This window comes from Monodelphis domestica, chromosome 1 (genome assembly GCF_027887165.1).
Source record: "Monodelphis domestica isolate mMonDom1 chromosome 1, mMonDom1.pri, whole genome shotgun sequence".
Classification (NCBI taxonomy): domain Eukaryota; kingdom Metazoa; phylum Chordata; class Mammalia; order Didelphimorphia; family Didelphidae; genus Monodelphis; species Monodelphis domestica.
This window is the reverse complement of record NC_077227.1, coordinates 266,650,578-266,903,403: the sequence shown is the minus strand read 5'-3', so window position 1 is coordinate 266,903,403 and position 252,826 is coordinate 266,650,578. Positions and strand designations below refer to the sequence as shown.

Below are 252,826 nucleotides of genomic sequence, written 5' to 3'. Positions count from 1 at the left end.
AAAACAAAGATCAGAGATAGGGGTGGAGGTGGAAGGAGAAATCAGGGAAGTGGCCGCAGAATGAAGTCAGCCAATCAATCAAACATTTATGAAATCCCTCCTCTGTGTGTTTTTTGGCCCTTCCTTTGTATCTCCAGCTTGTAGCAAAGTGTCTTCTACCTAGTAGGCTCTTTAAAAAAAATGCTGTCAGCAGCTGGCATTTATTAAGTTCCCACAAGGTGCCAGGCACTGCGCTGAGTAGGCAAAGAAAGGAAAAACAAACAAACAAACAAACGAAGGAAAACATCCCCGCCCTCAAGAACTCACTTTCTAACCAGAGAGACAATAGGCAAACAGCTGTGTGCAAAAGGAACACCTACTGGGTGATTTGGAGGCAACCCCAGAGGGAAGGCACTAGCCTGAAGGGGAACTGGGAAAAACTTGAAGAAGGTGAAATTTTAATGAGATTTGAGGAAAACCAAGAGGAAAGGAGAAGGGAGAAAATTCTAGACTTGGTTGGTGTAAGATAAAGTCCGCAGAATAAGGTAATGGATCTTCAAAGCTGGAGAGAGAAGGGGGCAGGGGGTATTGGAAGAAGCATTTGAATCCTTTATTCATTCCAAAAGCATTAAGTGCTTACTAAGTTCAGAGTTAGGGATGCAAAGACAATAATACAATAGCCCTAGCCCTCAAGGAATTTAATTTCTCTGCAAGAGAACAACTTGGATAATAATAAGTCAAAACATAGAGAACTCCTTAGGAACCTCCCTCTCCCGAAGCCAGGTATCTTTGCAGTTGACAGCTTTAGAGAGTTGCCTAAGGCGCTGAGAGGTGGTACTTGTCTGAGTGAGGCAGGACTTGAATGGAGGAAACCTTAGCCTGTCCAGTTAGGCAGTGAGTGCATAAAGCAGGCCAAGCTCTGACTTAAAGAAGGCCTCTGAAGTCCTCCCTGGGATTCTGGCCAAGTGTGGCAGGACCGATAAACAAAGAAACGAAACTAGGAAGTAGAAATGGAGGTGGTGGGGGATTGGGCAAATCCCGTGTGCTGAGCCTGCCCTGGCCCCTTAGGGTTGGGAGCTTTAGGAGACACACAACCTCTGGCCCTTCGCTAAAAGGCACTTGCCAGCAGACTCTCTGTCCCTGTGCCCTTTGTCCCCATTGGGCTAGGGAGTTTCCAAAGGGGCTTCCGTGCAGGATCTCAGAATAGCTGCTTACTCCAGAGGCCTAAAAGGAGAAGCCAAGGTCTCTGACTGTTCTCTTTTTCCTGGTTTTGAAGGAGTGGCTTGAGCCTGGCAGCCTTCCTTTAGACTTTTATCACGATTGGGAGAAAGGCTTTGTCTCCCCTTTCCCCTCCTTACCTGCAATTATGGCTGTAAAAGCACATTATAGGAATAGATGTTATATACTTATATATGATATATCATATTATTTATATATTACATTCTTCTATATTACAGTTTATATAGAAATATGCACATATCATATTATTTATATATTACATATGTCTATATTATAGTTTATATGTATTTATATAATATACTCATAAACACATGTATATATTATATACATGTATGTTTATACATACTTATATGTTGTATATTTATGTAGCATATATTTATTAATATACATTTATGTGTATTATATACTTCTACATACTTATATATAATGTTTATATATTATATTACGGATTTTATACTATATAATTTTAGATATATATTTTTGCATAGTGTGTCCTTATAGATAATATATTTATGTATTGTATACATGTATAGTATGTATTTATATATTATATAGTTCTATATATTTATACATACTACACATTATGTCTATATATTTATATTTTATTTATTTTAATTTATTTTATTGTATATACTTACATAGTATATATTTATGTACATATGTAAATATGTTAAACATATTTTAAATGTTTATCTAGGTGAGCTCATGCTGTATTTAAGTCCTTTGCCTCTTCTGATTTCTCTTCCTTTCCCTGACCAAGTAAGCACCTGTGACTGCTGATCCTGAAAAAAGTCTCTTTCTACCCTCGGTGGTTCCCACATGAGCTCTAGGGGTCCAGATTTCTGAAGAGGGTTGTGGTATTTCCTGAAGTTATAAACTCTTCTAAGAGGAGAAAGTAAACAGAACCAGGAGAATGAATACTGTACGCTGGACTGGCCCAAAGACTTGAGTGGAGTAAATTGTTTCAATACACAGAGAGAACAAACAGATTAAAGTGAAATCTGTTGACAAGTCCTTTGGTAGTCTTTCCTATCTTTTGTGAGAATATAATAGGAGTGATGGGTTACTGTTACTGTGTGTGCTTCTGTGTACTCGACCTCTTTTTATTCATAAAGCTGTCTCCAAAGCTGAATGTGTATATAGTGAGAATTTATTTTTCATATACTGTATTAATTCTTTTATATATATATATATATACACTGTATTATATATATACTGTATTATATAAAAGAATTAATACAGTATTTATATATATTATATATATATATTATATATATATATATATATATATATATATATATATATATATATTAGGGAGGATTGCTGTGTATTCCTCTGTCTGGGATCTGGGTCAGAGATACTATTGAGTCTGCTACTTTTTGCATTTTCTTTGTCCTTGGAAATCTCAAGGAATGTCTTCCTTTTTAATAGAATTTCGTTAATAAATGAAAGAGACAAGGGGTCCTTTTTCTGTGGCCATGCAAAAACTGCATTCATCAGTTTGGGGAAGGACTGAGAGTCTGCTGGATCACTTCTTAATTAACTATTACCAATTAAAGATGTCTTGGGATGTTCAAGGGAGGAGCTGAGTAATGAGCTTCCTAAAATGTATATATATATACCAGTGCCAGGAGTTTCCATTTGTCTTATGATGGTCAAGAGTCATTTGACCACAATTGGTGTGTCTTGAACAGTCAATTAATAAATTATTTTAAAATTAAGAAAAATCAGTTGCTTGAGATAATTTTAGTCATTAACATTATCTTAGGCTCACTGTTTGGTCAGCTATACACAGAAAGAAAACCCCAACTGAAAAAGACAGCCAGGATCACAAGGTCCAGGCTTGCTTTATATATCATAATTTTGCATGTTACTTTAGGGAGGGCCCACATCAGACCTTATTAACTCATTTTAAAAATATTTTAAAGTTTATTTTATTAAACATTTTCTAATTATATTTTAAGAAAAATTCTAACATTCATTTAAAAAATAGTTTTTGAAATATTTTGAATTCCAAATTCTCTCCTTCCTATCTCTTGAGAAGACAAGCAATATGATTTCAACTAAACATGTTAAGTCATGCAAAATATTTCCACATTAGCTGTGTGGCAAAAGGCAACACACATCAAGAAAAATAAAGTGGAAAAGTATGCTTAAATTTATACTTCTTTCTCTAAAGTAGACAGCATTTTTCATCATTAGTAGTGTTGCTGGGGCAGTTTTATAGCCCTTTGGTGTAATTCTAAATTGTTCTTTAAAATGGCTGAACCAGTTCACAACTCCAAGAGTGCCAAATTTTATTTTCTACTGTAGAACTGAATCTTTCCACTTTATAGCCACAACAACCAATTATAGCTTGTCCACAAGACACTTTCTCTTGGAAAGTCAATCTGACATCTTGGATTTCATCGTTCTTAAGGTGGACATGGACACCTGAGCTCTCAGTGCCTGAAGCAACTAAGCCTATAAATTATGAAAGAATTGAGGTCTTCAGTGATAAACATGTTGAATTTCCCACACAGATAAAATCACAGGTCTATAACATCCCCCGATCTCCCCTGCCCCAAGAAAATATAAAGTAGAAATATGTTTAATTAGTTAAGCCAAGTTTCCAAAACAAAGTCTAATCTTTAGTGATATTCCAGAGAATATAGCCTGGTAGTCATTTTAATAAATATGGATGAAGTGTGTGTGGTATGATGATGGATAGATAGGAATACATAATCAAAGTGCTAATAAGTAAGGATTTATATAGAGTTCAGTAAGACTTAATGGTTTTGCTATATACAGTTTAGTAAGACTTATTGGTTTTGGTTGAATTTAATAAAGGGTTGTGATAAAATTATAAGATTCAACTAAATGACTAGAGGTAAAAGTTGGATGCCAAAAGGAAGGCTGTATTTTAATCATTCAGCAAATGCAAAATGCCTGACATGCAAGACACTGGTCTACAGCCTGGGAATAAGTTAGTCAGTAATCCACAAGTGTTTATTCCAATTTACTATACACCAGGCACTGTCACTCACCATAGTACAAAGGTTAAAAAAAAAAGGGAGGGACAACTTGTAAATAAATACAGGATATATGGAGGGTAGAGGGAAGGGAATTTCGGAGGGAAAGGCATTGCTGGGGGAGGGCCCGGGAAAGTACTTGTTCAGAAGTTTGAAGTTGGGCAGTCCGGAAGGAAACTAGGGAAGCTGCTGAAGGGGAGGGGCTGAGCATGTCAGTTGCAGGCTGAGTGGAGTGGATGGTGGTTAATGACAGTAATAGCAAGTTGGGAAGAGGGAGGATTTGGGGGAGGGAAAATGAGCTCTGTTTTGGATTTATTAAGCATTCAATTTGACGTGAAAAGGTAGTTGGAGGTCACATTCTGCCAGTACTGTTGTGGAAGATCCTGGTGGGGCCTGGCTGAGTGTTATCTTTTCCATTACTTCCTTTTCTCCCTTCTGTAACTGGAACCCATTTGGACCCCTGCTGGGGTCACAGCCAAACAGCCAGCCCCCTGCCTTTCCCTTCTGCCCAGGCCTGGTATTGGGATGAGCTTCAGGAGGTCATGAACAACCAACCTCATGGCACAGGCAAAGGGTACATGTGGCATATGATGAATCTGGCTTTCATGCCATCATGCCCTATAACCATTTTCTTTAAAAAAATTTAAGAACAATTTTTCACATAAGTTTTCTAAAGTTATATGATCCCTATTGTCTTTCTCTTTTCTTTCTTCCCCCTTCCTGGAGCTGATAAGCAATTTAATCTGTGTTATACATGTATTATCATGCAACACATATTCCATATTGTTAATCTTTGTAAGTGAATAATCTTTTAAAACCAGAACCACAGATCATAAGCATGGGATAAATCATATGTTTCCATCTGCATTTATATTCCAACAGTTCTTTCTCTGGAGGTGGATAGCATTCTTTTTCATAAATCTCTCAGATTGTCCTGGATTATTGCATTGCTGTTAGTAGCAAAGTCTCTCACATTCGATCGTCCCACAATATTTCAGTTATTGTGTACAAGGTTTTCCTGGTTCTGCTTTTTTCACTCTGCATTAGTTTATGGAGGTCTTTCCAGCACTTTCTGAAATCATCCTGTTCATCATTCCTTATAGCACACTAGTATTCCATCACCATCATATACCACAATTTGTTCAGCCATTCCCCAATTGAGAGACATCCCTTTAGTTTCCAATTCTTTGCCACCACAAAGAGCAGCTATAAATAATTTTGTATAAATGGATCCTTTCCTATTTTTAAAAACTCTTTAGGATACAGATCTAGTCATAGTATTAGTGGATCAAAGGCTATGCATTATTTTATAGCCCTTTGGGCATAATTCCAAATTGCCCTACAGAATGGTTGGATGAGTTTGCAACTCCATCAGCAATGCATTTGTGTCTGAATTTTGCCACATCTCCTTCAACATTTATTTTCCTTTATTGTCATATTGGCCATTCTGATAGGTGTGAGGTGTCAGTTGTTTTAATTTGCATTTCTCTCATCAAGAGGGATTTAGAACATTTTTCATATGATTATTGATAGTTTGGATTTCTTCATCTGAAAACTGCCTATCCAAATACTTTGACCACTTATCAATCAAGGAATGACTTGTTTTTATACATTTGGCTTATTTCTTTATATATTTGAGAAATGAGACTTTTATCGGAGAAATTTGTTATATAAGACCCCTCTACTCGTTTTTGTTTTCCTTCTAATCATTTGCATTGGTTGTTTGTACAAAATCTTTTTTTAAATATAATCAAAATGATTAATTTTACATCTTGTAATGTTCTCTCCCTCTTCAGATATAAATTCTTCCATTCTCCATAGATCTGACAGGTAAACTAGTCTATGTTTCCCTAATTTGCTTATATTATCAGTCTTTATGTTTAAATAACATATTTTGACCTTATCTTGGTATAGGATATGAAATATTGATCTAAGCCTAATTTTTGCTGTAGTTTTCCAGTTTTCACAAAAGCTGGGACCCTATAATTATGTTCTAATTGGCCTTTGCAAAGATGGTAAACCTGTGTAGTATTAAGGAGATACAGGAGACTGGTGTGGAACCAATTAAATACTTAGAAGCTTTTGCTCCAGCCTGTTTTGTATCTTTTTATCAAAAGAATTTGTTGTTGTAGGTGGGGAAGATTTTAAGCTTCATAAATATGATTATAATAGTGAAGAGTTAGAATCTGACAATGGGCACTTTGGTCCTATCTGCTGTGTAAAGTTTAGTGATGATGGAGAAATGTATGCCATGAGGATGGAACATGGAGACTATAGCAGATTGTGAGGGGAAAATATGTTTGGAGAGGATATTCTTTCCAGAGACAACAGAAGAGCTAGAAGATCTGGGCTCAGAAAATTCAGACTGTTTGAATTCTCAGTTCCTAAAGTTAAGGCTCGGGAGTCTAGTGTCTTCCACATATGTTATGCAACATATGGAATAAAAGAAACAAGCAGTAATTTAGCATAAGCCTTATTGAGTTATCTTCTATGCAAGGGAAACATGGGTATCATTTGATGGGGAATTTGAAAATTAGCTCCAATGTTGGGATTTTAAATGAAAACGAAGATAAAAAAAAGCAGGTAGTTGTGCTCATTTCATCCACTATCCTTCTGCATTCTTGAACACGTGCTAGTCAAGGTCCAATTTCTCTTACTGAAATTATATTTCTTGTAGTGTAAATGACCTATTTTACTTTTCCATCTTTAAAGTAGAAAGCCATTTACTTTAGTTGTAAAGATGGGATAAAGTATTTGGCTAGATTTCCTTTTCATTGTAAATTGCTTCTGAACAATGAATTGTTTTCTATGTCTAAATAAAATGCCTTACAACAACCACCATAACAAAGGCACTTGAAATGTGACTGCAAGTCAGCAGAGACACTAGGATTGGATGGAGAGATTTGGAAATCATTTACATAGAGATGACTGAACCTGTGGGTGAGATAAGTCTAGAACCAAAAAAGAAAAGGATCCAGATCAGAGCCCTGGGTGACACGGAGGACAAACCAGAAAAAGGAGAAAGAGTGTAGGAGAGCGAAATAGCCCCCAAATCTTAAAGAGGCAGAATCCAGAAGGTGAAGGTGATACACAATTTCAAGGCTGCAGAGATGTCAAGGGGGATGAAGACAAAGACTTTTAGATTCGTTTTAACTGTTAAGATCTTGATAATCAGTAACTTTGAAGAAAGAAGTTTAAGTTGAACAATTTAGTTGGAAAAAGACAATGAGGGGGCAGCTGGGTGGCTCAATGGATGGAGAGCCACACCTAGAGACTGGAGGTCCTAGGTTCAAATCTGATCTCAGCCTTGTCCCAGCTGTGTGACCCTGGGCAAGTCACTTAACCCCCATTGCCTAGCCCTTACCACTCTTCTGCCTTGGAACCAATACACAATATTGATTCTAAGATGGAAGGGAAGGGTTTAAGAAAAAAAAGAAAAAAAAATAAGACAGTACCTTGTTTCAAGAAGCTGACAATTTTGTTGAGGAGTCAAGAAGCACAAAATAATTATGACATAAATTAGAATAAGAAGTATGTTATTTACCTTCACAGAAGACCAAAGACAGGGGTGGGGGGATGGGGGGATGAGGGTGTGGGGGAAACCAGGCATAAATGTCAGCAAGATTAATACTTAACAATTATATGGCCAAGAACATATTTGAGGTAGTATAAAAAAGAACTTTTGTCATACAGAATATAAGATTAATGAAATGATCAATAAAAGTCCTTTTACAAAGTTGGGGTTTGGCAGAAATATATTAAATTAAAATCCACTTATTTATTCATGCATCTTTTTTTCCTGAGGACCAGCCGACATTCAGGAAGTTTTATCACTTAAGAGGTAAGATGGCTATTTATTACTACTATACTTCATTGTGAAATTAATGCTTGGGAATTTTTATATTTTGCATATAACATTTCTTGAGAATGTTACCTTATATTTAAGATAATATTTTCAGGTAAAAGGTAAAAATACTTAATTTACCTAAATATTTAATAGTTATAATATGTATTCATGAACCCTGCTCCCTGGAAAAACTTAAAGGCCACAACAAAATGCTTTTTGTATATACACTTTAATATTTGAAATAATTAGTAGTGTTTAACACTGTTTAATATTCAAATGAATAACTATTAAACATTATGGCATTTTTGATAGCATCCAAAGGCTGGAATGGACATTACAAACTGCAGGGAGTTTTTCTCTATTGCTATTATCTTAGACTTTATAACCAATTTCCCAAATTAAATTGCTTTGTATAACTGTCACATAAATATAGCAAAGGGTTACCTACTAAAGCTCCTTAAGAAAAGCAAAAAAGGTCAGAAAAAGAAATACCGATTTATTTTCACTTACACTGAAGTTAACTATAACACAATATAACACACTTTGTACATAACATTTGTAATTGGGCTGTGATGAGATATTTTTGTATAATAGGATCTTTTCCTGGGTCAAGTGCAGCTGCATTTCATTCAGGCTTTTATTTTTCAGTGGAAAATGCTCTCTTCATCAGAGGGGGTGGAGCTTTACCCACATCAAACATCATTTCCATTGGGGGGTTATTGAGGGAGCACCAGTCAGGAATTCGGCCCGTCTGATTATAATATTCCTTTGAGATGGAACGGCTCCCAAGAATATCCTGGAGGGCTCCAAAAATAGCACCTGAATTGTAAAATGACAAAAATAAGAGTACATGGTGAGTAAAAACTGTGAGACATTAAAAATTTTTTTTATATTCAGAATGTTGGAAACTCCTGGTTTAGACTTTTCTCTGCAAATTTTACTTTGTTTTATGTTAGAAAACAAAGATCTGAGTGATAATAACTATAAAACTTCACCAGGCAGAGTAGCTAAAAGGCTTAAGAATTTGCAAATCCTATCTAATTTGTCATGTTAAAAAAACAAAAACCAAACTTGTTGGTTAGTTAAATGCAAATTTCAAACAACTCTGAGGTACTAACTAACACTTATCAGATCAACTAATATGATAAGAAGGGAAAATAACTGTTAGAGGGGACATTGTTGGTGGAGCTATGAACTGTTACAAGCATTCTGGAGAGCAGTTTGAAACCATTCCCAAGGGCTCTAAAACTGTGTGTACCTTTTGACCTAGTCGTACACTACTAGGTCTGTGCCTCACGGAGATCAAAGAAAAATCCATTTGTAGATGTTATGGAAATTTTGCTACATCATCATTCAGTGATATATAGCCCCATACCCTGGGATAATTTTTATGTAAATTTAGAAATAATTGATAAATTATGATATTTTATTCTATCATATATATTTCATTTCTGAACTAAGTTTTTGCTGTAAGTAGCTGTAATTGTATTCAATCAGTAATTCTCTTGTTTTGTAGTCCTATGCTTCATTAATGAAATTGCATCTCACTTCAAATTACTTATGCCTCATTATAATTTTGCAGGCAAGTCTACAATTACAATGTAATTTTATTTTTTAATCTACGGCAGCGAATCTGCTATGAATGGATATGCAAAATACCTTAACTGTAATATTTAAATAGTGATTTATATTTCCATAGCACTGTGAACATAGCCTACTCTCAGATTCTATAATTCTACCATTTTATTTTAAATATAAACTTTCCCAGGAAATGTCCATAGTATACATGCTAAAACACTTTCCATGAAGTACATACATATTTTTTCATCTAAAAGGAACAAAATTAAATTTTCTCACAATCTCAAAATTAGTTTCCTCAGCATGTATAATTAAATTATGTCACTTAGCAATAAGGCAATCAACGACATATTTGAACCAGAAGATTAGCAATAAAAAACAATAGATTCTAATATTTACTCACACTTTTGTCCATATAATCATTTTGAAAAAAAAAATGTTTCCCTTCATAAGAAGGAATTGAATTACCACCTTCTATTTTCTTTTACTAATTCTATTTCACCCCTGCTTAGTGACCCACCTGTTAGTTAATTGTCTAGCATTAATTTTATATATGTTCTGTATATACTACTTATTATGTACATATTGTCTCCTACTTAACATTAAAATGTAAGATCCTTGAGATCATGGACTATTTAATTTTTTGACAATTGTTTTTTATGTGCCTAACAGATATGTTTTATAAATGCTTCTTAAGTGATTGATGAATTAATCTTGTCCTTTTAAAAGTACTCACATCAAGACACTAATTCACTTATTCTAACAATGTTGTTAGTGCTCAAAATAGTTTTTTCCCCTGGACCTGCTTTCAAAGCCTAGAGTATGCTCACATCAAAGCTTTGGAAGACACTATCTTTTGAAAGTTGATTTTTATCTTTGGAAACACACTGGATCAAATTTTGTGTATAAGGTATGTGATTGAGATAGAAAAATTTGGCTTAAATGAGACTAGTTATTTAAATAAATCATGTTATTTTATAACCACACCTCATATTATACTCCACTTGAATAAGAGAAATAAATTTATTAATGATTATTACTACTTAAGTAAAAGTAAGCATTCAAAGTAGAATATGTATGTGTGCATTTTATGGTACACTTAATGGACAGTTTTCAATAAAGAATTATCGTTGTACTTTACCCTGTAGCAATACCATTAAATATACAGTTGTGTATATTTGACTGAACAAGCAGCATCAATATAATAAATGATTCAAATCTAAAAAAATGGTACTTTGTAAATTTATTTCTAACATTCTAAATATGGTACTTTAAAAACTAAATTCTTACCTCCCAACCAGGCCACACAATTGGATTTTGCAGGTGGAGTATGAATTCGGAATGTCTTAGTGCCAAGTGCTTTTTGGTATTTTGGCTTTTCTACCAAATACCTGATTTCTGCCATTAATCTATGTAAGAATCCTGGCAACATAGCAGTGCCACCTATGACTACTAGGTTCTCTGCCAGCTGCTTCCTTGTGTCTATCGGGCACTAGAATTCAAAATAAAGGAAAACAAATTATTGTATATACAGGTACAACCTGCTTTAAGAAAACTGAACAGAGAATAATATAATTAGGTGATCATTTGCATTAAGAAATGATAATGTAACTTGTTAAATCTTTCAGTGTAGATCTGTAACAAATAATGATATGGTTGGAAAAATTATGATACTATATCTAAATATATACATATACATTTTTATTAAAGAAGAAAATAAATGCAATTTACTTGAAACATTCTACCCTAAAAGTGAGCATGCACATCTTTATTCATAAGTGTTAGTGTTAGGAAAAAGACTTGTAGAAGAATATTCATAGCTGCACAAAAAAATGGAAAATGAAGGGATACCCTCCAATTGGTGAATGGCTGGACAAATTCTGGTATCTGTTGGTGATGGAATACTATTGTGTTCAAAGGAATAATAAAGTGGAGGAGTTCCATGTGAACTGGAACAACCTCCAGGAAGTGATGCAGAGTGAAAGGAGCAGACTCAGGAGAACATTGTACACAGAGACTGATACATTGTGGTAAAATTAAATGTAATGAACTTCTCTATTAGTGGCAATGCAGTGATCCAGAACTATTCGGAGGGACATATGAGAAAGAACGCTATCCACATCCAGAGGAAGAATTGTGGGGAAAGAAACAGAAGAAAAAACAACTGCTTGATTACATGGGTTGATGGGGCTATGACTGGGAAAGTAGACTCTAGTGCAAATATTAATAATATGGAAATGAGTCTTGATCAATGACACATGTTAAATCCAGTGAAATTGTCCAATGGCTATGGGAGGGAATAAGGGGAGGGGAGGGAAAGAACATGAATCTTGTAACCCTAAATCATCTAATTAAATAAAATAAAAAATAAGTGTTAGTGCTATAGAAAAAAGGATCTAAATGCAAACATTATTCTCTTAGGCAGTAGGATTCATAGTTTTGTGACCCTAGAGCTGCATCTGTAATAACGATTACTTGATAATATACTTAAACCTCCCAAATCCTTGTCTTCCATTTTAGAATTAATACTGTGAATTGGCAGAAGAGCAGTAAGGGGTAAGGATTAGGCTCCTGTTGGGAAACCTATGGCATATATGCTAAGGTGGGGTGGGAGTGGGGTGGGGCCCTACTTCCTACCTCTTCTCCATGCACCTGAGGTCATTTCTCACAGGACACGCCCCCTCTGCCCAGGAGCCCAATAGGAGTGCTTCCTCCCTCCTCTGTCTGGGGTAAGGCAGGGTGGGGTCTCACATGCAGTGTGAGGTTGCAGTTTGGGCACTTAGATCTCCAAAAGGTTTACCATCACTGGGCCAGGTAAAGGGAGTTAAATGACTTGCCTAGAGTCACACAATTAAGAAGTGTCTGAGACCAGATCTGAACCCAAGACTTCCTGTCTTCAAGTTTGGCTCTCTATTCAGTGAGCTACCTAGCAGTCCCTCAATAATATACTATTGATAATATTCTAATATGGAAAGAAAAGGTCTTAAAGAGACAAGGATTTCTTGTGAAACAAATGTATTTCTTTATAGGGTGCCATTGTTCTTTTAGTCACCCAGGTTTGTAACTTCATTTTCTTGCCTCTTCCTTCACTCTCACTCCTCATATTTAAATAGTTGCTGAATCCTATTGATTCTTTCCCCACAATGCATCTACCATCTGTCTCTTTCCCCTCCCAGTGCTGCCACCCTAGTTTAGATCCTTATTGCCTTACCCAACTCAGCTTGGCACTGTCTGTCTCTGGCCCCAAGCCATCCCCTGGGCTCAGAATGGATCCCCTCCTGGCTGCTTCTCAGAAGCCATATTTTCATTCAATGTTCCCCTCAGGTGACACCACTTCTTCCTTCCATCTGCCTTCCTTTATTCTCTCAGTTGTTAGTACCCTTTCCTTTCTCAAATTACCTGGTACTAAGGCAGCTGCAAACATGTTAATCCTTTAGAAGAGTGTGAATATAAACCTCTCAGGGGCAAAGCCTTTTTCATTTTTTGTTTTTGTGTTGACAGCACCTAGTACAGTACCTTGTAGGCAGTAGAGAATTAAGTTTCTTGAATGGAATTGAATGAACAAAATAAAACCAGAACACAATCACTGCACATAATATTCTTAATCCCCCCCACAAATAATAATAATAAAAACAACCCTTACCTTTCATCTTAGAATCAATAGTAAGTACTGGTTCCAGGGCAGAAGAACAATAAGGCCTAGGCAACTGGGGTTAAAATGACTTGCCCAGGGTCATAAAGCAAGGAAGTATCTGATACAGGATTTGAACCTACAACTTCTTGACTCTAGGCCTGGCTTTCTGTCCACTGAGCCACCGAGCTGTTCCTTAGCACATTCTTTATAAATGTTTCCTGACATACTTCTTATATATCACTAATTCATTAAAATATGAGCAATACCTGTATAAGTGAATCCAATATTAAAGTGGCTACCGATTTCTCTTCATTATCTTGTTCAAATAGAACTTCCACAACAGAGTCTCTAGTGAGATAAAAAGAAAATTATTAATAGCACAACAATTACTGTATTGAGAATAATATAAAAACAAATCTAAAATGATACAGTATGTCAATGACAAAACAGGCTGTTACTAAATGGATTTAGAAATATTCAGAATGGATCTATGATTTTACTGAGTTCTCTTACACAGAACAGAATAAATAACCCTTCCATGATTGCCCAGCTTGTGTGAGTCTTATCTGTGTTTTTCCACGTTTGCCATTAGGAGTCCCAATTTTAAGGGTATCAGTAGGGCATTGGGGCTGACCATGTGCCATCTCTTGCTAACATATCTCGCTGATCTCTTTTTCCTGTCATATAACTCCTTGATGATGCCCTTTATTCGTGTTCATGGGAATTTTTCATTTGTAGGAACACTAGCAAAATATTAGCTTTGAAAAGATGGGCTTTTATTTTCATGGAAGTTTGGGGGGAGTAAAAGGGCTTTTCAGTTTTCTGAAAGCAATCTAGCTCATTCTTTTCCTGCTCAATTCTGGGCCCACTTCATTGTTTATCAGTACTCTCTGTTCTAGATATAATAACTAACATTTATACAGCACTTTAAGTTTTGCCAAGTTTAATATACTCTCTTATTTGATCTTTCTACTAACCATGTGAATCAAGTGCTATTATTAATCTTCTTTTATAGATGAAGAAACTGAGGCAGAGAAGGCTAAATGACTTGTTCAGAAACACAGCCAATAAGATTCATCAGTCCTTACTGATTTCAAGTTTCACAACATAACCTAGCTCCCTCAGAGATATACACACACATAGTAGGACATCTAGGTGGCATAGTAGATAGAATGCTTTAGAAGGACCTAGTTTCAAATCTAGCCTTAGATACTTCTTAGCTGTGTGACCCCCAAAGTAAGTCATTTAACCCTATTTGCCTAGTACTTGTCCTTCTATCTTAGAATTGTTAGTAAGACAGAAGGTAAGAGTCTAAAAAGGACACACACGTATGTGTACATAGCTCTGAGTATATCTATGTCAATCTACACACACACACACACACACAAAGTTAGACACATTCTAAAAGGTGATCATCCAAATGCATATTGAAATCTGGGCAGCAGATACTAGATCTGAAGATTTCAAGTGTCAAATCATATTTTCCAGAACATGACAACTATAGATGATAAGAGTCTACATTCCCAATAAAGGAAGTTTCTGTTAAAAACAAAACTCTCAGCAAGTGTTAGTTGCAGTAATAACAGCAACTTCCCTTACTTTCCCCCCAGAGGCTGTGAGGAGTTTCCTTTAATTCAACAAACATTTATCAAATACCAGGTGGGGTTACAAAACTGAAAGGAAAACAGTCTAAGTCTGTAAGTATTGTACATTCTTGATCAGCTTGATACATTCTTAATTTCAAATCATGCCCTTTTCATTGTTCTGGAGCCTGTCTATCTAGGCTAGGCTTCTCCTTACTTCCACTGCTATTCCCCCCAACCTTGGAAAGGAGTCTAGTCTGATATTATTCCTGCCCAACTCTAAATTCCAAACAACACCCCTCTTCCAGGTGTTCTTGCCCTAAAACCTGATCCTACTGCTTAGCAAAAAGGCCAAAGTGACAGCACAGTGAGATTGATTCAGAATTGGTTAAAGGCCAGATTCAAAGGCTAACTGTCAGCTTGGCAGGAGACGTCTAGTGGAGTGCTTCCAGGGATCTGTGCTTGGCCCTGTGCTGTTCTCAAATTTTTATTAATGACTTGGAAAAAGGCAGAGGTGGCATACTTATCAAATTTGCAAATGACACATAGGAATCGCTAGCATGTTGGAAGATAGAATCTAAAAAGAACATGACAGTTAAGCTGAATCTAATTTGATCAGGTTTAAAGTGATATGGCAAAGTTTAACATTTAGGTTGAAAAAATTGATTTTACAAGATGGTGGAGGAATTGTTGTTTGAGAAATATCTATTAGTTTTAGTAGTCAATATGCAACATGAGTCAACAATTAGACATGGTGGCCAAAGAAGTTAATTTGGTCCTTGGCTTCATTAGGAGGGCAGAGCTTCTAGACCTGAGGAAGTGAATTAGATCATGAAGTAGTGCTTTTAGCTCCGGATGCCAAGATTTGGGAAGGACATTGTTAAGATGGAGTATGCACAGAAGGACAAATAGTATGAAGGCTCTTGAGTCTACATAAGAATCGATCAATCAGCAAGCATTTATTAAACATCTGTGTGCTGAGCACTCTGCTACAAAAACAAATGAAAGAATTCTTGCCCTGAAGAACTATGTTCTATTGGGAGAGATAACATGTACATACATATGTACATGTACATAATTAAGTATACATAAAATATCCAAAATGTATAAATGAGTTAATTAAAAAAAATTTTTTTGGGGGGAGGTACTTACAGCTGGCAGATCAGGAAGGGTTTCATATAGAAGTGGTAGTTGGCCTCAACTTTGAAGGAAACTAGTTTCTAAAGATTGGAAGTGTGGAGGAAAGGAAATTGCAGGCAACGGGGACAACCTGAGTAAAGGTACTGAAGTAAGCAAAGTGGAGAGCTGAATAACAGCCAAACTGGCCAGGAAAGTATGTGGAGGGGAATGAATGAAGAATAACAAGGAGGTGGAAAGGTGGCTGGGAGCCAAGTTGTCAGGGGCTTTAGCTGTCAAACAGAAAGGGGTTGTTAATTGTCTAGAGAGAAGTTTAGCTTGGAGAAGAGAAGACTAAGATTGGACAAGACAGCTGTCTGCAGATAAGGGTTGTTTTGTGAAAAAGGGATTAAACTTGTTCTATTTGGCCCAGAGGGCAAAACTAGGGCAACTAGGGGAAACTGTAAAGAGGCAAATTTTGGATCCATATTAGGAATAGCTTTCTAACAAGAGTTACCACAAAATGTAATAGGTTGCCTCAGGAAGCAATGTGACTCCCATTAATGGAGGTTTTCAAGCAGGTGCTGGATCCCCATTTATCAGGTATATTGTGAGGATTCCTTTTCAGCTATTAGGTAGACTGGCTGTTAGGGGACCTGAATGCTCCCCCCCCCAAAAAAAAAATTCTGTGACATTGTCACTCTCTAATCCCACTGCCAGGTTAAAGGGAAATAAATTCTTATTATCTCAAGTGTAAATCAACATATTTTCTTATAAAAATATTGTTATTCTTGGCTGGCTTTGCCACTAACAAGTCATAACAAATGATTGTTGAAGCTAAGTTTTAGAATGCTGTTTCCAAACGAATTTGTCCATGGAATCCTCTGGACTTGAAATACACTTAGATAAGTCATAAATGCTGGTCAGAGACTCCTAGAACAAAGGTGTGCTTCTTCCGTATACCACTATCTCCCAGAAAGTCAGGTTTTATCTGGGGAGGAACACAACTTCCTTCTTGCCTTGGGATGGGAACACAATGGCAGTGACAGAGGAAAAGAATAAAAAGGCTTGTAAAGATATTTAAATATGCTGCCCAAATAGTAAGAAGTCATATTCATATATATATGTCACAACTTATTTTCTAATGATGGAATACTGTATCCTATGGAAAATTAAGAAAGATATTTTTAAAAGACAATAAGGCTTATATAAAATGATTTAGGATGAAGTAAGACACGAGAACAATTTATACTATAATATCAATATTATAAACATGAATAATTTTGAAGACTATTTGTAAACTGATGAAATAAAAAGAGCAGAACCAGGAGAATAATTTATATGATAACAATACTGTAAACAAACAATTTTGAAAGCTAAAAGAACTATGATCAATAAAATGACCATTCATGATTCCAGAAGAATGATGATGAAACATGCTATGACAGAAAGGTGATGAATATAAGGTACAGACTGAGTCATATATATTTTTACATATAGTTACTGAGGGAACTTCTTTTGTTTGACTATGTGTATTTGTTATAAGGAATTTGTTTTTAATTTCTTCCCTTTCCACCCCACTAAGACGTGGGGGCTGGTAAGAAGAGAAAAATAATTTCTGTTAAATTTTTAAAATAGGGAAGGAGGGAGAAGGGTATTACAGATGTGGAATGTTGTATGCTCTTTCAGATGAGGTCACTGCATTATTTATTTTACTTTGTTACATGAGACTTCTCATGGAGTTGGGGTAATATGTAAATACATCAATAAAAGTAAAACAGTAAGCTATAAATCAATGTCCCAAGGAATAGTAGAGGAAGGATTATAGTTAGGCATAGCAGAGCTCATCTAAAGAAAGCTTAGATTAAATCAGGTTCCAAGCCAGAAGTAACATGGCTATAAGAATGAGATAAATATAGTTTAGGATAAAAGGAAAGGTATTTAGAATCTTTTGTATGGTTGGGACTTGTTCTGTTAATAGCAAAACTCTCTCAAGGAATGCTACAGGGTCTGCTGAAAAGGAAACAAAGTTCAAGTTACTATGCCTCAGGTATGCTGTAGGCTTTTTGGAACCAGGAATATATATGTTTATGGGAAAGGTCTGTTCTGAATTTTAAAGAACGTTTAGAACACAACCATTTTCCAAACTAGGGAGATTACATATCTAACACTATTAAGCTAATAATGTGAAGATAAATTCTATCTCTTTATACTAGAGTTTTAAAAGTTCTGCTGTCTGGAAATACCTCAAATATAACTTTAGCCCAATCATATGAAAATTAACTGGGCAGAAATTGGCAATAAGCTGGTTTCCCTAACTCATAATGTAATTCTCTACACTGTTCCCTAGCAAAAAGGTAAATTTCAGTTAAATGAGTCAATCTGAAAAACAATCAAACTAAATGAAAAAATAGTTTATCCTAAATCATTGAAAAAAATATTCAAATACACAAAAATAAGTGTATGTGAAATTACAAATTTTTGGGGCAGTTGGGTGGCTCAGTGCTAGGCCTACAGACAGGAGGTCCTAGGTTCAAATCTGGCCTCAGATACTTCCCAGCTGTGTGACCCTGGGCAAGTCACTTAACCCCCATTGCCTAGCCCTTACCACTCTTCTGCCTTGGAGCCAATACACAGTATTGACTCCAAGACGGAAGGTGAGGGTTAAAAAAAAAATAGTAGAGGGTCAGTGTCCACACCTATAGCCCTTCCAGGAAGTGGATTTCAAAGTTTCTTCCCCACAGAATCTATGGCTTACAGGTAGAGCAAATATCTACTTTAATGGGTTAACAAATGATCTCAAAACCCAACAATGCCTCAGTCCTCTGTTACTACTGAGGTCTTATTTTATTTTATTATAGAATAGCACTTGATTTTTTTTTTTAATGTGAAGAAACATTTAATGGGGAAAAATGACTCCTCTGAATGCTGGAAAAAAAACTTTGCCTTGAATGTCATTGTTGAGGCAGCCAGGATGATGGTATCATTGAAAGTACTAAGGAAGGGACAGGCTCAGTGGATTGAGAGTTAGGCCTAAAGACAAGAGGTCTAGGGCTAAATCAGACTTCAGACACTTTCTATATGTGTGACCCAGGGCAAGTCATTTAATTCCAACTGCTTAACCCGTACTGCCTTAGAAACAATACACAATATTGATTCTAAGATAGAAGGTTAAGAGTTTAAAAAAAAAAGAAAAACCTATATCTTTGAAAGTCTGATTTAGGTTATGTGTGCAGATTACCTTTTAAAAATCAAATTCATTTTAACAATCCAGTATTTTTTGACTGGCTGCAGGGTTTTAGTTTTAGTTAGTAGCCACTGAATACTATCAGTAAAGAATATCAGCTCCTATATCAGTTCCTTTGATGTTTGGGGAGCACGGATTATTTTTGATATTATGTTAAACAAAGAGTGGCCAGAAAATTCATCCTCTTTATTCCAAATTTGTTGAATCTTCTAATTTTATCACAACCCCTTATAGAGTTCAACCAAAAGCAGTAAGTCTTAATTCTCACCCTTATTAATTATCTGTAGTAAGTGATACTGTTGGTCAGCCTCTCCTGGATATTTTTTCTTCTCTGGGTTTTAATGACATTGGTTTCACCTAGTTCTCTTTCTACTTCTCAATCTCCTTTGGTGATTCATCATCATGTCAGGTTCACTTAACTGTGGGTATACCTTAAGGCTGTGTCCTGTGTCACTTTTCTTTTTCACTTGGTAATCTTATCAGCAACACGTGTTCAGTTACAATCTCTATGGAGATAACTCCTGGTTCTATACCTACAGTTTCATTTTTTCCCTGAGGTGCAGTCCCAACCTGAACTTCCTGTTGAATGTTTTGAAGCAGATGCAGCATAGGATCTTACCATCCCTAACTTCTCATTCTCGCTTACCCCACATATTAAATCAATTAACAAATCTCATTCTTTCTATGATGTTTATAACATTTCATGCATGTGTCCCTCACCACTCGCACAGACACTTCCTCTATTTGGCCTTCTCATCTGAAATCTCTCTATATTTTCATTCTGTCCTTCATATATGGCCACCAAAGTGATTTACCTAAAGTACAAGTCAGACCAAGTTACATCCTTATTCAAAAAAAAAAATTAAAAAAAACTCCAGTGGCTCCATTATTTCTAAGATTAAATAAACATAAACTCCTCTGTCATCTAAATCTTTTTAGCAACTCAATTCTTTCTATCTTATACATTACTACCATTCATTCATTCATTCATTCATTCATTCATTCATTCATTCATTCATTCATTCATTCATTCATTGATGTAGCTAAGTTGTTCTACTTGCTATTCAGCACATATGAACCCTTCACTTCCAATCTCCTTAATTTTGCCCTTGCTATCCTCACCTTTACCTCTTGGAATCTCTTGTTTCCTTCAAGACTCAGTTCAAGTGCTACCTTCTATATGAAACTTTACTTGATTTCCCTTAACTTCTAGTGAGCTTCCTTCCAACATGATCTGGCATTTGTTTTGTACATATATTGTGAACACAAACACACAGTGGTTGTTTCCCCCATTAGAATAGATGCTCCTTAAGGGAAGTGACTGTTTCACTTCTGTCTGTTTATCTATAGGACCTAACACACTGCTTGACATATTGTAAGTCCTTAATAAATGCTTAATGAATAAAGTGATTTTTGATTCACATAAAAGGTGATATAATTCCTATATAGCTCTAAAATCTAGTTATAGTTTCTTTTAACAAATTAGTCAGGAGTGACAGATCTCATAAAATGAGGCTGTAGAGTGAGCAGGCTGAGAAAGAGAAGATGTAGATTAGAGTCCTGATTCTGTGACTAGCTAAGACCTTCAATTTCCACATCTGTAAAATGAAGAAGTTGGACAAGATACAACTAAGGCTATTTCCTGCTATAAGATTCTGATTCTTAAAACAGTGTTAAGACTAATGTTAAGGGGGCAGCTAGGTGGTTCAGTGGATAGAGACAGGACTAGAGATGGGAAATCCTGGGTTCAAATCTTAGTTCAGACACTAACTCCTATTGCCCAGGCCTTATTGTTATTCTGCCTTGGAACCAATACATAGAATTGATTCTAAGATGGAAGGGTTAAAAAAAAAAAGACTGATGTTAAGCTAAGTTACTATAAAAATACTGGAATTCCTATAAATCAAATACTTAAGAAAAAGAATGCAAATAAAAATCTGATTTAAGTCTGTTTCATTATTCTGCTTAGAAAAAGAATGTCCAACCTGATTGATCCAATTACATGCAAAATCTTCTCTCCATCTAATGGGTAATCTACATCTGGGGGTGGTGAAGGTCGCTAAAAATACAAGTGATAGAAGCATTAGAAAAAAGATAATGACCTCTAATCTTTGAATGAATAATAAATGTGAAGTTCAAGCTCACCTCAGCACTGCCATCAATGTTGAATTTTGCTGCCTGCATTTTGAGTCCCCGCTGTAGATCACTCACAAAACAAGTACGTACTTAACAGAAGAGTTTTGTGGTAAAAATAGTAAATCAGTCTTATGCTTTGTGATGTATCAAATATAGACAAAACATCATTCATTTAAACTCTCTGCAAGTATATCTGGCACATTTACCTAACTCTCCTACATTTTCTGTATTTTTTTTAATTTACTGTTTTATTTTCATGACTACAATTTGAAGTTAGTTTCAGATAATGTTCTATCACTGAAATGCTCTGATTTTTAAAAAAGGATTTGGTTATAGTTGGATATGAATTGCATGCATTAAAAATTTAAAATACAGTATTTTGGAAAGATACTGGACTTAATAGTTGATACACGGGTTCCAATTCTATTGTTATCTCTGGAAACCTGAGCAAGTAATTTAGATTCATTAGGCTCTATCTCCTCTTTTATAAAATGAGTAGTTGGACTAAATGAACTCTAAGATCTCTACCACCTTCAAATCATAAAAAATACATAGGTATATAATGTGGTATGGTTGGGAGTCAAGAAATCACTACCATTTTAACTAGTTATGTGCTTTTTTGGTAAGCCACAAACTCTGGGCAGAATATGAGCTCTGGAGTCAGAACCTGGGTTTAAATCCCATCTCTGAAGCTTCCTGGCTGTGTGACCTTGGGCAAGTCACTTAACCTCTTAGGCCTCAGTTTCTTCATCTGTAAAATGAGAGATTGGGGGCAGCTGGGTAGCTCAGTGGATTGAGAGCCAGGCCTAGAGACAGGAGGTCCTAAATTCAAATCTGGCCTCAGACACTTCCCAGTTGTGTGACCCTGGGCAAGTCACTTAACCCCCATTGCCTAGCCCTTACCACTCTTCTGCCTTGGAACCAATACACAGTATTGATTCTAAGATGGAAGGTAAGGGTTTAAAAGAATAAAATAAAATAAAATGAGAGACTGAACTAGATAGCCTCTGAGGTTCCTTTCAGTTCTAAATCTATGACCTTATGTTCCTCACCTGTAAAATGAAAATTTTGGATTAGATTATCTATTTAGTTGTCATTTGTCCCTAAAATCTGACCATTCTGACTATCCATATATTTAGTATATATCTTAATGTATCCTAGACCATTCATACCATATCAGGTTTCTCTAAAACTTCCCAAACATGTAATTTCATTAACTTGAGTACTCCCTCCACTAATAAGAGATCAAAAGTCCTCCATACCACAGTAGATGACTTCATAAGTGGTAGTAACTAAGGTGATTCTGCCACCCAGTGGCCAATTTTCAGGTGATGGGCCTCTTCAAAAATAGGTTGGCCTTTGAATGACAATCTGTTGCTAGGTTCTACTTGAAGCCTTGCCATTCAAGTAGGACATGACAAAACTTGAAAATTGTTTGCAGAGTCTTCAAGAATCTTGGACCCTTTCATAACATGGTAAGGCTTTGTTGTACAGAGAAGGTAAATTATTTAGAGAAATACTTTACAAGCCTTTATTTTTCAGCGAATCAAAGTCAATCAGAAAAAAAAAACCTGGTTAAATTCTGATAAAAATGTACTATTAATAAAACTGAAAGTTAAAATAATTTTTAGTATATTGGAATGCTAATGTAAATAAGATGCTACAAACTTGGGCCAAATCCCATAATTCTTGAATAAAGAGCCAATCAAATGATAGTATACAATTCATGTAAAATCTTATACGCTAAGCCAATAAACATAAAATAAAGAAAAAAAATGAAATGCAAAACATTAATACAATGTTTTAAGAAACAAACTATCATTCTGAGTACAGTTCATATCTTAATTCAACAAGAACACTTGTTTTCTAAAGAATACATAAGAAAATTATTTCAACAAAATAGCATGAATTAGTGACACAGGCTCCTATAAATTTATCTGTAAAGGAAGTATTTTAAAGTGTAAATAGCATGTGCTATTTACATTATTCTTTTTCTGAGAAAATTATATACATGTAGATTTATTTATATATGTATGCATGTGGACATATTTACCCACAAATATTACAGTACTTGAATTCAAATTAACATTTTAGAAGGACAGGAAAAAAACTGGGTTTAAACAAGTATAAAATATTACCTTTAATGTCTTCTAAGATAACTTCTGGAATCGAACCTAAAAGATTAATTATATTTAGAATAAAGAACTGTAATACTCAAGAATGAAACTTTTTGAATTATATTTATATTTCTATATAAACATGATATTACAATTGCAAATATCATAAAAATTATAAAAAGCAAAATGGAAAAAATAACCATTTTGGTAAGGAAAATGTGCATAATGATAAACAGTACTTGCATCAGTTATTAGCCCTGGTGCCCCAGCAGACATATAATGAAATGGTCTTGTATTCATACATTTAGTAAATTTAAAAAATCTTCATTTTTCTAAGGTTGATTTGCACAACATTGCAACAATATTTATTTTTTTTTATGTAAAATACAAATATTTTAATCTGGAGCTAAGGAAATTGCATTTCAGTCTAAATTGAGGGTTCTTAACCATTTTTGTGGCATCATGCCCCCATCCCCAAATAAAATGAAATAACTCTATCTTTTAAGTATCAGTTTTAAGACAGTAGAGTGGCATGGGCTAGGCAACTGGGGTTAAGTGACATGCCCAGGGTTTACACAGCTAGGAAATGTCTGAGGTCAGATTTGAGCAAAGTCCTCCCATCTCCGCATCTGACACTCTATCCACTATCACTACCTAGTTGCCCCCAAGGACCTTTTTAGTAGTATGGTGAAGCTGAAGGATCTCTCCTCAGGATGTTTTTAAAATGCATAAAACAAAATAGCTATCATTTCAAAGAAACTAATTGACAGTGAAAAAGAGTTATTAAATATTTTTTAAAATGAGCACATGGTCCCAAATGAATAATCCCTGGTCTACAGAATTAACAGTGCCTTCACTTTATTGGTGACAACAATAAGGAGATATAAATGAGAAATAAGCATAAAAGTATTTATGTCATGCTTAGTTTAATTTAAACATTTCTTACTCATTACTGATGGAAGACTCTGTCCATTAGAAGCTCCTATGTCAACAGTACATTGCTCCAATAACTGAGTTTCCAACTCCCTGAAGGTTTTAAAAATAAAGTTAGTGATACAAATACGCTGTAATAATTAATATCCTAAGCTTAATTTAATATTTCTTCTGAATACCAGATGATACAAAAAATCTAAAAGATACTTTATATCCTTGTTATGCATTTTGAATATCTTCTTGTTTGTAAAGATAAGAGCACTGGAATCAAGGGGAATTAACACAATGAAAATAATTTCCATATTAGGAAGCTTTCTAAGGATTGATGTTGAACTAAACATGTTTTTATGTCACCAGAGAACAATCAATTTCCCAGAAAACTTACTTGTGAATGGCCTTTCCTCCTAGGGGGAGGGCTCCCCAACAATTCAGAATTGGTATTCCTTCATATATCTATAAAGTAGTCAAGGAAATCTTATGACATTAATAGAAATAAAATATAATTTGCTTACATGTTTCATCAGGATTCTCAATGAACAACTGGTTTAAAATTTTTATTACTCTTGTGAGAGGTATCAATGGTATCATGGCCAGAGGGCCAGTCAGAAAGACCTGAGTTCAAGTCCTATCTCTGACATGTACTGTGTTATGAGAGCACAAAGAAGACATGCAACTTCCCTGAGCCCCAAGTCTGCTTCTTAGGGCTATAAGTTACAGAATAGTTGCTGAGCTGTAGCAGTGGAGGAAGCTGGCATAATTAGATTTCCCTAAACTGATGAAACCACAGGTCTACTATTTCTTTTTAAAGGAGGCATATTTCCCAGCTGGAAGAACCCCCTCCCTTTCTTGACCTCTTTTACCACTTCATACTTACTGAATTTTCAGTCTACTGAGACTAGGTGCTTGTTTTCTTGGCTATTAGCTCCACGATGATAATGACCACTTGTTTTTTCTTTGTATTTCAAATTGCCATAGGCACATTGTGTTTCATACTAGGTGTTCAATGTTGGGGGAATATACAAATGAAATCAAGAAGTCCTTTCTCTTGTTCTTGGAAGGCCAAAGACTGCCAATTTCTGTATGATAGCAACCTAAGGAAAATGCATGCTATACCTTCTTTAAGGATCTTCTTTGGGCTTATAAAACTTAAAATATATCAATGAGATCCTTCAAACTACAAGAACTATAAGATGTCTCTTCCATCTCTGGAATGATGATCCTCTGCCCTACAGGATTCTATGAACAAATGATACTTATACTCTTTTCTTAATAAGAGATCTCTCTCTAGTAAATTAAATGTCCTATGAACTGAACAGAGACCGCTGTTATATATTCCTATATTACTGCATATCCACAGAGTAACCATACAGTGAGGAGCATCTACAGTAAACAATTACAATTAGTTAAAAATGTATTAATAGCATTTCCCTCCAGTAGATCTGTCTGAGTTTGCTGACAACAAAAGATACAGGTAACACCATGCTTTCTCTATATCCGCAGTCTAATACTATGGCAGAATTAATCCCAAGTGTCAGAAGAGACATCAGATGACTAGGAGCAAGCAATACAGATGGAACCTAAAAAACAAAACAAAAAAACCCCATCCAGAATGATTTCAATATGAAGAAGTTCCTTTACAAATGGATCTTTGATACCAGTTCATTTTACAGATGAGGAAACTGAGGCAAACGATTTGTATCTGAGGCCAGATTTGAACTCAGAAAGATGACTCTTCCTGACTCCAGGCCGAGCGCTCTATCTACTGCACCACCCACATATATTTGTAAAGGTTTATTTTTCTTGGTGCCTTAATGGGTAGGGAAAGGGAGAAAATCTAGAGCTGAAAATAAGGTAAAACTGAATTATGATTCTTAAAATATTTATAACAAAGCCTTATAATTGCTTAATTCATTTACGTATACTATTAAAAAAAGGGTTATTATAAAGAAGAACCATTAAGTTCTATCATAAAGAGTAATAATTAAAAGGCATATTTATGTATTCTCTCTCTTTTTGGGAGGGGAAGTGGAAGGCAGAAGTAGGGTGATATATGTGAAAAGGGACATTTAAACTCCTCTATAATATAGTTCTAACCTGGCCTTTTCAGAGTTATTTAACATTCTTTAAAAATTTTCTTTGGCAATTTGGAGCTATGCCCAAAGGGCACTCGAAAATTGCCTACCCTTTGATTCAAACACTGCTGGGTTTGTACTCCAAAGAGATAATAAGGAAAAAGACTTGTACAAGAATATTCATAGCTGTGCTCTTTGTGGTGGCAAAAAATTGGAAAATGAGGGGATGCCCTTCAATTGGGGAATGGCTGAATAAATTGTGGTATATGTTGGTGATGGAATACTATTGTGCTAAAAGGAATAATAAAGTGGAGGAATTCCATGGAGAATGGAACAACCTCCAGGAATTGATGCAAAGTGAAAGGATCAGAACCAGAACATTGTACACAGAGACTGATACACTGTGATACATTCGAACATAATGGACTTCTCTACTAGCAGCAATGCAATGATCCAGGACAATTCTGAGGGACTTATGAGGAAGAACGCTACCCACACCAAGAGAAAGAACTGTGGGAGTAGAAACACAGAAGAAAACAACTGCTTGATCATATGGATCAATGGGGATATGACTGGGGTTATAAACCCTAAACGATCACCCTAGTGCAAATATCAATAATATGGAAATAGGTTTTGACCAATGACAAATGTAAAACTCAGTGGAATTGTGCGTTGGCTATGGGAGGGGGTTTGGGGGAGGAGAGGGAAAGAACATGATTTTCGTAATCCTGGAAAAAAAATCAATTAAATAAAATTAAAAAAAATTTTCTTTGTATGAATTTAATAATCACCACAACCAATAAAATATTTCAAAAGATAAGGATCAGGAAGAGTCTCTTTCAGTGCTAAAATTTGCTAATTCCATGAAAAAAATCCCAAACGTAAGGAAAAAAAGGCAATATACTTCACAAATATTCTTTTTTATATTATATTTTCTCAAAATTAAGGAAAAACTCAGCATCACTCATAATTTTTAATAGAAACTATTTTAAAGATTACATACAATGCAGTTAAAAATAAAAATGACACAATGAATTTCTTAAATCCGCAATTCTTGAGAGACTAAACTGTCTCTACCCTTACATGAGAAAACTGGGGAATAATAGCACCCCCTTCCCCCACCAGTGTGTTTTAATCATACTAAGGCAGTGGTTCTCAACCTTTCTAATGCTGTGATCCCGCAATACAGTTCCTCATGTTGCCGTGACCCCAAACCAAAAAATTATTTTGGTGGTTACTTCAAAACTATAATTTTGCTACAGTTATGATTTGGAATGTAAATACCTGATATGCATTATGTATTCTCATTGCTACAAATTGAGAGGTTGAGAACCACTATACTAAGGAGTTGCAAGGATCAACTAAGGATTTGTTGGAAGAAAAAAAAGATGGCACATCCTAAGCATTGAATATGTGGCAGACAACATTTTGGCTATATTTCTCTTATCTAGATAGGAATGTTGATATACAGTAAAACTCTTCAAGACTTTAACAGACAAAAAAGCCAAGAAACTATAATTGTAGATTTACAAGTTTCTGACAGTTCAGGGGGAATAGGCTATTGTCTACAGATGTGGACTCATGCATGTGGACTCAATTTTTTCCCCTCCTTTTGGAAAAAACCTAGGCGTCTGGCTTAAAAATTTAAATAATAAAAAAAACTAACCTATTATAAAAATGTTTTTATAAAACCCTTTAATCAGATATTTTGTGTTACTTAAAAAGAATACAGGTCCCATCTAAAAGAGACTGAAGAAGTGATATAATCTCTTTATAAAGGGGCATAAATAAGATTAACACCCCTTGTCTACTGTTAATTGAGGGATAGTATGCTGCAGTGATGTAACAAAACTGTGTTGTTAATCTATCAAAAAAAGGCAATGAAGGGCAATATTATGAAATTATAACTCTGTTATCTCTTATCCCAAGTAGTACTAGCTTTTTGCTTGCTAATCTGCTTAATTAGCAAGAATTATAGCTTTTGTACCTTAACAAAGAAATTTTTCTGAGTGGAAAAAAGAACTATTTGGTGGAACAGTTAGGTGATTTATAAGTGCACCTAATCATAAAATACTTTATTTCTAATTGTTGATGTGAAAATGTTCTCTCAACTAACTTGAAACTATTACTTTGAGGGAATTAATTTAATAATCACTGTTAACTGGTTTTAGGTGGGGGGGTTAAGTTTAAAAAATTGCTTAATGGGAAGGGAAAGGAACAATTATTTATTAAATGCCTACTGTATGTCAGCACTGCGTTAAGTATATATCTCATTTGTTCCCCCCCACAATCCTGTGAGATAGGCATTATTTTCATCCCATCCATTTTATAGGTGAGGAAACTGAGGCAGAATTGGTTTAAGATATTTGCCCACGGTCACATAGCTAGTTAAGCATCTAAGGCTGAATTTGAACTTGTCTTCCTGACTCTAAGGTCAGTGGTCTATTCAGTAAGTTAACTACCTTCTTAGGTTTGCTATATATATATACCTGGCATAAGTTTGTCCTAAAATCATATCCAAATCTCTACCATAACATCATGAAACCTATTTCAATTTTATTTAACTATCATTATGGAACTAACTACGCCCTAGAGAGTCATTCTATTATGTTTTCACAATTAACAATATTAGGCAGGTTACTCATGTATTCAATTATTTTTGCAGTGACATTAAAGTTTAAAAATGCTTCTACAATATCAAACTAAAAGAATTTTACCTAGTATAGAAGAAATTTAAAAATAATTGGCAGGTAAATGTCAAGGTAAATTTTGCTCAAATTTCCCTAATCCCTGGCCTTAAAAAAAAAAACAACTCACCAAAATATGCATGCTCATCATAAGAGGGGTAGCCACAATTGTGGTCATTAGTTTCTTCAGCCACAGTAACTTCTGAAGACTGTGGAGGGGATTGCCTTAGTAGACCACACCAATGAAATCTTGAAATATTTAAATAATTGGGAAAGTCAGAATAGAAAGCATCAAGGTAATGGTTGATACAAAGAGATAATAAGGAAAAAAGACTTGTACCAAAATATTCATAGCTACGCTCTTTGTGGTGGCAAAAAATTGGAAAATGAGGGGATGCTCTTCAATTGGGGAATGGCTGAACTAATTGTGGTATCTGATGGTGCTGGAATACTATTGTGCTCAAAGAAACAATGAGCTGGAGGAATTCCATGTGAATTGGAATGACCTCCAGGAACTGATGAAGAGTGAAAGGAGCAGAACCAGGGAACACTGTACATAGAGACTGATAAACTGTGTTAAATTCAAATGTAATGGACTTCTCTACTAGCAGCAAGGCAATGATCCAGGACATTTCTGAGGGACATATGAGATAGAACACTATCCACATCCAGAGAAAGAACTGTGGGAGTAGAAACACAGAAGAAAAACAACTGCTTGATCATATAGTTTGATGGGGATATGACTGGGGATGTTGACTTTGAATTATCACTCTAGAGGACGGAGGTGGGAGGAGGGGAGGGAAAGAATATGAATCATGTAACCATGGAAAAATACTCTATATTAATTAATTAAATAAAAATTTCAAATCTAAAAAAAAAAGGTGATGGGTGATAAAAAGGCCTTTAAAAACTCACTAGGGGGCAGCTGGGTGGCCCAGTGGATTATGAGCGAGGCCTAGAGATGAGAGGACCTAGGTTCAAACCTGGCCTCAGATACTTCCTAGTTGTGTGACTGTGGGCAAGTCACTTCACCCCCACTGCCTAGCCCTTACCACTCTTCTACCTTGGAACCAATACACAGTATCGATTCGAAGAAGGATGGTAAGGGTTTAAAAAAACAAAACAAAACTCACTAAAAAACTTCTCACTAAAAATCACTAAGCACTCCTTTTGAATTAGAAAGAGTTTGAAAGTAGGCCAATAAAAACTAGTTAAATCAAAAAGTCTTGCTAGCATTCCAAATTTTATAGTGTTGAACTGAAACAGGTAAATGAAGCAATCCTAAGGTAATCTTTTTTTAAAGCAATGTATTTGCTTTTTGAAGAGAAACCTTTAATTCAAAGCTATCACTTCTTCTACAAAACGATCTCACTTTGTGAAAACATTGCTCAATGTACAGTTAAAAAATCAGTGTAATACTGTAAATGTTGAGAAAAAATGCACTAACGTTCTCTATTGTTCCTCTTTCAAAATTCTACTTCAAAAGAATTTAAGTATTTAATTAAAAAGTAGATACCTCAAAATATTTGAAAAGAACACGGGTGAGTGTTTCTCTGAAGTGGGAAGGACACAGTACAGATTCAATAACCACAACTCGACGGTCTCTGGGATTCACTAAGAGATGTCTGAAAAAGAATGAAATTTATTTTTGAAAGCTTACAAAAATACAATCTAAAAAATTGTTTTTTGAGACTTTCTTCTATTAAGAAATTGATATGACTAATTTTTAAGGAAGTTCATAACTAAATTAACCTGTGGGTGTAGACACAAAGAACTCAGAAGAGCTGAAAAAAATATTTTGATTCATTTATGCTTTAATAAAACACTAAATACAAGCACATGCAAAAGAGTTAAGGGAAGGAAGTCAAGTTCCCAGAATAGTACTACTAAGCACCAATTTTCCACTGCCATAGCCCCCCACCTCTACTGTGAAGGGAGAAAAGTACATTTTCTTAACTCTTCTCCAGACTATAGTTTGATCATCATAATTAGTGTACAATTTCATTTTCCTTTCCGTTACCTTGTTGGAGTCCATTTTGATTGATTTTGGTCATTTTGCTCTATATCAGTACATATATCGCCTCAATCACCTCTAAATCCTCTCTGAGTTCTTTAATTTTTTTTCAATGCAATAATTACCTTCATGGAAGCCATTTTGTTTTGCCATTTCCCAAATGAAGGGCACCTACTTTGCTTTTCAAGTATTTTATTAATAGATGCACTGTGTATTTGTATAATCTTTTTTTCTGTAGTGGACTTTTTTTTTACAGTAAATATCTAGTGGTGATGTCTCTGGATAAAAGGGAATGGATATTTTAGGCACTTTTTTAGAATGATTTACAAAATGCTTTTCAGACTGGTTGGACCTGATCTTAGCTTTGTTGAGAGCACATTAATATATTGTTTGCCTGCCCCAAATCCCTCAACACTGACTGTTTCCATCTTCTGTCATCTATGCCAATTGCTGAGTAAAAGAGAAAATCTGAGTTGTTTTGATTTGATGTTAGTAATTTGGTACAATTTTTTATATAATTACTGGCTTATAACTTTTAACCCCTTATCCACTGGAGACTGGCTCTTGATATTTTATATCTGGTGATTCCCCATACATCTTATATAGGACTCAGGAATATTCGAGAAGTTCTTTTCCTGAGTAATAGCTTTTTCTTCTTAGCTACGTTGATTTTGTTTATGAAAAACCAATATCAAATAGTTTTGGCAACTCTTTTATGAAGTCACCTTTATAAAGTCACCTTCCTATATCTTTATGATATAATTTTAAAACTATATCTTAATTTTGCATGTATGTATATATACACATACAAAATGTGAGCATATATACACAAATATGTAAATATAGGTGTGACTGTGTATCTGACTTGGTCATAGCAAACAATTTCTTAACTATACTATAGCAATCTTTTTGTAAGGATTATTTCAATTTTTTGTACCATTATTTTTGTTATATTAATCTATAGTCCTCATTTTTTGCCTTATTTCTTCCTAGTTTAGGTGTTAGGCTCTTACTTATCATGTAAATAGTTGATTGTTTTTATGATTTAGTCTTCAACATATTTATTACTGAGGATGTCATTATTAAGCCTTCATTTAGATCTTTATCTTTTTCTAGTGTTCCTTTTATCACTGCATTATTATCTGTAAAAGATACTATTTAGAATACTTACTTGCTACTTCATTAGTTCATTTTTCAAGCAAAACAATCATTCACAAGCTTAAGATATCTAAGAATTAAATTAGGAAGCAGGGAGTTTAACTTTCTACTCAAAATTTTCCATCATTGTCTTCAAGTCCCCTGGGAATAGGGGAGCTCCTTTATGCCTCCGAAACAACTTGACAATTCTTTTTATTTACATGCCACTATAATTTCCAGTTGGCTACAGCCCCAAATCTGTTAGTGAGATGGGAACTAGAATAAGTATTAGGAGGGCACACTTACTTCTAAAACTAGTGAATGTGACATAAAACAAACAAATATTACTGGCAGATATTATGTTCATGGATCTATAAAGAAAGATAACTGATCACAAAAGCTGCTAATGAAAAGAAAAAAAAAGCATCTCTTACCTGAAATACAATATGTGAATGAATTCCTTTAGATAAGCATACAATTCTTCTGTATTAATATTATACTGAACAACTTTAATAGGCTGAAAAAAATAAAATGTAATTAGTAGCTTATCTATAATTCAAAATCATCTGTTTTATAGATTTGAAAGATACTTTCACTTAGCCATGAAATTCTTAGATACTGTTAAATGTATTCCTTGTTAACAAATATAAAAGACAATGTAAAACTTTTATTAAGTATTTAATACTTTTGTTAGTTAAAAGTGAAAAGTCAAAGAATTTAGAAAAGTGCTAGAGAGAAGTCAGGGTTAAAGGGCTCAGCTAGTTACTAGTCATTAGGGTTTTCTTTTGTACCACAGTAACATTATAAAGCAAGTTTCTCATAATTTGAAAAACAATTCTTTTTTTTTTTTAAACCCTTACCTTCCATCTTGGAGTCAATACTGTGTATTGGCTCCAAGGCAGAAGAGTGGTAAGGGATAGGCAATGGGGGTCAAGTGACTTGCCCAGGGTCACACAGCTAGGAAGTGGCTGAGGTTGGATTTGAACCTAGGGCCTCCCGTCTCTAGGCCTGGCTCTCAATCCACTGAGCTACCCAGCTGCCCCCTTGAAAAACAATTCTATAGTGATTCTACTTATTTTTACATGATACCATAAATACTAATTAAACTTTTAGGTTATGAATTTCTAGAAAATGAAGAAATCTCTATATGATTTTTAAAAAGTTTTCAGTAACATTTTTTTTCATTTGGGAAGAGGAAACTTCATGTAAATTGATTTGACAATGGTGAGAACCTTGCTCAGATTAAAAACAAAAACCCATGCCAAATAATTCTTGGTTATCTACTTTGTAGTCTATTGTACTACTAAGTAGTTGTGATAAACCACATGGCTTATGAAAGGGAACATTTGTCAAAAGTTGAAGACTAATAAATATGACCATAAAATTTTCTTCAAAATTCCTCTGTCAAGTAGTGCAAATAATTTAGCCCAGTTATTTTCTGAAGCTGTAATTTAAATACTTTACAAGAAAATATTTATTTTACAGTTGTTCAAAGTACCTTGGACACTCCAATTTTCTTGATTACACTAGGGATTATACATCTTGGACCAGTTTCTCCGGCAAATCCACACCTGATAATCATAAATTCAAAATATTTTTAAACATTTTATATTGTCAAGTTAATCAACTTTCTTGTTTCTTTTTTTTCTTTTTCTTTTTAAATTTTTATTTGGTCATTTCCAAACATTATTCATTGGAAACAAAGATCATTTTCTTTTCTTCCTTTCCCCCCTTCCACCACCTCTCCTATAGCCCACACGCAATTCCACTGGGTATCACATGTGTTCTTGATTCAAACCCATTTCCATGTTGTTGGTATTTGCATTAGAGTGTTCATTTAGAGTCTCTCCTCAGTCATAACTTTCTTGTTTCTTAAAAAAAGTAGATGACGATCAGTATATTATGCAAATCAATAATATTTCCTAAAGCCTATAAATACTATTTCTCTAATAATTTCAAGGAAGCATGAATCAAAGTTTTTAGATAATGAACCTACTTATTGAACATCTGGTTTAACTGCTTCATGTATAGAATTATAGAAAGTGAGATTTCCATTAATTCTGATCTACACTTCTTACTTTACATTTTATTAAAATTTTTTTCCTACAGAATTCCCTTCTAATTCTCATCTAATATGCTCCAAGTTATATTTCTCTTCTCCATTCATTTTTCCTAGATTCTTGAAATGTTCTGCAGACCTCTTCTGTCTGTTTCATCTTGGAGTTATGAGAAATATTTTTAAATTTTGTATCTGATGTTGGATGTATCACACCAAACTACTCATTTAATCTCTTTGGGACACAATTTTCTCACTTGTAGAATGCAAATAACTATACTACCCACCTCACAGTTGTAAGAAAAGCTCTTTGTAAAACCTTAAATTACTATGAAACACAAGCAATTATTTTTTATTTCCTTTTATCTTATTATATTTTATGATAACTACTTTCTCCTTCATTTCTTCTTTGCCCATTCTTTACATGGTTGTCCTTCTTACTCCTCACACATATTAATTGTAGGTTTTTGGACATAGTAAATATGGGAATTTGTTTTGCTTGACTGTGCAAGATTTTAAAGATTCTTTCCTCCCTCCCTTTCTTCTTTTATTTCTTGAGAGAAAACTAAAAAACCAAAACCATTAACTGTAACGCACCTTCTCTCAAATCAATCTCTGTTGTTCTATAGAGACAATCATTAGGAAATGCATCAGATTACATGATTTCAATTACAATTTCATGAAATAACAGGTTTTTAGATAAAAGTGACCTAAGAAATAATTTATATTTAGATTAAAAGCACCTGACATTTAAATGGCACTTTGCAGTTTTCAAAGCATTTATGATAATGACATCATTTAAACATTAGTATTTCAAACATGCATAAGCAATTATTGTCTAGGTTTATTTATTGGTAATCACTTCAGTAACTTGAATCTACAGATATAAGCAGTATAAAATCAGAAAATTACAAGTAAACATAGATTACACATGGAAATTTGTTTATATAGGTGAGAGAGAGAGACAGAGACAGAGAGAGACAGAGACAGACAGAGAGAGAGGGACAGAGAGAGACAGAGATAAAGAGAGACAGAGACAGAGAGAGACAGAGAGAAAGACAGAGAGAGACAGAGAGAGAGACAGAGACAGAGACAGAGAGAGAGAGGGATGGAGAGAGACAGAGACAGAGAGAGAGAGAGAGACAGAGACAGAGAAAGTGGCTCCACAGTCTTAGGTCTCAGAAACAGTCCTGATGCCTAGGTTTACTCAGATTTTATAGGGATCCAACACAATGCCATCGCCACTTTCCCATCATCTGTATCATATCCTATCCTCCTTTTATTCTTCTTAATCCTTCCCAACACTTCTGAGTGTTTCAAAGCAAATGGGATTATTCCTTAAATTTACAATTTTTAGTTGAGTCAAGTTTTAGGCCTGTATCAAGGATTTATCAGATTGCAACAGTTCAGGCTGCAACTCTTTTGAAACATTTTCTCAGGCTTTAGCATTGCTTAGGACATGTATTTAAGATTATAACTTGTAAATTTTGAGATTTCTCTCATAGGAATTAGGTCACCCCTAAACTGCTTTCCATAGGAACAGAAAAAAAGGGGTGGGGCTCTTTAGCCACATTTGAGAAGACCATCAAAGGCCTATATATACATAAAGCTGCTTGGGGAGGGGGCTTCTTCTACTCTTCAAAAGGAGAGATTGACATCTCCTAGTAGAGGGCACCTAACTTCACTATTTTTCTTTCTTTTTTTCTTTTAAACCCTTACCTTCCATCTTGGAATCAATACTAAGTATTGGCTCCAAGGCAGAAAAGCGGTAAGGGCTAGGCAATTGGGGATCAAGTGACTTGCCCAGGGTCACACAGCTGGGAAGTGTCTGAGGCCAGATTTGAACCTAGCACCTCCTGTCTCTACGCCTGATTCTCAATCCACTGAGTCACCCAGCTGCCCCCTTCACTATTTTTCTACAGGAAGTTGCCAAACTATGATTACTAATACTAATCAATGTATATTGGGGAATAATGCACAACTTTCATCCTCCACACTAGAGATGTACACAGCTAGAGGATTCAAGTAACAAGAAATAAGAACTCAAGAAATTATTACTGGTCAAAGAGAATGGGCTTTTTTTTTTTTACATTTCACTGAAAATACATTTACTACATGAATAAAGAAAAAATCTATTCGGAACTTAGAAAATAATTACAAAATTTAAAGCCAATTACTCAATAGTTTTCTAGCATCTAAGTAATAGCAATGACATTACAAGAAGCTTCACCTGCATTTTTAATTTGCCAACTATTCTAAAGGACTTTGCAGGCATGAAATGGAACTAAATAGCTTCATACTCCAAATGAAAAATCTGCTAGGCTCAGATTAGAACATGGAATGTTTCAGTTACAATTAAGAAAAATACAATGAAAGATTTTTCTTTTTTGAACAGAATCAAAATCTGTTGACAATTGTTTGAAGGGGAAACTAATAAATTTTCTTTTTTTTCTCATAATGGTTATTTGTCATATATAAAGAAATTGAAGCTCAGAGATTCTGACTTAACTAAAACTGGGAATTTCAGTTCAAACAGTTCTTAATCACATTTTATGCAAGATAATGTGCTAGGTGCAGGGGATACAGAGATGAAATAAGACTTTTTGCCTTTATGGAGTTTACAATGTAAAACCAAAAAAGATATATGAATGCAAATAACTACATGAGAATCATGATTTTATAAAAAGAGCAACAGCAAGGTCAAGACAAAATAGTTTTAGATATCTGAGAAGTTTCTTAATATACTGCTCCTTCTACCAAATCATGCTGCTTTCAGACAACATTCTGAGATTTTGCTTTTTATTTTATTTTTTAAATCTTTATCTATTGTCTTAGAATCAATATTGTGTATTGGTTCCAAGGCAGAAGAGCAATAAGGGTTAGGCAATAGGGGTTAAGTGATTTGCCCAGGATCACACAGCTAGGAAGTGTCACATTTGAACTCAGAACCTGGCTCTCTATCCAGTGAGCCATTCAGTTGCTCTCTGAACTTTTATTTAAACCTTAAATTCAATTCTTTTCCTGACTAATATTTTTGGCTACAGGTTCTACTTGGATTTATCACTGCTACCTAAAACAAAACTCACTACCTTCCTTCTTTTAACCATTCTCATCTTCCTTATATTCCCATCAGCCATAGGAATACTAGAATCCTCCAAATCCTCAGGGCATGAAATTTAGGTCTTCAATCACTTTCTTGTCTTTATTTTATACATTATGACAATTATTGTCATGCTAATTCTTTTTATTTATTAAAAATTATTGCCAACATTTTTTTCATTTTAGATTTTTAATTCCAAGTTCTCTCCCTCCTAACCTCACTGAGAAGGCATGCGATATATAAACTATACATGTGAAACAATGGAAAACATATTTCTATATTACCCATAGTCTTAAAAAAAAGCAAGGAAAAGAAAGTGGGAAAATTATCTTTCAGTCTGTACTTAAGAGTTCATCAATTCTCTCTTTGGAAGTAGATCGTGTTTCTTTTTTTATCATGATTCCTTAGGAATTATTTTGGATCATTGTATTGATCAGGATAAGTTTTTTACTAATCATATTTCTTGAGTATATCGTTTCCATTAGGTCACTGCCGTTGGCGATAGAGGTACTTTCACTATTTTTGGCTGGATCCCTTTTCCATTCCATTGTCCTGTTTTGTATGTGGAAATAGTCATTTTGAGGTGTTTTACGTTTAGAATAAAATTAGCCAAAAAGTAAATATTTGATGACTATCATCATCTAGCATTACATCTTGGTTTCTTCTTTCCTAAGAAAACTAGCTCAGTGGAAAGGGAGGTGGGGGATGGGGGTGTTCGTAACCTTCTCAATTTCCTCCGCTAATTATTTCCTATTTATCCTGTAGGCAGTTTGCTTTGTATATATTTGTTTGCATGTTGTTTCCCCATTAGATTGTAAGGTCCTTTAAGGCGGGTCTTGTCTTTTGACTCTTTTTGTATACCCAGCGTTTAGCACAAGTGCCTGGCACCCAGTGGGCACTTAATGTTTACTGTATTGAATAATCAGTTTTGCCATCACCTATCCAAACGATTCTGAAGGCACCAATAAGGCTAATACCGGGGTAGGAACGCAGCTCATTCTGTTTTCTTCCACCCTCGGGACCTATCCTTTGGTACTCCTGTCCTAGCTTCCCCTAAAGCTGCTCATCCTCGGAGGGTCGCCAGGCCTGCTGAGAGATGCCGGGTCGCCTGTGGACCCCGAAATCAAAGTGGCGGAGTCCGCCCGACTCACTTGGTGAAGGCTTCACCCAAGTCGATCACTACCGCCGTCTTCTCCCCTCCGCTTCCCAGACCCTCGTAGAGTGGCATGGCTGCGAGGAAGGACCAGCACCTAGAATCCAAGAAGGAGCTCCTCCCGGTAAGGAACAATGGCGTCCACAGAGACAGCTCGGAGCCAAGGAAGGTCCTTCGTCTGTCTCTGGCGCAGGGAATTTGCGTCATGCCAGAGGCCTTTCTTGTCACCAGCGCATGAAGAATTCGTATAGCCGGGTCCTTTTACTTCCAGTGGAAGCTGGGCGTGGATGATTTGCAGCAGGTGGCTTACGTAGTGCCTGTCGGCAGCGGCTGCTAATTTCCAGATCCAGAATGTTAAATTAAGTAGGCAATGTCGCTGGGGCCACCTACTTGTCTAAGTGTGGTTGAGTACATTTACCAGAGTCCACCTGACTCCTTGGGCGTTGTTCTTCCTCTTCGAAAGCTTCCTGTTGGGAAACCGGGAATTCGGGTCTGTTGGGAAAAGACATTTTATGGACAGGGCAAAACAGCTTTTAATGCTATTATATATATTATCAGGGAAAAGAAAGAAATTCAATCCAGCATATTCGATGAGGGAAGTAATCTGTAATGGGAGCAAACTGTCAAGGTTTATATTTTACATATGTATGTATGTCTGCATTCTACACATACATACATGTATACGTACAATTTACTTATATGCTTCATGCAATATGTATATACAGATAAATTAAATTATAAGCAATCACCAGGCATTTATTAGGTGTTTGCTATCATAGCATTTCAGCTTGAGAAGAAAAAACTAGGAGTCCCACAGCAGATTTGAGGCTTTATACAATATATGAATTTCGACAAAATCAATGCAACCAAGAGGGAAACAACACTTTAGGAAAAAAAAAATTTATAGCAAGTGTATCTGACTAAAGCCTCATCTCTCAACTACATAAAGAACTGAGCCAAATTTATAAGAATACAAAGTATTCCCCAGTTGACAAATGGATAAAGTATATGAACAAGGAATTTTCAGATGAGATTAAAACTATCTTTAGTCATATGGGAAAATGCTCCAAATCATTATTAATTAGAGAAATTCGAAATAAAGCAACCGAAACGCCACCTCACACCTATCAAATTGGCTAATATGACAAAAAAAAAAGATAATAGAAGTTGGAGGGGATGTGGAAAAATTGGGACACTAATACAATGTTGGTAAAGCTGTGAAGTGTGATCCAGATCAGTGGAAAGCAATTGGAACTGTGCCCAAAGGGCCATAAAACTATGCATAGCCTTTGACTTAGCAATGCCACCACTAGATCAGTATCCTAAAGGGATCAGATATAGGGGAAAAAGAACTACTTGTACAAAAATATAGCAGCTCTTTTTGTGGTGCTGAAGAACTGGAAACTGAAGGGATATTTCATCAATTGGGGATGGCTGAATAAGTTGTGGTATAAGATTTAAATGGGACATAATTGCACAATAAAAAATGATGAATGAGATGATCACAAGAAAACCTGAAAGACTTATATGAAGTGATGTAAAGTGAGCAGAACCAGAAGAATGACATACATAGTAACAGCATTAATATACGATGATCAACTATGAATGACAACTATTAGCAGCAATGCAAGGATCCAGGACAACTCTAAGGGATTCATGACAAAAAAGGATATCCACCTCAACAGAAGGAATTGATGGAGTCTGAATGCAGACTGAAGCATGCCATTTTTCATTTTATTCCTCTCTGAATTTTTCTCTAATGTAAATGATTTATGTCTTCTTTCACAACATGATGAACATGGAAATATGTATTATATAATAACACATGTACAACCTACACCATATTACCTGCAGTCTTGGGGAGGGGGGAGGGATGAGAAGGAGGGAAAGAACATAGGTTGCAAAATGTAAAAAAAAAACAACTATTGAAAATTGTATCAGTATGTATTCTGGAAAAATTTTAATAAAAATATTTTTGAAATTATCTTGATTTGAATTTCCTTTAACTTCTGTGTATTAAAAAAAATACTTAAATGACACATTTTTTTTCTGGCATCATTATCACACTATCCCTCTTCTTCCAATAACTAGCCCCATAAAAATTCCTCCCATGTAACAAAAATAGTTAAGTAAAACAAATCTACACATTGGCCATATCTGAAAATGTATGTCAACCTATACCCTTTGTCTATTATCTCTATGTGGGAAGATATAACTCATTTGTCAATTTCATTTTTCTTAATATATACCACCTTATTCTATAGCCTTAAGGTAAATATGTTTAAATAACACAGTTTTAATCTAGCTAATTTAATGCACATTCCTTTGTTACACTCTGAGCCTATTACATATATTATTTTATATATATTATATAGTTTTTTGCTCAGGCTTCCCTCCCTCCCCCCAGACTTTCACGAGGTTTGGTCAAAACCATGACGGTAATTTTCTTCCTTTTATTGTAATATGTATGGAAAACATGGAAAAGACACAAAGCTAGGAAATACTACATTTGTCTTCTAATTAACTTCTGGACAAAATAAACCCTACTGTCATCTCTTTGTTCATATCTGGTATATTTGATCTCATCTCCATCTGCATGGACTCCTACTTATGTTTGAAACTTAAGTTAAACTGGCAGACAATGTCTGAGCACAATCAATTTATTAGTTAGGCTAGCAGTAATGAATAAATTAGTTGAATGGCCTTACTCAATGACCAAAGACCCTGAGGTAGGGCTTACCAACTTTCCCATAGTTTTGGGAAGTATAAAAGAAGAAAGAACTTGGGTAGGTGGAGAAAACAAAATAATTGGTTATAGGCCTGGCAGCATATCAGGGTGAGGCCCATGATTGTTTGGAAAGTGGGAATGAAGGGCTGATAAGAATCTCTTCTTTCCCTCCTGGGTCTAAGAAATGTTCATTGTTTAAGTGCATCTGCAAGGTCAGAGATAGTGGACTACTTTGGATAACAAACCAAGGATATCCTTGAAAGAGCTTTATCTTGTAAAGATACTAGACTAGACTCTATAGTGCTCACTAGCATCCCTCAAGGATAATATATTTTCTTGAGGCAAGAGTAGAACAGTGATTAGCAGGAAAATGAATTTCTAAATTTAGTTCTTAGGCAAAGAGACAGTGAAATGTGACTTGAGCAATTATACAAGGTGGGGCAATAATACAGAATATGATCAATTATAGAAATGAAACATTTCCCTTGTTTTCCATATATATTACAATAAAAAGAAAATTGTGATTTTAACAAAAACTAGAAAAGGAATGTGCATTAAACAAATGAGACTGAACTGCAACCTTAGATTATCTTTTCTCTTCCTAATGAAATGTCTGAATATTGCTTTTCTAGATGACCTAGGTTTATAATCAAGGCAAAATGCAGGTGCCTTTCAGGAAATTATTTTCAGGAATTACCAAGGTATTATCCAACTCTCACCTGTTGCTTCAATAAGCTGCAGCAGTCACAACAGTCAAACCCTGGTAAAACTGTCTTGGCAAACGGGCTAAACTAGGTTGAGGGTAAACTGACAGGCCTCAAACACATCAATGAGTTAGGGGGATGTTTACCCTAAGCATGTGAAGACTTCTCTCAGTGGATTGGGTAGATGAGAACAATTTGTGCCAATGGCTATGAAGGTAGCTGAGGCAGGCACTGTGGAAGTTGGTCAGAAAAGAAGTCAAGGTCATTCACTGCATCTCTGGTTATTGCCAGTCATCCTGAATTTTGTCTTGCCCCTGAACTTTGGTGACTGGAAGAAAGAGTGAGGCAGATAGCTTTGTGCAACTCTACCTTACTTAAATCCAGCTCACAAGCAAATCAAGACATCATGCCATGATGTTATTGATCTTCAAAATGAAAGATAAACAGATTCCTCATTTTATGAAAACTACATCCTTCCTTTCAATCTGATCATCCATGGACCCTATACTCCATGATATTAGGAGAAGGATTGTTTTCTTTTTCTAGGCACATTTAGTTACATTTATGGTCCAACTTATTTGACACAAAATATTTCATAGCCTAGGGCAGTGTTGGTGAATGGTTTCAAGTTTGAGTGCCCAGGGGGCAAATTCAAGCTGTCTATAAGCCCCTCTACCCCCTTTACCAGAAAGAGCAGAGGGAGGAAGGGCTTGCTTTGGGCGACTGGCCAGAGGGTGGGGCATGCAAAAAGGTGTCCTCTGGCACTGGAAAGAGGAGGAACATAGTAGCTCCTGGAGTGCCAATATTTCACCAACACTGGCCTAGGGTCATAGCTACCTGTCTTTCCATATTTGAATATTCATTATACATATGGGATGAGTCTGTGGGAAAGCACAATATTCAACCTTTTTTCATAGATAACCTACAGGATTCCATGACTTCCAATCAGATCTATTCCATCATTTCCACAGAAATCTCAAATGGTTTGTTCCATAAAGATTAATAAGGCAGGGGAAGGGTGCTGGTGATCTAACTTTTGTGTAATTTTTGGATAATCCAAGAGCAAAGGTAAAAAGCCTAGGGATCTACATCTAGTGTGACTTACCTCTCAAGCAGAATGTATATCAAACATTTGAGGATTCCTGGCAATTTGGAATAGTTCCTCTGTTTTTGAAAAGGAAAGATATCACTTAATACTATCTTTTAAGATAGTTTTGTTTATAACAAAAACCTCTGACAAAGGTCTGTAAAAATTAAATTATATTTCTACTAATAAAAATATTAAATTTTTGAGGTTTATTGAGGATTATTAGAAATCAAGGATACAAAATAAAAACCATGTGCCCGTGGGTGATTAGCCCATTCAAAATCCCTGGGGTTAGCTTACCACTATACTTGCTACATCATTGCAATGGCAGAGAAAGAGAGCTTGGGAGGACAGTACTGCCAGTTAAATACCAATTGTGATCTCGCCAACATGGGGACTCAGGTGAGATTATAGGGAATTCTGGGAAATACCAAGGACTTTTGGGGATTGAAATCTAGGGTTCAAAATCTCCATTTTACAGGTCTATAAATTACTCAAATTTATAAGGAGCGAAATCAATTGCACAAAAAGACAAGTCATTCCCTAACTGATAAATGGGCAAGGGACATGAATAGGCAATTTTCAGATAAAGAAATCAAAATAATCAATAAGCACATGAAAAAGTGTTCTAAATCTCTTATAGTTTGAGAAATGCAAATCAAAACAACTCTGAGGTACCACTTCACACCTAGCAGATTGGCTAATATGACAGCAAAGGAAAATAATAAATGTTGGAGGGGATGTGGCAAAATTGGAGCACTAATGCATGGCTGGTGGAATTGTAAATTGATCCAATCATTCTGGAAGGCAACTTTGAACTATGGCCAAAGGGCTTTAAAAGATTAACTGCCCTTTGATTCAGCCATACCACTGCTGGGTTTGTACCCCAAAGGAATAATAGGGAAAAATATATGTACAAAAATATTTATAGCCATGCTCTTTGTGGTGGCAAAAAATTAGAAAAAGGGATATGCCCTTTGATTGGGGAATGGCTGAACAAATTGTGGTATCTGTTGGTGATGGAATACTATTGTGCTCAAAGGAATAATGAACTAGAGGAATTCCATGTGAACTATTGTGCTTAAAGGAATAATGAACTGGAGGAATTCCATGGAACAATCTCTGGGAAGTGAAGCAGAATGAAAGGAGCAAAACCAGGAGAATATTTTACACAGAGACTGTGTACCCTGTGGCACAATCGAATATAATGGACTTCTCTACTAGCAGCAATGCAATGATCCAGGACAATTATGAGGGACTTATGAAAAAGAATGCTATCCACATCTAGAGAAAGAACTGTGGGAGTAGAAACATAGAAGAGAAACAACTGATTGATCACATGGTTTGAAGGGTATATGATTGGGGATTTTGACTTTGAATTTTCACTCTATTGCAAATATCAATAATATGGAAATAGGCCTTGATCAATGATACATGTAAAATCCAGTTGAATTGCTCATTGGCTATGGGAGTGGGGTGGAAGGAGGGGAGGGAAAGAACATGAATTGTGTAACAATGGGAAAAACATTCAAACTTAATTAATTAAATAAATAAACTTAATTAAAAAAAGATAGTTTTGTAAAACATGAACTGCTTGAACTGTACTTACATAATGGTATCTCCCCATTGACAATCCTGACCTCACTTTCTATTTCTTTTAACCCAGCTTGGCCTCTAGAGATCAATCTTTGGGTTATCCACATACATTTGCATATGTGACTGTTGAACAGGCTACTTTCCATGGAGAACCACTCACCAGCTTGTACAAATAATCACTTTACTTTGTAAAGATTAAAATTTAGGGGAGACTGAGGCAGGTAGAAATTAGTTTCTCTCTGCAAGGAGTATTATATTTTTAGAAGTTTATTGAAGATTAAGGATTAAAGAAAATACAGGATAAGGAAAACGTGCCTAGGCCAGAGAGGCCTAGACAAGACCTCACCTACATTATGGAAAGAGTCACGTCTGCCCCAAAAGGGAAGTCCAAAAGAGAGCTCAAAAACCTTTGCAATCAGGTTAAATACCTTCTCAATCTTGGCCCACGTGAGAATTCAAAGCATTCTGGGGAAGTGGAGCAAGGACTTCTGGGGATTGAAGTCCAGAGTTTGAGTCTATTTTTTACATTCCCCCGTTTGAGCATTTGAAAAAAATTAATTTTTTTCCCAAAGGATCATGAAAACATAATCAATTTAAAGATTACAATAATTTGAGGATAAGAGAAAAAAAGAATAAAACCAATAATTGCTGAAACGCATTGACAAAAAGCCAGTTAGGGGGCAGTCCCCTTTGGCATAAAAGTATACATACAAATAAATGTTCAATGAACTACACCCAAAGTTCAATTTTTTGTGCAGCTGGCTGGTCTGGAGGCTTCTTCATGGTATCTTCTCCAACAGTTCAGTTCTGGATTCAGAGAGGTAGCATCTTCTTTACCTAAAATTCTTCTCAAAAGGAATTTAAACTTTGCAATTTAAATAATGATATTTTTACATTCCCCCTGTTAAGAGGGTGATCAAAAAAACAGGATCACTTAGGAATGCATGGCTGAGGTATGAGGTATATGAATCAATTGGCAAGAGATATTAAAAAGACATCAGAAAAATCCAAATAAAAAAAGAAAACTTTCTGGATGAAAATAGACTATCAAAGTCTTATGTGTAAAAATTTCAAGTAAAAGAAAAATGAATCTATAACAGGTCCTTGAATCAGGGCCCAATCAAAATGATCAAAGCAATGATACATTTACCCAGTCAGTAGCCAGGACTACAGAAAGTTACCACACTATGAAAGACAGAAAAGGGGACCAGATTATAGGAGCCAAGGTTTTGGGGATACTCGTCTGTGAGTATCTTCAGAGTGAGTGTGGACACAAGGAAAGCCTATGTCTAACAATGTTAAACACAGTAAACTAGAGTCTTCACACTAGGTTCAAGACCTTTGTATTGGCCTAGAAGTGCATCAATCCATCTTGGATTGGCTTTTCTTTGGCTCTGTGAAATGGCTCTGTTGTGTATATCTTGTCCTGGAATCAGACAGAATCATTAAGCAAAGTCCCATAATTTTTTTAAATAATTAGTGGCATTGTTTTTGTAGTCTCTAGCTTTTTAGGGCATGCATTAGCAAATGTATCTTAAACTTGTAGTACTGTAAAATCAAAAGGTTAAAGAAAATCTTAATGCTGGTGACATGTGCTTCAAATATAAAAGGAGAGAAAAAGAACAAATAGTATATTGCACATGCAAGAAAAATATAATAAGTCTTTAAAAAATTAAAAAAATATAGCTTATAATCATTGACACACTGTGTCAGCTAAGAAAATATAAAATGCAAGGCTTTCTCACCAAAAATGAGATCCATTTCCTCTTTGTATCTGGCCATGATCACTGTGAGTAGAAGGCAAATGAATTGAACAGTAGTACAAATATGTAGTTTCAATATCCCCAAAATTCTCAATAGCCCAATTAATTACAATAGCAAACAATCACACTATAATAATTCACATAAGTTGTTGTATGGCATTTTTTAAAAAAACCTATGAATTGATGGACATTTGTCACAAGTTTTTACAAATGTAGCAATCTTTCAACCTTGGTATTTAAACATATTTTTAAACAAAGTAAAACTCATCTTGGGTTAAGAACATAATCAAGAAATCTATATATCATTCTGGTGCAAGTAAAGTAATGAGCTGAACAGTATAAATAAAGGGGTGCTCCTTTTTTTTGGAGGCTTTTTAGGGATACAAATGCACTGAGATTAACTGCCCCAACTTCCATTCACATATTTAGAAATGCGGGAAGGTTGGGGGTATTTCACTTCAGCTACTGTAATGGGCCTTACCTCGTGGTAGGGGCAGGCAAAAATAACCAGAGATTGTTAAAAAAAATTACAAAATCATATTTAAAAAACCCTTAAAATCATTTGAGATATTTAGCACATTAAATTTTCCAAAGGTTGTTATACAATTATAACCAGTTCTGAAGTCCATCCATCCTCTGTGACAATTTTACAAAGGCAAAATAGAAAAACTGTTTTTTCATATATGGGCTTAATTACAATAATATTTGTTCAGTACAATTATAGGGGAAAAGCAACAGAATTTTAAAACTCAGTACATTCAAAATAAATTCAATCAACCTTCAGTGTAACAGAATAATATTCAATCTAGTAATATATGAATTTAACATCACAAAGTTAAATCTTAAACCAAGCAAATATCAAAATGCAATAGAAATACAGAGATTTGTATAAACCATTGGAGTCTGAAATGCCTTAAAATTTATAACCTCCAGTCTTTAAAGTTCCTTGTTTTTTTTTTGTTTGTTGTTTTTAATTATCCATTTAAATGTCTATTGTCCGAAGGCAGGGTGGTAAGGGCTCGGCAATGGGGGTTAAGGGACCCGTCCAGCACCCCACAGCTGGGGAGTATCTGAGGCCAGATTTTAACCCAGGACCGCATGTCTGTAGGCCTGGCTCTCAGTTTGCTGGGCCACCCATTTTCCTCCCCAAAGTTGAATCTTTGGGCTGAATCTTTCTTCTGGCACACAGGTGAAATCAATGAAATTACCAGAACAGTCAAAATGTATCCTTTTAAACAGCCCATTGCTTTTTAAGTTTCTGTTTGAAAAGTCTGTTTCTTCTCTCTCCCTTTTTCTCTCTCCCCTGCTCTGATACCTCCTCCTTCCCCAGTCCATGTGGAGCCCAGACCACCCATGTGGAACCAATTACTCCCCCCCCCCCCCCCCATTTTGTCACCAGCTAAGGATCTGGGTTTGTTGGGCAGGCAGGTCACCAGGTGATTGCAATCTTGGTTGAATCAGGTGGGCCAGGTGAGCGAGAGAAAAACCACCGGGGTGGACAGGGCCGGGAGCCTGAGCTCAGACAAGCAGGGCCGAGCGGAGTGGGCAGCTGGGGTGGGTAGTCCAAAGCGGATGGCGGTGGCAGGTAGGCAGAGAGAAGCAGCCAGGGGCCAGAACTGCAGGCAGGAACAGAGAAGTGGCCAGCCGGCAGAACCGGGTTGGGGAGCTATGTAATGGCTGGAACGAGCAGCTTTGCTAGGGTAAAAAAAAACCTTGGCCAGAGAAATGTGGATCAAAAAAAATTTCTAGGCACTAGATATTAAAAGCTGAACTAAAGATCAGAAAAGAAATCAGAAGATTGAGATATTTCGTTATCCCTTCATGGTTGCCAAACTGTAAAGATTAAAATTTTAGGGGGAGACTGAGGCAGGTAGAAATTAGTTTCTCTCTGCAAGGAGTATTATATTTTTAGAGGTTTATTGAAGATTAAGGATTAAAGAAAATACAGGATAAGGAAAACGTGCCTAGGCCAGAGAGGCCTAGACAAGACCTCACCTACATTATGGAAAGAGCCACGTCTGCCCCAAAAGGGAAGTCCAAAAGAGAGCTCAAAAACCTTTGCAATCAGGTTAAATACCTTCTCAATCTTGGCCCACGTGAGAATTCAAAGCATTCTGGGGAAGTGGAGCAAGGACTTCTGGGGATTGAAGTCCAGAGTTTGAGTCTATTTTTTACAACTTGACATATGACATGATATCTTCACTTTCAACTTGCTTCCACATGCAGGAGAGCCCCAGAGCAAAGTAAATGATCTTATATACATTGGGCTTATTTATCCTAAAAGCATGGCCTCTTCTAATCTTACTGTGCTAGAAATTCCAGATACTGGGCAAGAACAGCTAGGGAAGACTCCCATTATTATGCCATTATTCACTCTTGGATTTGGCCCCCAGATATTTCAAGGGGATTAACTTTCTTCTAAAAGAGAAATTAACCCTTTTTTTTTGTGACTCATGGACTGATCTTAGTGGTGTAGTGGAGTCTATAGATCCCTTCTTAGAATAACATTTTAAAAAATCCATAGTTGAAGGAAATATCAAATTTCAGTTAGAGATTAGTTTTCATAGAAAGTCTTGGAAATCTATGGACCCCAAGTTAAGAATCCCTGCTTCCAAAGATAGACACATTATTATGCTATTCATATTGTCTCTGGACAGGACTCCACCGACTTGGTACCATAATAAATCTGAATGACAGTAATAATTGTTCATGCAGCTTATATGTTATGTTTTTAATTAAATGACTGTTGATATTGAATCAACCTTCACATTATTCCAACACTGTTGAGAGATGAAATGGCTTGGGCCCACATCTTTTTTCTTCTTAATGAGAGATGATGAAACTCATGGCTCAGCTAAATCTTTTTGTGTTGTCAGTTTTAAACTGGGTCTCAATTGCTTATGAGGAAGTAGACATGAATGGGCATGCTCCTTGTAAGTGAAAGAGACTGCCTAATAGACATGTCAAGATTCTGACTAATCCAGTGAACAGCTCAGAAACAGACATTTCAAATGAAGAAGACTTTCTCTACTCTCACCTAAACCAGTTCAAATAATTGGAGAAGCTTGAACTCAGAGGCAGCCCCTTTTGTCTCTAGTACTTTATCTGTAGCCCTTAGATTTTTTTCAGTACCAGTGCTGTGTTTTCCTCTTGCAGGCAGGTGATACTCTGGCCATTTTCTCTATTGCTGTAACTGAAGCCATTCTCTATTTCTCTTGATATTGGCATTTGGGTGTCAGATACTTAGAGTTTCATTCTTGTCTTGTTTATTTTCCAAGTGGAATGGGATCTCATGGGTTCACTTCTTTTTTTCTTTTTCTTTTAAAAATATTTTTCCATGTTTACATATTTCATTTTCTTTTCCTCTCCTCTTCCCTCCCCTCTCCTGGACCCAATAAGCACTTCCACTGGTTATCACTTATACCTATTTCGATATTATTCATTTTTGAAGTAGAGCAATCTTTTAAAACTAAAACCCATGGGTTCACTTCTCATCAGATTTTCTGTTTCTTCAAATGGCTTTCTTCATGTAGGAACTCCTTGTGTTTTTTTTTTTACCATTCATAAATTGCCTTAAATATGATATAAGAGGTAACTGAGGGTTGCAGCAAACAGAATGATGAACCTTGAGTCAAAAGATTTGAATTTTAACAGAGTATTAGACATTCACTAGCTGGAAAACTATGCCCGAGTTTCCTCATTTATAAAATGAAGGGGTTGGACATGATGGCCTTAAAAATGTCCAGTTCCAAATCTTTTATTTGAGATCCTGTGGTTGGGGTTGAATCTTTGCAGTGTCAACAGTATTTTAGATCCCTTTTCTAGTGCTCAAATGATTTCATATGGTTTATCCAAAGTCATTCCAATTCAGGGAATGTTTCAAAGCTATAGCATTCTTTAGGGATATCCACAAGTCAAGTCATCTCCTTCGCTCATTGGCTACTTGGTTCATTCTGGCCATATCTGTATCTGTAGGTGTTAGTACCCCACTCACTACTAGTCTGGCTGAGTTTTGCTGGCTATTCATGACAGATGTCACCATTGTGGTTATTTGGCTATGGCTGTAGAACATCTTGAGTTTGTGTATGCATTTAAAATGTGTGATTCTTGAGGAACATTTTTGTCCATGGTATTCTGCAGGTATTCAAATGTTGGGCCTTTAAGGTTTTTCATTAAACAATATATATCATCCTGGTCAGAAATCTGTAGGAGTTCTGTTGCATGGCTGGTCCAGAGCCTTCTTTAGAAGAGCGAAAATATTTTTTCTTAGAAAATTCCTCTCCTTTGCTTACTTAAACCTCCATGTTTGTACTTAGATATTTTATTTGTTGCTTGCTCACATTCAAAGCCCAGGGGATCTCATTCTCATCTGATGTACAGGGAGGGTTTTTTTGGGCACTTGGGTGGATTTTTTTTTTTTAAGGCAATGTGGGTTAAGTGACTTGCCCAGGGTCACACAGCTAGGAAGTGTCTGAGGTTAGATTTGAACCTAGGACCTCCTGTCAATAGGCCTGGCTCTCAATTCACTTAGCCACCCAGCTGCCCCCTCTTTTTTTTTTTTTTAAACAGGTTAGATTTCTATTTGACTTAGGAAAGCCAGTCCTCAGCCTAAGCACAGGTGGAGCTTTCATCTCTGGTACAGAATATGAAAATGTCTTATTTAGAAATGAAGTGTCTGAGTTTGAGGATTTTGGTTTAGTTTCTTTTCTGGGTGAAAACTGCCATACAATGTCATCACCTGCAATCATTAATTTTGCAACATTTCTGTAATTCTCTGCTTCCTACAGGATAGTAAGCCAGTTTCCTGATACTACTTGCTATCTGAATTTTGTCAGGTATTATTGAGTAGTCTAGTATTCATAGAGCACATCCCTAGTGTATTGTCATATCTTTTCCCCCAAATAGACTATTCTAAACTTCCCCAACTATTTTACTTTGACTTTTAAGGCTTCTAGAATATCCTTAGTCACACTCACACAGGGTCTACTCCAAATATCAGTAGTCCCCTATGAATGCCAACATTCGTAAAATGATAGTACTATTTAATGACTATCCACTTCTAAAAAAACCTTTATTTTTATTGTCATGCAAAAGACACTTCCATATTGGTCATTGTTTTAAAAGCAAAGTCATACATAGCCAAAATGCCCAAATAAAATCAAAGTGACACTGATGTGAAAGATGACTTCAACAATACTTTCTCTGGAGGTGGCTAGCATTCCCCTTCATAAGTCTTTTAAGATTGTCCCAGATCATAGACATTTTCCCAGATAATCATCATCCAATATTGCTCTTACGGTGTATCATGTTCTCCCATACACTAATATTTCTACAACATTGATCCATAAATTAATATTTGATTGATCACCAAAGGGGAGTTCTTTAATCAAACAAATAAGCAAAACTTCAAAATGGCTTTGTGGTAGTGACAGTATTATCAAATATTAGCAAATTATCCACAGTAAAAAGCAGGGTTCCATGTATACACTATTCAATAACAATTATTTTGTTAGCATAATTAACAAGTACTTACATATAAATGTGCCATACCAATGCAATGTGCAGAAACAGTGAAAGCTGTTATTGTGAGAGAAAAAGGAAAAATAGACTAATTAAAAAACAAAACAACATTCAAAATAAAATCCACAAGAGTTCCTAGATTCAAATCTGACCTCAGACACTGTGTAACCCTGGGCAAGTCACTTAATTCCTATTGTCTAATCAGTGTGCTTTTCTGCTTTGGAACCAATATACAGTGTTGATTATAAGATGGAAAGTAAAGATAAAAAAAAACCAAAATAAAATACAAACAATAACTTCAGTGAAAGAATAAAATAAAATGGTATCATAAGCATCAAAAGAAAATTAAAATTAAAAAGAAAAATAAAATATACTTCAAAAGGAAATAATATACCCAAATTTTAAGAAAGTATATCAGTAAAATTAAAATAAATCAATAGGTAGCAGTTTTATCCAAAAGAAGCAAAATGTGGAACTAAAGTCAGAGCTGTAATAAGAAAATACAATGACAGCATAAAAATGACAATTCAAAGAGAAAAAATCAAAAGGAACATTTTTGTGGTCCAGATATCTTCAGTATATGCCACAATAACAGAAAATTCTCCATTGAAAAATGCAGGAAGAAATAACTAAAATGGTTTCTAAACTCCCAAGGCAAAAGCAATTTTTTTAAAAGCTTAAAAGAAAAGGGTTCCATATATAACCACTTGGTGGTGTTGTCTGGCAGTTTAAGATGGTAACCAAAGGGGAGCAGCCAAAATCCTTTTGTTGTCCCAGCCATACCTTTGAAATTTTGGCTTCGGCCACTTTTCTTAGATCATTTCTTTCTCCTTCTAGCAGGCTTTTGAGAAGTAACCTCTGACATCAAAGAAGATATTGGCTATGGACTCATGAGAAGGCTAACCCAAACCAATGAGAGTCAATTTGTAGAGAGGAAGCAGACCTGGGGAGTCCTTATCAGCAATGTGCTCAGCAGAGATGCTCTTTGTGTATGAAAGAGTAACAAAAGCATTACTTAAGAAAAAAAAAGCATTAAAGCTGAGCTTTAACTGTCCAGAACATGGCCACTCCTAGAACTATTTTCAAGGGTGAAAAAATTGTCTTTGAAGGTGTGATGACAAGATAAATGTAAATTCCAAGAAGCATCTAAATATTATTAACTATTTTCATTTTTTAAAAAATTGGACAAGACAATCTTAGTTTGCTAAGTATTGCGAAATGTGTAACCCCAAAGCCCAGTGGTGTGTGACTAGAGCTGGAGATGAATGTGGAGGGTTATTTAGACTAAGAAAGTTAAGTCTAGATATGAAGATAGGCTTCTAGAGTGTTGTGTAGACAAAATTTCCCATTTCATTATATTTTTCACAGTATGTAATGGGGGTCTGGCACATAAGCAGGTACATACCAATGGTGTCTCCACTTGGATGGTGCATGGGAGCTACTTCCTGGAGAATCATGGGGCCATGAAAAGATGTAGAGAGATAGATTGTAGATCGTGTATAGACATTCTGTAACTGGTTGGTTAATTATATGTTGAAGAAGAGGGAAAGGTAAGGTAAGGAAATGAATATTTATTAAGCTCCTACTCTGTCAAGTACTATGCTAAATGCTTTACAAGTATTATCTCAATGAACCTCACAATAATCCTGGGAGGTAGGTGCTATTATTATTCTCATTTTATAATTGAGGAAACTGAAGAAGACTTTCCCAAGGTGAGAAGGCTGGTTAAGTGTCTGAGGCTTTTTGTTTGCCTGTAGAGGTATTAACAACAAACAAACAAAAAACCAGAACCAAACCTATCCATTTCAGCTACTCTTTCTTTATTTCATTTGCTTCTAGGGAACCTCAGCGACTCCTTTGTTCATGTATCTGTTCAAAGAAGTATTGTCTCTGATTTTCAGAGTTTCAGAAGGTAAGTTGACTGAGTCCATACTTGGTTCCTCAATCAACCCAATATTGACCTTGAGGAATAAGGAGCCATCTTTTGAAATGACTTTTCTGGGATTCCAGCCCAATGGAAAGATTTATTCAGAAACTGTACTGCATCCGTACATGGACTTGATGGGACCAGTACTATCTAGGAGCTGACATTCATTTCAAATTTAGTCCCTCAGACACTGAGCGGGGTATAGAAAAAAATATATCCTGGACATGTTGGGGGAAATGTATATATTTTTCTGTTTATGTCTTTGAGATAAATATCATAAAAAAATAATCTTTACGTTCCATCTTAGAACCAATAGTAGGTATTGGTTCCAAGGCAGAAGAAGGTTAAGGGCTAGGCAATGGGGGTTAAGTGACTTGCCCAGGGTCACAGAGTTTAGGAAGTATCTAAGGTCAAATTTGAGTTCAGGACCTCTGGTCTCTAGGCTGGGCTGTCAGTCCACTGAGCTATCTAGCTGCCTCCATAAATATCTTTTTGTAAAAGCTAATTGATGTTAACCACTAGTCACGAGTCCCCTAACAATAGAGAAGAAGAGGACAGGATGGCTAAGGGGTTGGAGGCCATAACTATAGAGAAAAGATTCTCTGCCCTTCAGCCCGAGGGGCAGCTCTAGTCTATCCTGGCTGGACAAAGTAGGGCCAGAGTACACCCAGCACCAGTATTTAATCACTCCTTTATTAAATTCAGCATTTCACTCAGCTGTTCGGAGCCAGGTGTTTGTGGAGGTGTATGGGAAGTTTGTTCACACACTCTAGAGACTAGATCACTTGGTTAAATCCTGAGCCACAGTGGCACTTGCTGAACAACTCAGGATACTTGCTCACAAAATAAGCAATTAGTGACTCCTCTTTCTAAAGGAAAAAAGGCAGCGTATTGAGTTGATTTGGACCACAACAATACTGTAGTGCCCCAAAGTGTCTTGGGGTAGGATACTAAGTGCACACATAGCAGGGGTAACGATTGACAAATGAGATCCAAAATCTGAATCCTGGATCATTTGTTTCTCCTCTTGTGTAAAATAAGGCCCTCCTCTAAAACCCTCTTCTGCTGGTCTGGAGATGCTCCTGGGCTTTCAAATGCTATGCCAGCAGAGCATCAACTCCATCGGGCCCTGCTGTGTTGCAGGGTTGCAGTTTAATTGAAATTTTTCAGAAAAATATACAGAGATTGGCTCCTTAAAGGTAACTTCTGCCAAATTTAATTTAGTTTGTTATTGACTTTTGTCTTATTTATATAAAAAAATCTATCCTGAATCACCATTAATGCTTAAAATGAGCAGTTATGCCAAGATGAACTCAAGAGAGGTTGATAGTAGGGTGCTAAAATTTTTGGCCACAAAGACCTTTGAAGACTAAAGTGTTGGGGGCAGTTAGGTGGCTCAGTGGATTGAGAGCCAGACCCAGAGACAGGTGGTCCTCGGTTTAAATCTATACTTAGACACTTCTTACCTGTGGGAAGTGGGCAAATCCCAAGCTCCGTTGCCTAGCCCTAACTAATCTGTGTTGGAACCAATATACAGTATTGATTCTAAGACAAAGGTAAACATTTTTTAGGACTAAATTGTTGTGATGGTTATTAGTCCTTTGTTTCAAAGAGGACCAATGATATCATGAGAGTGATATCTTGACTTGTGGGAGAATTGGATTTAAGTGACCCAGAGTTACACAAAGTCATCAGCCTTGCTCTTTTCCAGTCATTGTAGTTCAGTGGCAGGACAGAAGTCAAGGTGATTAGTGATGGTCTACCAAACTCTAAGCACTTCAGAGCTGCTTCAGTCACTTTCATGGTTGTTAGAATTCTCATTTGCCCAGAACCCCCCCCCCCCCATTCATCCATGGCATTCTAGAAAATATACATCTATTCCAAAGATCCTTGAAGTATAACATAAAGCAACTAGAATTGAGACTCAACAACAGAGTTTTATTTCGTCTTTTTTAAAATAAATTTTTATTTATATCTTTTGTTTTTTATATCACCTACATTTCCCAGTGTAGGTAGATAACTCTCCCTTCTCCTTCCAAAGAATTGTTCCTTATAAAGAAAAATAAAAAAGAAGGAAAAGAAGTAGTTCAGCAAAACTAACACATTAACAAAACTAATGACAGATTGGAAAAAGTCTGAGATTATATTTATTATTCCATACCCATAGTCCCCCCATTTCTGCAGAGATATCCATATTGCACCTTTTTATAGCTCTTCTTTGAAACCAGGCTCATTATAATTCCACTGTATTCAGTTTGATTGTTTTGTGGCAGTTCTTTCCATTCACATTGTTGTAATAATTGCATATATGTTTTTCTTTGTTGAAAACTTTATTTCAAGAGTGTTGGCCAAGCTTCTTTCTGCCTTCATTTTTCAATCAGAATTCCTATGTAATGCTTTATACACGTCTCTTTAGATATAGCCATAAAATCCTGCTGTAACACTTTCTAATTTTAATGGTAATTAAGTTTCTGGACAGATTTCTATTTTGATAAATAGGACAGAGAAAAACATCAAGCTAAATGACTTTGGCAGATGTTTTGCTTTTACTTATGACCATTATATATTATTCCCAAATGTATAATTATTTCTGGAAAGGTACAAGTATGATTTGTTATTCATTACTGCATGTAGGCATTTTTAGCACAGAAGTGAAAATAATATTTTTTCATTAGCCTCTGTTTCTGCTTCTAGAAATAATTATAGGAATAGAGGAATGGTAAATTTAGAGTGTTTGATATCAATCTAATCCTAGGAAAATAAGACATGTATAGGGAGTTCTTCCATTTCAAAAGATCTACATCTTTCAACATTTTAGTGGGGTAGCTCTTTTGGATCAATTATACCTGAAGATAATGGCTTGGTGTGGAATAAAGCTTAAAGTATCAAACTAAAGGCTGCAAAAGTAAATTGGAATTCTGGGGAAAATAAAATGCAAAGCTGCTTGCTTAACTCTTTGAGGCAATTAGGTTGAATTTATAGTCATAGAGGTATTGATTAGGAATTTGAAAAAAACCCTAGAGGCTATCTAGTACAACTCCTTCATTTTCAAGGGTGAGGAAGATGAGAACCAGAACCCAGTGTCACACATGTACAAAGTATCAGGCTAAAAATTGAAAGTTTCCATCTGTATAGCTAGCTAATTTATCATAGGATCATGAGATATAATGCTAAGGAACATTTTGGGTCCCAGAAGTTATTGTGTGGCTCTGTGTATACTAACAAAGCAATTTGCTTATTAGTGTGGAAATTACTCAGATTGTGAGCTTCTTCAGGGCAGACACTTTTTTGCCTTTTTTAAAAATATGCTCAGCATCAGTACCTGGCACAAAGAGGGTGCTTCATTAATGCTTGTTAGACTTTTCTTGACCTCAGGTAGGGTTTTCTTGGCAAAGATACTGAAATGGTTTGCTTTTCTTTCTTTAATTCATTTTACAGATGAAGAAACTGAGGGTGAAACACAGGGTGAACAGACTGCTTTGTAAAGGGGTAAAGGCAGAGTTCGTTGGGATAGAAAAATCCAGAGGTCCGAAGCTAGATGAATGTTCAAAGGAGGAAGTAGGGAGAACAGAGGGAAGGAGAGAGAGAGAGAGAGAGAGAGAGAGAGAGAGAGAGAGAGAGAGACAGAGAGACAGAGAGACAGAGAGAGAGAAAGAGAGAGAAAGACAGAGAGAGAAAGAGAGAGAGAAAGAGAGAGAGGAAACAGAGAGAGACACAGAGAGAGAGAGAGAGAGAGAGACAGAGAGACAGAGAGAGACAAAGAGAGACAAAGACAGAGAGAGAGAGAGAAAGAGAGAGACGAAACAGAGAGACAGAGAGAGACGAAACAGAGAGACAGAGAGAGAGAGAGAGAGACAGAGAGAGAGAGAGAGTACAGAGTGGGGCCAGGAAATACAACCAAGAGAGCAGCATTAATGTGATGGCAAATTTCATTTAGCTCATTAAAAATCTTTGCCCAGGGGAGCATCCTTTTATGATGGTAGCAAGCTAGTTGCTTCCCCTTCTTTTCTACCTCAGCCTCTGTGGACCCTGTTAGTACTGTTAGTACTGTTCAGAAAACAGACCCACACACCACAGTCCCTGGCATCTGGGAGCATTTGTTCCAAGGGGAAGGGAATGAACAGCTGATACTGTTAATTCCATCTGGGTTTTAGATAAGATTTAATTCAATTGTAATTCACATCTATCAGTTGTATACTTGTGTCAGTTCTCCTTTAGAAATTTGGCTGTTTTTAGTCTTTAGTCTGTTGAAGCCTATGAAGCTCTTTTCAGAATAAGCAAGTGGGTGATACAGGGGATAAAGTGCTGGACCTGAACTCAAATGTGACCTCACCTAGTAGGCAAGTCCCTTAACCACTATCCACTTCAGTTTCCTTTTTTAAAAAATTAAAAAAAAATTTTATATGTATACTTTTTTGTACATATAATTTATATGTACAATTTTATATGTAAAATGGGGATATTAATAGATCCTATATCTTAGGGTTGTTGTGAGGATAAAATGAGCCTGATATTTGTAAAACATTTTGTAAATCCTAAAATGCTATATAAATGCTAGCTGTCATCATTAATGTTTTTAAATGTGCAAAATATCTAGAATTACAAAGGAAGTCAATTATATTGAAATACAGTAACCCCCCCCCCCCATCATGGATCCTAGTTATAATCAGACCTACACATCTGGGAAGTTTAAAAAGCAGACTCTTCCAGAAGCTAGAGATGTTTTGGTGACAGCCTGCAACACACCCCTGGGATCCATGACTGATGCAACTTTGATGACCTTAGTGAAATAAAGTAACATCTGAATGTACATAGAATAAAATTAGTAAGGGAACAAGTAATAAGTTTACAAATAAAAAGTTTATCTTCTAAAAAAATGAGTACTAATAAGAAAAGGGGCTTTTTGCCAGCAGAAAATAGAGGTAAAATCCATAACACAAATAGTGAAAGTAGGAGAAAGAATTTGGAAATGTGTAAATATCCATTTATATCAACTAGTTTCTTTAAATTATGGATGATTATGAATGACATTTCATAAATCAGAGAGAAATGGTGGAAGATTAAGTTAGCTTCCAAAGAACTAAAAATTAGTATTAGACAGAGGGCAATGAAAGGTGCATAATGTGTGGGAGTAGACTGTGACATATAGACTGTCCTAAAAATCTCAATGCAGCTTTGCTTTAAGCAATTAAAATGCACAACTGCCCCAAGACCCTGAATAACTAGTTAGGAACTCCAAAGAAGAATAGGAATTTTAAAAAATGGCATTAAGGAAATATATGATCGTAAGACAAGATAGCCTGGTCAAACTGTAAGAATGAGAGAAGAGGGGGGCATCTGGGTAGCTCTTTGGATTGAGAGCCAGGCCTAGAGACGGGAGGTCCTGGGTTCAAATATGATCTCAGACACTTCCTGACTGTGAACTTTAGATTATTCCACCCTACTTAGTCTAACAAAAATCAGGAAATTGTGAACTTTAGATTACTCCACCCTACTTAGTCTAACAAAATCAGGAATGTCTACACCCATACTTAAGGATTAAGTATTTAGGAGGATGGCCTATGACAGACATGTGCTAGCAAATGACAAATCAGAAACAACTGACAGGCCCCTGGGCTGTCCTAAGTCAAGCTTAAGATATCATTGGTACATGTGAGACGCAGGAAAGTGATATAAAACTGTCTTTATTTTTCACATCCCCTCCTCTCTAGGGGCTCTTGGACAGCGGAGAGGTATCTGGCAGCAGCTTTCTGAGCGTGTCGGCATCTTGGCATGGCAGCTGCTATTGTCCAGGTTTAGTGGTGAGTTTCCCTTGATACCATACTGGAGGAAGCCTAGTAACCTAGTTCAGGTGAGGCTCTTCTCTGAGCTCTCTCAGGGTTTAGGCTGATTTTCCTCCTTTACCTTCCAAACACTATCCTCTTAGAGAAAGCCTCTAATTTTCAAAGACCTCGTGGTGAACTCACCTGGCACAGGCTGGGCAGGAGAAATCCTATACCTTTCCTTCTCTCTTCTCCTTGATTTCTTTCCTATATATTGATTAAGCCACCATAGATTTCCAAACTGATTTGGGTATTTTATTTGGGATATCCCCTGGCAACCAAAATTAAACTTAGATTAGGTCACAACCCTAAATTATTCTTACATGGCTATGTGACCCTGGGCAAGTCACTTGACCCCCATTGCCTAGCCCTTATCACTCTTCTGCCTTGGAACCAATACACAGTATTGATTCCAAGACAGTAGGTAAGGGTTTAAAAAAAAAAAAGAATGAGAGAAAAGAGATGGACAGCTACAGTGCTCCCCTGGCACTCCCTCAGTCAGCCAACCTGCCAGTCAATATGCATTTATTAAGCTTCCATTATGTAGCCGGCAGAGTACTAAGTCCTAGAGATCCAAAAAAGGCAAAACCAGTATCTGTTCTTAAGAAACTCACATTAAAAAAAAAACCATGTCTTTTTAAAAAACTTACCTTCTGTCTTAAATTGGATACCAAGTATCAGTTCCAAGGCAGAAGAACAGTAAAGGCTAAACAATTGGGGTTAAGTGACTTGCTGGGGGTCATATAGCTAGGAAATATCTGAGGTCAAATTGGAACCCAGGACCTTCCATCTCTCGGACTGTTTCTCTACCATCTCCAAGCTCACATTCTTTTTTTCTTTATTTTATTTTTAAAAATTTATTTTTATTATCCAAGCTCATAATCTAATGGGAGAGACAGCATGCAAACAACTACATTCAAGCAAGATGTTCAAAAGGTAAATTGGAATTCATGTAATGATTATAAGAACTAACATTTATATAGAACTTACTATGTTCCAAGCATTGTGCTAAGTCCTTTACAGTTATTATTTCACTGGATCTTCGCAACGGCCCTGAGAGATAATTGCTAATATCCCCATTTTAAAGATGAGGAAACTGGGCCAGAGGTTCAGTGACTTGTCCCAGGTCACACAGATAGTAAATGTCTGAAATGGTTTGGAATTCAGGTCTTCCCCCTTCCATGTCCAGAGTTCCATTCACTTTGCCACTTAACCTACTACTAAATAGCATTTTGTGGGATTGGAAATGTTCTTGTAGAAGTTGAAATTTTATCTAAGACTTGAAGAAAACCAGGAAAGTCAGGAGGCAGAGAAGAAGAGGGAGAGTGTTCAGGTATGGGGGACAAAAGGTGAAATAAAGCCAACTGGGAGATGGGGTTCAAGAAAGAACAAGGGAGGAGACTAGAGTCACTGAATGGGAGAGTACCAGGGCAGTAAAGTGTAATAAGCCTGCAAAGTCAGAAGAAAGTCAGGTTACAAATAGTTTTAAATGCCAAATTTTTATACTTTTTTATTTGATCCTGGTGTTAATAGGGAGCAATTGGAACTAATTGAGTTGGAACGTTTCCAAGTTTTAAATTATAGCAAAATGCATTGTTTCCATAGTAGCCACAGCTTTATCTAAATATTGTGACTTCTAAGTGTTTAAAAAATACTCATCTAAAAGTCAAGCTAGTTAATGAAGAATGTTTCTGAATGGTTCCACTTTTATTTCATTTTAAATTTGCTTAAAATAAATCCATTATTAATGTCTAATTTAAAATCTGTAAAGTGATTCTGTATCAATGTAAATAAGATTATCTGCTGCAAAAAGATGCTTAAAAACCTAAAAAAACCCAACAACACAGACAATGGTACTGATTCTGGAGTGATTTTTACTCACCAAGTGAACATAAACTATTAATTGTATAAAAAGAACAAAGTGATTTTAGTATAAAATGCAGGAGAACATTTTTTAAATTGTTAGTATTGTAGTATGAATGAATTTGCCATCAACTTTTGTGTGATGGCTTGGCAGGTCATACAATTTTTTGCATCTATCTTTTTAAATACTGTAATTAGAGCAGTAATTGTGGATTTTTTTTTGTGTAACTCTTCTAAAACATTCATAATGCAGTCATGTTTATTTTTTTTCTGTTAAAATGCTTTTGACAGTTTTAAGAGCAGTCTTTTGACTCAAACCATTTTTTGTTCTGTTTTCAATGAAATCAATAAAAAAGTACTTTAAATGAGAAAAAAGGTGACATGATTAGACTTTGCAATTTAAGAAGATCACTTTGGTAGAAGAGATTGGATCTGAGTGGGGAGAGCCTTGAGAAAGGCTATTTTGACAGACTAGATGTGAAGTGATTAGGGCCACAGCAGGTTGATAGCAGTCTTAGCAGAAACAAAGGGGAAGTATATAAGAAATGTTGTGAAGGTAGAATCAACAAAACTTGGTAAGAGATTAGATATGGAAAATGAGTGAGGAATTGAGTATGACACCTAGGTTGGGAGCCTGGGGGACTGGAAGGGGAATATTTTAGAGGAAAGACAATGAGTTCTCTTTGGGACATAATTGAGTTTAAGATGTTTAATGGTCATTCCATTGGAGATATTCAAATGCAGTTGGAAATATGAGATTAGAGGTCAAGAGAGGGGTTAATGCCCTCAAAGAACTTACAATTGAATGGAAGAAGAGAATATACAAAAGCTGAAAAAGGATGGGGCAGAGATAACCAAGGGGTACTTGGCACAGGATCATGATTATGCAGCTGAAACCAAGTAGAGCTGCTAATGGAAAATGAAGACTGTAAAAGATAATCTAATTAAGCAACTTCAGTTTATATTCCCTATTTTAAGTCTCTATATAACTGTATATTCTCTCAATGTAATCCTATTAGATAATCCGTATTTTAGTGATAATTTCTTTTTTCCTTTACTTTATTCCAGTGACAAATTTACATATAAATTTTCCAAGATTACATGATTCATGTTGTCTCCCTCCCCCCTCCTGGAGTTGACAAGCAATTCCACTGGGTTATACATGAATTATTTAGTAATTATTTATAAGAAATAATTCTAATTGTTAATTGATTGAATAATTACATACAAGAATCACTAATCAATAATCATATATTGTGAGTAAAATAACAAATAAAATCCTTTGAAATAACTTGGCAAAATATCCTTGCCAAGGGGAGTTGTACACATGCTTTCAGCATTCTGGAATGTCTAGAAGCTCCCAAGACTGGAAATTTATGACATCTGAGATGACTTTGAAGTTACAGAAGTGAATTTGGCTTTTTACCTTTATGGAACAGAGATGATGTTATTGACTCAAAGATTAGAAAATTGTACTTTCTTGAAGAGGGAAGCCTTTTAGAAGAAGATGAAAACTTTGGTTGCCTTCTTTGAGAAAAACATTCAGCTGGAACCCCCTCTCCCCCCTTCTAGGGGAATTTGTGTAATCTGATTCTTTTGGGTAGATTATACACACCTATCATCTTTGCACCTTTGGCCAAACTGGGACAGACCTGCTCCCTAATGTTTTTTTTCCTAACAAAGCAACCATTTAATGTTTGAACAGCAGAGAACTCACATCTTGGTACCCCTCCATCCTCATCCTCCTCCACCCATACCTCCTCATCCTCCTGTGAGTTGCACATACTGATCACAGCTTGTACTTGGGAATCATTGAAGAATTCTTCTGTTGCTGTCTGATGCCATACCACCTCACATTCTTTTTAATATCTCAGCATTCTTTTTTTTTTTTAAAGTAGAATGAGGTTTTATTTTTTTTTCTCCCTGAGGTTTTAATCTACTAATAAATGCCAGTTTGACTCAGATAGTTGCTGCTCGGTATTTTTTGTTTAAAAAAGGTTACCTGGAAAGTTCTGACCTCTATATAAAGGTAAGCTTAGAAGGAATTCATGGCTTCCCCTAGCCTCTGCTTGCCAGTCCTCCAGTTAGAGAGGAGAGGCGATTGAGCATGCTTAGAAGGTACTGATATCAAAATTGAGTTAATTTGCAAGATGATGCAACTTCAGGTGATGAGTTTATCCTGGGAGAGGCATGATAATGTACATGGAATACCAAGCAGGGCAACTGATGGAAAATTAAGTTAGAAATTTTGCCGACCAAGGCATTTTCCAGGCTCTTTGAGGTAAGCAATTTACATTGGGTAAAGTTCTGAATAAAATTATTAAAATCCATGTCAATGTCATGTCTATGGTCCATTTCCCATTTTTGATGTTTTGTTATTTGTTCAAATTGGGGTTAAATTTCTATTGTATGTTGCATATATTTTCCATTATAATAATTATTTCTTCTTTAAAAAAATACTAATTTGAGCCTTGACTTGGATAAGTTGATGGTCTGACTACCCACACAGAGTTGTCTCCACATCAGTAGGGATTTTTTCTGCTAGCTATTAAAATTGAATCTATTTTGTTCTTAGTGTTGTTAATTGGTGATCTCTATATCAAGTATATGCTTTTTTTTCTTGAAAAAATTGTTCACCATTAGAGAAATGAGGCTTTGGCACTATTTATGGGTTGACCTCTCATTCCTTTTTTCCCCTCACATACTCATATATTTCTTTCCCTTCTCAACTTAAAAAAAAATCCTTACTTTCTGTCTCAGTATCAATTCCAAGGCAGAAGAGTAGCTAGGCAATTGGGGTTAAGTGACTTGTCTGGGGTCACACAGGTTGTGTCTGAGTCCAGGTTTGAAACTAGGTCCTTCCTACTTCAGAACTGGTGCTCTATCCAATGTGCCAGCTACCATCCAAGATGCCCCCACCACCAACTTTCCCTACTTTTGCAGAGAAGTTACTCAATGTAATGGGAACCTCTTTAAAATAGGTTGGCAGCAAGCAGAGCACAATGTACTTTGAGGACAGAGTTCCATTCATCAGGCCACCATAACAAAAAATAAGAATGCCTAATTTTAGAAGGTTTTAATCAAACTCTTCATATAATTTTTCCTCAACTTCATCCTCAGCAACTGATAATAGTGTATAAGCACAATTATTTTCATTTTATTTTATTATAAAGATATTTTATCTATTACATGTGATAATAAATTTCGACATAAGTTTTCTAAAGTTATAGGATCCAAATTGTCTGTCTTCCTCTCCTCTCTCCCCTCCCAGATCTGACAAGCAATTCAATCTGGGTTATACATGTATTATGATGCAAAACATTTCCATGTTATTCATTTTTGTAAGAGAATAATCATATAAAATCAAAACTCCCAAAAAAAACCCAGATAAAAAAGTGGAAAATTCTGTGCTTAAGCTACCATTATTTTCATGGTAGACTTTTTGAAAATATTTATCATTATAATTATCATTAATACAACATGATCAAAAATCCCATGAAATAATGTTTCTTGTTGATTTTGGAAATCCCAACTCTATCTAACTGTCTGGGTAATATCTGTGACCTATGCTTTCATTTAGCTTCAATTTCCTCCTTTTTTCTAGTTTCCTTTATATAATGACAGAATCTGAGAGTTGAGAGACCTTAACAACTGTCTAAAGCAACCCATACTAAAAAGGAATCTATAATATACTTTATAAGTGATTATCTATCTTCCTACTACCCATATTCCACTTTTGGATAGCTGTAATTGTGATTAACATTTTCCTGACATCAGGTCTATGTTGACCTCTTTGAGCTTCTATCCAATGCCCTTAGTTTTTTGCTCTTTGGGGCCAAATGGAATAAATCTAATAACTCCATATGACAACCTTTCAAATGGTTGAAGATAGCTACCTTGTCCTTCCTGAGTCTTCTCCAGTCTAAATATCTTTGGATTGTGTATCATGAACTTAAAGCTCTTCACTACCCTAGTTGTTCTCTTCTGGTCACTCTCCATTTCTTAAAATATTGTTGTCATTCAATTATTTTAGTTGTGTCTGACACCCTGTGATCCCATTTAGGATTTTCTTGGCAAAGATACTGGAGCGCTTTGCCATTTCCTTTTCCATCTCATTTTACATATGAGGAAACTGAGGCAAACAGGGTCATAATCTTGTAAGTGCCTGAGGCTGCATTTGAACTCAGGTCTTTTTGATTTAAGACCTGGTGCTCTCTTCATTGTGCCATTTAGCTGATATGGGACACTGGTTTTATATCCAGAAAGGATGACAGTACTCCAGATGAGGCCTGATCTCAGTAGAACTGCCACTTTTTTCTTCCTGGAAGCTCTAACTATTAGTGCAGTACAAGATTATTTTAATACAAACGCAATGAATAGACCACTGAGCCTGGAGTTAGGAAGACCTTAGTTTAAATTTAGCTTCAGATAACTATCTGTGTGAACTTGGGCAATCACTTAACATTTGTCTGTATCACTTTCCTCTATTGTAAAATGGGCATAATAATAACACCTATTTCCTAAGGTTGTTGTGAGGTTCAAAAAAGATATTTATAATACACTTAGCATAGTACCTAATATATAGTAGTTCCTTAATAAATAATTCCTTTCTCTTCTCTTTCCCCACTACATTTTTTTTAGATATCACATTTTACTGCTGATTCATATGAAAAATCTACAATTTTTTTAGAATAACTGCTATCTAGACAAATCTCCCCAAACTTATACTTGTGAAATAATTTTTTTTAGTAAAAAATGGAAGATTTTGCATTTATCCCTACTGAATTTCATCTTAATGATTCAACCCAATTCTTTAGCCCATCAAGATCTTATTTCATCCTGACACTGTCACCTACTATCTTAGCTATCACTCTCAGTTTTGCATCATAGGATCATAGAGTTAGAATGAGAAAGAACCTTTTTGGACATCTAATTTGACCTTATAATATGCAGATTTGATGAGCATATCATCTGTGCCTTTATCCAAATCACTGATAAAAATAGTAAACAGCAAAGGAACAAACTCAGATCCCTGTTATTTACAGAATGAAGATTTGTTCTCTTTTGAACAGAAAATAGAAACAAAACAGGAGTCGAGAAGCCCTGCCTTCATCATTCCGACCACCTCAAAGACCTTTGAGTCCTGATTTTTTGATTATTCCTTTCCTCTCAAGATTGTCACACATCTCCTTTTGTTTGTCCTTACCTTCCCTCAACAACCTCATTTCATTCTGAGTCTTAGCATTCCTGGCATGATTTTTACAGGTTTGTGTCATGATTTGCTTCCATTTCTTTTTGAAATCCAAGTTAATTGATGAGAGTCCTTTACATCCATACCAGCCTCTTCAGACAAATCATATTTTTCTTCCATATTGAAATATTTCCCTTTGTATCTCTTTTTAGTAGAAAATAAATGCCAACCTAAGAATCTTAGGTCTTTTTTTTTCCAACCAGGAGAAAAAAAAGGGCATGTAATGATTATAATGTCATAGGTACATTTTGACACAGAATTGCCAGTTATTATTGCTTTTGTCATATTTTTCCACTCCACTAGAAATGCTTCATTAAGGGAGACTCAATAGAGGTTCTGCCTACATCAAATTCCTCACTCTGAGTGTTAGTGTTAAAATTTCATAAATACTGGACTAAAAAATAGCATCCTTTAAGGAACTATCAGTCAACAAGGATTTATTAAATGCTTACTGTGTGTGAGGTACTGTGTACTGTGTAAATGGTAAAAAAATATACTTTAGAGTTTAGATCACACCCTTGACCTTATACTGAAGGAAAGGTGCCAATAGCTATTTCTAGTTGTTCCTATATACCATCTCCTTTAGCTCTTTCTGACTAATTATTTTCTGAGTGAGCAAGAAAATAATAGTCAATTCTAGTGATATTTTGTTTGGCATTTTTTCCTTTTGTTGGTGGTAGTGTGTGAGGCATCTATTTGGATTGGTTGGGGCAGAAATGTTTAAGCCAGTCACTTCCTATTAAAATCATACTTTTTTAATTCACAGAAGAGATCTGTTTTAGAACTTTTCAAATTGATCTTTGGGTAATCATTTAGGTTGTAGTAATCGGTATCAGAAAGATGGAGGATCCAAAAGTGTACACACCAGACCAGATATGAACCATAAATACACTTATCGTATAACCAGGCCAATGTAAAGTGATGGACATAAAAATCATAGATTACATACCTTTTTCAGTTACATTTTCCATGTTACCTCCTGATGGTGACATTTACCTACTTGTGAAAGAACAAATTGCAATAAGGTTTAAACATCACATCTCCTCCCTTATGTGACTATCAAAATTTCATTTTTGAGCACTTCCCATCCCTTCTGGCCTGGGGTCTCCTGAAGCTTTTTAGTCCACAGCATTCTACTTGTCTTTCCTCTTCATGAACCTTTTGAAATCTGCTTTCTCCAAATCTAAAATGCAAGTCCAAATTTTCTCTCTTCTTTAACAAACTCTTGGAGAGGATGCTCACTTTCCTCCAAAATTCTCTGTCCTTTCCATTTGGGCAACCAGTTTATCTCTGCTAGTGAGAATTAGATCTGAATAGAATTTTCCTTTGTTGGTTTCTTTACCTTACAGAGAATGAAATTATCGTCAGGTCAAGAAGCTATTAGTTTTTGGCAGAGAGCTTCAGTTGATGTCTAGAAAACTGAAGTCCTTTATTACTGTTATACAATTTCTCTGTGATCTGTTTTCCAAACTCATCTATCTCTCTTCTCTTTCTGTCCAAGTGGTCTAAGCTATGCTACAATGAAATATCACTTCTATTTCTCTCTCTTTTACCTAAATAGTCTTTAGCATACTTGCTTGCTCCGATCCATCGATTTCCCCACATGGATACACCTTTATAAATATACAATACTACTTTTCCCATCCTTTTGCCTATCTTGATTGAATAAGGAATATCCATCAAGAGTCACTGTCCAGTTGTCAAGAATGTCGACTGATAAAATACATCTCTTCCAGCACTATATTTTCTTGGTTGTTGGACAAAGTTCTCACATTCAGAATACCTACAGACAAATAAAAGATAGATAAATAGACAAATAATAGTTTATAGTATTAAAAAAATTGATTCTTAGTACCTTCTGTGCCATTTCTCCTATTTGGTCACTGTCATTACAGAAGTGGAAGGGACACAGGACTAATTATAAATTTTATTTTTATTTGTTTCATGAATTATGTTGGCCAAAAATAAATTTAGCACCAGGTGGGCATTCTACTGATAATACGACTATCCATTGTTAGCTAAATTGGTACTCAAAAAACAGGTTTTGTCTTTTCCTAATGCCATACTCTCTTGGCATAGCATTTGAGATCCCAGGATCCCTTCCTTGACAGGATGAAGCATTTTGAAAAATCAAATATGGACAACAGAAATGACATCAATAATGACTGTAATAATTTTATCCAGAAGTTTAATCTCTGTAAACTTATTGCCACAACAATCCCCAAAGAGCCCAGAGAATGCCTTTCTCAGAAAATATTGGACTTACTTCCCAAGTGAAGAAAGACAGACAAAGGTCACATAGGTTTGGAATATAGACATGTTTATAAAATCTTTCAAACTGAGATTATGGAAAATATGAACAACATTATCTCATAAAGTATAGAGATGCAGTGGAGGATAAAACTAACTTAAATAAAGCTTGGCAAGAGATCCAACTAGTAAAATCATTCCAAGTCTATTTAAGGATTAAAGAGGAGGAGGACAACAAATAGAAGAGAAATGGAAATGATCTATAAAGATTAACATAACAAACATTTTCATCATCAAGGACAAAACAATCACCATATTTGGACCTATCCATCACAGTCTCAGATATGCTCATAGGGGAGGTAGAAATACTAAGGAGAATAAAGATGTGAAAAGCAGCTAGGTTGGACCAAGTATATATGGAAGAGATCTATGGCACAAAAGATCAATAAGCAAGGTATTTGAAGGAGAGGAAGTGAAGGAGTGAAAACAAAAATCTTAGGCTTTCTTTATTAATACTAAGAAAAAGGCGACTGAGGAAACACCAGTTGCCAACTGAATGTCTATTTTCCCGCCTATATAGAATATTTATTAAATGTATATATAAATATAAATATATAAATTGAGGGTATCTTCTATAAGGTATTCTTTGCCTATCCTTTGATCCAGCCATACCACTGCTGGGTTTGTACCCCAAAGAGATAACAGGGAAAAGCACATTTACAAAAATACTTATAGCTGTGCTCTAAATTTTTGTGGTGGCAAAAAAATCCTGGAAAATGAGGGGGTGTCCATTGATTGGGGAATGGCTAAACAAATTGTGGTATTTGATGGTGATGGAATATTATTTTGCTGAAAGGAATAATGAACTGGAGGAATTCCATGTGAACTGGAAAGACCTCCAGGAATTGATGCAGAGTGAAAGGAGCAGAACCAGGAGAATATTGTACTCAGAGACTGATACACTGTGGCACAATTGAATGTAATGGACTTCTCTACTAGTAGCAATGTAATGATCCAGGACAATTCTAAGGGACTTATGAGAAAGAACACTATCCACATCCAGAGGAAGAACTGTGGGAGTAGAAACCCAGAAGAAAAACATATGACTGATCACATGGTTTGATGGGTATAGGATTGGGGATGTTGACTTTGAATTATCCCTCTATTGCAAATATTAATAATATGGAAATAGGTTTTGAACAACGATACATGTAAAATGCAGTGGAATTGCTCATTGGCTCCAGGAGAGGGGAGGGGAAAACCACATATCATATAACCAAGGAAAAATATTCTAATTTAATTAAGTAAATAAATTTAAAAAAATTGTAGGGTATTTTTAGAAAATAGGTGGCTTTTGCAAGCAATACTTAATGGAGCACATTTTCCTTATTTTGAAATTGATTGTAAGGCTTAGAAAATATAAAATTTCATTGTGCTATTTTTTTTATTGATTATGAAAAAGCTTTTGATTTGGTAGAGTAGAGGAAAGCTTCGTGTCTGATAAAGTGGCTCTCATCTGTACATTAAAATAATTCAAGATTTCTAGAAAAAGAAAAAAAAGAAACAAAACTCTTCAATGACCCTTTGTTTACAAATCCACGAGAAGGCATAAAATGGAGAGATATATGCTCACCAAATGTATTTGCCATGATAATGGAAGAGATCCAGAAGGGTGTCCAAATTAAAAATGAATTTTTTGCAATTGGGGAGATCCCAGAGGATTTTTTTTTTTGTGAATGGCATTGCATTAAGTGCATCAATTCCCAAAACTTTATAGGGACTCATGGAAGAGATTTGTAACATCTCAAAAGAATTTGACCTATCATCAACAAGAATGATAATTAAAGATAATTAAAACACATATAAGATTCCACCTTATACTCATCAGAAAGGCAAAGATAAAAGATGGGAATAGTCAACATTGTTATGGAATATTAACCAAAATTATGGGGAAAGGGAGGCAGCTGGGTGGCTTGGTATATTAAGAGCCAGGCCTAGAGATGAGAAGTCCTAGGTTCAAATCTGGTATCAGACACCTCTTAGCTGTTTGATCTTGGACAAGTCACTTGACCCCCATTGCCTAGCCCTTACTGCTCTTCTGCCTTAGAACCAATACATAGTACTGATTCCAAGACAGAAGGTAAGGACTAAAAAAAATTATGGAAAAACAGCACTTTTAGTAGACCTGTGAACCAGTCTAATCATTCTAGAACACAGTTTGGAATCAATCAATATATAGTGATGGACATTCTATACCTTTTGACCAGGATAGTTATATATATATATATATATATAATCTCCCAAGAAGAACAAAAAAAATAAGACAAAACATATATAAAGATGTTTATAGCAATTCTCTTTGTAATTGCAAAGAACTGGAAATAAAGTAGATATCCATTGACTGGGGAATGGTTGAACAAGTTGCAGTACATTAATATGATGAATATAGAGGAATATGGAAAGGCAAGAACTGATACAAACCAAAGTAAGCAAAAAACAATATAAACAATGACTACAACAATATAAATAGAAAGAACAACAACAAAATAACCTAAACTAAATACTGTGAAATTATAATGACTAGACTTGGACTCAAAGAACAGCCATGAGAAGGTCCCTCTTGCTTTCTCTTCAGAGTTGGGGAACTATGATCTTAAAATACTGCTTTTAATGTCACTATTTTTCAATGTGTTGCTTAATTTTGTTTTTCTTTTTTGTTTTGGGAATAACTTTCTGTATTCGGTGGAAGGAGGAATACATTGGAAAATGGAAGTGATGTAGAAACTAACTAAATAAAAAAGTATTATGTAGGACTTTGTTTTATTGGGAAGCTTGGCGTCATCAAAGGAACTTTGCAGTTTCCCAAAGGCAATCAAACCTGATCTCCTTCTGTGCAATTTTAGGTCCAATTTATTATCTATCTATATTGCTTGTCCTAGATAAGCATACTGATGGACAAGTTATATAGGTCGCCAATCTAATAGCTGTGAAGAGGAGTTTTAGATATTCTAAATAGCATTTCTCATATTAGCAATTTTGAGCAAAGTTTCATACAGTTGATGATAATATAAAATTATTTTCTGAATTATTTGTTCACATCCCTTGTCTAATTATATATTGAGAATGGCTTTTAATCTGACCGGTCTGTTATTTACCTATAGAACTTGGATATCAGATTCTAACAGCATATTTGATATAACTTTTCCCCACAATTGACTACTTTTATTCTTATCCTGGTTATGTTAGTTTTGCCCATGCAAAAGCTTTTCAATATCATGTTTAATAGAGGTCATTCAATGAAGTATTGAGCCTGTCTTCTACGTGTTATGTGATTTTATCATCATAATTCTGTGAGGTAGTCCAATTACTGTTTTCATTTTACAGATAAAGAAACTAAAGCACACAGAAACTAAATAATTTGCCCAGGATCACCTAGTAAGTAAGTATATGAGGCCTGACTTGAATCCAGGTCTTTCTGACTACAAGTCCAGCATTCTAAACATTGTGCCACCTATCACTTTTGTTTGCATGTAATTGGTCAAGATATTTTCTAATAACAGGCAGCTAGGTGACACATCTTCATGAGTTCAAATTTTGCCTCAGACACTTACTGTGTGACCCTCAGCAAGTCACTTAACTCTGTTTGCCTCAATTCCTTATCTGCAAAGTGAACTGGAGAAGGAAATGACAAATATTCTGGTATTTTTGGTAAGAAAACCATCAAAATGAGGTCAAGAAGAATTGGACATGACTGAAATGACTCAATGACAAACATGTTTTCTAATTATTCCCTTTTCTACCAATTTCCTCTTCATTTGTTGTGATTCATTTTTGATACTGAAATTTCAGTATGTCTCTCTTGTTTGGATCAGGTTAACTATTCTGGATAGTTTGCATATTTGGATTAGTTTACCTATTTTATTATTACCCTCCTCAATCCCTTTCCCACCCCAAAACCAAACCCAACAAACCAGGTCCTATTTATATTTGCCAATTCAATGTTTTTTCTTTCAAATTTGTTTATCTTTTTTGACTTTCAGAATTTCTATTTTTGTATTTAGTTTGTTTTTTTGATTGGCTAAGTTTTTGGTTATTTTAGTTGCATGCCTAGAACATTGATCTTTTCTTTCTCTATTTTCTTTATGAAAATGTTAAAAGATATAAATTTTCCTCCATGTGCTTCTTTGACCATATCCCAAAGATTTTATGTTGACTGTTATATTTTTCTTTGGAGAAATTACTTATTATTTCTATATTTTATTCTTTGACTCACCAATACTTTAGGATTAAATGTTTTAGTCTCCATTTAATTTGGAATCAATTCTTCAAATGCTCTTAAAAAAACCACCCTTACATTCTGTGTTAGAATCAATATTATGTATTTGTTCCAACTTATTTATCTTTCTAGGTTTCTCTTGATTCCTGTGTTTGCTTAGTTTTTCTCAGGAATGCTTTTCCCCCTATTCAATTGAAGCTCTATCCCCCTCCCATATTGGATTATATTCAGTCTTGCAGGATAAGTTATTTTTAATTGAAATATTTGTCTTTTGCCTTTTAGAGCACTGACTCCCCGACCCCATATTTTTGTTGTCTTCTGGAATCACTAAGTTCTAATTATTCTACTTCCAGAGTTCTTATTTCATATTTATCTTCATATTCTTTCAGGTCTTCTAGTCCTTGTAGACAAGTTTCTTTTCTCTGGGTTACACTTTGTAGTTGTTGTGTAGCTGTTCTCTTCTCTAACGCTTGGATATGTCGAAATCCATAGTGTTTCTTCATTGTTTTGAGTGTTTTATTCTATTTACTCATTTTTAGCATCAGTTTCTCATTTGGACTTTGTGCAAGGGTCACACTTTATCCCTCTCCCCACCTACTTTTGGATAGGATGTTCAGGTTCTATTTACTCCTGTCCCCAGTTTCTGGTGCTCATACTGCTTGCTTCTACCTTTCCTGGGGCTTTTGTGCTCCATGTACTGACCAGCTTCTGGTCAATGATACCCTTCTGGGCACTTCTGTTCAAAGCTATGGTTCTTAGACTCATCATCATTAGTAAGAGTTCTATAGGCTACCAGCCCCCTAGAGATTCTCCAGGCAAAGGGTTGTGGGCTTCAGGGTCTCTTCAAGGGTTACCAGTCAGATACTGGAGATTTTGGTAAGAACATTGACTGGTTTCAAGAATGTCTACCTGAGCTTGCCACGACTCCCTTGATAGCATCCCTCTAACCAGTGCCCTTACACTTGTGGTTATCTTTTTGAATAGTTCTGTACTGGATGAAGGGAGTTTTCTGTTGTGTCTCTTTGGATTTCTTAATCATTATTCAAACTGATGGCCCTTTCAATCCTTTCTGGTCCATTTGTGAGAGTGCTGGGCTCCTCTATAACCTTTCATTTCACTATCTTAATGGGAAGTTTCCTGCTGTTCCTTCAAAAAGGTTTTCTTTGGTCTCCTTATTATTTCTTTTCTTTTCTAGTCTATCCTGAAACATTATTTTATAATTCATCATATTATTACATTTGTACTTTTAACACCTTTTGTTTTCTTTGTGTTTTTCATGGGGTTAGAGTTCTTGAAGTGAAGAATTTAAGCTCTTTCTTCCAATCAACTTATATGCTATCTCCTTTGTTATTGATATCATCTTTTTTTCCCCTGGTGTTTCACCCCCTTAGAAGTATCCATTCATATGAGAAGTGTTGAGGGGGCAGCTGGGTGGCTTAGTAGATTGAGAGCCAGGCCTAGAGATGGCAGGTCCTAGGTTCAAATCTGGCCTCAGACACTTCCCAGCTGTGTAACCCTGGGCAAGTCATTTAACCCCCATTGCCTAGCCCTTACCACTCTTCTGCTTTGGAACCAATACATAGTCTTAATTCAAAAACGGAAGGCAAGAGTTTAAAAAAAAAAAGAAGAAATGTTGACCAGAAGTATTGCTATGTGTTAGAAATTACCATATATTTCAAATTGTGTGATTCAGTTTTATCCAAAATGGGTTAATAAATAAGGTGAACTAGAAATCTTAATGCAAGGAGTTAAAACCTTACCTCTAAGGAACTTAAGAAATACCCAAGGAAGCTATGATATACTATGTATGTAAGTATATATATATTTAATCCCTCTGTGTCTTATGTTTTTGCATTTGTATGAAGGGATTAAAAAAGATCCTTAGACTCTCTTCCTTCTTTAAATCTATGATCAGCTATGTATATGTAGCAAAAGGATTGGGTCCTCGAGTGTGACCAAGGGGCTGTCCTTGTGTGGCTTAAAGGGAAGAAGAATACACATATTTAGCTTCTTTTTCTCTAACTTTTCTCAAAGGGAAATTTTTACTGTTGCCAGGAGAGGAAATAGACAACTTGGAGTCAGGAGACCACTCTGCTCTCCTCAGAGAGAAGAGGTCCTGGACTAGAAGTATATCTAGCTATTCCCCTATATGTTATTAATCTGGGGTAGTGATGGTAAATCTATAGCACAGGTGCCAAAGATGGCATGCAGAGTATTCTCTGTGGGTACACAGCCACCCCCTCCTTCCTGAGTTGTTTCTAGAAAGGCAGAGGGACTTGGGTATAGTTACTCCCTTCCCCCTCCCCACCATGTCTGATGACATTTTTTTACATCTCCTGCCCCTCTGCCCAGAAGCCCAATGGGAGTACGCAGTGGCAAGATGGGCAGCTTATAGGCTGCAGAGCTGGAGGGGAGCTGAGTACTTCAGCCATTCCCATTCTCCTCACTATACCCTCTAAGGACATTCCTCACTTCACCCACCCCTCTGCCCAGCAGCCCAATGGGGACATTTCCTCTCTCCCTTGTGTGGGATGGGGGAAGGGGTACTGCATATAGGAGGGGGAGAAGGCACACTCAGTCTTGGCAGTGGGATGGGGGCAGGACCTGGCACTCCATCTTTAAAAGGTTCACCATCACTGAGCTAGGGGATATGACTTCTCATCCCTTCATGATTTTGGGGGGGGAAAAGGACCCTCAAACTCCATATTTAAGGATGGACCCTTTCCCTACTAAATACCAGTCCCACAATGAACACATATAATAGAAAAGAAACCCATTCATCTAAAAACAGGAACCAGAGAAGGTATACAAAGGAGTATATATATTAGTCAGTATAGAATGAAGGAACTTTCCCATTCAGAGCAAGATAACTCAGCTAAAGGGAGTGTCCTAGATCTCACCCAGGGGCAACCTTCCTGATTTCTTTTGAATAGCAACAAGGGAGTAGGAATATGACAGAGAGTTGCACAGCTTCTTCACATCTCTGCAGTCTTTTCCTTCAACAGCCTTAGGTAGCATTGACTTCTTCCATTTTCTTTCTTGAAGATGGAAGCTAGGAGCATTCGAATCGACACACTTGAAGACTCTCGTTTTAAGAGTCCCCAAAGGGGACCAGAGTGGCAGTGACAGAAGCTCTCACCAGCTGCACCCTGTCACTCACGCAGGACAAAATATTCATCTCCACCAAGAAGTAGATCATCCCATACCAATGGATTTGGGGACAGGGGTTATAGATGATGCATGTTCCTTCCACGAATGTTTTAATCAAGAATCCCAAAGCTATACTGGTGGTGTCCAGTTAAGTGGCTCAATGGATTGAGAGTCAAGCCTAGAGATGGGAAGTCTTGGGTTCAAATGTGGCCTCAGGCATTTCTTCACTGTGTGACGCTGGTCAAGTCACTTAAACCTCTGTATTAACTAATATATATTCTCCTTTGTATACCTTCTCTGATTCCTGTTTTTAGATGAATGGGTTTCTTTTATATGTGTTCATTGTGGAACTGGTATTTAGTAGGGAAAGGGTCCATCCTTAAATATGGAGTTTGGGGTCCTTCCCCCCCCCCAAAATCATGAAGTGATGAGAAATCATGTCCCCTAGCTCATTTGCATTGGAACTAATGCACAGTATTGATTTTAGGGCAGAGGGTAAGAGTTTAAACCCTCAATACTGATTTTTGTCAAAAATACTAATTTTTGACAACCAAATATTTCTTCTATGGGGTAGTATTGTGAGATATATTATCAAGGTAACAAAAAATGTTCACAACATTTAGTGACAAGTCATTTAGTAAGATTACAGGTATGGTACTGCAGGCCTGTGTCTTTTTGGGACTTTCAGAACAAAGCAAAGTATGACAATGCAAAGCAACCTAACATTTATTGTGTTTACAATGGCAATAGCTGATATTTTATATACTTAAAAAAAAACCCTTATCTTCTGCTTTAGAATCAATACTGTGTATTGATTCCAAGGCAGAAGAACAGTAAGGACTAGGCAATGGGGTTAAGTGACTTGCCCAGGGTCACACACTTGGGAAGTGTCTGAGGCCAGATTTGAACCTATGACTTCCCATCTCTAGGCCTGATTCTCAATCCACTGAGCTACCCATCTTCCCCTATATATTTTCTTATTTGTTCTTCATAGAAAAGTAGGTAGCACAAATATAGTTTTCTTTATTTTACAGATGAGGAAATCGAGTGTTGGAGACATGAGTGACTTATCTATGAGAAGAGTTGGCAGAGCTGGAGTCCAAACTCAAGTCCTCTTACTCTAAGTTCAGTGACCTTTCCATTGCATTGTATGTATGTCATTGATATATAAAGTCTTGCATGATTTTCTTTGATTCTTAGCTTTTGCTAGGAAAGCATTGCAGAATAAATACACTCTTGTTTGGACTAATTTAGTGTTAACACTTACATCATAGTATTTGAAGACAACATTTGTTGAGAAGCAGATAACAAACAAAGTCTGCAAAACTACAGTATTGTTCGGTGCAAATAATCACAACAAATGCATTTGATGTCTTCATTTCATCTATAACTTATCATTATCTTGAATGATTAAATGATATTCCAGATGGAAGCCCACGTCCTAGCTAAATTAGAACACACCCTGTTTTTAAAGTCCACAGCAGGTGACTGTATAACCTCCCTGGGTAACCTATTATCATGTTTAACAACCTTCTCAGGAAGATTGGAGATTCTTTTTTGAGTCTAATCTTTATCTTATGCTGCATCAAAAGACTGTTTTTTCCCCCATTATTTCCTTAGAAGAGATAGACACTGGCAGAACCTTTTCTTATGTAAAGCAATATGTAATAGGTACATGTTAGCAAAAAATAGTATAAAAAGGGGGCAGCTGGGTGGCTCAATGGATTGAGAGTCAAGCCCAGAGGTCCTGGGTTCAAATCTTATCTCAGACACTTCCCAGCTGTGTGACCCTGGGCAAGTCACTTAACCCCCATTGCCTAGCCCTTACTGCTCTTCTGCCTTAGAGCCAATACACAATATTGATTCTAAGACAGAAGGTAAGGGTTTAAAAAAATAGTATAAGAAGCCATTGGCATTAAGTATAAAATATATAAATATACTAGAAGTTTTTATGTGAGTAGACAACTTTATACCTATGTTGATTTTTTAAATTGGACCTGAAATTTCATTGCAATAAGGAACTCCCAAGGAAGACCAGTTCCTCTATCTTTTGTTGTTCAATCTTTTAAGTTATGTTCAACTCTTTGTGACCCCATTTGGTTTTTTTCTGGCAAAGATACTGGAGTGGTTTGACATTTCCTTTTGCAGCTCATTTTACAGATGAAGAAACTGAGGCAAACAAGGTTAAATGATCTGCTCAGGGTCACAGAGCTGAGGGCAGATTTGAACTCAAGTTTTCTGACTCCAGGTCCTGGTGCTTTGTCCATTGTGACATTATTTACTACTCCACCTGCTCTACAATCCATATTCTGAGAGTTGCCTGGAGCAATGAAAGGTTAAATAACTTGTTCAGGGTGACACAGCTGATTTGTATCAGAGTTCAAGCGGTGCTTGAACCCATGTCTTTCTGACTCTGAAGTTGTTTCTCTATCTATTTGATCACACCGAGGTGGTGTTAATAATCCCTTACATTTAGGCAATGCTCTATACACGTTAAGATGAGGCAGCTGAGTGGTGCACTGTATAGAGTGCCAGGCCAGAAGTCAGGAAGACTCTTCTTCATGAGTTCAAATCTTATTTCAGACACTTTCTTAGCTGTGAGACTTACTAGCTGTGTGACCCTGGGTAAGTCACTTAATGCTATTTGCCTCAGTTTATTCATCTCTAAAATGAACTGGAGAGGAAATGGCAAACCCACATCTTTGTGAAGAAAACTCCCCATGGGGTCAAGAAGAGTCGGACACAACTGAAATGACTGAACAATATACATTGAGAAGCACAATGATCAATATGGAAGGGTGTTTTACATGATAATTAAAAAATAAATAAATAGATTCACACAGCTAGTGTTGGTAGCAATTGCAATTTACTTGAATTCTGGTCTTATGAATCAAAACTTAGTATTTATTTATTTTTTAATTAATTAATTTTTTTTAAACCCTTACCTTCTGTCTTGGAGTCTATACTATGTATTGGCTCTAAGGCGAAAGAGAGGTAAGGGCTAGGCAAGGTCAAGTGACTTGCCCAGGGTCATACAGCTGGGAAGTGTCTGAGGCCAGATTTGAACCTAGGACCTCCCGTCTCTAGGCCTGGCTCTCAATCCACTGAGCCACCCAGCTGCCCCCAAAACCTAGTATTTAAATAAAATGAATGAGACTAGAAATGGTAAACTATAGGTATTTCATGATATCAAATGATTTCATTGACTGTCCCTCATGCGCCCAGCTCTCCCTCCTCATCTCCACCTCCTGGCTCTCCTGACTTCCTTCAAGTCTCAGCTTTATACCCTTTATAAGAAGCATTTCCAAGTTCTCCTGAATATTAATGCCTTCACTCTGATATTACCCCCCCCACTTATCGTATCTCTATACATACATACATATATATCTATATATCTTGTTTGTACAGAATTGTTTGCATGTTTTCTTCCCCCTTAGACTGTGAGTTCCTTTTTGGTGCCTTTTGACAATCCCCTATACTTAGCACAGTGCTTGGCACATAGTAGGCACTTAATAAATGTTAGTTGAATGCTTGACTGACTGGTGATGACAAAGAGTTAGCATGACTTCATTAAAAGGCCACAAAAGACTATACTCATTTGCTTGTTAGAATTGCTAGGCTAGGGGGCAGCTGGGTAGCTCAGTGGATAGAGAGCCAGGCCTAGAGATGGGAGGGTCTAGGTTCAAATCTGGCCTCAGACACTTCCCAGCTGTGTGACCCTGGGCAAGTCACTTGACCCCCATTGCCTAGCCTTTACCACTCTTCTGCCTTGGAGCCAATACACAGTATTGACTCCAAGATGGAAGGTAAGGGTTAAAAAAAAAAAGAATTACTAGGCTAATCGGTGAGAGGAATAATTTTACTTTAGTTCATCACAGCTTTTTAAATTTTTCATTATTTATTTATTTTTTGTGATCTGAAAAAATTTAATTCTTTATTTTAGAATATTTCCCCATGGTTCTATGATTCATGTTCTTTCCTTCCCCTCCTCCCACCCCTCTCCTATAGCCAATGAGCAATTCCACTATTTTGGTTTTTTTTTAGTGTCAGATTTTTTTAGGAAGTTTTTTGAGAAAACATTTCATTTTTGTGGGGAAAATGGAATGATGTTGACCAGATGCTAATATAATTAGATAGGTTCAGAACTTGTTGGATGACTAGACTCAAAGAATAGTCATTAATGGCTCACTGTTATCATGGCAAGGGGTCTCCTGTGGAGTTGCTCAAAGATCTGTGGTTAGTGTTTAGCTCTCCACTGTTTAACACTTTTATGAGTGACTTGGATAGAAAATAGATGGCATATGCATCCAATTTTCAGATCACATAAAGCTTTTTGGTAACAGCTAGCACAGTGGGCAATAATCAGGAACCAAAAAGATCTTGACAGGATAGAAAATTGGACTAAACATAATAAGATAAAATTTACAGGCATATGTCAAGTGTTAGACTTGGGTGGAAAAAATCAACCTATTAAGCACAAGAAAGGAGCGGTTTTGTCAGACAACAATTATTCTGAAAATGATCTGGGGAGCTTAGCAAACTTCAGGTTCAATATGAGTCAGTAATAAGATGTGACAGTTAAAAAACAACTGAAGTGATCTTGGATTTTATTAGGAGAGTCATAGCTACCTAAATGAAGAAGCACAAAAACAGAGAAGAAAACTATAGACCAATAATGAATATTGATGTGAAAATTTTAAATAAAACACTGACAAGGAGATTACAGTGATATCTTACAAGGATCATTTACTTTGACTAACTGGGATTTACAAGAATGCAGGGCTGGTTCAATATTAGGAAAAAATGAGTATAATTGACCATATTGATAACAAAATCAACAGAAGTAATTTGATAATCTCAATACATGTGGAAAAAGTTTTTTTTATGAAATACAATATCCATTCCTATTAAAACACTATAGAACATGGGAATAAATGGACCTTTCCTTAAAATGAAAGCATTATCTGTAATGGGGACAAACTAGAAGTTTTCTCAGTAAGATCATGGGTGAAACAAGGATGCCCCTTATCACCACTACTATTTAATATTGCAGTAGAAATACTAACTATAGCAATAACAAAAGAAAAAGAAATTGAAGGAATTAGAATAGGCAATGAAGAAACAAAACTATCATTTTTCACAAATGATATAATGGTAGACTTAGAAAATTCACTAAAAATTTAGTTGAAAAAGTTAACAAATTTAGCAAAATTGCAGCTTATAAAATAAACCAATATAAATCACAAGCATGTCTATATTTTACCAACAAAGTCCAGAAGCAAGAAATAGAAGAAATTCCACTTAAATTAATTGTAGATAGTACAAAATATTTGGAAGTCTATCTGCCAAGACAAACCTAGGAACTATATGAACTCAATTACAAAGCATTTTTCACACTAAGTCAGATGTTAACAATTGGAAAAATATTAATTGCTCAGGGATAGTCTGAATAAATATATAAAAATGACAATTTAACCTAAATTAATTTACTTATTCATTGCCATATCAATCAAATTCCCCCCCCAATTAATTTATAGACCTAGAAAAAAAAATAAAGTTCATATGGAAAATCAAAACGTCAAGAATATCAAAGGAATCAATGGGAAAAAAGTGTACCAGTACTACCTAGTACTACCAGATTTAAATTGTATTACAAAAGCAGTGATCATCAAAATAATCTATAACTAGGATGCAGCTAGGTGGCTCAGTGGACTGAGAGCCAGTCTGGACTCAGACACTTCCCCAGCTGTGTGACCCTGGGCAAGTCACTTAACCCCCATTGCCTAGTCTTTACTGCTCTTCTGCCTTGGCAGAAGATAAGGTTTTTTTTTTTTTTTAAAAGAACCAATATGGTACTGACTAAGAAATAGAGTGGTCGGTCAAGTGGAGTAGATTAGGTGTACAAATTTAGTAACAGACAACCATAGTAATTTAGTGTTTGATAAATCAAAAGATCCAAGCTTTTGGGATAAGAACTCACTATTTGATAAAAACTGTTGGGAAAATTGAAAAAACAATATGTTAGAGACCCACATTTCACAACATATATCAAGATAAGATCAACATGGGTAAAGGATTTAGACATAAATGGTGATACCATAAACAAATCAGGGGAGTATGGAATAATTTACCTGTTAAATCTGTGGATGAGAGAAGAATTTATGAGCATTACAGGATTTAAAATGGATAATTTTGATTATATTAAATTAATAAGTTTTTGCACAACAAAACCAAAGCAACCAAGATTAGAAGGAAAGCAGAAAGCCAGGAAAATTTTTTTTTACAGCAAATATTTCTGATAAAGGTCTCATTTCTCAAATATATAGAGAACTCAGACAAATTTATAAAAATAAGTCATTCTATAATCAATAAATGGTCAAAGGATTTGAATAGAAAGTTTTTCGATGAAGAAATCAAAATTATCTTTAGTCTTATAAAATGCTCTGAATAACTCTTGATTAGATAAATAAAAATTAAAATACCTTTGAAGAACTGTTGCACATCTATCAGTTTGGCCAATATGACAGAAAAGGAAAATGATAAATATTGAAGGTGTGGGAAAATTGGGATGCTGACAAACTATTGGTGGAGTTGTGATCTGATCCAACCATTCTGGATAGCAATTTAGAACTATACCCAAAGGGTTCTAACACTGTGCATACTGTTTGGTCTAGAAATACTACTACTAAGTCTGTATCCCAAGGGGATAAAGAAATAAAGGAAAAGGACTGATTTGTACAAAAATATTTATTGTAGTTTTTTTTTGTGTGGTAGCAAAGGATTGGAAATTGAGGGGTTGTCCATTAGTTGGAGAATGGCTGAACAAGTTGTGATATCTGAATGTAATGAAATACTATTGTGCTATAATAAATGAGGAGAAGGATGATTTTAGAAAAACCTGGAAGGACCTATATGAACTGATACAAAATGAACTGAGTAGAACTAGAAGAATATTATACATAATAGTAGCAATATTTTTTCTATAAAAATTTTAATGGTATAACCTTTAATATTCAGATCATCTATTCATTTGGACATTATTGTAGTATGTGGTGTAACACATTGGTCTCTACCTAATTTCTGCCAAAATTTTCTTTTTTTTTCCCAGTAGCACTTTTCAACTTCTTCTTAAAATACTTTCTATTCTGGATTGATCAGATATCCTACATTATCTTTTATTTTCATTCTTTTTTTGATGAAAATTTGTGAATGATGTAGTTATTCTCAGCAATCTAAAATAATCCAGAGACTCATGATGAAAAAATGCCACCTGACTTCAGAGAAAGAGCTGATGGAGTCATATATATTGTGGGAGAAACATACTCAAGTTTGTAGCAGGGTCTTGCCCCAAGAATGGAAGATTCAAACTCATTCAATCCAGAGCTAAAAAAAGAATTTTATTTGAAGAATAATAATTATAAATTGGTATAATAGCCTAATAGCTGGTGGAATAGTCTAGGAGCTAATCAGTTAATCCTAGGGCTGATAGCCAGGGGGCTAGTAGTGTAGCTTCTCTGGAGCTGACAGAATAGCAGCTCTCCAGATTCAGAGTAGCAGCTTGGGAGCTGATGGAGTAGACTTTGGGGTTGATGGAATAGCCCAAGTTGCAGTCCCAGGTGTGGAGTAGCAACCCCATCTGTGGAGTAACAAACAGGTGTAGAGTTGCAACCCGAGGTGTGGATCAGAGTATACATATTTACTGAGTGTCTAGGAGCCTCCAGAGAAATATTCATCTTTCTTGAAAACTCTGAAAATGGGCATGGTCAAATTTAGGTGGACATGCGTTTTGGGGTTTGACATGTATGTCATAGGGAATAAGGAGCATGGGCAGGTTTGGAGGAATCCTTATGGAATGCCAGAGTTCTTGGTGTGCATGACCCAAGTTCTCCCATTGTCCACCTTGTCATCATTAAGTGTGGGAGAGGTTTCACAAACCTTCTGGAATGCAAACATGGTTGTGGGGGGGGCAGATGCTTCCCAGTAAATGACCACTATAGGTAATTAATTATGTCTAACAGTTAGGAACGAAAGTAAATAAAAAGCAATCAGAGTACTTAATGAAAGAGAGCAGAACAAAACTGATGCCCAGTATAGAACATTACAGATCCAGTACAGGTGATTGATGCTCTTGTGATTGAATGGGTGACTGATCAATTTGCAATTCATGCTTGACTAATTCTGAAACTACAGATTTTTACATGTTTAACTAGTGCTAACTGGTGAGAAATACACGATTTCAGAGTATGAGATCTTATTCCTATATACTATCCCATACTGCTGCTGCCAGCCCTCATCATATATCTATTTTTTCTGTCTCTATATATATTACCTGAAAACTGTAGGCCCAAAATACTGTTTCTCTTCCTCCCTCCCTTCCTTCCTTCCTTCCTTCCTTCCTTCCTTCCTTCCTTCCTTCCTTCCTTCCTTCCTTCCTTCCTTCCTTCCTTCCTTCCTTCCTTCCTTCCTTCCTTCCTTCCTTCCTTCCCAATGGTTGAAAGTTGCAAAGAGGCCAACTTAGGGTAAATATTTTTGGGGTATGGGTTGTGCTGGATAGATGCTGAAGCCCCTTCCAACTCTCAAATTCTGTGATTCTTTTCTTTCTACTACATATACAATGCCGTCTTCCTTCTAGTTACTGATAATCAATACAATAATTATAATTAAGGCATTATTTAAACTTTTGAATGATACAGGTAGTTTAGCTTCTTTTATAAGCAAATCTATGTAATAAAAGGTTCTGTGATAATGGATTCTACTAAATCTACTTTTACACCTAAATAAATGGTTAGAAGTGATATGATTTGGCATCTAGTAATCTTTGAATGATAGTACTTTAAAAACCTTATCCTGAAACTCTGATGTGGAAAAAACTTGGGATGGAGAATTCATAGACAGGATTGAGTTCTCATTTTGACATTGGCTTCATTGTTGTACAATTCCCTATATTCCTCCGGGTCTCATTTTCCTCATCTGTAAAATAAGAGTGGGCAAGCCACATCACATCTCCTGATTTCAGGGTTTTTTTTTTTTTAATAAATTTGTGATATGAGGGGTTTGGACTAGAGAGCATATAGCATCCTTTCAACTCTGTCTAAATCCAGACTGCCTAGGATGCTTTGTCAAGTATACCCAGAGGCTGCAGCAGCTCTACGAGTCCATAAAACCAGTATTTTTTTAGGACTAATACAAACTGAACAGAGTCCATTATCCTCAATCACCAACATATTCACTGACGTATTTATTGATTATGGACAGAATTTAGAGCTGTATTTAGCAATGGTATTTTAATTTGGAGTTTCTACTAACGATCCCAATATAAAAAGCGAGCTCTCTTATAAACAGCTATCTAGTTAGAGGAGTCTTAGGGGAGAACACTGGGAGATGCTTCTACGATCCATTGTATATGAACTTTCAGGAGGAAAGGAGAAGAAAGGAAACATTGGGGCGTTTATATAAATAAGTGCATTACAGTTCAGGTTTTCCCATTCAGATAATGGGATGGCAGATTCTGTTGTGTTAATCATTTCTATAAGTAAAAACAGACCATAGCGTTCAAATTCAAACTGATTCTTGGCTCACATTTCTAGGCTTGAATTCTGGACCTAACTGAGTTCTTGGAAGGTCGGTCCAAGTTCTGCATCCACCCCAACCTTCTTTTTCTGGTTTTGTCGGAAAAGTGAGAACATTTGGTAACAGATATACCCAGGACCGTCTTAGAGTTGGCAGAGGTATTAGGGAGAGCGGCGCACACTTAATGCGGACTAATGAAGACTATCGATCGGAAGGTCCCCCACCCCCCACCCCTCTACAGGGGGGAAGACCTGGGAAGTTGCGGACTTTCATACTGGTAGTGTGGTTTTTTTTTTTTTGTTTTGACCGCAGGTAAACAGAACCCAGAGCGGGTGTGCTGAGAGACGCTGCAGAAGTCTAAGGGGTAGCAGGAGGATCTGGGAGGTACCTGAGGTTTGTGGACCTTTTTAAAGGAAGAGGTTCGAGGGGATGGGGGTAATAATGGAACTTCCGAGCCACAGCTCTTCTCTTGGGGCTGGGGTTGGAGTTGAGGTGTGGGTGGGTAGGTGGGGAGAGCGTAGGAGCTGAGGGAGGCCAGAGAGCAGGGATGGTCTTGTTTGCCCGTCTGCGCCGGTCGAGCTGGGGCGGGTCCATTTTCCCCCCAGCCCAATCCCCAGCCAGGAATGAGGTCTTATGAATAAGCAGCCGAGCGAGGCGCCCTCCTCCCAAAGTCCTAGCGGTAGAGGCAGCCGAGAAAGCAGCCGCGTTAGCAGCAGCAGCCGCCGCCGCCGCCACCGCCGCAGGCGCTGCGATAGAATGCCTCGCCTTGGCAGTCTTGGCACTGCTTCCTTCCTCTGCGCGCTGCCCTCCTAAAGGGCGCAGCGCTCAGGTAAGGAAAGGGGCCGGGGGCACCGCCTCCTTGGGCGCACAGGTCCCTGCATGCAGTCCGCTTCAGTACTTATGTGCGGGGTGGTGGCTGAGGGAGCTGGGGTTGGGGTGTGTGTATGTGTGAGTGCAGTAACTGAGTAGCCATTCAGCCCTTTGCTGCTCGGAGCCCGTCGGGTGATTCTCTGGGAGAAGTGCTCTTCTTGCGGGGATTGAGGACGGTTGCGGTGGGGTGGGGGTGGGGGCTACGCCTTCACCCTCTTCGCAGGGATGACTTGGATTGGTGTAGCTAACCAGGTAGTCAGCAGGCCTCAGAGGATTCCCGGGCGTTCCCCAGTTAAAGGCCAGACTCGTTGCTTTCACTCCGGAGAATCCTTTGTGCTGGGAGAACTGGCGAGCCTGGCTTTTGTTTGCCTTTTTCTTTCTCCCCGCTTTCAGCCCCTAGTATTCTGACAAAGAACAAGTTCAAGAAGACAAGTACCTGCTTCTGTCAGATGGTCACTCACCATTCACCCAGTAGCACTGTCCGCAAAGCATCAGAAACAAATGGGCATTTTAGGGGTGAAAGTCTTTTCTTGTACTTTGGAGAAAAGATACAGTTAAGATCAGGGATGCCATTATATCCCCCCTGCCCTTTTTAGGACACAACTTGATGTAATTGGTTGTAATTACACTAAATTTTTTAAAAAAGCCTAAGGGCTATAATTGGGTAAAGTAAGAAAAGCTGAATGTCCTAGTTCTCAGGAACTATTTTAGAGACAGCATCTCAATGTGCACATAAGTTTCATGTATTTCCTTATCCTGGCCAGTGATGCTTATGGTCTACCAGGTGTCAAGCTTGAAAAGTAGGCTGTAAAGAAGATGCTAGAGTTGAATATGTGATTGCATTGGTGTCAAGAGTTTGTGTGCCTTGCCGTGTCATCTGTACTGGGTGATGTGCCCTGATACTGGCAACTAATTTCAGTGTAGAGCTAAAGAGAGTGGGAAGAAGGGAAAGTAGTTATTTAAAGAGCATTCTCTTTGGAAGTTTTAGTTTGTAACTCAGATAAACAAAACCATTGAGGTTGGGTGAAAAACTTTTCCAAGAAGAAATATTAGTTTGTAAGTTTCCCCCCTACTGGTGTCTGTACATTTTATTTTTACAGATAATATGGTAAGAAGTCCACCTAACAGTCTATATAGTAATTCTTACACATTGAAACCAATAACAGAACTTCATTTAATTGTATATTTGAACTCAGGATAAAAAAATGACATCTTACATTAATTAACTTCTCCCTCCTTTAGTTATAGGTGCATTTTTGCTCTGTGTAATAGAAGAATTGCTGAAAAGTTGTATGTAAATTGACAATTTTTGCATCAAATTTTATGTTAAATATATCAGGGGAGCTTGCTATTTAAAAGAGCACTGAAGTGATTCTTTTTTGCAAAATAAAAAAAAATCTTCCCAATTTATATTACCTATGTTGGGTGTGCTTAAAGAGGAATATGTTTGTATAAAGATAAAAAAAAAATAATTATTCAACTTGCCAAGTGAGGTTAGAAAAATCATAGACTAGGGAAAGAAAATAACAGGTTAGGTTAGTGAGAATACCTGTGACATTGATAAGGGTTTATTAATGGAGATTGGTGAAGACAAGGTCACATGAGACCTGAAATTTCATAGATGAGCTTCTTCTTTGCATGAAAACTCCCTGAATCATCAAAGCGGGGAAAAGATGATATCGCACCTCTGGCTAATGTCATGGATGTTGCATACTTCTTTCTATAATATGATAATATCACACCACAAAACAAGGGATGAGATGATAAACCATAGCCATAGGAAGATTCTTTCACTGATTTATGTTGCTAAATTTCAAGGAGAGATCTGGAAGTCTAACATGTAGAATTTAGATATAATTCTTGTAAATGGAAAAGAACTTCACTAGTGGCAAATGAAGAAACCAACCTTGATCCTAGCCTTCTTTCTCATTGTCACCTCTTTACAGAAAAGCATACCCTTTTGTAATTAGAGACCTACTCTTTGAAAAGTTCATACGTCCTTCCAGCTTATTTAAATTGCAGAGGATGATTGGAACATGAATCTGAAAGGATGTAGCAGGACAATTGTTAATTTGCTTAGTGATGCAGATGTTAAAAGGTGCCAGCAGGAGCACTGAAGATAAAACTGTGTTGATAGGACCAGGTTTGTGATGGTAAGCTGGTGAAACTTTGAGAAATTCTATAGGAAATGGTAGACTTAATGGCTAAAAAAATTCAGTTAGATAAGAGTGGACTTGATTAGTAGAAAAAGATGTCTTGACAAAATTATTAAAGAAGGGGGGCACCTGGGTAGCTCAGTGGATTGAGAGTCAGGCCTAGAGAAGGAAGTTCCTAGGTTCAAATCTGGCCTCAGAAACTTCCCAGCTGTGTGACCCTGGGCAAGTCACTTGACCCCCATTGCCTAGCCCTTACCACTCTTCTGCCTTGGAGCCAATACACAGTATTGACTCCAAGACAGAAGGTAAGGGTTTAAAAAAAAAGTATTTAAGAAGAATCATGTATTGGAAGAAAGGATGTGAGATAGAAGGAAATAAAGAAGATATTCTCTTTTTTCCTCTCATAAATCATACTTGTTATTGTTTAATCATTTTTCAGTCATGTCTGACTTTTCTAAACCCCACGTGGGGTTTTCTTAGCAAAGATACTGGGGTAGTTTGTTATTTCCTTCTCCAGTTCATTTTACAGATGAGTAAGCTGAGGCAAAGAGTTAAGTAACTTACCAAGAGTCACAGAGCTAGTAATTCACTCAGCTAGTTAAGTGTCTAAGGTCACATTTGAACTCAGGAAGATGAGCCTTTTTGACTCTAAGCCTAACACTCTATCCTCTGTGCCACTTTGTTACCCACCTTAAAAAAAAAATATATATATATATACACACATGCACATATAAATACATATATATATATATAATCATACATATACATAAATTATCAGAAGAAATTTAGAAAGAAATTTGGGAGCAGTGATAAATCAATGCACTTATGACAGAATTTAAGCTTTGGGAAGGTCAGGGAAAGTCAATGATGAGTCTGATCTATTATTTTCTTTTAAAAAAATATATTATGGATATCTTTTGTTTTACAATTGTCCACATTCACCAGTGTATTCTTCTTCCCTCCCAGAGAGCAATCCCCATAAAAAGAGGGGAAAACCCCCAAACTAACCAATACATTGAAACATTATGACATTATATGCTGTGTTTTTGATCTGTTTCTAAAGAAATAAAGACTAACTGAAAACCAAATGCACATGGAAAAATTATCTTTAGCAGTATTATTTCTTTTGAAAAATATAGATCTTTTGCTTTATATCGCCTTCATTTCCAATTCTGTTCCCCCTCCTGAAGAGAGCCCTCTCATGTATTAAAGAATTTTCCTAAAAGAGAGAGAAGACTTTCTTAAAAGAGAGAGAAGATCAGTTAAATAAATTACACAACAGGTCAAGTAAATCAGATAATACAGGCAATATTATATACCTGCAATGGATAGAACACAGGATTTGGAGTGAGAATGACCTGAGTTTGAATATTGCTTCAGACACCTTCTAGTTATGTGACCAATGGTAAGCCATTTAACCTCTCATCCTCAGTTTACTCATCTGTAAAATGGGGAAAATAATAACACCCAACTCATAATATTATTATAACTTGCAAATCTCTACAAAGAAGTCAAGGAAATGCATTTTTTTCCTTTTTTTTTTGGGGCTAAGTTGAACATTGTAGTTACCTAGCATTCAGTTTCTTTTCTCTTCTTTCTCTCTTTCTTTCTTTCTCTCTTTCTTTCTTTCTTTCTTTCTTTCTTTCTTTCTTTCTTTCTTTCTTTCTTTCTTTCTTTCTTTCTTTCTTCTAGCAGTCATGATTATGCTTACTTCACTTTGTATTAGCTCATATCTTCCTATTTTTCTCTGTATTCTTCTTATTCATTGTTTATTACAATGAATTAAAACTATTACAGACCAAAAGCATTCCTTTTTATTCACACATCACATTGTTTAGCCATTCCTCATATTATGATAAAACTTTGGAGAAAGACTTGAATAGAGTAATAGTGTAAGTAGTTCATCAATTAATCAAAACAGTAAATAAGTCCTGGCTATGGGCTAAATATTATATTAAATGCTAGGAATACAACAAAAGGAAAAAACAGTCCTTGTTCTCAAGGAACTTATATTCTAATGGGAGAGAGACAGCATGTAAGTAACTGAAGGTATATATAGATGCATATGTATTTGTACATATATATTTATCAATCTATCTATAAATGTAAGTCTCTTTCTCTCCATCCCTCCCCCTCCTTCTCTCTCTCTCTCTCTCTCTCTCTCTCTCTCTCTCTCTCTCTCTCTCTCTCTCTCTCTCTTTCTCTTTCTCTCCCTCTCCTTCCTTCTTCTCTCTCTCCCCCTCTCTCTCCCCCTTTCTCTTTGTCTCTGTTTCTGTCTCTCTCCCTCTCTCTCTCTTCCTACCCTCTCCCTTCTTCTCTCTCTCCCTCCCTCTCCCTCTCTTTCCCTCTCCCTTCTTATCTCTCTCCCTCTGTCTCTCTCTCCCACTTTCCTCCTCCTCCTCCTCTTCTTCTTCTTCTCTTTCTCCTTCTCCTCCTTCTCCTTCTCTTTCTCCTCCTCCTTCTTCTTCCTCCTCTTCCTCCTCCTCCTTCTTCTTCTCTCTCCCTCCTTCCCTCCCCCTCTCCCTCCCTCCTTCCCCCCTTTCTCTCAGATATAATAAAGCCTTTGAGGGGAAGACTCTAAGTTGAAAGAACTGGAGAAGGCTTTCTCTAAAGGTAACACTCAAGCTGAGTCTTGAAAGAAACCAGGATATCTAAAAGACAGAGGTGAGGAGAAAGAAAATTCCATGCATGTGACACAGCCATTACAAAGGTACAAAGATGGAGAGGAATAGCAAGTAGGCCAGTATAGATAGGTCAAAGCTATGTGAAGGAAAACAAAATGTAAGATGTCTAGAAAGGTAAGATAGAACCAGGTTATTAAGATCTTTAAATTCCAAAGAAAGGATTTTATATTGTATCCTGGAGGTCTATTAAGTCTATTAAGAAGAGATGGGAACAATCAGACCTATCCTTTAGGGAAATTACTTGGACAGCTGTGTGAAGGATGGGTCAGAGTAGGGAGAGACATGAGATGGGGGAGGACCCAGGCAGCAGACTACTGAAATTGTCGAGTCAAGGGATGATGAAGTCCTGAACTACGGTGGTGAGTGTAGAGAAGGGGACCTATGTGAGACATATTGTGAAGGGGGAAGTGACAAGATTTGGCAGATGATTGGGTATGTGGGTATGCCAGAAGGAGGAGTAAAAGGATGTCACTGATACCTTGTAACTGAGTAAGAGGAAAGATTATGGTACCTTTGAGAGAAATGGAGAAATTTGGAAGAGGATAGAGTTTTGGAGAGAAAGATAAAAAAAATTCTGTTTTGGAATATTTGGAATATGTTAAGTTTGGGATTCCTATGGGTCATCCACTTCAAAATATTTAATAGGCAATTTGTGATGTGGGCTTGGAGCTTAGGCTAATTATATGGAATCCAGGAGTCATTTGCATAGAGATGACAACTGAACTCTTGGGAGCTGATGAGATCACCGAGTAAGATAGTATAAGGGAGAAAAGAGACTCAGAGGGCTCAGGACAGAGAGGAAATGACATGGATGAAGAGTCAACAAAGGAGACTAAGATTCAGTCTGACAGGTAGAAGAAGAACCAGGAGAGGGCAATATCATGAAAACCGTGGGAAGAGAGAGTATCCAGGAAGAGGAGGTGATCAGTACTGTCAGATGTTGCAGAAAGGTCAGAAAGGGTGAAGACTCATAAAAGACCAGTTGAGAGATTGTTATGAATTTGGGTTTTTGTCCAAGGAATTCAGAAAACATTTTGTCATCATACTGGGCTAAATGTGCTTGTAATTAGATTAGGAGGAATCCATGAAGCAATTATTGTTTAAAATGTCATTTTAAATATATGAGCTCCCAAATATTCTCTTCTAGAGCTCTGTTGAGCATTGTGGCAAGATACAGAAGTACAAGGTAGGACTCACCTACTTAGAACCTGTAGTCTTGTTGAAGTAATGAGACATGGAAACATGAAACAGAATTCATGATCAAAGGTGCTATTATATTATTTTATTATAATTATATGTTTATAATTATGTTATGATTATAATATGTTGGAGAAAGGAGAGATCACTGTGTGCCCAGAAGACTTGGGGAAGTATTTAAGGAAAGGGGGCTTGGATTGAGCCTTGAAAGATGAGTAGGATATTGAATTGTGAAGGCTGAGGGAGGAAAGAAGAGAAATTTCAATCAATCAATAAACATTTAAAAAAGGACCTCCTATATGCCAGTATGCATTGATACAAAACAGGCAAAAAATAGTCCTGCCCTAAAGGAATTTACAATCTAACGGGACAGAAAACATGTAAACAAATATTTACAAAGCAAGTTATACATAGCATAAATAGGAACTGACATAAGGAAGGCATTAAAATGAAGAAGGGTTGGGAAAAGAATACTCCCTTTCACATCAGTTTATTTGTGTTTTTTTTTTTGGGGGGGGTGTATTTGACTTTGTGTAAGTGTACTCTTACAAAGGTGATCAGTATGGTGTTTTACAAGATAATACATGTACAGCCCAGATCAAATTGCTTACCATCTCTAAGTTGGAGGGAAGGGAAGGAAGGGGACATTTTAGATCTTAGATCTTATAATTTTGGAAAATGTATGTTGAAAATCATTGTTACATGTAATTGAGAAAATAAAATACCTTTGAGTAAAAAAAAGATTATTGAGGGCAGCTGGGTAGCTCAGGGAATTGAGAGCCAGGTCTAGAGATGGGAGGCCTGGGTTCAAATTTGGCCTCAGACACTTCCTAGCTGTGTGACCCTGGGCAAGTTTTTAACAACCTCTCTCTCCTGCCTTGGAACCAATACACAGTATTTATAGTAAGATTAAAGGGAAAGGATTAAAAAAAATTGCTGAATCTGGTGAACATTGAATAACATTACAAAATATTAAATTGGTTATTATTTAACAGAGAGAAAAGGAGTTATTACTTATTTGGGGAGTTATTCCTTGACTGTCTGTGTGTAAACAGAGAACCGACTTGTTAGAACAAAGATGAAAAATTAATAGAAATCTAGAAGAAAAAAAATTAGAAAAACGGAGTCCACAGTTGAAACAACCCAATTCTTATCTAATTAAACAAATTATTGATAATTAAATATGGATTTTTATTCATCATGGAAGAAACAACAGGCACAGACTATAATAACTTCATGACGATTTTTAATTGATGTCAACAAGTTGCTATAATAGACCGTGTCCCAAATAAAGCCCTTTTGTCAGCAAGTGGATAGACAATAATGAAAAGTAAAATTAGTTTACAATATAAACTCTTCTATAAAATCTTACAGAGAAAGATAATGATTTTATAAGAAGCATATTCCTTTTTAAACAGTGGAAGTTAAAAGCAAAAAGAAAGCTTGGTAAGATGGCCAGGTGGCCATCTCAAGGGCATGAAAGGAAGACAACAAACAGAAGAGAAGTAGAAAAGATTTGTAAAAATATTTAGAACAAAGTTTTTTTTTTCCCACCATTGGGGCAGTAAAACTACTTCTATGAATCCCAATATCATGACCCTAGATATGCTTATAGAAGAAGCTGCAATAGTGCTAAAGGGAACAAAAATGGGAAAAGTAGCTGGATTAGACCAAGTATATAAAAAAGAAATATAATACACTGGAGTGACATAATTTTGAGGGCACTGGGGGGTTGATTCATATCTAAAGGAGAAAAATACCAAAGGGTTTGGAAAAATCTTGTACTTAATTAATACCCAAAAATGATAACTAAGAGACCATTCACAACTACTGACCTACGTTTCTACTTTTCTATAGCTATAATATTTTGATGAAAGTCACTTATGGCCATTCTCAATGAGAGTATTAGTATATCTATATCTATATCTATATACTATAATAAACAAGCTCAGCAGTTGATATTTCACAGTAGCTTTACTGTCACACTATAGACTGAAAGATGTAGAGAATACAAGATCCCTCCATGGTTACTGTTGATTAGAATAAGCACAATTCAATAGAATAAAATACTTCCTTTTTTTAAAAATGCAAAATGTCCCCTATCCATACATCAAAACTATCTAAGATTTGGGGTTGCAAGGTAGTTCAGTGGATAGAGAGCCAGGCCTGGAGATGGGAAATCCTGGGTTCAAATTTGGCCTCAAACATTTCCTAGTTGTGGAACCTTGGGCAAGTCACTTAATTCCAATTTCCTAGGACTCACTGCTCTTGGAACTGATTCTTAGTATTGACTAAGACAGAATGTAAGGATTTAAAAAACAAACAAATATTCCTTAAAAGCTACAATAACATAAATAATATTTGTTCAAAATTCTGATCATAAATATCAGATGAGGCATAAAATCAGGAAACAGGCTCAATAAAGGTTTTTTTAGGTTTACCACAGTGATGGAGGCGTTCCATCAGAATCTAAGTTAAAGAGAGATTCCCTGTGGGTGGTGAAGTCCTCCAGATGCTCCTGTTTGCATATGACATCATTCTGATTTAATTAAGCCTGATTTTCACTCTTTCTCTTTATGGCAATACTTTTGATGTCTCCAAATTTTGCCACTATGATTCAGCTGTTTTCTTATCCTGAAATTTCCCTTGGTGCCTCAACCTTCTCATTCTGAAACATCCCTCTGCCATGCAGGCCCCCCTTTCCCACTGGTGAGTTCCTTCTGTAGGCCTACCATTTTGGATGTGGACCCATGCCATCCATATTCATTCCCTAGTTGCTCGTTCTCCTGACTCTTTGGACTTTGCTATTATGCCTTGCATGGGTACATTTCTCCTTGGTCTTTTCAGCTCTCTTTTATATATTGCTTTCTGTCATTAGCATATAAACTCCTCGAGGACAGGGAATATTTTTCTTTTTGCTTTCATTTGTATTGGTAGCAGTTGGCATTTTGCCTGGCACATAGTAAACACTTAATATAGTGGTTTTTGAAGTATAGTCCAAGGACCATTGGGGATCCCTGATATCCTTTTAAGGAGTACTTCAGGTCAAAATTATTTTCATAATAATGCTAAGACATTATTTGCCAATAATGTGTAATAAAATACCACTCCTGTTTCCAACTACTATGTGTGAACCAAAATTTTCTTCATATACTTTAACAAAAACAATATATTGCAATTGATTCAATGCAGAAGCAGATATGAGAACCTAATGGTCTTTTAGGTCATATTTTTGCTCATCTCTTAAGAGATGAGCAAAATATGTAAAACAATGTTGTTCTCACTAGATTTTTTGACAATTTGGAAAATATATTTTTCATAAAAATGCATTTATGTAACATGCAATGGGTTTTTTATTTTTAAAGTAAATAAATGGATATTTAAGAAAATTACCAGTTTAAATGTCTAATATGATAAATCTTGATTGCTATCACTCAAGGAAACAAAAGCATTTTGGGGTCCTCAATAATTTTTTCAAAAACTCCTACCTTCTGTCTTAGTATCAGAGGAGCATGAAGGGCTAGACAATCAGGTTTAAATGATTTGCCCAGAGTCACATAGCTAGGAAGTGTCTGAAGTAAGATTTAGTCCACTTGACTCCAGGACTGGTGCTCTATTCACTGTGCTAACTGGCTGTCCCATCTTCAGTGATTTTTAAAAGTGTTAAGATGAGACCAAAAAATTTCAGAACCTCTTGTTTATTGTCTGCCAGCCTGTTCTCAAGCCCTAAAACATAAATATTTCTAGGAGATAATTATAACTGCTCTAAAAATTTGATCTAATAACCTACACAAGAAAAATTAAGTGCATGAAGATTAACTGTTGCATAGATTATACAATTAAATGGGCAACCTATAGTACTTTCTACCTACCTACTTACCTACCTACCTACCTACCTACTTACCTACCTACCTCTCTATCCCAAAAGATAGTAAATTATTTCTAGAATTAAACAGGAGGAATATAGTGGGTTGGCTGACCTTCAGGAAATTGTAAGGCTCCTTTAATGACCTTAAAGTCCTCCCAGAAACAAAGATTATCTTTTTTTAGCACTAATATTCTGCTAGTGTTGTATGGTAGTGAAACAGAACACTATGGTCTCCAATAAATTAAAAATTGATTGTCCCACAAAAAGCAATGAAGAGGTACCTGTAGGTGTGAGCTGGCTACAACATAAAACAAAATAAGGATCTTTGAAAAAAAACTAGAGTTAAGAGTATCAAAGGAGAAACTTTCATGTGGAGAGAAATGTGGAAGGCCCCTAGAACAATGAATGGATTTCCTTTGGTGAATTTAAGGGAGAACATGAACAAGCGTTGAATAAGCTGTGCATGCAGAATTGTTGGAGGGAACATTCAGAGTGATAAGATCACGGATCTATTTGAGTATTTGAGTATAATGGTGTCAAAGATAATATCGACACAACTGCTTATATTCCTACTGGTGATAGAAATTCAATAAATTCTTTATAGGACTGCAGAACCATTAAAGCAATGTGAATGGCCTGCATCTTATAAAAATCAGTTACTATTGAATATTATTCTGTAGAGAATTTTACTTATAGTTTATAGGTAACACAGTTAGTGAAACTTTTTTTTTTTAAATTGAGAGAGATTCCAAAGGGAGATTTTACAAGAAAAGTGAACATCAAAGATATGGTGTAGGAAATGTTCCATTTTCTCATAAAGTATTGCTACTAACATTAAGACAGCTGCAATGGTGTAGATCTCTAACTCTAAACAAGAGAAAAGGACTTTGGGAAGCTTACCATTACAAAGCTTGGTGGTTCTGTAGGTTTGTATATGTTTTCAGTGAGTTAAACACTTCTATTTTCATTTCTTTATTCTCAGATTTCATATTCCTCAAAAAGTGGTACATATTCCTTATCTAATTGGAGCTTCCAGATAAATTTGTACAATGTTCATAAAGACAGAGAAATACATGACATCTAATGGTCATCCACTGATTTATCTGAAGCTACAGACTTGTCTTCTGATGTTTCTATAGACAGTCTTTTTCTGTGGCTTTAAAGGAGTCATCTAGTTCTATTTAGGGGGAACAGAGCATATGGCAACAATAGATAAATAGCTATCTGCAGTTTATTACCCATTTGTATTTTAAAATTGGATTTTGAAAGCAGTGGTCAGCATTTATGAAACCACAGGATAGTCTTTAGAGAAATGATAGACTCCCATTTACTCAAGGACTGTAGCCTAAGGTCTAGAAGAAACATTAGAAAGTTAGCAGGAAAATTTTATTTTAGCAAAAAGGCTTGCATTAATTTAAATCTTTGTCCTCATGATCTATTTCTTTCACAAAATTTTTCACACTGAAGTGAATGTGCATCTACAAGATATAAAAACATATGGATGAAAGATGAAAAATTCATTCCATTTTTCAGTTGACTCAAGAATGCTAAAATATGAGATTGTGGATGCATCTGAGTGTTTTTATGCTATGCAAACTAGCATATTCAGGTTTTACTTTATGCTTTGGATTTTTGTATAAACATTTTTAAGCCTAATATCTCACTACTTTCTGAGATTTTTTTTTATAAGACGTGTTTTTGTAAGACGGGAAACTTTCTGAATGGGTTGAGAATGAACTAGATAACATGCTCCACCTCATGTTCTTTGACTCTCTTGAACAGATACAGTTTTACACTTCAGCTTTCCTGTATGGAAATCTTAAGGATGCATTATAAGGCATGATAAGTAGGCAACACATAGCATTGCTTTATAGCCTCTCTGTAGTCGTGACATTTGAACTAGTTAAAATTAAAGACAAATGTCATGTAGCTAACAAAATATACTAATACTCTTATTTGGTTTGTTTTGGACTGTTTGTTCACTATCTGAGAACCAACATGAGTTAAGTTCAGCTGAACAGCAAAAGGTTGGTGTATTGGTAATTAATTTTATTTTCCTCCCAGAAGCTTACTGTTTAAACTTTCCATTAAGACATAAAAAGGGGTAGGGTGGGGGGGAGGAAAAGAAAACGATCTGTTTCCAATGAACAATGTATGAAAATGACCAAATAAAATGTTTTAAAAACTAAAAAAAAAAAAAGACATAAAAGGAATCCAAACGGTATCAGTGTAAGATTATATGCATTTTTGAAATCACGGGTCCTTGAGAAATTGAAGTAGTGATGTCCCTGGAGTGGATAAAGTGCTGGATCTGAAGTCAGGAATATCTGAGTTCAAATTTAGTCTCAGACACTTACTAGCTGTGTGACCGTAGGAAAGTCATTTATTTTATAGAGGAAGAAACTGAGGTAGAGGCCAAGTGACTTGAGGAATAATAATAATATCACCTATCTACCAATGTTGTTTTAAAGATAAAATAAGAAGGTATTTGTAAAGTGCCATATATGAAAAAGTTAACGTCTCTTTTAAGACATCAAAGTTATATATGATTGATTTAGTGGTAGTCATGTTTAAATTGTACCACATTATTTTTTTTAAAGAAAAAGAATTTTTAATTAGCATTGTTACAGGCACTGCATACATATGAACTGATCCTTAAAGTTGTACCACATTCTTACACAGAATAGTTGATTAACCAGAAGACCATTTTCTTTAGCTAGATTTCTTGTCTCTACCTTTCCCCCCATTTTCTCCATCCTCCACATAGCTGGTAAAATTATATTCCTAAAAATCAAATGAGTTAAAATTTATAAAATACACAGCCCAGTTTCTGGTACATAGTAGGCACTTAATAAATGTGTGTTCCCTTTCTCTCTTGCCCTCTAAAATACAAAATCTGACCATATAATTCCTTGATGATTTAGCTTTCTCTAGGTTAAAATACAAATGTTTCAGTTCAGAATTTAATTTGTTCTGTCATTTTTCAGTTGTGTCTGACCCCATTTGAAGTTTTCTTGGCAGAAATTGTGGAGTGGTTTGCCATTTCCTTCTCTAGCTCTTAAAAAAAAAACCCAAACAAAATCCTTACCTTTCTTCTTAGAATCAACAGGCAAAAGAATGGTCAGGGATAGACAAGTGATTTGCCCCTGGTCACAAAGGTAGGAAGTGTCTGAGGCCAGATTTGAAGCCAGGACTTCTCATCTCTAGACCTGACTCTCAATCCACTGAGTCACCTAGCTGTCCCCTTCTTCATCTCTTTTAACAGCGGAGGAAACTGAGGCAAACAAGATTAAGTGTCTTGTCTAGGGTCATAGAGCTAGTGAATGTCTGAGGCCAGATTTGAACTCAGGAAGATGAGTTGTCTTAGCTTCAAGTCTGGCACTCTATCCACTGTGCTGCCTGGTTGGCCTTGTTGGAATTTATAGCCCTTGACAATTAATCTCTGGCCGATCTTTTCAGATTGGTTTCATGCTATTCCACCTTACAACTTTTATATGCCAGCCAAATTGCCTACTTGTTTTTTCCATAGAGGAATTTTATCTTCTACCTTCATGCTTAGAATGAAAGCTTGTGCTCACTACTCATTCCTTTTCTTGGATTCTATAACTTCCTTGAAGAATTATCTTTTTTTTTAAGAATAAAACCATACTTTATTATGTATAGCGTACTGGCATAAAGGTTTTAAAAACTAAGTCTTTAAAATGCACAACACTAAGTTGTCATTAGATAATAATACAATACACTAAAATTATTGTGTAAACACAATTTAAGATAAATTTAATATTAAAGAAAGTCATTACAGAAATTAGCAATGCTGACCATTCTTGAATTAATACCATTATGTGTTATGAATATATACTGTATATTTCCAAATGATTCAATTCTTAGGCTCAATTTAATAACACAATTGTAGCAGGTTTTATTTATATGAAAAATACTTCACTAAGAAAATAGACAAACTGCATAGAAATAGAACAAGTGTCGTGTGCATAGCAAGATAGCTTAAAGCATCGATATATGGCTTCCTTTAAAATAAACCTCTTGGGGACTGGTCCATTTTGGACTTATTGTTACAGTTGATATATGTAAACTGTTTCACATCTTTTAGGCATTTGCTTACAATAGTGTTCATATCCCTGAAAAATGAAGTTACAAAAAATTAATAAAACTAAAATTAAAACCAAGAAAATAATGCTGGTAAAAGCTCTGTGTATACATATATACATATATATATACAAATATATATATATATATTTAAAGTTTACAACCAGTTTTATTAGTGCATGCCCAGAACTAAAATGAAACAAATTTTTTAGGTCAAAAAATTTCTGTGCAGGGTTTATAGCAAATAAGCCATACAAAAACATGTACATGTCTGAAATCTTAGTTATGTACAGAAGAGAAGCCCTGAAGATTTATTCCAATCAATAAAAATACTTGAAGAATTATCTTAAGGGTAGAAGAGATCTTTCTTAAGGCTCCCCAGTGGTTCTCTCCACTCCCTGAAATTACTTTGAATATATTTTGTACTTATTTATCTGTATGTTGTCCCCCTAGTTGAATACAAGCTCTATGAGGTCAGGGAAGGTAATTTTTCTTTTTCTGTCTTCAGGAATGAAGCAGAATAATTATATAAAGATTTTTAGGACTTTAATACCAAATCTATTTTTTATTATTTTATTAAAGTTCTAAATTTCTTATTCAGGCCATGAGTTTTATTCCATTTGGAAATCAGAATTATTCTATGAGGTATGAAGTGATTGTGAGTCTTTCTGAAAAAGTGATGTTTATGGGACAGCTGGGTGGTAGAATGGATAGAGCGCCAGGTCTGGAGTTAGGAGGACCTGGCTTCAAATCTGGCCTCAGATACTTCCTAATGTGTGACCCTGGGCAAATCACTTAACCTTATTTTCCTAGTCCTTGCTCTTCTGTCTTACTAGTTGTTACTGTATTGTTGTTACTAGTACAGAAAGTAAGGGTTTAAAAAAAAAGATAATGGTTGTGAAGTTCAGTGAGATGAGCACTGGCTTTGAAGTCAGAAGTCTGGGGTTCAGATTCCATCTCTACAGTTTATAGACATTTTATAACTTTGGGCAAGTCATTTAACTTCTCTGGATCTTAGTTTGATACCTCAAAATTGAATTCAGAGAACCAATGAAATAATGTATATGTAGCACTTTGAGATCAATTGACATGTTAATTTAGACTATTATGATTATTACATTAGATTAATCTGTTTTTCTAAAATGACTGAGAAGATGCTCTAAGAATGGGTATTCTTGACATTTCCTTTTTTGTTTTCTTGTTAGAATAATTTTTATTTTAGTAATATCAGAAAATAAGCTTAATTTTTAAGTCTTAAAAAGAAGTTGAGTCAAAAATTAAGAAGCTCACAAATGGGATAATAAATAGGGATATAGTTATGCCCAATGACTTGGAAGCATTAGAGAGTATACCTAATTTTTGGGCAACATTAATTTTGGGCACATCATCTGATCTGACTTTTTTAACCAATTTGTCCAATTTTGCTTCTTGAATTCTTCTAAGAATTCAATTCTTCTAAGAAGAATCAAGTTAAATCAGTTTAAAAATTCAGCAGGGAAAAATGAACTGGGCCATCTCCATCTGAGAAAAGAGGAGATTGACTCTATCTGCCCCCTGAGCATGTGATAGATTTCTCATTTACAGTTTAATTTAAAGGATTCCATTACCAAAAAAAAAATGACAGTTCAAAATGTTTTATTTTTCTACAGGATTCAATTACTGGAATCGCCAACTTTGCTAATTTATGTGCACATTTCTCTTCCACTATGAACAGACGGATAGAACCTCACATTTGCATGATCCTCATTAACATCCTGCTTCTCTCTGTCTCACAATGTCTGGCTTTCCCCAAAATGGGAAGGAGGGAGATTGCACACACGGAAGGTCAAATCGAGAGACGGAATATAGATGACCTAGAAAAACCCAGACCTTCCAAGCAAACGGCACAAAGGACAGTAATAGAAGATTCAAATATAGTGTTAACGAAACTATCTGGAACATCGTCGAATAATGACGGAGGAGAGACACAGCTTACAGGAGGTAGTAATGTGTTCACACATAGTCAGAGTACTGATGGGTACACCCCTACTGAGTCAATGGCTTCTTCAGATGAAGGAGGATTAAGTCCTAGTGAACCCAATAAAGACTTATCTGAAAGTAGGTTAACCACAGTTGTTACTACAGTAGTCTCCCCAAATAGTAATGCAAAGGCTGATTTTTTTAGTAGTTCCAGTAACGTGCCCACTGTGGAAGAAGCCACAGAAGCAGGACAAGGCTTTCCAGAGCGTCTGGATGATCAGTTCTTAGAAAGTAAGGTAGATCACACTCTGGAACATTCAACGACAACCCAGGTGAACACTGAAGACATGTTAACTACTAACCCACAAACCGGAAGCTTGGAAATAACCATTGATCATACAACAACGTCTTCTTCCGTGACAAATCCCACAGCAGAGATTGGAATGGGTATCCTCGCTTCAAGCAGAGACGGTCCTTCACAGCTGACCTCTGATCATCCTCAGGCCACAGCCACTGACCACCTGCTTGACCCTTCAGAGTATTTCCCAAGCATGGAGTCAGAAACTGACCAAATGCCAGGAGGCGTGGCCATGGCAACCAGTGCTTCAACAGCTGCTTTAGATGTTCCAACTGCCTCAGCCCTGAATGAGGATTGGGATGATACTAAATTAGTAAGTACAAGCCGAAAAGGAGCCTCAGCACCCAGAGACAATGCAGAGACTATTCATGTGGGAGCCAGAGATCCTCAGATACTACAGCCAGACCATGGTGAGGTGAAAGGAGGAGAGCCCTTGACACATTTTGCAGATGTCGTTTTGGGACAAATTGGAGAGAGAACACACACTGGGGCATCTCCAGCGCTGGTGAATATGGAAGAAAAATCTGTTGCCTTCACTGATCAAAGTTCCTTTCCCCTTATGAATCCTAAAGGAGACATCAAAGGGACAACTATAAGCCTATTGCAGAATACAAGACAGCCTGAATTGGATGGTAGGGAATATGATGCCTTATTTTTTTCAGTGACTACAGTTCCCCTCATAGATTCTCAGTCTGAGGCATACTACACTGTGGGAAACACACTAACAGGTAAAAAAGAAAATTTTGATTCGCAATTTTGCTTCTGATTTAATTTAAAAAAAATGAAGGTTGAAAGGTATTATAGAAAGAGTTGAAAAATATAAAAATGAGGGTTGAAAGGTATAAAAAGTTGAAAAGTATAAAAAATGAGAGTTGAAAGGTTTTATAAAAAGAGTTGAAAAGAAAAAAGGGAGTTGAAAGACATGGAGTTGAAAAGTATAAAAAATTAGAGTAGAAAGGTATAAAAAGAGGAAAAGGTATAAAAAGAGACTTGAAAAGCATTATACAAAATGAAAGTTGAAAGGCATTGTCCATACAATTTAATAAATTGTGACAAATGTGACAGTGAGAGGCAATGTGGTATGGTGGATAGTGGTCTGGCTTTGGCTCAATTTGTATCTTTGACATATATCAGCTGTATTACTATGGTCACATTGCCTTCCCTCTTAGTGTCTCAGAGAATTTTTAATGGTGGCTGAATGGCTGATCTGCATCATCAGTGCAAGGGTTTTCTGTACCAGAAGCTCCCTATTACACATGAAATTATGAATCTGGACCTTCCTGTTTTTCCTTTCAAAATTATTAAAATATCCTCAAATATAACTCCACATGTACAATTTGTTTATAATGTCAAGACAAGGTTATAGTAAACAACATTATCCAATATAGCATTTTATTTTATACAAAGTTAAAAGTGTTGAATTCCCTGACATTTCCTATAAAGGAATTTCAGGCATGAATATTTATGAATATGAATTTCACAAGTTTTCTTAATTTGTCTTCCCCCAAAGGACTGTTAGATAAGATGAGAAAAAATGAGAACGACCATCTGCTGCTGTCTTGCTTTTCCTGACAGTCAGTCAGACAATTGGTATTTATGAAGCACCTACTAAGTGCCAGACCTTGTGTTCCATGTACTAGGGAGACGAATACTTTTGACTTTGACGTGTGTAAAGAGGGGAAGCTTCTCCACCTGGTGCTCACTGATATAGAAGCGAACATAAAGAGGATTCTAACTTAATAGCCAAGATGGCTTTTCTTTTATCATGAGCAGTGGTCATATTACTATTTAGGGAAAGTGAACTGTTATTCATGGACGTTTATTAAACATTGAAGTATGAAAAAGGATCCTAGAGTTTGAAGATGTCATTTTAATGGGGAAGTTTCAATTCAGATTTTCATTTCAATTCACTTAAAATTTTTTAAAATCTTAATTGAAAATTTCAAGTTTGAAATGACAAAAAATTCTAATTTTTTGTTTTAGAATCAATACTGTATATTAGTTCTAAGGTAGAAGAGTGGTAAGGGCTAGGCAGTGGAAGCTGAACAATTTGCTCAGGGTCGTACAGCTAGGAAGTGTCTGACATCAGATTTGAATTTAGGACACCTCTCGTCTCTAGGCATAACTCTCTAGTCAATGAGTCATCTAGCTGCATAACCCCTTGAAATGACTTTTTTAAAAGTATTATTTTTAATTTAAAATTAAATTAAATTAAAAAATAAAATTAAAAATTAAAAAAATTTAAAAGTATTATTTAAAAGTATTATTAAAATCACATTTAGATAATGAAGGAAAAATAGAGCTTTTTTCCCCTAGTCTGTATTTGGTGACTTCAAGGTGTAGGATACTAGTAACTTCCCTAAATGATTCTAGAAATAGCATAATTGTCTTTTAAAGGTTGTTCCTTTAAATGAGGTTATTTTTAATACCAGGTTTCAGCTGAAGATCAGGCCTTTCAATTTTTCTATGGTTACTAAAATTATTCGTATAGTTATCTGAAGTAGGAAGGATAGAATATGTAGCATACACTTTAACTGCTTTTCCTATAACCATAATTTCCCCCAGTTCTTTCTCTTATTCCTTATTTTCCTTATTCCTATTTATTAAGCATCCACCTATGTTTTGTTACCCTGTCACTTTCAAGACTTGAACCCTAGATCTGTATTCCTGTTCCACCTCTGAACCCCCAAAGCTATTTGATTTTTCTCTTCATTACCAAAGGTATATATTATTCTTTGGAAAAATGAGAAATATTCAAAATTAAGCAATTCTCTGGAAGCCTTGCAATGAGATAAGAATATCAATCTGATAACAATTAAGTATCCAATGAGATATGGAGCATGGAAAGCACTGTGCTAGGTTCTAGTAGTTTTGAGAGGTATAAATATAGTTCCTCCTCTCAAGTTCTTCAGTACAATTGAGGAACCAGGAATAAAGGACTGAGGAAAAAATAAAAAGTAAAAAATATAGTTATAAAGTGACCTAGAAATTGGGTTTTAGAATGTAGGTCAAACAGCATTTACTGAGGACCCCTTTTGTTAGGGGGCATAAAAGAACACGCTTAAGTCCCCACCCTTAATAATAATTTATTTGAGAAGCTTATAGTCTTCTTCTGATGTGTACAATAAAACCCAAAGTGGGTTAATAGCCTTTGTATGGCCATTTCCCCTTAGTGAACATATAAATACTGAATGATCATGTATCAGTGAGGCATTCAATGTTTTTTAAAAACTGGCTCATTTTCCCTTTCATAGTTTGATTATGCATAAAAACATTGCTTGTGAACATTTTTGAGTGTCACACAATTTCATTAATTTGTTTCCACCTAAATGATCATTTTGACATTTGAATATGCCTAAAATAGAGTATTGATTCAGCCCAAATTAGATCTTTGTCTTGGCCTTTCTCCTTTGTTTTTAGAACTTTTCACATGTAAAATTAGCTTTTTAAAAAAATAGGTTTTATAGGTTTCTTTTCTTCCTGGGGAAAAAGAAACAAAACTTATTTTATGGCTCTTTTCTTTGAAACAAACAAACAAATTCTCTAGTTACTAGGGCAGCCCCTTTTCCTGAAACATCTCATGTTTTATTATACACTGACTTGAGGAAGCAAGGATGTAGTGTAAATTTAAAATAAAAATTTACAGTTTTCTCTTTTTTTAGACAGTATAGCTCAAGAGATGATGCCTAGTCAAGATGGAGGAGCCACTTTATTGTCTGTTACACAAGAACAGGATTCTACCCTGGAGATCACCAGAGAATCTGAGGAGACAGAGGAAAGAAATAGGAGCCCATCTCCCATCATGGTAGTTTCAAGTGTAACTCAGCTATCAAGAAAATCAGAATACTTGGCAACTCCTGTGCCAGCTACTGCCATGCCTTTGTCCCTGGCAGTTACTCCAGGTATGGAAATGAAGGTTAGAGAGTCTGTCTCAGTGTTAGAGGTTGAGTATGTTGTGTAAATGACATGGTATAGAATGTGGTGTCACATCTACATGTATACCTATATGTGTGTATATATGTATACAGATAAAATGTTGAAATAAAATATATAGAGGCAAATTAGGTGGATAAAAAGAGATTTGTTGTTCTGGGATACCTAGAATGGCCTGACACATCCAGAGGCCAGTTTAAGATGTGATTTGTTGGGTATAAGAGAATGTTTAGGTTTGACCACATCTCAAAAGGCTAGGGTTAATCACTGAGCTAATTATAGGCTAGGGTTTATTTCAAGTTCATTCATTCAAATAAAGTCAACAAGCATTTTTAAATGACTAACGATGTGCCAGGCACTGGGCTAAGCCCTGGAGAGACCAAGAAAAGCAAAAACAGTCCCTGGCATCGAGGATCTCACTGTCTAATGTGGGAGATGACGTGTGAACAACAATGTACAAACAAGGTAGTCTGCATAATAAATTTAGTCCAATGTGATTCTCTTTAGTCTACTCAGCTCTTTCTTATTTTGACAGATTTGGCCTTATTTACTGATTTTTTTTTCAGAGGTCTTGAAGTTGGAAATGATCTAGGGTCAGGTTTTATCTACTAGGACTGTTTTGAGCTGGAGAAAACTCCTGAATGTTTTTCTAGTTTAATTCTTTTTTTTTTTAACCTTTACCTATCCACATCCAGAGAAAGAACTGTGGAAGCAGAAATGCAGAAGAAAAACATGTGATCAATCACATAGTTTGATAGGGATATGATTAGGGTTTTGGCATTGAAAGATCACTCTACTGCAAATATGAATAATATGGAAATAGGTTTTGAACAATAAATCATGTATAACCCAGTGGAATTGCTTGTCAGCTTTGGGAGGGGGGAGGAAAAAAGGCAGGTGGGGGAATCATGAACTATGTAACCATGGAAAAATTTTCTAAATTAAAAAAGGGGAAAAAAGCACATAAGAAAACAACAACAACAACAAAAGTCTTAGGGACTCTGCAGTCTCTGGAACACACATTGATAAATTTACTATAGATTAAAAAAAACCAAAACAACCCTTACCTTCCATCTTAGAATCAATACTTTGATTGATTCTAAGGAAGAAGAGCAGTAAGGGCTAGGCAATGGGGGTTAAATGACTTGTCCAGGGTCACATAGTTAAGAAATGTATGAGACCAGATTTGAACCCAAGACCTCATCTCATGTCTCTAGGCCTGGCTCTCAATCCACTGAGCCACCAAACTGCCTCTTAAGTTCTTTTTTGATGATGAACTACTTATGGATCTTTCTTATGTGCTACTTTTATATAGAAGGTGGGATAAATATATGAACTGAACCTTTGATTTCACTGGTAGAGGGAGCTTTCAGGTAAGGAAACTCTACCAACACAGGTCAGCAATGCTTAGTATTTATTAGGCTGTGTTCTAGAGCACTGAGTGGTTTGCCTGTCCTCATATAGGCAAAATGTATCAGAGGAGGGACTTGAACACTGGCTTTCCTTGCTTTGAGGCCAGCTCTCTATTTGCCATACTGTGGTAGCCTCTCCAGAGTAGATGGCTTCTGGAATGTAGCCACCAAAGTTGTAATCAGTCCATAATGTGGCATGTTGTTCATTCATTTTTCAGTCAAATCTGGGTCTTTGTTATCCCATTCGGGATTTTCTCAGCAAAGATACTGAAATGGTTTGCTATTTCCTTCTCTAGTTAATTTTACAGATGAGGAAACTGAGGCAAATAAGTACTTTCCCAGGATCACACAGTTATCAAGTGTCTGAAGTCAAATTTGAACTCCGGAAAAAGAGTTTTCTTGATTCCAGGCTACTTTACCACCTAGCTGCCCATAATGTGACTTACAGAAAGAAAAATAATTTTTCTGATTTGGTAATAGGACTTTTCTAGCTCTAAATCTATGATCCTATGATGATTCTATGATTTCCTTTCTTAGAAGAGAAACCCCTCACTAAAAACAGATGACTTGATTTAGTGCATGGAAGTCTTTTCCCTATATTGCCAAGGATGGTTTATTTTGAGTTTTGAGTTACTGGTATTTTGGGCTCTTGCTTGAGAAATGAATTTGCATTAATGTTTCTCAATTTCTGTGATTATTTTATTAGTTACTGCCCTGTCTTAAAATATATTTAAAATATTTTTAAAAAAATTGATAGCCTTAACAGTGACCATCTCAAAAGAAGAGACATTCCCTCCAGCCTTTGACTCTTCAGTGACCCTTCCAGGAATGATGGAGGAGACTATGGGTATTTCCCAGACAGCTGCTTCTATAACTTCTGCTATAAGAACCATTCCATCTATAAGGCACATGAGTACTTCTGTGACATATGACCTGGAACAGATGGAATCACAAGGTATCTGTGTTCTGGAGGGAAGCCTTTTTGGGAGGGTGTTGGTTAAAGGTTTTTGAACGCAAAACTATTTCACCTCAGAAGTCTCAGTGAGGGCTTTTTCTTTGACTAGATTGGTTCAGGTAGAAAAGCTGAGCTGTGTGTGGTGGTACATGTCTGTAATCACTGCTACTGTGGGGAGACTGAGGCTGTGAGATTTTTTGAGCTAGAGAGTACTGAGCTGGCACTTTATCTAGTTTGAGCAATCTGGTGTCCTCATTAAAGACTAGCACCAACATTTCTGTTCCCAGAAAGAGGGCAGTGGTTACCTGGCTCCCTAAGGACAGGAGACCTGGCCCAGATCAGAAACTGAGTAGGTCAGAATTCCTGTGCCAGTCAGGAGGGAGATTTGACTCATGAGTCCTTCCTTCCTCCCTTCCCTCCTTCCATTCTTCTTTCTTCCCCTCCTTCCCTCCTCCCTCTCTCCCTCCTTCCCTCTCTTCTTTCCTTCTGGGGTGTGTGTGTGTGTGTGTGTGTAGGCTGGAGACTAACCCTTGGTCCGGGGAGGGTGCCCTTTCAAGAATGACAGACTGTGCTGGAAACTCTTTAAAGATAGAGATTTACTTAGGTTGAATGGTTGGGAGGTAGCCTGCAGGACCAACTGCCTCCCTGAACAGAGAAAAGTTCAGGATTTTGATATCCTAAAGGGATGAGATCCAAGTGACTTGGAAGGGAAGGATGGGGAGGGGGATGAACAATGAGAACAAATAAGTGGGGCAATCAGGGGAGAATAGGTGCCTTTGGAACTGGGGGCTTAAATAGAAGCACATATCATTTATGACATCCTGATCATATAGGTGGGTCTGGGGGCATAGTACAAGTACACATCCTTTATGGCATCCTGATCATGTCACCCATCTTGAGAAACCTTGGGGATGTTTGGGATAATAAGTGATCTTTGAGATGTAAGGAACATAAAGGTGAGTAAATTATCTGGAGGAACCGAATGTGTTTGAGATGTAAACACAAGGTATCCCCTCACTCTCAGACTGTAATCTTAAGGTTAGTGTAAATACATCCAAAGCTTAGAGATAGAGGATCCTATGTTTGTTTAGCTTCCAGTCCTAAATGGTGAATTCCTCATGTAATATTTGACCTGTGATGTCTCTAGGAATTTCAGGTGTACTGGGAGACCATGGTGCCTTCCTTCCTCCCTCCCTCCCTCCCTCCCTCCCTTCCTTCCCTCCTTCCCTCCTTCCCTCCTTCCCTCCTTCCTTCCTTCCTTCCTTCCTTCCTTCCTTCCTTCCTTCCTTCCTTCCTTCCTTCCTTCCTTCCTTCCTTCCTTCCTTCCTTCCTTCCTTCCTTCCTTCCTTCCTTCCTTCCTTCCTTCCTTCCTTCCTTCCTTCCTTCCTTCCTTCCTTCCTTCCTTCCTTCCCTCCTTCCCTCCTTCCCTCCCTTCCTTCCTTCCTTCCTTCCTTCCTTCCTTCCTTCCTTCCTTCCTTCCTTCCTTCCTTCCTTCCTTCCTTCCTTCCTTCCTTCCTTCCTTCCTTCCTTCCTTCCTTCCTTCCTTCCTTCCTTCCTTCCTTCCTTCCTTCCTTCCTTCCTTCCTTCCTTCCTTCCTTCCCTTCCTTCCCTTCCTTCCCTTCCTTCCCTTCCTTCCTTCCTTCCTTCCTTCCTTCCTTCCTTCCTTCCTTCCTTCCTTCCTTCCTTCCTTCCTTCCTTCCTTCCTTCCTTCCTTCCTTCCTTCCTTCCTTCCTTCCTTCCTTCCTTCCTTCCTTCCTTCCTTCTTTCCTGTTTTATTAATTCTTGCTATCTTTTATGCTATCAACATTTCCAAATATATTCCTATTTTCTCATTAAACCAGTGATAGGCAACCTTTTGAGCTTGGTGTGTCAAAATTTGCCAAAAAAGTGAGCATAACTTGGGTGGTGTGTCACTTTGAGAAAAAAAAACAACAACTACTACAATTTCACGATATTTATAGTTAAATAACAGAAATGTATAATTGTAACATATAACTGTATTTAATAAACCAAAAACTAATTATTTAACTTACCTGCTTAGTGACTTCTTTGTTCATCTGTCAGTTTCTTTTGTTGGTCTTGATATTATTTAACTTGTGTGGGGTGCTGTGAATTAAGATAAATGAGAGAGGGGGGGAATTCTTTAACTAACCTGCCTATTAGTGACTTTTTTATTGCTGAATTTCATTGACTGAATCAAAGTTTGGTATTTTGTACACTTCAAGCCCAAGCAAGCCCTACTAACTTCATCTGTCAATCTGTTTCTTTTGTTGGTTTTAGTATTATTTAATGCTGAGAATAAGATCTCACAAAAGTAGATAGAGGGAAAAATTGTGAGTAAAGCCCTGCTATATTTTTCAGGGTGCTAAAAGTGTCTGGTAATCAGTTCCAGGCACTCCTCTGTTGCATGTGGGCCGGAGCCCAACCCAGTATTCCACCAGCCTGGCCCTGCCCCTTCCGTCCCCAGCCAACTGGCTGGGGGGGGGGCACTGAAAGAGCAGTGGCTACCACTGGCCAGCCTGCTTGTCCCGCACGCTCCTTGCACGTGCGCTTCTCCTCCCTATCCCCATGGGAGCCCAGGAGCCCCAGCCGCCTGCTGCCTGCTGCCCACTGCCCCCACAGCCATCAGGTGGAGCAGCCCTCTTCCCTGGGCCAGGCTGGGGAATGGCCAAGGCCATAGCTGTGGGTGTGTGGCTCCCTGTGGCTCTGGGCCCCAAGGCATGCTGAACCTACATGTGGCTGTGTGTCATTGAAAATGGCTACATGTGTCAGTGCTGACATACATGTCATAGGTTTGCTATCACGGCATTAAACCTTTCCTTATAACAATGAATAAAGGTTAAATGAAATTGATTGGCCTATGCTTATATCTCATGGTGCCCAGCCTCCTCCCCACTCTTTCTGCTGAGAGGAAGAAAGCATATATCATTATATGTTTTCCTAGTCCAAGATTAATTATTCAAATTAAAGATCATCTGTATTTTATATATATAATTTTAAAAGTTTTTAGTACTATGATTTAGTAACTTTATTTAATAATATGATTGTGCATATTGTTCTCCTGGCTCTACTTATTTTATTGCTTTGCATTAGGTCATTTATGCCTTTCAGTTCATCTAAAAATTCTTCCCATTCTTTGTCTCTTACAGTGTAGTAATATTTTTTAAAACCCATATATCATAATTTGCTCAGCCCTTTCTCAATGAATGGGTGCAGATTTTGTTTCCGGTTTTTTGAAATTCTTCAAATATTGCTATGAATATTTTGGCATATGTGGGAACCTTTCTTTCCATCCTCAATGTCTTTGAGTTATATGTGTGTACCTTTAAAAGGAATAATTTAGAACTGAATGAAGCCAGAACTTATCTTCATCTTCTATTCCCTTTACTTTACTTTTCCTCAACCTGACTGTAGCTATTTAAAGGAGCTGAAATCCAACTGAGAAACTGAGGATGAGATAAAGATATATTTTTTTCTCTCTGATGCCTTTTTTGCCTCATATTTTTTCCCCTAATTGTTCAGCAAGAGAATTGTAATGGAATATCTTGTGTTTATTGGAAATTGAAGACTAAACCTGTTCAGTGATCAAGAGAAATAAAGCAGATTGAGCTCTTAAATCAAGGCCAAGCAGCTAAGTAGTTCGCTCACTTCTAAGCATTTGCTGGTGTCAGACATTCTGGGTAATTAATAGAGTGGGTGCACTGTGTATTCAACTGTCAACCTCCAGAACAGTTTCACAAGTAAAATAAATCAGTAATTGAATAATCTCACTGTTTGGTCTGTGTCTGCTTAGAATTCTTGATAAATGGAATTTTATTAAGAGGACACAAAAATTGTACTCCATTGGAGTAGTATGCCCTTCTGCTTTTGTTGACTGTAATGCCAAAGGAATGTACCTTCCTGGCCTTTTCTATCTACCCAACATTTCATTCAGGGAGGTTATTTTATATTTTAGTAGAGACATTTGAAAATATTTTCAGGTATGTTTTCATCGGTTCTTTGTAAGAGATTAAATCATGAAAGGTTTCTGAAGAGTGTTTCATAGAATCCATGAAATGGAGAGAAAATAGAAGATGGGTAAAGGAAAAGTGGGCAAGATAATTCTGAAGGAAAGTTCATCTCTGAAAAAGAAGTCTAAATTAAAGTAACTGATATTATATTAATATATAAGTATAATAATAGAATTATATTAATATTATATCCATAAGGGAAAATATTCTAAATCAATTAAATAAATAAATCAATTAAAAATATTGCATCTATACAAATAATCCTTTATTAGGTTCTTTGAGCTGGAACACCAGCCTTCTCCTCCATTAAGAGGTCCCTTTCAGTTCTGGACCAAAGCATGTGGACTGGATTTAATTCCAGGGGGTGGGGAAATGTTATTTTTTTTTAAATTTAAATTTTTTAAAATTTTAATTAAAAATTTTTTTGGAAATGTTATTCTTTAAAGAGCTGGGTTACAATTTCACCCCCAACCCTTGAATTCAATAGCTCTTTATTCTCTTCTCCTCCCCCCCCACCCCTTCAGAATCTAGGGAAAAGTTACTTAAAGTTTAGATTTGGTTCATGTCTAAGATCTCTGCAAAAGGAGGGGAGTAGAGAGATTCTCAATGTTCACTGTGAATCAGGTATAGAACAACTTTATTTCTACCATACACACCAAAATATTTCACTCAAGAGATATGCAAAGATGTAGGAGCAGTAAATTCCTGCTGTCATGCTTTTCCTATAGACTGAGACTTAAACATAAAGTAGTTTACAGGAATCCTGAATCAACATTTCACCTTTGACTCAGCATTGCACTGTCCAAAGAGTTTTCTCCAGGCCCTTGTCTTCTGGCCAATTAGGTCAGGGGTTGGATTCATCTTCCTTTTGGTGGTCAGCCCCAAGAGGCATTGCTGGATCCCTATCCAAAGCACCAGCTGGGGACCCAGGAGTTCCCCAAACTTTCCAGCTTATAAGATTGCCTTCAAGACATTTCAGAATCACTGATCAGTTAATTTATACTCAAGAGAGTAACAACATAGAAGAAGTAGCTGAAGATTGAGGCTCAGGTTGGCCTAAGCAGTATATGAACCCTCCACCATATATTCCCAGCTGCTATTGAAGAATTTTGACATTCTCTCCAGGCAGGAAGTGTGTGTGTGTGTGTGTGTGTGCCCGCACGCGCATGTGTGTGAGACAGACAGACATAGACAGAATAAAGCCAGAGATAGAGACAGAAACAGAAAGGGACAGAGAGTCAAAGATAGATATAGACATCTAGAGGGGGAGACTGGGAATGAAGAATAGATTGAAAAAAATGCATTTCTTTGGTGGCTTGAGGGAAAAATCTCCAAAACTTTAATATTTAGCGAAGCTAAATAAACACTATGAAAAAAGTATTAAAAAGAAAACAGATTTAATACTTTGACTACTTTGATACTTAGTATACTCAAGTAAATTTTCCATTGAAGAAAAAACAATTATTTTTTATTTTTGACTTTGCTGAGTGCACTTCCAAGCTCAATGTAATTGCCATATGAAATAGAAAATGTACCTATGACTTCATTGATATAGGGAATTTCTGGATAAGGAGGCCATCTCTATCAATGCAGGTGAGCATTTTCCTTGTAATTTATGAGTATTAGAGAGTTGCCAGGGGAATCAAAAAATTAATTGACCTGCCCAGTCACACAGGCATCATGGGTCAACAGAGGGACTTGAACTCATACCTTTCTGCTAGGAGCTTGGACTGATTTTGTATTCTCTTTATATTATTTTTGAGGAAGAAATATGTGCTCTTCAGCCATTATAGTCAAGATAGAAGATATACTTGAGTTCATAAAATCAGTTTTTTTTCCTTTCTGAATAAATATTCCCTCTCTTAGAGAGGACTTCCTTCCCATTTGCCAGCTTGTCATGTGACTATTAAATTCGTCAGGTAGCTGGAGATATGATGGTAGAAATGAGAAGAGGATTCAATTACAACATCATTAGGGGCCACTTCAGAGATCAAAGACTTTATTTGTAAAATACATTTAAATGTTTTGCTTTCAGTGGCTGTGGTTTGGTCCTATAAAATTAATGAATAAGAATAATAGGATCATCAAATTGAATCGTCTATTTCTCCTGATAATTCTGCAGTATCGTATTAAGGATGTTCATCACTTACTTCAGTTATACTAAGGACGAATGCAGATTTTGGCTTAAGTGCTATGGAAATGCTTTGAATTCTAATTTTGTATCAATGATCAAACCACTAAAATAAGTGTAAATATGGGAAGAGTGGAAGAGAAGAATGCTGATATGGGATGGAATGATAGAATATGTCCTTTCATTTTGGTGGTAAAACAAGGGAAAATACATACACCTCTATATTGGCTGAAATAATGAATTTTTTAAATAAAACTGGTATTTTATAACATTATATAATATTTAAAAAATGAAGCTTCTTTGGTCACGTGTGGTGCAGAGAAGGAAATGTGGTTTGTGCTTTAAAATTTTTTTTTGCCTGCTTTAAGATTTTAATTAAATTTCTCTCGAAAAATTATCTACAATAAAAAACCTGATTCACAAAGTATAAGGATGCTATTAAAAAACAAACAACTTTAACTTTCCATCTGAGAGTCAACACTGTGTTATTGTTGCTAAAGAAGAAGAGTGGAAAGGTCTAGGCAATGGGAGTTAAGGGATTTGTCTAGGGTAACACAGCTAGGAAGTGTTTGAGGTCAAATTTGAACCCAGGACCTCTCATCTATAGGCCTGTTTCTCTAGCTGCCCCAATAAGGATACTAATTAATGATTCCAGCAATTAATGTTTTCCTTTATCTTTATGCTTTAATGGATCTCTGATTTCATCAGTGTGGCAACTGTGAGATTTAAAATGATTGAGGTCTCCTTACCAAATTGAAGTTTACATTCTCCCCATGGGTCTTTTTCCTATGTGATCTATTTTCCCTGCACTCTCAGAAACCCCCTCATAGGGTATTCTGCATCCCTGTCCTCCACCCCACCACATGCTGGAGAATTTTTTTGTTGTTCATTCTTTTGATTTTGAGAGGAACATTGTTTTTTCCATTGATTTTTCTCTTACACTCAACACATGACTGGCTCACCTTTTCCAGTCATACATTTCTTTGATAATATCTTTTATATCATTTTTCTTGGTTATTTAGTGACAATATTCTATAGTCTATTCATATTGCCATTTAAATTTTTTTTGTGTGACCCTTTTTTGGGGTGGGGACCTTTAACTTTAATTCTTTGGAGATTGTGATATTCATGGCAAGATCACAAAAAATACTCTTTTAAAAAAACTTTTAAGTTTATTTAGTTAATTAATTTAGAATATTTTCCCATTGTTACATGAATCATGTTATTTCTCTCCCTTCCTCCCACCCCCCTCCTGTAGCCAATGAGCAATTCCACTGGGTTTTACATGATCAAAACCTATTTCCATATTATTAATATTTGCACTAGTTATCGTTTAGAGTCTACATCCACAATCATATCCCCATTGAGCCATGGGATCAAGCAGTTGAAAATAATACTCTTGTTAAAAAAGACACCTTTTTTTTCCCTAGGAGAAACTCAGACTCATTAAAAAGAGCTGCAAAATTTCCTAGAATCCAGCCTGTTCTCAATCTCTTGTTCAATTATGAGTCCAATTCACTTTCCATGTCTAGGGCTTGTCTAAATTATGGTTAGTTTGTACTCTGAAAGGACCAAAATGGCATCATAGTTGTTATCTTTTGATTCACATATAAATTGGATGAAAGTGAGGCAGAGTTGTACAAAGTTGTAGGCCTCCCTGTCTCTTCTAGAATCATCAAAGTTCAGTGACAAGACAAAAATCAAAGATAACTGGTGATGGCTTGAGATGACCTTGGCTTTCTTGACTTGGTTAGGTGTCTAAAATTTATTTAATGATGAACCAACTTAATGAATTATTCACATTCTTTCAGTTATATCCATTTTGGAATATATTCGTATTTTAACGAGTTAACCATTATATATCCATATTCCTTATCCATTTGGATAGTTAGTTTTAATTCTTTGGGTGATCATAGATCTCAATTCAGTGTTCAAGGATTTGGTACAGTCAGAACAATGCCAATAACAAAGAGGAGTATTTCGAGATCACTATCTAGAGGGAATTCCTCTTTAATTTGGCCTCTGTTCCAGTTATCTTCCATGATAGTAAACATCATGATTAAGTCTCCATGTTTTATGTGTTTCTTAATATTAATATTCAGTGTCATTGAACAAAATTATCTCTGCTGTAACACCTTTCAGGGAATCTTTTATCATCTTGACATTTTCATAGGAAAAACATTTTTGGAGGAAAACCTTTAAGGTGATGTTTTGATCTAACCAAATTAAATGCTTTTTTAAAAAGAGGATCAACAAACAGTATGCATAATGAAAAATGGTTCCCCTCTACATTTTAGTCAGTTGTGTGACCCTAAAGATGTGGTCTTTGGTAAAATATTGTTTGTGAAAAACTACCTGTTCTTATTTTATACTTTCATCAAGGATGCCCTTGGTTTGTGGAAAGATAGTCTCATCAAATTTTGCAGATGGAAAAGTAGGTATATAGATCCAATATTTATTGATTTGTACTTGTTCTCTCTCTTTTTTCTTCTTCCCCTTTCTCCCTCTCCCTTCTCTCTGCCATTTTATCTCTCTCTCTTCCCTTTCTCCTTTTCTCCCCCTCTCTTCCTATTTTTCTCTTCTCTTTTATCCTTCTTTTCCCTTTTCCTTCCTCCTCACCCCTCCCTCTCTTCCTCTTCCTTTTTCTCTTCTTTTCTCTAGGTCTGCCTACCTGTCAGTCTCTGTCTACCTGTCCTTTCTTCCCCCCTCCATCTCCCTCCTTTCCTCCCTCCCTTCCTCCCCTCCCTCCCCATCTCCCTTCTTCCTTTCTCCACCCCCCCCACAATAAGATTCATCTGTCCATTGTTTCCTTCCTTCTTTCAGATACCTAAAGAGTAGTTTTCTATAGCAAATAATTTTATCTGGTTCTAAAATCATCATTCTCATGTGTCTGGTATTGATGGCATATTTATAGCACTTTACTGCTAGTGTAGTGATTTTAAATGCTTTCATGCCCTTGTCATGTCTCAGTGCTTAGGGTGGTTGCCATATTTTTGCTGTGCATTTAGTACTTCAAAACACTGTAAATTAATATTGGTTGTCTTATATTGTCATAAAACTTTGTTCAGTTTCCGTTGTCATCAGTTCTCATTTTAATTGATTGTCTTATATTTTCCTTAAAGAATTTACTTTTTAATATAATCAGAATTAAGTAAATATTGGCTTGGTATTTACTTCTTTTTCTTTCTCTTGTGCTTCTAGTGTCCTTTGTTAAAAATTTGGAGCTACTTAAAATGCCCCTCTATACTTGTTATTGTGATTTATTATCTTATGAAAATATAAATGATTAATTTTATACTTACTAATTAGCTGCTTAGAGGGATGCAACCTGCTATTTTAGAAAGAACCTGGTTGTGGAAGTCAATAGGAGTTGCCAGTCTGAGGTCTAACACTAACTAGCTGGATTAGATTGTAAGCTCCTTGAGGAAATCTTTTGCTTTTCTTTTTATCTCCAGTATTTAGTACAGTACCTGACACATAGTAGATATTTTACAAACATTTATTGACTGAATGATTTAAGGAAAAGAATGTAATTCCTTAAGTTTCATTCTATTTATCTATAAAACAAAGGGACTGATTCATTCTCATTTATCTATAAAACAAAGGGACTGATTCAAGCACCTTTAAGATATCTGTTTCTAACATTTTCAAACTATACCTATGAATAGTTCTTATTATATCTGATTGGTATAGTGATTCTTTTTTTTTTTTTAAATTTAATATTATTTTATTTGGTCGTTTTCATACATTATTCACTGGAAACAAAGATCGTTTTCTTTTCCTCCCCTCCCCTCCCCCCCACCCCCCCGCCTTTCCCTCTCCCATAGCCGACGCATGATTCCACTGGTTATCACATGTGTTCTTGACTCGAACCCATTTCCCTGTTGTTGGAGTTTGCATTATAGTGTTCATTTAGAGTCTCTCCTCAGTCTTATCTCCTCCAACCCTGTGGTCAAGCAGTTGCTTTTCAGCGGTGTTTTTACTCCCACAGTTTATCCTCTGCTTGTGGGTAGTATTTTTTTTTAGATCCCTGCAGATTGTTCAGGGATTGCATTGATACTAATGGAGAAGTCCATCACCTTCGATTGTACCACAATGTATCAGTCTCTGTGTACAATGTTTTCCTGGTTCTGCTCCTCTCGCTCTGCATTACTTCCTGGAGGTTGTTCCAGTCTCCATGGAACTTCTCCACTTTATTATTCCTTTTAGCACAATAGTATTCCATCACCAACATATACCACAATTTGTTCAGCCATTCCCCAATTGACGGGCATCCCCTCATTTTCCAATTTTTGGCCACCACAAAGAGCGCAGCTATGAATATTTTTGTACAAGTCTTTTTGTCCATTATCTCTTTGGGGTACAAGCCCAGCAGTGCTATGGCTGGATCAAAGGGCAGACAGTCTTTTATCGTCCTTTGGGCATAGTTCCAAATTGCCCTCCAGAATGGTTGGATCAATTCACAACTCCACCAGCAATGAATTAATGTCCCCACTTTGCCACATCCCCTCCAGCATTCATTACTTTCCTTTGCTGTCATGTTAACCAATCTGCTAGGTGTGAGGTGATACCTCAGAGTTGTTTTGATTTGCATCTCTCTGATTATAAGAGATGTAGAGCACTTTTTCATGTGCTTATTAATAGTTTTGATTTCTTTGGCTGAGAATTGCCTGTTCATGTCCCTTGCCCATTTATCAATTGGAGAATGGCTTGATTTTTTGTACAATTGATTTAGTTCTTTATAAATTTTAGTAATTAAACCCTTGTCAGAGGTTTTTATGAAGATTGTTTCCCAATTTGTTGCTACCCTTCTGATTTTGGTTACATTGGTTTTGTTTGTACAAAAACTTTTTAATTTGATGTAATCCAGATTATTTATTTTGCATTTTGTAATTCTTTCTAATTCTTGCTTGGTTTTGAAGTATTTCCCTTCCCAAAGGTCTGACATGTATACTATTCTGTGTTCGCCTAATTTTCTTATAGTTTCCTTCTTTATGTTCAAGTCATTCATCCATTTTGAATTTATCTTGGTGTAGGGTGTGAGGTGTTGATCTAAGCCTAATCTTTCCCACACTGTCCTCCAATTTTCCCAACAGTTTTTATGAAATAGTGGATTTTTGTCCCAAAAGCTGGGTGGTATAGTGATTCTTATGAAAATTAAGTGGTGCTTTATTTAGGTGATATGGAGATATTGAAGAGGGGGGAGTAGGGATCATATAACAACTATAAGAAATATTATATATCATCTTTCCCCTTTAAACTCTTACCTGCTGTCTTAGAAACAATACTAATTATCAATTCCAAGACAGAAGAGCGCTAATTAACTGGGATTAAGTGACTTGTTTAGAGTCACATAGCTAGAAAGTATCTGAGGGCAGATTGGAACTCAGGACCTCCCATCTTCAGACCTGGTTCTCTATTCACAGAGCCACCTAGCTGTCCCTCCCTATAGACTATTAATCAAATGATTCTTATTTTGTTACTTGAATGACCTTTAATTAAATAAATCATTAATGACTTAATTATTCTTTAATTAGGTAATTAGTCAATCAATTAACAGGCATTTATTAAGCACCTACTATGTGTGAGGTTCTGTGCTTAGCTCTAGAGACACAAATAGAAAAGTAAGATGGTTGGTCCTTGCTTTCATAGAGCTTACATTCAATTAGGGGGATACAGTCCATACTGGGGAGCAAGAGCTTTGATCTAAGCAGTCATAAGGATTCTGAGGGGAGCCACTGGACGATAGACTGCCATACTTTTCCAATTGCATTGGTAGTAATATTGACTTCATTATTTTTCCCAGAACAAGAGGTAAAAAAGTGGATATGAAAGGCAATACTTCTTTTGGAGAGGAGAGAGCCTGGAAAATGTCCATACTGGGTCTTGGTAACTTAATGGGTGGCTAGATGGGATGAAATGGTCTGAATGTCTTGAGATGAGGATTGACTCATTCACTCCAATTCATCTAATTTTGGGTTAACTTCTAGGTTAATGGGGAGCCAGTGGCATATTAACATTTAAGTAAATTACTTTCAATGCATAACATATCAAAACAACTTAAATTGTCTCCCTACAGATCCATCAAGTTTCATCGTCTTTTGTTCTCACTCACTTTTCCCTGTATTCCCTATATAGTTAGTGTATTCTCATTCTACTTTTACATTATTTCATAAGGGTCATCTCAGATTTCTTAAATATTCCTCTTTCTTGTCAGTTTCAATTACATTAGGTTGCTTCCAGTTTCTTTCCAATTACATATAATACTTAATGAATTAGTTTTTAATGTAGAAGGCAGTTCCTGATGCTCAGCTCTTAGGCTCACAGATTTCTGAAATCTGAGAAATTAAATGGATCCTTTGTGAAACTAGTATTCCAATGTTTGGGCCAAAGGCTTTATCCTAGGCGCTCACTCTGTGATTTGGGAAGATCACTGTGATTATTGTTCTTAGAAGGGCTCATCACCTTTGTGGTTAATGTGGTGATGTATAGTAGCTGTTGGAACCAATGGTTCCTTGGGAATGTACAGCAGGAAAGAAAGGCATTAAAGGCATTTTTGATATGTAGTAGATAGCAATGACAAGAAGAAATAAAATTTTTTAAAAGGTGAAGTGAGAAATATGCAAGAAAAGGGATATGTGCAGAAATGGTGTATCTTTGGGGCTCTGGAAATAGTTATGGTATATATGAAATATATATATATGACATATAAATATAATATATATATATATATAATAACTAGTATTTCCATAATGCTTAAAGATTTGCAAAGTATTTTACATGTTATCTCATTTGGTCCTCATGCAGCTTTGTGAAATAGGTGCTATTATTATCACATTTATAAAGATGAAGAAACTGAGCCTGAGAGAGGTTAAGTGGACCTGGACCTGGACCTGGACCTGGACCTCCCTGCCTCTGGGCCTTTATTGATCTAATTATTGATCTAATGAGCCACATAGATGCCCCTATCATCATTATTATTAATCTACAGTCATCAGTCCCTCAATCTGGTGATGATGTCTTTCTTTGAGTCTTTTACTGCACTCTTTTTTTGCTCAAATGATGTTTATAGAGCAATATAGAGGTGTGCTGGTAAATGTTTAACAAGTAGATTCTCTGGAGGAAAGCGTATACATACTGTAAGGATGGGTGCATGATAGGATTTTTGGAATCCTGACATCAGAGCTGAGGGAGAGAAAAAAATGTCAGTTAGAGAGCAAAGGATTCTGGGAAGGAAAGTGACCTGAGGAAGATCTGGGGAATTCTGGGAGCTTCTGATCTGAGACTGTGACCTGAGATGGCCTGTTTTTGGGCTAGGGATTTCACTAAAGCCACCTGAGAGAATCCTTTTCTTTCATTCAAGCTTCCTAGAGATCTTTCTTCAATTTGATATCTCCAACCACCTGTCAACTGAGGAGGAGTTACCTCTAACCCCAAAGTGGGACTGTGAGCTCATGGAAAGGAGAGCCCAGCTCCCTTGCCCTTTCCTGCCTTCTTGCACCTATGTCTTTGTAGTTTCTAAGGCCAGATAGTTACATAAAATAATAGTGGGGTTATTTAATTGGGGAAATGGACTGGAGAAGCCTGGAGTTGTGAAATCCTCGCTCCCCAGGTGAGGGACCATGTAGAAAATATTAGGGTAACCAATCCCCACCTTTCTCTACCCAGTTTACCTAAGATCCTTCATGAAAACCTTTATAAAGCAGTCAGATTTTGGCTAAGCCTCTTGATATAGTTTTAAAGGGTATATGATACAAGAACAATAGAAAGTCATTTGAGCCAAGACCCTCTGAGGCAAAGCCCCTGCTGGGGTCTGCCTCTAGATCCTCTCTGTGGGAGAACTGAGGACATCCTTAGGTTTAGTTAGTAGGGGAAGCCTGTCTTCAATTCCCCTCCAGCAATTTCCTCAGGGAACCGAGTGCTGCAACTGACAGCTGCCTCCCTCAGGGAGGAGAGAGGAAAACAGAAGTTAGCTCCAGACAAGCTTTGGTTATCACTCTCATATACTGATCCTGCTCCAGTAACTCTCCTTGTACTCCACTGATACACCGTCACAATCAATGGAAAGAACCTTTATTTTACCTAAAGAACCACCATTTTTACAGTACATACTTTAATCTTTCTCCTTCCTTCCTTCCTTCCTTCCTTCCTTCCTTCCTTCCTTCCTTCCTTCCTTCCTTCCTTCCTTCCTTCCTTCCTTCCTTCCTTCCTTCCTTCCTTCCTTCCTTCCTTCCTTCCTTCCTTCCTTCCTTCCTTCCTTCCTTCCTTCCTTCCTTCCTTCCTTCCTTCCTTCCTTCCTTCCTTCCTTCCTTCCTTCCTTCCTTCCTTCCTTCCTTCCTTCCTTCCTTCCTTCCTTCCTTCCTTCCTTCCTTCCTTCCTTCCTTCCTTCCTTCCTTCCTTCCTTCCTTCCTTCCTTCCTTCCCCCTTTACTTTCTGTCTTAGAATCAATATGCAGAAAAGTAGTAAGTTTGAACCCAGAATCTCTCATCTCTAGGCCTGGCTCTCAATCTACTTACTGAGCCACCCAATTTCTCAAGTCTAGATAATTTTCAAAATAATAAACCAAGCCATGATTTGTGTGATTTCTGATTTCTGAGGTGTAAATGTTTACATTGAAGATTTAACAATCATTTCTTCCATGATGGTTAGAGCTGAATTACAAATGATATTCTATTTCTTATCTTAGCACCTTTGTATTGGTTATCCCCCCTCACCCCCCGGAATGTTTTCCTACCTCACCTCTGCTTCTCAGAATCCTTGTTTCATTTAAAATTCTGTTCAAGAAATATTTACCTTTCCTGACCCCTCTTCCTTATTCACCACTGTCTCCCACCCAAATATTGACCTCATATTTATTTTGTATATATTTTGAATCTGATTATATGTACATTTTTTCCTCCAATAGAATATAAGCAACTTGGCAACTTGCCATTTCATTTTTGCCTTTCTGTTTATAAGCACCTGATATAATTCCTGACACATGATATAACGTAATACGTAATTGATTTTTTTAAACTTCTTTTTAAAAGTTTTTTTCATTGATGTGCTTATTAAATCTGTAGATGACACAAAGCTATAAAAGATAGCTAACACACTGGACAATAGAGTTGTGATAAAAAATTTCTATGGGTTAGAGAATTGGACTGAATCTCATAAAACAAAATTCAATAAGGCTAAATATAAAGTATTATTGTTCATGCTTGACTCTTTGTGATTCTATTTGGGATTTTCTTGGTGGATATAATGGAGTGGTTTTTCCATTTCCTTCTCTAGCTCAGTTTACATATGATGAAAGAGAGTCAAATGGTGTTAAGTGGCTTGCTCAGGGTCCCACAGCTAGTAAGAATGGGAGGCCAGATTTGAACTCAGAAAGTTGAGTCTTTCTGACATCAGGCCTGGCACTGTACAACCTAGCTGTTCATAAAGTATTATATTCAGATTATAAAAAAATAAACTTCACAGGTATAGAATGGGAAAGGCATGGTTACTCAGTAGTTCTTAAAAATATTTGGAGGTTTTAGGAGACAGCAAGCTTGGTATGGATATGTAGTGTGATATGGCAGCCAAAATTGCTAATGTTTGTGTCTCTTGGGTTGAATTGAGAGACACAGTTTTGAGGAATAGGGAGGGGACAATCTTACTGTGTTCTATTACATCCAGCCTCATCTGGAGCATTTTGTTCATTTCTGGGCACCACAACATAAGAGGACCTGATTGATATAATGATCAAGACAATTCCAATAGACTTAAAATGAAAAATACTGTTCACCTCCAGAAGAAGAATTGATGGAATTGGAATGCAGGTCAAAACACATTTTTAAGCTTTATTTTTCTTTTTTTTTTCTTTTTCAACATGAAAATATATTTTTCATGGCTTCACATGTATAATCTTATCAAAAGCTTGCCTTCTCAAGGACAAGGGAGGGGAAAGAGAGGGGAAAGAATTTGGAACTAAAATGTTTAAAAAATAAATGTTAACATTTTTTACATGGAATTGAAAAATATTTATAATAATGTATTACAAAGAAAAAAATAACTTTTTTGTCAGGAAAAACTCCCTACCAATCAGAGCTATCCAAAAGTGGAAGGCTACTTTGAGAGAGAGAGGACTCTTTCTTCTTAGTAGTCTTCATTCACAGGTTGGATGACTATTTATCTGGCATGTATTACTGGGTGTTTCTTTCATATGTGAATTGTACCAAAAGATGACTTGAAATTCTGAAATTCTGTGATTCTGTGAAATGAAAAATGTAGCTTTGGCTCTTCTAATGAATCTTTTGGTTAATATTTGGTTTGAGCATGTTTCCCAGGTTACAAGTGCTTCTCTGAATCTTTTGTATCCGCAGAATTAGTCCAAAAAGTCAATGAAAACTCAAACCCTACATAATATACAAGCTTTTTGGATAATTTTCTTACATTTGGAATTAATATCTCAAATATCTATAGAAGACTAAATAGTTAGATAGTTTAATATTATTTGATTTCAACATATTTACCATGATAAATAAATGACATTTCAAACTTTCAGAACTTGATTAATTTCAAAAGTTCTTAGGTTGTTGGATACTTTTTGATCTCTGAGGGCCATCTGCTGGAGAATCACATTACATACTCAAAGCTTAAAAACATTTTTATTAGATAACTATGCTTACATCAGAATAGTTTCTTAACTTCATTTTTCATAAAGAATAAGCAATTTCTAAAACTTACTTTTATATTCTGACTTCCATTTCTGGTTTATGATGTCTGATAATTTTTTTTTCCCACTTGAAATTCTACTTAGGAAATAAAGATAGTCCTGGGTCTGCTCTTTTTATGAGGAAATGGGCTTGTTATAATTGCTTTTTGTTTATAATGGGGTTGATGATGATTATAAAACCTTTGGCCTTCTTTGAAAAACGCTTACAATCAAAGACGTGTTTAGAAGAGGTGCTTCTTGACTTGCTTCAGAAAATGTTAATGAAAGAAATGCTGCTGAAAGACTACTAAATCCATTGTAAATGTTGACTACCCTATTTTCCTTCTTTGTTTTCTTTTCCTTCTTGAAATTTACCTATGACTTAATTTTGACCTTAGACAAAGATTGATGTAATGGTTATTTCTTTCTAGAATATACAGTTAGTAGGCAGAAGATGTTAACAAATTAACCCCTCATTTTACAAAATGTTAACATAAAATGTTGTTTTGCTGTCAATTAACAAAGTTATGAAGTGTTTTTACTATATCCCACAACACAGCTAAATGCTGAGGATTAAAAAACAAAAGTGAAACAATCCTTGTCCTATGGAGCTTATATATATATATTTCTATATATATGTGCATATATACGCACACACATTAATTGAAGACATGTACAAATATAAGTATAGATATATTTACAAAATAAATACAAAGTAGGTTTGGAAGCTAGGGCCTTTGTTTCTAAAGGAACCAAGAAAAACTTCATGTACAAGGTGGTCTTTGAATTGAATCTTGAAGGAAACCAATAATGTAAATTAAATTTCAGAGTAAAAAGATTGCCTTACTTCAGTGAGGTCCTAGTTGAGATTAAATAACATAAAATTATAATGATTCCAATTAGTTCAGATGCATGAGGTTTATTTTATTTTTATTTTAAATTCTTTTCTTAGTAATTACATGTAATAACAAATTTCCACACAAGTTTCCCTAAATTATATGATTAAACTTATCTTCCTCCCTCTCTTTCCTTTCCCCTCCTTGATTCAATCTGTGTTTTACATATATTACCACAAATGTATGATGCCCTCATAAAGTACTATGGAAGTTGTATGTCATGGTGAAGATCAAGAAGGGGTTTGGGAAGAATAAGGCATAGAGAGATATGAGATTGTAATTGGATAAGGGTACTTCATAGTTCTTTTCATGGAAGCAGAACCAGGATATTTCTATTTTTCTTTCTTTTTTTAAAAATATATTTTATTTGATCATTTCCAAGCATTATTCGTTAAAGACATAGATCATTTTCTTTTCCTCCCCCCCCCCCACCCCCCATAGCCGACGCGTAAGTCCACTGGGCATTAGATGTTTTCTTGATTTGAACCCATTGCTTTGTTGATAGTATTTGCATTAGAGTGTTCATTTAGAGTCTCTCCTCTGTCATGTCCCCTCAACCGCTGTATTCAGGCAGTTGCTTTTTCTCGGTGTTTCCACTCCCATAGTTTATCCTTTGCTTATGAATGGTGTTTTTTTCTCCTGGATCCCTGCAAGTTGTTCAGGGACATTACACCGCCACTAATGGAGAAGTCCATTACGTTCGATTATACCACAGTGTATTAGTCTCTGTGTACAATGTTCTCCTGGTTCTGCTCCTCTCGCTCTGCATCACTTCCTGGAGGTTGTTCCAGTCTCCATGGAACTTCTCCACTTTATTATTCCTTTTAGCACAATAGTACTCCATCACCAACATATACCACAGTTTGTTCAGCCATTCCCCAATTGATGGGCATCCCCTCGTTTTCCAGTTTTGGGCTACCACAAAGAGCGCAGCTATGAATATTTTTGTACAAGTCTTTGTGTCCATTATCTCTTTGGGGTACAGACCCAGCAGTGCTATGGCTGGGTCAAAGGGTAGATATTCTTTTGTCGCCCTTTGGGCATAGTTCCAAATTGCCCTCCAGAATGGTTGGATCAATTCACAACTCCACCAGCAATGAATTAATGTCCCTGCTTTGCCACATCCCCTCCAGCATTCATTACTTTCCTTTGCTGTTATGTTAGCCAATCTGCTAGGTGTGAGGTGATACCTCAGAGTTGTTTTGATTTGCATCTCTCTAATTATAAGAGATTTAGAACACTTCTTCATGTGCTTGTTAATAGTTTTGATTTCTTTATCTGAGAACTGCCTATCCATTTCCCTTGCCCATTTATCAATTGGAGAATGGCTTGATTTTTTGTACAATTGATTTAGCTCATTATAAATATGAGTAATTAAACCTTTGTCAGAGGTTTTTATGAAGATTTTTTCCCAATTTGTTGCTTCCCTTCTGATTTTAGTTATATTGGTTTTGTTTGTACAAAAGCTTTTTAGTTTGATGTAGTCAAAATTATTTATTTTACATTTTGTGATTCTTTCTATATCTTACTTGGTTTTAAAGCCTTTCCCCTCCCAAAGGTCTGACATGTATACTATTCTGTGTTTACCCAATTTACTTATGGTTTCCTTCTTTATGTTTAAGTCACTCACCCATTTTGAATTTATCTTGGTGTAGGGTGTGAGGTGTTGATCTATTCCTAGTCTCTCCCACACTGTCTTCCAATTTTCCCAGCAGTTTTTATCGAATAGTGGATTTTTGTCCCAAAAGCTGGGATCTTTGGGTTTATCGTATACTGTCTTGCTGAGGTCGCTTCCCCCCAGTCTATTCCACTGATCTTCCTTTCTGTTTCTTAGCCAGTACCAAATTGTTTTGATGACTGCTGCTTTGTAATATAGTTTTAGGTCAGGGACTGCAAGGCCCCCATCATATGTGTTTTTTTTCATTGTTTCCCTGGATATCCTTGATCTTTTGTTCTTCCAAATGAACTTTGTTATGGTTTTTTCTAAATCAGTGAAGAAGTATTTTGGTAGTTCAATGGGTATGGCACTAAATAGATAAATAAGTTTGGGTAGGATGGTCATTTTTATTATATTGGCTCATCCTATCCATGAGCAGTTAATGTTTTTCCATTTGTTCAAGTCTAGTTTTAGTTGTGTGGCGAGTGTTTTGTAGTTGTGTTCATATAGTTCCTGTGTTTGTCTTGGGAGGTAGATTCCTAGGTATTTTATTTTGTCTAAGGTGATTTTGAATGGGATTTCTCTTTCTAGTTCTTGCTGCTGAGCTGTGTTGGAGGATATTTCTATTTTTCAAGTGACATATACATCCCTGAGAATTACTGAGCACATCTCTCACTAACTACTTCTGTGAACAGATACATTTAATGCTTCAATTTCATCCTGTTATCAAATTGGAAACATAAATATTATATGTGTGTATCATCTCTTAGGTCTTGTTGCTTGGTGGCTATTTGAAATTAAGGGCCTCCTTCTGGGACCACATATCTTAAGATAGTTTATAATTTGTCTATTTATTTTCAAATTCTTTTCTTTTTTAAACTTTAACAGTTCTTTTCTTCTTTCCCAACATTCTTTCACTCACTGAGAAGGCAGACAATATGCTATCAATTATACATTCAAAATAATGCAAAACATTTCTATATTCACCATATTGCAAAAAAAAAAAGAAAAAACAAAAATAAAGTGAGAAAATTAACTTCAATTTGTACTTAGAATTCATCACTTCTTTGTCTAGAGGTGGTTAGCATTTTTTCCTTTGGAATTGTCTTGTATCACTATATTGATCAGAATATTGATCAACATTTCTGTTACTGTGGACAATGACCTAGTTCTTTTCATTTTACTTTGCATCAGTTCATATAAGTCTTTCAATGTTTTTTTTTTAAACCATCTCCTTGTCATTTCTTATAACACAATAATATTCCATCTGAATCATTTGCCACAACTAGTTCAGCCATTCCTCAATTGATGAACATTCTCTGCATTTCTAATTTTTTGTCACCACAAAAAGAGCTGCCAGAAATATTTTTGTATATTATTTTTCATTTTCTTTGATCTTTTTGGGGTATAGACTTAGTGTTATTGCTCAAACTGTATACACATTTTCAAAGTCCTGTTCGACATGGTTCCAGATTGTTCTCTAGAATGATTGAAGCAGTTCACTACACCATCAAAAGTTCATTAGTGCACCTATTTTCCCCCATCCACTCCAGCATTGTCATTTTTGATAGGTGTGAGGTGGTATCTTAGAGTTATTTTAATTTGCTTTTCTCTAATCAATAGTGATTTAGAACATTTTTCTTTTTCATACGACAATAGATAGCTTTGATTTCTTTGATTTCTTTTTCTGAAACCTCCCTGTTCATATCCTTTGACCATTTTGAATTATTAAAACTGATTATTAAATTAAAAATTATTAGAAGTATTTTTAATTATTAAAACTCTTATTTTTATAAATTTGATTCAGTTCCTTATATTTTTTCATTCTTTTGACTTTGTTTTATTGTGTCTTGTTGTCTCATGGAGTCAATAGCTTCTATTTTTGCAATTCTAATTTTTAAGAAATTATTTTCTTCAGTGAGATTTTATACCTCTTTTTTCCATTTGACCATTTTTTTTTAGTGAATTTTTATACCTCCTTTCCCATTTGGTGTATTCTGCTTTTAAAGAACTTCTTTTATTCAGTGAATCTTGGTGTCTCTTTTATTATCAGGTCAATTCTATTTTTTAAGATTTGTGGAGTGAAATTCTGGGGGTGGGGCTTGTACTCCCCCAGATCACTTTAATGAGCAGACAGGAGACTTGATAAGATGCTGACTGAGAAAAGCTGCTTTATTTGGAGAAATTAGCAGACAGCAGGGAGGAGGAGGAGAAAGGGGAGGGTAAGGAGGAAGAAAAGGGATTCTGTCTACACAGGTGGCTTGCTTGAGGTAAAAATGTCCTCTCTTCTTTTTAGGAAAGGCTCTTCTATTCCTATACTTTCTAGTGTTTTCAATAGGAATGAGTGTTATATTTTGTCAAAGGCTTTTTCTGCATCTATTGAGATAATCATGTGGTTTTTGTTGATTTTTCTTGTTGATATGGTCAACTATGTGGATGTTTTTAAAAAAATATTGAACCATCCTTGCATTACTGGTATAAACCCTACCTGATCATAATGAGTAACCCTTGTGATCACTTGCTGGAGTCTTTTTTCTAGTATTCTGTTTAAGATTTTTGCATCTATGTTCATTAAGGAGATTGGTCTATAGTTTTCTTTCTCTGTTTTTGACTTGCCTGGTTTTGGAATCAGTACCATATTTGTGTCATAAAAGGAATTTGGTAGTACTCCTTCTTTGCTTATTATATCAAATAGTTTGTATAGTATTGGGATTAGTTGTTCTTTGAATATTTGATAGAATTCATTTGTGAATCCATTGGGCCCTGGGGATTTTTTCTTAGGGAGTTCTTTGATGGCTTGTTCAATTTCCTTTTCTGATATGGGCTTATTTAAGTGTTCTATTTCTTCTGTTAATCTAGGCAATTTATATTTTTGTAGATATTGATACATATCACCTAGATTGCCATATTTATTGCCATTTAATTGGGAAAAATAAAATGATTGCCTTAATTTCCTCTTCATTAGAGAGGATGTCTCACTTTTCATCTTTGATACTGTTAATTTGGATTTCTTCTTTCCTTTTTTATTAGATTGACCAGTACTTTATTTTATTCATTTTTTCAAAATACCAGCTTCTAGTCTTATTTATTAATTCAATAGTTTTTATTTTTGATTTTATTAATTTCTCCTTTAATTTTTCGGATCTCTAATTTAGTTTTCATCTGGGGATTTTTAATTTGTTTATTTCCTAGTTTTTTAATGCCCAATTTATTGACTTCTGCCCTTCCTAATTTGTTAATATATGTACTCAAGAATATAAATTTCTCCCTGAGTACTGCTTTGGCTGCATCCCATAGATTTTTATTTTATTTTATTTTTTATTTAAATCCTTACCTTCCATCTTGGAGTCAATACTGTGTATTGGCTCCAAGGCAGAAGAGTGGTAAGGGCTAGGCAATGGGGGTCAAGTGACTTGCCCAAGGTCACACAGCTAGGAAGTGTCTGAGGCCAGATTTGAACCTAGGACCTCCTGTCTCTAGGCCTGACTCTCAATCCATTGAGCCACCCAGCTGCCCCCATCCCATAGATTTTGAAAGGATGTTTTATCATTGTCATTTTCTTCATTGAAGTTATTAATTGTTTCTATGATTTGTTCTTTAACTGATTTTTGTAGAATCATATTATTTAACTTCCAATTATTTTTTGATTTGCCTCTCTATGTACTCTTTTGCACTTGCCTCTCTTCTACTTGGTACAAGCACAGATTTTTATAATAATGCTGATGGAAGATTCTCCTCCTCCCTTCTGTCCAATCCCAAAGAAGGGGAGCGGTTTGTGATGTTTACAGTCTTGAGTGCATGATTTTCAGGATTATGTACCCCTAAAGACCCCCATGATCCAGAAAAACCTGTGACTCTCATGGGATTCCCAGGCTGGGAACCATAATGATACTTTTGAAACTCACTGTACTTTCCCTCCTTCAGCTTATGTTATAGTTTCCTTTCTTCCCAGGGTACAGATAAACTCTTCTCAAGATTTTTGAAAATAGGTTAAGAACTCTAGATGTTTAATGGGGTATGGGAGGACAGGCAGTTTTTTGATTCAAATTTTCTCCCTATATCCTTTCTCTTCCCCTTCTCAAGATAGTAAATATCTGATATAAGTTATACCAGTCCTGTCATGCATTACATATTTCTATATTCCTCATGCCATGAAAGAAGACACACATCACACATAGAAGAAAAAACTCATGAAGAAAATGAAGTGAAAAATGGTATGCTTTGATTTGCATTCAGACTCTGAGAGTTCCTTCTATGGTTATGGATAGCATTTTTTCATTGTGAAATCCCTTGGGATTGTCTTGGATCCTTCCATTGCCAATAACAGCTTAGTTCTTCATAGTTAATCATTATACAATTTTCTGTTACTGTATACAATGTTCTTCTAGTTCTACTCACTTCACTCTGCATTCATATGTCTTGTCAGACTTTTCTGAAATCATTCTATTCATCATTTCTTATAATTCAACAGTATTTCATTACAACCATATATCACAACTTGCTCAGTCATTCCTCACATTCCCCAAATTCTTTGCCACTACAAAAAGAGCCTCTATAAATATTTTTGTACATAGATGTACATAGATGTACATAGATTTTATTTTTTTAATTTTAAAATTTTATTTAATTGATTAAGAGAATTTTTCCATGTTTACATGATTTATGTTCTTTCCCTCCCCTCCTCCACACCCTTCCTGTAGCCAATGCACAATTCCACTGGGTTTTACATGTGTCATTGATCAAACCTATTTCCATATTATTGATATTTGCACTAGAGTGATCATTTAGTCTATATCCCCAATCATATCCCCATCAACCCATGTGATCAAGCAGTTGTTTTTCTTCTGTGTTTCTACTCGAACAGTTCTTACTCTGGATGTGGATAGTGTTTTTTCCCATAAGTCCCTTAGAATTGTCCTGGATCATTGTATTGCTGCTAGTAGAGAAGTCCATTACGTTTGATTGTACCACAGTGTATCAGCCTCTGTGTATAATGTTCTCCTGGTTCTGCTCCTTTCATTCTGCATCAATTCCTGGAGGTTGTTCCAGTTCACATGGAATTCCTCCAGTTCATTATTCCTTTGAGCATAATAGTATTCCATCAGCAACAGATACCAGAATTTGTTTAGCCATTCCCCAATCAAAGGGTAGCCCCTCATTTTCCAATTTTTTTTTGCCACCACAAAGAGGGTGGCTATAAAGATTTTTGCGCAAGTCTTTTTTCTTATTATCTCTTTGGGGTGTATATATATATATATACACATTATATATATATATATATACATTATATATACACATTATATATATATGTGTGTGTATATATATATATATATACACACACATATATATATATATATAACCCAACATTGGTATGGCTGGATCAAAGGGCAGGCAGTCTTTTAAAGCCCTTTGGGCATAGTTCCAAATTGTCAGACCCCAACTTAGAGAACTTTGTTTTGGTCTTTCATATTAGAAGATCTCTGTCTCCAGTAGTGGCAGCATCTGAACCTGGTTCAACCCAACACAAAGGTCTGCCATAGATAGTCAGTTGGCAGTCCCTCAATGTGACAGTGACTTCATTGCTCCAGACCTAGGATAGGAGTGCAATGGCACCGAAAATATCCTCCTGAAGTAGTATTTGGACCCCAGAACTGGGGTTGGGGGTATAACACTCTGCCCTGGCATGAGGCAGTGCTAAGACCCCAGAAAAGAAGAGAAGCATTTGGCCCTAGAATAGGGGAACTTTGCTAGTTTCCATAGTGGTGGGGAGAGGGAGGGCAGCATTTGAGCCCAGTGGGAGGGGGAGCAGCAAAAAGTATCAATAGGTAAGACTCAATGGGCTACTGACTGGTGATGTGAAATGAAAGAGAGTAAGGAGTAGAAAATGACTGAGATAATGAACTTAAGTGACCAGAAGAAAGATAATATCATTTAAAAAGAAACTGAGAAGTTCAAAGGAATGATGGGTTTTGGGGGAAAGATAATGAACTCTGTTTTGAACATATTATGTTTGAGATGCTCAAGGGCCAGCCTGTTGTAAATATCTAATGGATTATTAATGATTTATGCTTGGAGCTTAGAAAGAGACCAGAGTGGTTACGTAGGTCAGTCAATAAACGTTTACTAATGTCTCCCATGTGCCAGGTACTGTGTAAAGCACTGAACAGACAGTAATGGAACTCTTAAGAGCTGAAGAGGTCACCAAGAAGAGCATTAAGGAAAGAATACTCTGTACAGATCTTGGGGGTGCACTGACAGGGAGTGGGATATGAATGATGATCCAGAAGAGGAAGCACTGATGCCTTCCATTATATTTAATCTATGTTTTGTGGCTGTTTTATATTATTCTTTTTTTTCTGTTTCAATTCATATGAATGACAAAACCTTTCATTATTTTTGCCCTTTGTAAGAACCTTAATAAAAGCACCTCACATATGTTTTTCTTGTAACAGTCCTGTTAATAGTGACAGTATTACAAACCCTATTTTATAGACAAAGAAATGAAGAGTCATAGAAAACTTACCCAGGAACACATAAGGAGTGTCAAATCTTCCAACTCCAAAGCTTTTTTTTTCTTTTTTTTTTAAACTGCTACTATATACTATTTCTTGCCATAAATCCTTAAAAAGCTTTTTAATCACACTTCAGATTATCCTGGGCACTTATTTCCTGAGAGCTTTCATTGTGATCATGAGAATTGATGTGATAATCTTTCTTAACATAACCATAATATGAAAGGATTAAAGTGTAAGATATTTGGTGGATGCCAATTCTTTCTTTTCTCCAACCTCACATCATCTAGTTTAAACTGTGGATGATTTAAAAAAAAGACAATTTACCATTGTAGTTATTCAGTCATTTCAGTCATGTCTGACTCTTCATGTCCCCATTTGGGATTTTCTTGGCAAAGATACTAGAGTGGCTTACCATTTCCTTATCCAACTCATTTAACAGATGATGAAATTGAGTCAAACAGAAGTTTAACGACTTGCCCAGCTAGTGTCTGAGGCCAGATGTGAATTCAGGTTTTCCTGGCTCCAGGCCTCTGTGCCATCTAGCTTCCCTACCATTATTTCAAATAACTGGAACGTGATAACATATTGGTATAACTTAACAGTGTTTTGTTTTTGATTTCTTCTTTTCTAGAAGGAGAGGAAGATGAAGATGAAGAAGTAGAGGAGGAAGAGGAGGAGGAGGAGGAAGAAGAAGAAGAAGAAGAAGAGGAAGATAAAGATGAAGAAGACTCTCTGGATGAAAGTATGGAGGGGGATACTGAGCTGCCTGGGTTTACTCTCCCTGGGATTACTTCCCAGGAACCCAAGTTAGACAGGGGAAACTTGGAATCATTGGAAGGAGTGTCATATCAAGTTCCAGATGCTATAGAATGGGAACAGCAGAATCAAGGCCTTGGTAAGAGCAATTTCTTATGAACCTTTTTTGTTTGAATAACACCTCCTCCTTTTGTATTAATCATAAGTGAAAATTCAAAATTGACCAATAAATAACAACTCATTTGGGGAAAGTTTAATAATTTATTTCCTTACTCTTTTGTTCTTGTGCTTTGATTTTATTTGACATTGCTTTCCTTATCCTACTAATTGAGCAATTATTATTTGAAATCCAGAGAGGATTTCATTCATCCTTTCTAGCCAGAAGGGTTTCAGGAGGAAGAAGCCTTCTGGGAAGTGAAGGAAAAATGATTTATTAATTGATTGAGTATCTATTGAAATTTACTGGTATTTATTTCAAAGGGGGCTTGTGAGGAGTGGTATTTGATATATAGCAGTAAGATAGGTTAGGGGTATAGAAAATTATTGATTTAATGAGGAGATATTCAGTCCAAACTTGGGCTCCCAGTCACTGAATCTTCTAAATCATTTGGGCTACAACCTGCTTTTGATGAGCTCAAAGTGAATTTGGTAATTTTGTCATTGAGTACTGGTTAATTCCTTTACTTTGATCATAGATAATTTTGTTGGTGAAACTAACCTTACATTGAGGTGGTGGATGATAGTAGGGATAGTTATTCAGTTTTAAGGAAACATGATTTCATTTGTGTATGATTTTTTTTCATATTTCCATATTGGCCATTGTTGTAAGCAAATACTCATATAAAACTCAAACTCCCAAAATAAAACCACAAATAAAATAAAATGAAAAATAGTATGTTTTGATCTGCATTCACACTCCAAATAGTTCTTTCTCTGGAGGTGGATAGCATTCTTTGTTGTAAATCCTTCAGAATTGTCCTGGATCATTGTATTGCTGATAATAAGTCTTTCATAGTTGATCGTACAATATTGCTGTTACTATGTACAATGTTTTTTCTGGTTATGTCTACTTTGCTCTGTATCTGTAAGTCTTTCCAGATTTTTCTGAAGTCATCCCGCTCATCATTTCTTATGATATAATAGTATTCCATATATAGTACATGTACAAACAAAAACACACACACATATATACGTATATATACACACAACCACATACCACAATTTGTTCAGCCATTCCCCAATTGATGGACATTCCTTCAATTTCCACTTCTTTGCCAGCAAGTATGATTTTGATTGATCAGATCATAATCTTTCTATTCCTTAATAGGGAGTATTCTTTGTAAAAAGCTAATATTCTTTGTAAACTTAATCCTACTTCTGCTGCAACCTGGGGTGATTTTGCTGATGGACAGCCCTGTCACCCGCATGCTTCTCCTATACCCCACTTGGGAAGAGGGGCAGGCAGGATCAATATCTCTTCCTATTTCCAAGAGGAGTATCAGGCTAGACATATATAGATCTACCATCTCTTAAAAATCTCTTATCTAGGGGCATGATAAATTCAGGATGAGAGCCATTTTCCTGATTACTCTTAAGAAGGAAAGCCTTAGCTTATAGCTTAGCCCCATTCCACCAAACTCTGATAAAATAAAACAGCATAACAAAGGATAAATAGTAAGCAATTTCATTTCTCCTAGAAAAATGGCAAACAGAAAATAAGGCAGTTTTACAGATTAGGATTAGCAAAATACATATAAAAGTAAATGAGCCATGCCTTCTGCTGGGCAAGATAAGATCTCAGTTTAAATTAGGAAAAAAGAGAATGATCTTACCCAGTGGGAGGCTACTCTTGGCACTCTTTAGAATTTCAAATCTTATAGGTTAAGAGGCATGATAGGATGGTTTTCCCAAATATCCAAGATTCTGAGGGCTCTAGCCTGCCATTCAAAAGTTTATACTCTACCTCTCTTGCTTTTTAAAAATCGTTTCCCTAGTGGTTTTTTCTTGATGTATTCCCACATCCAGTTAAAATACATCCCTTCTCCTCTCATGAAGTTTCATGAATCAACATTCTCTTAGTCAACACTCAGGTCTCAGAGCTGTCTATTGCTAAAAGTGTCCTGGGCCTGGGTGGAAGACAGTTTCTATACGATTTCCTGAAAATTTGGCTCAGTATTTTGAGGATCAGTCTGTCTAGCTTTAGCTAAGTTGTTCCTTAGATGATAGACAAATATGCAGTCCATTATGTTGGCCCACGTCTTTTTTTCTCTTTTTCACCCTATTTTTTCCCCCCAGGTTACATGTAGATACAATTTTATTAATCATTTTCTGATCTTTTGCAATCTTCTTCCTTTCTGCCCCTACTTCCTCCTTGAGATGGTAGGAAATATTATTTAAGTTGTACATGTGCTATCATGCAATACAGAATTCCACATCTGTCATGTTGTGAAAAAAGATTCATATTGTTTTTACTTGATAAAAATTCATAGAGTAAAAAAGTGAAGAATGGTATTCTTGGCCCATAAGTCTTGATACCTTGGTAGGCTCTGTGAGACCTCTGTTGATTTTATGAATCTAGGGGAACTTTCAAACCCGAACAAAGCATGGCAGTAGTACTTTGATGGAGGACTTTGTATAATAGCTAAGAAATATTGGTAAAGTTTAGGTAGCCTATCTGAGCTAATCATGCAGACACAGAAATTATATTTTTTTATTTCATGTCACAAGTCTGTCTACCAATCTCTGGAATAATAATGAGAATAATAACAAAAATAGCTGCCATTTATTTAATACCTTTAGGTTTGAAAAATGCTTTCTGTGCATTAAGTCATTTGATCCCCAAATCATCCCTATGAGTGTCATTGTTATTATCACAATTTTAGAGATGAGGAAACTTGAAGTTTAGAAGAGTTAGATGAATAGTACCATGAATAGTAAATACTAAAGGTGACATTTGAATCCAAACCTTCCTTTTTTTGAATCTGTTTATCAATCAATGAACATTTTTAAGTGTCTCCTCAGTGACAGACCTTGGTTAGGCACTGAGGATATAAAAAGGGGCAAAAAAACATTTCCTGCCCTCTAGGAGCTTATAGTCTAATGGGGAATACAACCTGCAAATAATGACATACAAACAAACTATAGACAGAATAAATTGGGAAGGACCAACATTTTGAGGTGTGTTCCCTTAAGGTTCTCAAATATTTTATTATCATAGGCCAGAAAGTTTCCTTTGCCTTCATTCTTTATAGCCAGAGTTCCTTTATTATAACAGTGTTTTTAGGCTATCCTTCTACAAGGAGCTCCAAAGCACATTTTTTTTTTTTCATTCTTCGTCTTGGGTTTGGTGATTTGTCTCATCACCTCACTCTCAGTTCTTGACAGAGGTGTCTCCTGGATATTGGATGTCCTGTATAACCAGGGGAAGGATCATTGTTTCAGAGCTGTACCCAACAAAGGCACGTGCAAAGAGTAGGCAGCAAAGCCAACTTTTGCTAGGGGTGGGTGGGCTAATGGCATTGAGTGGTAGTGAAATTATTGGACAGATTCAAGAGAGTTCTGGGATGAAAGGTTTTTATCTTTCTCATGCAGCAGTGAGGTTCTTGGTTCAGACCAATATGACTTATCTTTTATTGAACTAATCGGAACCAAAGAAAAATGTTCACTGTAATGATATAACAATTGGTGTTGTTCAGTTATTTCAGTCATGTCTAATTCTTTGTTACCTCATTTGTGGTTTTCTTGGCAAAATGCTGGAGTGGTTTGCCATTTCCTTCTCCAGCTCATTTTATAGATGAGGAAACTGAGGCAAACAGAGTTAAGTGACTTGCTTAGAGTCACACAACTAGTTAAATATCTAAGGCCACATTTGAACTCAGGAAGATGAGTCTAACTTTAGGTCTGGCAATCTTATCTAATGTGCTACCTACTGCCAACAGGTATTAATTAGGAAGCTGGAAAAATGTTAAATTTTCAATCAGTATTTTAATCTCTGTACCAAAAGTTCCTAAGAGATTTGCCACAGAAATTAAATACACAGTAGAAGAGAATAAACATTTATGTAGTACCTGCTGTGTACCAGGCACTGTGCTAAATGCTTTACAAATATCTCATTTGAGACTCATGACCACTCTTCAAAGTAGGTGTGGGACTTCTGGGTAAGCATGGCAGCAGTCTAGACACGGGACACTTCCTCTCCCCAGCACACACCCGATATAGACTACCTCAAAAATCTTTAAAAATCATTTTCAGAAGAATGGAGGAACTGTACAGTAGGGTACAGCATTGAAGGTATGTGGGATTTGGGCATTTCCACACTATAAGGGGGTGAAAAAGCTCCCACCCAAATGTGAGCCAATCCACCCTCCCCCACCCCATGTACGGAGCCAGAGCCAGCGTGCGTCAGAACCAGCGAGTGAGTGAGGAGTACCTCTAGAGTGAGCAAGGGGCATCTCTAGGTCCTTGGGAGCTGACTAGGACTGCCGGGGACCTACCCTGAAAGCAGCTAGACTGGAAACTCAGGCAGGCAGGGCAGTGCAGACTTTGGGTGCCCCTAGGAAGGTAGTGCAGAGAAGAGCTGCAAAGGACTGTGGAGATTCGAGAGCTTGCTTCAGGCAAAATCCTTGCTCCTTAATTCCATACACAGAGAACCTGCCCAGCTCACTGAGATTTCTGACTAAAAAGGGAAGGTAAAACATCCATAGTGATGAATAATTGCGCACAGGAGCCTCAAAATCCTTAAAAACAAACAAACAAACAAAAAAAGACAGTGACCCTCTAAAATTTTTATGGAGGAAAAACCCAGGCTACAGAGGAAATACAGGACAAAATTCAAACAAAGGCAAAACTTTCTAAAAAAACCTGGAAATTGTCCACAAGCTCTGGAAGAATTTAAATTGGAGCTTATCAAAAAGATGGAAGCCTTCAGGCAAGAGAAGTGGGAAATGGTTAAAAAAAACCCCAGGAAATCATAGCTGAATACCAAAAGGTTAAAGCAGAAAACCAGGCCTTAAGGACCAGAATTTAACAACTGGGAATCTTGCAAAACAGCAAGAATTAATAAAACAAAGTCAAAAGGCTGACAAAATAGAAGAAAACATAAAATATCTCACTGACAAGGTGACAGATCAGGAAAACAGAGGAAAGAGAGACAATTTGAGAATCATTGGTCTACCTGAAAAGCCAGAAATAAGCAGAAATCTTGACATCATACTACAAGAAATCATCCAAGAAAACTGCCCTGATGTTCTTGAACAAGGGGGAAAAATAGACATTGAAAGAGTTCATAGAACACCCTCTACACTAAATATCCCCAAAACAACTCCCAGGAATGTAATAGCCAAATTCCAGAACTTTCAAGCTAAGGAGAAAATTCTACAAGAAGTGAAAAAGAGAAAATTCAGATACCAAGAAGTACCAATCAGGATCACACAAGACCTGGTAGCTTCCACACTAAAGGGCTGCAAGGCCTGGAACATGATATTCAGAAAGGCAAGAGAAATGTATCTTCAACCAAGAATCACCTACCCATCAAAACTGACTATATACTTCTAGGGGAAAGTATGGGCATTAAACAAAATAGAAGAGTTCCAAGTATTTGTAAAGAAAAGACCAGAACTAAGTGGAAATTTTGATATCCAAACACAAAGATCAAGATAAACATGAAAAGGAAAATAAGAAAGAGAGGTAAAAGGGGAAATTTTTTTTTTCAAACTCTCTTCTTTAAGGGCTACAATTAGATCAAATTATATATATTAATATATGGGGAAAATGTTATTTGTAACTCTCAAAAATTGTATTCATTATTATAGTAATTAGAAGAATCACTCATAGGAAAAGATTGGGGCATTAAGGGCTATAAAATGATATGCAAAAAAAGAAAAAGGGTCGGGGGGGAATAGATGATGGTACCAAGAGATACTTGAAGAAATAAAATAAATAGAATAATCTTTGTCACACAAAGATATACATGGGAAGGGGAGGGGAAGATACTCTTATAAGAATGAGAGGAAGAGAGTGCTAATAGGTAATACTTGAACATTACTCTCAGTGAAATCAATTCTGAGAGGGAAGAGCATCTAGATCCACTGGGATCTTGAAGTCTATCTTATCTTACAGGGTAAGCAAGAAGGGAAAACTAAGGGGGGTAGGGGGAGGGAGTTCACAAAAAAAGGGAGGGAAGGAGAGGGGGGAGGGAACTTAACATACCCTAAAAAAATAAGAAGGGAACAAAAGGGAGGGGCCAGAAAGGGAAGCATATTAAGGGAGGGGAATAGGGGGATTGACTAAAAGTAAACCACTGGTTTAAAAGAATATAGCAAAAGAAGAAAGGACAGAACTAGGAAAGGATATAAAAATGCTGGGGAATTCACAAATGACAATCATAACTTTGAACGTGAATGGGATGAACTCACCCATAAAACACAGACAAATAGGAGAGTGGATTAGAATCCAGCATCCTACCATATGTTGTCTACAAGAAACACACCCGAAGCAGATAGATACTCACAAGTTTAGAATTAAAGTTTGGAGTAAGACCTATTGGGCCTCAACTGACAGAAAGAAGGCAGGAGTTGCAATCATGATATCAGACAAAGCCAAAGTAAAAATAGACCTGATTAAAAGGGATAGGAAAGGTAAAGGTAAATACATCCTGATAAAAGGGAATATAGATAATGAGGAAATATCACTAATCAACATATGTATGTACCAAATGGTTTAGCACCCAAATTTCTAATGGAGAAACTAGTAGAATTGAAGGAGGAAGATAGTAAAACTATACTAGTTGGACTATCAAATTTAGATAAATCAAATAAAAAATAAATAAGAAAGAGGTAAAAGAGGTGAATGAAATCTTAGAAAAATTAGAGTTAATAGATATATGGAGAAAAATAAATAGGGACAAAAAGGAATACACTTTCTTTTCAGCAGCACATGGTACATTCACAAAGACTGACCATATACTAGGTCATAAAAACATGGCATACAAATGGAGAAAAGCAGAAATAATAAATGCAACCTTTTCAGATCATAAGGCAATAAAAATAATGATCAGTAAAGGTACATGGAGAGGCAAATCAAAAATTAATTGGAAATTAAATAATACGATATTCCAAAATCGGTTAGTTAGAGAACAAATCATAGAAACAATTAATAATTTAATTGAAGAAAATGACAATGATGAGACATCCTTTCAAACTCTATGGGATGCAGCCAAAGCAGTGCTCAGGGGAAAATTTATATCCTTGAGTTCATATATTAAATTGTGGAGGGCAGAGGTCAATGAATTGGACATACAAATCAAAAAACTTGAAAGCGAACAAATCAAAAACCCCCAGAAGAAAATCAAATTAGAGATCCTAAAAATTAAGAGAGAAGTTAATAAAATCAAAAGCAATAGAACTATTGAATTAATAAATAAGACTAGAAGCTGGTATTTTGAAAAAACAAACAAAATAGACAAAGTACTGGTCAATTTAATAAAAAAAGAGGAAAGAAGAAAACCAAATCAACAGTATCAGGGATGGAAAGGGAGAACTCACCTCCAATGAAGAGGAAATTAAGGCAATCATTAAAAACTATTTTGCCCAATTAAATGGCAATAAATATGCCAATCTAGGTGATATGGATGAATATCTACAAAAATATAAATTCCCTATATTAACAGAAGAAGAAATAGAATTCTTAAATAATCCCATATCAGAAAAAGAAATTGAACAGGTCATCAAAGAACTCCTTAAGAAAAATTCCCCAGGGCCAGATGGATTCACAAATGAATTTTATCAAACATTCAAAGAACAGCTAATCCCAATACTATACAAACTATTTGACATAATAAGCAAAAAGAGAGTTCTACCAAATTCCTTTTATGACACAAATATGGAACTGATTCCAAAGCCAGGCAGGCCAAAAATGGAGAAAGAAAACTATAGACCAATCTCCTTAATGAACACAGATGCAAAAATCTTAAATAGGATAGTAGCAAAAAGACTCCAGCAAGTAATCACAAGGGTTATTCACTATGATCAGGAGGGATTTGTACCAGGAATGCAAGGATGGCTCAATATTAGGAAATCCATCCACATAATTGACCATATCAACAAGCAAACCAACAAAAGTCACATGATGATCTCAATAGATGCAGAAAAAGCCTTTGACAAAATACAACATTCATTCCTATTGAAAACACTAGAAAGTATAGGAATAGAAGGGTCTTTTCTAAAAATAAAACAGTATCTGTCTAAAACCAACATCATCTGCAATGGGGATAAACTAGATGCATTCCCAATAAGATCAGGAGTGAAACAAGGATGCCCATTATCACCTCTATTATTTAACATTGTACTAGAAACACTAGCAGTAGCAATTAGAGAAGAAAAAGAAATAGAAGGTATTAAAATTGGCAATGAAGAGACCAAGCTATCACTCTTTGCAGATAATATGATGGTCTTCTTAAAGAATCCTAGAGAATCAACTAAAAAGCTAGTGGAAATAATCAACAACTTTAGCAAAGTTGCAGAATACAAAATAAACCCACATAAGTCATCAGCATTTCTATATATCTCCAACACATCTCAGCAGCAGGAATCAGAAAGAGAAATTCCATTCAAAGTAGGTACTGTAATTATCCTGATTTTGCAAAGTTGAGGAAATTGAGACAAAGGTTAAATGAGTCTCCCAGGACCACATAGCTATGAGGTGTTCGAAGCTGGATTTTAACTCGGATCTTCTTGACTCCAGGCCCAACAATTAAGAATGCTAAGTAGGGGAAACAGCAGAGGGCTCTTGATTAGTGAATGATCATGCGACTTCAACCTGAAGATCTTGAGGGATGATGAACTCACTACCTCTTAAGGAAGTCCATTACATTTTGTCATTTTGGGCTAGCTCTAATCATGAGAAACCTCTTCCTTATATATCCTGATAGATATTTTCTGCATCATTTACTCATTGTTTTTAGTTCTGTCCTCTGGGGACATTCAGAACAAATTTACTAGCTTTTTTACAGGACAAGCCTTTCAATATTTCAGGGTGACCTCATCCCTACCCCTGACTCTTCTCCTTTATTATTTACTATTTATCTTCAGTTTGATAACTAATAAACTAATCAAAATGGACAGGATTTTGAGTGCCCTCCCTACCAGGGTCATTCTCCTTTATATTCATTCCAGCTTTCTGATCTCTTTTCTAAAATATGAAATCTTTTTCTAAAATACCCAGAAAGGATTATAGTTCTCTAGATGTGATTTGACCAGGACAGAGCCCCAGGAGATTATCACCTTCCTTGCTTTGGTTACTGTATTTCTGTTAATGCCACCTACAGTTGTGTTAGCTTTTTTTGCTTCTACACCAAGCTCATGACTCTTATTAAGTTTGTAATCCAATAAAACCTAGATCTTTTTCACATGAACTGCTTTCTAGCTACTCTCCCATCCTCTCTTTCTAAAATTTTTTGAATAGAGGAGCTTGACTTGGAATTTAAAAGGGATAAATGTAATCTTCTTAGCTTTAGCCCACTGTTCCAGTTAAGATCTTTTTGTGTCTCAGTTTTGTCAATCCTGGGCTGGTTATCACATCTAGCTTTTCATCATCTGAAAATATGACAAGTATGCCATGATTTTTCCTTCAAAATTTTTAAAATATGAAAAAGTTGAATAGAACCAGCTCAAATGCCCCCCAAGCTTCCACAGTCTATGTAGTTATCAGGGGGTGATATGTTCCAAATAGACCAATTTACCCATTTTACAGTTATATATAATATATATATATCTGTAATATATATAATCAGTGAAAGACATCAATGTGTGTTAACTAAGGAATATTTAAAATTAGTTTCAGGAAATTTAATATCTCTAAGATCTAAGACTCATCTTTCTGAGTTTAAATTTGGCCTCAGACACTTATTAGCTGTGTGACCCTGGGCAAGTCCCTTAGCTCCCTGTTAGCCTCAGTTTCCTCATCTGTTAAATGAATTGGAGAAGGAAACATCAAACCACTCCAGTATCTTTGCCAAGAAAACCCCCCAGCGAATCCATGAAGAGGTGGATGTGGCTGAAATGACCAAACAACAACATATAATCTAAGAAGAGAATTTAAAATGGAATACTGCTGACAGTTTTCAAGATAATTGTGACTTATACCTCCTATCTCAGAGTCCTCCTGCAGGGCTGAAGTCCTTGAAATGACAGGAATTGAATTTTTCATTTGCCTCTACTTGAGAAATAAAGAAATCTCTGGGCCATCATTTTGAGCTGAAGATCCAAACTTTAATTGTGGTAAATTAAAGCTGGAGGTCTCACCATGCCCACCCTGTGGCAAAGATCCCCTTTAGATGTTCAATGCTGTGTTTTATAGGTTTTTGACAGTTAATTAACATAAGTCATTAACAAGGCTACACAGTATAATGTAGTATGCTTTCTTTACCATTTCTCCCAAGGGACTGGATGAATTAATTGCTTGTTAGGAGTGTGGGTCAGGTGGGGAGTACTGGCACAGGGTCAGTAGATAGAGAAGAATTCAGTGTAGGTACCCAGGCAAAAGGCTGTGGGTTTGTTCTGGTTTGTGTATTCCTGCTGGAAACTTGGAGATTGATGGGAGAGTTCTGAGAGAACAATAAAAAATTAGTGTACTCGAGTTAATTTTTAAGGATTTTACCTTGATGGAATTCTCTCTGTCTGTCTGTCTGTCTGTCTGTCTGTCTCTCTCTGTCTGTCTCTCTGTCTGTCTGTCTCTCTTTCTCTGTCTGTCTGTCTGTCTGTCTGTCTGTCTGTCTGTCTGTCTGTCTGTCTGTCTCTCCCTCTCCTGTGGATTCAGCTGTAATTATTCTTCATCTGGTAGATATTACTTCTTTGGACTTTTCTTCTTGAGTTAGTGGGGAGAGGGGCAACTAACTAGTTTGCCAACTTGTTGGTTATGTTATCCTATATCTTTTTTTCAATTTGTAAAATTTTATTTAATTAATTAATTCAGAATATTTTTCCATGGTTCCATGATTCATGTTCTTTCCCTCCCTTCCTCTTAACCCCCTCCCATAGCCGACACACAATTCTACTGGGTTTTACAATCCTTTCTTATTTGGAAGCAATATAGCATATTGGAGGGAGTGCTAGATTTGGATTAAGAAAAAGAAGATTGAAGGGCAGCTAGGTGGCTCAGTGGGTGGAGAGACAGACCCAGAGATGGTAAGTTCTTGGTTCAAATGTGATGACCTCAGAGATCTCCTAGCTATGTGACCCTGGGCAAGTCACTTAATCCCAATTACCTAGCCCTGCTGATTTTCTGGCTTAGAACCTTTACTCAGGGATTCTAAGATGAAAGGTTAGGTTTAAAAAAAAGATTAAAAAGTGGGTAAAAATCTTAGACTGAATTATTACTGGTATGTCCTCAGGCCAGTTACTACTCTTTTTATGCCTCAGTTTCCTTATCTGTAAAATGAGGGAGTTGGAATAACTGATTTCTAAAGTCTTTTCCAGATTAAGATCCTGGACATTCTACCATTGGGCTTGTTTGGTTCAATTTCATCTGTACTCCCAAGGGAAGATAACAATGATAACCCTAAAACAAAATAAAAGAAAACAAAAGCCACATAGTTCTTTTTAATTGTGACCTTTATCCAGTATAGTGTCTTGAAATGACATTACAGAAATCCCCGATAGGGTAACAAGAGTAACAACATCATTTTATTTATTTCAAGCCTATTGAAGTAGAGAATAGCTTTCCCAGAAGAGCAGTATGGTCATTTGATGACTTTCTTCTGAAAAAGGCCATAAATCTTTTTTTTTGTTTTGAGATCAAACACTTGGAAAAGGAAGAATAGTAAGATGGAACTGACAGCAATAAAAGGATTCTTTTAGATTACAAAAGCATTTATTGTGGTTGTACAAATTTACAAGGAAGCAATCAACAAAATGATTCTTAGGGCAGGAACTCTGAAAGTATATGGTGCCTTTTGACTTTATTTTGACCCAATAGTGACTCCCAAAGGATTTGCCACATAAGGGATTTTCATGGTACAGTGTAAGATTCAAATTCTGCCTCTTTTGCTACCATGTGACCTTAAGAAATGAATTTAATCTTTTTGGCTCCCACATTCTTTAGTTGTATAAGGTGGTTGAAATAGATGGCCTCTAAGGTCCCTTCTAACTCTTAATCTATGATTCCACAATCACTGATCTTAAATTTTAAAATAATCTTATCTATATTATATTTTGTCCCCCTTGTTAGTATGACTATAAACATTTTTGTGACAAGTTTTGTTTAAGGTAATGTGTCCTGAAAAAGATTTTGGAACCGTGGGAACAAAAAGTTGAATTTCTTTATTACTCAAGAGTACCATGATTGTGCTGTTACCTTTCAGGACCCCTTTTCTTGCTTTTTATTTTTCTTGCTTCATATTTTTTTCATAATCAAACCTGTATTTGTACCCTTTCTAAAGGGCAGATTGCCAAAGAAGTAAACCTCTCTCTCATAGTAGGATCATAGATTTGGTATCAGATGTGACTTTAGAAATCATTGAATCTAACCCCTTCTTTTTATAGATAAAGAAACTGAGACCCAAAGAAGTCAGGTGACTTTTCTGGGGGCACACATCTTGTTGTTCTATTGGTCTGATTCTTTGTGATACCATTTGGGCTTTTTTTGGGCAAAGATATTAGAGTGTCTTGCCATTTACTTCTACAGTTCATTTGACAGATAAGGAAACTGAGGCAAACAGGGTTAAGTGACTTGCTCAGGGTCACACAGGTAGTTAGTGTCTGAGACTGAATTTGAACTCAGGTCTTCTTAATTCCAGGCCCACTGCACTATCCACTGTGCCTTGTCTAAGTCAAGGTTTGAACACAGATCCAATGTTCCATTCACTCTAACATGGTGGTTCAAATAGCACCTCTGATACTTACTATCTACATGGCTTTGGGCAAGTCACTCAGCTTTCCTGAGCCTCAGTTTCCTCATCAGTAAAACAAGTAATTTGGACTCTATGTCTTCTGTCCCATATTTGATCTTAAGTGGCTTCTTTCCAAGATGCGTCTTCTGTCCCATATTTGATCTTAAGTGGCTTCTTTCCAAGATGCATGATGATGAATGAGATTCTTTTCACTGATTTTATTTTATTTGTTTAGATGGCGTTTTTAGCTTTTCTCTAACACAAGGCAGAGAAAAACTTATACAGATGTCTTTCAGTGAAGCAAGCCTATTGGATTGCATGCCCCTTGTTATTGAGCAGGCTGCTCTTCCTTATTCAGAACAGCAGGTGTCGCTGCAGCCAACTGAAATGTCTGGGAACATTCTTTGACCAAAAGGATTCTGAAAAGAGCCCGTAAAGAGCCTCTCTTTGATTCCACCCCTCTCCACTGCCCACAAGTCTTTTTAAAAAAAATTAAAAACATTAAAAAATAAAAATTGAATTAATTTTTATCAGAAAATATTTATGATCCTCAAATGATTTTTTCAAATAGCTATGTGGATGGACTACGAAAATAATAGGCATAAATAAAATAATATAATTAAGAATAAAATAAAAGCTTAAATAACTAAGATTGTGAATGTGAGAGACAACTCACAGCATTTACATTGCTTTGGATTCTTATAGTGGTGTGATTTATATCTCTTGATGTTTTAAATGGGCACAGCGTGCAACTTTGCTCTGTCCCAATGAATTCAGAGCACTTGAAATATCTAAAAAGTAACCACATGGTTTGTTGCTATTATTGAATCATCTTTGAAAGCTTGAAAATGGTTTAGTTGATTTCCTCCTTCAGGGGCTTCCACAAATACTTGTAGACATATGAAAGGGCAAATTGAATGTCACTACAGTAAGATTAAAAGGCATATACCCTCTTTTCCCTGTCCCTATCCTCTACTACTGAGGTTTTTGAATTAAATAAAAAGTTCCAGGTGCCTTCAGAGGATTAGAACGTAAAACTGAAACTTAGCTCATCCACAGTAATGGAAATTGGCTGGCAGGAAAATACTGTCACTTGAACTTGTTTTCAGAAATAATTATCAAACAGTGCAGAACCTAGTATGTATAAAGAATATGAATTAATTTTCTTCAGCATTTTTTATATCTCCCAGGTGAGTTATGAATCATATTTTAAAATGCAAAATTAAATTAAAGGACCAAAATGCTGATTTTTGGAAGTATAAATTCAAACTGGAAAGTATCATTGTTTTCTGAGGAAGCTGTGTGGTCTAGCTGTAGAAATTTGCATTTCAAAGGCAGCACATGATTTTCTTGAAGAACCAGTTAACCCTGCTTACATATTTTTTTTTTTTAGGTTCATGAATCATAGAAGTTTTTTCTTTTTTACATAACCATTTGATTTATAGTCACATTAAAATCTCATGTATATTCATAGCGAATATGAGTATGTCCAGTGACTGAAATGAATTATCAAATAATCACTAGTGAGAATAATGGAAAATAAGTTAGAAAAGATCTTTATGCCTTTTTCTCAACATTATCTTAAATTTCCCTTTACATCTTCCCTACCCAGGCAGTGGAGATGTTCTATATTTTTATAAATTTGAGATTGGTAGCAGTGTGACATCATGGGAAGAGCCTTGGGCTCTTCTAACTCCTGACTTCTAGTCTTGGTTTTGTTCATAAGTAGAGGTGTGACCATGGGGATGTAATTAAATGATTTGGTGCCCTACACTCCCAAAACACATACCATTAAAAAAATAAAAATGACATCAAACCCTAGATCCTAGGTTGCTACTTTTCTATGAGGAGTAATTTTTCATTTCCTAGAAGGCTTGAGATCAGTGAATACTGAAAATAAAGTGTTGTTTTATTCTCCTTTTCACTGGAAGTTATTTAAAATTATGGAGACAGGTGGCATCTGGCTCAGAGATCTAGCTAGCAAGATTTTAAGATCGAATAATAATAATAGCATCATTCATATAGTGCTTTAAGGTTTATAAAGCATTTTATAAGTTTATCTCACTTTTTGCACTTTAGGTAGGTGTTTTTATTATTCCCATTTTACAGATGGAAACCTGAGGCTGAGATGTTAAGTGACTTGCCCAGTATCCTATAGTTAGTAAGTATCCAAGGCTGGATTTGAACCCAATTCTTCTTGACTCCAAATCTAGCATTCTCTCCATTATACCATCTAGCTAATCCTGAATTATATAATCTTTAAGATCCCTTAAAATTAAAAAATTCAAAGTAAGTAAACAGATGAGTTGGAAAAAGAGCTTACTAGCAACTTTGTGGGCATCTGGCCTGGAAACCAGGTTAGTGTCCTGTCTTTTTATTTGTTCTCTTGAAGTTCACTTGTGTGTTTCTGAAATAAATCTTTTTAAGTAAAGCATGTGCTATGTGGACAACATTAATATCAATGAAATACCTCGGTACTGAATGCTGAATGAGGCAGAGATAATCCCAGAGATAGCAGTTGTGATGGGATTGTAATTAGACAGGCAAAATAGTATTTCAAGGTTGTAGCCTTTCATTTGTATAGATATGCTTTTCTCATGTGTGACTCTTATGAGATTTCTCTCAAGTCTCACACCGTCACTGATTTATACTAAACTTTGTTCCCTAGTCAGTAAAGGCAACGATCTTTTTCAGTGGCCGCAGGGAGGAGAGGAGGGCTACGCCTGATATTGACCTATGGTGCAATTGCTTTAGTTTGCTAGAACAGTGCTTTCATGGTGATCCAGTGAATTTTCAGCTTTTAGATGTGGTAAAGACATATATGGTCCTCATGTTGACATCAGAGTAACTTATGGTTGTTACTTAGAGAAGAGTGGCATCTTATATGAAGTTAGATCCACAAGTGGGACACTTGACATTTTAAAAGAAATAATAGGGAGGAAAGAATGTCAAGAGCATGAGCTTTTAACTAGTACGAACAATTTAAAGGAAGTAGAGAAGATGCTTTGTTGATGTATAAAGCATTTGCCTGATTGTTTTTGTTACTGATAAAAAATATTGGAAATGTAGGTCAAATAGATAAGAAGGTAGGAGAGTACTAACTGAAAGATACATTTGTTTTGAGAAACAAAACAAAACAACCCTTGAATAGAAAAACTTTTTATGTGAAGATTTGTATTATGCATTTCCAGAGATAAAATGGCAAGAAATCAACAGTTAGTACTTTCAGGGGAAATGAGCAAAATGATATATTTTTGAGGAAAAACAGGAACTGGTAACCAAACATGCAATTTAGAGTATAGTCTTGAAGCAAAGTGTCAAAATTCTTTCATGGAAAACTCTAATTCAAGATTTGAGAAAACTCAGGTTTGAAAATCACAATTGAAGCCATTTATTTTGTTTATTTATTTTATATCAGTGGCATTGTTCATGCAGAATTAGAGAGCAGACAAAGAGTTAGGAGACCCTTGATTTAGTCCTGGTTCTGCTGTTGAATTTTTTGTATAACCTCAGGAAAGTTTATTCACTTCTCAAGTCATCATTTGTAGAATGGACTAGATCAGAGGTGTCAAATATGGAGTTTACAATGTGCTCATAATACTCCGGAGTGCAACCCAAACCAGATTAATATATAATTGGGAAGTATTTAGCAAAATAAATAAAAAATGCAAGAAAATGTAGATAATGTTAGTATATGGTTTCTAAGTTAATATGTGGCCCTGGAAGGATCCTTATGAATGATGCAATGGCCACCATTTCTATTTTAGTTTGATACCACTGGATGAGATGATAATAATTTTAGTTTTACTGTTCAGCCACTTTTCAGTTGTGTTTGACTCTTTGTTGTTAACCTATTTGGGGGTTTTCTTGGCAAAGATCATGGAGTGGTTTGCCAATTTCTTCTCTAGCTAATTTTATAAGATGAGGAAACTGAGGCAAGCAAGGTTAAGTGACTTGCCCAGGGATACATAACTAATAATAGCTATTATTAATTAATTATGATTATATTATAATTATTATTTTTACATATATATGTATTATATAAATTTATGTACTTAATTAATTAATTATAAAATAACATCCATATAGTGTTTACTGTGAGGCAGATATACTAGGTGCTTTATAATGATCTCATTTGATCCTCACAGCAACCTAGGTAGATAGTTGCTATTATTTGACAGATTAGGAAATTAAGACAAGCAGAGGTTTAAGTGGCTTGCCCAGGGTCACGTGGTTAGTAAGTGTCTACGGTTAGATTTAAACCCATATCTTCATTAGTACAGTCTTGGTGCTCTATCTTGCACCTCCTAGCTAGAAAATGATCTCTTCAAGCTCCAACATTCTCTAAGTCTATGATTCAAGTTGACCCTACAAGCCCAGGCAGTCAGGCAGTTTTGTTATTTGGAAATTGCAGTGAACCTGCTTAATGCAAAAAGAGTGAATTATGCCTCAGTGGCTGGTTCTTTAACTGTGATAATGGACTAGCTCACAGTGAGCTTTCTTTAAAACAGTATTACTCCCTTTTAATCACATAATATCATTTCACAAATTTGTCTTCAAGTGAGTCCTTCAATTATGGTCTCAGAGTTGGAAGGGACTTCTCAGGTCTAGTCTGACTAATTTGGGTCAGGATCTTTCTTTACAACATCCCTAACAAGTGAGTATTCGGCCTCTGTTTGAAGACCTTCGGGGTAGGGGATTTATGACGTCTCAAGGTAGTTCATTTCTACTTTTGGATAACTTTGTTATCTTTATATTTTACCAAAATCTGCCTCAGTATTCTTTGTATTCATAAGTCCTAGTTCTGACCTCTGGAATGATGGAATCCTTTTTCAAATACGACATTACAAATGTATACAGATCCATCTTCAAAAATAAACTTTCAGTTCCAAAGAGATATTTATTTGAATCTATCATCTTCCTGTCAAAATCTTTTTTTTTTGTAAGCTAAGAATTCTCAATTAATTTAAGTGATCTTTGGTGAGATTTTAAGTTCCCATACTATCATCAACTATGGTACCCAGAGGGCAGCTGGGTAGCTCAGTAGATTGAGAGCTAGGCCTAGAGATGGGAGGTCCTAGGTTCAAATCTGGCCTCAGACACTTCCTAGCTGTGTGACCCTGGGAAAGTCACTTGACCCCCATTGCCTAGCCCTTACCACTCTTCTGCCTTGGAGCCAATACACAGTATTGACTCCAAGATGGAAGGTAAGGGTTTCAAAAAATAATATGGTACCCATACTCTAGATTTACAGTTATCTAATGAGAACAGAATTCAGCATAATTATAATCTCTCTTGTTTTTTTATTCTGTTTCTGTTATTTCATTCCAAGGATTCATTTGGTTGCCACTTCACATGATTAATTCATATTGAGTTTGCAGTCCACTAAAACCCTCTGCAGATGAAATCTCTGCAAGCCACATTTTACTCATCCGTGGTGGTGTGGTGGAAAATGTACTGGACTTGGTTTAAGGAGATTTAAATTTGAATTTTGGACCTGACACTAGTGAAGCTTCCCTTTGTGTTATGGAGAAAGAGCTTAATATAGGCCTCCCTTTAAATCCAGGGCAGTTGGTCTCACAGATTTCCTTTTTGCCCTTCTCCCTACTGTGTAGCAAATGCTAGCTCAGAATGTAATAAAAATCAGCTTATCTTTATCTTGAGACAAAACCCATTATGAAAGTACAGCTAGCAAATATGGTTAAAGAGAGCTGGAAACTCCTCAGGGTAAGTGATACCAGTTTGCTCAGCAGCAGTGAGGCAAGGGACAGAGAAGAAGTGGTGAGTAGATAAATTTGACAGATTCCTGTAGCCCTAAGACAGCATTGAGATAAATAGGAAAATTCTGTCTAGGAAAATCTCTCCTTAAGTGTATTTATGAACAGACAAGGGTTCAACTGCTCATGATTATATTCAGTTAGGAGTGGCAGAGCCTTTCACTTGGAATTGGCTTGCTTTCCCAAATTCGCCATTCCATCTCCAGGCTCCATACCATTGCTGAGACTGTCCCCTTCCCCAGAATACACTTTACTTCCTCTAGAATCCTCAGCAATTTTCTAGACGCAACTCATGCTCCAACTTGGAACAATTATTGTTTTTCAGCCATTTAGTTGTGTCTGACTCTTTGTGATCCAATGTATTTGTCCCTGGGGTTTTCTCTGTACAGATAGAGTGATTTGCCATTTTCCTATTATTAGCCAACTTCTATAGCAGGGATATATATCTTTACCACTTTGGGTCACAGACCCCTTTGGCAGTATGGTGAAATTTTGGATCCCTTATGCATCCCTTCTCAGAATAATTTTTTAAAAATTAAATTAAAAAATTTAAATTTAAATTTTATTTTAATAACAAATTTCCACATAAGTTTCCCAAAATTATATGATCCAAATTGTCTCCTTTTCTTCTTCCCTCCCCCCTCCTGGAGCTGGCAAGCAATTTAATCTGGATTATACATATATTATCACACAAAACATATTTCCATATTTATTTTTGTAAGTGAATAATCTTAAAAAAAACCCAAACATATCTAAATAAACTAGTTATAAATAATTTGCTTTCATCTGCATTTCACCTACCACAACACTTCTTTTTCTTGAGGTGGATAGCATTCCTTTCATAAATCCTTCAGAATTGTCCTGGATCATTGTATTGCTGTTAGTAGCAATTTCTATCACAATTGATTAGTCTATAATATTTCAGTTACTCTGTATATTGTTCTTCTGGTTCGTCTTATTTCATTCTGCTTCAGTTCATGTAGGTCTTTCCAGCTCTTTTTGAAATCATCCTGTTCATCATTTCTTTTAGTTCAATAGTATTCCTTCACCATCATTTACCACAGTGTGTTCAGCCATTCCCCAATTGAGTGACATTCCTTTAGTTTCCAATTATTTGCCACTACAAAAATGCAGCTATACATATTTTTGTACAAACAGGTCCTTTCCCTTTTCCCCCCTTAATCTCTTTGGGATATAGACCTTGTAGTGGTATTGCTGGATCAAATATGCATTCAGAGTGATGTTTTTAAATGCATAGGGTTACAAATGAAACCAATTATGATGAAATATAGTTATCAAAACATATTTTAATAATAGTTCACAGACCCCAGGTTAAGAAACCCTGTACTAAAGAAAGCTTTTGCCTACCTCCCTAATAAGTTAGTCCTCTGGTTAAGTAATTACATATGTGCTTATCTGCTAATATGTTGAATTCCTTTAATATAACAGGGCAATAATAGGGCAGATAGACTTTGAAATTAGTAAGATGTGGGTTCAAATTTTACCTCTGACATATACTAGTCTTGGAGAAGACTATAAAGCCAGTAGTGGCATGGTTGGTCAAAGGACAGGCAGTCTTTTAAAGTCCTTTGGGATAGTTCCAAATTACCCTCCAGAATGGTTGGACAAATTCACAACTCCACCAGCAATGCATCAGTGTCCCAATTTTGCCACATCCCCTCCGACGTTTATTATTTTCCTTTGCTACCATCTTGGCCAGTCTGCTAGGCATCGCCAGTTCTCTTGACTGTTGCCTTGCCACTGGATTTTGATGACTCTGCAGGAGAGTGAGGCTGAGGATTTTACGTAACTCTGCCTCACTTAAATTTAATCCAAGTGCAAATCAAGACATCACTTTGAGATGTCATTGGTCCTTTAAAAAAAAGAAGGCTGAACAATGACGACAATGACAACAACTCAAAGCACTGGAGATCTTACTTTGAATTTTACTTAATAGCGTGTGACACGCAGCATCATAGCTGTATGAGGCTGGACAAGTCACAACCCCTATCACTTAGCCCTTATTGCTCTTCTGCCTTGGGACCAATACTTGGTATCAATTCCATGATAGAAGGTAATGTTTTTTAAAAAATAGCTTGTGATGCCCTGTTTCCATCTTTTTCTGTTATTCTTGCTTCCTGTCTTATTACTTTTCTGGTCATGCATTTCCTTGATGCTATCTATAAGAATGTTTGCAAATATGAAATTATCATTCTTTTGTTACCATAGCTCCCCTCTTTCTACTATATATTTGTTCACTTGAAGTGTTCGTAGTAAATTATTTTTAATAGGTTGAGGTCTTATTATCATGGAGTCAGGGCATAGTGTTGGTTTCATATTTTGTTCCAACTTTGAAGATGCCTTAGTGGAAAGAATTAGAGATGCAAGATTTTTTTTTACCTATGAATGAATGGGTCTCAACCAACCAATTAATACATTTATTTATTAATCATTTAATATGTGCTAGGGGACAAGGCATATAAAGACAAAAATTCCCTTAAGGTGCTTATATTTTATGGAAAGTAAGAGTATGTGCACTTATAAATCTGCATCAAATGAATCTCTATAAAATACTTTTTTTGGGGTGGGGACAAAGGTAGGCACAAATGAAGGGATAAGGAAAAGCATCTTGTAGGAGGCGGTGTTTGATTTTGAGCTTAAAGGGAAGCTAAGTGGTTCAGTGAATAGAGGGCTGGGCCTGAAGTCTGGAAGACTCATCTTTCTGAGATCAAATCTGGCCTTAGTCACTTACTAAGTGTGTGACCCTGGGCAAGTCACTTAACCATGTTTGCCTCAATTTCCTTGAATGTAAAATGAATTGGAGAAGGGAATGGCAAACCACTCCATTATCTTTGCCAATAAAACCCCAAATAGGGTCATGAAGAGTTGGACATGACTGAAATAACTCAGCAAGAGGAAGAGATGCAGGATTGCATTCCAAGAATAGGGGACAGGCAGACTGCATGTGCTAAGGCATCAGAGATGGGGGATGGAATCCAGCTGGGCTTTAATTTTCCATTAGAAACAGAATGCTGACAGCATTATTGCCTCAGAAGATTTTCAGTGGTTTTCTTTCTCACATACACAAACATAGGTTTATCTGTCTGTCAATATATGAATTTGGTATTTATGGGGCAATTTTGAAAGGATTAGTGGCCCAGACACTCATTGAATCACTTTTCAATCTTCTATTTGGAAATGGATTCTCAGGAAGTAGAAATAAAGAGACATCTTGAACTTTATTTTCTCCCATTCAAGGAATGCAAACTCACTGTCGAAGTCTAGCTGTTAACTGACTTCAAAATGATAGCACACTCTCTGATTAGATTTAGCATTATATTACCATGGCTCTTGTAAAGTCTTGCATCTTATTAGCAATGTACTCACTGCCTGGGGTCTAAAAAAATGTCTGCAAAGTGGTTTTGTCTCTACCAGGCCCAATGAGTGCACAAGTCAGATTTATCTATACCTTGGGAAACATGAAACAGTTGAAAGGACATTTAAATTTCATATGACCTTTTCCCATTGCTGAAGTCTATCAAACATGATGTTTGCTAATACAACTCATTTTTGATGAATTCTATAGCCTCCTTCATAAGCCTTCATGCCCTTTTATTACCTGGAATTTAATGATCCTGACATAAAGTATTAATTAGTCCTGGGGAATTTGCCTGTAAGGCCAGACAGCTTGCTGCTAGTGCTCAGGATTCCCGACTTGGATAGATTGGGGGTGGACGTCTTTTGGAGAGAGGAACTGGCAGATTTATAATCATTTTGGCCACAGATAGTAGCTGCTATAATTCCTGGCTGGAGAAACTCTCATTGTTTGGTTGACCTTGAGCATAGCAATGGGGCCACAAAGAGGAGTAGGAGGCTTTGAGGACCTACTTTTATTTTGCCATTCATTGCTCCCCTGAACTAGTTTCCAGGGGAAGCATGGCTGTTCACTTCACGCTCGGCTTCCTGGGCATCTTCTCCCAGCCTCCTGGACTGAAAACTGTCCCCTGGATGACAGTCTTTTCAGCAACCTTGCCATTAGGGATGAACCCCAGCTATAATTAAATCCATATGAACAAATACTCATCTATTGACTTACTGATGGATCCTTGGGTGAAAATACCATAGGTGTTTCTGAAACAGCGTATCTGTTCCTAGAAAGGGTGTGCCAATTAATTCCCCTAAAGTTTGGTTTTTGGGGCAGCCCTATGGTGTAGTGGGGTAGTGCCCAAAGAGTCCTCTTCCCGAGTTCAAATCACTTACTACCTGGGTGATACTGGGCAAGCCACTTAACCCTACTAGCCTCAGTTTCCTCATTTGTAAAATGCGTTGGAGAAGGAAATGGCAAACTATTCTAGTACCTTTGCCAAGAAAACCCTGATGGGGTCATGAAGAGTCAGACATGACTTAAAACAACCAAGTAACAAGAAGACTTCATTTATACACAGTGCCTGGCACCTAGTAAGCAATTAATAAATGTCATACCTTTTTACTGATTCCCATGATCACCTTTTTCATTGCTTATTTTGCTATTAAGATTGTAATAGCAAAAGGTAATGAGATGGGAGTGGGACAGCTACATAGAATTCCAATATCCATGCATGTTTATACTGTAAGCACTAGACCTTGATGAGGGCAGACACGGAATTGTGTCCATTATTTGCATCATCCCTCAGAGTGGGAGACACGATGGACACTGATAATTATTTGTTAAATAAATGTAAGACCTTGTTTGGAGTGACAATGAGAAAGATGAAAAGTGAAGTCTTTGACTCTCCTAAAACACATCAGTATCCCCTTTTTTTCAAACTACAGCATTTATTGTTTGTACCAATGACTTACTAAGAAGTCTCTCATAACATTATGTATTTGTAGATATTCATGACTATATTATTATTATTATTATTATTTTTAAACCCTTACCTTCTGTCTTGGAGTCAATACTGTGTATTGGCTATACAGATTTGAACCTAGACCCTCCCATCCCTAGGCCTGGCTCTCAATCCACTAAGCTACCCAGCTGCCCCAGAAAGTAACTTTAGATGGAAAGGAAGATACGATAGCATTGCTATCCATTTTTCCCAGGCCACACTATCTTTACAATGCCCAGACACTAGAATGGAACTTTCTGCTACCTCTGACCTTCATCTATCATCTCCCTGTTTGGAGTGACAAACTGCAGAAGTTGACGTGGCCATTCTTATACCGAAGTGGTGCTTGTTCATTACAAGACATTTACAGATGGCCTTGATCCATTGCTTCTGTCCTATCCTAGGTACAAGAACTCCTACTTTGCCTGGAATTCAGAGTGATTGGTTGTTGAGGCAAAAAATAATTTCCCCCTGCCACCTTTTCCTGGATTCTCATCTGTGCAGCCCTAACACTCAATAGTCCACATTTTTCTGATATTGTTTTTTCTTTGTTTCCTCTGAAATTCACACTCTGTTGTTAAAAACCCCTTAATTCTATATTTTGACATTTCAGAGTTTTCTTCTTCTTTTTCTTCCTCCTCCCCCTCCTCTTCCTCCTCTGCTTCTGCTTCTCCTTCTTTTCTCCTTCTCTCTCCCCCTTACCCTATGCCTCTCTCTCCTTCCTCTCCTCCTCCTCCTTCTTCTCACTTTATTCTGCACCATTGGTTGATGTACCTTTTCTCTATCTTTGAAACCATCTTTTTTTTAATCATTTGGACCAGTTACAATTTTATTTCCATCATCAATTACTTTCTCTTGCTTTTATCTTCTGGAAATCATTCAAAAAATCTCTATTTGTTGATGCTTTTGCATGCATGTTATTTTCTTTGGGTAGCTCTGCTTTTTCCTCCTCATCAGAATCTCTTCTTATGTGTCTTCAGAATTTCATTTATGAGCACTTTCCATCCATTTGAAGCTGATTTCTGTTTCAAAATATTAGGCCATTAAATGCTGCCTATTCTTTCTCTGAACCCTTTGACATATAATCTCCAGAGAATCTAGAGTGCATGCCAGATAATCCATGCCTTTTCTTTCCTTTGCTATCAGATACTATTACAGAATTAAATGTCTACCTCCGATTTCTGTTTTTTTTTCTTTTTCTGCATTTGCAATCTGCTTGTTGGTCAGAATGAAATCCAGCATGGTAGTACTCCTTGTTGTTTCTTTTAACTTTTGGAGGAAGACATTTTCATTAAGGCAAGTTAAGTTTTTCCAGTTCCTTTGCTTTTGGTAGAAGGAAAATAAAGTAGATTCTTAGATACTTAAAGCTCCTCCAATAGCATGGCTTTATCATATTAAAAAACTATAGAAAGATAGTTAAAAAATTAATGATTCCATAGATCTCAATTAAACCTCCCAATTGTCTCTCCTCCTTACCTATTAATTTTATGTCTTCTTTATATATTAGGCTTTTTTTTTTTGAGTATGGTTGTTTGGAGGTAGATTTGTGAAGTTTGGAGTCTTTTCTTTCTATCATCTTCTCTTCAGTCTATATATATATATATGCTATATGAATGGAGATTTTTTCATAATTGAGTTGATATTATTTTTTTTTCAGTGTTATAGACTTAAAAACCTAAAGTTTATAGACATCTGATTTTGATTGTTTTGGAGGACATGTTTTTGTTCTGACTTGCATTTGTAAATTGTCCTTTCCACTGATGGGCAATATGGGCATAAGGACTAAGACAAGGAGATAATAAAGCTAGTTGGCTCCGTGGATAGAACTCTCTTCTTGGAGTCAGAAAGACTTGGGTTCAAATCTACTCTAAGACACTTTACTAGCTATGTGACTCTGGGCAAGTCACTTGATCTCTATTTGCCCTAATCCACTGGAGCAGCAAATGGCAAACTGCTCTGTATCTTTGCCAAGAAGTTCCCATGGGCAGTCTGGTCCACTGAGTCACTAAGAGTTGAATTCAACTGAGAATGATCACAAAAATGTTTTAGAATAGAAAGAGCACTGACTGGTTTTAGATGACCCAGGGTTATATCTTGCTTCTGAGGCTTACTACCTGTATGGCCTTGGGCAAGTGACTTAACCTCCCTCCTTCTCAGTTTCCTCATCTGTAAAATGAGAAGGGTGGATTAGATGGCATTTTGAGGTCCATTTTTAGGTCTACATCCTATGAGTTCTAATATATAAAATAAACATTGAGTTCAATGTCAATCCATGTTTGTACAACATAATGCAAAGAAAAAAAATTAAGCATTTACTTTTATTGAGCACTTTGTTAGTCCCAAGAATTAAAACAAAGTTTCTGCAAGATATAACTTCTGCCCTCAAAGACTAAAATAGTCCACTGGGGGGATAGATACTAACACAAATAGAGGCAATATGTTGTGGGTATTGTATTAGGTGGTTGTTCTTTAAGGATTATGGTAATGAGGAATCAGATCTGCCACCTTCCTTCCTTCTCCCTCCCTCTTCAGTTGATGACAAACTGGAATTCAGTTCTGAGTAAGTTTCCTGATATATCTAATAGATAACTCACTCTTTGAATGGTTGGAACAAGGGGTTTATTTAAGGAAGGGGGAGGAAAAGGAAATTGGATAGGAGAGAGGGTTTAGGGTTTCCCTGATCTTAAATCATCTTAAATTGAGAATAATATTGTAGAGTCTTGAATGAGGGATGTGGCTAAAGGGGTTGAGGATCTTTGAGTGACTTCCTGATATAATAGAGAGAAATCAGTAAGAAGAGGATCTTCTCAGTCTTTACTCCTCCCTGTCTCAGGAGAAAGAAAGAGAGCATCAACAGTTTGGATGCTTCCTTGAACAGTTCTCTCCCAGTCAAAATCTCCTCTGGAATGCTCCTTGATGGACAGCTTCTGCAAACCTTCATCCATTGCCTCTGTTTGCAGGTTTTCTTCAATTTACTCATCCACAGTATGTTTAGAGACTTACAAAATAATACTTTGTGAGATCTCAGGGAGGAGGTGATTACCAACAGGGCAGAAGGGGAATCAGGGATGTGGTGCCACTTGAATTTCTTTTTAAAGGGTGTGGGGGGATTCAAAAGGCAAGGAATTAGAAGAGAGAACATCCCAGGCACTGGGAAAAGTGTAAGCGAAGGCAGCCCTTGCACTTCTACCTTCATAACATTTCTCCTTTTCTCTCCTCTGACATGGCAATCATCTTGGTGCAGACTCATTGCCTCATGCCTGGACTATTGCAATATGCAATATCCTGCCGAGAGATGTTGTTTAAACATAGTTTGTGTTTTGCCTCTCCATTAGACTGAACTCCTTGAGAGCAGGGAACATTATTTGCCTTTCCTTGTATCCCCAGCTCTTAGCAAAGTGCCTGGTACACAGTTTATACTTGATAATTCTGGTTAATGGATTGATTGATGGGGCCTTGAGGGCGCAGAGAGTGTGTGAGTGCCACAGTGTATAGCTCAGGTCAGCTGGGTATAGAATACGTGAAGGGGAGTAACAAGGGAAAAATCTGGAAGGGCAGAAAGACTCTACATTGGGTCTTGAGTGCCAGCTAGAGAAATTTAGAATTTACTCAGTTAATAGGTAAGAAGAGCCAGCTAAAATTTTCAAGTAGAAAAACAATGATAATAGCTTCCATTTACATAGCATTTTAAGACTTTCAATATTCAGTACATATTTTAATCTCTGTAAAGCACATATGCACACATGTAAAAGCTGCATTCTCTGTCCTCCCAGCCTATTCCTTTACATTGGCACTAAGGGTGTGCAATAGCCATACAAGCCACCAGGTGGGTCTCCAAGCTTGATCTGTACAAGCTCATGCTACTTTGCCAACAGTGTCCAGCATTCATGTCCCTTCTCTGTGTCCTGTCCCCTTCTTCTTCAATGAATTTAATACAAACTAAGCATTTATGTTCCAGATTTTTCATCTAATCTATGGATTATATACGAATCTCTTAGAATATTGTAATTAGTTAGGCTTAGTGAGAAGCAGTAAGGGGTGGTAGACAGAGAGCTCTAATGTTTGCATCTACATAAAAAAAAAAAAGAAACCCTTTTCTTCCACCTCAGGATCAATATTGTCTATTGGTTCCAAGGCAGAAGAGTGGCAAGAGCTAGGCAATGTGGATTAAGTGTCTTGCCCAGGGCACACAGCAGGGAAGTGTTGTATCTATTTTTGGGAGAATCTAGGCAAGTTACTTTAATTCTTGGTGCTAGAGATAACTCACTAAGACTATGAGTTTCAGAGAAATTGCCTACCTACATTAAATCTTGATAGTCCCATTGGCTGAGAGTTCCCTCTAGCAATCAAATCATGGGTCTGGTCCCCAACTTTTCAGTTCATTATCTCTCCCTTTGGGTCCCTCTTTTTCTTTTCCTTCTTCATCATGACTCTAGACAGACTTTCTATTCATGTATAGGTTAAAGGGAAATAAAAATATAATTTTTGCTGCTGTATTCTAGTGTCCTGGCTCCCACTTCTTACCCCACAGTACAGGTTCTTGCCCTGGGACCCAGGACTTCTGATTGGTGATCATTCATCAAATGTATCCAGGACACAGACCCACATCCTTCTCCATGGCCATGTGCCTACCCTCCTTCACTACCATTTTCCTACTTCAGCTCTGAGAATTACAATGAAATCAACACTTACAAAAGAGTCCTCCTTGTCTGTCTGGTATGTTGTATCTCCCTCAGTTTTTAGATTGTAAGCCCCCTGAGGATAGAGATTGTCTCACTTGCTTGTATTTGTAATCCTAGTGCTTCGCATAAGCACCTGGCACACAGGAGGCTCTCAATGCATATTTTCCATTTCAGTTTATTCTACATAAGAGATACAAGCTTAGAATTCCAAAACAACAGATGCAGATGTGCCTGGATCAAAAATCTTGGCTTTTTCTGTCTAATTTACTGTGTCCTGCCCATTTCTGCTGTTACAGAGACTAGCACTCCCAGAGACTTTGTAGGGAAATGCTCTAAGAATGCCCCTAACCCAAGTCAGGATCAGAGTATGAAGAGAGATTGTTTTACTCTTATGTGATTTTACTCTCTGGTTGCTCCTTTTTGATCTACTTTGCTGCTCATTTGGCAAAGCTGCTCCCCAGTGCCTTCATAGACTGTCCAGTGTCTTTCTAGCTATCTTCTCCTTGTGTCAACACAGGGGCCCTGGGAAGGGGGAAGGCAGACCAAAAGAGTGACTACCTGCAGAGTGCATGCCTTTAGTGCTAGGAAGAGAAGGAGATGCACGACATTGCATTCCCATCTTAATATTTGTACTGGAGCTTATGACTTCTTGAGACTCTCAGACCTGGTTCTTTATGTTGGTAGAATGCTTTGGTCATCCCAGCTTTCTTATTTCTTTTGCATTTAATGGAAAATACAGGGGAAAAACAAGGATGACTAGCAACTTACTACAATAGGTCCTCTCTCTCATATGATCTTTCTTTCTTTTTCTTTCTTTCTTTTTGAAATCCTTATCTTCTATCTTAGAGTCAGTTCCAAGTCAGAAGAACAGTTAGGGAGAGGCAATTGGGGTTAGTGACTTGCCCAAGGTTACACAGCTAGGTAATGTTTGAGGCCAGATTGGAACTTAGGACCTCCTATTTCCAGATCTGACTTTCTATCCACTGAGCCACCTAGCTGGCCCCTCTCATTTGATCTTAATAACAACCCTGAGTTTAATGCTAGAGGTATTTTTAGACCCCTATTACAGATAAAGAAGCAGGGATTAGCTTGTGCTGTAGGGGACAGTTTCTCTGGACTCCCAACAGAATTTTTCCTGAAGCTTCTCTAAAAGAATTCTGTCAGTGATTGGAGAGGGGAGAGACCAGGACCTGGGAGACTTTGAAGGAAGCTATTTTGCCAGTTTAGGCAGGTGATAATGAGAGCATGTATAGGATGGTAGCAATGGGAATAGAGAAGAGGAGATAGATGCAAGAAATTTTGCAGAGGTGAAATTGAAGGATTTGTTACCTTATATGCATTGAAAGGTGGGTGGAAAGGGAGGATCCATAGAAAGCAAAACTGACTTTTACCAGTGAAAATAAAGTAGCAACTGAAAGCGTCCTTTCTTTAACAAAAGCTTAAAAAATGAATATCTTTGTTATTCAAATAGGGATGTTTTTTTTTTTCCTGTGGATACACCTGTGTTAGAGTAAAAAGAGTACTGCTGTTTGATCAGAGGATTTGGGTTCAAATATTGCCTCTTTTACTATCTGTGTGCAAATTACTTGTTCATTTTAGACCTCAGTTTCCTTATTTCATAAAATAAAGGACCTTCAAGTAGATGACTTTTAAGGTCCCTTCCAACTTTAAATCGTTGATTATTATATCTATTGGTAATGTTTCCTATAATTCATTTTATGCAATTTTAAGTTAATTATAGAAAATGTTCATGTTAATTATATTTGTAAGAGTCCAATATATCTACAAGTAGATTTGAGCCAGTAATCCCAGAAATGGGAACAAGATTGTCAGCAGGAGAGGTAGAGCTTTGGTTCTGAGTTTGTCAGGTGAGAAAGGTATACAACATCCTCTTAAGGTTGGCTGGTTTGAAGAATCACTTGTGTGTATCCCCCTCCAGAGAGAGAACAAGCAAGACATAGTTTTTTTATATACATGCATATTTTTTTTCAAATGACGCCTTCTAGTTCAGGGAGGGGAAGGATCAAGGAGGATAATCTGGGAATTTGAATGTAACAAACAAATAAATTAATAAATTAAAAATTTATTACTGGAGAGTGGGCCATTTGACTAATTTGATGTTTTTTTAAACCATCAACTGGTACTAGAAATGAACAGTATTTCCTTTGTTTTCCTGTCATCCTTCAGTGAAGCTCTTCAATGCATATTACTTGCATGCTGAGTTGCCAGATATTTTCACCACTGTGGCTAAAGCAGAGAAATCAAGATTACTGAATTTTCTGAAGCCTTTCTCCCTCCCCACCCCACTAAAAGAGATTCACAACTGGTGGTATTTCTTGGATGAGTATCATGTATAATCAGTCTCACAGCAGCATTCCTAAAAATATTTGCTCCTATCTTACAGTATACAAAAATTATAAATAATGAACTGTTTCTATGAATAGTAAAAACAGTCTTTAATTATGGCCTTCCCTGCTATTTGCAATTTGAAGTAAAAGTCTTGTCATCCTTATAGAACAAATTATCTCTACGCTATCAAATGACCCTCCCCCTCATCTGCTCTTCCTTTCCAAATAGACATTTGAATGAAGGATTATTTTATGCTCAGTAATTTTCTCAAAGAGTGTGTTACCTATTAGAATTCAAGACAAGAAATAGTAAGTAGATCAGTCTTTCAATAATTATTTAGCTGAGCTGCTTGTCTCTGCCCTTGATCTCTGTTTCAATAATGACAAGAGGCTCCATCTCATTGTCTGGTGGTGTTAGATATTGTGTGTATGCATGCATGCATGTGTACACACATGTGCACATATGTGCTCATTGTTGAGGACTGTTGGGATCCTATTATTCATGCTGGTTGTTTCACCTCCTTTGACGATTGCTGTATCTGTCAGACAGTGAAAGGGTAATGCATTTAGGAAAGAAATGTATAAAGTTAAAAGAAGCTTCCTAAGAGTGTGAACTTAATAATAATAATAGTCAACATTTGAATAGAACTTACTTTGGCAAACACTGTGCTAAGTGCTTTGTACTTATATTACAATAATTATATGTGCATAGCACATATATATAATATAATTATTACAGCATAACCATGGAATTTATATTATATAATATATGACATAGTATTATAATATATAATATATAAAGTATAAAACATAATGATATATAATAATTATATTGTGTAATATAATTATTATATTATAAGAATCTCATTAAATTCTCATAATAGTTGGGAGGTAAATAGTATTATGATCCCAATTTTTCAGATAAGGAAACAGTCTGAGAAAGGTTAAGTGATTTGTTCAGGGTCACCCAGCTATTAAGTGTCTGAAGCTGGGTTTGAACTCAGGTGCTCTTGACTCCAGGCCTGGTAGTCTATTAGTTTGAATGATCTGGGTAGAGCTAGCTGAAGTTAGGCTCATTCTCTGTCATAGCCTATATACCTATAATGGCGAAACTATGGCACACATGCCAAAAGGGCACGCAGAGCCCTCTCTATGGGCAAACCTGCAGTTGCCCACCAGAGTTTGTTATTAGAAAGCCAGAGGGACTTGGGGCAGAGCTGCTCCCCTCCCCCTCTTCATCTGCCTGAGGACATTCCTCACTTCCCCCTCCCCCCCTGCCCAGCAGCCAATGGGAGCTCTTCCTCCCTCTCCTGTCTGGGGTAAGGGGGCAGAACTCATGTTGTGTGAGGGTGTGGAGCAAAGGGCAACCTGTTGAATCTGGGTGAAGGTGATTCTGGTGGTGGGGTTGGAGAGGAGTTAGGTTTGACAGGACTATAGCTCACAGCAGGGTACATAGCTGGAGGGGAACGGAGCTCTTAGGCCACCCTTCCCCTTCTCCACACAGGCCTCTCATCACCCGTCCCTCTGCCCAGCAGCTGAATGGTAGCTCTTCCTCCTTCCCCTGTCTTGGGTAAAGTGGAATATGGGAGGGGGTGATGTGGGGGGGCATGGCACAGCACTCAGTCTCTGGGGGGGTAGGGTGTGGCACTCAGTCTTTGAGGGGGGTGGGCATGGCATTCTGTCTCTAAAAGATTTGCCATCACTGCTATATACTATCACCACAAAAAGGACTTTGTTTATCCCTTCCTGAGAGAGAATTGTATAAAGGAAAAATTCTTGAAGTTGGAATCAGGGGACTTGGATTTGAATTTTGCCTCAGAAAGCTACCATTAACGTGTCACATCTCAGAGTCTCAGTTTTCTCAGTTGGGAACAATAATAATTATACTACCTTACTCACAGGAATGATGTGAAGAAATTGCTCAGCAAATTTTAAAGTACTAAATAGGGGGCAACTAGGTAGCTCAGTGGATTGAGAGCCAGACCTAGAGATAGGAGGTCTTAGGTTCAAATCTGGCCTCAGATACGTCCTAGCTGTGTGACCCTGGGCAAGTCACTTATCCCCCCATTGTCTAGGCCTTACCACTCTTCTGCCTTGGAACCAATACACAGTATCAGTTCTAAGACAGAAGGTAAGGATGAAAAACAAAGCACTATGTAATGGTGAACACAATATAAATGTGTTGTTATTAGTAAAAATAATAATAGTAAAATAAAAACAATTTATATAGCATTTTAAAATTTGAAAGGCTTTGTAAGTATGATTTCATTTCATCCTCACAACCACTCTGAGATGCTATAGAAAATTTTTTGACTTATGATATGGTTTGGAAAATTATTATACTGTTTAAATCAAACAATATGTGGTTAAAGACCATCTCCTGACTCCAGTAACTCTCTAGGAATGTTGGAGATGGCTACAAGATATTTTAGGTTCTCCTAGGTCCCTAGATTCACCCATATCCAGGACTTGTGATGGGTCCACCCAAGCTTATGTTTTGGCTTACTTTGGTTCCTTATACAGACACCCTTGTCTAAATCCTATGTAACGTAAACCTTTTAGAGCCTGGATGGGAGGATGCTATACCTCCTTTTTGGCTTGACCTCCTCTCTACCAATTGTCCTAATAAATTCCTTAAAAAACTATTTTAGAATTTGGGGTTTGTTCTCACAAACGGTGCTACTGTTACTCTTATTATGCATGAGTAAACTGAAGCAGGTGGTAGTCATTCAACTTGCCCAAGGTCACACGCTAAGTGCTTAGACTGTATTTGAACTCAGATTTTCCTTACTCCAGAGGTAGCATCCTATCCACTCTGCCACCTAGCTGCCTCCAGTACCACATCAGCTGAGTTGGATAAGCTTTCCAGAGGAAATGATCTGTATTTCTATATTTTAGGAGGGAATATTCCTTGTTAGGATGCGGAGAGGGAAACAACTAGGAAAAATGTTTCAAAGGCTACAGAATTAGAAAAATATTTCACTTGAAGCTAGAAGAAAAATATCATTTTCAGTGTCTAAAAACTGCACAGTGTGCATATTATTGGAATACCCAGGTTTGTCTCAATCCTTTTTGATTCCCTATAAGAGTTAGTGAATCACTAGAAAGGACTTGACCAATATTGCTTCTCAGTAGAATTTTTCACCTCCCAAAACCAGTCTTGAAGATAGATAAGCCAATATTCAGGCTCCAGGTCCTATTATTAGAGATTCTTTTTCTCTGCATTCATCTTCTGCTCAGGTCTTTTATTGTTAGCAGAGTTCCTGTATCACAGAATGAGGTCATATCACTAGATGAACATACAGAAATCCTCAGGGAATTCCATGATATGATAAAAATTGGAAGGGACTCTGGTCTGATCTAATCTAACCGTAACATTTTACAGATAAGGAAAAGGATCAAGAGAAGTTAAATGATTTGCCCATGGTTACTCAAGTAGTAAGCAGCAGAATTGAGACTTGAATTTTTTTGTTCTTTGATTTTACAGGGGATTTAGGTTATTCAAATAATTTGGACATTTGAACTTTCTTGTTTGTTTCCATTTTGGCCCTGTCCTTTGTCCATTGTTATTGTGAGATGGAGGTGGAAGAGGGGAGAGAGAGAGAGAAACAGAGAGACAGACAGGGACAGGGACAGGGACAGAGGTAGAGACAGAGACAGAGAGACAGACAGAGAGACAGAGACAGACAGAGATAGAGAGAGAGAGAGGGAGGGAGCAAGAAATGGAGAGAAAGAAAGAGAAATGGAGAGAAAAAGAGAGAGAGAACACTTTATAAAGGCTTTTCCCCCCCAAAGAATGTGGATTTATGCACATATGGTTATAATTGTCATCCAGAGATTGATGTGATGAGAAAGATAATCAATGCTCTGTGTTGCTATTTTTCCTCCACACAATCCACTTTGTAACGCTATGTTAATATTAAGTAAGGCAGAAAACAGAAATATAATTGATCTCCCAAAATACTACAGGGCCATCTCAGTGAGATTCATGACCATGTCAAAAAGATCTGTTTAATTATCCTCCTGGGAAAATCAAATGAATGAAGAATTTCCATTGTCCAGATTATGATATACAGTTGGATGGGTAGTCTATTGATTTAGTTTGTTAGTAGATACAATGGATGGGCAGGTACCTGGGCCCAGGCCTGAAGAGAAGAGAACATGACTAGACTATAATGCATCTCGCATATTGCCTGGTGCTTTCAACACAAAACTCTCTCTTTTTAATGTCCCTTTTCTTCTGGTGATGTTACATGGCTATCATGGAATCATGGAATACTACAATCTCTTAAGAGGTCAAAATTGTATGTGACTCAAAAAGCCACAGAGAGATGCATGAGTATGAGTGGACTGTAACATGTTACCTTTGATGAATTTTTGCAAGAAGTAGTGGAAAAGGTATATTATAGGAAATGTACAATAAAAAAAGAGATGAGATCATGGAAGAAGAGTGAGGGATGACTCATATGTCTCAGCCCCAGTGCTGCACTGGTACCCACAGAATGTTAAATTGTGACATATTTCTTCCAGCTTTAGTACTTTGATCAAATGAGATTATATATGCTCATAGGACTTTGTAAACCTTAAAGTGTTTGTAAATGCTAGATATTATGATCTTTCTAGGTTTGCAAAACTCATTGAAGTTGTTTCTGAACATCATCCTCTCTGCTTTCCCATCATCATCTCCTCCTTTGAACCTTTTGAGTCTCCTGTAAATTGAAGACAAAAAACCAAAGTTCAAGTCTCCATTCTGCTACATATTACCTGAATGACCCTGGGCAAATAATTTAACTTTTCTTGGCATCCTTTTTTTAATTTGTAAGATGTTAAAGCTAGACCAAATTACCTTATTTTAACCCTTCTTGTTCTCCCTTTTTTCTTCTTCCTGCATCTTTTCCTTGCTGTTGCCATTCCCCTTGCTCTTATTTATCCTTTGCATCTCATCATTTTTGTCTCTTATCTTTCTTCCCCCCAAACTAACATATATTGGTGAGAATTTTTTATCTTCCACCTTAGAATCAATATTGTGTTTTGGCAGGCAGAAGACTGGTAAGGGCTAGGCAATGGGGGTTAAGTGACTTGCCCAGGGTCACCCATCTAGGAAGTGTCTGAGGCTAGATTTGAACCTAGGACCTCCCATCTCTGGGCATGGCCCTCAATCCACTGAGCTACCAAGCTGCCACTGATGAGAATTGTTAAGTTCTTTTTAACCTCAGAGGATGCATGAGGAGTAGATTACCAAGGATAGAGGTGAGGATAATTTCAAATATGGAGAAAGTAATGAATTCTTTGCTATTAGACTGGCCACCATTATGAGAATGTCTTTTTCATTAATATACTGCCATTTTAGAAAATACTATTATCACCTTGCAAAAGTAACATATTCTTCTAAGCAGCTGCTTAATAATCATATCCAAATAGGCTTTTTAAAAAGTGGAACATTTTATCGATTTAGCATAGCATATCGAATCTCTTGTGCCCAATCTGTAGTTCAGCCTATGGCAATATGATTTAACTTGGTACCAGTAGAATGTGTTATAAATAGGTATAAGTTGGCAAAAGTTTGCCTCAAATACTCTGGATCAGGCAGAAGATAAAAGATGCAATTATAGTTCTGAAATGAACTCATCATACTTTGCCACCAGAACAAGTTCTAGCAGTCATTTGAACAGTTACCATTTACCTTAGGGTTGCTAGCAATATTTACTAGACATTTTAAGACACATTCTTTGACAAAATATATAACCTGCCAGAATACTAGCTTAGGGGACTGTTCTATCAATACTCATGGCACACAAAACAAAGATTGGTGCTAAATGTTGGAAAAGAGCCCTTAATAATGTGAAAAATAATAGGTGACATTTTAAGATTTGCATTATTAATTTTATCCTTGCAACAACCCTGGGATATAAGTACTATTATGATCTACTTTTACAGGTGAGGAAACTAAGGCTGGGAAAGATTAAGTGAATTGCTTAGGCCCAGGTAGCTAGTCGGTGTCTGATAATAGTTTTGAACTTAAATCTTCTCAAATTCAGGTCCAGCATTCTAATCAATTAGGTGGCACAATAAAGTGTTTCACTTGGACCTGAATTGAAATCCAGGCTCAGACACTTATTAGTTTTGTGACCCTGGGAAAATCACTTAATTTCTCCTTAGTTTCCTCATCTGTAAAATGGGCTCATAATAGCTTGTACCTTTCAGGATTGTTGTGAGGATCAAATGAGATAATAATTGTAAAACACTTAGCACAGTGCTTCAAGTGCTATATAAATGTTAGCTTTTAGCCACTGCACCACCTAGCTGCCTTTATTCTTACACTGCACAGACATTGAAATCTATTTTTTTTCCTCCTGCATCTTAAGTACCATTTTATTCTATTCTATTCTATTCTATTTATTTATTCATTCATTCATTCATTCATTCATTCATTTATTTATTTATTCACTCATTCATTTATTTATTTATTCATTCATTCATTTATTTATTTTTTGAAACCCTTACCAATACTGTGTATTGGCTCCAAGGCAGAAGAGTGGTAAGGGCTAGGCACTGGGGGTCAAGTGACTTGCCCAGGGTCACACAGCTGGGAAGTGTCTGAGACCAGATTTGAACCTAGAACCTCCCATCTGTAGGCCTGACTCTCTATCTACTGAGCTACCTAGCTGCCCCCATTAAGTGCCATTAAAAAAAAAGCATCAAATTTACTTTTCCAGACCACAGTTAAAAGTTACTATTGACCCTCCAGTTTGTGGTAAGAAGTGTAGTGTATTAATTTCTTAATACTATTCAGTATACTAAAAAGCTAATTTGCTAAAAGAACTCAGGATCCTCATAAAGTTTATTGGGACTCATGATTATTATTAGACCAGATAAAAGAGAATAATGACTGGGATGGGTATTTGAAACCATTTTCTATGATGATGAGGTCAAGGATCTGAGAATATTTACTTCTGAGGAGAACACTTATTAGGAAACAATGTGAAGTGCTTTGAGATATTTGAAGGAAATGGAATTAGACCCATGTGATTCCAGAGGGTGGAAATGTTATACCAACAGATGGAAATCATACAGATATAAATCTTTTTTGAATATTAAAATATATTTCTAACAAGGCTACTTGAAAATGGAATAGGCTGCCTTATTTAAAAAATATTTATTTATTTTGAGGTAGTAAGTTTTTTGTCAGTAGAGATGTACAAACAAATCAAATAGCAATGTTCCACGTCATATTATCTGAGGCTTGTTAGCTCTCCTATGGTAAAGGGGACTTAAAAAGAAATAATTGAATAAATAAAAATGTCACTTGTTTATATGCTCAGCAGACTCTTTCTTCCTTCCCCTTTCCTAATCTCTGAGACCTTGACCAAAGCCTACCAAATTGGTGTCTGTTTCTCCTTTTCTGCGGTGATTTTCATGTCTATTTCCCTATCCTTGGATGTATGGAATAATTTTTTTGGTGAAAAAATCCCAGTTCAGATATGGTAAATGTTCTCTTCCTCCTCCTCTTCCTTTCTCCTTCTCCTCTTTCTCCACCTCCTTTTTCTCCCCTTTAATAGGAAACCATGAATCTCTCTTATATACAGCTTTAATAAAAGTATATAATGGATTTAACATGGTGTTACAAATGTTCTCTTTGTTTTTCTACCCTTCTCCTTCCATTCTCTTAAAATGTTTCATTGATGATTTTTCTTCTTTTTTTTGACATAACTAATCACTTCTCATTTTAATCCTCACCATAACTTTGCTGTCTCCTGCAAAAAATACCTCCCTTATAACAAATAGACATAGTTATGCAAAAGAATTTATGCATTGATAATGTCTGAAAATGTCTGTTTCATACCATACTTCTAATCTATCACCTTTCAGGCAAGAAGTGGGATGCCTGATTCATCAGCAGTCTTCTGGAGTCATAATTGATCATTACATGGTCAAAGTTTTAAGGCTTTTAAGATTTTTGAGACCCTGAGGTTTACCTGGGTCTGATTTACTTTCTTTCTTTCTTTCTTTCTTTCTTTCTTTCTTTCTTTCTTTCTTTCTTTCTTTCTTTCTTTCTTTCTTTCTTTCTTTCTTTCTTTCTTTCTTTCTTTCTTTCTTTCTTTCTTTCTTTCTTTCTTTCTTTCTTTCTTTCTTTCTTTCTTTCTTTCTTTCTTTCTTTCTTTCTTTCTTTCTTTCTTTCTTTCTTTCCTTCTTTCTTTCCTTCTTTCTTTCCTTCTTTCTTTCTTTCTTTCTTTCTTTCTTTCTTTCTTTCTTTCTTTCTTTCTTTCTTTCTTTCTTTCTTTCTTTCTTTCTTTCTTTCTTTCTTTCTTTCTTTCTCTCTTTCTCACTCTCTCTTTCTCTCTCTCTTTCTCTCTCTCTTTCTCTCTCTCTCTTTCTCTTTCCCTTTCTCTCTTTCTCCCTTTCTCCCTTCCTCCCTTCCTCCCTCCCTCCCTTCTTCCCTCCCTCCCTTCCTCTTCCTCCTCCTCCTCCTCCTCTTCTTCTTCTTCTTCTTCTTCTTCTTCTTCTTCTTCTTCTTCTTCTTCTTCTTCTTCTTCTCCTTCTCCTTCTCCTTCTCCTTCTCCTTCTCCTTCTCCTTCTCCTTCTCCTTCTCCTTCTCCTTCTCCTTCTCCTTCTCTTCTCTCTCTCTCTCTCTCTCTCTCTCTCTCTCTCTCTCTCTCTCTCTCTCTCTAAACAACTAAAAAACTCCACAACTGAAGTCAGCCTAATTATTACCAGCAGCAGACCCTGCTCCTTCCCTTCTTTAAATTCCCTGTAGCTATTTTATAAATTATTTGTCTCTTCCTTCTTATTTCCATATCCATTCATTTATGTGAGTTTTCCTAGGTTTTTATAAATCTATCCTCATAGCCAATTCATTATTTTCTCTGAGGTTTTATTTTTACTTTTGGAGTTAATCTCTTCTTTTGGGTTAACCTCTTGGACTTCTATTAATTCATAGATTTGCTTCATTGTGTTTGGTGGTTTTTCTTTTTGTCCAAAATTCCAGCCTCAAATTTTGAATTGGTACTTAATACTGGGATCAGTATCTGACTTTTCCTGCAATCTTGAATGAGGTCAGCATACCCTCTTTCGTTCTAAGCCCTCTGTAGTTTGCATACTGCTGCTAGAGTTCTGGGGACAGTGCCTGGGACCAAATTCTGTCGTTTGCTCCAAATCCTTGGCTTTTTCCTCCTCTCCTATTTAATCTCACTGTGGGTGTTAATCTTGAATCTTCTTGCATCATCCTCAGCTCATTAAACCTCCATCAGATGTTGAAGGTTATGTGGGTCTCAGACCTCCTGTAGGGCTTATTGGCCTATGCATTTGATCATTGAACTGTCCCCTTCACCTGCTGGGTTTGTCCTGCCTTGTCTTTCTGGGCCATCATCTATGGGGGATGTTCTGTCTCCCACTGCTGCTTTGATGGGCCAGGACATCCCTGGCTTCCAGACCCCAGTAGTCAGAGCTCATATTGTATTCTGTCATGTCCCTCTCTAAAGCTCCTGCATGTTTTTGGCACTGTGAGATTGGACTGACTTCATGCCTCCCTCCATGTCCTTATTCAGATCCCTTTCAGGGCTTCTGGCCCAGTGACATCAGAACACCTACAAGCTTAGCCTAAGATCTTTTTCTTGCTTCTGTCTCCCCTGTTTCAGTGCTTCTGGATCACTTGCCAGCTGCTGGTTTTCTTCTTATATGGTCCTGGAGAGGACAGAAGAACTTTATGCCATTCATTTTTGGTGTTATTGATTACTGCTCATTTTATTTCCCTTTTTGATCTATTATCAGAGGGAAATGTGGGAGTGCTAGGCTCTTCTATGACACTTAACCTCATCATCTTACTGGAATCTCCTCCTTTCTTTTATCCTTGTGGTTTCTCACCCAAGTTTGAATTCCCTGGTGAATGGTGAATTTTATTTTTTTAAAAATTTTATTTAATTAGTTAATTTAGGATATTTTTCCATGGTTACATGATTCATGTTCTTCCCCCCTTCCCCAGCCGACACACAATTCCACTGTGTTTTACAAGACCCATTTCCATATTATTGATATTTGTGCTAAGGTGATCGTTTAGAGTCTACATCCCCAGTCATATCCTCATCAACTCTTGTGATCGAGCAGTTGTTTTTCTTCTGTGTTTCTACTCTCACAGTTCTTCCTCTGGATGTGGAGAGCGTTCTTTCTTATAAGTCCCTCAGAATTGTCCTGGATCATTGCATTGCTGCTAGTAGAGAAGTCCATTATGTTCGATTGTGCCACAGTGTATCAGTCTCTGTGTATAATGTTTTCCTGGTTCTGCTCCTTTCACTCTGCATCAATTCCTGGAGGTCCTTCCAGTTCACATGGAATTCCCCCAGTTCATTATTCCTTTGAGCACAATAGTATTCCATCTGAATGGTGAATTTTCTGTCCTAATTGTGACTTGTACTTGAGATACCCTTGAGGTAGCCCACAGTCTGAAGCAGCAAGAGCAGCACAGTCATGTCAAAAAAAGAAGAAATACATCATCAGTGAGACTTTTAAAGAAGAGAATGGAAGGAGAAAGGTACAAAGACAGAGAGGAGTGTAGTCACACCATGTTAAGTTCATTATGTACTTTTAATAAATCTGCATATTATAGAGATTCATAGTTTTATGAGAAAGGAGTGAGAGGATTATAGCTGAATTTCTCAACTATACTATGAAGTGAGTCAGAGAGACTCTCATGATTGCTGTATCAGAAACTGTAGTTTAGATTTTCTTAGAAAGTCATTGTCAGGGGCAGCTGAGTGGTTTAGTGGATTGAGAGCCAGGCCCAGAGATGGGAGGTTCTAGGTTCAAATCTGGAAATCTGGCCTCAGACACTTCCTACTTGTGTGACCCTGGGCAAGTCACTTGACTTCCATTTGCCCAGCCCTTATCACTCTTCTACACAGTATTGATTTTAAGACAGAAGGTAAGGGTTAAAAAAAAAAGAAAGTTGTTGTCATCACAGGCTTGCTTATACCCAAATCTCTCAACCAATAAAGAACACCTTAAATATCAAGGAAAGGGATTATATATTGCCTACTATGGGCACATACAGGGAAGATTCCTGGCTCTCCTGAGCAGTATAGTCATTCATTTCCCTGAGGTTTACCTGGGCCTGACTCTATCTCTTCAAACAATTCAAAGATTCTCCAATTGAAGCCAGACTAATTATTATGAGCAGCAGGTCCTGTTCCTTCCTTTCTTAAAAGTGATACATTAACTTTTAACAAATCACTTACCATTCTATGTTCTTGTATTATGATTACAGATTCTTGACAGAATAAAGGTTTCATGCAAGACAAATGATTTCGTCATAGGTGACTTAAATTTCTCATTACCCTGTGAGAAGTTTTGAGCTTATAATCAAGGAAATTTATTTATTAGAAGTAATCAATCAGAAGTTAGGTACTGGGAACACAATTCAGATTTAATATTAGACTGATCATTTCTCAGGGTTTACTAGGGAGTTTCTTAGTTACTGGTTTGTGAAATTGAGTCACTGAGGCATATTGAAGCTTAGTGTACCTGTACACTTTGTATGGGCCTTTATGATTGATTTGTGTGCTGGCTTCATGAGAAAAAGTTTCTGTGAGTGGAAAAGTTCTGGGCTTGGCTTGTAGCTATGGTTTTACTGGGAATTATGTACCTAAGTAAAAGTTAACCCATGATAGTCTTTTGTGGTTGGGTTTGAGGGTCTGATCTTTTGGTGATGTTTTAGAGAATTAGGGTATGGGTATTTTGCTCTTGCATTATTCCTTCTGAGACTAGGGGGAATAATAATCATGTCAATTCCTTAGGTAAGGGATGTTAAATAGAGAGATTATGCAAAGGGGGAGAGAGTGGGCAGTTACGTCTTGCCAAGGGCCACTCTGTGGCCTCCTTAGCTACCACAAGTGACTTTATCAAGACATCAGGGCCTGATGGCTCCCAGTACTTGCCCTCCAGGGCCAATTCAAGAACCCCTTCTCCTTAGGAAGTCTTTCCAGCTTATAGTGAGCCCTTCCCCCCTCATCTCTCAGTGTTAATATCAATGTTTTTCAACTTCTAGTCTGTGATAAATTTTTACTAGTTTCTAAATCTTTTCTATCAAATGTAAAGTAACTGACTTTTTATTTTCTTCCTCTTCTTTCTCTCTCTCACTGTCCCTCTTCTTTAGCTCCATGTCCTGCCCCTAGACCTATTAAGAAGTTCTAAGGCTACAAGAGGAAGTGATATGAAGTAGAAAATTTAAATATTTAAGTAGTCCACTAGGTTGGAAAACACTGGTCAATGCCATACATTGGCAATTAATCCTGTAATGTCTTGTAACATCTCTTGGATTGTTGTCTATGTAGTGCTTCTGCCTAAGTCTGGGGTGGTTTTTCTTGAAGGAAAGACCTCTGTTGTGTACATATAAGGGGATGTGACTCCTGATTGATTAAAAGAATAATGAGCTGCTTTCATGAAGGAGAAGGGACTTACTCCAGCTATTAGGGAAATATAAGAAAGGATCTTGAGAGAGACAGGTCAAGGACAGATATTTAGGGGAGCCACCTCCCCCCAGTCCATATCCCATCATGTCCTTTACTCTCAACATTTGTAGCCCTAGAAAGCAGACTCCCTTTGTAAGATCATTTCCTTTCTCCTAGGTTGAGTGGAGATCACATCTTCTCCTATATATTCTAATCTGTGTATTTTCTCCACTTTTTGTTTGCTAGTTTCCTGGGATAATTGTATTTACTTGCTATTCTTTCTCGTTGTTGGTCTTTTGTATAACTAGTACTTGGTGGGAGAGTGCAGAGTTGCTGAATGGAAGGTAAAGGTTACCCTTTTCCATTGAGAATGACCTGGGAAATAGCTTTCATTCTGAACACCTTCAAATCATACCTCTAGACTAGATATTTGAGAGGTGGCAGATAGATATGTTTAGCCATTTACTTCTCTTGGAGACTGGAGGAGAGATCACTAAGCCCTGGTGATCCTGGACCCTGTTTGTCTCTTCCTCCAGGGAAAGGTGGGCTAGCCCTCAGATCTTATTAATTCATTCTGTCACTATATGATTATATATTATCTATATATTAACTTGTGCATTATTGTTTAACTTAATTGAATTATGCCCTGTCTCGGTGGATTGTAAGCTCCTTGAGGACAGGAGGTATTTTTTATACTTCTTTGTATTTCCCACAATATTAGGTGGTAGGCACTTAATAGATATTGATTTGATCTCTTTGAAAAAGGATAAGGAAATAAGCTCTATGAGTCATGCTTAAAGGAAGCAGGATTTCTATTGTTTTTTTAAAATAATATTTTATTTGATCATTTCCAAGCATTATTCATTAAAGACAAAGATCATTTTCTTTTCCTCCCCCACCCCCACTCCCCATAGCCGACGCGTGATTCCACTGGGTATCACATGTGTTCTTGATTTGAACCCTTTGCCATGTTGTTAGTATTTGCATTAGAGTGTTCATTTAGAGTCTCTCCTCTGTCATATCCCCTCAATCGCTGTAGTCAGGCACTTGTTTTTCCTTGGTGTTTCTATTCCCACAGTTTGTCCTCTGCTTATGGATAGTGGTTTTTTTCCTAGATCCCTGCAGATTGTTCAGGGACATTACACCGCCCCTAATGGAGAAGTCCATTACGTTCGATTATACCACAGTGTATTAGTCTCTGTGTACAATGTTCTCCTGGTTCTGCTCCTCTCGCTCTGCATCACTTCCTGGAGGTTGTTCCAGTCTCCATGGAACTCCTCCACTTTATTATTCCTTTTAGCACAATAGTATTCCATCACCAACATATACCACAATTTGTTCAGCCATTCCCCAATTGAAGGGCATCCCCTCATTTTCCAATTTATTGCCACCACAAAGAGCGCAGCTATGAATATTCTTGTACAAGTCTTTTTCCCCATTATATCTTTGGGGTACAGACCCAGCAGTGCTATGGCTGGATCAAAGGGTAGATGTTCTTTTATCGCCCTTTGGGCATAGTTCCAGATTGCCCTCCAGAATGGTTGGATCAGTTCACAACTCCAGCAGCAATGAATTAATGTCCCTACTTTGCCACATCCCCTCCAGCATCATGTTAGCCAATCTGCTAGGTGTGAGGTGATACCTCAGAGTGATTTGCATCTCTCTGATTATAAGAGATTTAGAGCACTTTTTCATGTGCTTATTAATAGTTTTGATTTCTTTATCTGAGAATTGCCTATCCATGTCCCTTGCCCATTTATCAATTGGAGAATGGCTTGATTTTTGTACAATTGATTTAGCTCTTTATAAATTTGAGTAATTAAACCTTTGTCAGAGGTTTCTATGAAGATTTTTTCCCAATTTGTTGTTTCCCTTCTGATTTTAGTTACATTGGTTTTGTTTGTACAAAAGCTTTTTAATTTGATGTAGTCGAAATTATTTATTTTACATTTTGTGATTCTTTCTATGTCTTGCTTGGTTTTAAAATCTTTCCCCTCCCAAAGGTCTGACATGTATACTATTCTGTGTTTACCCAATTTACTTATGGTTTCCTTCTTTATGTTTAAGTCACTTACCCATTTTGAATTTATCTTGGTGTAGGGTGTGAGGTGTTGATCAATTCCTAATCTTTGCCACACTGTCTTCCAATTTTCCCAGCAGTTTTTATGGAATAGTGGATTTTTGTCCCAAAAGCTGGGATCTTTGGGTTTATCCTATACTGTCTTGCTGAGGTCGCTTGCCCCCAGTCTATTCCACTGATCCTCCTTTCTGTCTCTTAGCCAGTACCAAATTGTTTTGATGAATGCTGCTTTGTAATATAGTTTGAGGTCTGGGACTGCAAGGCCCCCATCATTTGTGTTTTTTTTTCATTATTTCCCTGGATATCCTTGATCCTTTGTTATTCCAAATGAACTTTGTTATGGTTTTTTCTAAATCAGCAAAGAAATTTTTTGGGAGTTCCATGGGTATGGCACTAAATAGATAAATAAGTTTGAGTAGGATGTTCATTTTTATTATATTGGCTCGTCCTATCCATGAGCAGTTAATGTTTTTCCAATTGCTCAAGTCTAGTTTTAGTTGTGTGGAGAGTGTTTTGTAGTTGTGTTCATATAGTTCCTGTGTTTGTCTCGGGAGATAGATTCCTAGGTATTTTATTTCGTCTAAGGTGATTGTGAATGGGATTTCTCTTTCTAGTTTTTGCTGCTGAGCTGTGTTGGAGATATATAGAAATGCTGATGACTTATGTGGGTTTATTTTGTATCCTGCAACTTTGCCAAAGTTGTTGATTATTTCAATTAGCTTTTTGGTTGAAGCTTTAGGATTCTTTAAGTAGAGCATCATGTCATCTGCAAAGAGTGATAATTTGGTCTCCTCCTTGCCTATTTTGATGCCTTCAATTTCTTTTTCTTCTCTAATTGCTACTGCTAGTGTTTCTAGTACAATGTCAAATAGTAGAGGTGATAATGGGCATCCTTGTTTCACTCCTGATCTTATTGGGAATGCATCTAGTTTATCCCCATTGCAGATGATATTAGCTGAAGGTTTTAGATATATACTGTTTATTATTTTTAGGAATGATCCTTCTATTCCTATGCTTTCTAGTGTTTCTAATAGGAATGGATATTGTATTTTATCAAAGGCTTTTTCTGCATCTATTGAGATAATTTGATGTGGTCAATTATGTGGATGGTTTTCCTAATATTGAACCAGCCCTGCATCCCTGGTATAAATCCTACTTGATCATGGTGGATGACCCTTCTGATCACTTGCTGGAGTCTTTTTGCTAGTATCCTATTTAAGATTTTTGCATCTATATTCATTAGGGAGATTGGTCTATAATTTTCTTTCTCTGTTTTTGACCTGCCTGGTTTTGGAATCAGTACCATGTTTGTGTCATAAAAGGAGTTTGGTAGAACTCCCTCTTTGCTTATTATGTCAAATAGTTTGTATAGTATTGGGACTAACTGTTCTCTGAATGTTTGATAGAATTCACTTGTGAATCCATCGGGCCATGGGGATTTTTTCTTTGGGAGTTCTTTGATGGCCTATTGGATTTCATTTTCTGATATGGGATTATTTAAGAATTCTATTTCTTCTTCTGTTAGTCTAGGCAGTTTGTATTTTTGTATATATTCATCCATATCACCTAAATTGGTGTATTTATTGCCATATAATTGGGCAAAGTAATTTTTAATGATTGCCTTAATTTCCTAGTGATATTTTCTCATTATCTAAAGTCCCTTTTAACAAAATATAATTACCTTCCCTATCCCTTTTGATCAGGTCTATTTTGGCTTTGGCTTTATCAGATATCATGATTACCACTCCTGTCTTCTTTGTGTCAGTTGAGGCCCAGAAGGTCTTACTCCCTCCTTTAATTCTGACCTTGTGGGTGTCTACCCGCCTCATGTGTGTTTCTTATGGTAGGGTTTTGGATTCTAATCCATTCTGCTATTCGTCTCTGTTTTATGGGTGAGTTTATCCCATTCACATTCAAAGTTATGATTGTCACTTGTGGACTCCCTGGCATTTTGATATCCTTCCCTAATTCTAACTTTTCTTCTTCTGCTCTACCTTTTAATCCAGTGATTTACTTTAAATCAGTCCCCTTTGTCCCCTCCCTTGATATGTTTCCCTTTTTAGTCCTTCCCTTTTTGTTCCCTCCCCTTCCCCCCTCTCTTTCCCTCCCCTTTTGTTTTCCCTCTCCCCCTCTCCCCCTTGGTTTTCCCTTCTCCCTACTCTTGTTGGGTAAGGTAGAATTCAAGATCCCAATGGATCTGGATGTTTTTCCCTCTTAGAGGTGATTTCCCTGAGAGTAAGGTATAAGTAAAAACTCTCTTCCTCTCCTTCTTATAGGAGTTTTCTTCCCCTCCCTTTCCAGTGTGAATCTTTGTGTGAAAAATATTATTCTATTTGGTTTTTCTTTTCTCCCTATTTACACATTATGTTTTCCCCACATGTTAATATACATAGATTGATATAAACAAATATATAGTTTGAGTAAAAGAAGAAGATAACATTTTTCTCCTTTTCTCTTTCCTTCATATTTACCTTTTCAGGTATTCCATGCTCTTTGTTTTTAGATATCGAACTTTCCACAGAGCTCTGGTCTTTTCTTTGCAAAAACTTGGAAGTCTTCTATTTTGTTGAATGCCCATACCTTCCCTTGGAAGTATATAGTCAGTTTTGATGGATAGCTGATTCTTGGTTGAAGGTCCAGCTCTCTTGCCTTTCTGAAAATCATGTTCCATGCCTTATGGTCATTCAGAGTGGGACTTGCAAGGTCTTGTGTGACCCTGATTGGCATTCCTTTATATCTAAATTGTCTTTTTCTGGCTTCTTGTAAGATTTTTTCTTTTGCTTGAAAGCTTTGGAATTTGGCAATTATATTCCTGGGAGTTGTCTTTTGGGGATTTAGTGTAGAGGGTGTTCTGTGAACTCTTTCAGTGTCTGTATTGCCCTCTTGTTCTAGGATCTCTGGGCAATTTTTTTTGATTATATCTTGTATTATGATGTCGAGTTTGCTGTTTATTTCTGGCTTTTCTGGTAGTCCAACTATTCTTAATTGTCTCTTCTCCCTCTATTTTCCAAGTCTATGACCTTGTCAGTGAGATATTTTATGTTCTCTTCTAATTTCTTCGTCTTTTGGCTTTGCTTTATTAATTCTTGCTTGTCTTCTAGTTGCCTAATTCTGACCTTTAAAGCCTGGTTTTCCTTTTCAGTTTGGTCAAACCGGTTTTGTACATGTGTGAATTTCTTTTGCATTATTTCCCACTTTTCCTCCCAGAAGGCTTCCATCTTTTTTTTTTTTTATCATTTTTGATTCAAATTCTTCATGGGATTGTGGAGAGTTTCCATTTCCTTTGGGAGGTTTCAGAGCATTTGCTTGTGTTTCCTCTTCTATCTCCTCTGTATTTTGTATTTTTGCTCCATAAAATGTGTCCAAAGTCCCCCCTTCTTCTTGTTTTTCTTGGAGTTTTGAGACTTTTGTGCTTCTGTACTGTTTGCCATCTCTATCTGAGTGGGGAGGTCTAGCTTTTCTTATCTCTGTCTGGTGTTCAGAGGCTTTAGCCCTAGGCAAATTGTCTGTTCTATGCAGTTGTTGTTCTGTCTTCCCAGGGAAGCCAGAAATTGCTGGTGTTTTGGTGTTACTGCCCTCCTCAGTTCCCTCCCGATGCTTCTCCGTTGCCTTACTTCCATGCTCTGAGGCTGGCTTGGTACTCTCCACGAGGTGTTTCTATGCCTTTGCCGGCCAGAAGACCCTGCATTCTGAGGGGGGAGGGAGGCTCGGCTTCCAGGAACTCCAAGGGCTCCTGATAGGATTAACTTCTGCTGGGTTGAACTGAGTATGCCCTGAGGCAGGGACCTTCCATGAGACTCGGATGGAAGGATTCAGCCAGGGGGCTACAGGCTCCCCCCGTCTCTCTCTGTTTCCCTGCTGTCTGTGTTGGGTGCCCCTGGGACTGAGTCAGGTTGTTTTCAGGAAGCGGCCTTCAGAATAGCTGGCCCTGAGGCTCTGAGGTTTCCTCTGCTGCCTCGGACTTAGTGCTCTGGGTTGGGGGTGATGGGTCCTGTGACCTTCCTTTTGCCTACCCCTTAGGTCCGAGTGATCTCGGGTTCTGGCTTTTGGGGGGGCTGTACCTTTTGATCCAGGTCCAGGATGAGGGTTCCTGGGGTCTATGCTGTTTTTTGTTTTGAATTTCGGTGCCCTAGGAGCATATAGTTTGAGATCGGTAAGGAAGGGTTTCCAGAGATCTGAACTTTAGCTTTCTCTAAGCCACCATCTTGACTGGAAGTCTTCCAGAATTTCTATTGTTGAAGTAAAGACAAGGAGATTTCAAAGTAGTGTGTGCATTACAGAGAGGATAGTAAAAAATTGTTTCTAATTTTCACCTAAAACTGAACAAGAAAAAAAATTCTGTAGTATGAGGAATTTGCCAGATAGAAGCTTTACCACTGCAAGAAGCTACCAAAGACTTTCTCTTATAGAACTGACATAGTCTCATCCACCTTTGATTATTTAAAACAAGTATTATCAAAAGAAAGGTGGATGGATAAGATGACTTTCTAAGATTCCCTTCCTGGCCACAATATGAATTTTCTTTCATTGTATTAATAAAGTTGTTTGTCTTCTTCTGAGAAGTAGGAATTAATGAGAAAGTTAGAAGTACTCCTTGGAAGAAATTCACAATTTAAATGCAATGGATTGAACCAGCTGTCCAATTCCCAGGGCACAGCTATTTCTTGGGAACCTGGTGATGAAGACACTAGGGTCTCATCTGATGAATTTTCCACTATCATTGACTATAGTTGGAAGCCTGAAAGTGATAATGAATTTTCCAGAGGTATATGCCTGACTTCTTTCTTTCTTATTGGTGGCTAGTGGATGACTGGGATCTTAATTCCTGTTGGGAATTATTAATAACTAATTAATAATTGGGATGGTTAATTTCATTGTAAAGAGCATTAGAATTTTGAGCATATCTTTGAAGAACTAAGAACAGAGCACATATTGTACTTTTTGAAAGCTATTGCAAATGCTTCTGTGTGAATATAAAACTTCCTGCAAATTTAGGAAAATATTTGCCTATTATATTGGAGCTGGGAGAAGTGAATGTTGTTTGGTTAGATTCTCTTAGTACACATTTGTAACTTGCTGAAGCCTTAATGGCCTCTAGACTTCTATGAAGAAAATAAACTTGCCATTAATAATGCAGTCGGTTATATTGCTGATTAAATGGAAGATTTTTGCATGCTACTTTCAGCAAAAGGAATTCATAAATGAGTCCAGTGTAGAGCCTATTTTGTTTGGTAACAGGTATAAGTAAATATAATTTTTGTTCTAGATAATTCAGGGCCATTTTCAGCCCGTATAAAAAATGTTTGTGGAGTCGAGTCTCTGAGATAATCAGATTTTATTTCCAGTGTCAGTGTCTAATTGATACTTAGGGATTTAGGGATTAATTACTAGAGTAAATGTTGAGCAAAGCTATTGAATTGCTCTTTCTTTGAATTGCTCTTTGCAGTCTTAATTTTCATTCAGCATGTATTTTGGAAAGAACATTAAATTTGGAGACTGTCAGGAGACTTGAGTTCAAATCCTAACATTAAGTTTCTGGGAAACCCTAAAGAGATCACCTTATATCTCTAAGCTTCAGTTTTCTCATTTGCAAAACTAGGATAATAATTTAAATAATATTTGTAAAGTGCTTAGTATAGTGCTTAGCACATGTTGTTCAGTCTATCTGATTCACATTGTCACTTCATTTGGGGTCTTCTTGGTTTGTTCTTTTTCTGTTTTTTTTTCAGTTGCATATTCAGTTTGTTGATCTATTCTTTCTCTATTTTATTGACATAAGCATTTAGAGATATAAATTTTACTTTAATTACTCCTTTGGCTGTGTCCCAAAATATTTGGTATGCTATCTTCTTCTTTTGCAATTCTCTTTAATGAAACTGTTGATTGTTTCTATGATTTGTTCTTTGACCCACTCATTCTTTAAGGTAAGGTTATTTTGTTTAGTTTCCAATTAATCTTTAGACATTTTTTTTGTTGCCCTTTCTTGCATGTAATTTTTACAGTATTGTCTGAAAAAGATGCATTTAATATTTCCATTTTTTGGTTGTGTTGAGGTTTTCTCAGCAAAGATATGGGAGTGGTTTGCTATTTCCCTCTATAGCTCATTTTACAGATGAGGAAACTGAGGCAAACAGGATTAAATGCCTTGTCCAGGGTCACACACCTAGTAAGAGTCAGCAGTTGAATTTGCATTCAGATCTTCCTGACTCTGGGTCAAGTGCCCTATCCACTGTCACCTATCTGCTGCCTGGCACACAATAGGCATTTAATAGCTTAATAAATTATCTCTTTCCTTCTACCCCAGCCACATTGGGTTCTTATAAGAAAGTACTTTGCCAGTCTTAAAGTGTTATATAAATGTGAATTATTTAAACTATTATTATTTTAATAATAATGATAATAGATCTTGCCTCATGCTCTCTTTTCCTTTGATCATTCCTGTTGAAGGTGGAGAACTAAGTGTTGCCTTGCTTTCAGGATTGGCATTAACAATACCCTAAGGAATAATGAGTTAGAAGAAAGAAGCAAAAGCCCCTGAGACTTATATAGAAAATTGTAAAATTGTGAATTTCATTTTAATGATGGAAATCCTAATTTCTAGCCATTACCAAAAGCTGTAGTTTTATATGAAAAATATCAGTACTATTCTTTACTTGAATGCTATTTTCAGCATTTATGCAGTGGATCTATGGAAAAGAACCATGAAAAATTCTTCCTTTTCATTTGACAAAATAATGAGAATATTACATTTCCTGGTTTGTTTGGAAAGTAACCACAGGGCTGACTTCAGGTGAAATTGTGAAGTCAGTGAAGTTTGTCTTCAAGGTCTCCCTGGATTCTCTTTTCTTTTTCCCCCAAACTGGGTTTTCTTTCTTCTCACCTGTCCTCTTTAAGGTACCCTTGTGCTCTCTTCCCTTTTACTTCTAGCAAAAGCTTTCTCAGGAAAAAATGTAAAATGACTTCTAGTAGGGAAGCGTGATTGTTGTTTTTAAATGTTTAAACAGTCTTATTCTGAGAGAGGGATTAAATTAATTCTCTATAGCTTCAGAGGGCAGAACTTAGACCAATGAATATAAGCTATATATGGAGACAGATTTAAGCTCAAAATAATAGAGATAGGTCCTAGCCATGGGAGGTTGCTAAAAATGCAGTGAGCTGCTTAAAGTATAGTGAATTCTCAGTCACTGTGTTTGAGAAAAGGTTTGATGATCACTTGTTCTATAGGAGAGATTTATGGGATATGGGGGAGGATATTGAATTTATGGGGTTTGGGGTAGGATATTGGATGGGAGACCCTTCAGCTAGATAGTTTGCAGTGTGCCTGAAGTCAGGAAGGCTCATCTTTACATCTGACCTCAGGCATCTACTGGCTTTGTGACCCTGGGCAAGTCACTTAACCTTCTTTGCCTCAGTCTCCTCATCTGTAAAATGAACTGGAGAAGGGAATGGCAAATCATTCCAGTATCTTTGCGAGAAAATCCCAAATGAGGAGACAGAGACAAAACAACAGAAACTTAAGTCCATGTAGAAAAGCTCCCAGGGATGTTTGCTAAGCATTGCTAACAACCGTGAAATGAAATATTTTGTTCTTCATTAAAGGGATTTTAGGTGTCAGTGGAGAATATTTGAGTGGGTGATGTCAGGGAAATTCACCCTCAAATCATGCCAAGTAGTTAGGAGTATGGTGGTGCTAGCTTATACTGATTTCTGAGAGTCAGTTGTTAAATTTCCAGTGTGAAAATTTACACCTTGGAAATAGGAAAATGTCACAAATCAAGTTTAGATGTATTGGTTTATTGATTGACTAGACTTAAGAAGTGGTGGAGAAAGTGTTAATAATGCAGATTAAACTTAAAAGTGCATCATGGATATGTTTTTCTCTGCCAGAGATATTGTTGTTAAACATTTACTAACCTGCATGTAGGCCACTAAGAAAGAAGTGTAGAATAATGGGAAAAGCACAAGTTTTGGCAATTAGAAGAGCAAATTTCACACTCATTAGCTGTGAGACATGGGCATGTAATTTAACATCTCTGAGCCTCAATTTCCTTGTTACCACTAAGAAAAGATTGTTTGCCCTTTGTTTTCAAAGAGGACATCATGAAGTCATGAATGAGAATGAAAATATGGAGTATGAGAAAATAGTATTCTTTGTAGACAAATGTAATATGAAATTCACATTTAAATAGCATTGTAACATTTACAGAGAGCTCACACAAACCCTCTGAGGTACATAAATATTATTAAGATAAGAATAATAATATTAAATAGGAGTAATAATCCTTTGACTGTGTACCTCCCAGGGTCTGTGTGAGTTCTCTATAAATGTTACAATGCTACATAAATGTGAATTTTATTTTATATTTGTCAACAAAGAAGACTATAGTCTCCTACAGATATCTCTAAACAAAGGGTTCTCTCTCTGTAATCTCAAAGTTCAGGGGGAGAACTCATCAAATTGAGCAGGGATTTTCTTGATTAAACCCCTTCAATGTATAGGTAGTCCTGTTAAGGCAGGCAGGTGTGTCAGTGGATCAGGCACTAGGCCCAGAGTCAGGAAGAACTAAATTCAAATTTAGCCTCAGACACTGACTAGCTGTGTGACCCTGGGCAAGTCACTTAATCCACTGGAGAAGGAAATGGCAAACAACTCCAGTTTCTTTGCCAAGAAGAACTCATGGACAGTATGGTCGGTCCACTGAATAAGTTCTGTTACATTTCACCTCTGATTAGTGGGATGTAATAGAATATTTTTGGAACCTAAAATAATTTATATAAATCAGTGGTGAATAGACTCTTCAGATTCCTTTTTTTAAAAGCCTTCTGTCTTTGAACTGACACTAAACATTGGGTCCAAAGCAGAAGAATGGTAAGAGCTAGGCTTGGTCCAAATCTGGAGGGGTGGGAGCACTGGGACACCTTCAACAATTGGCCAAGAATAGGAACATATAACTAATTCATGTTCTCTTCAATCCTCAAAACCCACTCCTTTAATTCCTTTGTCATCTCTTAACAATGTCTTCTAGAAATAATAAAATCTACCATAAAAAGAAATTCACTTTCTGTTGACTGTCTGAAAAAGGATGGCTGTAAAGGAGACAGTAATAATCACCCTCAGATAGGGACCTTAGATGAAATACGTTCTAAAATTTGATGCTTTTTCTTTTTTTCTTTCTCTCTTTTCTTAGCCATTTGGTGAAGCATGGTTCTGGATGTTTTTTTTTTTTCACTTTCAAAGGAAACACAAGTTAATGTCCAGCTTGTTCTGTTATAATCTACTAGGGGAGAGAATAAAGAGTTAGGAGGCATCATAGTGCTCAGAGCACTAGATCTGGAGTCAGGGAGGTCAGAGTTTAAATCCAGACTTGAATGCCTACTAACCATAGCCTTGGACAAGTCACTTAACTTCTATTTGCCTCAGTTTATAAATGGGGTAACCTGTAAAATTATATTATCTGTAAAATGTGGATAATATGAGCATCTATCTTCCAGGTCGTTAAGATAAAATGAAACAATCTTTGTAAAATGCAAAAAAGTAGGTGCTATAGAAATGTTGATTGTCTGCTATGAGGAGGACGACAACGATGATGTGATGTGGTGATGTTGTTGTTGAGTTCTTCAGTCATGCCCAACTTTTTGGGACCCTGGGGACTATGCTGTCTGTGGGATTTTCTTGGCAAAAAAATTGGAGTGATTTGCCATTTCCTTCTTTAGTGGATTAAGGCAAACAAAAGTTTGTGACTTGCCCAGGGCCATGTAGATAGTAAGTAAGCATGAGGCTGGATCTGAATTTAAGTTTCCCTGATTCTAGGCCCAGAGCCATCTAGCTGCCCCATGATGATGTACAGTGTCCCAAAAGTTTTAGTGCAATTTAAAGCGATTTAATTCTAAGTTTAAGACTAACCCAAGACTTGGGTCACTTGGAATTTGTGTGTGAATACAGGCATGTGTTGATATGAATATAAATGTGTTTGCATTTACAAATATGGTTACATGTACATATATAATGCAGAATTATTCAGTCAGGAAGGATTTTTAGCAAATGCATGAAGCCAGGGTTCTTTCCTCTGTGAATTGTTTCCAAGTTGTCTCATATGTATTTTGTTTGTACTTAGTTGTTGCATGTTGGCTTCCCATTAGACTGTGAGCTCCTTGAGCAACTGCCTATTGCCTTTCCTTTTTATTTCTAGCACTTAGTTGGTTAATACATGTTTATCTACTATTTATACTTTTATTAGGAAATATTATAATTTGTTAGTTTAAGTAAGACAAATTATTTATAGGTACAAGACAGTATTGACTGAGGATGGGCACCTGAAGCAAAATTTAAGCGGTGAGATTCAAACACATTGTCATTTATTCATGTTTACATATTGTATAATAAGAATTTTGCTTCCCAGAACTTTCTTTCCCAGCTTCCCATGTTCCTTCTCATGTTACATGATAATGTAGGGAGGATATATTTTTGTCTAGCTCCTCCCTCTCTCTGTCTCTCTCTCTCCTGGAAATGTGGCTGGGGCAGTTGGCTGAGTGCCAGGCAGGAGAATTTTTTTCATGTGGCTTTACTCAGACTTTTACTTTTGTTCTTTTATTTCTCCTACTTCAAGTGATTATTAATACACTTTATAAAATATAATACTTGGAGTTATTGGATATTAATTTACATTTTACAATATATATGTGTTATTATTATTATTTTTTTTAATTTTAATATTATTTTATTTGGTCGTTTTCATACATTATTCACTGGAAACAAAGATCGTTTTCTTTTCCTCCCCTCCCCTCCCCCCGCACCCCCCCCCCCCCCGCCTTTCCCTCTCCCATAGCCGACGCATGATTCCACTGGTTATCACATGTGTTCTTGACTCGAACCCATTTCCCTGTTGTTGGAGTTTGCATTATAGTGTTCATTTAGAGTCTCTCCTCAGTCTTATCTCCTCCAACCCTGTGGTCAAGCAGTTGCTTTTCAGCGGTGTTTTTACTCCCACAGTTTATCCTCTGCTTGTGGGTAGTATTTTTTTTTTAGATCCCTGCAGATTGTTCAGGGAAATTGCATTGATACTTATGGAGAAGTCCATCACCTTCGATTGTACCACAATGTATCAGTCTCTGTGTATAATGTTTTCCTGGTTCTGCTCCTTTCGCTCTGCATCACTTCCTGGAGGTTGTTCCAGTTCACATGGAATTCCTCCACTTTATTATTCCTTTTAGCACAATAGTATTCCATCACCAACATATACCACAATTTGTTCAGCCATTCCCCAATTGAGGGGCATCCCCTCATTTTCCAATTTTTGGCCACCACAAAGAGCGCAGCTATGAATATTTTTGTACAAGTCTTTTTGTCCATTATCTCTTTGGGGTACAAGCCCAGCAGTGCTATGGCTGGATCAAAGGGCAGACAGTCTTTTATCGCCCTTTGGACATAGTTCCAAATTGCCCTCCAGAATGGTTGGATCAATTCACAACTCCACCAGCAATGAATTAATGTCCCCACTTTGCCACATCCCCTCCAGCATTCATTACTTTGCATAGCTGTCATGTTAGCCAATCTGCTAGGTGTGAGATGATACCTCAGAGTTGTTTTGATTTGCATCTCTCTGATTATAAGAGATGTAGAGCACTTTTTCATGTGCTTATTAATAGTTTTGATTTCTTTGGCTGAGAATTGCCTGTTCATGTCCCTTGCCCATTTGTCAATTGGAGAATGGCTTGATTTTTTGTACAATTGATTTAGTTCTTTATAAATTTTAGTAATTAAACCCTTGTCAGAGGTTTTTATGAAGATTGTTTCCCAATTTGTTGCTACCCTTCTGATTTTGGTTACATTGGTTTTGTTTGTACAAAAGCTTTTTAATTTGATGTAATCCAGATTATTTATTTTGCATTTTGTAATTCTTTCTAATTCTTGCTTGGTTTTGAAGTATTTCCCTTCCCAAAGGTCTGACATGTATACTATTCTGTGTTCGCCTAATTTTCTTATAGTTTCCTTCTTTATGTTCAAGTCATTCATCCATTTTGAATTTATCTTGGTGTAGGGTGTGAGGTGTTGATCTAAGCCTAATCTTTCCCACACTGTCCTCCAATTTTCCCAACAGTTTTTATGAAATAGTGGATTTTTGTCCCAAAAGCTGGGATCTTTGGGTTTGTCATATACTGTCTTGCTGAGGTTGCTTGCCCCCAGTCTATTCCACTGATCCTCCTTTCTGTCTCTTAGCCAGTACCAAATTGTTTTGATGACCGCTGCTTTATAATATAGTCTGAGATCTGGGACTGCAAGACCCCCTTCCTTTGTATTTTTTTTCATTAATTCCCTGGGTATCCTTGATCTTTTGTTCTTCCAAATGAACTTTGTTATGTTTTTTTCTAAATCAGTAAAAAAAATTTTTGGGAGTTCCATGGGTATGGCACTAAATAGATAGATGAGTTTGGGTAGGATGGTCATTTTTATTATATTGGCTCGTCCTACCCATGAGCAGTTAATGTTCTTCCAATTGTTCAAGTCTAGTTTTAGTTGTGTGGAAAGTGTTTTGTAGTTGTGTTCATATAGATCCTGTGTTTGTCTCGGGAGATAGATTCCTAAGTATTTTATTTTGTCTTGGGTAATTTTGAATGGGATTTCTCTTTCTAGTTCTTGCTGCTGAGCTGTGTTGGAATTATATAGAAATGCTGATGACTTATGTGGGTTTATTTTGTATCCTGCAACTTTGCTAAAGTTGTTGATTATTTCAATTAGCTTTTTGGTTGAATCTCTAGGATTCTTTAAGTAGACCATCATGTCATCTGCAAAGAGTGATAATTTGGTCTCCTCCTTGCCTATTTCGATGCCTTCAATTTCTTTTTCTTCTCTAATTGCTACTGCTAGTGTTTCTAATACAATGTCAAATAATAGAGGTGATAATGGGCATCCTTGTTTCACTCCTGATCTTAATGGGAATGGATTTAGTTTATCCCCATTGCAGATGATATTAGCTGATGGTTTTAGATATATACTGTTTATTATTTTTAGGAATGACCCTTCTATTCCTATGCTTTCTAGTGTTTTTAGTAGGAATGGGTGTTGTATTTTATCAAAGGCTTTTTCTGCATCTATTGAGATAATCATGTGATTCTTGTTGGTTTGCTTGTTGATGTGGTCAATTATGTGGATAGTTTTCCTAATGTTGAACCAGCCCTGCATCCCTGGTATGAATCCTACTTGATCATGGTGGATGACCCTTCTAATCACTTGCTGGAGTCTTTTTGCTAGTATCCTATTTAAGATTTTTGCATCTATATTCATTAGGGAGATTGGCCTATAGTTTTCTTTCTCTGTTTTTGGCCTGCCTGGCTTTGGAATTAGTACCATGCTTGTGTCATAAAAGGAGTTTGGTAGGACTCCCTCTTTGCTTATTATGTCGAATAGTTTGTATAATATTGGGGTTAACTGTTCTCTGAATGTTTGATAGAATTCACTGGTGAATCCATCAGGCCCTGGGGATTTTTTCTTAGGCAGTTCTTTGATGGCTTGATGGATTTCAATTTCTGATATGGGATTATTTAAGAAAACTATTTCTTCTTCTGTTAGTCTAGGCAATTTATATTTTTGTAAATATTCATCCATATCACCTAGATTGGTAAATTTATTGCCATATAGTTGGGCAAAGTAGTTTTTAATGATTGCCTTAATTTCCTCTTCATTTGAGGTGAGATCCCCCTTTTCATCCTTGATGCTATTAATTTGCCTTTCTTCTTTCCTTTTTTTAATTAAATTAACCAGTACTTTGTCTATTTTGTCTGTTTTTTCAAAGTACCAGCTTCTAGTCTTGTTTATTAGCTCAATAGTTCTGTCACTTTCTATTTTATTAATTTCTCCCTTAATTTTTAGGATCTCTAGTATGGTTTTCTTCTGGGGGTTTTTAATTTGTTCATTCTCATGTTTTTTGATTTGCATTTCCAATTCCTTGGTCTCTGTCCTCCCTAATTTGTTAATATATGCACTCAGGGATATGAATTTTCCTCTAAGTACTGCCTTGGCTGCATCCCATAAGGTTTGAAAGGATGTTTCGCCGTTGTCATTTTCTTCAACGAAATTGTTAATTGTTTCTATGATTTCTTCTCTAACTATCCGATTTTGGAGTATCATGTTATTTAATTTCCAATTAATTTTTGATTTGGGTCTCCATGTACCCTTGCCGATCAATATTTTAATTGCCTTGTGATCTGAAAAGGCTGCAGTTAATATTTCTGCTTTTCTGCATTTAAGTGCCATGTTTCTATGACCTAGTGTATGATCTATTTTTGTGAATGTGCCATGTGGTGCTGAAAAGAAGGTGTATTCTTTTTTGTCCCTATTTATTTTTCTCCATATGTCTATTAAATCTAATTTTTCTAAGATTTCATTCACCTCTTTTACCTCTTTCTTATTTATTTTTTGATTTGATTTATCTAAATTTGATAGTGGTTGGTTCAAGTCTCCCACTAATATGGTTTTACTGTCTAATTCCTCCTTCAATTCTCCTAGTTTCTCTATTAAAAATTTGGATGCTATACCATTTGGTGCATACATGTTGATTAGTGATATTTCCTCATTGTCTATACTTCCTTTTAGCAGAATATATTTACCTTCCCTGTCCCTTTTGATCAGGTCTATTTGTACTTTGGCTTTGTCAGATATCATGATTGCAACTCCTGCCTTCTTTCTATCGGTTGAGGCCCAAAAGGTCTTACTCCAACCTTTAATTCTAACCTTGTGAGTGTCAACCCGTCTCATATGTGTTTCTTGAAGACAACATATGGTAGGGTTTTGTGTTCTAATCCAATCTGCTATTTGTCTGCGTTTTATGGGTGAGTTCATCCCATTCACGTTCAAAGTTATGATTGTTATTTGTGGATTCGCTGGCATTTTGATGTCTTCCCCTAGTTCTGACCTTTCTTCTTTAGCTTTCTCCTTTTGAACCAGTGATTTACTTTAGGTCAGTCCCCCTAGTCCCCTCCCTTGAGATGCTTCCCTTTCTAGCCCCTCCCTTTTTATGCTCCCTTCCCCTCCCCCCTCTCCTTCCCTCCCTTTTTGTACTCCCTCACCCCTCCCCCTCCTTAATTTTCCTTTCTTTCTTGTCCTAATGGATAAGATAGAATTCAGGATCCCACTGGATCTAGATGTTCTTCCCTCTCAGATTTGATTTCACTGAGAGTAAGGTTTAAGTACTTCCACTTCACGCTCTCTTCCTCTCCTTCTCATATGAGAGTTCTTCCCCTCCCCTTCCCATGTGTATCTTTATATGGGAAAGTTTATTCTATTGATTCCCCCCCTATTTCTTGAAGTTAATCTTAGTATTATCACGGTTCCCCCCTCCCTTTTCCTTTTTTTGCCCCAACTTTCCCCAAATCTTCTTAATTCGCCAATCTTTCCCTATGCATGTTTCTTCTAACTACTCTTATGATGATACAATTTATGAGAGTTACACAAAACATTTTCCTCACATATTAATATATATAATTAGATGTAAATGTAGTCCTTATAGAAGAGAGTTTGACTTAAAGAGAAAGATAAGATTTATCTCCTTTTCCCTTTCTTTCATATTTACCTTTTCATGTTTCTCTTGCTTTCTGTGCTTGGATATCGAACTTTCCACAGAGCTCTGGTCTTTTCTTAGCAAATGCTTGGAAATCTTCTATTTTGTTGAATGCCCATACTTTCCCCTGGAAGTATATAGTCAGTTTTGCTGGGTAGTTGATTCTTGGTTGGAGACCCAGCTCTCTTGCCTTTCTAAATATCGTGTTCCATGCTTTGCGGTCTCTTAGTGTGTTAGCCGCTAAGTCATGTGTGATCCTTATGGGAGCCCCCTTATATCTGAAGCTCTTCTTCTTGGCTTCTTGTAGGATTTTCTCCTTTACTTGGAAGCTCTTGAATTTGGCAATTACATTCCTAGGCGTTGTCTTTTGGGGATTTAGTATAGAAGGTGTTCTATGAATCCTTTCTATTTCTATTTTGCCCCCTTGCTCCAGAACGTGGGGGCAATTTTCTTTTATAATCTCCTCTAGAATAAAATCCAATTTGTTGTTTACCTCTGGTTTTTCTGGGAGACCGATGATACGGAGATTTTCTCGTCTTCCTCTGTTCTCCAGGTCCGTGACCTTCTCAGTGAGATATTTTATGTTTTCTTCCAATTCATTAATTGTTTGGGTTTGCTTTATTGATTCTTGCTGTTTTATCATCTCACTTTCTTCTAGGTGCTTGATTCTGGTCATTAGGGACTGGATTTGCTTTTCAGCCTTGTCTGCCCTTGTATTGGATGCTTCGAGTTCTTTTTCCAATTGAGCAGTCTTATCTGTCAGACAGCTGATCTCTTTCTCCCATTTTTCTTTCCAGAAGGTTTCCATCTTTTGGATAAGTTCCAGTTTGAGATCTTCCAGAGCTTGTTGATAGTTTCCATTTTGGGAGGCGTGTTCTGAATTTTTTTGGATTTCCTCCTCATTCTCCTCTTTTCCTTGGGTACTTCCACCATAAAAGTTTTCAATAGTCACTTTTTTCCCTTTCTTCCTGGAGGCTTGATTTTGGGCCATGTGAGCCATCCCTTTGGTGGTTTTATTTCCCTTTCCTTTTTGGTCTGGGGTCTGGGTTATAAGAGTGGTTTTTCTGTGAATTTAGGTTGCTTCAGACTAGTTCTTCCCAGCCTCCGAGCCCAGGTATTCAGCTCCGCCCAGATAATCAGCGCGCCTTGTTCAGCGCAGCCCGCCCGAAGTCCGCTGGCTTCTCCAGTGAAAGCGCCCTGAGACGTTTTTTCCTGGCAGTCCCCAGATCCCAAGGACCCTGGAGTGCCCCCCCCAGACAGAGACGCTCCCCACTCACTCGCTGTCCCGGTGAGCGCTCAGGTAGCTCACTCTGGTTTAGTGGGGGAGGTGGGGTGGGGGAAGGGCGGCTCAGTTCACTTTTCTGTGCAAGCTTTTCCTTCTTATTTTAGTGTTGAAATGTTCAAGCCCCACGTACCTTTGCCTCTGTGGGGTACTGGGGAGTCCTTCTGTTCCTCCAAAGGTGATTTTATGCTCCTTTGATGTAGTCTATTTCGTTCGGTGCTGGGGAGAGAAAGCGTGTGGCGTCTAGATTGCAGCCATGATTACCCGGAAGTCCTCTGTGTTATTTTAATAAAGGAAGAACATGTTTGTCTCAGCAAACAAGTGGCTGGCATTGGCAAAAGAAATACAAAGAGGATTTAAAAAAAATTTAATTAAATTAATTAAGAATATCTTTCCATAGTTACATGATTCATGTTTTTTCCTTCCCCTCCACCCCCCCTCCCGTAGCTGACACACAATTCCATTGGGTTTTACATGTGTCATTGATCAAGACCCATTTCCATATTATTAATATTTGCACTAGGGTGATCATTTAGAGTCTACATCCCCAATCACGTCCCCATACAGAGGATTTTTATGAATTTTCTCATTGTTCTTTCCTTTTGTGAGCATTAGCCATTGCCACCTTTACTTTGGTGAATGCATATAAGAAAAGCTGAGCTCTACAGCATCAACACTTTCAAATCATGGTGCTGGGGAAGACTTTGGAGAGTCTCTTGAACAGGAAGGAGATCAAGTCAGTCAGTATCTAAAGAAATTAGTTCAAAGAATTCCCTGGAAGGTCAAATACTGAAGCTGAAGCTTAAATATTCTGGCCACATAATGAGAAGACAGAACTCATTGGAAAAGCCCCAGACATTGGAAAGATTAAAGGGAAAAGGAGAAGGGGTAGCAGATGTTGAGATGGAGAGATAGATAGTGCCATGGACACCACAAACATGAACTTGGACAGAATGACTGAACAACAAAATAAAGTTGATAAAAAAAAAAGAGATCACTTCCATGCTAAACGTTGCCTTTCTAGAGGAAACCTTTTTCATTTGTTTACTTATCTACTCACCTACTTTTTCAACAACGTGAACAGCAAAAAAGACAGCTCTTGTTCCCTTTGTTCAATTTGGAGGTCTGAGAGCAAAAACTTTTTTTCCTCATAGCAGGGATGTAGTGTTATCTTGTGAATGAACACAAGGTAACATCAGATTTTAGCACTAGTTTTTGAACTACTTTATAGCCACTTTTTTCTAGTTGAGTTTCCAACCTCCGCTTTTAAAAAAATCCAGAGAAAACTGGGAAAACTTTAAAATGTAGAGTTAGGGAATCATATAGTAAAGGCAGTCTTGAAGTTACAGCTGACCTATGCTTAGAAAATAGCTGCTGACCCTATAACAGTTGGAGCTTCCAGAGTCATTGCCATGGGAACTATTACCAAAAAAAAAACCCCACAAAAAAAACCACTGACTGGTGCTGGTAAGCGCAGCAGAGCTGTCAGTCACTATACATCCTTATATCTTTCTGTGGGCTGGGATACTTCTTCCCTGGTTTGATTCCCCTTTTATTTCTGAGTTTGTTTCTTTTTAAACCAGGTAATAAGGGATGACTGATATGATGCCAGCCAGCTAGTTAGGTTTCTTCACCATTAACTATTACTGGTTTGCTTTGGTGCCCAGATAAATCTTGATGAATAGTTTTTTACCCTCTTCTTTGCTTTGTGAAGGACTTTTTCCTTTGACCTTATCTTCCCCCTTCCCAGCCCCCCTACCCCTGAATCTTGCTTTGGCAATATAGCATTTCTGAATCTCTTTCCTCTACTGGATCATTCCCAAATGCCCTTTTTAATACACTGCATTCAAGCAAAAATACACACAGTTTAGCAATTCCATTGACCAACAGCTTTATCAAATTTGGTGGCTCAAGACACAAAATAAGCTTTTTACATAAAAGGATAAATGATTTCCAAACCCTGAGGGAAGAATCAGGTTCAAAAGGAATTTACTTGTGTTTTTAGGTGAGAGAGGGGAAAATGGGGGAGGAAATGAAAAATTGCTAGCTTTGGCTTAAATAAATTTTTAGTGATGTAGGTCCTATTCTGAACATAATACATGCATAGTTCATTTATATTGTCTTGACTCAGTAATATCCTCTTTGGTGCTCAAGCACTTTTATTTCTTTTTAAAAAATAATATTTTATTTTCCCCCAATTATACATAAAAACAATTTTTAACATTTCTTTAAAAAATTTGAGTCCCCAAGTTCCAAGTTTCCACCTTTCATCTCTCCCTCTCGACCACTTCTTCCTCTACCCTGAGATGGTAAGCAATCTGATAAAAATTTTACATATACAATCATGTAAAATAATCATGCAAAAAAATAAAATATATCCATATCAGTTGGAGATCTCAAATAAAAAAAGAAAGTGAAATATAGTATGTTTCAGTCTACATTCAGACTCCATCAGTTCTTTCTCTGAAGGTGGATAGTATTTTTTATCATGAGTCTCTGGGATAGTTTTGGGTAACTGTATAGCTAAGAATAATTAGGTCATTCATAGCTGTTCATCAAAAAATATTGCTTTTACTGTGTACAATGTATTGGTTCTACTCACTTCACTTTGCATCACTTTATGTCAGTACAGATTTTTCAAAATTATTCAGCTTGCCATTTCTTATAGTATAATAGTATTTGATCACAATCATATACCACAACTTGTTGAGCAATTCCCCAATTCATGTACAACCTCATAATTTCCAATTCTTTGCTACCATAAAAAGAGCTGCTGTAAATATTTTTGTACAATTAAGTCCCTTCCCCTCCTTTTTTGCATCTTTTTTGAGATACAGATCTTTGGATCTCTTTGGGTATTGCTGGATCAAAGGGTGTGCTTAGTTTTAGAGCCCTTTGGGTATAGTTCCAAATTGCTCTCCAGAATGGTTGGATCAGATCACCACTCCTACAACAAGGCATGCATTTTTTCATGGCAGCAGCTCCTTAGCTTCTACCTCCCTGCATCCCCCTACTCTTCCGTTTTTTGCCCCCACAGGTAAGAAAGAATAACCTGGGAGTCAAGGCTACTTTTCTACAAAAACAGATTTAGGTAGTTCCATTTCTTGAATCACTACCCCTTGGGTTCCATTATATTGTGCCCCAAGGTTCATTACAGAAATAAAAAAACCCCATAAATTTAAAAGAGAATTTATAGATTAAAAAAAATTAAGGGCAAATAAATAATATGTCTCCTTTTCCTTCTCCTATGATCCCTTATTCAGGGTAGTACTATCACAGTTCTACTACTTACAACCCATCTGGCCTTGGGCAAAGTCATTTCATTTCTCTTGACCTCATTTTCCTTATCTAGAGAATGAGAGATTTAGACTACATGAATTCTAAAGTCTTTCCCAGCTCTAAATCCTTTGTTTTTACATTAAAAATCACACATTTTTTGGAGCATTTATAAATTTTAACTTGGCTATTAGTACTCTAAATGTGAGATCCTTGTCATAAAAAAGGGTATATTGATGGAAGAACTGAATTGTATCCATTTTGACATTCTTCTTTAAATGAAACAAGAAGAAAGAAGGAAGTTGCAGCTAAATGGAAGGTTAGCTTACAGATTCTCTTTGAAGAGACAAAAGGAATTTACAGAGTTAGTTTTATTGTTTGCCCAAATGGAATGAGAAACATAATTTCATGGGGAGTTTGTTCAATTTACATTGTAATATTCACATGAAATATTTGCAAAAATATCAACCTGAAAATAATTATAGGTTTTGAAGCAATATCTGGCTAGGTGACAGAGTAGATGGAGAACCCAATTTAGAGTCAGGAATTTCAGATCCTGCCTTAGATACTTACTAGCTGTGTGATCTTAAGCAAGTCACAACTTCTGTCTGCTTCAGTTTTCTCATCTCCTGTTGTGATGATCAAATGACATATGTAAAGTATGTAAAAAAGTTTGTAAACCTTAAAGCACTACATAAATTCTAGTTATTACTAATATATATAATTAAGAGGTAGAGAAATTTTATGAGGAGGTAGTTCAGTAAAACACTACAAATTAAGTAAACATACTCTGATACTTGGCATCTTCAGTGCAAAGGTGAGAAAAGATGAGGATGATTAGAAATACATGGGAAAACTGTAATCCAGAATAAGAAATAAGAGAAGTGAAGAAACTGTAGATTATAAAGCATCTTTATGCCCAAATGTCATGAACATTTTCTGTATAATGAATCAGCTGGCACTGGACATGGTGAACACTGAATAACCTCACAAAAATGAGACAGATTACATTCAATAGACAAGAAAATCCTCATTACTAATGTGGGAGTATTTCCTGAATTCATCTCTTTCGGTCAGACCACCAACTTGTTACAAATCAAAATTAGTAGCAAGACAGGAGGAAGAATAAAAATGAGAAAAAGATATAGCATGCAATTAAAACAACTCAATTCTGACCTATTTAAATAAACTATTGATAAAGAAAAATGAGTAATGGATAAAAAAAGGTCATAGACCCTGACTATAATAATTCATAGAGAAGTTTAATTACTGTAAATTAGTTTCCATAGCAACAGAAAAAAAACTAAAAACTCCTTTACTCAGCAAACAATTGGCTTATTTGCCAAGCAGAGGAAAGTATACAAAAGACAATACTATATTAGATTAAAAAAATAACAGCTTACAGAAGGTGATGAAAGATCATATGCAGTATTCACTCAGAAAGCTGAAAGACTTAACAAAGCAAAATCATCCTGAGGGCATTTAAGTTTGAAAAAGGAATGAAGAAAAATAAAAAAAATCTACAAACATCTATTTTTATAATAAACTTAAAAAAAATTCAATCATAATGGGCCACACGTGAGCTCTAAAATCGTAATTCCAGTGCCTATAGAAATAGCACTGAGAGTGGGCAGCTGGGTGGCTCAGTGGATTGAGAGCTAGGCCTAGAGACGGGAGGTCCTAAGTTCAAATCTGGCCTCAAACACTTCCCAGTTGTGTGACCCCCATTGCCTAATTACCCCCATTACCACTCTTCTGCCTTGAAACCAATATACAGTATTGATTCCAAGATAGAAGGTAAGGATTAAAAAAAAAAGAAATAGCATTGAGAAAAACAAATACAGGAAAAGTGGCTAGATTAAGTAAATAGACTAGATTCATAATGTAGGCAACACAATCATGAGAGTATTGAGGGACATAAGGTATTTTAAAAAGTGAAGGGAACAGAACTAATTAAAAGTTACTAAGAAAGAAGAATAAGCTATTAAGACACTGTCAGCAACTACCAATTTATATGCCTATGTTTCCATCTACATAAAATTTTTATGAGGAATGTCTGCAGATAAATTAAGGGAACCCTTGATGCAAGTATTCATAGGGAACAAGGTTTCCTTAAGTGATATCCCATAATCGACTAAGTCTTTACCATCACAAAATTGAGAGATGTAGAACAAACAAAACCCAACTATACTTATTGTTTACTGATGAAAAAAAAATGCAATTTATTCACTAGAACAAAATGACACTTTAAAAGCTTATTCTTTCATTCAGTTGTCTCTCATTCACATAAAACTCATTCAAGTTTGCTTGAAAGTGATCACAGATAGCTTTATTGGATGACCCTCTAATCCAGCAGTTCTCAACCTGTGGGTCACAACCCCAGTGGGGGTTGAACGACCAAAACACAGGGGTCGCCTAAAGCCATTGGAAAATACATATTTCTGATGGCTTTAGCTGCTGAGAAATCGTGCTACTTTACAGCAAGATCTTGGAAAGAACGGGGACCCTGCTGCCTGCACATTGTACTAATATTAGTTACCTATCAGCAGCCCTCCCCCTATAAGGGGCGATGGATTTACCCTGTTGCCTGGAGACCAGCCCCAAACAGAGACCCAGAGAGAGCACCCGGGCACTGGCTCCAGGGGGGTTAAGAATGAGGATAACTCCTAGAGTGGATAATGGAGCCGAGTAACCCCAGCAAAGTGAAGCCTCAGCTTGAGCTGGAGGGAGACGACAGGAAAAAGAAGGCAGTGTCTGCAGACCCCCTCCCCAGGCAGGACTTACCTCCCGCCCTAGCACTCAGGCTGCCTCCTGCTGGATTAATATTTCTCAACATATAATTAAATATTGTTTTCGTGATTAATCACTATGTTTAAATTATGTTTGATTTGTAGCAATGATAATACATAATGCATATCAGGTATTTACATTCTGAATCATAACTGTAGCAAAATTACAGTTTTGAAGTAGCCACCAAAATAATTTTTTGGTTTGGGGTCACCGCAACATGAGGAACTGTATTGCGGGGTCACGGCACTAGAAAGACTGAGAACCACTGCTCTAATCACAAGTGTCAAGTGAGGAATAAAACAAGGATACACTTCTATGTTTATCTGGTTACATATGCTTGCCAAAGGTGTTAACTCCTCTAATGGAGAATCTTCAGTGGAGAAGAAATTCTCCAAGTTGAAGAGGGATTCCCTATGCATAATGAGGCTTTCCAGATACTCCTGGCTATGGATATAATCATGCTGGTTGCATCATATCTAGGATTCTTATAGAACCTTATAGAAAAATGCTACAACCATTCCAAGAATTTGACCTAAGTATCCATGGAAAAAAAACCAACTGAATGAAGAATGTCATGTAGTCAGAGTCAGCACATAGAGCTGCATAGATGGTGCAAATAGGGGAGTTGGACCTAGGATAAAACAGGAGAAGAATATATTAGATCACTCTAAGGAAATGGCAAAGTTCTTTTAATTACCAAAAGCTTATTTAAAAAACAAAAGTCTATAATTTTTATACCAATATTCTATAGCAGTTTTTATATGACTGTGAAACTTGTAATACTATAGTCTCTTATAAATTAAAAAGAGTGCCAATCACATAGAATGCAATGATGAGACATTGAGTACATGTGAGTAGGCTGTTAAGCTAGAAAAGACCAGGGTGGGGGCCAGGTAGATAGCTCAGTGGATAGAGAGTTAGGCATTGAGATAGAAGGTCCTGGGTTTGGATCTGACCTTAGACATTTCCTAGTTGTGTGACCCTGAGCAAGTCACTTAACTCTAATTACCTAGTCTTTACTGTTCTTCTGCCTTAGAACCAATACTTAGTATCAATTCTAAGATGGAAGGTAAGGGTTTAAAAAATAATGAAAAGAAAATACCAGGATAGAGAAAAAGAGAGAAAGAGAAAGAAAAAGAAAGAAAGAAAGAAAGGGTAATGTATGACCCCAAAGTGAATATAGGTTGGTCACATCACAAGAGCAAGAGATGACAGTTGATCGCCCAAATGTTCCACTGACATTTTCAGGAGGAATTGAATTTGGAAAATTTTATTTAATTAATTTAGAATATTTTTCCATGGTTACATGATTCATGTTCTTTTCCTCCCCTTCCCACTCTTCCTATAGCCAATGAACAATTCCACAGGGGTTTTCATGTGTCATTGATCAATACCTATTTCCATATTATTGATAATTTGCACCAGGGTGATCATTTAGAGTCTACATCTCCAACGATGTCCCCATCGACCCATGTGATCAAGCAGTTGTTTTTCTTCTGTGTTTCTACTCCCACAGTTCTTTCTCTGGATGTAGATAGGGTTCTTTCTCATAAGTCCTTCAGAATTGTCCTCAGGAGGAATTGAGAAAGGCTCCTAACACATTGAGTGGATTTTCTCTGCCAAATTTAAGGTTGTTCCTTCAAAAAAAGGTTCCAATAACATTGACAAGGATTGTATAGGATGGGTAGAAATGGATTAGTTGCAATCTGGGGAGAATATCCAAATAGGTGAGCTCACAGATCCATTTGACTATTTAGGGACTAAATGAAATCTTATAGAATATCCCAGGAGACTAATTTCCATTATAAAGTTGTTTCCATGGTAAGACATGATCTAAGTTCTAAATAATTAGTTGGCAAATGAACTATTGAAACAGAATCCATTCCCAGTATTTCTTTTGAAAAATGTTAGCCAGATCTTAAAAAAAACTTTTTTTAGACACACACATAGTTGGTACTTATTAAATAAACAACTAACATTTGAAAAGCTCTTATATCTGAAGAACACTAATGTACATGATCTCATTTGAGCCTCACAATAATACTGTGGGGATAAGTACTATAGTGTTATTATTCCTGTTTTATAGATGAGACAGGCTGAGCAACGACAGATAACTTGTCTCCTATCTCTTGATGGTTATAGTATTTGAACCCCAGTTTTCTTGGATTCCAAATCCAGTGTTCTTTCTGTGATAAAATATGGCTTCCTTTAAAAAGACATCTGAGATGATTTCTAGCAGGATCCCACAGCGTGTGAAGAAAAAAAAAATACTATAGCATTAGAAAAGAAAACAAACACCATCAAACATGACTTCTCTGTGCTGTGTAAAATCTGTTTAAAGCAAGTCCTTTTATATCTTTAGCTAATTTGGCTGGCTTATTCTTCACCATCTATCCTCAGGGCTCCAGGAAAGGCAAAGCTTGGTGGGATTGACAAGTTAAATGATAGATGCACTTATTCTGTGAACGGAGAAAAAAGATTAAAATTGAAATTTAAATCCGTTTTGATTCTGGTAATCTTTTCTCTTTCTTCCTATTTTTTTTTACTGTGTCTTCAGATATGCTATCTTTCTAAGCCTCAAAATCGAGGATGGAGCATATTCTAGGAACAGAGGATAGCTACTGTACAGATGCAGAAAGGAAAGAGCATCATGAGTGAAGAATAGTAAGAAGGCCAATCTAGCTGGATTGAAGATTTTGTTTGTTTTCTGCAGTTACTTCACTCTGTCCCCTTGTTGGTTCTTTCACTCCGGTATTCATTTCAAGGTGCTATTTTAAGGGTGGTTTGAGAGGATTCTCAGAGGATTCCAGTTTTCCATGTTTCTGCTCCACTGTCTTAGCTCCACCTCTCAGACTGAAGATTTTGGGAAGGGGAGCCATGTATAACAAGGTTGCGGCTTTATTGTGAAGGACTTTAAAAGCCAAACAGAAATGTTTCTATTTGATTCTTTTAAAAGACAATGTGGAGGGTGGGATAGCTAGGTGGTTCAGTGGATAGAAAGCTAGGCCTGGGAATGGGGAGGCCCTGGGTTCAAATCTGGCCTCAATCACTTGTGACCCAGGGCAAATCACTTAACCCCCATTGCCTAGCCCTTACCACTCTTCTGCTTTTAAGCCAATACTTGGCATTAATCCTAAAACAGAAGGTAAAGGTTAATATATAAAAGGGAATAGAGTCCTTAGAATTTATTAAGTAGGAGGATGATAAGGTCAGACTTGCAATTTGGGAAAATAATTTAGCAGCTATATAGAAGATAGATTAAAGTGTAGAGAGACCAAACAAAGAGACTAAATTAGGAGGCTATTTCAGTAGTCTTGGATGAAAAGTGACGAAAGCCTTAACTAGAGTGATGGGCATATGAGTAAAAAGGAATTGGGGGTGGTGGTGGAAATCAAGATAAGAGATGTTCTGGAGGTAGAAAGAGCAAGATTTGAAATTTAATTAGATTTGGGGAGAGGAATGGATGAGAGTAAAGAGTTGGAGATAAAGCTGAAATTGTGAACCTGGGTACTTGGAAGGATGATAGTGTCTTTGACAGAAAGAGTTAATTTCAGAGGAGGGGTGGGTTTAGGGGAAAGTAGAATGAATCCTGTTTTAGACATGTTGAGGCTGACATGGCTATGAGACATCCAGTTTGAAAAATTCAGTAGGCAATTGGAGATGCAAGACTGGAGCTCAGGAAATAGTCCAGGGGTGGATAAATCAATCCAGGAATTATCTGTATAGAGATGATAATTAAATCTATGGGAGCTGAAGTCACCAAATAAGAGAGGTTAGAGAGAGAAGAGCTGAGGGCCAAGTAGGGGCATATCTACAATTTGGAGATGTGATACGGGTTTCCAGCAAGGGGGAGTGAGAAAGAGTAGTCAGAAAAGTAGGGGAGGAACAAGTGAAAATGAGGTCACAGAAATCCAGAGTATAGAAAGAATAGAGGAGAGCATGGTCAACAGAATCAAATGCTTCAGAGAGTTTGAGAAAGATGAGGGCTTAGAAAAGTCTATTAGATTTAGTAATTAAAGAATTGTTGATAACTTTAGAGAAGGAAGATGTCAGTTGAGTTATGCTATCAGAAGATGGTTGGAGAGGCCTGAAAAGAGAAGGAAAGGGAAGGGAAATAGAGGCAATAAACACAGATAATTTTTCCTAAGAGTGACTATGAAAGAGAGAAGTTATAGCATGAAAGCCTAAAGGAACAGAAAACTCTAATTTTTTTTTAAGCCTGGGGAGGTTTGGCTATACTTGCAGATAGAGTAGAGAAAATCATTAGAACCTAAAGAAGAGTTTCAGTGGGATCTTTTCTTTTTTCCTATCAAACTAATGAACAATTTCCTATAGAAGATGAGAGATTAAATTAGAATATTTATGGAGGAATTTGTTTTATAAAGAAGAAATGCCATTTCTTCATCAGATTGAGAATATGAGGAAAGAGTAGAGGATGATTTGAGCAGTTTTGAAATGTGGAGAAAAGGATAAGAGGGAGCTTGTGGTGAGTGGTGACTGGTCTATATTTTCTCAGTAAAGTATGAAGTGAGATCTTCAACCAAAAGCACAGAAGGACATGCATTAAGAAGCTTGAGGAGAAGAGATTTAAAATGATTGCCTTACATTAAGAACCACTTAAATATGTTTATTCTTTGTTCAAGCATTACCTAGGGTTAATGGTTTGGATTCACGTGGTTTAACCTTTCACTTATTTTAGGAAACATAAAATTATTAATAAATTAAAGCTCACTGAAGTTTGGATCAAACCTCCAATCAAGCTAAAAAGTGTTATGCTTTAGACTAATGTTTGAATCCTGAACCTTTTTTAATCCTTGTAGCAATCCTGGCCATTCTCTGGTCTTTTTCCTTGCAGCCCATTGTTCACAAATAAGGAAATCAAAAAAGCAGTAAGAGAAAGATTTGTTGGATTTTTATCTAGCTAGTAAAAATTCACAGTCAGTTAAAGGGAAATTAAGTACATAATTTTGCAGAAAAGATTTTCCCTAGATAACAAAAAATGTAATTTTGCAGTTAGAACACACTTCTTCCATCTCAGGTGGAGAGAGAGAGGTAGAGGGGAGTTAAAACATTATAGTCTTTTCCCATTACATGAATAGAGAAATAATTTTTATAGCAGAGATTCGGTCAATTTCAGTCATACTTTTCATCAAGGTCCTAACATCTAGTACTCCTCCTCCTGCCAAACTAGCTCCAGGCTCCCTCTGCACCCTTTAGTTCAACTCTATTCTAAATCAGTACTCTTGAGTGTCAATACTGGACCCCATTTCCCCAAAACTCATGAACTCGCTTCAGAAGACTTCCTCTGCCTGACGAGATCTGTCTAAAAGCCTCTTACATTTAGTCTATACCCCTAGAGAGGATTTTCTAGCTGCTTACAATCTACTAATTATTAGTATCAAGAGAATATTTTTACCATTCATTTATAGACCTAGGTGGAAATGACAACTGTGAATAATTATAAGCCCTTTTCTAACTATGAGCACAGTTACTACACAGTCTATTGTTAGTTGCATTTCATGTAGTCTTTCCTTGATCTTCTTTCACACCTACTTTCAGCCTCTATGTGTCCATCCCTAGAATAACCAAACTCTGAGGTCTCTTCAATATTCAGAAATTTAGCTTTGGCTTGACCCTTCAGGCTCATCTGGGTTCTTGGTGCCAGATTTTCTAATCTATTATGTCCCACCACCACCTAAGCATCAGAGCTTAGGGCAGGATTACAGAGGAAAGGGTGACAGATTAGTTAAAGGAGAAGAGCCATAGATGGTTCCAAGGTTCCTAATCTGAGACATCTGAAAAATGGTGACACTATTGACAGATAACGGGGACTGCCCAGTTTCTATAAGTGGGATTGAGTACTTATCAAAAATAAGTAAGGAGCTATCTATTCAAAAAGTCAACATTCTTCAAATATACAATTCTTGTTCAATAGGTCAATGATTTTAAAGAAGGTGGTATTTTGAGTTATCTGATATTAACCTATTTTTTTCCTCACTACATTTAGATATAATCCTCTTATGGCTTCATAAATAAGGTTTTAGGCCTTGAAGGCTCATGTTATTTATTATTGGTTATGTTTCTTTGCTTATGGTTTCTTTTTCTCCAGAAAAGAAATGAAATAAATTATGAAATCCACAGATAGTAGGCAACTATTTTTTATATCCCTCTCCATGATGGCTCAATAAATGAACAAATGAATATACAAACAATTATAAGGAACATAAACATGATCCTATAAATGCTTCCTTATCCATATTTCCTTAGTTGTCATGAACAGTTAGTATTATCATTCCTATCGAAGATTGAACTTTACAGTCCTTGTACTTCAAGTTATATAGGGAAGAAACAATGTTTAGATGAAAGAATGAAAAGTATTTATTAAACACTTGATAAGTGCTGTTGTAAGCCCTAGGGATACAAACAGAAAATATAGTTTTTGCTCTGAAGGGGCTCACAGTCTAATTAGAGTAGGCATTACATGTTGGAGAGTTCAATGGTAGGGCAGGTGGAAAGGTCTGGAGGTCCTATGGGTGTAGCTATAAGACTGATGGTGAGGCCTGTGAGAATTAAAATTAATATATAATAGCTCAAGTATTATATTTTTAAGATATATTAAAATAAAAACTAGAGTTAAAAGGGAGCTAACTGACTCAAGTTGAGGTCTCTATAAAGAAGAGCCAGAGGGAGGAGCCGTAGAAAGTTATAAACAATCATGTAAAGACACACATTAATGAAGGGAAAAGGATGCTGGGAAATACAAAAAGAATTCTGGGGAACATAGTCCTGGGATTCAAGATTTTCCAACTATACAGGACCAGAATCTTTAGGTTGTACTGGAGTGATTGCCCCACATGGTGGTCAGTTGTGGTGAAGAAAAGAAGGTCTTGCTGGGTACCAGTTGTGGCACCCTAGATGGGAATTAAGAAGGCCTGCCAGTGGGGAGAAGGTAAAGTGGGCCTAATATCACTCACAACCTGAGTATTGGTGGTTGCCTATTAGTATTAAGTTTTGTAATATATAGATATATTTTGTAAACTATAAAACATATAAAGACATACACATCCATATGTATATATATCTATATATGTATGTATCTCTGTATTAACTTTGTTGAGGAAGAAGCCAATTTCTTGGATCTTTCTTCTTAGATGTGCATCTTTGTGTAATTACCATGTTTGACAACTTTTCTGTGATTGCTTCTGTGTTTTTATTTGCTGAAGTTCAGGGATGCTTTTCTATATATCTCATTTGTATAGATTTATGTATATGTATTAAATAGTTACAATAAGAAATAGAGAGGGGATAGAAGAAAGAATACTATACTTTGAGGGCAGTTTTTCTTTAATATTTATTATCGGTGTGACTTTGGGGTTTCAGTTTCCTTGTTTGTAAAATGGTAATAATATATGTACTATATTTACTTACCAGGGTTGTTGAAATTATATGCAATATTCTATGTAGTATCACATAAATGTATTTCTTTGTTGTGTTCCCTCTGAGAATTTAGATTGTAACTCATTCCTGCACATCCATCCTCTGGGACTCTTGTTCATATTCTCCCCATAGTTCATCTAAAAGAATCCACCTGATGGGTTGGGGGCTTTCCTTGCTTTCTTTTGACATCTGGTAGGTACCAGTGGGTCACTGTGACTGGTCATTTGTTTTCACTCACTCTTGCCATGTGACCAGCCTGCTTTTTTCCTCTCTTGTATGACATCCTTTGCACCTATTCTTCTTTAAAAATCCTCATGGTTTTTATATGACAGCCTGCTCATACCTATCAGGCATTTCTCCATTGTCCTTTGGGTGATGTTTATGTTTAGGTCTTCATAGCAACTTCTTCCAGCTGGTGTAATTTTCTAATGTTTGAAGCAATTAACACTGTATCTGCAAATAGGAATATCTGGAGTGTCTCACCACCTAGACGGGATCCCTCCTTGACCTGGAATCCACATTGTCCTCAGTCTTGGTAGTGAATGCCTTTAGTGAGCACACATATACTTGTTTTATGTCTCACCTTATGTTTCTTATTAGAGAGTCATTGAAAAGCTACTTTGTGATTTCATTTTCCAAGGAATCTTGAATGACTTTGAAGTATGGATAGAAATCTTATTGTAAATGAAAAAGAAGAAAGAAGAAATTTGTATCTAAATAAAAGCCTTGGTCACAGGTATTCTTGGAGAAGCAAAGAAAGGAATTGGCAGAGTATATTTTATTGTACACCCAGAGGCGATAAGAGACATCATTTCATGAGATATTTGATTATTATGTATTGCAATACCAATGACAAATGTTTGCAAAAGACCATCACAAAAATAATTATAGCTTATAAGCTCTCATTATAAGCTAATGATGGAGTAGTAGAGAAGTTCTTTGAAGAACTGTATAAAGCCCTCCAAATAAAATCAACACATAGACTAAGTGATACTTAGTGACTTCAATGAAAAAATGGGAATGGTTAAGAATGTAGAGAAATAACGGGAAAGCATGAGTCAGGGATAAGGAAGGAGAAAGGCCATAAGACCTCTGCATGACAGAGAAGCCTCACACCTCTATATCTGGAATAATTTATTTTAAAAATGAATTAGTAGATCCCAGATATAGAAAATGTCAAATAATATTATGAATGAGATTATATTTTAGAATACAGGAAAAGACATTATTGATATGAGAATCATTTTTGAGACTGTGTAATACAGTCATGCCATCAACTTCTGAGAGCTAATTCAGAATGAATGAAGATCAAGAAGAAAGAATAAAAAATAATAATGATAAGTTATTTCAATAAAGAAACCATCTACAATGAGACAACACACCAAAAATTTGGGGAGGCAGCTAAAGCAGCCTCTAGGGAAAAGCATGTCTCTAACCATTTTTATTAATAAAAAAGGAAAAAAAGATCAATGAAATTGAGAATTCAATTAAAAATATTAAGAAGTCAACATTAAAAAACCCCGATTAAACACCAAAATAGAAATCTTGGAAATCAAAGAAGAGATTAATAATTGAAAAGAACAATTAATAAATAAAACAAAGAGCTGTAATTTTTGGTGAAACTCCCCAACAACCCAGTAAAACAGATAAATCATATTAGTCTGATTAAAAAAGAAGAAAGAAGAAACACAAGTTAAAAGTATCAAAATATTACTAGAAATTATTTTTATCCAATTTTATGCCAATAATGAATTCACTTTAAATGAAATAAATATTTATAAAAATATAATATATTTGGATGAACAGAACAAGAAATAGATAGAATTTAAACAATCTAATTTCTGAGGGAGAAATTGAATAAACCATAAGTAAACTTCCCGAAGAAAATAAACTCCAAGACTAGAGATTCACAAGTGAATTCTATTAAACATTCAAAGAACAGTTAATTTCAGTACTTTACAAAGTGCTTGTAAAAATAGTAAAAAAGAGATCTTACAAAATTCCTTCTATGGCACAGATATAGCCTTGATTTTGAATCCAGAGATAGTAAAAAAAAATAGAAAATAAAATTCTATTTCCAATATTTCAAATGAACATTGATACAAAAATTTTAAATAACATATTAGCAAAGAAACTAAAACAATATATTATGAATACTATATACTATGATCAGATTGGATTTATATAAGGCATTCAATGTTAGTTTTAATATTTAGGAAAACTATAAACTTTTAATTAGTCATTAATAATAGCAAAAAAAAAAAAAAACCACACACACATGATTATGTCAACAGATGCAGAAAAAGCTTTTCACAAAAAACAATTTCTATTAAAACATAGGACTAAATGGGTCTTTCCCTAAATATATATATATGTTAAAAACCAAGGATAGGTTAGCTAGGTGGCTCAGTGGATAGAGAGCCAGGCCTAGAGATGGGAGCTCCTGAGTTCAAATCTGGCTTATTATATGATCCTGGGAAAGTAATTTAATCTAAATTAATTGCTTAGCCCTTACTGTTCTTCTGCCTTGGAACCAAAGCACAATATTGATTTTTTCAATAAAATCTTGGGTGAAAACAAGAGAATGACTATCGTCACCACTTCTATTTGAAGAGTTAGTATTAAAATACTAACTATAGCAATAAGAAAAGAAGAAATGTTGAGGAAATAAACAGATTAAGAAAAAACAAAGTTACTACTTTTTGCAGATAATATGATTATGTATTTAAAATACCCTAAAAAAGTCAACTAAAAATTAATTGAAACAATAACTTTAGCAAGCATATAGGATATAAAAGAAATCCATACAAATCATTAGTGTTTCTATATAATACCAATAAAGCCTAGCAGGAAGAATTGGAAAGAATAATTCCAATTAAAATGACTACAGAATATAAAAAATACTTGGGACTCTATCTACCAAGATACACACAAAAACTGTATAAATGAAGCCGTAAACCACTGTGGAAATACAGACCTAATAATAGGAAAGATATTAATGAGTCTTGGGGAAGCTGAATTAATATGATAAAATAACAAAACCACCTAAATTAATTTGCTAATGTCATACTAAGAAGTTACCAAAGGATTAATTTGTGGAACTAGAAAAAATAATAATAAAGTTCATATGGAGGCAAAATAGGTAAAGAATCTCAAAGGAAATAATAAAATGAAATACGAATATAGAGGGCCTAGCAAGGCTCGATCTCAAATTATGTTACAAAGTGGAATCATCAAAATAATCTGGTACTGGATATGAAATAGAATGGTTTATCAATGGAATAGATTAAACATCTAATATATAGACTAAATGGCAATAGTAACCTAGTGTTTGATAAACCCATTGCTATTTGGGGCAAGAACGCACCATTTGACAAAAACTGTTAGAACTAAAAAGTAGTCTGGCAGAGGCTAGGCAAAGTCCAACATCTCATACCATATATCAAGATAAGTTCAAAATGAGCACATATTTTAGACATAAAGAGTGATATCATAAGCAAATTAAAAGAACATGGAAAGAATTATCTGTCAGACCTATGGATGAGAACAGTTCTTGGGCACACAAGAGATAGAGAGGATTACAAGAGATAAAATGAATAATTTCCATTGCAGTAGATTCAAAAGTTCTTTGCAGAAACAAAACCAATGAAATCAAAATTAAAATGAACACAGGAAACTGGCAAACATTTTTTTATAGAAAGTTTCTCCAATTCTCATATACATAGTGAACTGAACCAAATTTAAGGGAATAAGAGCAATCCCCCAATTGAGAAATAGTAAAGAACATGAACTGGCATTTTCAGAAGAGGATATTAAAGTTATCTCTATCAATAGTTCTATAAAATGCTTTAATCACTAATAATTAGAGAAACATAAATTAAAACAAATTTGAGGTACCACTTCACACCTATCAGGTTGGATAAGATGACAGAAAAGAAAAATGACAAATACTAGAGGGGATGTGGAAAAATAGGTATAGTAAGGCACTGTTTATGGAGTTGTGAATTGGTTCAACCATTCTAGAAAACAGTTTGGAATTATGCCCAAAATAGTGATTCTTAAGATTCGTTAAGTGAGGCAAATTAGGCACACAACACGCAGAAGCAAATGTATGTGGAACTTGAATATTTGATAACTACAAAGACTGCAGCTACTACAATAAGGATTATCATCACTGGATTAAAATCTGCTGGGATGATCAGTTATGGAAGAAATTAGTTGAGGCCAGTAGTTCATACTTTGTAATAAGATAAGCTCCAAATGGAAACTTGGCCTAGATATAAAAGGTCATATTAAAATGTGTTTATTAGAGGTCAATAAGTTAGAGAAACATGGGGAAAATTGCCTGAGTCAGATTTGCAGATATGAAAAAAATTTCATGACCAGACAAGGTGTGGGAAGGGTCCCAGAAGACATTACATAAAATTAAAAATTTTTTCATAACAAACTCAATAAAGCTAAAATTAAAAGGCAAGCAATTGTGGAAAAAAAGTCTTAAAGAAGTTTCTCTGATAAAGATTTCATTTTGCATAACATGTAATTCAATTTTATAAGAATAAGAATCATTTCCCAATTCATAAATTATACAAGACTCTGAATGGACAATTCTCAAGGAAAGAAAATCAATCTATAACCATATGAAAAAATGCTCCAAATAATTATTACAAAAATACAAATTGAAGGAATTTACCATTCTACATTATACTCATCAAACTGACAAAGGTGACAAAAAAGAAAATTGATAAATGTGGCAGAGACTATTAGAAAACCAGTACCTCAATGGATTATTTATTAGTGGTCTTATGAATTGGTATAACCATTCTGGAAAGCAATTTAGAATTTTATGCAAAAATTTATTAATAATCCATGTTCTTTGACCCAGATGTATCACTGCTGGGTATATACCCCAAAGAGATCAGAGAAATAGGAAGAAGTCTTAACAACAAAAACATTTAGAGCAGCTGTTATTAATAATAATAATTACTATTATTATTATAGCAGTTATTATGGCAAAAAGGAAATGAAAATGATACTCATCGATTGAGGGATGGCTGAATATGAATGTAATAAAGTACTATTGTACTATAAGACATGAAAAAATAATTAATTTTAAACAGTCATGCAGAGAGTTCTATAAACTGATATAGATGATTGATGAAATTGTTGTCATTTGGTCATTTTCAGCCATATCTGACTCTACATGACCCCACGTGTAGTTTTCTTGACAAAGATATAGGAGTAGTTTGTCATTACTTTCTCCAGCTCATTTTCCAGATGAGGAAACTGAGGCAGATGGGGTTAAGTGACTTATCTAGGGTGGCAGAGCAAATTAAAGGCTTCTTGACCATTCACTCAAATAGGGACATGAGCTGCCAAGTCTGGTTCTGGGGAACATGATAACTCAGGAACATGATAACTCAGGAACATGATAACTCAGTGAAGTGATAATTTGGGGGTCCTGACATATTTTTGGTTATATTGTTCTATTTGGATTGTTCCTTTCATCTTCTAATGAATCAAGTGTTATGATTATTCTTGTTTTTCCCCTGTTATCTGGTAAATATTTCATTTAAAATATATTGTAGACCTGATATTTTTAACCTTATTAGATATTTCTCCTTATATCATTGTTACTGATTTTTTTCTGTGCTTTGTGCTATTTAGTTAATACCACGAAAACTTAAGTATAATGATCTATTAAATTTTCTATTTATTAAAATTTCTATTTCTATTATGTATTAAAATTTCATTCTCTTTTTTTTCTAGTGAGAAGCTGGATGGAAAAACTAAAAGATAAGGTAGGAAAAATATTTTCTTCTTTGGGATTTAATTGTAGCCTGTGGAATTTTCTAACAATAGGCCTCTAGAACAGTGTAACTTTAATTAATTTTCTCAGTTGTAATGGTCTAATGCTCACCAGTCAAGAATTAGGAAAACATTTTCCTTCAATTTTTCTTTATGAAGCATCTGGGATACTTCAAAATTCAATTCAGTGCACTATCTAGCCATAAAGTTTTTCTTGATCTTTCCAGGCAAGTGCCTTCCTTTCCCAAACTATCTTGCATTTATGTATTCATTTTGTATATACGCATGGATATACATCTTGTCTTTCCTCAGAATATTAGCAACTTGAGGACAGGAAGTGATTCCTTTTTGTTTTTATGTCTCCAGTGCTTAGCAAAGTGCCTGGCACATAGTGAATATTTAACATGCTTGTTGCCTATTTGACTTTACTGTTAATAGCACCATTTATACATAAAAAGGCAAAATCCTACACCTGTCAGTGGATTAATATCTCTAATATGATGATTTGGTATCTGTCCTAGGGAATTCTTGAAATGAATTTTAATTCTTTCTTGTACCTGTATGTTAGTTCCAAATATAGGACTAGTAGTATGGGACAGCAAAAGAAGGCGTGCTTGGAGAACTTGGGCTCTGGAAAGGCACAAGTATCCAGATTCAAGTTCCTGGTGCTGAAAAATAGATGAATTGATGGATTCCACTCAAAAGTGGAGGTTTGCAAAGAAGAGCAACAGCCTTAGAAATATATGACATAGCTATAGATATTAATATTGAAAGGCTCAAATAAGATAATGGATGCAAAGCACTTTGCAAACATTAAGGTGCTATATAAATGCCAGTTACTGCTATCACTAGTATCTGATAGCCACAAGTTGTTGAATCTGGTGATTCCATTCCCAGTGCCTTCTACTGTACACCTGCTCAGTTCAAACAATGTTTATGGCACAATATAAGGGTATGCTGGTAAATGTGTAACAACTAAGATCTACAGAAAAAAAAAGAAATGTGCACACATGCTTTGAAATTTAATCCACAGAATTTATACTTTTTAAAATCTAGGTGGTCAACAGAACAATAAATCAAACTCTGATTTTTAGTAATTGCCCATCTGAAAATTTAACAATGGGTCCTCTTGCACTGCATGCCTCTGGATTCAGTTAATTCTCTCCTTGAGCTACAGAAAAATGTTTTCCTTCCTTGCATTATACATAATACCCATGTTAAAATACTCAGAGATAGATCACTTTCTTTCCATGTTCAAGTGTTTTATTCTTCCTGATTTATTCCCTCTGTCTTTTCAAATTTGTCATTTTTAAAATATTTCCTAATTTCACACTGTAATTACTCATATCTATCAAGTTTTGAATACTTTCCTGTTGGTTGGGCCAGATTTCACTGTTTTACTGTAGTTCAGATTTAACTGGGATTTTAGTTTTGAGAAATCTCCCCCCTCGCCGATAATATTAAGGGATTTATCTCAGATTCCCATAGCTCATCAGACAATCCTGATGCTAGCTTTTCATGCTGTGGGGTCAAGCATTTTCTGGTAGAATGACCTTTTAAAAAATACATGCGCATGTACACAGATTCTCCTACATCTTCATTCCTGCCCCAACCTAAGAACTAGAACACGGTTTTAATAAGTTATATTTATTCTGTTCAGATTTTGTAAATTGACATTACTAGAAATCACACAGATACCATCCACTGCAGTTCTGACTCTGACTGAAGGACTGAGTGGATCAGGTTACTGTTAGGGAGAGACTATATATGAAAATATGGTAATTGTAGATTGGCAAAAAGACCCTCAACCTGGCTAGTTACTAGGAAAGTCATATTGGTCTTCATCTGTTTCTCATTCTTGCCCTGAATGTAATTAGGAAGTTTCAAGAAACTAGTTGCTCCCTTCTAGTCCTTCGTCTTGAGACAAGTTCTAACACACATGGCTGATTCATACTTCTAGAGCTCAAAACAACTAAAAAATTCCCAGACATCCCTCCTTTGAATTCTTCCATCCCTGTGTTTCAGAGGTATCAATCAGCACTTGGGTCTAGGTCAGATGTCTCAGTCTTGGGTCTAGGTCAGATGTCTCAGACTTGGGCCTAGGTCAGGCATCTCAGAATTAGGCCTATGTCAGGAATCTCAGACTTGGGCCTAGGTCAGACATCTCAGAATTGGACCTAAGTCAGGCACCTTATACATGGGCCTAGGTCAAACATCTCAGACTTGGTCCTAGGTCAGGCATCTCAGACTTGGGCCTAAGTTAGGCACCTTAAACATGGGCCTAGGTCAAACATCTCAGACTTGGGCCTAGGTCAAACATCTCAGACTTGGTCCTAGGTCAGGCATCTCAGACTTGGGCCCAAGTTAGGCACCTTAAACATGGGCCTAGGTCAAACATCTCAGACTTGGGCTAGGTCAGATGTCTCAGACTTGGGCCTAGGTCAGGAATCTTAGACTTGGGCCTAGGTCAGGCATCTCAGACTTGGGTTAGGTCAGATGTCTCAGACTTGGGCCTAGGTCAGGCATCTCAGACTTGGGCCTAGGTCGGGCACCTTAAACATGGGCCTAGGTCAAACATCTCAGACTTGGGCTAGGTCAGATGTCTCAGACTTGGGCCTAGGTCAGGCATCTTAGACTTGGGCCTAGGTCAGGCATCTCAGACTTAGGCTAGGTCAGATGTCTCAGACTTGGGCCTAGGTCAAACATCTCAGACTTGGGCCTAGGTCAGGTATCTCAGACGTGGCCCTAGGTCAGGCACCTTAAACTTGGGACTAGGTTAGACATTTCAGACTTGGTCCTAGGTCAGGCGTCTAGATGTGGCTGATGGTCTGAATAGCTTTTTCAAAAGTGAAAGTAAACAGGAACTAAGGAAGCAAGAACCAAGACTACGAATTCAAAAGAATCAATACATTTTCTTAATTTGTTTAATAGAGTTTAGGAATAATAGTGTACTTGGAATTTTTTCTTTTCCAATATAAATTTTTCCTTTTTCTTTCTAGTTTAAATGAGATAGCATATGAAATATGCTTTCCAAACCATAAACTGATATGTAAATGTTTACTATTATTGTTCTTGTTGAACCGCAAGATGGCACAGTTGAGAGAGCACTGGACTTGGAGTCAGACTCTTCTCCATGAGTTCAAATCTAGTCTTAAGATGCTAACTAGCAGTGAGACTTCAGGCAAGTCACTTAAGCATGTTTGCTTTGGTTTCCTCATCTACAAAATGAACTGGAGAGGGAAATTGCAAATCAATCCACTATATTGCCAAGAAAACCCCAAATGGGGTCATGGAGAGTTGCCTATGACTGAAAAATGACTGAACAACAACATTATTCTTATTATCCTTACAACTTGTTTATAGGTAGGTGTTTCCTTCATGCATAGAACAAGGCTAAAATCAGTCAAGTACTATATAGCTACAAGAGAACAGATCTGCTGAGGATAATTTATAAAATTAGCAAAATAAGTTCCTTATTTTCACCTTAAATAAAAGAAAAAACCCAAGGCAAATACTAAAATACAATGCATAATTTAAGAAAGATAAACAGCTTGGTGATGCATTTGATAGACTGCTAGACCTAGACTTAGAAAGACCTAAAATTAAAATTAAAATTTAAAGACCTTAAATTTGGTCTTATACACTAGCTTGTGTGACCCCTTTAACCTCTGCTACCTCAGTTTCTTTATCTGTAAAATGAGGGTAATAACAGCATCTACCTCTAAAAGTTGTTATAAGGACAAAAATGAAAATAATACTTGTGTTTTGTAAACCTTGAAGTGCTTATGTAGATATTAGCTAGATTATGTTTAGAGAAAATGTTACTTTGGGAAATATGGGAAAGATGTCAGTAGATATGCTTTTTAAAAGTTACAAAAACAAATCAGAAAAAATGACACTGAACATCTATCTCCTGCTTCATGCTAACCAAGAACATGTTTTCCTTCCCCTTTTCTCTATTATTTAATTAAAAAATGACATAGAATATGAACTTCTTTGATGTCTTATTTTATAGGAAGCCTTGGGAACAAAAAGGAATTTAAATGTATAAAGTAGACATTACATTAGAGAAACATATTCTGGAATATTCATTTTCCTGATCAGTATTTTCTTGTTTTAAGATTCTTAGAAAATCTATCCAGGAGGGAAAAAGTTGTCATTTCAGCACATGGATTTGTAAAGTCTTGGACATTAGTTCCAAAGCATAGGTTATTTTGAAATGCACATTTATTTCCATGTCAGTCTCATTAATATATTTATAACTCTTTCATCTACTACTATCTTTCTACTCATTTAAAAGAAAAAGACAAAAAACCCAAGCCAAAACAAAACAAAAAGACAAACCTCTTAACCAGAGATGAAATAACTCATAAAGTTTAGAGTTTATACAAGCATATTATACCTTTTTTGGAAAATCACTGGATTTTATTTCCTTAGGGGAAAATATTTAGTAAGTAGAAAATGCTTTCATTCTTTAATGAAAGGCCTCCATCCTAATTTAAGAAAATGGAACAAAAATATGCATAATAGAACTATATTACATATTCAGAATATATTGTCTCTTCCTAACATTTTAGTTTGCAACAAGGAACCTAAAAAAAATAGAAAGGGATTACTGCTGGACCATTTTGACATTTCTTTGTTAACTTATTTTTCTTTCCCATTCTGTTTTCAGAAATTCCCTGATGATTAATTAGAAATTTTAGGAAGAACCAGTAAAAGGTCAAACAATAAAATGGAATCGCTTTACATTGGCTAATGATAGCTTTCCCCAAATTAGCTCCCTTTCCCAAATGTTCTCATTTTCATTTTGTTTGCTTGTCTGAAGTTTAAGTCACATATTGAGAAGACAAGATTCTTTGAAAAAGACCTTGATGCTGGGAAAGATTGAAAGAAAAAGGAGGAGTCACGAGAGGATGAAATGGATAGATAGCATCATGGAAACAATGAACATAACCCTGGACAGAGCTCAAGAGACAGTGGAGGATAGAAAGGCTTGGTTGCTATGGTCCATGGGGTCAGGAAGAGCTGGGCATGACTGAATGACTGAACAGCAGCAGAAGCAATATTTACAATATGCCTGTCTGTGTGCACACACATAATAAGAAGTTTGGGAGGGGAAAATTTTTTGAATGTGTGTGTGTGTGTGTGTGTGTGTGTGTGTGTGTGTGTGTGTGTGTGTGTGGCTCCAAGTTGTTCCCAAAAAAGACTCCTGTGATGGTATCATGATTTTGGACACAAGAACACTTGAGAAAATAAGGAAAGATGCTTGAAGGATACAGCTGTTATCACTCCCAGTCTTATGCATTGAGATCTTTAGCACCTTGTAGAACAGTACATTGAATAAAATGCTCTCCAGGCACACCTACACCACCAGGGAATATAGGAACACCCAGTGGTAGTGATCCAGATAAACACCATCATTGAACACATACCTGGACTTCTTTCTCTTCTTTCATGCCTCTTCTGTGACATAATGGCTGGTTTGGAAATACCAGCTTGGAATCAGGATAATTCTGCTTTAATAAGCAGAAGAGGCAATTATAGAGAATTAGAGATTATGTTTTTGTCAGTTTCAGTCAGTATGCAATTGTGAGAAATAATTTGACCCTTACTTACCCTTACTTAGAAGACCCCTGCCCATCTAAAATCAATAATTTTATCCCTATGATTAGATCTAATCAGTATTATCTAGTTTAATGTGATTCCATGGGGATAGTGATTAATGACTTATTATTTAACAAACAATAATCAGAAGCACTCATTATAGTTCATAATTGGATAGTTTCTAAAAATAAATCTTTCCTTTCATAAAACTGTTAAATTCTAACCTGACAGCATAGCTTGAAGGGGACCTAGTCAGATGTAACAAACGTCAGTGGAAAGTCCCATGATATATTAAATATGAAAACAATCCCTTCCACCCAATACTGCTTCTTTTTTAAGTAAGCTGGGTCACCTAAACGAAAAAAACTAATGTGGGATAATTAAAGCAGAACTGATGATAAAGTGGGTGGCACAAATATGGAGTGGGTGAGTTAATTGCTATATATCCACTGACTGTTTGGTAGCAATATGACTAGGGGATTTACCAAGAGTTTGATATCCATCAAAGAGATTAGGCTTGCACTGACCAGGCATGAAAGAATGGAGGTGGGCAATGAAGGGAATAAAAGCTGTACTCTAGAGAAGGTAGAGGTCTCAGAACATGAGGAAGGTCTGGGATCCTATTTGTTGAAGGGGGTCAGGTCCTTCTTATAAATAGTTATTGGCTTGGAGCTTTGCCTCAGTTGTTTTATTGCAGATTGGGCAAAGTTGCAGGACTGGATTTGGGCTTAGAGTATCTGTTTCAGATCTCTTGCTTACAACATTTATGATTTTGGGCAAATGACTTAAATCTTCTTGATCGCAGTTTCTTTATTTCTAAAATGAGGAAGTTGAACTAGGTGAACCACGAAGTTCCTTTTCAGCTCCAAGTTTATGTTATGACCCTTTGAAACACCCTTTTCTTTCAAGGATTTTATAAGGAAGAGAGCTATTGTGCTGATTCATATCTTTCTTCTTCACAGTGCTGTCTTGTCCACTTATTTCCTCTGAGTCAATTTCTGGGCAACTATTGTATTTGTGGAATAAACCACTAATTTAATTTGTACTCTCTCATTTCTGTTTCTTTCCCTCCAACTAATTTTTCTCTTTTTGCTGGAATTATCTTTCCTTTGATTTTTCAGAGCCTCTCTTTCTTTTATTTATATTCATTCATTTTTCTTTCCTTTGTATTGCATAAATGAATCATGTTGGCTGCGATTTAAAGAACATGAACTCAGAAATCGAGGTCCTCCTTTAACCTTAAAGAGGCTGAAAATGTTAGAGTTCTCCAAGCACATCTGAATTTGACTTCAGTATAGATTTAACATTTTTATCATTTTAATAGTAGCAACATTTTCTGTAAACCCTCTTCATACATTTTTAGTACAAATTATATTTTTGTCAAAAAACTAATGTTGACATATGTGCTAATCTAAGTGGTTGGAGGTGTCACTCAATGTGAATGATTTATATCAGTACATTCTTCCAAGTTTTTGAAGAATCCCAAAATAGTGCAGCCTCTCTCTCACCACTCATGCACTTTGCTCCCTGACTTTGTTCCACATACAGTATATTCTATAGCATGATAAATATTGTTGTTCAGCCATTTTTTTCAGTCATGTCCCACTCCTTGTGACTCCATTTAAGATTTTCTTGGCAAAGATATTTGAACTGTTTGCCATTTCCTTTTGCAGCTCATTTTATAGATAAGAACTGAGGCAAGCAGGGTTAATTAAGTGCCTTGCCCGGGGTCACACTGCTAGTAAATGTCTGAGTGTAGATTTGAACTCAGGAAGATGAATCTTTCTGACTCCAGTCCCAGCTTTATGCCACCTAGCTATGTCAAATAGCAAAATTTGAAACCTATAAAAATAAGCAACAACCCAACAGGAGTGAGAAACCCAGAGTGGTATTCTGTTTAGTATTCCAATGCTTGTCTCTTTTTTATGCAGGCAGGATACATGTCAGGAATGTTGGTGCCTGTGGGGGTTGGGATAGCCGGAGCCCTATTCATCCTGGGAGCTCTCTACAGCATTAAAATTATGAATCGCAGAAGGCGAAATGGATTCAAAAGGCACAAAAGAAAGGTATGGAAATAATAAAGAAATGTACTCAGTTTCCACACACTCTTGATGGTCCAGTTTATTCCATAAAGGAAATGGTGCCTAATGAAGCAAGAATACTATTGAAATGCACCAAGGCTTAGCTGTTGCTATTTGTTTTTTGTTTTACTTTAAAATTGGTTCTAGAGCCTTTCCTTTTTGGCAGAAAGGAGTTAATCTTTTTTCTTTTTTTCTTTCTCCAGCAGAGAGAATTCAACAGTATGCAAGATCGAGTAATGCTCCTAGCAGACAGTTCTGAAGATGAATTTTGAATTCAACAATGTTTCTATTGTGATGTCCAATTATATTATTATTTTATTTTTACTTTTAGGCAAAAAAAAATCTTGCTGCATTACTACTATTATGCCCTCTAGCCTTCTGTCCACTGGATAGTGATTTTTCTTTTCAATGGGCAAAAAAGGGCATGCTGTGTCCTAAATGTAATATGTGATGATTGTTTTTATGCAGTTGTGAATTTCTACTTTCATACACTGTGTCTCATAAATATGCAGTGTGCCTGTTATACAGTAGAAATGGATAGGATAAAATTTTGTTTTTTTTATCAGTGTCTTCTTCTTTTTTTTAGATTAATTGCACAAATCTTTATTATTGTAACCGAGGCGTGCTGAATTTTGGAATAGAAATCTTAATAAGCAATCACTTGTGATGATCTCTATCCATCTTCTTACCTTGGAGTAATCAAATACCATTAAATGTAGCTGTAATTTGGAATGAATGAGATCTTTTTCATTGAGGAGATTTGTCAGTACAGCATGATTACCTGTGGAATTATTACCCTTGGAATTATGTGCCTCAGGCTTCCTGTTCTGTTTCATCCTCCTTTGAGTTCTTTTTCTCAGCAAGTAGAATCATGGAGGAACAATATTAGAGCAAAATGATTCATTGTCTAAATGTACTGAATGCATTCTTTGGCAGCACATTATACTTTAACAAACATATAGACAAATTCTTAGATGTTTTGTGTGAAAAGCCACTAACTTATTTGAAGAAATCATTTGGTTTTGTCAGGCAGATATGAAAAAAAAGAGTATGATCTTTGCCCTCAAGTTTTGAGCTACTGTTTGATTATGGATATGGGTGGAAATTGTACTGAATTGCTGAGAGTTTTGCTTTTTTATTTTTGTACCTCTTTATCATCAAAGGAATAAGTTACTACGGTGGTAGCATGTTGGAGGACTTTGTTTTTAAAAAAAGAAAGACAATCAGAGTTGGTATTAGGGCCAGATCCGTAACATGTCGCTGTTAGAACAGCACTTGTATTTCCCAAGCTAGCTTGGAACATCATTCCCTGGTTTTATCTTTTGTAATTGGAAATCTGAGGCTTATGATTGATAACGGCTGAGTTGCAGGGTAGAGAAATAATAACAATATCATATCTAGAGCTTTATGCTTTTCAAAGTGCTTTCACACCTATTATCTAACTTAAATCTTCAAAACTATTCTGGGCGAATATTATTATCACAATTTCACACTCGAGAAACCTGAGGCAGAGAGAAATTAAATGACTTGCTCAAGGTCATAGAGTGAATCCGTAGCACAGCCATGACTAGAACCTGGATATTCCAGGTCTGGACTTTCCAGGTCTATATTTTTCAGACTTCACCACTGAGAAGATAGTGAGTGACCTTTCTGAGCCATCCTTTTTTTTTTTAAAAAGGGATTCTATTCTACCAACTTCTATAAAGTTGATCCCATTTTATATTTCTTTAAAATGAAAATTTCCTTCTCTGCTCCCCCCTCTGATTCTTTCCCTGTTACTTACACAAATTCTTCTTATTCCTTCCATTTTTCTATCCATATCAAGCCAATATATTATGTCTGGGAAACCAGAAGGTCATTTTCTTCCTAAATCCATTCTTTAGTTATAGATGACTCAGGTGTTAGAGACTCAGGTGACTTTCTTGCTATTAAAAACTAATTATATAAACTAGTATTCTAGACCTTTTCAATTCTTTTTTGCCCAGAGAAATGAGTAGGTGTAGCATTAGATAGAGAGAACTGAATACTAGGTCATGCTATAGATAAGACCATAGGCAAATGTAAGACATTAGGGAAGAGCTAAAACGAAAAGTCAGATTTAATAGAAGTCATGAATAGATATCACGATCTCTTCAAGAGCCACTAGATGATTGTTTTAAACATTTGTGAATAGAGACAATGTTTTACCTGTTACAGAGAACTAAGTAGGAATTTAAACAGTTTTTCAGGATATAGTCCTCAGATCCTAGAGTATTCATAAGGTTATAAATTTCCATAAGGGTTAAGGGGCAACAATATATTCTCTCCACAAATTAGGTATAGACCTCAATATCATTTACTCTGATATTAATAATAATTTGTGCCATAGCTTATTAAACTGATGCCTTAACTAGACCGTGATTAATAAAGTAAACTTATAAACAGCAGTACCTATTGAGCACTAAGAAGAATATAAGCCTTTTATGAGAGGTGATCTCTTTCTTCCTTATCAGTTTCTAGAAGATTACATGTAGATAATCTATACATTTATGCAAAAAAAAATCAGACTTTATAGTCAGGGATTTGTGACTCTCCAGAAGCCCAAGGAGAAAGAGAAAAGATAGGCATGTTTTTCAGGTGTCAACCTCGGTGCCATTGGCTATTCAAATAATATGAGATTTATAATCCTTTTGGTTATTAGAACATCCATATGTTGTGGATAGCCCAGGCTATAGCACAGATAATGTACCCACTTGAACCATTTTCACTGTGGCATCAGGTTCGTCAATTTGTTAGATGTTTAGAAAGAAAAGACTGGCTGTATTTGACTCAGTATATTGATTTTTGTGAATGTTAAAGCAGGTGTACGCTGACTAACAACTAGTTTGTGGAAATGCATTATTACTTAAAACAAATTACAGGGGGAGGCCAGTCCTATAAGAAAAAATTATGAATAAGTTGGGGGCATCCTGAAGGTCTGAAGACATAGTGCTGGGGCTTGAGAGTTTGAATACACCATGACCAACCATTCATGTTGCGTCTTGAATGAACAAATGAATGAAAATTGCTTATTTACCATGTGCCAGGCACTGTGCTAAGTGCAGGGGATATAAATAAAAAAGGGAGACAGTTCATGCTTTCACAGAACTCAAACTATAATTGGAAGAGACAGTTCATATGAGAGAGTCCAGTTGAAGGGAGGAGGGGAAGGTTCTGAAGACTTAAGGTACCGCCGTGGGTGTTACAGTGAGGGCCCAGGTTCCCTGGATCCGCAGGTCAGATGGCAGTGCCTAGGGGTCTCGAGGATGGAGTGACATGGAGAGGGTGGTGAGTCATGTGACCTTACAGACCTTACAGAAGTTTCTGACTCTCAGTTCATCCAAAGGGCATAAGCAGCCAGGTCATACATTCTAACCTGGTCACCCTGGGCTTATTTGCTCATATTTTAGGGGAATAAAAGAGGGAAAGGAAATGGCAATTATATTATAAACGCAATTTTGTGACATGAGGGTGAGATTGGGCTACAACATATTTTAAAATAATATTTGTAAACATATTTGTAAACAATACAACATGTTTTTCAACAATATTGTTGGAAAAAGGATCACTTTATTAAGAAAATAAAACTCAAAATTCCCATGCAGAAAAGTAAAAGTAAAGATTTACCCATCATGCCTTATAAATTTGGAATTTAATGACTAGGAATTGAAGGTAAAAAAATATGTCTGAAACAATGGGGAAGTCTTTTATGAGAAAGGAATATGCAAGTTTCTCTGTAAGAATCAGTACTGTCAATTTTTCTGTGTTTATGGTTCAGCTGTTTTTCATTCCATTTGTCCAGAGCACAAAATTTCCTCTAGTAGGTAGTGAGAGGAAGAGAAAAGATAGACACATCCCAGGTTTTAAGCTTAGTGGCATAGGGATAATTGGAAATCAAGTAAGGATATTGGTGGGAATGAAGGTAAAGGTAGATTAGAAGAATGTAGGAACTAAAGGGAGGGGAATTTGATTATAACATAATTAACTACTATTTTGGTGCCATTTTCTCTGTCAAAGAAAATAATTTCAAATCGGAAAGGGAAGAACAAATATTAAGATATTTGAAGTCCAAGATAGTTAAGGACTTGCTCATTTTGAAGGAGTTCAGATCTCCAGGCAGAGATGCCTTAGGTTCTAAGAACTTGCAGATATTGTTGCAGAACTATTGTCATCAATCCTTGAAAGTAAATTTTGAAGACAATAGAGTGGTGAGTTTAATGGTGATTCAAGAAAAAAATAGCATTATTAAATGGATTTTTTGCATTTATGAATAATTAAAAAAGAAAACGGTGATTAGCAGGAGCCATTAAGAGTTCATGAGAAACAATTCCTGTTAAATGAACATTTTCTTTTTTGATAGGGTTATTAGATCAGTAAATCAGAGGAATGTTGCAGACATAAGTAAATCTGTATTTCAACAATTAATCAGTAAATCAATCAGAAAAACATATTAAAACCAGGCATTTGCCAGGTATTAAAAAAATGAATTTGTCCTTGCTCTCAAGGAGCCTACATATAAATGGGAGAGACTGCATGTATATTAGAAGCTTATGGGACCAGGAAAAGTTTCATGTGGTACTCGAGACATCAGGAAAATTATTTTAGTGGCATTTGAGCTGCCTTGAAGGAAACCAGGGATTTTAAGAGGTTTAGGTGAGGAAGAAGTGAATTCTAGGCATGGAGTACAGCCAATACAAAAGTGGGAGTTGGAACACAGATTGCATAAAACAGGATAGTATGGCTAGATTGCAGAGTGTATGGAGTAATGCATGAGATGTCTAGAAGTAAAAGGGAGTCCCTGGAGTTTATTGAGAAAGTAGGAGAGTGATTAAAAAAAATCAATGGCACCTGAGCAGGATAGAGGGCAGACTTGGCTTAACAAAAATTCATGGTTAAAAACCCAGCAGTTATTCACTATAAGCTTTTGAAAGAGGTAGTGCCATATTAGGCTGCATTAGTAGAAGACCATCAGGAAGATCAAGGGAGGTAATAACCCCACTATATTCTGATTATATGCTGAATATAACACCTCTGAAGAATGATGCTTAGTTTCTTTGCAAGGTATTTTAAGAGAGACACAGATAAACAAAAGCACACGAAGAGTAGAGGGCCCAGAAACCTTATTTCATGAGAGATGTGGTATATTTAGCCTAGAGAAGAATAGATTTAGATAGAGTCTGATGGAGGTGGACTTGATTTATTTTGCTTAGTCCCAGAAGGTAGAAGTGGGAACAGTTAGTTGTAGTTCAAAGGACAGATTCCAGCACGATTAAAAGAAAACTCTTGACAATGACTTCAATGGCTTATTCCAAAGTGGAATAGGTTGTTCAGGATGCAAAAAGTCAACTAGGAGACACAGTGGATAGAGTGCTCAACATGGAGTCAGGAAAACTTGGTTTAGAATCTTGCTTTTACTAGCAATGGGACTAATCATTTAATTCCTCTCAGCTTCAGTTTCCTCATATGTAGAGTGGGAATAATAATGGTATCCTCTCCTAGAGTTGTGGTGAAGTTAAAATATAATAATATTTGTAAAACATTTTGCAAACCTCAAAGTGCTATATAAATGTTAACTAAATATTAGGTAGAAATACATTGAGACTAAGAATGCCTTGAATGCAATGTAAAGAGATTTTCCTTAAAAAAAAAACAAAAACCTAAATAGACATTAAAGAGTCCCTCAAGGTTTTAAGTAGTAGAGTGACTTGGTTAGATTTATCAGTCAATATACATTAATTTATAAATATATTACTTAATTCATTTGTTAACAAATTGTCAGTATGTTGATTGACATGAAAAAGATTAATAAATGTTGAATTGTTGAAATTCATGGTATCATAAATAACCCTCTACATAAGAATTCTTGAATTTTAATTATTTTTAAAAGCTGGTTAAACAGTAAAAAAAGTTAATTTGTGAAATATTTTTGGAATGATTATGAGTATTTTACCTGGTCACCATGTCGAAATGATTGCTTACAGGGTTGGATAAAGGTAAAAAAATCTTGAAAACAAAACAGAAAATTTCTCCTTTTTCTTGGCCCTTCTATTTTTGGCATTTTGCTACTAAAAAGATGAGGGAGAAGGTGGGTGTTTGGGGAAAGCTTAATTATTTTATAATATTGCTCTGAATTCATCAGTGCAAACTTGTGACCTGCCTTTACTGAGAATTACTCATTAATAGGAAACATTATTTTCTCCTAATCACCACCACAAAGGAATTTTAATAAGTTTCCTATGCTTGTTAAAGTGGGGTAAGCACATGCTGAGCCAGTTATCTCTCATGTTAAGCCCTGGATATTTAAAGGTCATTAACAAATTTGTTATGGCTTAATCTTGGGCGGTTAAATGCTACTTGTCCCTCTAAGAATTGACTACTTTTGAGGGAAGGGGATAGTAATTATAATTAGAAGAGAATCGGTATAGCATAATGGATAGAGATCTGACTTTAGAACCAAGAAAACCTGGGCCAAAATCCTGCCTCTGAACACATGAGGGCTATGTGGTACTGGACAAATGACTTACCTTCTAATTTTCCTAGGCAATTCTCTAAGACTATAAATGGCCAAGAAGGTATTGCTGACTTGAATTGGTAGAGAGAATTCCTTTATCTGGGAACCTATATCAATAAAATCACTCCATATGTCTACTCCCTATTCCCTATTGCTTTGATTGTTGTGAGTCAAGGAAGACTATATTGTTAGAAATAGATTTTTTCCCCCCATGCATCGGATTTCATAGCAATCAGCAATAGCAATCCTTTAGGGAAAGAATTGGAATGACTAAATGAACAAATGAGAATTTAAAATGGCACCGATAACCATATAAAAATAATAGGATTAATTTTATTTTGCCAATGGATGAAGGCTTGGGACTCTTTAATATTCTAATAATTAAGCTAGACTTTCATAAGACATAGGTAGATGTTTTAGATTTTGTTTTGCTTAAAGCCCTTTTCCATCAAGGTTTAAAGAATTGAGAAACTTCAAAATTTCACCCTAGATATACACTTGAGAAGTACCTGTCTAAATTTTATCCCTGCCCTCAACAGTAGCAAACTAACTGGCAGTCCTTTAGGTAACATAAATGATTTAAACATTTCCAAAATTGGTAATAAAAGCACTAGAAATCTTACCATTGGGTTGTAAGCACCAATTTAACCAGGAACAGAGAGTTTCAGGACAGTTGCTATTTACAACAGCAGCCCCTCAGGGTTGAGAAATATATTAAGAAAATAAAATCTTGTTATTTTTTTCTTCAAAATTACAAGGGGATAAAGAGAGAGAGAGAGACAGACAGACAGACAGACAGACAGAATTACATCTTGAGTCAGTATGCATATGATTATATACATATACATATCTGTATATTAGTCAGAGAGATGACATGTTATAAACCAAAGAAAATAGCATCTACTTATATCGTGAATATCCTGACAGTAAGCCGTGGAATTAAATTAACCAGACTGGTCTACATTTGGATATTTCCATCTTCATCTACAGTAACCTTGAATTAGCATGTTAATTAAGAAACTAGCATCAGAAAACATTTATTCCATTTCTATGTCTTTCTGTCGGACTCTTGGGCAAATGGATATTTCAGGCTTTTCCCTAAGATTTTGTTTCATTAGAGTGGGAGAATTCTCTAAACAAATACATATTGTAACCCTTCAGTGGGGATACATAGATGAATTCCAAGAAGTTGTCAAAAACACAAAGACGTTGTGATTTTCCCAGGGTTGCTTAGTTAATTAATGTCAGAGGTAGCAGCTCTTCATGACATCAAACCCAGAACTCCATCCATTGCCTATTGCTAATCCTGTAGGCAGTCCTATGACTGGATATACATTTATAAACCCACACACATACAAGTAACCAGGTAAATGTAACTATTTTTATAAAGAAAAAGAGAAGTCTGAATGTTTTTTTTTGTTTTTTTTTTTGCCTCCAGGAATTCTGGTACTAAACTTTGAGCTATTTTTCTGGTTTTAATTCTTTCTTTGTTATTTCCTATTTTTTTCTGAAAGAGAGGAAGGAAAGTAAAGAAATCTGAAAAGATTTTATATTGGGTTAAATTAAAACATAACAAGTCTGTGTCTAAAAATGACTAGAGGAGACTGGAATTGGCCAGTGAAGCTTTTTATAATTTCTCACTTGAATGGATATGGAGCTTCTTTGGTTTGGATAAGAACCTCTAAGAGGGCAGATGACAACTTATTTGTGGCTCATCCTGTGTGGTACATTTTCACATCTTTCTGGAAAGCCTCTATTTAAGGTATCTAACACATTAGAGGCCCTCCTGTTTTATAATGGAATATTTTGTGGCTATTGGTGTAGCACTCAGAATTGTCAATCAATACATTTTACCACCTCATCAGCCTGCATCTAGTATATTTGTGATGTCATTTATATGTTGGTAATTTCCTACAGCCTGACTATGCCCAGCATGAATCTCTCCATTAGTCCTCTATAAGAGCAAGTCAAAAGGTTTGCAAAATGTTTTATATATATTATCTTGTTACATACTCTAAACAAATCTGCAAGGTAAGTGCCATTATTATCTCCATTTTACAAGATGAGGAAATAGGCTAAGAGAGATCAAATAATTTGCCCAAGGTTGTACAGCTATTTTGTGTTTGAGGCAGGTTTCAAACTCAGATATTCCTGATTCCCAGTCTAATGCTTCATCTATAGAACTACAGATGTCCCAAATGACAGCAATGCAAACAGGAAAAAAAAAAGAAAGACCTAAAGTCTCTTACTTGTCTGAGAAACTACTTTCATTGGTTCAAAATCCTTCCCAAATTGTAGATGTCAACTAAATAGTCATTCAGTTAACCTGAATCTGGCTAGTGGTAGAACTTATTATTATTACATTTTTTTTGGTGAAAGATGTCAGATGTTTGACATTATTCATGGGAAATTCCATCTAGAGATGCAGATTGACAGCTTTTCTGTAACAATATTAGGAGAATTGCCTCTCTACTGTGCTAGGGAGAGGCTAAAAGCTTATTTTTAGTTATGCAACCAGTATATGTCATAGTAAAGTCTTTCCTTATATTGATTCTTAGTGGTTTCTATTATTTAATATGACTATATTTTAAAAAGCATTTCAGTTATCTTAGTTTGGAATTAAGTTAGCAAATAACATAAGAATCACTGTTATTTTTTAAAATAGTGCTTTCTTTTATGGGAAAAGAAGTTAAGAACTTCCCTTCTAAACTATGTCCTCCACCACCCCTTTCCCATTGTCTATAGTCTGAAAGGAATTTGTAAATGGCAACATCAAAACAAAGAGTATACACTTGCTACAGAATCCTATGAGAATAACAACAGTCCAAGAGTAGAATGCTATGTAAGTGATGCTTTTAGTTTGGTGGTTTAATATGCTGTAAGAAATTTTTTTAAGTTTCTACATTTTGCCCCAGACACCAAAGAACAAGGAAATATTGGACTTCCTTAAGAACCAGGATAAATTTCCTTGAAATTGATTTTTAAATAAAACATTACCTTCTGCCTTGGAATCAATACGATGTATTGATTCCAAGGCAGAAGAGTGGTAAGGGCTAGGCAATGAGGGTTAGGTTACTTGCCCAGGATCACACAGCTAGGAAGTGTCTGAGGCCAGATTTGAACCTAGGACTTCCCATCCCTAGGGCTCTCCATCCGCTGAGCCACTCAGCTGCCCCGCTTGAAATTGATTTTTTAAAGTTGGTTTCATTTTCCTGTAAGTTAACTTGTTTATTTAGACAGAATTATTACAATAAAAAATAGAGAAGATTAATCACTTAAAAATTGTTCAACTAAATCTTCATTTGGAAATACGATTTGAGATTTTAGCATTTCAATAGATATCCTACATTCAAGACCTAGCTATTACTATTAGTGGAGTAAAAATTGCAAATTAATTTAATTAATACCCTACCTACCTACTTCTACTGTTAATGATTATTTTGTTTATGGTGCAACAGAAAGAACCCTATGTTTGACATTAGAAGACTCAACTTTATCCCTTACTATCTGTCTGACCTTATGTAAGCTGTTGAATCTCTTTTGGCCTCAGTTTTCTTGTAAAGTGAGTAGATTGAGTTAGATGTTTTCTCAGGTTCCTTCCATAATCTTTGAATGCTTGTCATTATCAAAAGAGATTTAAATAAGTTTTTCAATATAAAATAAAGTTTAAATTCTAAATGTCCTGCTAAAAGTCATAGCTTCAAAAAAGGAAGGACATGGTAACTAGAATAAACCAATGAATACTCATGAGAAGTATAAAATAAGAGCCCCAATTAGTGAATTTGTTACATTGTTCTTCTCTGCTATGGACAATAGCGAGTGTTCATTGGTCCTTTCTTTTTAAAATAAAAGGAAAAAAAAGATAACTCATTTTTCATTGGAGTGAAAAAGATACTTTTGTGGATGCTCATTTTGCAATTGTCTACTCCAAAATGAAGAATCATAGAGGAGATACTTCATACTGAATCACCTTGGATGAATTATTCTGAGACTTGATTCAGTTAGGAATGTAAACATCAGTCAGTGATCATCATACAGAAGAAATTCTGTTTACTGAGAACTAATACGGCTTCTAGGTGGTGAAATGGATCTGGTATTAGGAAGATCTGAGATCAAATATGACCTCGAACAATTGCTAGCAGTGTCACTGGGCACGTTACTTAACCTCTGCCTCAGTTTCTTAAAATGTAAACTATGGATCATAACAACACCTACCTTGCAGGTAGGATGAAATGAGATATTTGTAAAGTGCTTAGCACATGGTACCTGGCACATAGTAGGTGCTACATGAATGTTTATTCTCCCCTAATTTTTCCCTTAAGACCTATAGATGGAAGGTCTTTGCCATTGGCTGCAGTTGCTATTTGTGATTATCCTGGTAGAAAATTCAAATTTATTTTAGAGGTCTAAAATAGTTTTACTACAACTCTAATTTAAATTTTGTTCTAAAATGAGAAAAGAACCTTTTGTGAAGTGACTTTAATTTAATTTTATAATGATAGACCTCATTTCTTCACTTTTCCTTATTATAGCTGCTGGTTTTTAAGTGGTCAGAATGCTCTGTGTTCATCTCCTATTGGTTTCCAGACTCTGTGTTGTTTCCACATGCAGCTCTCAGCATGTCCTTGCATTTTATTATTATTTCATCCCTCCCAAACCAGAATAATGACTCATTGTACCTGTGGAATGTAGCACTTATTAAAGTTAAAATATTCAAAATAAAGTCTGTCTGCCATAAGTGTAGCTTTTGTTTGCTTTGTGTTCTTTGCTTTAACAGATTTTAACATTCAGTTTATTTGGTTTCTGATCAAGTACAATATGTGTCCCATTTAGAGCTAGAAGCAGCAATTAAGACAAGAAAAATGGGGCTAGAAGGAATATTCTGGGAGAATATTGTATCTACATAAATATACTTAAAAAGATGAGAAAGGGAGGGAGAGATATAGTATAATGGTGGTGCTGGGATTGCTGGAGTCAGAAAGAGCTTGATTCAAATTCTCAATCTGAGTCTTTTCAAAAGATAGTTTAAATTTTCAGGGATTAGAATTTTTTCTGAGTATTATAAGACTATTAAGCAAGAGACAACAGGCTTATGATTGACTTTTCTGTCAGAAACTTGCTAATGAGGATCAGAAAAAATGGATGCATAGATTGTGTGCTGTACTGTGCTGTGGTGTGTGTGGTGAAGCTAGAAAGATTAGTATTAAAAATCATTAAATACTTGTAGCAACCTCTCCAAGCTCCAGTGGGAATTGAGGAATGAGTCCCAGAATGTTATATACTAATTCAATTTCAACATTCATTAAGTGCCTGCTATGTTCAACTGGACTGGAAATTATGCTAGGACTAGAAATAGAAAGATACATGTAACAAGGAACTAAAAAAGAAGGACCCCCCCAAAAGGTCCAAAGTCCTATGGGAAATAAAAAAAAATATTATTTTCTGTCTTAGAATCAATCCTGTGTATTGGTTCCAAGGTAGAAGAGCAATAAGGGCTAGGCAATGGGGGTTAAGTGACTTGCCCACGGCTACAGAGTTAGGAAGTATCTGGGGACAGATTTGAACCCAGAATCTCCTGTTTCTAGGCCTGGTCATTAATCCACTGAGCCACCTAGTTTCCTCCTCTATGGGAAATTTGAGGAGTAAGAGATGGCTTTGGGAGTGAATAAGGATCCTAAGTTGGATCTTCAAGAAAGGGGAGAGGGGAAGTTTATACTCCAATTAAGGTAATACAAAATGTGCCAGAAAATAAACCATATATTTAAGAGTGTGGAGGCAGATAGAATAAAGGGAGTGCATGGGCTGGGTTAAGTTTGGGGCAAATGTAATGGGAGAAAGTGTCCAACTTGTCCTCAGGCAGAGGAGGGAATGGAAGTGAGGTCTAAAGGGTAATCAGCTAGTGGCAGAATTGTATTAGGATAGAGTAGGTTCCAGTTATTGGAAGAAACCAGTGAGGGAGAGCCGCAGTTTTTCCTTATGCCAAATCCTTTAGTAAGACCTTATGGAATAACAGAAAGTTGGAGACAAGGGACAAAGGCTGAAAGTGACCATGAGCAGTCCCTTCTGGTTCCCTAATGCTAGTTTCCCTAAAAACACTATATTAGATTAATCTTTCCCTGGCCAGCCAAGTAGACCTTGTTTGATTTGGAGGAAATATCCTTCCTTCTGTCAGAATATTTCTTCATATTCTAGCTAATACTCCAAATTCCTGAAGTGGGAGAAAATATTCATTCTACAATTAGAGCTTTAATTTTTAAAAGAAAGTCCAACTTAAGAGTCAATGGATTGGATCATGCATTGAGAGCTGAAAGTGACTGCATTGGTCATGAAGTCCTACTTCCTTATTTTATACATTCCAATCTTTGCTTGAAAAATGATTCACTGAGATAATGAGAAAAGTGTATGAAAATATTCATAGCCTCGCTTTCTGTGGTGGCAAAAATTTGGAAAATGAAGGGATGCCCCTCAATTGGGGAATGGCTGAACAAATTGTGGTATATGTTGGTGATGGAATACTATTGTGCTCAAAGGAATAATAAAGTGGAGGAATTCCATGGAGACTGGAACGACCTCCAGGAACTGATGCAGAGTGAAGGGAGCAGAACCAGGAGAACATTATGCAAAGAGAAGGATACACTGACACAATGGAACGTAATGGACTTCTCTATTGGCAGCAATGCAATAATCCAGGACAATCATGAGGGACTTATGAGAACGAACGCTATCCACATCCAAAGGAAGAACTGTGGGAGTAGAAACACAGAAGAAAAACATTTTCTTGATCACATGGGTCAATGGGGATATGATTGGGGATGTAGACTCTGAATGATCATTCTATTGCAAATGTTAATAATATGGAAATGGGCCTTGACCAATGATACATGTAAAACCCAGTTGAATTGCTCATTGGCTATGGCAGGGGAGGGAAAGAATATGAGACCATGAAAAATATTCTAAATTAATTAATCAAATAAATAAATAAAAAGAAAAATGACTCACTGGGATTTTTTTCCTTGAATTTCCAGATCACCTTTCAGTCAGGTACAATTTCAAGATCTATTTGGGGAAATTGGTAGGAGTGAGGGACTCGTACTTCCTCTTCCTCTGACTTATTGGCTCCATTCATTATATTTATTCAGTTTTTTCAGTCAAGTCCAACTATTTGTGATCCCATTTGGGAATTTCTTGGCAAATATACTGGATTGGGTTGCCTTTTCCTTCTCCAGCTTATTTTACAGATGAGGAAACTGAGGCAGACAGGATTACATGACTTGCCTTAAATCACACAGCTCGTAAGTGTCTAAGGATAGATTTGAACTCAGGAAGATGAGTCTTTCTGACTCCAGGTCTATCACTTTATCCACTGTACTACCCAGCTACTCACACTTCTTATATAAACATTCTCAAAAAACATTTGCTTGGTTCTTATTGTGCTCAAATTACTAGTGAATAAATGATGCAGGGTCACATCATTACCTTTTGTCCAGAGTTTCTTGTTATGAGTTGGGTAATGTAAAATGGGTAAGACATGGGAGACTTTCATTGTTAAATGAGAATATTACCCTCAAAATGATGCTTGCTCAAGGTTTCCTGGTTTCAGAATCCTTCTCGAACAGGTTGTGATATTGCAGGAGTCTGATACCTCCAGTACCTCCCCCAATGTCTCACCTTTTCAATTAGCTGAATATACACCTCCCTATGGGAACCTAGATATTGAGGAACATTGTTTTACTTGATTCACTAATCACTCTGCCCATTATGAGAGAGGCATATGCAAATCAACCTTGGTAGCTGTAAGGGTGTAAAAGGGCTTATTTATTAAAAGGTTGGATTGGATTATATTTAAAATAGAGTCACCAGGAATTTAATTTATTCCAAAGAGATTTATTTACAATTTATTTACAAAATATAGAAAGAGTGAAGTAAGAAAAGCAGAGAGAGGATAGGGTAAGGAATCTAGCCTAAACACTAAGTAATTTACTCCCAGCCCCTGGCTCAACCTGGGCAGGGAGAGTTAGTCCTTAGCTGGCCTCAACAAAGCAGAGGACTTATGGAAGTCTCTCTCAAGCAGTAGTTCTTTCCTGAAGCTAGTTTTTTTTTTTTCAGAATAATCCAGGAAAGGAGTCAGTTTTTTCACTCACCACTTGTCAGTCCAAAGGAAGAGATTTAAGAATGGTCTCACCAGGAAAAAGATCTCAGGTCCAGTGAGCAGATTCTTCTCCAGTCTCAACTCCAAAGAATGAAGAACTCTCACAGGAAGTTCAACTCTAAGTAAAAACTGCACTCAGGAAGTTGTAACTCCCTTTTAAAGACAGTTTCTTTTGCATCACTTCCTGTGCCTTCCCCTAATTTTACGTCTACCATTCACAGTTGAAGATTTGCTTTAGGATTGCTCAGGGTCAGGCAGTTTAATTCTGATTTGTCACCCACTACTGCACACATGGGTCACAGACCTCCCCACTTAATGATTAAGTGGGATGTTTATACTTTTGTTGATTAGATCTAAAAATGGGCAGGGGAGTTAATTTAATTTTCACAATCAGGAGAGAGTTAATTAATTTCATTTTCATAATCAGGGGAGAGTTAAATTTAATCTTCACATAGCCATTAATACATTAATATGAGATGCTTTGAAGGATGGAGATCCCTTCTAGTCCTTCCAATGAACTAGGCTGAGAGCTGCATGGTTGGCATATGAAAGAACCTTGAGGAAAAGGGCAGGGAAACTTTATTGATACTGATTCTTAGATGGTTACAATAATAATAATAATAATAATAATAGCTAGTATTTCTATATCTCTTTGAGGTTCACAAAGCACTTGACAGAATTATCTCATTTTATTCTCATAACAATCTTAGGAGGCAGATGCTATTCTTATCCCTATTTTTTTTTTAAATATATTTTATTTGATCATTTCCAAGCATTATTCGTTAAAGACATAGATCATTTTCTTTTCCTCCCCCCCACCCCCCATAGCCGACGCGTAAGTCCACTGGGCATTAGATGTTTTCTTGATTTGAACCCATTGCTTTGTTGATAGTATTTGCATTAGAGTGTTCATTTAAAGTCTATCCTCTGTCATGTCCCCTCAACCTCTGTATTCAGGCAGTTGCTTTTTCTCGGTGTTTCCACTCCCATAGTTTATCCTTTGCTTATGAATGGTGTTTTTTTTCTCCTGGATCCCTGAAAGTTGTTCAGGGACATTACACCGCCCCTAATGGAGAAGTCCGTTACGTTCGATTATACCACAGTGTATTAGTCTCTGTGTACAATGTTCTCCTGGTTCTGCTCCTCTCGCTCTGCATCACTTCCTGGAGGTTGTTCCAGTCTCCATGGAACTTCTCCACTTTATTATTCCTTTGAGCACAATAGTATTCCATCACCAACATATACCACAGTTTGTTCAGCCATTCCCCAATTGATGGGCATCCCCTCGTTTTCCAGTTTTGGGCCACCACAAAGAGCACAGCTATGAATATTTTTGTACAAGTCTTTGTGTCCATTATCTCTTTGGGGTACAGACCCAGCAGTGCTATGGCTGGGTCAAAGGGTAGATATTCTTTTGTCGCCCTTTGGGCATAGTTCCAAATTGCCCTCCAAAATGGTTGGATCAGTTCACAACTCCACCAGCAATGAATTAATGTCCCTACTTTGCCACATCCCCTCCAGCATTCATTACTTTCCTTTGCTGTTATGTTAGCCAATCTGCTAGGTGTGAGGTGATACCTCAGAGTTGTTTTGATTTGCATCTCTCTGATTATAAGAGATGTAGAGCACTTCTTCATGTGCTTGTTAATAGTTTTGATTTCTTTATCTGAGAACTGCCTATCCATTTCCCTTGCCCATTTATCAATTGGAGAATGGCTTGATTTTTTGTACAATTGATTTAGCTCATTATAAATATGAGTAATTAAACCTTTGTCAGAGGTTTCTATGAAGATTTTTTCCCAATTTGTTGTTTCCCTTCTGATTTTAGTTATATTGGTTTTGTTTGTACAAAAGCTTTTTAGTTTGATGTAGTCAAAATTATTTATTTTACATTTTGTGATTCTTTCTATATCTTGCTTGGTTTTAAAGCCTTTCCCCTCCCAAAGGTCTGACATGTATACTATTCTGTGTTTACCCAATTTACTTATGGTTTCCTTCTTTATGTTTAAGTCACTCACCCATTTTGAATTTATCTTGGTGTAGGGTGTGAGGTGTTGATCTATTCCTAGTCTCTCCCACACTGTCTTCCAATTTTCCCAGCAGTTTTTATCGAATAGTGGATTTTTGTCCCAAAAGCTGGGATCTTTGGGTTTATCGTATACTGTCTTGCTGAGGTCGCTTCCCCCCAGTCTATTCCACTGATCTTCCTTTCTGTTTCTTAGCCAGTACCAAATTGTTTTGATGACTGCTGCTTTGTAATATAGTTTTAGGTCAGGGACTGCAAGGCCCCCATCATATGTGTTTTTTTTCATTGTTTCCCTGGATATCCTTGATCTTTTGTTCTTCCAAATGAACTTTGTTATGGTTTTTTCTAAATCAGTGAAGAAGTATTTTGGTAGTTCAATGGGTATGGCACTAAATAGATAAATAAGTTTGGGTAGGATGGTCATTTTTATTATATTGGCTCGTCCTATCCATGAGCAGTTAATGTTTTTCCAATTGTTCAAGTCTAGTTTTAGTTGTGTGGCGAGTGTTTTGTAGTTGTGTTCATATAGTTCCTGTGTTTGTCTTGGGAGATAGATTCCTAGGTATTTTATTTTGTCTAAGGTGATTTTGAATGGGATTTCTCTTTCTAGTTCTTGCTGCTGAGCTGTGTTGGAGATATATAGAAAAGCTGATGATTTATGTGGGTTTATTTTGTATCCTGCAACTTTGCTAAAGTTGTTGATTATTTCAATTAGCTTTTTGGTTGAATCTCTAGGATTCTTTAAGTAGACCATCATGTCATCCGCAAAGAGTGATAACTTGGTCTCCTCCTTGCCTATTCTGATACCTTCAATTTCTTTATCTTCTCTAATTGCTACTGCTAGTGTTTCTAGTACAATGTCAAATAGTAGAGGTGATAATGGGCATCCTTGTTTCACTCCTGATCTTATTGGGAATGCATCTAGTTTATCCCCATTGCAGATGATATTAGCTGTTGGTTTTAGATATATACTGTTTATTATTTTTAGGAATGACCCTTCTATTCCTATGCTTTCTAGTGTTTTTAATAGGAATGGGTGTTGTATTTTATCAAAGGCTTTTTCTGCATCTATTGAGATAATCATGTGGTTCTTGCTAGTTTGCTTGTTGATGTGGTCAATTATGTGGATGGTTTTCCTAATGTTGAACCAGCCCTGCATCCCTGGTATGAATCCTACTTGATCATGGTGAATGATCCTTCTGATCACTTGCTGTCTTATCCCTATTTTGCAGACGAGGAAACTGAGGCTGAGAGCTTAAGTCTCTTGTCACACAAGTAGTAAGTGTTTGATACCAGATTTATGTCTTTCTTGTTCCCAGTCCTGGGTTTTCTATCTATTGTACCACCTAGCTGGCTATGGGTTTTACCGGTATGGGCTTGAACAGAATTGATTTGGACAATTAAAGGACCAATAGAGGAATTTTGCTGTTATCTTCCACTGCTTTACAGTTGTTTATGAAACATCAGGGACATCATGCATCCTCTGCTGAGCTAATAAGGGACTGGCTCCATCATGACTGTTCATGAAGGCTATAATGCTATCTTGTGGTAGATGAGAGACCATGTGATTCCCTTAACTAGAGACGTAGTTACTTCTGCTTACTGATGCTTCTCATGTCAATTGAGGCATCAGTCTTTGAAGGATAGATAAAGCATGATTCTATATGGCCTCTCAACCTACTTCCAGTTGGCAAATTAATCATTTTGGTCCTCTTCATTGCAGAGTAAGAGGTTTGCATTCAGTGTAGTTGATGCTTACTAAGTAGATAAGATCTTAATGCCAATTAAATCAATAACTGTCACAGTTATTGTAACATCAAGACTCTTACAGAACTTATCCTTCTTTCTTTTGCTGATGATTCACAATTCTCCCTTTCCTGTCTAGAACTTCACCTCCAAATGTCACCTCTCCAACTGCAACTGGATATCCAGTAGACATCTTAAACTCTTAAATGTCCAAAACATAATTTATGACCTTTCTTCCTAAATCCATACTCCCTCTTATATTCCCTATGACTGTAGAGGGTAACAGTATTCTTCAGACCCTCAGGCTTGCATCCTAGAAGTCATCCAAGATTCCTCCCTATCTATCACCCCCACCCCCATATCCAATCTGTTGCCAAGGCCTGTTACCTTTGTAACATCCTTCAAATATGTCCCCTTCTGTCTTCTGACACTATCCCCACTCTGGTTCGGTGCCTCATTACCTCATACTTGGATGATTGCTATAGCCTGTGGTAGGTCTGTCTGCTTTGAGTATCTCTCCAGTCCAATCCATTGTCTATATAGCTGTGAAAGTGATTTTACTAAAGTGTAGGTCTGATTATGTCACCTCACTTCACTCCCAATCAACAAACTCCAGTGTTTTCATATTGCCTCTAGGATCAAATACAAAATGCTCTGGCATTCAAAGCCCTACACAACTTAGCCTCCTCCTTGCATAATTGAAAATCTGTTACCCTAAAAAAGAACTACATTTCCCGGGAGTCCACTGACTTCTTGCCATTATGTACTTCCAGTAGACAGGGAATAAATATTCAGTGGCAGTCCTGCTCAGTCTTTTTTTGGCATGATGCAGCAAACATGGTGGCGGTAGTAAGCTAAGCACAGGGATTTTGAAATGGCTAATCAGCCATGGGCACGTGGTCTTTATTTTGTATCCTCTTTATTCCTTGATTTCTAATGATCATTAGCAAACCTCCTAAAATATAATATTTTTACTATTAACATTTAATTTTAAATTTTACATCCTGCTACCTTTCCAGTTTTCTTGAATCTTACCCTTTGATATCTTTCTGGTAACACTGGTCTCCTGGCTGTTCCATAAACAAAATACTCTGTCTCTGGGCTCCAGGCTTTTTGTCTGGTTGTCCCCAATGTCCAGAATGCTTTTCCTCCCCCATTCTAACTACAGACAATCTTGGCTCCTTTTAAGACCCAATTATAATCCTATCTTTTATAGGAGGCCTTCTTTAATTCTTCTTAATTCTAGTGCCTTCCCTCTCTTAATTATTTCCTATTTACCCTATATATGTTGCTTGCTTTGTATATATTTGTTTGCATGTTGACCTCTCTATTAGATTGTAAGTTCTTTGAGGGAAGGGATTTTCTTTTGCCTCTTTTTGTGTACTCAGAAGAGTTCCTGGTACATAGTAGGCACTTAATATGTTTATTGATTGATTGATTATAAGATCCCATATATCATTGCCTCTGATCAATATACCTATTTTACTTCCAATAAAGTCTGGGATTGTGCTCATCACCACCAAATTTGCTGGATTTTCCGTCTTTCATACTGTCGTCAAGCAGTTGATGTCATAGAATGCTTCAATATCATTCCTGTGTCTATCAGATTGGGTGTCCCAAAGGTTTTTTCTCTGATAAATCAGCAGTATCCCAAGAATGGGAGTAAACTCTCTATTCCAGCTGTTTCTACACTAGCCTTGTGGAAGACTTAACTATAGAGGATGACCTACTTTTGGATATAGTCTCAGTTGGCCATTTCTGGCCCTTCCTTATTTGGTCCATTGCTTCTAGCAGGGATTGACTACTTTTCTGGTGTCTTGGTCTTGGTCAGCTGCTCTTCCCTTGTGCATTTTTATTATGTTATTTCTACTTCCTTGTGTTACATCTTGAGTTCAGCGATGATAGAGTACAAAGATGCTGGCTTTGAAACCACTGTGGGATGAAAGAGTTTATTACATATACAGGTTTTTTCATTTTTAGTATTTTCCTCGTCCTCCTGATATTTTTAATCCTTAAATACTCTTGGGATGATTTGGTTTCTTTGGGTTTCCTGCCAAAGTTCTGTAGACTCTGTTTTCTAATCATTGTTTCTCACTGTTTTATAAGGCATTTTCTCCAAATCATCTTCTGCCACTCCCCTCCAGAAGATTTTACAAATAAGTTTATGATGACTTTTGGGTTGATTTTTGCTACCACATCTTTTCTCTTGACAAGGAGATCAAGTGTTCACAGGCTGACACAGCCACTAACTTTCTTAGTGTATGTGTCAGGTCTTTGATCTTTTATGGATTCTACAAAAAGAAGGGTCAAAATAGGAGACTATATATAATGATCTACATATAAGATGAAGTGTAAATGATTATTGGGTCAATCATTTGATCAACAAGTACTTATTAAGCACCAGTTATGTACCACAGGTATTGTGTTAGGTCTTCGGGATATTGAGTACACAAAGACAAGAAAGAAATGGTGTTTGCCCACAAGGAGCTTCTATTTTAATTATCTTTTCCTAATAGTACAATTTTATAGGGGAAGGTTGATGGGCTCCTCAATGGAATCGGCATTGGAGAATTTGAGAGCAAAGGATAGAAGATATTTGAAAAGGGAACCAACTAGCTGGAATAGGGAAACTGGAAGGCCAAAGATAAAATTTCTAATTATTCATTTCTACAGAGAAAGTGGGAGGAGAGCCAAGATGTTATCAGCTGGTTAAGGTTTTCTCCAACACAAAGGATTGAGAGTCCTTTCATTTATTTTCCTTTAAGGTTGTGTGTGTGTGTGTGAAGCAAGTTTACTCTCTTTCTCCCACTTTTAGCCATTCCAGTAAGCCAAACTTCCTTGGTAGACATCTATCCCAAATGACTGCATCTTCTGCTACATGAAAAAAAAATTAGTTCTATGATATCTTCAGTAATAAGTACTACTAAATTAATATAACACACCATTGAAGGGCATAGTATTAATGTTGGCTGCATTTGGTAACTATTTCATATGGATTTATTAATGTATATAGCTTGGTAGCATAATTTTTATAGTATTGCCTGCAAAGGGCTTTTGTGGTCTCCAATTGCCAAATTTCAACATCTCAAATAATACTTCTGTTGCCTGTCAAATATGTTTCTCTCAGGCTTCCACAATCTGTCAATCACTCTGAGTCCTTAATTAGGACTTCTCCAAGGAGACACTGACATGCCAAATGAGTGATGTTTTCTTGCTCTGCTTTCTCCATTTGTCTATGGAGAAAACCATGTAAGTAGAGACAGTGAAGAGAGGAGAACTTTCAATTTTTTGAGAGTAGGTAGAAAAGTATTTTGGGGTACTATTTAAAAACCAAGCTTTGGCCTAGAACAGCTCTCTCATCAAAGGCAGAGTTGGATGGTACTTAGAAAAACTTCCAAGACTAGCTGTGTCCACTACCATATAGTTCTTCAACTTATCCTTTCCTGATGAACCAGTATTAGGGCAGATAGTAACAATAGCAAATGGAGCTAAAACAACCATTTCATTTTACAAATGCAGAAAACAATTGCCAGAGAAGTGGAATTTGGCTGATTAAATAGTTTGCTAGTGATAGAGTCATCATGATTCTCCCAGAAACATGTCCTCCACATAGAGAGATGCATGTGCCAGATCTCATTACAATTATAACGACTGGGCTCTCATTGGCCAATTCCAGTCCCTTATCATATTAGTAAGGGCAATGACAAGCTTGAGAGCTCTCTGAACTTGTCTTTCGAGTTCTGAGCTAATATCCATAAGATACCTCTGATTCCCCAATGCCATAGACTGGAAGAATCCATGGAAAACAAAAGACTTCTGGAACAAATTTTCATAAGGCAGGGAGGGGGAGGTCTGGTAGAGCAACTCTAGGAGCATGTACCAGTGAACCATGGCTGGGGATGCCAGCCTGGTGTATTAGAAGACTACAAGAGAATGTTTTAGCCTCTTCCCACCCTTTCTTCTCCTTTAGTTCTACCTACTGGACCCTCTGCAGCTATTGTCATGGAGTCTATTGATTTTCTGCCCTGATCTTCTGGTGTGAGGGATTACAGAGAACCTGAGGGCATGAATAATCAATTTCTTTAATAAAAGCATGTTCCGATGCTCCCAGGTAAAAGTTGTCCCCAAGGTGGTTTTGAAATAGTTCACAGGAAAGTTTAAAGCAATGAGCACAGAAGTTTTCTGGGATCTCAAGAGTTCACTGCTAAAATCCTAGGTCTGTCTCTTTCTTTCTTTCTTTCTTTCTTTCTTTCTTTCTTTCTTTCTTTCTTTCTTTCTTTCTTTCTTTCTTTCTTTCTTTCTTTCTTTCTTTCTTTCTTTCTTTCTTTCTTTCTTTCTTTCTTTCTTTCTTTCTTTCTTTCTTTCTTTCTTTCTTTCTTTCTTTCTTTCTTTCTTTCTTTCTTTCTTTCTTTCTTTCTTTCTTTCTTTCTTTCTTTCTTTCTTTCTTTCTTTCTTTCTTTCTTTCTTTCTTTCTTTCTTTCTTTCTTTCTCTCAAAAGAGCCCATATAGCAAGGTCTAGGTCAATCCACTTGGAGATAAAATCTACTTAAATTGCCTCAGGTCTACTGAATAGTGGTAAAAATTTGGAGGGGTTACTGTAAGTTTCACCAGTTCTAGACTTACAGTATCCTCAATTGTGGGTAACATGTTTCTCTCTCTCTCTATTATTGTCTCTCTGTCTCAAACACTCTCACTCTGTCTCTCTCAATCACTCTCTCTGTCTCTGTCTCTTTCAGTCTCTTTCTCTGCTTCTCTTTGTCTCTGTCTCTATCTGTCTGTTTCTCTCTCTCTCTTTATATATATATATATATATATATATATATATACATATATATGTGGGCTTACATGTATTCTTTTTTGCATTCACAGATTCCAGTTTTTCTTACCTTCTGGGAAAGAAAAATAGGAATGATGGGTTACTGTTTCATGTTTTAAGTATTTATATCTTTTGGTTTTTATAGAAGAATTTTATTTGTGAGTGCAGAAATAAATAGAAGTTTATACCTGACACAAGTAACTTACTTTTCTAGTGAGGATGTTGATCTTTTGAGGACAACCTAGAAATAAACCAAGCTTTTATAGGAATCTTAAAGGCCAATTCTATTATTTTTTTTTTAGATGAAGGAATGAAAGCAGGGAGAAGTCAAGTGACTTACCAGAGTCCCACAGTTAATTGTATCAGAGGCAGGATTTGAACCCAGGTCTTTCTGACTCCAAGTTCAGTTCCCTATCTGTCATGCTAAGGAGTCTGTGTTTTTTTTTTTTTTAACCCTTACCTTCTGTCTTGGAATGGCAATGCGGGTCAAGTGACTTGCCCAGGGTCACACAGCTGGGAAGTTTAGCTGAGGCTAAATTTGAACCTAGGACTTCACGTCTCTAGGCCTGGCTTTCAATCCACTGAGCTACCTAGCTGCCCCCTGGAGTCTGTATTTTAAGAGATTTCTCCTTGGAGTTCTCCTTTGATGTTAGTGAGAAGGGAACTCAAGATGATATTAGAGAAAGAAGCACCATCATCACCCTTGAGAGAAATCCCTAGAATGCTGATTATGTGGGGATTATGTAGCCTTGCTTTTGGGGGGCTTTTTTCTAATAATTTTTTTTAACTCTTACCTTCTGTCCTAGAAACAAGACAGAAGAGCAGTAAGGGCTGGGCAATTGGCCAGGGCCACACAGCTAGAAAGTGTCTTTTGAGGTCAAATTTGAACCTTGGACCTCCTGTCTCTAGGCCTGGCTCTACATCCATTGTGCCATCTAACTGCCCAACTTCTCCAGCAATTTAAAAGTTTCAACACATGTATATAGTCTTTGGGGCCTCTCAGAAACTCAAGGCCAGACAACCTGGAAAGAAAAATCTATTCTGTGTTTTGGAAAATTAGAACCTTGAAGCAAGGACTTTTAAAAGAGCTCTTCCGGGAGAACCCGACCTCATTAGGAGATATCATGGCAAGGGCTGAACAATTAGCTGTTTTATAGTTCTCTTAAGAAATTGCTAGGGATATGGGAAAGTCGGGAGCAGTAGCAATAGTCTCATGTTGAGTATGAACTGGTGAGGGAAAATGAGAAGTCTATTTTTACTTATTGGGAATTATCACATCGTTCCAGAAAATGGACTTCTGATCATTTTGTTTAAAAATGGATACTGAAAACCATTGCTCTGTTACTGAAAAGCCCCTGAAATCATCCGACTTAGCCCAGCTCTCTGCAGCAGGTTTATTTTCTCCTTTGCTGTCCTCCCCGGTTTACAGGCAGATAGTGCTTATCATCTCCTGTTATCCTTCAGATGGCAGCAGTTTTGCAGATAAGCTTGACCAATGGAGCAGCAATATCCTTGGCTGTCATATTTCTCCCCTTAATGAGGGAATTAAGTGCCATGGTGCCACTTTTCATGGACTGAGAGTGTCCCACTCTCCTTTCATATATCATAGGATCCTCAAGTTGGGAGGCACTTTATAGGTTATCTAGTCTAATCCTCTCCTTTGGCAGGTGGGAAAACTGACACCCAGGGAAATGAAGAGGCTTATTTCTTTAAACCTATTCCTTCTGTCTTAGTATCAATTTCAAGACAGAAGAGAGGCAAAGAATAGGCAATTGGGGTTAAATGACTTGACCAGGGTCACCCAGCCAAGAAAGGGTGGCTTACAAAATGGTTTATTTGCGTTTGTATATATAGCTAGTTAGTGGCAGAGCAGAATGTAGGGCAAATGGACTGTTGACTTTCCCCATTATTCCTCCATTCATTCAACTAATATAGGCACTGTGTGATTTCCATGAGGACAGGGAAGGACTTTGCCTTTCTTTGTATTCCCAATGCTTACTATGGTCACGGGTACATAGTCGGCATTTAATAAATGCTAATTAACTTATTGAATGACTAGGTGCTATATGGGGAATACAAGCAGGGGTGTGCTGGAGCTGAAGCTAGTTTAAAATTCCCAGTTTTAAAATTGATGCTTAATTTGTTATTTTGTTGATTGTTTTGATTTAAGAAACAATGGGGGGGGTAATGCTAATAATGAGGTTAAACTTAAAGGTGTGCCCTCCTGTCTTTTTTATCCCATGAAGAGCTGATTGTTAAACATTTACTGGCAACCCACTGGATATAAGACATAATTACTCCTCTTGAAGACCTGACAGGCTAGAAATGTTTATAGAGTAAGCTATTTCTATGATTCAGTAATGGAAGCCCATAGGCACAGAAATATATAAAAACAGGGTAGGAACAGATAGGTTCCCAGTTCAGTGGAAGAAGCCAATTTCAGAATCAAAAGGAAATTAAGATTCCAGGAAAAAAATTAAGTGGATTAAGTGGAAGGCAATCAGACAGAAGCTGTGGCTAAGACATCCTTGACCATCCACTTATAGTAGAAATTCTATTGTAGTTCACTCTGTAATTGCTTCTTATAAATATCCTTCAATGATTATCCTTTTGTTAGAAGACCGATCTTCCTTTTTTCTCATTTAATCCTGGGAGCCCATCAATCAGCAGTATTTAGATAGAGAGTATTTGCCATGTGAATCACATACCTAAAAGCATAACTGACATTGTGTTTCTTGGGATACCTTTTCTTTACCCTGGGGGAAGGCAATGGCTTTCCTGAGGCTTTCCTGTTATTATTAGCCCTAAAGCAGCCCTGTAGCTGGCCCTCTTCCAATAGACTAATCAGAATGGAATAGCAATTTAGGTTGAGTGAACTGAAAGGAGAAAGGGAAGAGAATAAGCATTTATTTAGCACCTACAAGCCAGGCAGTGTACTAAGTACTTTACAAATATAATCTCATTTGGGTGAATAGGAAAGAATGTCAATTTTGCTTAATCCATTCCTTGGTTGCTGCTCGTCAAAAAGGTGGGTTGATAACCTTTCTGGCTTCCTAAGAAACTTTCTTCTTTTTCCCTGAAGAGAAGTAATGCCAGAAGCATGGAAAACACACACACACACACACACACACACACACACACACACACACACACACACACATCCACAGAAAAAAACCCCAAAACCAAACAAACCTCTAACTAGCAGTGGTATGTTAGCCAGGTCATTGTCCTTCTCTGGACCTCAGTTTTCTCTAAAATGAGGGGAATGGGATAGATTTTCTCTAAGGTCCTTTTCAGCTCTGAAATCTAATGATTCATGTAGGTGTGATTTTAACAAGAAGGTTAGCTATATATATAAAGAACTTGTTTTCTTATTGTATGAGAAGTTGCTACAAATTTTAAAAAGGATGTTTATTCCTTCTTCCTTTTGTCTTTCCCCTAGGGGAAAAATATCATTATAATTTTGGGGTAGAAGGCAAAAGGTACAGAACCGACTAAAGATGGATGTTTCTGGTTGAATTTCCTAGTCAGTTTGGAGAGAAAAAGGAGTCTCTTGAGGTCTGAGACTTTCTGAGAATTACATTTTTGATATCTTCAAGATCTGGTTTTATAAGAATAATTGTTCCCTTACAGTCACAAAGAAATGGACACCTCATGCTTGTAACTAAACACACACACACACACACACACACACACACACAACTGTTGGGGATGAGCATCACTTAAATTAGCACCCTGTTTTTTCATGTTCAAAGTTGGAATGAAATGAAATGAAATAATTCATTCATAGGTCATTTAACAAATGTTAACAAAAGGAGTTTTACTTCTTGTAGGGTAGAAAGGATATTTAAGAAGGATATTGGGGTATTTGAACCTGGGTAGATGTAGCCCCCTCATCTCCAAATCTGGTCAGCAGGGTGAGAGGTAGTGATTGGCCAGGTTTTGAGATGTTGGCTAAGTCTGAAGGGCCCTTATTCAATAAGATGGGCTTTTTAATGCCTTTAGGTGACCAGGAAGTCACACAATAAAGCCCAGAAGTTACCAGAAAGCAATTTGGGCCAATAAAGCTTTGTGTGCAGCCTTTTTGAACGTTTTTGAGGAAAACTAGCCTAAGTTATAAAGGAAAAGCCAGATGGTGAAACACACACATAGATGTTCATTTGAGTCTTTCAATATTCCTGAGATGTAGGTCATGTTCTTACAACCATTTTGCAGAAGAGGAAACTGAAGCTGAGAGAGGAATGGTGACCTTGTTCAATGTCACATGGCTAGTACATAGCTGAGGTGGGATTCGATCTTAGGTATTTTGTGACTCCACATCCAGAGCTCTGTACTTTGTCACCTAATTGTCTAGATTTGTGAATT

The 252,826-nt window shown here is 36.4% G+C and overlaps 2 protein-coding genes across 7 annotated transcripts; one reads left to right on the top strand and one right to left on the bottom strand.

Annotated features, from left to right (window-relative positions):
* Positions 1-8,286: 8,286 nt before the first annotated feature.
* Positions 8,287-38,883, bottom strand: ACTR10 (actin related protein 10). Its single transcript, XM_001369038.5, has 13 exons — positions 38,638-38,883; positions 33,829-33,901; positions 32,765-32,847; positions 30,696-30,804; positions 25,890-25,997; positions 24,806-24,873; positions 24,434-24,513; positions 23,509-23,544; positions 21,380-21,459; positions 21,220-21,293; positions 13,555-13,636; positions 10,945-11,146; positions 8,287-8,895 (listed from the first exon to the last, which is right to left on the bottom strand). Exons 1-13 carry the CDS (start codon positions 38,844-38,846, stop codon positions 8,714-8,716), a joined length of 1,386 nt encoding a protein of 461 aa, XP_001369075.4. The 5' UTR covers positions 38,847-38,883; the 3' UTR covers positions 8,287-8,713.
* A 47,569-nt stretch (positions 38,884-86,452) lies between these two features.
* On the top strand, positions 86,453-236,467 carry ARMH4 (armadillo like helical domain containing 4). Of its 6 annotated transcripts, none has more exons than XM_056810813.1 (8): positions 86,453-86,539; positions 102,675-103,974; positions 107,005-107,244; positions 109,445-109,642; positions 136,161-136,424; positions 217,469-217,500; positions 225,046-225,180; positions 225,399-236,467. In XM_056810813.1, exons 2-8 carry the CDS (start codon positions 102,732-102,734, stop codon positions 225,465-225,467), a joined length of 2,181 nt encoding a protein of 726 aa, XP_056666791.1. In that variant the 5' UTR covers positions 86,453-86,539; positions 102,675-102,731; the 3' UTR covers positions 225,468-236,467. The 6 variants fall into 6 exon arrangements, with proteins under 6 accessions (XP_056666791.1, XP_056666789.1, XP_056666792.1 ...); XM_056810811.1 differs by having other exon boundaries at positions 86,455-86,539; positions 102,675-104,070; XM_056810814.1 differs by lacking the exon at positions 86,453-86,539 and adding an exon at positions 86,750-86,975 and having other exon boundaries at positions 136,164-136,424.
* Positions 236,468-252,826: the final 16,359 nt, after the last annotated feature.

Bases quoted from the DNA above. Each gene is read 5' to 3' on its own strand.
- ACTR10 (XM_001369038.5), bottom strand. From the start codon at position 38,846: ATGACGCAAATTCCCTGCGCCAGAGACAGACGAAGGACCTTCCTTGGC. The intron at 32,848-33,828 runs GTACTTTGAACA...TATTTTTTTCAG, and splicing joins AGAAAATTGGAGTGTCCAAG to CCTATTAAAGTTGTTCAGTA. The intron at 8,896-10,944 runs GTAAGAATTTAG...TTTACAATTCAG, and splicing joins TTGTGTGGCCTGGTTGGGAG to GTGCTATTTTTGGAGCCCTC.
- ARMH4 (XM_056810811.1), top strand. From the start codon at position 102,732: ATGAACAGACGGATAGAACCTCACATTTGCATGATCCTCATTAACATC. The intron at 136,425-217,468 runs GTAAGAGCAATT...TTTTTTTTCTAG, and splicing joins ACAGCAGAATCAAGGCCTTG to TGAGAAGCTGGATGGAAAAA. The intron at 217,501-225,045 runs GTAGGAAAAATA...TTTTTTATGCAG, and splicing joins TGGAAAAACTAAAAGATAAG to GCAGGATACATGTCAGGAAT.